At 30.7% G+C, this 288,358-nt stretch overlaps 11 protein-coding genes and 1 long non-coding RNA gene across 30 annotated transcripts; 5 read left to right on the top strand and 7 right to left on the bottom strand.

The window, feature by feature from the left end:
• Positions 1 to 5,975: 5,975 nt before the first annotated feature.
• Positions 5,976 to 7,125, bottom strand: LOC129916078 (cyclin-dependent kinases regulatory subunit). Its single transcript, XM_055995858.1, has 2 exons — positions 6,749 to 7,125; positions 5,976 to 6,684 (listed from the first exon to the last, which is right to left on the bottom strand). The coding sequence occupies exons 1-2, from the start codon at positions 6,805 to 6,807 to the stop codon at positions 6,513 to 6,515; spliced, it is 231 nt and encodes a 76-aa protein (XP_055851833.1). The 5' UTR covers positions 6,808 to 7,125; the 3' UTR covers positions 5,976 to 6,512.
• A 250-nt stretch (positions 7,126 to 7,375) lies between these two features.
• LOC129916072 (uncharacterized) lies at positions 7,376 to 49,513 on the top strand. Of its 4 annotated transcripts, none has more exons than XM_055995848.1 (10): positions 7,376 to 7,474; positions 38,337 to 38,878; positions 46,301 to 46,407; positions 46,479 to 46,590; positions 46,661 to 46,973; positions 47,032 to 47,246; positions 47,313 to 47,471; positions 47,539 to 47,966; positions 48,026 to 48,906; positions 48,968 to 49,513. In XM_055995848.1, the coding sequence occupies exons 2-10, from the start codon at positions 38,679 to 38,681 to the stop codon at positions 49,172 to 49,174; spliced, it is 2,622 nt and encodes an 873-aa protein (XP_055851823.1). In that variant the 5' UTR covers positions 7,376 to 7,474; positions 38,337 to 38,678; the 3' UTR covers positions 49,175 to 49,513. The 4 variants fall into 4 exon arrangements, with proteins under 4 accessions (XP_055851823.1, XP_055851822.1, XP_055851824.1 ...); XM_055995847.1 differs by lacking the exon at positions 7,376 to 7,474 and adding an exon at positions 7,682 to 7,916; XM_055995849.1 differs by lacking the exons at positions 7,376 to 7,474; positions 38,337 to 38,878 and adding an exon at positions 32,634 to 32,842.
• On the bottom strand, positions 7,643 to 8,257 carry LOC129916079 (uncharacterized). Its single transcript, XR_008772405.1, has 3 exons — positions 8,105 to 8,257; positions 7,908 to 8,034; positions 7,643 to 7,757 (listed from the first exon to the last, which is right to left on the bottom strand). It is a non-coding gene; the product is annotated as an uncharacterized LOC129916079 (long non-coding RNA).
• LOC129916076 (transcription factor HNF-4 homolog) lies at positions 9,098 to 30,206 on the bottom strand. Of its 3 annotated transcripts, none has more exons than XM_055995856.1 (6): positions 29,534 to 30,206; positions 25,630 to 25,754; positions 11,394 to 11,676; positions 10,621 to 11,324; positions 10,321 to 10,557; positions 9,098 to 10,263 (listed from the first exon to the last, which is right to left on the bottom strand). In XM_055995856.1, exons 2-6 carry the CDS (start codon positions 25,718 to 25,720, stop codon positions 9,572 to 9,574), a joined length of 2,007 nt encoding a protein of 668 aa, XP_055851831.1. In that variant the 5' UTR covers positions 25,721 to 25,754; positions 29,534 to 30,206; the 3' UTR covers positions 9,098 to 9,571. The 3 variants fall into 3 exon arrangements, with proteins under 3 accessions (XP_055851831.1, XP_055851832.1, XP_055851830.1); XM_055995857.1 differs by lacking the exons at positions 25,630 to 25,754; positions 29,534 to 30,206 and adding an exon at positions 20,189 to 20,402 and having other exon boundaries at positions 10,621 to 10,758; positions 10,828 to 11,324; XM_055995855.1 differs by lacking the exons at positions 25,630 to 25,754; positions 29,534 to 30,206 and adding an exon at positions 20,189 to 20,730.
• Positions 49,514 to 52,274: 2,761 nt separating the features above from the next.
• Positions 52,275 to 64,318, bottom strand: LOC129916075 (germinal center kinase 1). Of its 3 annotated transcripts, XM_055995854.1 has the most exons (11): positions 64,150 to 64,318; positions 64,033 to 64,078; positions 60,465 to 60,874; positions 56,563 to 56,658; positions 56,324 to 56,452; positions 55,106 to 55,615; positions 54,900 to 55,045; positions 53,087 to 53,576; positions 52,730 to 53,014; positions 52,472 to 52,662; positions 52,275 to 52,403 (listed from the first exon to the last, which is right to left on the bottom strand). In XM_055995854.1, the coding sequence occupies exons 1-11, from the start codon at positions 64,150 to 64,152 to the stop codon at positions 52,391 to 52,393; spliced, it is 2,319 nt and encodes a 772-aa protein (XP_055851829.1). In that variant the 5' UTR covers positions 64,153 to 64,318; the 3' UTR covers positions 52,275 to 52,390. The 3 variants fall into 3 exon arrangements, with proteins under 3 accessions (XP_055851829.1, XP_055851828.1, XP_055851827.1); XM_055995853.1 differs by lacking the exons at positions 60,465 to 60,874; positions 64,033 to 64,078; positions 64,150 to 64,318 and adding an exon at positions 56,909 to 58,033 and having other exon boundaries at positions 52,275 to 52,400; XM_055995852.1 differs by lacking the exons at positions 60,465 to 60,874; positions 64,033 to 64,078; positions 64,150 to 64,318 and adding an exon at positions 56,909 to 58,032.
• A 69-nt stretch (positions 64,319 to 64,387) lies between these two features.
• Positions 64,388 to 80,057, bottom strand: LOC129916074 (uncharacterized). Of its 2 annotated transcripts, none has more exons than XM_055995850.1 (16): positions 79,909 to 80,057; positions 77,818 to 77,982; positions 76,356 to 77,763; positions 73,101 to 73,239; positions 72,852 to 73,033; positions 72,607 to 72,765; positions 72,352 to 72,532; positions 71,554 to 71,657; positions 70,416 to 70,705; positions 69,888 to 70,344; positions 69,586 to 69,819; positions 69,327 to 69,512; positions 68,420 to 68,596; positions 67,797 to 67,907; positions 67,609 to 67,693; positions 64,388 to 65,177 (listed from the first exon to the last, which is right to left on the bottom strand). In XM_055995850.1, the coding sequence occupies exons 3-16, from the start codon at positions 76,453 to 76,455 to the stop codon at positions 65,132 to 65,134; spliced, it is 2,451 nt and encodes an 816-aa protein (XP_055851825.1). In that variant the 5' UTR covers positions 76,456 to 77,763; positions 77,818 to 77,982; positions 79,909 to 80,057; the 3' UTR covers positions 64,388 to 65,131. The 2 variants fall into 2 exon arrangements, with proteins under 2 accessions (XP_055851825.1, XP_055851826.1); XM_055995851.1 differs by having other exon boundaries at positions 77,435 to 77,763.
• A 500-nt stretch (positions 80,058 to 80,557) lies between these two features.
• LOC129916070 (RB1-inducible coiled-coil protein 1) lies at positions 80,558 to 104,510 on the bottom strand. Of its 7 annotated transcripts, none has more exons than XM_055995839.1 (16): positions 104,190 to 104,510; positions 91,854 to 92,378; positions 88,805 to 89,004; positions 87,984 to 88,741; positions 87,805 to 87,921; positions 87,574 to 87,746; positions 87,125 to 87,504; positions 86,428 to 86,518; positions 86,219 to 86,353; positions 85,973 to 86,150; positions 85,152 to 85,781; positions 83,809 to 84,830; positions 83,112 to 83,397; positions 82,943 to 83,051; positions 82,566 to 82,885; positions 80,558 to 82,335 (listed from the first exon to the last, which is right to left on the bottom strand). In XM_055995839.1, the coding sequence occupies exons 2-16, from the start codon at positions 91,919 to 91,921 to the stop codon at positions 82,105 to 82,107; spliced, it is 4,698 nt and encodes a 1,565-aa protein (XP_055851814.1). In that variant the 5' UTR covers positions 91,922 to 92,378; positions 104,190 to 104,510; the 3' UTR covers positions 80,558 to 82,104. The 7 variants fall into 7 exon arrangements, with proteins under 7 accessions (XP_055851814.1, XP_055851819.1, XP_055851815.1 ...); XM_055995844.1 differs by having other exon boundaries at positions 80,558 to 81,352; XM_055995840.1 differs by lacking the exon at positions 104,190 to 104,510 and adding an exon at positions 103,351 to 103,803.
• A 15,904-nt stretch (positions 104,511 to 120,414) lies between these two features.
• LOC129915238 (very long-chain-fatty-acid--CoA ligase bubblegum) lies at positions 120,415 to 126,113 on the top strand. Its single transcript, XM_055994717.1, has 10 exons — positions 120,415 to 120,441; positions 121,321 to 121,469; positions 121,636 to 121,899; positions 121,989 to 122,334; positions 123,783 to 123,884; positions 123,951 to 124,354; positions 124,415 to 124,715; positions 124,778 to 125,068; positions 125,135 to 125,384; positions 125,446 to 126,113. The coding sequence occupies exons 1-10, from the start codon at positions 120,415 to 120,417 to the stop codon at positions 125,514 to 125,516; spliced, it is 2,205 nt and encodes a 734-aa protein (XP_055850692.1). The 3' UTR covers positions 125,517 to 126,113.
• A 7,256-nt stretch (positions 126,114 to 133,369) lies between these two features.
• LOC129915599 (long-chain-fatty-acid--CoA ligase heimdall-like) lies at positions 133,370 to 136,954 on the top strand. The gene is made up of 5 exons (XM_055995216.1): positions 133,370 to 134,468; positions 134,525 to 135,229; positions 135,730 to 136,020; positions 136,141 to 136,390; positions 136,839 to 136,954. The coding sequence occupies exons 1-5, from the start codon at positions 133,803 to 133,805 to the stop codon at positions 136,922 to 136,924; spliced, it is 1,998 nt and encodes a 665-aa protein (XP_055851191.1). The 5' UTR covers positions 133,370 to 133,802; the 3' UTR covers positions 136,925 to 136,954.
• Positions 136,955 to 136,957: 3 nt separating this feature from the next.
• On the bottom strand, positions 136,958 to 141,145 carry LOC129915600 (insulin-like growth factor-binding protein complex acid labile subunit). The gene is made up of 3 exons (XM_055995217.1): positions 140,088 to 141,145; positions 137,723 to 138,328; positions 136,958 to 137,248 (listed from the first exon to the last, which is right to left on the bottom strand). Exons 1-3 carry the CDS (start codon positions 140,940 to 140,942, stop codon positions 136,964 to 136,966), a joined length of 1,746 nt encoding a protein of 581 aa, XP_055851192.1. The 5' UTR covers positions 140,943 to 141,145; the 3' UTR covers positions 136,958 to 136,963.
• A 12,598-nt stretch (positions 141,146 to 153,743) lies between these two features.
• On the top strand, positions 153,744 to 253,272 carry LOC129913086 (neuronal acetylcholine receptor subunit alpha-7-like). 4 transcript variants are annotated; one of them, XM_055991537.1, is made up of 14 exons: positions 153,744 to 154,020; positions 154,791 to 155,639; positions 198,389 to 200,119; positions 217,821 to 217,960; positions 231,770 to 231,814; positions 232,612 to 232,902; positions 232,996 to 233,071; positions 239,648 to 239,842; positions 245,703 to 245,789; positions 245,909 to 246,018; positions 252,059 to 252,210; positions 252,300 to 252,431; positions 252,520 to 252,658; positions 253,004 to 253,272. In XM_055991537.1, exons 3-14 carry the CDS (start codon positions 198,934 to 198,936, stop codon positions 253,154 to 253,156), a joined length of 2,706 nt encoding a protein of 901 aa, XP_055847512.1. In that variant the 5' UTR covers positions 153,744 to 154,020; positions 154,791 to 155,639; positions 198,389 to 198,933; the 3' UTR covers positions 253,157 to 253,272. The 4 variants fall into 4 exon arrangements, with proteins under 4 accessions (XP_055847512.1, XP_055847509.1, XP_055847511.1 ...); XM_055991534.1 differs by having other exon boundaries at positions 153,744 to 154,070; XM_055991536.1 differs by having other exon boundaries at positions 153,744 to 154,669.
• Positions 253,273 to 268,361: 15,089 nt separating this feature from the next.
• LOC129913845 (cGMP-dependent protein kinase, isozyme 1) lies at positions 268,362 to 286,979 on the top strand. Of its 2 annotated transcripts, none has more exons than XM_055992759.1 (10): positions 268,362 to 269,899; positions 281,350 to 282,701; positions 282,761 to 283,072; positions 284,102 to 284,523; positions 284,585 to 285,035; positions 285,094 to 285,460; positions 285,675 to 286,126; positions 286,182 to 286,345; positions 286,413 to 286,598; positions 286,668 to 286,979. In XM_055992759.1, exons 1-10 carry the CDS (start codon positions 269,884 to 269,886, stop codon positions 286,828 to 286,830), a joined length of 3,885 nt encoding a protein of 1,294 aa, XP_055848734.1. In that variant the 5' UTR covers positions 268,362 to 269,883; the 3' UTR covers positions 286,831 to 286,979. The 2 variants fall into 2 exon arrangements, with proteins under 2 accessions (XP_055848734.1, XP_055848735.1); XM_055992760.1 differs by lacking the exon at positions 268,362 to 269,899 and adding an exon at positions 275,938 to 276,797.
• The last annotated feature ends 1,379 nt before the right edge of the window (positions 286,980 to 288,358 follow it).

Below are 288,358 nucleotides of genomic sequence, written 5' to 3'. Positions count from 1 at the left end.
ACCTACAACATCATAACGACCCAATATTCAGCTTTATCCTTCAAAATTGAGACCACTTCTTTAAAAATAACACGCATTCATATTTTTAAGTTAACAACAATTCATCCAGTGGATCTAATACCTATAAGCAAATGCAAAAAAAAAAGTTCAAATTTGCTTTCCAATATTAACCTGAAGATTTGACTTTCTCAAGTAATTTAAAGACTTGATTTGAGATAAATACATCGAATGCCTTAAAAAACATGACACAAAAAAAGCTTCATGAACATAAAAATTTCAATATCTCGAAAACCGCACAACAAAAAATCTACTTTAACGTTTAAGCAACAAAATTTATAAAATAATAACTAACTTACTAACCTAACTAACCAATACAAATTTACACCTAATTTATCAGAACAAAATATTACTCATACGACACAGTGACCCAATACCTAAAATGAATAAAATTAAATTGTTTGACCATTTCTTACTCTTATTTCCTGAAAATTGTAAGATTCTAGTTAGGTATATGTCTTTGAATTTAATAAGAGTTTGCCAACTGCAGAGAAACGTCTCAGAAAATATCGTCGCGGTAAAGCAAAATTGTTCTAAGTCGCAAAAAGCTAATTTTACAGGGGACGATTTTTAAATTTCAAATTGGTTTAAAACGACAATTTTCTGCTCGTTTGCCATTCAAGTTATGTTTTTTATAAAGTTTGTAGGTGCATACTATTTTTAAATATTTATTAAAACTAAAAACCCAAAATTGGACATAGAACAATTCCTATACAAGTACGTTTTTTCCTTAAATAAAAAGTGGACTTAGAAGAAAATATGATGGGACTTAGAACAATCAAGAATACTTGGGCTCATTTTGAAAAGGCTACTTCCCTGTTTTTATTGTTCTATGTCCCATTAAATGAAATGAAATGAAAAACAGTAAAACTGCATCATTAACTCATTTTCTGTAAAAAGTGGATTTAGAACAAATTTTGCTTTACGCCGACGATTAAAACTTCGATTTTTTTACACGATCCGCAATAACTTCCCTATGGTGCAGTTAAAATTTAAAACATAGGTCTCAGAAAAAGAAAACGAAATTTCGCACTCACGGGCTAGCTAAAATATGATATTGGTTTTAAATAAGAGGGATTAAGATCTACTTTATAAATTCAGAAGTCTTCCTGGTCAAAGTTTGACAGCTTGTTGGTTAAAGAGTAAAGGAATATTGTATTTTTAATTTCTATTAAGGATTATCACTGATACCTAGGAAGTATGTTTTTAACATTGTCCTGGTAAAAAGTGTGATATACTTTATTACTTGTTACTACTAGTTTATTATTAATATTAACTTGGTTAACTTTATATACATAATTGATATGGCAAATGTTTATATTTTAAAATTTAAATAAATAAATCAGTTCATTTTATACTTCCAACTTAAAAACATCGTAAAAAGTACCTACTCTTTTCTTCATATAGATTTTAAAACCCTTAAAATTCTTGAAATTGAAAGAATATCCTTAGTGAGCTTGTGTAGGTATGTAATAAGTTTTTTGACACGATTTGCAGAAAAGTTGCAATTGCTTTTACAATCTAAACGAAACCTTAAAAATGGTTTGCCAGTCCGCAACCCTGTTCCGAAATGTGTTTGATAGGAATTTATATTAGTATACAATACTTATAAGAATTTTATTTTTATTTCATCTGTGAGAAACATCCCAAGCTCTTCAAATATTGTCGGCAATTACATTATATGGAACACTTAATACGTTTTCACTTTTCATCTGGCTGAACTAGGTCAAAATTAACTAAATTGTGACTGTCACTTGTGTCCCTTGTAGTTTTGTAAATTATTTTTGTTTATTCAAATTCAACACCCAGCCTAAAAATGTATTCATCTCCTGCTGAGAGGTCGGTGTTCAATTAATTTGACCCATATACTTTTACAATGTTGAAAATCCCAATGATAAGGGCTAATTTCAAATCGACTAACGCTGAATACTTTGAGGAAGGCACATAATAAATGTAATGCATCTATTTGTAAAGCCTAATTTTAACAATTTGTTTCATAGCTGCATAACAATATAGGTAGTATTTTTCTAGATGACCTTGACCAATGGTAGAGCTTAAGGTAATAGTTTGTGAATGGACAGCTGGGATAAAAATGTTCTAGGGAACAGTAAACTTAAAAAAAAACTGACGAACTATTAATTTCAATAGTTTGGAACAATTTTTTTACGCAAATCGTCTTCAACTTTGGAATGTAGGCAATGAAACTAGAAAACTGATGGTAACGAGGATCAGAAAAAATAAATATTTATCAACAATAGGTAGGTAGGTAATTAACTCATCACAGAAGTAGTTTTAAGTATTCACGTCATCGGTAATATTACGATTCTAAAAGCTAGGATCTAATCTCGTGAATATCGTCGGCACAATGCCAAAACCGCGAATCTGCATTTTTGGCCATTTTCACTTTAATGCGTCATCAAGGGGCACGGTAGTGCCCAGCCAAGTTCTCTAGCAACTTCGGCACTACACCCTTATTTACAGGAAACAACTCAGGCCATTTTCGACCCCCCTCTAACTTCCACACCAAAGATGCTAGAAATTTCAAACTCGCTACATTTGTTGAGCTGGTCAAAACCAAACACCTCGCCTCCTACGATGAGTAGTTTCTGAGATATAGGGCTTTAAAAATCGCAAAAACCGTAACTGACTCACTGACTCACTGACAGATCATCAAAATTATGGAGAACTTCCCGATATCGTAGAAACTTGAAATTTTACACGGTGATAGGACTTGTGGTGTATACAAAGGAAAAAATCGAAAACTTGAGATTTTCAATTCAGGGGGCGTGGCATCCGCCCATTTCCGCTGAATTATCATAAAATATTATAGAGCACTTCTAATTATCGTAGAACCTTGAAATTTGGTAGAATGGTAGAGCTGATAGTTTATACAAAGGAAAAAATTTAAAATTTGAGAATTTCAGCCAGGGGGCGTGGCAACCGCCCATTTCCGCTGAATTTTCATAAAATATTACAGAGCACTTCTAACTATCGTAGAATCTTGAAATTTGGTAGAATGGTAGAGCTGATAGTTTATACAAAGAAAAAAATTTAAAATTTGAGAATTTCAGCCAGGGGGCGTGGCAATCGCCCATTTCCGCTGAATTTTCATCAAATATTATAGAGTACTTCTGACTATCGTAGAATCTTGAAATTTGGTAGAATGTTAGAGCTGGTTGTTTATACAAATTAAAAAATTTAAAATTTGAGAATTTCAGCCAGGGGGCGTGGCAACCGCCCATTTCTGCTGAATTTTCATAAAATATTATAGAGCACTTCTGATTATCGTAGAATCTTGAAATTTGGTAGAATGGTAGAGCTGGTGGTTTATACAAAAGAAAAAATTTTAAATTTGAAAATTTTAGACAAGGGTCGTGGTAACCGCCCATTTTTTCTGAGCAATACCTTGCAAAAAGTAGTGAAATCACAACAAAAACATTACTGTTAAAAAAAGAGCCAAGTTCTAATATGTTGAAGGTATACTAGCACAAAAAGTACTGAAATGTAAAAGTGTACCAAGTTCTAAAGCTTGGCTTTAAATTTGTATACAAAATGTTGATTGTTTACTTGGCAATTTTTCAAATAGCTTTAAAAATCGGTAATTTAAAGAAAGTCAAGAGAACAATCAACATTTTGTATACAAATTTAAAGCCAAGCTTTAGAACTTGGTACACTTTTACATTTCAGTACTTTTTGTGCTAGCATACCTTCAACATATTAGAACTTGGCTCTTTTTTTAACAGTAATGTTTTTGTTGTGATTTAATTATTATCGGTCCCTCTATTCACTGTGTCAATCCAAATCCTCCATATGAAACCTAAACAATCATTTTCTGTTGCACGAGTTTCGATAAGATTGCATGATATATAGGGGAATTTTGTTTCCTTGCAAATGTTTTTAAATTAACATTAATTCTACTAGTCTAAGAGCCCACAGCACAAATTAAATAGAAAAGTCTCCAAAAGTCTTTAGTTCTATTGATTACATCGGCAAGATTGATGTCTTCAGCCTTAGGGCAAATGACAATGCACAGCTCCTGTATTTTTTATAATATGAAAATGTGTGAATTTAGTGTACCTACTCATATGAATGGGGAAAACTCACGTTCTTTAACCCCCCGAAAAATATATAAAGCCGCGATTTAAAGCTGCCAGAATTTTGTGTGCGACCATGAATCTCTCAGAATTAATTTCCAAGGAACAAAAAATCGTATCAAATGTCAGCTAGATTTCCTTGGAAAATGCATACCCAATACCAATAAATTCCGAACAAACTTCTGACCATCGTTTTTGTTTGCAACGAGAAAAACATTTATTCACGATAGCCCTTAAATCTTTCTTGGGCATCGAAGCTAAATAGACTGAATAATTAGTTGCATGAATGCAAAACCTTAGTCCAAAATTTCAAATTTTGTTTTTCCTTTTGAGAAAAAAGCCAATTGCGTTCTGAGCCTGTCTTTGTGATGATCAGAGAAAGGTTTTTTCTAACTTATGAAAGTATAGACTATACAAACCCGATTCATGTTCCCCTGATTCCAAACATATGTTTTTAATTTTGCCTTTTTACCCTTTAGTGCCTTTTTTACTCATCAGTTCCTCTTTTGTTTATTTTTGGCAATTTTGTTTGTTTTATGTGCCTTTTTTAAGAATATGTTTTTTTAAATCGAAAAAAATCTTGAATCTAAATTTCTATAAGTGATAATAGCATAATTTCATTCACCTCAGTTGACATTATTTCACTTAAAAATATGGCCGCAACATAATCTTAAGAAAAAAAAATTGTTTGTAGGTACTTAACATATTAGAAAAAGAAAGTAGAAAGATTGATTTGATACCTACTTTCCTATTTCCTTTCTAAATTAAATTTCTTATTTTTTTTTCTCCAACATTAAAAGAAATTTTTGGATTTTAATCGACCTTTAACCCCAAATTTTTGAAAGCTTTTAAAAATCAGGTAGTCTTGAGAGACTGTAAATGTACATAGGTACATATTACAATTTTTTATTTAAAGGACTACGATCGGACAAGTGTTCCACTCTCAAAAAAATATCAATGAAAATGAATCGCTACTGTTTTCAACTTAAAACAGTGACAAAAAAAAGTTGGACAAAAGTTCTGTAATCAATGGCGAGATCAACTCCAGACTTCCCGAAAACATTGAAGTGAATAACTTCGACAGTTTTAAATCGGATCTACTTGTTTCTGCTCAAGTAGAGGTCTTAAAGCTCATTAAATAAAACTTTTAAAAAAAACTGTTGGTAGTTCAATATTTTCATAATTAAATATAAAGCCCTTTTATCTTTTTATTTAATAAATGCCTTTTTTAAATTTTATTTGATTATTTGACTTTTTTGAATTTTTTAGGTCATACAAATCCTTTCCCTGGTAATGACCGTGTTTTTACGTGCAGTTGATCAATCAGTTTTAATTGTACGTCATAAAACAGTCTTGGAGTGAATAGGTACATTTTCAAGTTGTAAAATCGCGTCATGTGACGAATTGATCACTGTGCACTTTGGAAGACTGGATACAATTTTTTCTTCTGGACCTTCTTTCTCCACATTTAAAATGAATCCCCATCCCAGCCATAAAAGAGGTGCAAACATTAGACAACACTCGACTTCGCTCTAAGCATCCAACCAAATACCTACCTATAACTAATTTTCTTTTTATAGTAGGTATTCTCTATTTCACTCCACTCTTCTATAATGGGTCCAATAGTAGCTGCGTTCCTTTGGAAACATTTATCTACTGCTTAGTAGGAGCTCAAAGCTCATTTAAGTACTAAGCAGTAGATAAAAATGTTTCCAAAGGAACGAAGCTAATGAATCTCCATCTCCAGAAAAATTTGATTTCTCTGGCAATATTTTCCTCGGTCTGATAACAACTAAGCAAGTTAATAAATCATAAAATAAGTAGTTTTCATTTTTAAATTCTTTATTTTTTTTTGTTTGTTCTTAAAAATACAGTATCTTGTTTTGAAGGTAACAATATAAAATCACATACAAAAGTGAACCGAGCAAATCTCACACAAACGAAGAAAATCGATCGATTCGACACAAATTAGAGAGAAGGTCGACAAATAATGCTTATTTTAGGTATAAAGGTATTTAGTAGTATTTTTTGTTTGTAAGGCAACTTAACGAAATAATAATAAAAATGTATGGCACCCAAAAAGCAAGAAGTTTAAATTGCTATTCCTTGTGCACCTTACATTCTTTAAATAATATTAAAAAAAAAAATGTGACTGAACTTAAATCAAAAAATTAAAAGCGAGAGAAATGATACATGATTTGTCCTTCTGCGTATTACATTCTTTTTTTTTAACGAGATAGCCGATGGTTTGTATAAAAAATTATTTACAATTCGGAGAACACCGCTTTCTTGATTCTTTGCGACCTTGCTTACTTCCTTTTCTCCGAAGATTAATTCAATGGCATTGGATTGGAATTGGGTTTATTTTGTTTCGATTGGCCTGCGGAATAGCAGAATATGGGGCTCGGGTTTGTGTATCATATAATGCACCCATCCGCGGGATTGTTGCACTCCAATTGCTCGCCATTCATTCTCCGACATGAGATGTGTCTTTGGGACAAGTTTAACAAGTTCCTTGGGCAGGACAACGTGCCTATAAAAAAAAAAGAAGTCCTTTATTGTATATGAATGGAAAAATGGAATAATTTAAGATTTACCTGTATTCAAACTCATCATCGTAATATTTATCTGAATAATATATTTCCTTAGGATTCATCTTTGAACAGCGTCTTGCTAAATTCTTGTTCAAGGATAAGCCGACAGATGTTTTTTTTTTTTTTTTGTTTAATTGCAAATCGAGGAAAAACAAAATAACACGCAGTTTACTCAATTGATTGGATGAGTTATTGTGAGATTTTGTGTAAGTTGGTTTGTTATTGATTATTTATTAGTTTCAAAATGAATTTAATTAATTTATTGAAAGAGAAATAAAAAGTTTTGTTTAACAAAAGAAATTTATAAAACAACGCTTTGCAACTGTATATTTTCAAGTTTCTTGTTTTTTGACATATAAACGAAATGCAAAACCCAACCGCCGCGCCGATTTTATTTAAAACTTCTATCTCACTTGTATGTTTGTTTATTTAATGTGTTAGAGTGAAATGTAAGATTAGTATCAGCTTACGGCTAGCGGCTAGGAAAAACATATCAAACAAGTTTTAGGTGTGTTTGTTTTGTGTGTATATTTTGTGTTCGAAATTCGAATATGGCAATGGCAGTCTGAATTTGAACGTTGGTGGTGTTATTATTTGTCGTTCATCGTCGTTGATGCTTAATTAAATTTGCCTAAAAAGTGAGAAAGTGAAAAAAGTATAAAAAATAAAAATACAAAGCTGGCCGTTGATGGGGGAGCAGTGGGACAATCATATATTTTGTGTTTTTTGGTAAGTTAAATTTCAACAAAACACCGCAGACATTGGGTCTGTTTGTTTTTTTATTTCCCAGTATTGAATAGCTCCGTTTGTTTACCCTTTTCGTTTCCAGTTGTCAGTTGCGTTTCTTTTTTTTTACTCAGCGCGAATGTTGTGTTTTTAATTGGTGAGAATTTGTTGATAAATATACGCGTAAACATTTAAGTACATGATAAGGAATTAATAACGTTTGTAACCGTCTGGTGTTATCATTCATTTATGGTTGATTTACATACATACATATGTGTTTCCAAATCTGCATTGAAAGAAGACACAGTAGTTAAAAACAACAGATGTTTTATAGAGAGTAGATAAAAATGCAGAGATCTTCATAAATGCAGATTATAGGAAGATTATGGCAAAGACGAGCATGTTCGTCTTCATCATGGCTCTCTTTCATACGTACGGATATCAGGTATGTATTAGTCCCTTATTTCTTTTCTGCATGCACATCAATCTAAGAATAAGAGGTACTTCAAAAAGAGGTACTTCTTAATAATTACAAATAAAACGGCCGTTTTTTACTCTGGTCTCTGGTGGCGTTAAACGAATAAAAAAGGAATTTTCAATTAAATTAAAATATTGATTAGTTGAGGCACAAACCAATAATGTAGTTCATCTTTCTTCCGGTGCCGTAATCTGCTGTGTTACTCCTATTTGTAATTGAGAAGTTCAGAATGATGGGTCAAGTCCACTTCTCTCTAACAGGTTGGATGTTTTATATCAAAAAGTATGAAAGAAAGAACTATTGATCTGTGAAACATTTATTTCAAAAGTTCCTTTAGTTCATGAGAAAAAGCTTCTCAAATTTCAAAATAATGCACAAATTTCAAATGGACTTGACCCATAACATCATATTTCAGCACTTGAAACTTTTCATAGACCCTCAAAACTGACCCTGAAACTGGTATATTGATAATAGTTTTATTGACAGGATAAATAAATGTGTGGAATTATTTCCTTCCCTTGATTTTTTTTCACAGAAGTTAATGCAAAATCAAAAAAACCATTAATTAACTTAATAAAAATTAACTACAATTTAACGGTATCACATTATTTGCATATATCGTCGGCAGACAGCTGAATAGTTCTAAGACCTTAACATATCCTATATTGTTCCATTTCTGAGACCAACTGGTGTTTTTGCATTGGCTTGCACCAGAAGTTTTAAGACCTATATTTCTTTATACTTAGCATAGCTTATAGCTATAGTAATAAACGTTAGCTATAGTAGCAAAGGTTAACTTCCAAATCGAGAGAGATCCTTACTTGAACTTGCAAATTCGAGCCTTGAGTTTTCAATGCTAAATACAGAGAGCTTTTAGGTCGAATAAGTAAGGCCAAAAGGCTCCACATGTTAGCGTCTGATATCCCAATAACTAACAGAATTTTTTGGGGTTTTGCCTTGAGCCATTATACAACTCGGATAAGGATGGAATTCGTGATAAGGATTACTTAAAATTTGATAAATCGAAATTTCTATTTTCAAATAAATAGGTATATTCGTATACTATCAAACTTCTTCTTCTCCATTATCGACGACAGTCATGTTACTGCTTCACACTATGGCTTTTATACTAACAATAAAACAAAACATTTATAACAATAAAAACAATGTATATTTCCGCTTTCATGTTCATTTCAATAGTATTTACAACAAAATGAATTTAAAAAATCAAAAATCTTCCTTAACAACATTTCTATACTACCTACACATTCTACTAAAAAAAATAATAAAATAAAACTGGTAAAAAGTGGTACGATTTTAATCCGTATTTTATTAATATATTTACCTACCCTAGAAGTACCGCATATCTATCTAACTTATGATAAGAACTGTTATTTCTCCCTAAATAATATTATATTGCTGATAAAATAGTATTTTGATTGTGCCATTTCCCAGTTTTTGTTTTTTTTTTTTTTTGGAAAAGAAAAAATATATAAAAATCATTTATATAAAACTATGTGTCTGTTGTATATAAAATTTATATCAAAAAATCTCTTAGCTATTGCACGAAGTAGCAAGCCCAATACCAAAATATTATTTTATATTCCACTTTTCTCCACTACTTAGTAGCCAGTTTCGGGTTCCTGTTTAAGGGTCATTCTATAACTGTCATTATCCTGAACACCAAGTAAGAAGTTCGATGACGATGGACTTGTCATGCCGTCAGTACGACTCATTTTAATTGGTGGCTGTCGCATTATTTCGTCTTGCGATGTGCGATTGTACTCATTTAATGTCATCTCAGTTGGGCTACGAACGCTACGATCTAATTGATTGCCATTGGAGTTGTTATTCGGTGACATCATTTCTTGACGGTATGAAGAAATACGTTGTTGTTGATCGTGGTGTTGTTGTTGTTGCTGCTGTTGTTGATGTTGATGATGATGATGAGCATTTGTTTGTTGTGTCCTTTGTTGTTGTTGTTGTTGTTGGTGGTTGCTGTACACATCTATTGGATCCATTGGTGAGTTTGGTGAATTGTTACGCAGAGGCGACAACAGTTGTACTCTTGATGATGATTGTCTAGGATCAAAATTATTTGCCGGTGGCATTGAGTCAATCAATGGTGTTATCATTGGCACATCCAATCCGGTGTCCATACAGTTTGGCAATGGTTCTTGTGATATTTGATCAGAATTAGTTGGAGAAAGAGGATCTAAGCTTGAAGAAACTTGACCCTGGTCCATTGAATTAGTTGGATTGTAGGCATTAACAATAGGTGGTGATAGGGGAGATGAATTGTCAGCTAACTCACCTAGAATATATTTTTATTTTTTAATTTACGTAAGGGCTTTTTTTTAATTAAACTTACCTCCAAGGAGCATCTCTTGTAATAGAGAATCGATACGAGCAACTCCAAAGATCTTTGCAAATTGGATTTGTTCAATCATTTGCCACGTAATTGATTGCAAGACTGGTAAGATGAGCAGTATTTCTCCAAATCTACCCCGTGACTCATATTGTCTGTCTGATACATAGTCTTCAAGGTTATTCAGGACCTGATGCCTCAGATTTTTAATCCTTTGTGGCTCATTAAGTCCTCTAGCATCTAAATAAGTAGAAGAGCATAGTGAAAATAATGTCAATTGAAATTTAATTTAATAGAACTCACTTGGATCAAAGAAAACAAGCGCCTTTATACACGCCAATTCAGTATCATCAATATTGACATCTTTCATAGCAAAAACCAATTCATCGATTATCCTTGCACCAATGCGTGATATATCCAAATTAGGCGAAAGTCGTGCATCTGCATAAAAATGAAATATTTTATATATTTCCATTAAATATTTAAACAAAATTATTATAATAACCACACCTGGACAATGTTTTGTAATGACACAATTATTTCCTAACAATAAGATTTCTTTTAAATGCATTGACCGCCAAGATAAACCCAACAAAAGATGTTCACCGGCATGTGCTCGCAGCAGAGCAACTTGATCATCTAAATGCAGATCATTGAAAGCAGGTATTTGCTTGGCCCATTCAACTAATGTCAATAGTTGTTGCTTCATTGATTCGCATACATCATTTATGCTGGCAAATTGTTTACTGGATAAATCTTCATTTTGGGTTGTTTCCATTGCAGCGCCAGCTTTTGACTGGCGACTTTCCCTTTCAGCCTTAAGGAGTGATATCACAGAGAGTCCATTACCAGGATCTGGGTCTTCGTTGGATGTTCGGCGACAGCTAATTCGGTCGCGTTCATTTTGCACGGCTTCTTTTTTCATGCCCGCTTTGAAGCATTTCCGAAGTCGGCAATAACGACATTGATTTCTTTTGTCCTTATCAACTACACAATTTCGAGAAAATCTAAAAAAAAAAAAAACACAGAAGTTTAGTAAATGACTTATTTTTGTTCAAAAAATGTTCTATTCTTACCTGCATGTGTAAAGATGGTTTTTTCGAACACTTCGTCGAAAAAATCCTTTGCAACCATCACAACTAGATGCACCATAATGTTTGCCAGTAGCTCTGTCGCCACATATCGCACATACTGTTGCAGTTTGTGAATTGTTTTGCAAGAAAGTACTACTATTACTTCCTGCTAGAGTACTACTGCTTCCAGGGCTAAGTGTTGGGCTAAGATTTTGATCAACGGGACTTGGTGCCGATTGACTACTTCCACCTCCATTACTATTATTTAATATATGATTTTCAGCATCTGAAATTATAAATGTAAACAATTATTTGCATTAATTAATTAATTTTTGTTAGCTCAGTAACTCTTTTTACGATTCCTTTATAATTATTACATCGTGAAAGATAGACCCACTATTTATTTTATCTAAAAAAAATATCCATTTTTGGATTTAATGGAAACTTTTTTCCTACGCAAATAACTTTTACTTTAAAAATTTAAATATTTTTTTTTTTTAACCGGAACTGCCATGAAAGCAGAGTTATAGTTTGGGACGTTATTTTGTTTTGGTGCTATTCAACTTAAGTTTCCTCCACCACGTACGACTGTGAATTCATACAAACCAGCTTTTCCAGGATTCAGTTTACTTTTCTGATCACAAAAGTCAACTAGATAGAACTAGTCAGCTAGATACATGACCAAAACTAACAGTACTTCCGTATAACGGAAATAGAAAAATTAATTTTTTTTCAAAAACGGCTCTAACAATTTTGATTAAAATTTTTGTGTTTAGTATTACACATAAGAACCAACATTTGAAATAAAAAACAATTTTTGTACCGCTATTAAAGGTACCTGCCATAAAACGGTTTTTTTGGTTTCTGAATATCTCGTACAAGATTAATCCGATTTCAACGAAAATTTTTATACAAAGGCGTTTAAGCAAAGGTAGGTAATATTAAAATTTTAGAAAATTTTCAAATAATACATTTTTGGGTTTTTAAAAAATATTAAAGACAGAAAGGTACTCGTACAAAGTTTTATTTTCAACAATTAATGTTTTCGAGAATAGCAATTCTCATCTTCAGATTGTATAGCAAATTAAAAAAATTATTTAAATAAAATCTAAACATAAATTTTAAAAAAAATTTTTTTTTTCTCAATAATAATTTTTAAGGTTATAAACGAAATATATAATAAAGTTAAAGTGAATAAATGCATCTAGAATTTTGTCTCAAATATTTCTTTGGCCGAAAGTGGTTCTAAAAATTTGTGCAGCAAAGATCGTTCAAATGTTTTATTTTTGTTCATATTTTTTGTTTTATTTATGTAAATTTCTTCAAATGCATCTAATAATTTAGGTTTATTTACTTGTTTTAACAAACGAAACCCAGCTAAAACATGTTTGTTATTGATCATATGGTCGGCAGGAGTGGAATCGTTTATTTTTTTATGAAAAATTGATTTGTAGTGTTCTGACCATCTTGTCTTTACTGATCTTCTTGTCTGACCAAATTATACCTCATCACAATTTTGACAAATAACCGAATATATCCCTGATTTTTCAATGGTTTCTGTTTTATCTTTAACTGTTCGTAAAAGATTTTTTACTTTATTCCTTGTTGTATTTGGAGATAATTTAATAAAATAATTTTTGAATAAGAATAAGTTAATCCCTCAACGAATGAACTACTTATGTATATAAATGGATTAAGTATAGATGGAGTTAATTATGTTAAATTTTTTAAATCTTTTTTAATTTTATGCTTTTTTAATAGAGAATTTACTACATTTTTATTGTATCCATTAACTTCAGCTATTCGATAAATATTTCTAACTTCTTTATTATAATTTTGTTCACTAAGGGGAATTTGGATAGCACGGTAGCAAAACGAATTTAAAGCTGCAAATTTAGTTTGTTTAGGGTGATATGAATTTGATGTAATGCATCTATCTGTGCTTGTGGATTTGCGATAAATATCGAATTCAATATGATTTTCATTTCTTTTTACCATAATATCTAAAAATGGTAAACAAAAGTCAATTTCTTTTTCAAATGTAAATTTTATAATTCCCAGCATTACGTTATTTAAGAAATCAAGAAAAATTTGTAGTTTGTCTTTATGAATTATTATGTAAGTGTCATCTACATATCTTACCCATAATATTGGAAAGTCTGAAAAATTGTTTTTGACATTTGTTTCGAAATTGGCCATGAAACAATTAGCAGCAAAAGCAGCTAGAGGGTTTGCCATTGCTAAACCACTTATTTGTTCATAGACATTATTATTAAATTGTATATAATTCTTTGAGAAACATAGGTGTACTAGATGCATGTACTCACTTACCTTTACATCATTAAGAGTATTTAGACTTTTAAGCCAATTTTCAATAGATTTTTCAGCTTCCATAGCAGGTATACCGTTATACATTTTACCAAAAATCAATTTTTTATAAAAAAATAAACGAGTCCACTCTTGCCGACCATATGATCAATAACAACCATGTTTTAGCTGGGTTTCGTTTTTTAAAACAAGTAAATAAACCTAAATTATTAGATGCATTTGAAGAAATTTACATAAATAAAACAAAAAATATGAACAAAAATAAAACATTTGAACGATCTTTGCTGCACAAATTTTTAGAACCACTTTCGGCCAAAGAAATATTTGAGACAAAATTCTAGATGCATTTATTCACTTTAACTTTATTATAAGTTTCGTTTATAACCTTTAAAAATTATTATTGAGAAAAAATTTTTTTTTTTAAATTTATGTTTAGATTTTATTGACAAAATTATTTAAATAAATTTTTTAATTTGCTATACAATCTGAAGATGACAATTGCTATTCTCGAAAACGTTAATTGTTGAAAATAAAACTTTGTACGAGTATAAGAAGTGTACCTTTCTGTCTTTAATATTTAAACTCATACAGTTCCTGAACGTATTTTATACGTGTAATTAATTTTTAAAAAATATATCATTTTTTTTTTTTTTGAAAAATCAATTTTTTGAAAACGATTTGATGAAAAATTTTGAAATTTCGTTTTTATGTGTAAATTAATTATTTCTTTAAAGTGGCATACCAACTTTTTTTTTTGAAAAATGTAAGAAATTTTGTATGTATAATTTTTTTTTGTTTTAAACGCCTCCATCGATTTGCTTTCTACAAGATATCAAACGGCATACTTGGTTTTGTGTAAAGGAATGTTTAGTCAGTTATAAAAACAGATTTTATTTTTTTTTTCACTACTTATGAAATTCCTTAAAAATATCAAATTTTCCCTAATTTTTTTCAATAAAAACCTTTAAAATTAAAGTAACTTTTACCATTAGAGCAAGTACGTGCGACCCCAGTCGTGCATTTTATTTTCGTTGTCAAGGTTTATAAATTAATTTTTTATAAATAGGTCACGAAAATGGGGTCTTGAAACATTTTTAAAGGTTTGTTTTTCTAGAAAAAAAAAAAAAACAAAATATATTCGTCGTTTACAGGCTCAATCTATTCTTTTGAGCGGCGCTGTTTTCTTACAAGCAGTTGGCAACTTAACTCAAATTTTTTTATGATTGTAAAACTCTCTGATATGATTTCGGACCAGTTCAAGAACTTTTACAACAACAATACATTCCCAACTATTCAAAATTAAAAAAAAGTCTTATTTTTCTTTGTATTTCTTATCTGCTAGACGGGAAAATGACTTGACACTGTCTCAGTTCATGCGTTATTCTTGGCTAAAATTTCTGTTATCACTAAGGTCTTGATGATGACGATCTTTTACCTCATCCTCTGACCCAGACGAGTTCATCAGTATTGTCATTTTCAAAATTTTCGTATCATTTTACTTTGGGTTCCTTATCAATTTTTTGTCAAAAAAAATTCTATTGTATCTATCACTATTTGTTTGGTTTTGATTGGCTGTTTGCCACACCTCCTCTTGTATGTCAACAAAATTTTTGCTGTATGTTAGAAAGGCTTTTAAATAGATTTATTTACTAACTCTATTTTTAGTAGACCATACAGTGGGTAATGTTGTCAATTGATGATAAAAATATATCGGTTGTATTTCAGTTTTGATTCCAATTTAAAATTTTATCGAATCATTTTGAAATATAAACATTTGCTCCAAAACGATTTAAAAGTCATTAGTCACATCATTGTTAATCACTGAAAAGATTTTCATTGCTCTGTATTATTCCTATGCACTGTAGTTGAGTAATAATTTTTCATTTTTCCTGATTTAAAGCAAAAAAATCATAAATTTAAGTTTGGCCTCCATACGGCACACACTATTTGTATGTGTAAGAATATTTAATCACAATATAATTTGATAAAGAGAGCTATACGAACAACAAAATTCGCTGAGTCTAGACTAGTTTTTTGTTTTTGTTGAATATCAAATTGTATAAAACAATTATTTGCCCTTATCATAATAAATGCAGTAGGAAAAGAATATCACGCACAGAGTAGAGAAATCCTATACCTACGTTACAAAAATGACTCAATACGTTTTTTTTTTTTCTTCAAAGAAACAATAGAGAGGAGGGAATATGCGTGTCAAAGATCAAAATTACACGCTTATATGACATATTCCTCTATACATGTAGTTTCTTAGTGTAATTATAGTCTATAAGATTAAATTTTTTTTTATTGTTTGCATTTTTATGAGTCGTATTGAACTGATTTGATGTCAAGCAGAACAAATTTATATAAAATATAAAAAAAAAGATTTTCCTATGTTTGGAATAAATATCTTGAAATTATTAAAAGAGATAATTTAAAAAATAAAAAAAAAATGAGTTTAAAAAAAACGGTGTTTAACACTAGGCCAGTTCAAGGAAACAACAGCTCAAATTGACACAAAAACACTTATGATGATGTAAATGTGTGTGTGTTGTATAGATAGTTCTCAGGCGACTCTCTTTATTTATATCTATAGACATATCAACTGGCAAATAGGTATATTAAGTCAACAATTATATTTTAATTTCAAATACCTTCATGGCAAAAAAGTTCAACTGCACTTATTTCGTGTTTTGTTTTTACGTTTACTCTCAACGACTACTTTTTTTGTCATTTGCATGCCCCAGCAGAATATAGTGTGGCTGTTGTTATTTTTTTTTTTTTAGATTCGAATGGTTATTATAATCTAACTACCTCTCATTAAATTGTCTTTTTCATTTATATGTACATATACAGGTACGTACCTTACATGATTTACAATGGTCAGAGGCCTTATTTTAAAGCTTATTTACCTTTTTCTTTATACCTATAAGAATTTGTTTAAAAATCGAAAGCTTATCAATTAGAGATTATGAGTAACAACGTATTTTTTTTGATAAGAAATCAAAAGGGTGTTAATCACAATTAAAAATAGATTAAGTTCAAATACACAAGGCGATTAGGTAAAAAAAATATATTCGCAATCCTTCTTGTGATTTGTTAAAATAAATTCGAAAAAAAAAGAAAAAATGTAGGTGTTTTTCAAATAATAAACAAATTGTTTACAAAAAAACATACTCGATAAGAACAATATTTTAAAACAACAAGGCAATTAATTTTTGGAAAAAATAATGCTGTCGATAGTAAAATGCTATAATGCTAAGATTTAATAATTTTATTCTTGTCGAATAAATGCTTTATTTCTTGTTCTTCCTTTTTTGTTATGTATGTATGTATTAATTTTCGAACATAATTTTATGAAGTGTGATAAAAGGAACAATTATTTCTGAAATAAGTGAGATAATTATTTTACAAAATTAAGCAAGCAACACAAAATAGAGTTAAAAAGCGCGATTTTTTCTTCTTGCTAAATTTTGTAAAACACATTTATTCTTTATTTGGAAAAGAAGTATTTCAAAAAACTAAGTTTTTAAAAGCAGAATTTTTATAGCAGATTAAACAATTTCGCAGGATCTATAAAAATATTTTCACTGCTTTTATAATGCCCTGATAATATCGTGGGTACACATGAAAAACTCACTAAGTACATACGATTTCAATAGAAGTTAGCAGGTAATACCTTTGAACCGACGAATATCTGCTGATTCCGAAAATTTCAAGAAATAATATGTAATCACTAATTTGATTGATGATTAGGGATTAACAATAACTGTAAGTCTAATCATTAATGGATCACCGATTACAAAAGTAATCAGTAATCAAGATTGATTATTGAATTTTGTGTAGTCAATAAATCTTTGATTGTTAGTCGTAATCAATAAATCTTTGATCCGACTAACGGATTATTTTTTTTTTTTTGTCACCACTACGTAGATTCAAAGTAAAATTTAAATATTAGAGAGGACCCCAAAACAATATTTAAAAATGTAATCGTATGAGTTTGTTGCGAAGAAAGCCGAAATTGTAACACACTCACAGCTACGAAAGAAAATCTTAAAGTTTTTTAAAGGGAAAATAGTTTAAATATAATTATTTACAGAAATTAAAAACATTTTGAGCTCATCTAAGTTCATTACCAAGAAATCCAAAAAATTTAATTTCGACTTGTTGATTTAGTAAAGAACTGTATAAGTACAGCATGAGCAGTTTGTGAGAGAGGTCTTAAAATTGATAAAAATTGTACATGGCTGACAGATTGACAGGTTATTAAAATTAAAAGTACTTCCCGTTATCGTAGAAACTAGAAACCCAAAACATGGGTCCTGTGGTGCATACAAAAGAAAAATCGAACATTTGAAGATCGGCGTGGTAACCACAAATTTTCCACGAAAACAAATTTCGTAACCGCCATTGTATGTACATAACTCTCTTAATCTATAAATCAGTTTTATCTATAAATCAGTACTTAACCATTTTATGAATCAATTCGAAACATATGTAAAAACAAAGCAAATGCTTTGTATGACAATTTTTTACAAAACTCAACAAATAAAATGTACAGCTGGCTCTAACCTACACATAGTCCTAAAGTAATAGAGTTTATTATGTACTTTAATTGAGTAATTATATAAAAAAATATTTAAAAAATGGAAATACGTTTGTAAATTACCATAATATCGTTTCAAATGATTTAAGATCTAATTGGGAGCCTTTTTAAAATAAAATGCACGACTGGGGTCGCACGTACTTGCTCTTGCAGTTCAAAGCACTTTTATGTTAGTCTACTTGTAGATTTTAAAAGCTGCCTCTAAATTAAAAAAAAAAAGATATTGGGGAAGAGCCGACATTTAGGGCAAAATTTTGTAAAATGAAAAAATTTTTTTTTGTTATTTGACTTTTTTGAGAAAAAATAAAAATGCAGTTTTATTTCCACTGCTTTAAATATTACGTATACAAAGTTTAATCAAAATCGTTAGAGCCGTTTTCGAGAAATTTGCAATATCGTATTTTTTTGTATGGGAGGTATACGTTCTATACGATATAGAAAAAAACAAAAAAAAACCAACTTTCAGAATTCCATAAAAATCATCTGTAACAAATTTGAAGAAAATCCGTCCACCCGTTTAGGCTGTGGAAATGTGTACAGATGGACGCACAACCGCACAACCGCACAGACGCACAGACGCACGGACGGAATTGCGAGACCCACTTTTTCGGAATTCTCCATCATCGTAATGTTGGTTTTGATTAAAACCTCAATTTTTTTTTTCGACACGAAACCAATAGAGCAAGTAGTTATTTTTTTTACACAAAATTTTCGGAAGTGAGATCTATTGGAGATTCTTAATAGTGCCATATTCACGGCAGATACCGAAAATAACGGTTCAAAAATATTTTTTTTTATTTCAAAAGCAAGAGCTTATGTTACACCCACAGATTAAAAAATTTTCAATATAGTAAATTTCAGGAACATTGGTTGAAGGGGCTGCATATCGAAAAAGCGATATCTACAGCGAAACCACTTTTCCGTATTCTTTATCAATGTAATACCATCTCAAGCTCGATTCTGTCTACGAAAACATCATTCATATAATGTACAAATATACATATGAACGCGCATCGCAAGTTTAATGGTCTTGTTTCATATTGGAAAAAAAGAAATTGTACCTAAGTTAAACTAAGGACAGAAGAATCCAAAACTTGATAGAAATTTTCGATCGATACAATATTTAAGAAAAACAATGATCAGAGATTTCATTTTAATGAATAATGACATTTTGTATGAAAAATTTAATTACGGTGGATTTTGTGATAGGTATTTTCGCGATTCGTAACGAACCTACAATACCAATAAAATTCACGATAAGGCCAACTAAAAAGTAAAACGAAAATGTTATTGGTATATGCTATCGAAGTATTTATTATTTTGCTCAAATACAAAATATTTATCACAAGTTTCTACATGAAAAAAGCTAACTTATAAAAAAAGTTAATTTCACTTTTTTTTGAAGTTATGGTAGTTGACAAATTGAACTGTTTTTCTATGAAACTTTGTTTGAATATAAAAACTATGCTATGCACTTTTATTCCTTGAGAATATAAAAAACTCAACTTTTAAACTTATACCCCTTTTCAATTATCTACATCAATATTTCCCAAAATGTTACTGTGAATTCGCGCACTTTTCCTGAAATACCCCTACTTTCTTTTTTGGCAACGTCTTATCAGTAAAAACACCAAAATATTCCTTTCTATATACATATTCACATTGTAGATACAGACGTCAAATATCATTTCTATATTTAAGGTGTTGCTTAAAATAGATTGACATCTGGATTTATCAAAAATGTCATCATAATAAAATTTCTATCAATCATTTTTTTGTTTTCGATATTAAGGTGAAAAAAAAAATAAAAGATACACAATTAAAGAAAATAATATAAAAAAAAAATACAAAAAAACAACTTGCTTACCACTAATCATACTGAAAAAATTCTCATCTAAATGATTCGATAAAATATACGAATCATCAAAAGCACTTGGCGGCATAATTTCACTTTTCATTTTGAGCATTATAAATAGATATTTAAGTATATAGTATAAATATAATATATTTGACGATAAATACTATAGGTATTTTATTTTTTATTTATTTAAGAATTAACAAAAAAACAACTCCGCATAATACGAAAAAATATAATTAAAAAAAAAAAATAAGCACTCAGGTGGTCAATTGAAACCTCTTGAAAATGTTTTAAAAACTCGAATAATATTTACACACAATAATGTTAAAACAAATAATGGATATTTATAATATTTTCCGTATTTTATTGTCATCACTATAGCACTGCAATACTACTGATATGATAGTATATCAAAACTTTGTCATTTGCCTGTATTATATCCATAAAAGCAGCTAAAAAGATCGATAGTCTTACTTATTAAGACTTAGTGGTTGTAATATCGAACTGACTTAACAAATATCTCTCGACTAACTGTCTTAGAATTTTCATAAGTAAAACTGAGAGAGCTTCAAAGAGAACCAGACAAGTAAAAATGGAAATACAAAAAAAAAAAAAAAAACATACAAATAAATAAATAAATTGTATGCTTAAGCCAACAACAATGTCACATTGGGAAGAGTATAAGAGCCAATAAATCGTTAAGACCTCTGTTATCACAATCTGCTAGGTAATCATTGTTTAGTTGAAGCTAAAGGTACTCAAAGACGACGTTGACGACTGTAATGAAATGATCTACACTCAACATAGCTACGCTGCTGGCTGAGATAAAGGTGCCTTGCCTGCTTATAACTAGCACATCACAGCAAAATAAAATACGTTTGTATTGATCAAGTGCTGCCCCTATGCCGGAGCAGAAGATTGTACACATAACATTTTGTCGCACCTAATCTATCTATCTATCAACACACTACACCGAATGCGAATGTATTTGCTTTTAATTTTACTTTATATTTATTATTCGCTCTTTTTTGTCGTATAGTTCTCTCTAATCGGTCTCTGAGAATCGAACTTTCTTATCAAAGAGTCAGAGACTGTGAGGCAGAGCTAAGACTGACTGAGTGTGAAAAATCATTCGACCCAAAAAATGGATTATCGTTATTCGCTAAAGATTAATACCTAAGTTGGTAGATTTTTTTTTTTGTTTTTGTTTTAAATTAAACTTGTATTGCTTAGTCAATAATTGTAAGACTTAAGACATAATGTAAAGCAGCGACGCGCGCAGCTAAGATTATTATAATTTAAGTTTGTGTAGCACTTCAAGAGCGATATGACGATATTTTTTGGACTTTGACTCTAGAATATTTTGCTGTATAATAACTGGTGTTTATCCTTATGATTAATCAGAAACTTACTATAATTCACTAGAACATTATCAAAGGATCTTGTCATTAATCATACACATGACTCTAATATTAGAATTGAGCGGAAATGTTTAGGTGATTTTTTAAAATGCGTAGATGAGGCATGGAGAATATTTTATATGTATTTTAATTCAAACAATAAGTTAGGGCTATATTTTTCTCATATAAATGTGTTTTAAAACTTTGCGTTTTTGTTTTGTTATTTTTTTAACAGTTTTTTTTCTACTTTTGTAAATTTTTGATTTTGATGATATACATCCGCAACCCTTCACTCATTTCAAATTCTTTATATTTTTTGCAACCAAAACAACTGCATATAGCTGCCATATAATTGAAGAACTTGCATCAAAAGAGAAGCAGTTCCATTTTTCAAATTTAGGCAGATGTAAAATTAAAAAAATCGCAGTTGTTATTAACATTTTTATTTAAATGTTTTTATATTTAAGTACTAAGAAAAGTTTTACCAAATTTTATTTTTTTTTTAATCTTCTTCAGGTTATAAACAAAATTAATTTTCTAAAATAAACATTTATTTAAGAACTCTCCTATTTTATTTTAACTTTTTCTTTACTCAAAATTATTAGACACTACCTTAAATAAGTGCCTCTTTTGTCTATAAATTATACTCGAACGTTTTTTTATATTTAGAATATAAATTGTTCTAATTTATTTACTACATGAATATAAAAACAATTCATCTTTATCTATTGTTAAAAAAAAAATCCAGTTACATTCATAAAAAAACAATATCTAAATGGAACACGTTGCAATTAGACCTTATTGAAAAGTTGTAAACTGGATTACTAGTCTTGATTGAAGAAAACAACAAAAAAAAGTAGTTTTCTCTTATAATTTTTTTGTTTTTTTAAAAGTTATATCTCTATATGCATTAATTTATTATAGCATAGTCACAACAATTATAAGTGGCAATTATCGATAACCAATTAATTAATAAGTATTTGCAATTTAAACAAAACGTGTAGATTATAATTTATAGTATGGTGATTAATATTTTTCATTTAACTTTAAATAGCTGTAAAGAAAAGAAAAACTATGTCTTATAAAAGACGTGTTTTATTGGCAACTAAGTACATAGCTTATTAAAATTTTGCACGGTAAACAACAACAAATGATTGCTAAGGATACAAAATATCCGTTTGTTGTGGTTTACAGAGAAAACAACTCTTAGCAAGTTGATATAACACAAGTATAAATTTGTTCCAAAAAAGGAACAAAACAAAAATAATAATCAACAACAATAATTTTCTGAATCAAACTGGACTTTATGTTATGTGCCTCATCGAAATTCCGCCTCCACAATAACGAAGTCAATATTTTTATATTTTTTATATGGGTGGTTCACTATCTATCAAAACAGCAATAAGAAAAAAAAAACAACAAAACAAAAAAGAAATTAAAATGAAAAACAAAAAGAATAAATATGGAAAATTCTGCATAGGTTATCAGACGAACTCGACCTGCGTTGATTACTAAGCGAAGGGTTCATGAATTTGCTAAAGAAATATGCAATATGCATGTATGTTATATAAATAATTTAGAATTCACCTTTTTGTAAAAGGGAGGTTACAAATTTAGTTAACTTTTAAGAAGTTTGTTAAAGAAACAAATATGGTTAATTCTTAATAGGGTAGGGGATACCTATACATAACATAACAACGAAATTAGTCAGCATTGCAATAAATATTATTCTCTGATATGTAATTTATATTTTGCTTTTTTTCACAATGAGTGTGCACTGTGAAATATGAACCGCAATTCTTGATAGCGATGTGCTTTCAAAACAAAATAAAAATTAAAGATACAATTTTGTGTAAAAAAAAAATAAACAATGAAAAGGGTGAACAAAGATTTAGTACAACAAAAAAAAAATACCAATCATCTATGACGTCATAGTTTTCTGTATTCAGATTCTAATGCTCATCATAGAGCAACCCTGTCGAAATATGTGTTGGCAACCCTAGCACGTCTTGTTAAGTTTAAAAATACATATATTGCACCCTTAAAAATTTTACAGTTCGTTTAAGTGGCAAATAAGCTAACATAAAATTTCGATCGTTAGGGATAACCAAAAAAATCATACCATCATTTTTCAAAATGTTTTAAATGGTGTTAATACCTGGTCGTTCAAAATGTTAGAAGTAATTTGAAAAAATGATAGCCCCGATTTTGCATGATAGCCGATATTTTCTATATTTATACGTACTAGTTTGCTTTTTTGTTATTAATTTCATAACAGTGCAACCCTGTCGAGGTATGGGGTAACAACCCTAGCATGAGTTTAAGTTTAAAAATACCTACATATATTGCACCCTTAAAAATTGTACAGTTCGTCTAAGTGGCAAATCGAACAATTTGTTCACTAGGACGTATGCGTAACATTTTTTTTCTATAGGAAAACTCAAACGGCTAATATATAATTTCCATCGCTATGGATGACCAAATAATTATACAATCATTTTTCAAAATATTTGGAATGCTGTTCATAGCTGGTGGTTCAAAATTTTAAAAGAAATTTGAAAAAATAAAATCCCCAATTTTGCATACTAAGCCGAAAGTTCGATATTTATGCTAGTTTGTTTTTTTGTGATTAATTTTATCACAGTGCGACCGCGTCGAGGTTTTGTTAAGTTTAAAAATACGTATAGGTATTGCACCCTAAAAATTGTACAGGTCGTCTAAGGGGTAAATCGAACGATTTGTTCACTAGGGTGTATGAGTAACATTTTTTTCTATAGGAAAACTTAAACAGCTAATATAAAATAACCATACCCTCATTTTTCAAAATGTTTTAAATGGTGAATGTTATCTTCTTCGTTTTAAATTGTGTTCATAGGTGGTCGTTCAAAATTTTAGAAGTAATTTAAATAAATGTGACCTAATTTTGCATGATTTTACTTTAGAATATCTAAGCCGAAAGTTTGATATTTATACAAGTTTCCTTTTTTGTGATTAATTTCAAGACAGTGCAACCCTTTCAAGGTATGGGGAGGCACTTTAGCAGGTTTTCTTATGTGTAGACATAAGACATTTTTCAAAATGTTTTAAATTATGTTCATAGCTGGTCATTCAAAATTTTAAAACCCAAATTTGAATGATTTTAATTTAGAATATCCAAACCGAGAGTTCGATATTTATATTAGTTTACTTTTTTGTGATTAATTTCATCACAGTGCAACTCTGTCACGGTTTTGTCAAGTTTAGAAATATGTACATATATTGGACCCTTAAAAATTGTACAGGTCGTCTAAGGGGAAAATCGAACGATTTGTTCACTAGGGTGTATGCGTAACATTTTTTTTCTATAAGAAAACTTAAATACCTAATATAAAATTTCTATCGCTGAGGGCGACAAAATAATCACACCATCCATCATATTTCAAAATGTTTTAAATGGTGTTCATAGCTGGTCGTTCAAAATCTTAGAAGTAATTTAAAAAAAATAATAGACCCAAATTTTAATGATTTTATTTTCTAATATCTAAACCCAAACCTCGATATTTGTATTGATTTGCTTGTTTTTTCTCTATGAGAGTTAGGTAGTCCTTGAAACTAAAAAACAAAAACAAAAAAATACATCGTTATGTAAAGCATGTACGAAACTGCTGATCGGACAAGATTTATCAGTTTTGCTTGAACAAGAAATTGGCATTTCCGGAATAATTTGTAGTCAATTTCTTTCAAGTGCTGCGATAAGATAAGTAATCTTGTGGCCGTCTATTTTACTATATTATCTTTCAAACTTAATAAAGTTGTACAGAGTATCTTAATGGAAAACCCTTAACTACTTAATAAGACATTCAATATCTTAGTGAGAATGATTTTTTTTTAAGAAATAAATAATTAAATTTGATCTTATTATGATAGACAGCTAATTTCAGTTTGTTTCGTTTGAAAAATATCATATGATAGTGATCGAAATAAGGCGCTTATTATGAATAGCGAATTGAACTTGATGGTGGGTTCGATAATTTATTATTATTATTTATTATAAATAATAAATAAATTTACCTTTATATTTCAAATCAATTTCGGGAAGAACATCTGGTTTCTGGTCTTGATCACATAAATTCGTTGGGAGGTTGTCTTGTGATTCCTTCATTTTAATGCATTTCTAATAATGTGTTGAAACAATACTGTAATAAAAAGATAAATTAATTTATTAAGTTTGTTTTTTAATCTATAATAAATGTATTTTTAAATTGAGTTAAATTCTAGATAAAGTTTAAATTTAAATTTATTTTTAAATTAAGATAAATATGGATTATCTTCTACTTGGATAATATATTTTAGATATTTATTGAAGATGAAGAAACTATATGAAAAACAGCGTTCCCTATCAATATTTTTTTAATTTTGTTGGTATATCTTGTATGTTTAAAGTATATACACTTAAAGTAAGTTATTTGATCGGAATTTCAAAAAATAATTACTGTTAGTAGGCTATTCATTGCTGAAAGGGTAATACTACGACCATTGCGACTTGCCTTAATTTTTTTTTCTTAAAGTGCAATCGAAGTGCCACACTGTGGGCTAGAAAGCTATTTTAGCTGGAATTAATTAAAAATGTCAACTTCTTCCAAAATTGATAATTTGTGTCTCATTCGATAGATAAATGTACTAGCTATAATTTCTCATTCAAAGTTGAGGCCAAAACATTCATTGGCTACATAAAAAACACAATCGAAAGCAATTTTTCGAAAAAAAAAAAAACAAAAAAGGCCACTTTTTCCTCTATCCAGATATTCGTTTACCGAGTTTGTTTTAACGGATTGATTGTGAAAATTTTGCTAGTTTATCAATAAGTGATATGTCCAAATATATAGTATTTGCTAATAAATTGTTATTATATTTAACTTTTGTGTATGAATTTTAAAGTAAAGTATGTTACTAGCACCGATTTTATATAAAACGAATGTTCCTAAGCTTTAAAAAAAAGGCACGCGTAGGCACACTCTAGAAATAATTTTAAAAAGTAGCTAGCCTATATGGCTTTATGTTTTATATAAAACTAATGTCCTACAAGAGCAAACTTTTTTCGCTGTAACTCCGAAAGTTTAGGGAGCAAAATATTCAGAAAACCACTTACGATTAAAAGAAAACAAGTTAAATGGTTTTCACATAACGGTTTTTTTTATTTGCATTAACATTTTACGTTCCATATTAAGTAAAAACAACTTTTGTTCGCTTCAATGATACCATTTTCGAATTTGATGCGTTCAAACTTCAAAGACCCCATTTTTTTTGTTTTTTAGACTAATAATATGTGTTGTAAATTTGAAAACCTCATTTTACATAATAATTCGCTTATTTTAGTTGTTGTTCTTATCATTAGTGTCTGTTGTGCCATAAAATTATCATTATTATATCATTCGACATGATTTTAATGCCTTTAATTGCAATTTTAGACTATTTCAAGAATTTCTATAATTAATTCCAGCTAAAATAGCGTTCTAGCCCACAGTGTGCCATATCAAAATTTATAAAATTTTTCATTACCATTATTTCAAACAGTTTTCTTCCAATCTTTTAGAAATTTCACTCGCTGCCAAATTGAGACGTGACAGACACAAAATAATGATTCTGCCCTCCGAACTAAGGAGGTGGAAAATTTGATGTACAGGCATTTTTTTAAATCAAAATAATATTTATTTAAAGTTTTTTTCTCATTTACCAATTAAAATAGTAGACACGCATATACGAATATATTTGTTTCGGTTAGAAAAGTTTAAATTTCTTTTTTATTCCATTTTATATACCCAAAAACAGCGTTCCCGGACATGTCCATAACTCAAAAACTGATATTCAAATGACTTAAAAACACATTAAAGTCAATTATTTTTAAGTATTTCTTTTCTAAATACTACATATAAACAATACTTTTTATAAATTGGTACATCTCTTACAAAAAAATTAAGTTTTTTGTTTTTTTATACATTAATAAAAGTTGTCTGAAGAAAAATGACGCATAAAAGCAACATTTTTTAATGTATCAATATTTTAATCATCTAACTTACAAATTGTGCTGAAAGCAGTTTTTAAAGTTGATTTTATATAGATTTATCATTCCACGCTTATTTTTATGGATAAATATATAAAATATATATGTAAGAAGCTAGTTTTAGTTTCATTTTTAAGTAGCGTACATCAATTAACCGTCATTCCGGGAACGCTTGGTTTGGGGTATAGTTAGATTGAAATTTTAATTTTTTGGTGATATTATGATCGAAAATCGAGGCCACTGCAATATAATAATTTGTGACATAAAAAATAAAAATAAATTAAGGTCAAAACGTCATTTTCGGGAACGTCATTTCCGGGAACGCTTTTAGAATCTGAATAAATAATGTAGTCTAACACTCATAATTTTGCATTTTTTGGGTATTTTTACTTAGTAGTCTATCTAAGTATGGCTGTAATTACACTTTTATCAAAAAAGTTACAATGCATTTTTTTGTAGAAATCGGTCTCTGTCCCAAGAAATAAAGTTATATTTCATTAATTTATGACCTACTACCTTAATATAATAGTATATCATTCACATTGATACTATTTCTAGACCCCTAAAGTCGTTTTGAAGAGATAACCATCATTTCCGGGAACGTTTTTCTAGTACTAATTTTTGGGGTTTTGCGGTAAATTGAAAAATATACATTTTTATGCTCTGCCCGTTCATGAACCGACAAATTATGGCTAAAGCGAACATTTGAGCATGAAATTTTTATCTAAAACAAAGTTGATTTTTTAAGAATTCGGTCATAGAAATTTCCCACCTCCATGATATTGACCCTTATACTTAAAACGATCATTTTAAAATTTTCCTAATAAAGTTCAATGTATATACGGTCCTACATGTAGCCACATGTAGAGATTTTATCTGTTATCTGTACATGGTACAATACAAAATGCATTTAATTATGTACTAATTTAAATAAATGTTTGTATAAAATATATATTATTTACATATTTTATGTAAACGAATTTAAAAAAAAATCATAAAAAAAATATGAAAATCAGGTAGAACCACAATCATTCATATAATCAGTCTGATAAGAAAAAAAAACTGATATACTTGTTAATTCTTCCCTTGTATCTACATAATGTATACTCTTATCAGCTTATTGAAAGTAAAAGCCCACACTATCGTATAAATGTCATACATCCGATCAAAAACATACGACATTTTATTTATTTCTCCAGAAAAATATCCACCACACAAGCACACACAATGATAATTTATAATATTAATTTTTCAATACCTACCTACCTAAAAAAAACGAAGCAAGGTATGTTATTATTGAAAACATGGTACCTACCTATATCTAATCATAGTTTTTAATAGCTGATTAAAATAAACCTCGATTCTAAGAAACCATGAATACAACTACATAATTAATGCAAGAAGGGTTAACTTGATAAAACCTATACTTCTCTTCTTTTATACCTATTATGTATTGGTAATATGTATATCTGTATCTATTATGCGGTTTTCAAGACATTTCAATCGAACCTTATCATTATTATGCACATGAATTAAAATCTAAAAAAAAAATCCCTCATTCGCCATTGGATATAATTTAAATTGTTAACGAATGAGCAAATAAAACAACATTGTTGTAGGTACATACAAAATATGCAGGTTTACTCAAAAAATTTAAAAAATTCAATAAAAAAATACCTCAAGAACCTACTCAAATAAATTACCTATAAATAAAATTTCATTACAAAACAAAATTTTATTCATAATATTTAATAAAATAAACATGTCATTCCCCTCCCTCATTGCTCTCTCTCTCTCCTCAGTCACTCACTAGTTGTATCTTCCCGTTGTTTAACACTTTCAATTGAGTGGCGATTTTGTGTACTACAATAAAAATATAAAAATACAAAAAAAAACAAATTTTTATCAACATACACATTTGAATAGCGAGCCAGCATCGTCGTGGTCGTCTTTCATCTCATAAACATGCAATATCGTTTTGATGCACTACTACGAAGATCGACCAACTGTTGAATATGCGAACGACAATTGAGAAGGTAGGGCTTTTTATTTGATTAGTTTAAATCATCGAATGTATGACAAGAAATATTTAGCGAACAATTTTGATTTATTAATATTTATTTTGTTCGGTCATCGTTATTTTTTTTATTTGTCATAATATCCATTTAAGCCATTTTACACTACTACATGGAGAATAGGGTAAATAAATCAGTATCACTATACTCTATTCACTACACCTTGTTTTTTTTTTTCTTTTTTTTTTTATTAATATCTACGTAAGCACAAATACGTTCAAATAGTAGCAAGTGTATCTTATATATATTTTTCTTAATGTGATAATTTTTGTTACATATTCGCGTTGTTTTCTTTATTAATAATTCTTTTGGGTATTATTAACATAATTATTAAATAGTTTTTTTGTTTATTTTTATATTAAACTATTTTGTATATATTTTTTTATTATGTTTTACTTTGACAGAATTCGAACATTGAATTGACGAAAGATCGCTTTTGGCGATCGTTTCCGAGTTCGTTATCACCACACCACAAGTAGAGTTTCTTTTCTTCTCGCACTCGCACTCGCACCAATAAGAAATAATTTGACAGCAGAACACGGCGGAAAGAAACGCATTTTCTGTTTCAGTGAGTTGGATATATCAGAATTTTTGTAAGAGAGTGTTGAACAGGGATGTGATATAACGGTATTTGTTAATTTATTAAATTAAAACTTCAAAAATGTTGATTGGATCAATTTGCATTGATGTCTATCAAGATATATTATATGAAGAATACAAGGCAATGTACTTAAGTTTTCGTCATTCTATCTCTTTCTGTTTTTGTGACGTCATCTGAATTCATAAATAAATTCAATTTTTGTATATGAAGTTTCCATTCAAGGTACACAGCATGTTATATCTTAAGTATTTTGTGATCTGTCAAAACAGTTTTGTATTTCCATAGATATAATTAATATGGATGGCAGAGCCTGATATGATAGACTGTTTTTAATACAGCCTAAATTATTTCCAAAATCGTACAAGAACCTCACGAACATGATCTTGTGAGGAATTATTTCTTGCAAACTTCTTGCAGCAAGCGATGTCAAACTTTGAGCTTGTGACCAATTCCAGAGTGCTACTAGGTTTAAAGGGGAAATTAAGTAAAGACCCTACGAAAACATCCAATACTTCGTTGTGAACAGATCACAAATAAGCTCTGTATAGGAACGAGGAAACAAATAATGAAATGGATACAAGAAGGTTTATGAGAAAAAACGAGTCGGATAGAGAACAGTGAATGCGCTATCAAACATAATGAGCTATCTAGCAATGAAAACACTTTTTGAGGAACTCCCGAAATTTTCCCATTTGGGTTCTATTCGAAACATGCTTTTAAATTTTATTTTATTACCCTAGTTTATTTATGATTAATTTTTAACTGCAGACAAAAATTGCTCGATGATGCAGAAAGATTTTGGATTCAAACGCAACTTTTCCTTTTTTATAAAGGGCTTTTTACCTATTTATATTTTTCGTTTCTCTTTTTTTTCTTGCAGGAAAACAAAACCTTTTTCAAGTCGAATCTAATTTCTTCGAAATAGTATTTGACGTCTACGTAAAAATTCCAATTCTTAATTTCATCGGGGTCTGTGACCCAATATATGTCGCGTTCCTTTGGAGATGGTAAGCTACTCATGAGTAGAAATCTAGTACAATAAAATACACATTCCTCTCCCCGAGCAGAAGCTCATGTATTAATTTTGGTACTAGATCTACTCATGAGTTAACTACCACCAATAGCCCCGTTCATTTGAGGTGGTAGTTTACTCATGAGTAGATGATCTAGTGCATTTACTACTAGAACTACTCATGCCTTTCTTCCCGAGTAGATACGATTTGTATCGATTTCGTTGACAATGCGTTCCATTGAAAATCGCTAGTATTTTTCCACCTCCCAAAGGAACAGGGCTAATAATGAACTAGGGCTATTAGGGCGACTACATAATTTAGCTCTGTTCCATTGGAGATGGTAGTTTACTCGTGAGTAGAAATCTAGTACAACAACTACCAATATTCGTATCTACTAGAGTAGAAAATCATGTGTTTAATTGTAGTACTAGATCGACTCATGAGTAAACTACCACCTCCAACAGAGATACCCAAAAGAAGATGGGAAACTTCTAACGTCATACTGCTTTGCATAGCACCTCGGATTGATTGATTGATTTTAGCTAAGTATGCGTGAAAATATTGAGGCTTTTGGCTAAGTATGCGTGAAAAGTTACTTATGTATGCGTAAAAACACTGTGGTTAAACTATGTGTGTATTTCAAATTTATTCACGGATACAAAAGAAATTACAACAACACGAAATAAACAATTGGGTTTTAGGAGGTAAAACGTACAAAAGTTTCCGATCTCCTTCTGGGTATCTTTGACCTCCAATGGAACGAGACTATTATTTAAAAAGTATAGCTGCGTTCCTTTGGGAACATTTATCTATTTATCTACTGCTAAGTACTTAAAACTACTTTGAACTAATTTTGCTGTATTGAAAAAGTAGTTCAAAGGAGTTTCAAGTACTAAGCAGTAGATGTTAACTCTATTATTCAGCCCTTTTGTAAGTTTCAGGTGAACAAGATTCCACCCGGAAAAATTGAATTTCACTTTTTCCCTATTGTGAATTCCGGGTGAAAAGTTGTTCACGTTCAAACATCTCCCGTTACTTTCAACTTTTTTTTCAGGTAATTTGCGAGGTATTCGACAGCTCTTCTCTCACTTAAATTTTGGTGCCGAACAAGAAACTAGTTTAGGGGAAAATGTAAATTCCCTTCGGGCGAAACTCAACATTCCACGTGAAACTCACAATAGGGCTGATTACTTATTTGTACATCTCTGACTAAGTACTCCAAGCTGGCCAACCTTGTGATAATAAAAAAAAAACATAGAAAAACATCGCATTACTGAAAGCAGTTGTCATTTTCAAATGTCAGTTCCTCAGTACACAGATGTAGTAGATACATCGTTTTTGTTTTCAATCGTGTTTTTCTTCATAATTAAATAAAATAATACATAAATTATACTTGACAGTTAAATAAATAATTATTATTTAATTAGACAATATTGTGCCGCCTTGTTATTCTACGATAATTGCCTGTGTAATAGAATATCCATTTGAAACAATGTGAAATAAAAAAAATGAGAATGGTTAAACAATTTCTAAGGTAGGTAAAAAGTTCTTGTTTTTTTTTTGTCTTGTCTTGTCTTTATTTTGCTTAGTTAAGGGAACTCTAGGTAAAAGTAGCATAGGTTTATTTTGAGCGAATGACGTAATTTTATTGAGTGCTGCTATACACAACAGCAATTTTATAGAGAGACTATATACGACAACGGCAAGACCTGATCTTCCAAAGCAACAACTTACTTCATAATGTTTATTTTTGTTTCACTGAGCTAGCACACAGTTAGCCATCAAGAACTCCAAACCAAATCAGGAAAAAAAAATCATGAGTCTGTTACTATTGATTAGTCACCACAGAGCAGTAAAGGAACCGCGAGACTTTGATACTTTGCTTAGTAACGATAAAAATCTATTTTATTGAATTGAAAAATAACTTGTCATTTACAGACAAACAAAAAAAAAATTTGTTTTTTTAAATAAGCAACATTTAATTACTTCTAATATCTCGAGACAGTCTTTGGTTCCTGGTCATTGAACTTAAACTTTGTCGTCTGTGGCAGAGTGGTGCACTGATAAATAGTTTATACCTTTCGCTTACAATGATTGGCACATTGACCGCATCTTTCACCCAAATGGAAGACCAAAATGTGAAAGTTAGTGCCATAAATATACGTAGATTAGATCATTATTTGAGGAAACTTAGGTGTAGGAGATGTATCAAGTAGATTTCTCCATTCTTTTATTAAAACATCTGGTAGGAATGTTGTATATCCACCAGTCAGCAAAAAAAAAATCACAATCATCATGATTTTGTGAATCATTTCTTTCTAATTTCCTGAAATTAGTTCTTTAGCCATCTAATTGTATGTAATAATACAAAACAAATCATTTAAAGCGATGACATCAAATCATTATTGTTTGTATTAATGATCTGTCATAAACAAACGTTGTTTTATGAAGCCATCGCTACAGGTAAACAATTTGTTTAAACGGGTGCAACAGTCACGTCTATTTAATTAAATTTATTTAATTAAATATGAAAAAAATAAAGAATGTCATAATTTACATTATCCAAATATGATGTCACTAAAATTTTATCCTATTAGGCAAAAAGGTTAAAAAGTTAATACAAGTTTATATGGTTCGCTTGGATTTTATTTTTGCTACTATCAATTTTTTTTTTTTTTTAATAGAACACTATCATATCTAGAAGTATTTGGGTTCTGCTAATTACATAGTAGGTAGGTACATATTTTTGTGACACAATTTTGGAGTGTACAATTTAATCAAGAGTTCAAGATCTGCCATAAAAACATTTTGAAAAAAAAACTATTGATTATTAAAATTATAATAAAAGAGTTTGGCAAACTTAAAATCTTTTTTCTACGGGGTGTCCCAAAAGTAATGGATCAAACGAAGTATGCTGATAGGGGATCTTAAGGGCTCTCAGAATTTGGTAACTTCTTCATCCCAAATCCTTAAGGTTTTCGATTTAATGCGATTCTTGTGAAATTTCGAAAAATCCCTACTTTGCAACAGTATTTTGCTTCCTGCGCCCATAATTGATTTTTGTTTTTTAAAATTCTTTTACAAAAACATTGCCAAATAATTAGGAACGATTAATTAATCAAAATATTTTTTATTCCATACGCCATTTAGCTGCAAATTAACTAACAGTTTCAAGTTTTATAAAAAATCTATTTCTAACTTTTATTTGAGAGCAACACCGCAAAAAAAATTTGTACGGTGTGAGAATGGTTTATTATTTTTAAAAGTTGCCCTGTTATTCTAGATTTCAAAAATGTATAAAAGTTTCCAAAGTTGCAGTTAGATCGCAAAATATTACAATTTGAATTCAACAAAACACGGTTTTTCAGAACAAAAAACAACCAAAAATAAACACATTTTCTCGAACTGTTATTTGTTTATTTTTCTTTGAACAAAAGCTTCTATTTTTGTTTGTATTTTTGCTCTGAAAATCCCTGTTTTGTTGAATTCAAATTGTAATATTTTGTGATCTAACTGCAACTTTGGAAACTTTTATACATTTTTGAAAACTAGAATAACAGGGCAACTTTTTAAAATAATAAACCATTCTCACACCGTACAAATTTTTTTTGCGGTGTTGCTCTCAAATAAAAGTAAGAAATTGATTTTTTAAAAAACATGGAACTGTTAATTAATTTACAGCAAAATGGCATATGTAATAAAAAATATTTTGATTAATTAATTATTTCTTATTATTAGGCAATGTTTTAGTGAAAGAATTGTAAAAAACAAAAATCAATTATGAGCGGAGGAGGCAAAATACTGATGCAAAGTCAGGATTTTTCGAAATTTCACAAGAATCGCATTAAATCGAAAACCGTAAGGATTTGAGATGAACAAGTTACCAAATTTTGAGAGCCCTAAAGTTGGCCTATCAGCATATTTCGTTTGATTCATTACTTTTGGGACACCCTGTATAATTTTTGATTAAAATTATGTTCTACAACCTTGTAGCAGAGCTTATTTTACAACAACAAAAAATGCCATAAAATGTTTTTTTGTATTAGAAATTACGTTTCAAATTTTTCAATGTCATACCAAAATCTTATTTTTTTTTTGCAAATAAATTTGAATCGAATAACATTGCCAAAAAAATAATTTTTGTATAAAATTAAAAATTACGAAAAATTCGACTAATCAAGATATTACGTAGAAATGTATTACAGGTGCGAATAACAAGCTATGTCGGCTAAGTTACAGAAATGTGATTTAAAATAGTCGCAGTTGGTACATAGTGATATGACTTTCATATCGAGATAAATGAAGTATAAATAAATGAAGATTTAATAGTCCTTAAATCAATTGATATTTAACACGATATCCAACACGAAATAAAAAGAAAGGTAGGCCTAAAAACTCCTGGTACAAGCAAATGCAAAAACACCAGCATTCAGTTGGCCTCAGAAACGGAACAATACAAAACCGGGAGGCTTGCCGCCGATTTCTGAGGTCAACCCGGCGAACCCCACAGGCGGATCACTAGTGTGAAGCAGTAACGTGGGAAGGTTATGATCCCCTCGACATCGAGATCATAACAGCGCCGAGAAAAAGGAAGAAGAAGAAGAAGATATTTAATGAGTATTACTTTATGATCTTCTCAGTTAATGATTAATAACTTCAAAAATATTAAATTAAAGCAATACTGTTTCAATACAATATTTTGATGCAAATTTCATATGAACTACATAGTTTTAAAGAAATACAAATCTTTTAAATACAAATCCTCAAACCAAAAAAAAAAACAAAAACTAAACGACAACGGCAAAATAAAAAATATAAGGATTATTTTCGTGATTAGAAAACTAAAATTCAGTTTGATGTTCTATTTATAAGTGTGTTTAGTTTAATTGCATTGCTAACCGAATAGAAAATAAAGAGTTTTACTGTTCAATATTCTTTTGTTTTGGGAGTGGGTCAAAATTCTGACTTCAAAACTTTGCTATTTTGGCTTTCAAAGTTCTGCTTTTCAAAATTCTACCAACATAATATTTCAAGAAAAAAATTGAGCTAAATTCTCTTTATGTTACTATTAAAGCATGTGTGCGTTACTAAGCATAATTTTGTAAAAGAAATTTTAACCTCATTAGAATTTTTCAAAGTCCAAACTGTTCTATTTTTGCTGTTCAATGACGTCTGGCACATTTTAGAGTTTTTGAACCAGAACAGATTAGTACTTGAGAACTGTTCTTTGTGTTTAATGATGTTTCTGACTTGCCACACAAATGTCAATGTTCAATGTCCTGTTCCGATCAACACAACGCACTTTAAATCAAGTTAATCCAATCAACAGATTTTGAAAAAAAAAAAAAAAAATAATATAGATATTTTTTTCAAATAGTTTTTTTCGAAATGAAGAAATCATTCTTACATATTGGCCTGTATTTGCTTAGTAAATAAAACAATAAGCTAGATGAATTCTCTTGATAAAAATCTTGTAAAATAATATTTAAAATATTATTCTTTCAAACAGAAATTCCATATTTATAAGAAATGAGAAAGAAATTATTCGAATTGAAATTCCTGGTACACGTAAATACAAAAAGTATCACCATTCATAGGTAGGATTGCTTTAATTTGTTCCAATTCAAACAAAGATCATGACATCGTCAGCTAATGCAAGATCAATTCAATGCCTTGAGAACGAAGAAAAAGCAAAATGTATTGCATTTTTATGATTCATAAAAAAAATTATAAGTGATCCGTTTCAGAACAATAAAATTCTTAACGGAAATCATAACAAATTCACTTCATTGAACATTTATGCATGAAAGACACAATAGACTACACAAATATCTATCTACAATCAATGCGATATAAAGATTATCCATCCACTTACAACTTCAGAGTATACACATATCATATATGCATGTGCGTTTAGGTGAAGAAATTATTAATAACAAAGCACAATCCAATCGTTAAGCTTTTGAGTATCTCTAAACTGTCTAGAGTGGCACTGTTCTCCGAGACCTGCGAGCTAACAATGAGTTTGGTTGTGCTTTTTAAGAGAGTGTCGATTTTTGAATCCGACGCCTTCACCGCCGTCGTCGTCAGACGACAACCAGCGAGAACGTCAACTAGACACACATGTTTATAATTCTCCTCTTTTAGAAAATTAAGAACAAGTTAGTCTTTCGTGAATCTCCGCGCGTGGATGAACTCTATATTTCCATATTGCTGCTCAAAAAGCAAGAAAAGATTTCCAAAATTATTATTATATTACTGCGCACCTATATGTGTTTGGTACATCATCGTCGTCGTCGGTTCTATAAACAAACCATCCCAATAATCGGAAATATTTAAACGAAGGTTATTTTTTCTTATTATTTGTTTAATTATTTTTTATTAATAAACAAAAAAAAAAGACTGAAATTCTGATAATACCCCAAGTCAGCCCAGTGTATCAAAATGTTTAAAATTCAAAAGATATTTTGGATTATTACACGTGCTGACGTACTTGATTAGATTTGACTTGCAGTCTGGTGAGTGAAATGAAGGCAATGCGGTTTCAAAAAAGTTATTGTGCCAATTATAAATTTAAAAATTCTTCTTCTTAAATGCGGAAAATAAATGATATATATCTTCTGTTGATTTTACAAATATGGAGAACTAACCTATTTTATTAAGTTGTTGATTTCCTGAAAGGTTATTTATTTATATTTATTTTGTTGTTGTTGTGTGTTTAATGACTTAAGCTCAATAGTCATAATATTTGATTGGTAAAGAAGGGTAAAGAAAGAAGTAGCTTTAGCGCTTAAAGCACGTATATATGAAATCTCCCCATAAAATTTTATACTGACTGACGCGCCGCTAACTGAGAGACTGTGTTTTGTACCTTGGAACAACAGTGTTTCCGAAACGTGTGGATCATTTCTAAAAATATAAAATTAAATTATCTACCGGGCAAATAAGCAATTTATTTACTTTTGCGTATATGGATGGAACAGAAACATGTTTATTTTTTTTTATTCTTTTTTTGTTTCATACAACAGATTTTCATCGGCAAGAAGTATTGTTTTCGTGTTTAGTTTTGAAAAAAAAAATGAAGTGTGATTCTGTCATTTGATGTTTATTTTTAATCTTCGTCGTCCAAGAGAGTGAACAACAAACAATCATAGATATTTTAAACAACAACAAAAATGAAAAATAATCTAAATAAAAGCAATCTTGTTGTTGCTGCCGCTGCTGCTATTGCACATAAACTATTGCTTTAAAATTTTTAATCTCAAGTAAAAAAAAAAGAAACTTTTCAAAAAAAGTAAAATACCTACAAAAAGGACAAAAGTTGTGATAAATTTAATATTTAATTCAGTTTACAAACAAAAATCATTAATATGGGATCAACGAAGAAAACCAAGTCTTCCGATACTCTTGTTCGATCGACTACTGAATGCAGCATACTAACTACGACCACAACCACGGCGACATACCGCAGCAGTTCGACTTCTGCTATGATGGCATCCGTCCGGCCTCAAACTTTAAATGTTAACAACCCGCGAGAAGCACCAACAGTTGAAGCAAAATATTTTATTGGGTACGTTTTATTTTTTTTTCCTTTTTTTTTTCTTTTTTACATTATCTTTTTCTTAATTTGTGTATTTTGCATGTAACTTTTATTAAGTTCTTTTTGTTTTGATTAGTTATGTATCATTTTTTATTATTATTTTTGAAGTTCAAAATTATTTTTATTTACCTTAAATATTTATTTATTAGACTAAGGGCCAATTTTTCAATAGTCAGATAAACCTCAGTTAGAGCTTATTCCTAGGAATAAAAGTTTTTTTTTTATATTGACATTTATTCTTCTGATAGTCTAACTGACGATTGAAAAATCAGGGCTAAAAAAAATTAATTTTTTTTGTGAGGTTCTATTATTTTGTAATTTGTTTAAAGGTTGCGTTCCTAGAAAAATCAAGTTACTTGAAACAAATAAGCAAACCTATTTGATTAATAACTCTTTTAAAAATTGACTTTACTTCTACTTCCAAGGCAAAAAAAAAATCAAACGAGATTTTAAACGATTTATTTTATCCATTTGTGTATAAATTTCCAAAAACGAACATGATCGATCTGAGATTTTTGTACAAATAAACACATTTTGACATTATTGAATTTTTAAAATTTTGGAAATATTATAATTATGTAACCCTCTGTAGGCACTCCTTTTTTTTGCGAATTTGGTTTATACTTTTTCATGTCGCTAAAACTTTTTTCGGTCTCACTATTTTATAGAGAATCACATATGAAATTGATGTAGAATTTTCCGAGGAATACAAATATCCTATTCACAATTCCAAAAAAATGTATCTTCACCCTTATAAAGAAAATTTTTTGTGACCACTTTTTATTTTTGTCCTGCCAAATTCGCACCCGTGTGCCGACAGATGGTTTATAGCTTTTATGAGAGTTTTTGAACTTTTTTTTACTTTAGTAAAGTATAGCTTTATTCAAAGCCGATTTTCGTTGAAGACTAGTTCTATTCAAGAATACAACAAAATTGCCTTAAGATTTGTCCATAAAAAAGTTTCACATACGCCGTAGTGACCCTATAATTTCCGTCTTATTCAATCATTGAACTTATTGGAAAACAAATGTACTGTTGCAGGCCATTCACTCACTTTTAAAATTGTAAAAATTATTAATCGATTTTTACATCATAGAACAACAGTTAAGAAGGGTAGTTGAAAAAACTGGACTGAAAGTCTTTCCAGTTCTATTAAAAGGAACAAAATGCTTAAGGCAGCTTTTTTATGGGGTTTTCAGTTGGTAAAAAAAAAACAATTTTTTAAAAATCTAAATCTGTCAAAAAACTGAGTTTTGATCCTTTTAGCTTCTATTATCTGATCGAAACATCAGATTTTGATTGATTAAATAAAAAAAATAAATACGTTTTTTTACCAATAGAAACCCCTATTAGAAACTTACAAAAAATGAAATTGTTAATTTGACATTGCATTGGAATGACTATTTAAATTTTGCATTTCTTCCGTCAAAAACTGCATTGACACAAATTTATTACAAATTATAACATTCTTACAACTATAAAGAAACGTCATAACAATAATGAAAGAAAAATCGTCTCTCGACCTTGATTTCTTATATATGTATGAAGGAAAACAAGACTATCAATTTTATTGAGTAATTTTCAAAATCACACAACATGCTACATGCATCAATTTAAGTGAAAAACAAAACAAAAATAAATGACAAAACAAAAAATGCATTCGATGAACACAAATTAAATGCTGCTGTTGCTCTAGCTACTCTTTATGTGTAAAATCAAAAGCCTATGCGCCGCTGCCGCCGCCGAGCGCAGCAATAATATTATATTTTCCACATGACACCCCGCAGTCGACATTGCGTCTACAATGAACTTATTGCAATGTAAGACGGAAGTGCAACGGAATGCATTAAGTTTCTCATGACATTGTGGTGAATGTTGTTGTTCGTCTCATTTTAATTTTTTTTTCTGTCTCTGTTTTTGTTTTTGGTTCTGTTTACAAACAAAAGATGTTTTCCTTGTTCATTCGAAATTGTTACTTTTTTTATATACCATTTACGGGTGGTATGTATTTTCAATATCCTTTGTCTCTAGAGAATTGAAAATGTATACATTTAACTCACCTCCCTTCAAGAAAATAAAAATAGGTAGATGACAAATTACAAATCGTTTATTTTTATACCTTTGCTATGTCACACTGAGTTTCAGTACGCATTTAATTTTATTGAATTTAAATTCGCTTGATAACCTCTCATTTACTTGTTCTTTTTCTGTTAAAAAAAATGCCACATAAGAGAGACTAGCTAGGCATCGGGTCATTTTTAAATCAAGCTTCTGGAATTATGGCTGGTTCTAAATCAACCCGTGGGGAGACTTAAAAGAAATGCATATTAGATTGGCTTATAATAAGAAGTCTACTTTTGTCAATGACATCATTAAAAAATGATGTTTTTATATTGTTCAATTCTTTCATACGACGACGCCAACTATGGACACGGTAGGAGCTCTTGAAGTGGTGCGGCGTTGAAAGTGTAGTATGAATAAAATACTTTGGAAGTTAGAACTAACGAACGAGCCCCTCTCTTTCGTCCCACATTATTGTGCATGGTGTATTTTTAGTGGTGGTATTTATTCGCTTTTAATCGATATCACTCAAGAGTTAGATAGCAAACAATTACACACACATATTATCTAGTCATAGGCAGCTTATCGCCTAATCTAGAGCTGCAGTCGCCAATTCGGATATTGTATAGAAACATTGCACGACTTAAAAAAATGGAGTTGGCTGTAAATTCATATTGTCATGGGAAGAGAAGAGGTAGTGTATTTAACTTTTGGTTCCTTCCTTTTACTGCCTCTCATTCAACAAAATCGACGACACGACGCACGTTCTGGTTTGTGAGTATCTAGCAAGCAAGCTAGCTAGCTAATGAATGTGACTGCCTGGCTGTTGCTGTTTATTTGTTTCACCATCATCATCGCCATCGTCGATCGATCTCTTTTCGTTTGGATTCTATATTGTAAAATACCAAAAAAAGAGAGCTACCCGGACCGAACGAATGAACGACCGACCGAACAAAAGCAATGTACTCAATATTGAACCAGCTGTTTTTCTCTTAGCCCACTACCATCAAGTCAGTTTTATTATTAGTTATGACCTCATCTTCGATTCGATTTAGCGGTTGGTTGTTGGCTCTTGTTGTGGAATAAATAAGTCTTTGGGGGCTGCCGATGGTTTTCTTCTGGTTGGTGTGTCTAATGCATGTTGTTTTGGTGTTGTTGACGAGTACAAAATAAAAAAAAAATAAATCGTTTCTTTTTTAACTTTCTTTTTTGTTGATGGTCTCTAGCGTGAATAAAGATGTTGTCACCTTTATTTTAGCATTTATTTTTTATTTAAATCATTTATTTGCAACATTTAGTATATATAAAGAATGTTTTTAATTGTTGATTACAGAAATATAATCGTACAACAAGTAGTTGGCAAATTTGAGATGCTCATAGGATACCTCATTTTGTGTCGTAAAAAATACTTTTTTAGTATTAAACAAAAGTTTTTTTTGGAAAATAAAAAATAATATTACAATTAAAAATTTCAAAAAAAAACATTAACATATGATATTGGTTTCAATTAGATTTTTTAATAATAATAAAGTAAAATAAACGACTGAATCGTACGTCCTTGCTTTTAGATAAAAAGTTCCTAAGAATATTAAAAAAAAATTATAAAAGAATTAAAAAAAAAATATAAATATATAAAATCTAGTTTAAAGTTACAAAAACAGCTCTTTTAATAGTTTTGACGGTCAAACCAAGTTTGCAATTAAATTTGTTATATAACGAAGAATTATTAGAAAATCGGTTCAATGGCAAATAAACAGTTAATAAGGGTTCGAAAGTATTTTTTTTTTTCAAAAGTACGAACTTATTTGCCACATTTCATGCATTTTTTTGAATTAATATCGTGAAAACGATAACAGCCTGAAAACGAACCTTTTCCATTTTGGTCTATGGCAAGTTTGAAGTCGGTGGTTTAGGTTTCAGCTTGAGATAGAGACAGACGGGGACACAGAATTTCGAGACCCACTTTTTTACATTTTACATTCTTCATGATTGTAATGTCATAACTGATTGTTATCTCGAGTTCGATCATTTCTCCGAATCTTTTGAATGACGCACGGTGAAGCGTTCGGAGCTCTTGAACTTAATTTTTGAACACTCTGTGCAGGGTAAGCAGTTGATGAAGAAAATATTACGGTGATTATACCAACAGTACGTAGTTGCTAGAAGCAAATATAATAAAATGCTGTAAGTAAAAGCTCAATGTGACAATTATTTTTTTGAGGTAAAAACTCAAAAAGTTCTCTTTCAGAAAAACGCGTTTATAGTTTTGTATTATGCGCGATAGCTGTTGCGTCAGCTTTAAAAAAGACTAAAGCGACCAGTAAAATTTTGATCATTGAAAATATTGTTTCAAGTTGTTTAGCAACCAGTACATCGTTTAATTATACTGCACGACCATGCAAACTTAATTGGTTTGATTTTATTTAATCAGCAACAAAAATGTTATAATTATTAATATTAAAGTCTAAAAAAAAAGTAAAGTATACGCCACGATGACCCACAAATTGTTTTACATATACGCCACAGTATGTTACAAATCATTTTTATTTTGACGTGAATGTTGTGCCAAATTTATAAATACATATCAAAACTCAATTTATGTATTACGAATCCAAAGTTCAGCTAGCTCAAGCTATTAAGCGTATAAACTGATGACATGAAATCTTGGACAGTAAAATACAAAATGCTGGGTTCCACGTTCTTGCTTTTGTAGTTCAAAGAACCTGTATTACTTATTTCAATGTAAGCTTTTAGTTAAGTTATAACATGGGTACATAGTTTTTTCTTTTAAATTCCAATTTGTTTTTATATTTTCTGTATAATACGTAACATAGTATATTGTTTTTGTAAACAATTTCGTTACTCATGTTTCGTTACTGGTACAATACCATACAGAAAAAACACCGTTACTGAAGCAAATACCCCATATTAGTAACGAATACATACGGTATTGCACAGTTCTAGTTGAAAACTTTTGTGCGTGGTGCAAATTTTGAACGATAATAGCACACGAATTGAAAAATGTGATTTCGTTCTTTAAATGATAAAATCAACTTTTCAGTTTTTTTTCTGTTGGTCCGTTCTCTATACTTTTTACTATAACATTAAGTATCATCCTCTTACTCTATTTTTTTTAACAGAATTAAACCGTTTGTTATTTTCAATAGTTCATCTAAAATTGTCTAATACTCAACCTTGGCATTAAGCATACAAGTCTTTTGATCGACCCCTCATCACTGCCAAATTTAAGGTGACCTCTTAATATATTAACCTCTTAATTAACGTTAAGCTTATCTACATTTAAATTTGTTTTTATTCAAAAAGTTGTGTCACCAGTAAAATAAGCTTAAGCGTAATTTATCAAATCAACAAACAAATCTTCCAATCCAATCGGAAAAAAAAACAAAAAAAAAATAGAAACAACCTGTTATAGCCGCCCCATTAACACTACTCATCATCACTATTTTTGAATTATAAATGCGTTTCCGAATTTGGTTTGAACATGACATCACAACATTATAGACGCAGTCCTCTTTTGTATCGCATTTTGAACTGCTGCCATGTAGATATTTTTAGATTAAGTTTGTGTATAATATTTTATTTATGAAAAAAAAAAAACATTCTTCGGCATTCGGCAAAGAAATAGATTTTTTTAAATGAAAATGGGGTACTACAGCAGTAATTTGAGTGTTTGATGCCCACGATCAGGGAGCGATCTTTGGAAACTTGTCTAATGATTTATAATATCGCCTACTTGCTAGTTAAAAGAAAAAATTAATAAAAATGAAGTAGGCGCAAGTTGTTATATGCTGTAATAATCGGGTTACGTTACCATATTTTGCAAGATTAGTGATTTTATTTGTCATTTTTTTTGTTTTTTTTTTTACTAATTGACAAAATTTATAATAATCAAAGATTGTTTTTTCAGCGAAGAACAAACAAATTTAAGAATTAAAATCCGCATTGTAACATTGAGATTAGTACATAATATAAATTGTCTGCGAAGATAAAATCCTTTATAGTAATGCGGCGATGATTTCATCGTAAACTTTCATTCATTCATTTATTATAAGAAAATAACCAAGCGCGCGGAAATGTCTTTGACAAAAAAACATTGAACTCCACAGTCATGTAAGAGTGCATTTATTCATATTTAAATCCTTAAGAGAAATATTTTCAAAGTGTTCTCTTAATTTTGCTTGTTTTATCCCAATTTGTGTAAATTTGAAAGAAAAACTTTTTTATTTGATGATGTTACAACAACAACATCTCAAAACATTACTTTTTTATTTTTTTTTATTTATAAATTTATAAGATTGTAGTGATTTCAATACTATCTAATCAGTATGTATGGACAGTAATCCCAAACATTAAACAGTGCAGTTCACTTAATTAGACATATTTTCAACAATTAATTATTTCTGGTAATATTTTTCATGGCAAGTGTAATACATTTTTTGTTGTATACCTTTTCAAACTTTTTTCTCGAAACAGTTTTTTTTTTTTGTCGTTTAGGGCCAAAATCTCAGTTCCAAATTAAATATTAAATCGAAACATCAAAAAAACCGAAGTGCTGTTCACTTCAATAAGACTTTGCCACTCAATGTTTTCAAAATATCTTGGCCTATTTCAAACGCCAACCAAACCAATTTCTATACATTGGTTTCTATAAAGTTCTGTTGCCATAGGTCTACAAAGGCATTTGATGCTACTTTGCAGCCAATTTCTTCAAATTGAAACTGAAAAGTAAAGAGTTGCATATGAGTTGCATCTAATCCAACGACCCGTAGTGTACTTTGTTTAATTTTTTGTTAAGTATTATCTGTTCTATCAGAAATTGTTTTGTTTATTTTTCTAACATTCCTTAAATATTTCACCATAATAATTTTGTAAACAACAAAAGCCAAATTTTCCAGACCTTATTCACTATACTTTTGTTTTAATACTAAGAAAACATTCTGATTAGTTTTTACTCATCACAAATTTGGTGTAATTTTATTGCCATGCTGATACCTACTACAATTATTTAAAATTGAGTCATACCATCTCAAAAATTTAAACTAACTAGTTTATTGCTTATTAAGTTAGTATCTAGTCGCGGCAAATGAGGAACATTTTTATATTTGTGATGACAATAAATGTCATTATTAAGTGTTTCATTTAAGAGTCCATAATCATATTTTATTAGACAAAACACTTACAATTAATTAAATTGAGTAGTTTACTTAAATAAATTATAAGAACATCATTTTACACACATAAACAAAAAAAAATCTAACCTAATAGATGATGAAGATAAAATAATTTTTTTTATTTTTTTACTACCCGCAGTGAAGCATTAAATGCATGGAGAGCCAAGGCAAGATGCAATGTAGTTCCAGCCGAACGTGTGCAAGAGTTATTTCACGAGCTTCAATTTAACCCGAGTGAAAGACAAAGTAAATAAACTGTTTAAAAGAAAATTAAATGATTTTTTTAAAAATAATATTTATTTATGTTATGATTCTAGTTAGCGAAATGTTACAAACGGCAAAGATGTTTGCCCGAAAAGGCAGCCGCCAGTGGCATGGATTGACCTTTGGTGAATTTTGTGTTCTTGCTGCAGATTTAAAACGTTTTAGGTACAAATTTTCATATTAACATTGATTAACGCGTTTCAAAACTAATAACAAATACCTATTCCTTCCATAGAACATCCAGTTTTACACCGATAAATGAAAAATTACACATACTTAACGCTCGAGATGATGAAAATGATATGGATAGCAATCCTGTGAGTTCAGGAAATAGAACTCAAAGATCACGTCACAAAAGTACAAAAGTAAATGATCAAAATACAAAATCCGATCTAGAAAACAACTGCCCATCATCAAGTGCTCCTTCACCAAATGACACTGGAACACCAGTTGAGGTTTTCTTAGGAGGTTCTTGTAATCCAACAACATGGAGAAAAGACGTTGCAATACCAGCCCTTGAATCACTTGGAATTTCTTTCTATAATCCAGTAAGTTTTCAGCTTATATTGAAATATATTTATATAAATATGAACATTTGTAAAACAGCAAGTATCTGATTGGACACCAGATTTAATTGAACTGGAACATCGGGCCAAAGAGAAAGCAAGAGTACTATTCTTTGTGATGGATTCAGAAACAAGAGCATCTGCTGGCGCTATTGAAGCAGCTCATATTGCTGGTCAGAATTGTCAGCAATTGGTATTGGTGCTGCATCCGTATAAGCCAGATCAATTTATACTTAATGAACCTCTATCGCACCAGTAAGTATAAAATATTTTAAAAATTAAAAGTATAAAGAATCCAATGTAATTTTTCTTTCGCTCCAGGGAATACATTGACTTGACGAGGAACCAACAAATGCTGCGAGAACTAGTTACTCGAAGGGGCCTACCCGTATTGGATAATATCCCATCGGGCTTGCAAAGAACTAAGGAAATTTTAGCTGGAATACGTGATCCACCATCAAATATTGCTTCGATTTTGATGTAAATTATTTTTTTACTTTGAATCAAAGAATAAAGTAATATTTTTTTATAATTATATCTTCTACAGAGTAGTACGTGGAGCTTTTGATAGAGTAAACGCAATGAAAGAGCTTATTTCATTGGAACAATGTCAACGGGCTCTTTCGATCTTGGGCTATGCCCAAAGTCTTTTGACAATAGAAAATCTTAAAAGCGTTATTTTATCACAGCGTGAATCTTTAGATATGTCACCATCATCTTGTATGGGGATAGAATCATCATCTCAGCCAGCCCCATCGGCGTCGGCGGCAACAAGCAATACGCCGCGTTGTAAAAATTTTTTGAAAAAAGAAACGACTACAAAAAGAAACGAGTTTCAAATAGATTTCGATCAATTTTGTATTTTGGCAGCTTATCTGTCAGTATTACAACAAGAGATACATGAAAGTGGATGCATATCGCCAATTAAAGGAACAAATGTACCACCACCTCCAGTTTATTTGGCTAACTTGCAAGGTACGTTCTTTTATTCCTATGTGACAGTAATATTGTTCACTATTTAATTCTTTTAATAGGATTTCACTGCCGTCCTGGAGACGATAACATCACGATAAATTTCTTTACAAAACATGTCTTTAAGACAAGTAGTAGCACGAGTGTACCTGGTGGCGAAGAGCGTCATAGTGATATTGGTGGCAGTCGTAATAGAGACAGTGGAACCTCGTCTCCTCAACCTTCAGACTCAATGATGGGGGTAGTAGCTAAATCACGCTCAACACAAATTGCACAATGCTCAAAAATGCTCGTCAATTACGAGCTTATGATGTCGATTAACAGTAGTTGTAGTGAAAACAATACCACAGAAGAGGAGAGTGATTCAAATGATTCGGTATTCTCAAGCAGTGACAGCTCAATAAATTCAATCCACTGTAGTGGAGATTCTGCATTTTCGAGTTTTGAAATACGCGATGTGTATTTAGGCGGAAGTTGCTTTTTGCGAACCAAATGGCGACAAGATTATGCTATGCCTTATTTCAAATCCAAGAAAATAACGTTCCATTTACCTGCCTTACACGAGAGTATTCAGCCGTCCCAGCTTGATTTACCGGACAAATCATTTGAGGATTCGAATTCCCAGGGAGGGAGAGGGAAACCAGTGGGCGAAAAGCTTATTACTGGGCACTTGTTGCGGAAAATGGAACGAGAAAAAGCACACAATAGTTCACATGATTCCACAAACGACCATGTTGAATCAACGAACTGGCCGCTTAATATACGCCCGAATCTCTATAATCCGTCATTAATGGATTCAAGTCGAGTTCTTTTGTTCGTTATAACCAACGAGACAAGGTCACTTGCACCAATGACACTTGCAGCTCATAGCATCGGTCTCATGTATAATGTTGTGCTATGCGTACAAATGCTCCCTGAAAATTGCGTCTTAGGACAAGAAAAGGTTCATATTCTTTGTTATATTAATTCCAAAAAAAAAATATTAATTTTAATTTTGTTACTAGTTAACTCCGACTGCAATAAAAGACTACAATCGAGGCAGATCATATCTCATTGATTTGGCTAAACGACAAGGCGTTCCCGTTTTTAACGATCTCAAATCGGCGCTCGAGTGTACTGCAGAAAAGATTAAAGCTTTAAAATTCCAGAAAAATTGTCAAACAAACGACATTACCAGCGAGGAGAAGAAAGGCATGTCTTGTCCCCAATAAAAAAAATTAATGTTATTCTTTCGTGATATTAATAAATCTAAATGTGAGCAATAGATAAAATATTATATTTTACTATTAGATCACATATGAATGATGAAAACAGAAAATTAGGTTAGGAATCAATGAATATTATAATTTATTTTGTTAATATTAAATCTTTTGTTAATGTATGTATGTAATAACCAATTAGACAAATTTTACTTACATTGTAAATCTTTGACACAAAAAACAAGAAATCAAAAAACAAAATTTTGGAAGCGAATATTTTATTTAGTTAATTTAAAAATGATTTAAAATTATTGTAATGTGTAATGATGTGAGCGGAAGCAATTTTTATGTAAATACTTTTTGTACATAAATTAATTAGTATATCAATTATAATAATAAAAAAACAATAAATTGACTTAAATACAAAATCGTATAATCCATATTTTTAGATTCCAATAATGGCGATGTGCTTGGTTGGATAATTGTTCTATTTGTAGTGGTTACGTTTCAACCAAAAGTGTGTTAATCGAAACTAAGAGTAGGAGAAGCCCGAAAAAAGTTGTTTGTCGGTCTGCGCAGCATAGCGAGGATTAAGCTTCGGAGAGGGCTTGACCTACAGTCAGTTGACTTGAAATTTTTGGTTTTAATTTTTCTGTTTTGATTCGGAAGCAAATAATTTCGGATCAAGGTCTCGAAACAAGATTTGGTTTGCAGATATGAGTTCACAATGAGCAGGCCTACAAATTTAGGTAAAACAATTAGAAATCTATTTTTTTAAGATTATCGAGAAAAAATCAAGGTTAACCCCTTGCCTAAAAAAATTGTAATATTGTAATTTCAAAAAAGTTCTCCAAATCCATCGAGTGATTTATCAAAAGAAAGGTCTCTTTAAGCTCTATTCATAACCGGAAACCAAAAGATTCTTGGATGTCTTGTTGCTGAATTATTTGCAATGGAAATATTTTTTGTTTTCTTAAACTATTTAATTTTTGTATCTTACATTCGGAAGCAGATAATTTCAGATCAAGGTCTCGAAACAAGATTTGGTTTACCGATATGAGTTCACAATGAATAGGCCTATCCATTTATGTAAAAAATTACAGATCTAATTTTTTAAATAATAAAAATAATCGATTTTCAAAAAAAATTCTCCAAATCCTACGAGTGATACATCAAAAGAAAGGCCTCTTTAAGCTCTATTCATAACCGGAAACCAAAAGATTGTTGCAGGTCTGGTTGCTGAATTATTTGTAATCGAATTTTTTTTTCTATAGGTACCTATTTGGAAATATTTTTTTTCTTACATTCGGAAGCGGATATTTTCGGATTAAGGGCTCGAAACAAGTTTTGGTTTACAGATATGAGTTCAGAATGAGCAGGCCTATCCATTTATGTGAATCTATCTATTCAAATCTATTTTTTAAGATTTTTGAGAAAAAATCAAGGTTAACCCCTTGCCTAAAAATAATCGATTTTCAAAAAAGTTCTCCAAATCCGTCGAGTGATACATCAAAAGAAAGGCCTCTTTAAGCTCTATTCATAACCGAAAAACTTGGAAGTCTAGTTGCTGAATTATTTGCAAAGGAAATATTTTTTTTTTCTTAAAATATTTTATTTTTTTTCTTGCATTCGGAAGCAAATAATTTCAGATCAAGGTGTCGAAACAAGATTTGGTTTACAGATATGAGTTCAAAATAAAGAGGTTAACCCTTGTCCTAAAAATAATGCATTTAAAAAAAAAGTAGGTACTCTAAATCCATTGAGTAATACCTACATTAAAAGAAATGTCTTCATATCTGTAAATAAATGAAACCCAAATGATACTTTGAGGTTTTTCTGTCTTTCTTGCAAATGAATTAACATTGTTCAATGGATTTTTTTACGAGAGTTCCAAAAAATAAAAAGCACCTGTGAAAAAAAAGCAAATATACGCATGCAAAAGATAAAGCAAAAACAAACAGAATTTAAAAATAGTTCTTACATCAAGACCAACAGATAATTATAGAATCAATACAGATATAAGGGAATACAACTGATAAGCGGTAAGTGGTTATACGTTTAATACGTAAGACAATAATGTCTTCATCACCATCGTTTAAGCGCAAAAAGTAAACATACCGAGATTAAATTTAGCTATTAGTTAACTTGGGTTATTATTATATGTATTAACAAGTGAAAACATTTCAACTTGGTATGATCAAAAACAGATGATTTATTGATTGCGAGTGATTCAGTATGCCAACTCAGATAGCTTTGTTTTAAAATTGTCAGATATCATCGATCCAGAAATTCAAACAATTAAAAAAAACTTAGTTAAGTTATATGTTATTGAATTAGCTTTTAAGATGATTTCTTGACAGAGTTCTAAAGCTGTTTCTGGTGCTTACTTCAAATTTGTTTCAATAAATATTTTTCAAACAACTGACTTGAAATCAAGAAGCAAATTTTCCTGAGAATCATTTAAACTATCATATTTGTTCATATCGAGGTTCCTTAAGGCTTCCAGAAGGTTCTGAATGAGTCCACGTTCTCCTCTGCTCGAATATTTTCACAGTTGGTCTCAAGTTTGAAAAATTAGCTTCTACAACTCTGATTATATCATTCACCTCATACATAAAATGTTTTTTTTTTAATTTTAAATTAATCTATATATTTATGTTTATTTCTTTTTAAATATATTTATTTACATATATGTATTTTTTTTATTTCAAATCTTCTATATTATACATAATTCAATAATAATAATTGATAGACAAATAATATAAAATGTAATGGATAATACAACAAAAAAGCAAAAAAAAAAAACGAGAAAACATATTAATATTAATTCTTATAGATTAGTTTAAATTTGTCAAGGTGGTGGTGTTTTTTTTTTTTTTCTTTTTTTTAATATTTATTTTTTTTTTAACAAAATTTACAACTTCACATAGTTTGATCATTTTTGTTTGCAATAGATTTAATTTTTTTTATAATTGGTTTTAATTAATTCAATAATTTTTTTATTATTATTTTTTTATTGTTCATTAAATATTTTAAAGGTGTGTGTTTAGAAAATAAAAATGTTCACCGAACACAACAATAAATGGGATTAATTTCCAAACAAAACAAACAATTTAATTCATAATAATAATATATTTGAAATAATTCTAATAAATGTAGATATTTTAATATATATATACGTAAACGCTGCACAATTTTGTTAACTTAATTCATAACACTTTTACACACTCACTTCTTGCTTCTGAAAGAGATGGAAAAAAATAATTGAGATATTAATTTAGAATTTTTTTTTTTTTGAAGAATAATTACCGAACAACTTTTTCCATAAGGTTATTTATTCGGGTTTCAGAGTAACCAGGAACTAGTTTATGTATAACCTCTTTCAAAAACAAATCACTGATGCCCGGGCTAGTGCGTTCTGCCGTTTCGAATGCTGATCTTAATTCCACAATGTCAGATACATTTGAGTTTCTACTTGAATGTGAATGTTTACGTTGAAGCTGGAAATGCAAAATTAAAAATTTAAGTTAACAAAATCTCACTTTTTACAAAAAATTTTAAAATTACCTCTGATAAAAGTGGAAATAGAAAATTATTTAGGCACGGACTATTTGTTTGAACAACTCTGTTGACGTTTTTGGTGCTAGGATTTAATGTTGTGCTTGTTCCTGTCGCCGAAGACCTGTCCGAATTGATATTGACCTTAGAATTGCCATTGTAACTGCTGTTGTTGTTACCGGACGAAGAAATGGATGTTGTCTGACTATTGGAAGCCGAATGGTGTTCCTTGTGACTCCATCGTTGATTAGAAGGCGCTGCCATTGAATCTTCAGTGTGTTCTACTTGCATTGGCTGACAAAAAAAAAATTATTGATTTGTTAAGATATATTTGAATTTCAATGCTATAATATTTTTAAAACAAACCTCTTTCGATGTTCGTTTATCATGTTCCTTCTCCTCATTCATTCTCTGTTGAATTCGTTCAGTTTCCTTACTTACATCAATGCCCATTTTCATGTTTACATCCATACTGCTACTACCAGCACTTGTGGGTGAGGAATCATGATGTTTATTACCCAAAGAACTTTGCTGACTATGATGCATAGGTGCTGATATATTTGATGCAGTACTTTTATTTTGCGGGACTGAAGAAACTTTGTAGTGATTTAAGTTGGCATCACGAGTAGATTGTCCGCTACTCGCTATTGAATGTTGTTGTGATGGCTGAAGAATACTTGATCCATTATGATGTTTATTGGACATACCCATCATAAGTTTTTCACTTTCATCAAGCTGGGCATTTGCAGCTGCAGCACTGGCTGATGATGATTTACTTGATACATTATTAAAATGTAATCCTTTGACAGTCATTATCCAAGGTTCATCCATATCACTGTCTTGTTTTGAATCTTCCCTGTTGATATGACAAAAAAAAATTATTGTAAGTAATAATACAGAAATAAATATATAAATGGGCAGAAAGTTTAATGAGATCTAATTTAAAGACTTGTTCTACTTCAATGTAAGTCGAAAGGTACATTAGTGTGGTCCACATTATAAAACAAATAAACCATATATGTAAATCATTACATTCCTATCTTTGAAATATCAGATTTTGTTAACTAATCGCAATATGACTTGTCTTGAATTTGGGATTTTGTTAAGAATGATAGGCCTACAAGTTCCCGACTACTGAGGGAACAGATTTTATATTTCTTTTGCGTTTTCACCAGTAAAGGTTTTCTTAGTTTTGATAACTATCATTAATTTATAATTAATCAGTATCTCATCAATGTTATATTTTGGCTATTCATTTTTAGAAAACGCATTCTTTCTAAAATCGTGTATCATAAAGTCTAACACTTTCGGACGCTGCTGATAAAATCTTTACAGAATTGCATGAACAACTTTTGTTTCAATGACTTCTTTACAGAATTCTATGAATATCATTCGTTTTAATTTGTTTGGAGTAAATCAAAATAAATCAAATTATAATAATAATTTTTTTAAATATCTCCTAATATCTTTCTGAATACATTGACAGAAAGTTAATTGCATGACAAGAGCCCATAAATAGTTTAAACGTGATTCCAAATAGTAATAAAAAGATAAATAATAAGTTGTTGTATCGAACTCTTCCCGCCATTTTATAGCAAGCGGCATTGAGTTTACAGAAATCATATCAGTGAATTGTTTGCTTAAAATTACGACACCTTCAATATTGAAAAACAAAATTCAAGATATTTGTGACGATCACCTCTTTTTGCAATTTACGCTAAATGATCATCAGCTGATTAATACTGAAAATTAGTATTTTAAAGTCCATTTCTAAATTGATCAATTTTGTAATATTTATTAATAAAAAATATCCAATTTGAAGTTTTATCAACTATCAGTTTAGACAATCGCAATAAGTCCAATTCATGTAATGAAAATAGAATGACTTATAGTGCTGCAAACACAAATGACCACCGTGGGTAGAAAAATTCAATATCATACTCTTTCATTTTTTTCTTTTTGCATTGACTGAATTCTTCTTTACTTTGATTACATTATTTTGACAAATCCAAAAATTATTTTCTAATAGTTGAGATTTTCTTATTTGACCCCTTTTTTGAATTTGTATGTTACTAATAAATTCTCTGTTTGTTTATTTCCACCTCACAATCTTAAGCTATTTATTTCAACTTTTTAGTGGAATAAAAACATTTTATTAAATATACAAGTAGGTACTTACGAATCCGAATTTTCTGATTCAGTTTCACTTTCTTCGCCCTTCTGTGTCTTCCATTTTTTGTATCGATCTATGAGATCAATAAGATATGAGTTCTTCTTTGCTTTCTTGATAAATTGGTATTTGAGTAACTCCTTTGCTGTCGGTCGCTAAAACAAATAAATTAAAGTTAAACACTGCTTTATTTAATGTAATATTTTTTTGCTTACATTCTCCGGGTCTTTATTTAAACATGCCTCAACAAAATCTTTGAATGATTTGGTATAATTACCAGTTAGCTGAGGAGGATTATTTTTTGGAATCAAAAACAATACTCTCATTGGATGTAGCTCAGAATTTGGTGGCTCCCCTTTAGCCAATTCAATTGCTGTAATACCCAACGACCATATATCAGCTTTTGAATCATACATTGACTGTTTAATAACTTCGGGTGCCATCCAAAATGGTGTACCAACGAATGTATTACGCTTAGATGTTGTATTCGTGAGTTGACCAGCAACACCAAAATCTGCCAATTTAACATCGCCCATTTCACTCAACAACACATTCGCTGCTTTAATATCTCGATGAAGTTTTCGTTCTGAATGCAAATAATCTAGACCTTTTAAAACTTCTCGCAATATTATCGCAATATGCATTTCTTCAAATGATCCAGCTTTCATTAAATCCAGGGCGGATCCACCGCCCAAATATTCCATAATAATCCATAATTTCGTACCCTATGAAAACATAATTTGATAACTAATGTTTTGTATATCATTTAAATTTTGTATTAAAGTTTTAAGAAATTGACTGCAATTATTTAAAAAAATCTTTTGATCTACTTTACCACGCTGAGGATTTGCAATTACCATTAACTGTTTTTATATACTTATTATATCAAGGAAAGATTTTATTTATCGACGACGCATGTTTCGAAGAAGTTTCAGACTTCAGGGTCACAAGATTAGACTGCTTTGATTCATGTTGTTAATTGTTGTTTTATATCATTTTAGCACGCAAGTTGTACCCATGTCTTATTGTTGGTGTATTTTCGATTGCAGTGGGTGGTAAATTTGGTTTCTCTTTTTAAAAAATTATTTAATCTTGGGTACAAACAAAGCTAATGAAGTCAGCTGCTTGTATTTATTTTTTATTGGTTTAAGCTCGCTTATTAGTTTAGTTTTTATATTTTTATTTCCATTAATTTTCTAACTATCCTAGGAACATAAAATATTTCTACGAAGATTGGTTTAGCTTGATCGAACTGATTAAAATTATATTCGTTTTGAGAAATGCGTTCCTATGACCACGAAGTCTGAAACTTCTTTGAAAATTCACGTCGGTTGAGGAGTAGAAATACATTTATTAAAAATAATCGTAGTGAGTTTATCTTAAATTACAATGATGTTTATCCGCGAAAAGTAAAAATATTTAAAATCTCAAACCTTTAAATATGATCCATAATATTTTGTTACATACGGAGAGTCGCATTGCGACAAAACCATAATCTCCTGCTGAATATCTTCTATCTCATCTTCAGCTTCTTCCAAATCAATTATTTTTATTGCAACCACCTAACAAAAGAATAATAAAAAAAATCATTTTTCATTGCGATAAACGTGATCATCAAACAAACAAAAAAATGATGTGGCATTTATATTTAAGTCTAATTACGTGCACTTACCTGTTGGGTTCTATTATCGATACCCTTAAAGACTTCACCGAACGAACCTTTGCCGATTCGTTCTTGTTTGGTAAAAATGAGTTCCGGATCCACTTTCTGTTCAAAAAGAAATTCAAAAAAAATATTTATCATTCTTCGACAATAACCTCCAATCCAATCCGATGGAATTGATCGGATCGGAATTTAAAGAAATATAAATTTTAATAAAATTCCAATAGCGAATGACATAATTTTTTTATGGTTTCGTATAAATTATAATAAACAAGTGTAGGTTATAAGAAAACTAAATGCTATATGCAAATTCTGTATGAAGACAACATTTTTTTTTGTATGTGGGGGTACATACCAATTCACTAGGGCTTTGGCGTAAATTCCTTGAAGGAAGAGCTTTTGCGGGTAAATTTCTATCATTTTTATTTCTGTTGCCAGGTGGGAAAAAGTCAGGAAAAGGCCCACCACCATTCATTGGCGGAACATCATACATGGACATGGGTCTTTTCCTGTCTGCTGCATAAGAAGGTGCCACCATGTTCCCTATTTGGCGATTTTGGTGCTGGTGGTGGTTTGGGTGGTGGTGGTTTGGTAAAGCTGTTTGGCGATAGCTTATCACTAAATTGTCGTTGTTGTTTTCCGGAATATTGAGCATAGATGACGCATGCGATATATATCCACCTCCCCCTGCTGATCTAGCAGGGGGACTTTCTGTGTTTCTATAACGCATATTGCTTGCTGCAATCCCTGGATGTGGCAGGGAATATGCACTTCGTTGCCCACCAGACGACGATGAAGAATTCTGTTTATCACCACCATTCCAAATGCCACCTGATGTGGGTGCTCCTAAAGATGGGATAGTGCTTACGTTCCTTTCATTACGCCACATTTTCATCACAACATATCGCATTCAGCGTACCTACATACACTTTAATAATATGGCAATTTTGCTACGTAGTCAGAGCTGAAACGGCTATTTCCCCCCGATTGAAAACAAGTCAATTTCCCAAATCTTTGAACGATCGATGTGTGTTTTGTTGAAAAAAAAAACTGATATTTAAATTGGGATTATAAATCACTAGAATAATCTTTTTTTTTGAGGAAAGTTGTAAATTTTTCTGGGTGCGGCAGAAAAATTCAGGCGACATAAATTCTTTTTTTTTTTTATATATAAATTTTATCCAAAGCACAGTCGCTCGCTGTCGCACATACTACAAACAGAAGAACGAAACGATAAAAAAAAATTACACCTCACAAACACTCTCTCACACACACGCACACACTAAAAGGCTAGCGCGGAAACCTATCTTTTTTTCAGGTGTGTATCATAATTAGATTTCTTGAACATGTAGGTAGTAGGTAAGGTAAGGAAGGTAAAGCAAGGTAAGGTACTTTGAAACAATGCAATGATTCGTAAAAACAAAACTAAACTAAAAACTCTCCATCCGACGCGTTGTAAGCATAGATACAAACTAAGTCTTAGAGATTTCGACTCAAATCAAGAGCCAGTTGTAGAAAATGAGCAACAACAGCTATTATAAAAAAACGAAAAACAAAAACTACAACAACAATGATGACGACGAAGCATGAAGCTGAATTTTTTCGCGCTGACATAGGTTTTTTTTCCAGTATTCAGTTTAAGAGTATCGTATACCGTTGTTGTCGTCCTCGTCGTCGCCGTCCAACCTACCTATCTACCTACCGTAGTAGATAAGACAAAAATTTTTGTTTGACTCATAGCACAGGTGAGCGAATATGATCAGCAGTTAGCTACTTCGCTGGAAGAGCTCAACTCTATTGTATTGAGATACCACCATCCACCACACAATGATCGGCATGGCCGTAGCCAGGATTTTTCTGGAGAGGGTTTGGTTTAAAATGTGGTTACCAATTTTGTTAACAAGATAGGTCTAAATTTTAAGAATGGTGGTTCATTAGAACTAATAATCAATATTTAGATCAAAGTGGTTCCAAAAAAAAACAAAACGTTAAGATTTTCAGAAAATATGTAAAATACGGGGAAATCGGTTGTTTGACTGTGAGTCAGCTTGCACATATATATTTTAATTTTTAAATACCTAAAGAGAAATAAAAGGCACTACTTGGTCTTGCAGTTCAAAACACTTTTATGTTAGTTTGCTTGTAGATTTTAAGACCTGCCTCTAAGATTTTTTTGATGTTGCGGAAGAGCCGACATTTAGGGCAAAATTTTATTGAATACAAAATATTTTCTTGTTATTTGACTTTTTTGAGAAAAACTAAAAATGTAGTTTTATTGCAATTGCTTTGAATATGACGTCTGCAAAGTTTAATGAAAATCTATTAGTCATTTTCGAATAACTTGTAATAACTTGAAAAATTTGTATGGGAGGAACACTTTTTAAGCGAGATATAAAAAATATAAAAAAAATCAACTTTCAGAATTCTATAAAAATCATCTGTACCTACCAAATTTGAAGAAATTTCGACACTTGCCCTATAGAGCCAGTAAAAATCTATTTTGGGTTATAGTATATTAAAAAAAGTTAAAAAGAATAATTTTTACAAAAAAATTATTCCACTGTTTTTAATTAAGCTGTTTTGGTGTACTTAAAGTAAATGCAAATAAAACAATTTTTTCCCAAAGTTTCGTAAATAGGTATTCAAAACATAATACATAATTTGCTTCTCTTCTGCTCAAGTTGTAGATACATTTGTGAGTACATTTCCAACTCGATAAGGATAAAAATTAATTGATTCTTAGTACACGGTAGCACTGGCTCCATCTAGGATAGGCAACCCTATAACGTTTTGATGAGGGAAGGTCGACGTGTGGCGGGTTCTTATACTAAAAAGAATGCACTTCAGTCTTAAATTGTTTTTTTTTTTGGAATTTCAAGATTAAACTCAAAACGATTAAATAGTATTTAAATTAAATAATCACTTTATTTTTTACTCAGTAATTTTTGCTAGATTTGATTCTTAAATTTAAAAATCAAAAATAAAAAATTAAAAATAAAATAAAATCAATCACAATCATAATCATAATCATAATCATAATCATAAAACATTAATGTTGTAGCCGAAGAAATAATTTGTATATTATAACTAAAATAGTTTTTATAATAGGTAAATTATTTTTTATTGTATATGTTTATATAATTATATATTAAAAACGCTTATTAAATAAATATTTTTAGCCCTGAAGATGAGGTATGAACCTCGAAATATATTGGAAAATTTAAAATAAAAAATGGCGTTTTTATTTGAATCATAAGGGAAGAAATACAACCACAAAATAATAAAAAAAAAATATTTTTCTTACATTCTTAAAAAAATCTTATAACCTCACATTCAAATTTTAATCTAAAAATCATTTTAGAATGCTATTCATCCCTTCAAGCCCACTTCTGGCTACGTGCCTCGACGATCGGGTTTTGTTTGTGCAACCAACTCAGAGTCAGAGGAGGTTTCAAAATACTAGATAAAGTGGGGAAATTACCACAATAGAGAAACGAAGTAAGAGGGAACTACACGAAAAAAAAATATATATTAACGATCAATAAGATGTAATCTCACATTGCCACAGGTAAAGTTAATAACAACAAGTATTTTTGAGATACAAGAGCATAGAGAGTGTCTCACAGAAGAGAACATTTTTATAAAGGGTCTTCTTCTTCTTCAAGTGGTTTTGAAAAGTTTCAGGCAAGTGAAGTTGATGAAGTGATGTGTTTTTGTTTTTGTTTTTACACTTAAAGACTTGCCAGGCGCAATTGAATTTTATAAAATATTTTATCTACAAAACTAATAAGATAGTTGTACTTAATCAATTTGTTTTCATAATAAAATTAATGCATTTGTTAAAGTAATAAAGAAAAAAATTATGTCATTTTGATATCGATACGATAAAGAGTCAATTTTTAGAGTCTTACGTTTGTGTTAACTTCCGTCCAGGCCATATTGGCACCACCAGGGCAATTTTTCGAGGTGCTCCTCGAATGATTTGTTTTTATTTTGTTGGAAGTTTTTTTTCCTCTCCGTTGCGATCGAGGTTCTTGGTACTGTAACTGCAGTAATGGACTATTTGCCTCAAAATTGCTACTACTGCAGCTAGTAACAGTCAAGTTGTGACTCTTCCTCCGGACTCTTCTTCTATGATATTTCCTCTGCTGTGTGTTGTTGTTTTTCTGTTCTTGGTGTTCTTGGGGATGATGATGTTGATGAGTAGGAGTACCAGCCGCAGAAAAGTGGCCTGACAAACTGCGTAGACAAGTAACAACAACACTGAATAGTCCGCAATACTTCAAGCACAATGTTTTTAATTTGACAAAAGCAGTAGAACCTTTTTTTTGAAAATAAAAATAAATGAAAAATTAGTAACAGTTCAGAACCGTAACTTCAATTGAGATTAAGTTTAGTTACAAGAGAAAATTTTTGGCTAAACTACATCTCTGTTAGTTATTTTTTCTTATTGTATTTCTTTCTGCAAATTTTTCTCTTCTGACCGGTTTTGTAGAAGATGAGGAAAAATAAGAAAAAAAAAACGCAAATGGTTTTGCGGAAGCTTCCTCACGTTGTTGGTTGTATGGAAAAAACTTGAGTTCGAGTATAAAAAATACTTCACTTTTCTACTCTGCTTGCTGATAATGAAACTTGTATAACCAAAGTAAATAGCCTTCCCGAAATTGAATTTAAACAACAAAAATAAAAAAAAAAAACCAAAAACGTATCAAGTCGGGCAGGTATGAAAAAAAAAAGTTTATTTTGTTTTTTGACATAAGTGGCCCAGTTTGTGCAGTCGACTTTTAGAACAAGGTAGAATAGTAGAATGCCAACGTAGCTCTTTAGTTAGAATTATCTCAGAAGATGACAACGAAAGTATGACACAAGAAGCACCGATCAAAGCAAAGCAAGAATGAATATCAAAAATAAAAAAAAAAAATGCAATTGATTTATAAAACCAAGGTTTGCAATTGACTCGAAAAAATTATCCGTGCATTTTTTTTTCTTTCTTCATTTTTTTAAACCAACCCCTAGCTCTAGGTAATTCCCTTTTAGAGAGAGTTACAATTTTCTATCTAAAGTAATTATAGATAGAGAATAGATTCATTTCATTTCACATTTGTTAACACAAATACAATAATAAAAAAAAAAAAACTCGATTAACTTATTTATTCAATTCTTGTTCTTCTTTTTCTTTTCGAATAATTGCCTTTCTTGGCTGGGTTATTAAAATAATTATATTATTGAAAAATACTCTATTGGAAAAAATAAAAATAAAGTTAAAAGAGAGCTTCTTACACAAAATAATATGATGATAAAATAAAACTCGACAACGAGAACGACGACGTTTTGTTGCGTGAGTCAAAAAATAATGCCCGCAATTGTATTAAAGGTATACTAATTGAATTGTTGAAAAACCGCATTTAAATCAACACTCTAGACTAGATAATAGATATTATTTTGGATGCGTTTTTTGAATGACCCTTTTTCGACTTAACTTTAAAAATAGTTATGTAAATTTGTCAACCTCTTCTACAAAAAAAAAATTTTTGTGTGATTCTGAGAGTTTTCACCACCACCGTTTCTCCGTTCGTTTTCACTGTTTTTGTTTTCTATTTGACAGACAGAGCCATAGAGCGTATTAAAGTAGTTAAGTTGAAAGAAAAATGTCAAAAAAATAATTTTGACAAGCACAGTGACGTCATAGTGCAATGAAGTTGAAATGAGATGAAGAGAGTAGATAAATGTAGTTTATTCATTTACACTTATGGGCTAAAATTGGATTATTTACATTACAAATAAAAATGGTGGTCGAGTGGTGGACAGTTTGGAGAGCTCTGTGGTGATGGAGTATATTCAGAGACGTCTCTTGGAGGGGGTATTGTGGATTGGATTTACACCATGATTTTTTGATGTTGAGTGTTTTTTTGTTAGCTAGTCGTTCTTCATTGGGCAGAAGAGAACAAATGCACTCAGAAGTTGGGCGGAAACGGAAATGGCAAATAGAACGCTTCTCAGAAGAAATATTTTGTTCTCGATTCCATGTTGTTTTCGTTTGATTCCACTCAAGAATTCACTTTTTCGGAAATGCAATGGAAGATGGAACAGTTCAAATCGCTTCCAATCAATTCTGAAATTTTATAGGGTTGAGTTGGCTAATTTCGGCCGTTTCTAGTTTCCGGTCACCTTTCGGAAAATCGTTATAACAAGTGGTTTCGTAGGGTTTATTTCAAATGTTTGCTCTTATTCTATTCTCTTACAGGTTCGTTTGTACACTTATAAAAAACGAACAGGAAGTTCAAATGGAATTAATTCGAAGCATTCAAGGAAGTGCTTTTGAAAGTTTTAGTGAGATTTTTCCTATAAACTTTCGAGTTTATAATTTACTCTTTTTAAACTTATTGATCCAAAGAATTTTATCTATTAAAAATATAACAGCTCTAGTTTTTAAAGCATTTATACATAAAAATGCATATTTTTTAAAATTTTTATTTGACTTTCTAAACCGAAGTACATTACATTTGATATAGTAAATTTTTCCAGTAAAACTTAGAAACGCAAAAAACTTAAAAAAAGTAGCATGAAAATGCGAAAAACGAAAATATTTCCGTTTATGTTTCCAAAACTAGAGCTCCTAAGAAGAAACGAATGTGATATTAAGGCTTACTGAGCCCAAATACATTAGGTTTAATAAATAATAATAAATTTTGTTGAAAAATTTTAATATACCTACGCTTGAAATACTTGAAATAAAGAAAGCTTAAAAATTATTATGAGCTTGAACATGCCCCCAAATGTGAAAAATTAAATACATGTTTCAAAAACAAGAGCTGCAAGAAAGAAACCAGTATGATTTTTGGGCTTACTGGAGTTTTAAAAAGTTGAAAATTGTTGGCGAGTGCAATTGAGAAAGGTACATAAAGTCCAATATTGTAATTGTAGCGGTTGTATAAGAAAGAAATTCAAATTCATCTCATTGGATTTAAGTTAGTTCAAACTAAAAAACAATCAATTTTGCACTTTCATGTTGTTAGGGCTAGTTTTCCAGTGTAGAGTGTACCCTGAGTAATCTCTAAATTAGTTCACCCTGCGAAACAAATAATCTCTGAGTTAACCCAGTGGCAGTTTTTTAGTGCAGGATTTACTTATGTTTTTTTAAAAATCTGATCATATCCATGTGTAAAATTATATCAAACTCCATAAGCAGCCATTTTTTGAATGAAAACTCCTGGGAAAATGGCTTTCAATCGAAAAATGTCCAGTATTTCAAAAGTTTTAAGTTTTAATTTTGTTCTCTTTTCGCTTTGGGAGCCCTTCTTTCCTGGGAGTTTTCATTCAGAATGTTGTGTGGAATTGAGGTTCACCCTTACAGGAAGATAATCGCGCAAACTAGGCCTTAGCCTTTCAAATATTGATAAACAATTATAATTTTACGTACCTAGATATATATAATATACATAATAAATTGATTTAAAATTTCATTGAAATAAATCTTACCTTTATTATAGTTGATAAGATTCAAACTACTCTTATCAGATTTTTGCTGTCATAAATAATTTTTTTTATTTGAACAAAAATAATAAATTTAAAACACACATGAATTTAAGCCACTACCATTTTTTTTATTGTTATTTTGTTGTAATTCCAAAGTTTGTGCAGTTAACAATGTTTTATGTTCATTTTGTTTATTTTTTTTTATTCGAAGAGATTATATTAGAAAGAAGTAGTTTATAGCAATTTAACAAGGAACGAAGCTTTTAAAAATGTTCACAATGTCAAAAGCCTAGGCAGCTGAAAAGCAAATTAATTAAAAAAATATTTAATATTCATTGATTTTTTTTTGTTTTGTTTTTTTTTTTTTTTTTTTTGAACACATAAGGCACAATTTGACTTATATATTTTTTTTTTGTCTATATGTATTATGAAAATGCAAAACTCATAATAAAAATTGGTGGGGTTGGTGATGGTTGTTTTTTGTTTTGACACGGCTGAGTTGATATTTTTTTTAGGATGCTTTCGAACTTTTTTTTTAAATGCATGTTATTTATAATTGAATGGTGATGTAGGTAAAATGTTTAAAAACAAAATTATATAAATTAATTAAAACCCAAATTATATTTGATAAAAAACTAAAAACTCATAAATGCTTTATTACTCCATATTTTTCGTTTTTTTGTTAACATTTTTGATTTGGTGGTGGTTTTAGTCAAAATTGTTTTTAATTTTAATTTTGAAGAATAAAGCACTATATGCGCAGTAAGTTGTTATTATTTTTTTAAAAAGTATAAAAATTCTTTGGTCTAACAATAGCAATAATTTTTGACTACATAATATCGTTCAATTGAAGGCTTTAAATTTATTCTTATCTCCTAAAAAAATGTACGTTAGTGTCTTTCCTTGAGTTTTATATTTTTTTAAGTTTTGTTTTCTTTGTAAGTTTCTTAATGATGTTCGCTCTATTGATTCTCATAGTTTACACATGAATTTATATAAAAATGAGTATGTTTTCTTGGATGGTTAGCAGGTACGGCCTCCGGTAGTTCATTTTTTGTTTTCTGTTTGTTTCTCTTTCAGTTTTTCATTTTGATATGAAATTTCACAGCTCAGCAAGCTCCACTCCTCCGTCTTCTACGGTCTTACTTCTGTTTAAAATATAGGATATATACAATAATAAGTGGTTTGTCATAACCTCGATTTGACTTTAAAAATTGTATCACAACAGCGAACAAAAAAAAAAACAGCATTTAAGAACTGCTGGATCGCGAACTTTCAAAAAAATGATTTGTTTTTAGAGTTCTGGGACGACTAAATAGTTCTATTCGAATTCTTCGTCTCAAAGAATCAACATCTGTTACCATTCTTTTAATTGGCCTTAATTGGCCGCACCCAGAGGTTAATTTTAAAATCCGTTGTTCATAACCTTTTCTATTTAAATTAAAAACTTGACAATTGCTATACGTTTGATATAAACTATGTACATCTACAGGGTGTCCCAAAAGTAATGGATCAAACGAAATATGCTGATAGGCCATCCTTAGGGCTCTCAGAATTTGTTCATCCCAAATCCTTACGGTTTTCGATTTAATGCAGTTTTTGTGAAATTTCGAAAAATCCCGACTTTGCAACAGTATTTTGCTTCCTTCGCTCATAATTGATTTTTGTTTTTTACAATTCTTTCACTAAAACATTGCCTAATAATAAGAAATAATTTATTAATCAAAATATTTTTTATTTTAAACGCCATTTTGCTGCAAATTTATTAACAGTTCCATGTTTTATAAAAACTCAATTTCTTACTTTTATTTCAGATCAACACCCTGAAAAAAATTTATATGGTGTGACACAGGTTTTTTATTTTGAGAACTTGCCGTGTTATATCAGTTTTCAAAAACGTATAAAAGTTTTCAAAGTTGAAGTTAGAACGAAAGATATTACAATTTACATGAAAAAAAAGTAGGGGTTTTCAGAGCAAAATAACAAACAAAAATCGAGGCTTTTGTTCAAAAACAAATAAACAAACAACAGTCGAGAAAATGTGTTTATTTTTCTTTGTTATTTTTCTCTGAAAAGCCCTGCTTTTTTGCATGTAAATTGTAATATCTTTCGTTCTAACTTCAACTTTGGAAACTTTTATACGTTTTTGAAAACTGCAATAACACGGCAAGTTTTCAAAATAAAAAACCTGTGTCACACCATACAAATTTTTTTCAGGGTGTTGATCTGAAATAAAAGTAAGAAATTGAGTTTTTATAAAACATGGAACTGTTAATAAATTTGCAGCAAAATGGCGTTTAAAATAAAAAATATTTTGATTAATAAATTATTTCTTATTATTAGGCAATGTTTTAGTGAAAGAATTGTAAAAAACAAAAATCAATTATGAGCGAAGGAAGCAAAATACTGTTGCAAAGTCGGGATTTTTCGAAATTTCATAAAAACTGCATTAAATCGAAAACCGTAAGGATTTGGGATGAACAAGTTACCAAATTCTGAGAGCCCTAAGGATGGCCTATCAGCATATTTCGTTTGATCCATTACTTTTGGGACACCCTGTATATTGTGTAATATGATTTTTTTTTCGATTTTGTATACGAATTAACAGTCATTGGGAATTTCAAAAGGTTCATAACTTTCTCATTGGTTCTCTTATAAAGTATTTTTTTTAGCGAAAATTCATTTATTTTTCGTTCAGAATTAACTTAAATTTACCATTAAAACGAATAACTGAAGTTTCTTGGGTTTATTTTTTTTTTTTAACATGGACCCATTAAAATTGCTTAGTTTTAGCGAAAACACCGTAAGACAAGGTAATATAAGAAAATTTAATATAATTAAAAAGTTCCAATTCCCTAAAATGGATAAATCCTCATAAGACACCAAGAACAGATAAATGCATGTGAATGCAATTGGATTTTTTGAAATCTTGTATCACATGGAAAATTGAATGATATTTCTTGAAATTTGTTTGAATGGAAGAACATTTAATTTTCATTTTCCCCTTATTATTGAAACTATCACTTTTACGTTCTGCGGAAAAATGAACCATTTTCAGTCCTACTTTATAGATAAAAAGTAAGTGTTAAGACATGGAAGAAAGTATTCTACTATACTATTGAACTTGAACTTAAAAATTCAAAAATGCGCAATTACATTTATTTGTAAATGAAAATGGAAGAAAATTGTTTAAACTTGAAACAAATCATCCCAAAACTCTAAAAATAAAAATCAACAAATCAATTTAAAGTTCTTGTCCAATTTAAGAGAAGTCTATACCTATAGCTAATGCATTTAATTTAAACTTTAAATTGATTTTTTTTTATTAAAATCGATTTGAAAATTTTATAATGCATCATGAGTAAGATATTGTTTTTATGGTTGACCAAAAACCTGACTTGCAACCTTAAATTATGAGCGAATCGAGAAACGAAATGTGCACATTCTTTAGGTATTTTATTTCCTCAGTTATATCAAATCTATGTGCATTCTTCTTTTTTTCCTTTTTCGTTTTAAACACTCATCGTTAGAAAAGGTTATTCTTATTTTTTTTTTTTTTTTTTTCAAATTCAAACAAACCTGTTTCGATATTTCATGATAACAGCAAAAATCGCTCCATTGATTATGAATAGGCCGGCAATTAAAACACATGGAATGATAATATCTTGATAGAAATAAAAAAAAAAATAAAAAATGATAAGTAGGATTTAAATAATGAAAAAAAAAAAAAAAATGTATGAATAAACCAATAAACTATTATTTCGTACCAGTAATCATATCAGCATCGTTTTTGGATGGCATTTTTGTGACAACAGACAGATCTGGTTTCTTGCTAATTAAAGTTAATTTTTCTTCACTCCCTGTGAGGTTTTCTTGTTCTGTAAAGTTCAAATATATGATAATATATGTATAAAGAAGCTATTGTTATGAGTACATTAATTGATCTTAAGATACAAACGTACATTTATTTTAAAAAAATTACTTAGGTTATAAAATAATAACACACTGTCAGTACACACAATAGTATAGAAGCTGATAAAGTTTAACTAATCAATAAAATTCTTTTAATTTCGTATATGTACAAACTCGCATGGGTATAATACAATCTATCTATTATGTACATATAAATATAGAGCGAGCTGAGTTATTCAAATTAATATACTTCCGTCATTTGCATATACTATGTAAGAGTATGTATACTCTCTTATATTATGGAAAATTTGTTTTAATTAAATCAAACAAAAATTGAAAAAAAAAACAAAACAAACATTTGAATAAGAAATTAATACAAAAGTATATAAACTTAAATGAATTAATATGAGTATGACTGATTAACTAATTAAACTAACTACGATTAAACTAAATGATTAAAAAGATATATTTATCTTACCAGTGCAGTCGGGTAATAATTTATCCCAAACGTGTATATTATTGCAGGTTAATTTACGAGTACTCAATCCAGAATCAGGGAATAGAAACGACGGATGACATTCGTAGAATGCGGTTGTTGGTGTTCTCTCAACAAGTTTGACATGAGTTGGGAGTGGTGGATTCACACAGCTATCAGCTAAATAAAATGGAAAACAGGGTTGATATTGAGAATTGATGTGGTGAATACAAATATTATTGAATGTAGAGAATGTTTTTAAAATTGTAGGAACATTTAAGTTTTATTGATTTTATTTGTGTGCATCAATTTCCTTTTTGAAAAATCAATTTTTTGAAAACATGTGACATTTTTTTTTTAAATTTGAAGAATGATATATAATATAATAATGTAACATTACTTTAGCTATAAATTTTAAACTCTTTAAAGTGACTAACAAAATAGATAGAGGCAAACAGAAGTCGGAAGTCACTTTTTTCATGTTCCGATTTTGTTGACTTATCACGGCTGTTCTAATATTCGTTCGAATTTGAAAACGCAAAAGAAAATTGAATCCGTACGGATTGAAAACGGTTGTTCTGATTTTCATTCGACTTTTTTGTTGGAGAATATTGTTTTCCGGTAGCTAATTGATACCAAAATTGAAAACCGCAAACATTTGTGGGATTGTAGGTCCGTTCGTTTTTCGAAACACCTATGAATTCGCAAAATGTGTTCGAATTCGGCACAGCTAAAATTTGAAAATGGGATAAAACGGAAATCAAAACAGCCGAGTAATATCTTTTTTTTGATAATAGATAGAAATCAAACTTAAAATTTAAAAATGGTTAGCACTATAGTTGTTTTTGTTAATATTGGTTACATTTGTAAGATAAAATAAAATATCACTGAATTCGAAAAAAACACTCACCAGTATAATGTAACAAGACTCCTCTTTTGGGGAATGCGAATTTGGAAGTTGTTTTAACAATAATTTTGACCCAATTTGATGTGCTCATTACTCCAACAGGTTGTACAGCTTCAACACAGCTATTAAATAATGTTGTATTCGTTCCGAAATCATCAATTTGAAGAAAGTCCTTGCAAATATCATCGACTGTATATATAAATATATATTTTTAAAACAAATTAAATAATTAAATAATCCTAGTAACAACTCATATACGTACATCGCAAAGAATTATCTATGATTGTAACCCATATTCTGATTCCCTCTGGAGCAAGTATGTCCCAATGACAATCAAATTCTCCAATATAAAATTTGGGGTATCCTGGTGTCATTGCAAAACCATGTAGCAATGGTGATCTATATGATGTTCTTTGAATGCTATTGTATGTTACACGAGAGTTTTCTTCTTCATCGGAAATATCTTCATGCTTTTCATCAATTTCGTGATTTTCGTCTATGAAAGTAAGTGTTTTTTTTCCATTTTTATTTTCAAATGTGAAAGAGATTAGTAAATATGTATACCTTTTACAATTTCAATTTCTTTTTTAGGCTCGATAGTAGAGGAAACTTCTTGATGAGTAAGTTTTAATTCATCATTTGTATGCCTTATATCGTTGCCCGAAAGGTGTACAGACACATTCTGAACAGTGGAATTATCATTTGGATAAACCGTAATATAGTGAGCTCCTTTCCGTATAACCATAGTTACATTTTCTAAATTTTCACTTTCAATAATTGTTTTATTATCTAAATTATTTATTTTAATAGTTTCATCTAAAATATCAGTTTCACTTTTTGGTGTAGCTGCAGTCGTTTCTAAGTCATTATAATTCGAAGTGGTAGTTGAACTTGGTTCATTTACACTCATTACATGTTCTGTCGATATATCTTCTTTTTTAAAGAAAATTTCATCTCCTATTGTTTCGATATCATTAAAGTCATCAAGATTACTGGGAAGAATTTTTAAAACTCGAAAATCCTTGAAATGATATTTTATATAAGTAAAAAATGGTTATTGATGAAAATGTTAATGATTTTTTTATTACTTACCTGAGAATAAATTCTACTTTTTTGTCCTTCTGTTGGTGTTTCTTCTTGTTTAACGTACGGTACGGGGTTTTTTAATTTTCTTAATCCACTTATAGTAGAATTTCTCATGTTATCAGCATTACTTATTTTATCAGCCTTAATTATTTTAAGTGAGTGGAGGGCAGTTTCACGTGGTTGAAGTCTTGCTTCAGCTTTTGGATCACCTTTAGCATTATCAAGAATTTGAATATTTGGATCTATTTCATAGCCTATGGTTAAATGCTCGCCGCAATAACGATTTATTCGAAAGTCTATTCAAAATAAAGTTATATTTTGTTATAATTTTTAATTAATAACTGAAAATTAGGTTGTTATAAACAATTTGGAGAAAGTAAAGCAAATTATCTCGCAAGCAGGTCGGCGGATACCTAGCTAGGGCCGATTGTCAACCTTTTTGAGATAAAAAAGTACGCATACGCCCTAGTGACCGTTTACTTTTAAACTCTAAATATATATGTTATTACATCGCGTTGTTTTAAAAGAGCATGTTCTTGAAATCCAGTCATACAGAAATTGCTGGACGTTCTATGTAACAAGGCCTCTGTTCAATAAGAGCTTATCGCGCTAGAAATTTATTTATTTTCAATTAGAAAACTTTTTCATACTCATCCTAAATAGACTTATTTCCTGCCTTAAAAAGGCCGTTATTCATCTTCAAGAGTATAAAAAAATTTGAAAAACAAAATCTAATTTATATCATTGATTTCTAGTATGACGTAGAACTTGAAGTAATAAAATATTGAACTTGAACTCTTTGTATTGATCAATGATTTTAAACTATGTATTATTTCTTGGCAAAACTATTCGTCTGTAATATGAATCACGAAATTGTATCAAAAAAACTTTTACTCTTCTATATACGAAAAAAAAGAACAACGACACAAAAGAACTTATAGTCTGAAGTCATAACATTAAAAGGGGATATGTTGTAATTGAATATGTGAAATCTCTATTTTGGTAGACCATGACATAAACTTTTCAATGGGGTTGTCTTTTTTAGCTGTTCTTGTTGTTCTTATATAGTTGAATTTAGTTTGTTGACATAATTTTATGTGTGTACGAGTATGTAAACACAAAAATTCAATTGAAATGAACTCACCTTCCATACAAATGTATTTAACTCGCACTACACCACCCTCCCAGACTTTGGCAAAAGGGTGGTCGATGGAAAATATAAAACTGCAGTGATTTTTGCCAGAACATCTGAAATAAAAAAAAAATTACATTAACTTTAAAGTTTAAGGCATTTAAAAAGTTAAAAACTAGGCCAGCATAAGTATATAAAAAAATAATTGGTTAAAGGTTAAACATTGCGTGATATGAAAACATTTTGCACAACTTTTTTTCTTTTAATAATAAGTATAAGTAGGTAAATTCATAGGGTAGCTATACAAATAATTTGAAAAAAAAACAAATACAATATATTTAACTGCACGATACAGTCATGTTTTTAAATAATGTCCTTTCCGCCTTTGTCTTTCATTGCCTAAGTTGTTAGATTCTCCTTAAAAGCCTTTTGCAAATAACACACTTCTAGTCAGTGTTGTATGCGATCTAATGATTCCAACCCTTCAGCAGTCTTCTTTGATTACATTGTTTTGCCATGTTGAAAGCCGGATTCCCCCCATTTTTTTTTTGTGTGTATTTTTTATATTTTAAAGGCACAAAATACCAAAACACTTCAAGTGTGGTTGAAGCACTTCTTTTTTCTACACGTGATCCAAAACATTGAGGGTGCAAATTGCAAGTAGGTAGGTACAATATGATGTACGTGCGTGATGGAATTTAAGAGGACACAAATTGCATAAAAATCAATAACCGTATATAAAGATGGCATATAGCTTTTTTGTGGTGGGGCTTGGATAATATCTTCAAAGTACGAAGATTAATATCTTACCTTTTATTCAGTACTCTACGGATATTGTATTCGTTTGCTGACTGATTCCTATAGGATTTTTCTAGATCCAAACGGTTGAGAGACGAAATCTGTCTTCCTTGTTCTTCACAATGACTTCTGGCTGATTGTGTTCGGATAGAATCCTCATCTTGCACAGCTTCAATAGTTTCGTTGAGAATTACTAAAAATGGGGGTTGTTAATATTTCATAAAATTTGTTTCCAGACAGTGTATTATAATATTTTATGTACTATACCTGAAGGGATGTTGGGGGTAGTTTCTTCTGGCGTAGAATTATGAAGAGAACGTGAAAAGCGTCCCCCTTCTAATTCTTCTTCGGGTGATATTCTACGCAAGTAACGTATTATAAGTCGTTCCAAGACCAAACGAAGCGATGTTCTATTTTTATTTTGGCCTAGTAAATAATAATAAGGGTAGTTTTTGTATATTTTGGTTGACTTTATTGAAAAATTGTGTAATGTGTGTAGGTATAACCATTACCATTAGTTTTAATGCGATTAGTTTTTCCATCCGTAAAATTACCATCTTCTAATATATCAACATCTGTGTCCTCCTCATTTGAATGAGGACTTTGTCGTAGTGTTTCGAGGAACTTTTCACCTGCTTCCTTTTCTGCATTCTTAGACTCTTCTATTTCTTCTGAAGCAAATGTTCTAACAAGTCTTTAAAGAAAAGAAAAATTAAAAATTAAATTTGTGTACATAGAATAATTACAGATAGTGCTTTTACCTTTTCATGTCTAAGCGCAGGCATTCGTCATGTGTGCAATTTGGTGTAAATGTTGCTTCTAATATTGCCAGTTTGGAGTCTAAATTGCCACATGTAAGTCTTAGTTCAGTGTCATGGCATCCAAATTCCTCTACTACTTCTAAAGTATTTGTAAATATGTACATGTTTATTTTATTAAAATTATTGTAAAGAAAAGGAGGTTATGTACATTGGTTTTCTGTCTGCTACAAAAAGGTAATAAAGTTAAAAGTTGGGTTAAGAGAAATACTATTTATACAAAGATTTGTAAACGAAAAGGAAATGGTATGACGATTTAGTTTAAACCAAGCTAGTAATGCTCCCTTAAGACATAGCCAAATTAATAATAAAAACTATTGCCCAGCATGGTCCCTTTTCTGTGTCTTCATCTTGACACCCCTACCATTCATCTATATGAATAGGACTCTAATGGTCAGGCCACATTCTCTCGTTAATTACAATTGGGTTATATGTTGGAAACGTTGTTTTTGTTAGGACTTCTATACATTAGGATGCATTATAAACACACCTTAGGAAATAAGTATAAGTAGAAAGAGGACTCTTAAGTCACAGAAGGATTACCGTTAAGGTTTTATTTAATAAAAAAAAAAAAACAAGTGTGAATTATTAATGTCGAATTCCTTTCAATTTTTTGAATCGCCTCAAAAAAATCGAATTTTTGGTGTTAAAAAGGAACATGAAAACAGACCGAATTCTTTTTGCGATTGTATGTGTGTCATTTGACAACAATTTTTACACAAACGTCAAGCTGAAACCAAAACAATTTCTGCAAAATAAAACCAGAGATTTCTTTGATCAATAATTTTGTTTATTTTCTTCGGTAATATAGATTTATTTTAATCAGAATCAAAGGGAAATTGCAGTTATTATTAAGATCTGAGTGAAGATGAAGTAGAAGGTTGTTATTTTGGCCGTATGCTGTGGTTTTACAGAGAAAAATTTTTCTGACGATAATTACGAGAAGAAAAGTCACAGTAATTGACTTTTTCACAAGAACTATGCCAGGAAAAAATATATTTTGATCGCACATTGTTTTTTTTTGTATTTATTTCATATTTTTCCGCAATAAAAATACGATATTCAATTAAAATTTTCTCTTTATTTGAAGTTGGTGTTCTCAAATAAACAAACAACACGAAGAAAACTTTCAGCTTGACGTTTGAGAAATGTCAAATGTTCCAAGTGTGTGTGCAAATCCGTGTAAATCTCTCAAAAAAGAAGGATTAAAAAAAATTCGAATTCTGCTTCGTTTGAGGCGATTTTTTTTTTCTATGGAACATGATTTTCAGAAAAAATTCGCTTCGAGATCGCCGAAAATTCGATTTTTCAATTGAAAGGAATTCGACATAACATTACTTTCTTGACCTCTCCCCAATGATTTTTGGAAATAATGTTACTACTTTTCAAAACGTCAAAGATAACCGACAATTTATGTCATAACCAATTTTATGTATTTTTTTTATAAAAATCTGCGTTTTTTTCAAAATTGACAGAAAATCTGCCTCAAAAATTTTTCAACACTTTTTTGGGTGAAGGCCATAGCAATTAAACAAAATTTTAACCGGAAAAATGCATTTTTAACTACAAAAACATCCTTTTAAATGTTTTTGGTCTTCTATGCTATTAAATTTCTTGTACTAAAAAAAACAAGTAAGTAAGAGGTTTAAGAAAGAGCTTTGTATGAATACTATCCGATAACAATTAAAAATTTAAAAAGTCGCCTTAATTTGATTTTACAATATTAATTAACGAAATTATTGATACATAAAAACAAAATTTCAATAAAAACCATCAAATTGTTTTCAAAGAAGATTGTTTTTTAAATCCAAAAATATACATTTTACAACACTCAAATTTTCGTTGAAATTGGCTCAGTCGTTGAGAAATTACGAAAATGGTTCTATGAGAGGTATCGTTATTAACCCTTAACTATAGTGGTGAAAATTTGTGGTGTTTTGAAATGATAAAATAAAATACAAAATTGAATTTTTTTATAAATTTTGTTTTTAAGCATCAAAAGATAACAATTTAAAAAAAAATAAAAAAATAAAAAAAAAAAAGAGAAAATTCATTTTCAACGGTTTTTATTAACTTTTTAAAAGTTGATGTGGGTCCCCTGGACCCACCACTATAGTTAAGGGTTAAAAAATTCTTCAACAAAAACCGTAGACAGATAATTATTATCGAGTGGATCACCAAACGAAAATATTTCGCAGATGCAGTTTAAAAAAAGTTAGGTATTCAAAAATTGAAAACGCATTTATTGCTGAAATAAATTTACAATAAAAAAACGAATTGACGCTGTGCAACCGAAACTAGAACTTATTTAATATTAATATGGAGACCATCTGGAAACTATCCACCTCATTTTTTTTTTTTTTTTGAAAAACCTTGTTCCAGCCTTCATTCGCCACCAACCCGTCTATATAGCACTTACAGAGCAATTAAACTAACCTAGCTATACATTTTTTTGTTTGTTCAATTTTAATCGATGGAATAATATTATGTATACATTTAAATGAGCTCAGAAATGACCATGACCGTGGCAAGATTAACAACGACAGTATACAAATTATAGTCACCAAGTGGAACGATCCCAACGGAATATCATCGTTGAAATACGAGCAGCCCTTAATTAGCATAGTCTGCTTTTTAACAGCATATGTATGTAGGATAATTTGAAAACTGTTGAAGTCTGATAAAACATAACGCTTCAAAAATGGTTGTTTTTATTTTAACACTCCAATGATTATCCATTAATTGCATCCCCCTTATTTCAAAAACTCTTCGACTTTCGAATGACATCTAATTGAATATTCAAAAAAAAAGTCAGCTGCCAAACAGTTTAAAAAAATAAACACACAAATAGGTGTTTTTGTTTATTTGCCTGAACTAATTTGTCAGAATCGTCATCATGCATGAGTCTACCTATGAGATACAGGTGCATCATGCATTAGGGAACAAAACGAGGCTCTCACATTTTTTCATCCCAATTCCCTCTCTTTTCTTGTTGTTGTTGCCTGCTCTACAAGTAGGGTTTCATTTCATTTCCATAGGTATATAAATCAACACGTTAAAGTTGAATAGGGAAGGGAGGGAATGGGATATGGAATGAACTGGACATGGGGATGATGGGGTTGTGTGTTGCGTAATTGTGCAACTGGAAAGTCAATATTCTTCTCAATGAAATTTATTACAAATAAATAGCTCACTTACCAATCGGACTAATCAATCCCAAATGTATACATTCTATACAACAGAATGTTATTCCAAAACTAATCAGACACACACGAATTAAAATCCCAGCAGCAGTCATGGTTGTTGGTTTTTTTTTTTTTTTTAATTTTAATTCTTATGTTTTATTCCAATAAACAATTGGAAGAAAATAACAATTATTTTAATATTATTTATAACTTAACTACTTTAAAAAGGTACTCATATAATGTACTCAGCATATTGCACTAAATTAGTTTATTTTTTGCTGTATCCGTATCTCGAATATAATCAGAATCACTTTGCGGATAAATGATTTGGATATGTTTTGAAATTTTCATATTGATATATATTTTTTTTTTGGTTTTGTTTTATCTTCAAACAAATTTTTAGATATTTCTAGTTAAGATAACATTAATTGCATTTTTATTTAATCTTTTTCCATTTTTCTTATTTTTAAAACTTTATTTATTAAATAAATATGTACGAGTGAAAATTTTCACTATGCCAATAACCGATACAGAATAATTTTATATTTTCTATCATCACCATCGAGCGCATTTATTTTCTTTTTTTTGTTTTTTCAAATAGAAAAAAACACTTTTATCTGCAAAAAAATAAATATTGCAAAACTTAAAATGAAACACACAAAAACGCGGAACTGAATATGACGGGGAGTAGTCGAGTTAGCTGCTGACAATGACGGTGGGAAGATATCTAAACTTTTTCTTCACATAACGTCCTTTTGAAACGGTCGATAATTGCTTGCTGTTCTTGTGGTTGATTAGACTTTATACTCGCGATTTTTTTTTTATTTATTTAATTTTGTTAATTTTATTAACCGCACAAAAATGTTTAAAATTGCTTAAAAATAATGAGTGCTCTGTCTGTTGTGTGTTTTCTTTTCTTTTTACTAAATATTCTTCTTAGTAATTATTTTGTAGGTGGAGAGATGAGAGCAGAATATCTTTTTTTTATATATTTTCTTTTTTTGCTATTTTTAGTATCCATCTGAATTGATGTTCCCTAGCAAACTGAACACAGAAGCACCACGACCATTCAGATTCACTGCTGCTGCTCACCTAGTGAATTTGACTGCGCGATGACTACGGACGATGTGTCCGTTGTAGACGTTTTTGTGTTCATCCTTCCAGCTGTGCACAAGAATATTGTTTGGGATATACCTTCTACCCGGAAGGGGGAACAATACAACAAGAACACAACACACCGCGTGCAAACAACCTTCACATATGATTTTTGGGGTTGTTGCCGTTGTTGTCGGTCGGTTTTGTTGTTGGCACGAGACGACACTTGCTCTTTCGCATGAGTACCTACTCGCAAGAGCAAGAGTCTTCTCTGCGCAAATGTTTATTCCAAATTCCAAATTCCAATGTCCTTGTTTCCCCAAAAACTGAAATAAATAAACAAAAAGGCAAACAACAACAACAAATAAAAAGTTTCTTACGCTTTCACTCTTTGGCAGTCGGTTATATGTGCACTTGTGGTACACGCAAAACGAAGACATCATGACTGACATTGCTGCATTGGGAAAGCCTTTAGTATAATAGTAGATAGGGGAGGAAATACAGTATCGTGTTTTCCTGAGCAACCCTTGGGATCTTCCTTTATTCTTTTGTTATAAAGAGAGAGAGAAAGAGAGATTTTAACAATAGCTCGATGAACATTATTGCACTTGGCTCTAATAATTTGCAACAAACAATAATCAACCCTGACATTTTTGAGAAACAAAAAAGAAATAAATAAAAAAGCATGACAAAAGGAGGGTTAATTTCGGTTCTCCCATTTATTTCCTGTGCTGGTCAGGATAAATTTTAAAAACTGACCAGTCTTCGGAAGGCCATCATCATTGGAAAATTGTTACTTACTTGGTTAGAAACTATATATTTTGAAACTCGCACGATTCGGTTGCAAAAACTTGCTTAAAACAAGATTTTAGTTTAAAATGAATATTTGAATTCCAATTTTTAAGAAAATGGGTTGACTCGTTTACAAGATATTACGAGCATAATACATGTCATTTTTCGAATAATTTTTATTTAAAAAAGATTATTTCCCCTGCCCTTGGTCAGCGGCCTAAGGGCACTACCCCCGTTTGCCACAATGGTACGGACGCGCCTGATAATAATTATGCATGAAAAAATTCATCAAAGAATATCTTTACACAGTATTATACTAACTGATTATTATCTTAATTTTAAACAATAGAAAGTATGCATACACAACTGATTATTCAAAAACATCAGTTTTATTGATTGCAGCCTGCGCCGTTTAAAATTAATCAAATTAAAACAAAGGAATCTATTGACCTTAATAGATTTACTAAACATAAAAAATATATGTATTGTCTATTCCTTTGATGAAGTACTTCCTCATTTAGCTTTATTTTAACACGAAAATCTTATTAAAAATTACATGCACTTTAATCAGACTCAACCGGTTTCAATTTCGTAGATGTTTCTTTTAATATAGGAATATTGACTTTGCTTTGAAACAGTTCAAAAACAATTTTGGAAACAAAATTTTTGAATAAAAAAAAAATAAGTTTTTTTGAAAAATCGTTAATTTTTTTATCGTTTTCGATTGGTTTCACTCGAGGATTAACTCATTCTAAAATCTAATGAAACAGTTTATATCGTGTTTGTTATTAATCAAATATTTGCTTTTGCACCAGGAAATATTGTTTGATGTTTGAGTTATGTATAAGTGATTTTAAGTGGAATCTGGCTTGAAGTCGAGAAGAGAATTTCTCATCTGAGAATCATTCTATCTGTCATTTTCGTGCCATAGAAAAAAACCATAGGAAAACTTCTGGATGCTTCCGGAAACATCTGGACGTCCATAAGAAAATATTAAGTTTTTAGATGTTTGTTAACAATTACTTCAAAATGGTATAAGTTTTTTTTCAAAATCTTGTTTCTAAAGTGTTTTTTTTCTAAAAATCTGACTTCAAAGAAAAATTCAAATGATATATGTAGATATATTTTGTTTAATTAATTTACTCTTTCAATCATGCCGGTTGACTTTTTTAACGAATTTTTTATTTGTTTTTATAATAATTCATACTTATTTTTTGAAGCAAAAAATCAAGTCAAGTTTTGAAATTTAAAAGTAAAAAAATGAATCTAGGATTATCTGATTTTTAAGTTCAATTGAAACTGTAAGTACCATGTCTACTTACCGTTTTGCAATATTACCCGTTCTTAATTATTAATTAATTAATTAATTTATAATGGGTAACTGCTACTGTTTCATTGAAATTGTAACGGTATTAAGGCCAAGCATTTCTGCAGGATTAAAGTTAGCCCCGAGTTAAATTTACTTTTTTCTTACGTTAACTTAGGATCATGTTAATAAAAAATCCAATTATTAAACATTTTCACATCTTTTGTCTATTGTTTGAATTTAAGCTAATTTGCAGGATTAACTAATTCTGAGTTAACTCAGCACTCAAAAACTGGTCCTATGATTCATGATTTTTGCAACCCAAAAAGTCAGTACTGACCTACAATTTGAAATATTTATATAAATCGATTACCTTAAACGCAGGAAATATGCTTGTACATTTTGTAATTAAAGATATTTTTCTGACTTGTGCTTCATAATCCATTATTTAAAACTTGTTGCATAAAAACAATTCTCTTCTTTTCTTCATTCTTAAACAAATCGGTGTTAAACTTGACTTCGTATGTTTTTAAAATTAATAATATTCTATTGAAATTCTGAACTGCAATTCATATTCCTGTGAATTAAAAGAAAAAAACAACAAAATTAAAATTTATTTTTTTTATTTAGTTTATTAAAAAAATCGTTCATCACTTAATCGTTTTTCATTTTTTTTGTTTTGTTTTAAATATTATTTTATTACATTTCTATTAAAGTATTGTTTTTGTTTATGAATATAATAATTATATATAATTTACAACAAGTTTTGTTTAAGTAATTCAGACAAAACTGCATAATGTATGATTCTTCTCATTGAGTCAATTTTTTTTGAAAAGAGTTTTAAAAAAAACCTCTCTACATTGACATTATTATTTTGTGCACCTGCATAACAAACACGCAGGTTAACACATTCACAAAATTATGATTAAGATTAAAATAAACAAAATGCAAAAAAAAAATTGCATTTTGTTTTCATTCAACTGATTTTTTGTTTTGTTTTGAAATTTCAAATTCAGTTCCGACCCTTTGCCAGTCACAAAAATAAATACATAAAATATTTCCATTTCATCCGTTCTTTTTGTTTTTTTTTTTTAATTCAATTTTTGTCTTTACAAATATTCTGAATTTATGTAAAATAATTTGCATCATTGTCATACAAACAAACACAAACAAAAAATATTTCATTCATTCCATAAATCAATTAATATATCACAATTTATTATGCTTTATATAAATGTATGTGTTTTGTTTTGTTTTTTTTTTTTTCAACAACATATTATATTTGTATGCATTTAATTTTTTTTTTTTCATTTATTAAACTATTTTTTTTTTAATTCTTAAAATTGCATTGCCTATTTTCAAGTGAACTTAGAAGAAAAAATCTATGTAACGTTATTCTCAAAATATATTATATATATTTTTTTTTATAAAATACTCTAGAAAGCGTTTACTTAGAAAAAGGTCTATGCATTATAGCTTGTGTGTGAAGATTTGATTTTTTTTTCATTTCTCATTTTGTTGGTAAAGCTATTAAGAAAAAAAAAAAGATTTATTTCCGTAAATTTTTTTGTTTTATTTTATTTACTTTTTTTGATTAAACAACATTTTTTTGCTACATTTATTTTGTTTGGTTATCACGAGTTAAAAGCGAAATGAGGAATTTTGTTTTGTTTAAAAAAATAAGAAAAAGAAAAAATTACTGTGTGCAATTAATTTAAATCAATAGCGACGTCCATAGACATTTGAATAGGGGCTATAAGTGGCTCGATAAGAGTAAATAATCCGATACGATGACCGGTTGGGTTTTCAGCATTATTCTGAAAGAGAATTTTTTGTTCGAATGAAATTTTGAAATCAAAAACAATTATAGCATTAGCAAAAGCAAACAAATAAAGAAAATGTCTAGGCAATGTGTAATTATAAAAAAATGAAGTCATGTCAAGTAAAAATACAAATACAGGGAATACAATAGAGATGTTTTTTTTTTTGACAAAGCTATCCGCAGTAGAGTTAGAACTACTAGAACAAATACAACCTGTAGCTGCCGATAAAAGTAGAAGTTTAATCCACCTTCGGATACAAAACTCACATTCGTTTTAGGAGAAATCTATTTGCACTGCGGATAGCTATGTAATAAGAAACACGCCTAATAATTATGTCACGCACTCTTGTTTTTAATCTTAAAACAAAACATCATACACAGTGTTTCATCAAGTATTTACTTGATTGTGTTCCAATTAATTTGAAATTCATCAACCATCATCTTTCACCTCTCATACAAAAATGTTTGTTTTTTTTTTTTATAAATCGATTGTTTTTTTTTATAATGTATAAAGTCGAATTAAGATAAAAAAAATAATTTGTAATGTATTCTAATACATTGTTTTTTTTTTGCTTAAAATCTAGATCGTGGTTTGTTGGTTTTTCTTTTTTTTTTTGAGAAGATCAGAAATCATATGAAAAAAAAACAAAAATTATTACGAAATTACCTAATTGCTAAGAAGTTAAAAACTACGTTAAGCTAGATAATTAAATTAAATATTGTAGTTGTGTAGTTTAAGAATTATTATTAATCTTGAGACATGGGAGGAAATTCATTTTCGTCTTTAGCTTCAAGAGAGCGATATTCATCGGAATCATCGGTATCTTTTTCCAAAGAGCAACTGCCAATGTTGGCTAATATTTGAATTGGTATTGGACTGCGGCTGGCAGTTGTTGATTTTGGGGTAGATGCGGTGGCAACTGCAGTGACAGTAGTTGTGGTAGCAGAAGTCGTTGGGAAGGAAGCAGATGCATTGTCCTAAATAATTAATACAAATGATAATACAATGACAAAGTTTTTATGGGTCGCGCTAATTTATAGATGATTTAGTTTTTTTGGGTTTGTTTTTTTTGGATGAGTGTTTTGTGTGTGTTTTTTTTTTCGTTTTAGTCAAGGGAAAAATACATGACTGACGAATCATTTGCTTCATAATAATTTAATGAAGGAAATGGCGATGAAGTAGCTTTTGGAGTATTGGTAAAGCTTACCATCGGGGGAAAGTATGATGAGGTTGGTTGCTCTGTTATCACAGATCGATTAGTTTCTTCTTCTTCGCTGACACTAATATAGCGACAACGATCGCTGAGAAGTGAAATTGGTTCGTCATCTTCTTCGGTAACGCTTGTTATACTAATGGTACGCTCTTTAAGTCCTGCGCTGGTGCTGGCGGTGGTGATGATGCTGCTGCCCAAATCAACAGTATCATGTGACGGCGCTTCACGCAGAATACTCAGATGTGTTAGAGATGATGGCTCACCTGAATCGTTTTGGGAAAGGGAACGATTAATTGATACGTTTGAAGATGACGCTATAAAAAGAAACCAAATTAATATTTTCATATTTTAATTTGTTGTTTGTTCTTTACATTCAAGACGTTCACGTCTGCCAGTCCATTTGGATTCATTACGAGATAGTGCTTCAAGTTTGATGCGATAAAACTTAGAGCCCTTATTAACTCTATAACGGTTTTCGTCCTAAAAGTTAAAGAAATTGTTGAGCAAAAATTTCATAAAATATATAAAATACAAAAATACCTTTCTTGCTTGACAATATTCTTTATGGACAACTCGTCCTAAGGCGTAAAATGGTGATGGCATCTCCAGTTCGCCAGGGCCTGGTAGACGCAAATTTAGTGCACTTAAGCTATCTGCATTTACAAAGTACAAACTAGCTGAATCTTGTACGACCATAAATTGATAATGTCGCATACTCCAAACGACAAATACAATGTCACCCTTGGAACAGGATTCAAGAACAACATAACGATGATTTGATCCACTAGACTTGGATCGTGGTAAAGTACTTGCTTCCATAGCCGATCTACAAAAAAAAAGAAAATACAAATATTAAATAAATATGATTGTGCAAAAAGTTCCCGAAAGGGCAATAATCGAATAAATTTCCCCGCAGTTGTGATCAACTGCAGTCAATATTTTTCAAAAGATCCATTTAACGTGTAGCTTATGCTGACAAATGACAAAATATAGAGAAAAAAAACCTAGGTAAAAGTGGTGGATCTGTTGGTAAAACAGTGGCGGAAAAAGACATTTGAATCAATGAGATCCTCTATCAGACCTAAATCAATTGGGTCTTATGCATTGACAACGGACACAAGCAATAAGAAGATCGAATTAAAACCCGCTCGATTGTATTTTTTTAGAAAAAAGACTCTTAACGGAAAACCGCAACAAAATAAAACTTAAATAAGTAAGAATAACAAAGAGTACTCACCCTCTAAGCTCAGCAAATGATTGTTCCATCTCCGTACGGCGAGATTTTTCCATATTCAATTCTTTCTCGATGCGTGCTTTTTCACGATTCAAAAAATCTACTTTTTCCTTAAGCCAACTGTTGACCTCTTCATTTGTCAAAATACTCAGTTGTGTTTTCAGGTCCAAATTGTCTTGCGTCAGCATTGCAGTTTTATCTCGCAACATATCTATATATCTTTCCTTATCATCGAGCATTAATTTCAACACACTCACATTATTGTCGTTATTTTCATTTAAACTTCTAGGCAATGGCAATGCCTTTGCTTCCCAAATGGAACGTTCACAATCAACAGCTTGTTTTATAGCTTCCTCCTTCTCCACACGTAAATCTTCACGAATTTGTGATACAATTGTCTCATGACACGCAAGTTCAATCATGTCTGCTGGTTTTTCAATCTTCTCCAAACTAGTATCAGATGGTGAACGTTCCATGCTGGTCATTAATTTATATCGACATCTCAATGATTCAATTTCAGATTTATGCTCGTGAATGAGTTTCTCTCTTGCTTCGGCCACAGCTCTTACTTTCTCAGCATTGGCTGCTTGTAAACTTTCATTTAACGATTCCATTTGTTGCTCCAGCAAATGGTATTTTTCTTCCAATGCTGTACATTTTGCCTCGAGTTGAGAAACTTGCTCAGAGTGTCGCAAATCCTTTTGTTGTTGGTCATTTCTCATATCGAGAATTTCTTTGTCTTTCATATTGATTGCCGTTTCCAGGTTTGTCACCTCTACGCTATGTTTTGCTTGCATTTCGATAATATCTTGTTCACGAGATTCATACTGCATCTGAACTAGCTGCCATTTTTCGGAAATATTTTGAAATTCACTACGCAAATCAATTTGATAGTTCTCCTGGTCGGATTTGAATTGTTGGAAATTCACACGAGCTAGTTTTATACATTCCTGTGAGACTTCAGACATGGCTTTTAGAATGGATTTAAGGCGTTCCACTTCAAGTCGTGTCGAACCAAGATTTTCCTGAAAAGAGCAGAACAGAAAAAAACTTATTTTTAATTTACTGCTTTTTTGCCAAAAAGACCGAAAAAAAGTTAAGGATTTAAAATGCGATAACGATAATACTGAAAATGAATGAAGGATTTAATATTGTGTGTATTTGTATTTTTTTAAGAGGGGAAAGGGTATTTGACTGTGGGCCACCAATGCTGGAAATGTGTAAATACTACCAATGGGGATTTCATATCAACTAAAAAAAAATAAATATATTTTTTGCTTTTTGTTTGAAATAAAAAAAATCGATTATATATTTTGTATTTTTTTTTTTTGTTCTTGTTCCAATACCTGCAGTAGACCGAACACTGTCTCCATTGACTCCTTAGTTTCAAAATGTGGCAATTTGTTGGTATTTTTTTTATCATCATGAATTGGATATGTAAATGACATTATTTTGTTGAAACGGAAATCCAAGTCCAACAAGTTGCTGCCATCGTCAGTGGTTTGTTGTTGCGTTAATAGTAGTTCTTCAGCATTCAGATTATTATCATCATCAGTATCGCCATAGCTTGAGGGCAAAGATTCGTCTATGTAAAAATCTGAATTAACAAATTCACTTTCGCCGCCATCTTCTTCAGTAGTGTTTATGCTATGTTCCTTTATTATAACCGTGGTAGTTATCAATTGTTCGGTAATTCGTTGATCAGTAGTAGTAGTAGTACTATGGTGACCCAAATATAGAGGAAAGGGAGCTATGGGATTATAGGTATCCGAATCGCATGGTGTGGGAGTGTCTTTTTCAGAAATAACAGAAAGTGTGCTTAAATGCTCGTGATCATGATGTGGTGGACGTGCATTGTTAATTTTTGGTGGTGGAAGAGCAGGTGTTATTGTCTTGATTGGGGCAGGGGAATGGAGTGCAATTTGGTGGTTATTTTTAATGTGCCTTGGAGGTTTTTTTGGCGGACGAGGTTCATTCTTTTTTTAATTAATTTTTTTTTTGTTTAAATTAATTTTTAGATAATTTTATTTATTATTTATAGTTATTACGCATTTTTTTTTTTTATTTTCGCGTACAAAAGAGAAAAAGCATATAAGAAAAAAACACAAATAATGTTGTAGGATCACAGCCGTAATTTTGTTAGAAAGTTTTGTTTTCAAATATTTACCTCGGTAAGAGTTTCCACGGTGTGCGTTTGTAGGGGTTCTGTGGATGTTGCCATATGGGCTACTTGGTAAACAACATTATCACTGGCTGTAGACTGGTGTGGATTGGTGTTATCTGTTGGACTCATTTCAGGCTGTATGACCTTTTCAAATTCTTCTGTATCTGTTTCAGATTCACCACTGAAATATGAGAATTTTATTTAAATCTCTTTTCTCATTTGTGTTTGTTTTCCTTGATTAAAACTTACTCTTTTGATTGAGATTGTAGTTCTTGAACTCGCTGATGATGTGCATTTAGAGGGCCAGATATATTGGTTTGGAGTATTTTATTAGTTGTTGAAGAAATGGAGGAACTTTTAATGTTTGAGTTGTGATTACCAGATCTTTAAAAATAAAATAGAAATGCATTTTATAAGATGTTTTAGGAAATTTAAAAAAGTAGAAAGTAGGAATGTACCTTGAAATAAAAAAATTAATAACAGGGCCCATGTCTGGCAGTTGAATGTGATGAGTTAGATCCGGTAGATAAGAAGTTAAAATATCAATATCTAAAAATTAAAAAAAATACATTTGAATTCAAAATCAAATTATATGTCCTACACAGAAAAAATAAATCAAAGAAGCAAAACAAAAAATCATATACACGTTTCAAAAATGGTTTTTAACACGTCACAGAACAAATGATTGTTTTTCTACTTTCGATTATTTGTAAAACTCGAAACACTGACAAATGCTTTTCTACATCAGCGACGAAGAACAATTCTTCAGGCTACAAGGAGCATCAAAGAACTCATTTGATTCCTCATGATTTCTATTTGGACTGAGGGACGCATATTTTTAGATCGGGCTAGTATAAAAAAAATTATAAATTTATTTTTAATTTTGCAAAGTACAAACAAAAAAGTTTTATAAAAGGCTTGTTGAAATAGATTCATAATCTTCCAAAAGAACAATTTTTTGAGGCTTTTAGACTCATTTTAAAATATGCTTGCAGTAATACTGTGAGGAAGAAATAATTTTTGTTCATCTCCGGACCGAAATATAAATTAGTAAAAATGTATTTTGGGCTAAAATTCCCCATTAACCGACAAACACAAACAAACGAAACACTCTTAAAAAAATATTAAATTAAAATTGTTTCGTAAAAAACATACCACTTTTTGTTAAATTTGGGAGCCTAGCATCAAAAATCAATGGATTTTCATTGGCGAACGCTGGTGGCATATCATTCATTCCAGGGAAGAGAATATTCAAAAAATGTCCTTCGAAACTGGCATTGAAATTCCGTCTCCGATTTATTTCCTCACTATGAATCGAATCAAAATCTTCAGCCAGTCTGGACGCCCACTGACGAAATTCTCCTGAGAAAATTTTCCTGCGTATAACTTCAGTTACAGCAGCCACATATATACAAGGTGCCTGATGTATTTGTTCAATTATACTGATATGACGTTCGGCTCGTCTCAAACAACGATGATAGAATAGTTGTTTATTATCGAATTCACTCATTTTATTCTCCAAAACAATAATACGCCTGAAAGATTAATTTAAAAAAATAATAAATTGTTTATAGAAGCTTAAGAAAATATAAAAGAAAAATTACTTTAGACGTGTGTGTAAATTTGAACCTAGCTCCTCTTTAGCTCTTGATATACAACGACGTAGTTCACGAATTTTTTGATGGTTTTGTAACATAACTAACAACTGACTTCTATGAGAGGCACATAGATCCGGAAGTATTGAAGCATCTCTAAGATTAATTGCACGGTTTTGATTCTAAAAAAACACCATATTAGTTAAAATCAAAGCAAAAATTAAGACAAAATGAACATACTTGTTGGAAAGCTGTCGATAGTTCCTTCTGATCTTGCACCATATTCTTTATTTTGTACTTGATTTCTTCCAATTTACATAGACGTTCACTTAGACCTTTTACCTCCTTCATATCACTCTGAAATCGAACAAGATTCCTGTTTTAATAAAACATTAAATAAAAAATCTTAAAACGCATACCTGGTCTGCACTTTTAATTATATGATTGACTTCCTCTTTCAGTTTTTCATAAACAGCTTCATCAAAGGTATTTAAACCTTGTATACACTCCTCAGACATTTCTGTTAATTTATTGTGATTTTCTTTGGCAGATATCCACTGCAAAAGAGTGAGAGTCCGTCGTGTCCCACTTCCTCCACTGGTAACGCTCATTGTATCTCCTTTGTCGTCATCGCATCCCATTTTGGGTTTTTTATTTGGCGATGTACTATCACGTTTTTCATCATCCTGCGACTCAATTGAATCAAGCGCTTGTCCAGCTGAACTTTGCGGATCATGAGCCATCAAAACAGAAACATTTTGTTGAGATCTTGAGAAAACTTCATCATTGTCCAATAGCTCATCAAACCCATGGAAATCTTCCTGAGCCATTTGCATTAGTCCAGGCAAAATTGGAATTCGAGATAATTTGGACAAATCTTCGGAGAAGTAATTTAAAAGTTCTATGTATGCTGCACGTTTTTCCAGATGTCGATCGAAAGATAGACAAAAGTCTCTAAACCGTTGACGGAATTCTTCTGTTAGATCTTCCATATTGGCAACAACTGCGGACCAGCCTTGCTGTTGAAGATGCTGTTCATGTACCAATCGTTCACAGATGTTCTCTTCTTCGCGTGCTAATTCGTACATTTGTTGTGCTAATTGTGCTCGAGTAACGACAGTATCATAAACAGCTGGTAATGTAAGACAACGTTCTACCTGATCGTTTAGATCGACATCTAAAAAAAAAAACAATAAAAAATTATATTTTATTGATTTATGAAAAAATTTATGAATTTTACCATTTTCTATTGCGGGAATGGCAGGTGGTAGTTTTGCATCTCCTATCAGGAACATGTATATAGGATTTGTATCTGTGCCCGCTGAATAAAACGAGACCTGTGTGGATTTTGTAAGCATTTCTCCGCCACTAACCAGTAATACTATATTTTGTGCCGATATTCCATGAAGTCGTTCTATTGTGTCTTTTAAATTGGATACACTGCAAATATAAATAACACAAAAGAAAAAATTTAAATTTGGATTACAACAGTCATGATTTCTTATAATAATAACTGAGTTAAGTATGTAGTAAAGGAATGGTAAAAACTTTTTAAGGCAAAATTTCAAATAGAAACAAATAGAGAAATGACTGCTAAACAAGTACTCCTAAAAAGAGTAAAAATAGTTTACTACATGAATTTAAGAACAAATATCCTTCCTGACACGAAGAATACCAATATTTTGTTGTACCAGTGGCCGCTTTGTCATGTAACAAAAAAATCTTTTAAAAATCCTCTCTATTTTGTTGTTAAAAAATTTGATAAATTTCAAGTAAAAACATAAAGAAGGCCGAAATATTTTTCCGTTTTTAATGTAAATTTCTAAAAAATTATCGCCTTATAGGACTTTCTGTGGCCCTTTGAAAACTTTGAAAACATGCATAAAATGACAAAAATTCAAGCTGATTACCTATATGTAGTTTCAAACGCAATTTTCAGGCTTTAAATATATTTTAGGTAAAAAAAAAACTACTGAATAAACGATATAGAACCAAAAAAAAAATTCGAAGCAGTGGATAGAAGTCGGTGATCAAGTGCCTAAAAAAGCAAAGTCGACTGCCTAACCGGAAAGGTTTTCGAAGGAAAATACCACCCAACCTTCTTGATAAGCTGGACGCCAAAATTTGCGAAAAGAAGCCTGGGTTAAAAAAAAAAATAATTTTCTTCCAAGAAAACGAGCCGGGCATTAGAAAAGCTTCGGGATTTGGAGTAGAATATTCTTACCCAACCCCCTTATTCTCCTGATTTGGCAACCTCAAACTTTCTTCTCTTTTCGGAACTAAAAAAAATTGTGTTTGGGAAGCATGAATATTTTGAATGCCGGAAAGGAATTTGCTGTTAAAGAAACACATGACCAAGTCTTTTGAGGTTTAAGGAGATTATCTCGAAAAATAAAACCAGTTTTTAACTTCAAATGACTCAAATTCATTATCAGGCCAAGGAATTTTCACCTTGCCTCCTTAAATATGTATTTCTTACTGAAATTGTCAGAAAATAATCTGGCAATATCGTTAATCATACAAATGATAGAAATAAAAATATTATCATATTTGATTATCTTCTCAACTAAGCTTGAGAATATTATCCTTTGTCAACACACACATGATAACAATCCACCTACTTAGACAACATGATTATTCTGTCAATCAAATTTGTTGTCTTCATAATCTCGTTTTCAAAAATAGAAAACAAATTTAGGCAACCTACTTAAAAATAGATTGATTGTTTTGTAAACAAACTGTTCGACTCTACCAATACATTATTATGTATATAGACATCATACTTTTCTACCAATCATATATTCTTTACCTAATTTATTTGAATTAATTTATTGTTTTGAACAGAAATAACAACACAAAAAATTTAATTTGAATACATACATTTATGCATAAATACATACATACGAGTATCTATTTCATATTTATGAAACCGGTAACTAATCGTAGATACCTCTTTTTATTCGTATGTGAGTAACTGTTGGTTTTATTCGTGTCTAGGTTTAAATTTAGCATATCAATTCCATAAATAAACAATGTTTGCATAATGTATAAATATTAAAATTAAATTTCGTCTATTCTCGTCGTACCTACTCAAAAGTTTAAACAATCTACACATTGCTTTATTTATGTTGTTAACTAGTACATACTTGGAAAATTACAATATACAAATGTCTGTGTATTGCTTTGCAAAAAACAAACTAAACTTTTAAAGCACTCTATCATCTAGGTACTCATAAGTGCTGCTGTGTCTATCAGACACAATTATTAATGTGACTGAGAACTCTCAGTATCACCCAGTCATACATAAAGTAGTTCCATAATATTTTCCCTACACTATCGTTCATATGGTATACCACCAACTAAACTGCTATTTTAAATATCAGATAAAAATACTACGCATTGACTAGTAATAACAGCAGGAACAACAGCAAGTGAACTTTGTTCACAACAACTAATGGAATGGAATTTCATAGAATTCCACGTAAATTAATAATTCTAGAAATTGGATTGCAAAAGACTATAAATTATGACAAATCCATATACCAGCACACGAAACAAAGAATAATATTTACAATTTGAAAACAATTTTAAAATAAACTGAAAATGAATCTATTTATTTACTTTCCACCTTTCGTTCTCGTATGAATATACATAAAGTAGGTATAGGATTGGAACTGCGTCAAATATGTAGGCATGTTTTGTGTTCCCAATGTCGTCGTCAATTTTTCTCATTGCTATCTTCCTCTTCAAAAATTGAAAAAAAAAAAAAAATAACACAAACAAACACAAAAAAATGTGAATGACCAGTATCTTTAAATTAAAAATAAAAACAAGTTTACTATGTATTATTTGGCTGATTCACAAACACGTGCTATTTCATCATTTCCCTAAAAAAATAATAAATAAATATTGTTTATTAAACAAATGCTTTACTTTTTATTTGTTTACACTTTGCTACCTTCCCACAAGCTTAGAAAAAATAAGTTGCCTTCAAATTGAAGATTTAAATGAATGTAGTATCTAACCTAAATTGATTAATTTAACTGATAATTTTATATAATATGTAGTGGGAACAAAAAAAAAAATTTTCCTAGACAAACCCCCGACGAAAACGATAGATTGCCTTGATGTCTCAGACGTAAAAGAAAGTTAAACAAAGATTACAGTTTGTAGTGGTATTTTTATTGTTATTATTTGGGCACGACATATTCGAGTGAAGGATTTTCTATTTGTTTTTAAACAATTTATAATAAATACGCGTCAAACTAGAATGTGTATTGTTTTCTTACCTTGACAATGCGACGTTCATATCGAACTTCAACATCCTGCCCATATCGACGTGAAATACGTATAACATGATTGCGTTCTTTTTGTTGTTTTTTTTTTTTTGTTTTATTCGTAAAATCGGGGAAATTTGTTTAGGTACTAAAAAAAAGTTATATTACGAAATAAAACTAATCATTTGCACTTATTTTGTTGGCGTGTTGTTGTTATTATTTTATTGATAGCGCAATACCCCGACGCGGCGCTCGTGTGCTTTTAAATTTAACTTAAAAAAAAGTTTATAATAGCGTGGTTTTTATTTACATATGTATATAGTACGTAGATATTATTAGGTTGAATGCAAAGAGGCAAGGATTGTTGTTTTTGTTTTAAATAAATATTATTCTTCTTCTAATTCTTTTGTTGCTTAAAATAATGAATGAAATTGTATTTTTATATATCACTTTACTGCGTCTATCTCTCAAAGTGCATTTATTATTAGTGTTAAGAAAAAATATTCGTTGACATGAGAGTGTTCACTGAAGAACGATCTGAAAAGAAAAAAAAAAGAAAATTAGTTTTTTATATTTTTAGTTTTTTAATGTTAAATTAGAATTTTAAAAATCTTTATAACTAAAAAATAAGAACAATTAAATTTTCGATAAAGAAATTCGTTAAAGCCGTTTTTTCAAAAACTAATTTTTTATAAATGATTTTTTGGATAAAAAGTTTTAAAATAAAATTATTATTGAAATAAAGGAAGTTATTTTAGATCTCTTCGGAGAATTAAAAAGAATAGTATTTCATTTGAAATCAGAATTAGGAATGAACATTTATTTTTATAAAATCTAAAAACTTAAAACGAAATGAAAGCTATATTAATTTTAACAAAGTAATTTATAACAAGTAAATTTCAACACTCCCACTAAAATTAATGCTTGCCAAGACCTACAGCTTCTAAAAATTTGTTTATACTGTCTTTAGTGACGGCTTTTGTGAGAGCATCTGCTTTCATTTCTTGTGATGAAACATGAAGTAATTTAATTGATTGGTCTTCAATATGTTGACGAATGAAATGATGTCGAACATCTATGTGCTTGGTTCTAGCATGAAAAGTGTTTGCAGATGCTAGACTGAGAGCACTTTTGTTATCGCAATATAAAATTATAGGGGATAGCACTTTTTCGTCAAGTTCCTCCTTCAGTTGTTTGAACCACAGAGCTTCTTGAGTTCCATTACTAAGCGACATATATTCGGCTTCGGTCGTAGAAAGAGCAACGGTAGGTTGTCTTCTTGTGGCCCAAGTTATAGCACCACTTTGGTCTAAAAACAGATTTCCACTTACTGAACGTCTGTCATTCACATCTGAAGCCCAATCTGCATCGCAAAACCCTTGAATAGTAGATTTTAAATCTTGCTTGTAAATCAGTTTGAAATCCATTGTGCCTTTCAGATATCGAAATATCCGTTTAACTGCTTCCCAATGTGATTTCGTCGGGTTATTGCAAAATCGACTAACATTGTTGATTGCAAATGATATATCGGGTCTTGAGACTTGTGATATATATAACAAACTGCCTACAGCTTCTCGATAAGGAACGTTTGTCAACTGCTCATCGTTTGTATCACATTTAACAAGCTTCTGACCAGGATCCATAGGAGTAGAGACGGCATTGCAATCCACCATGTTGAATTTTGTAAGCATATCATGGATGTGCTGTTCTTGGTCAAGTGTGACTTTTCCTTTTTCTTGTGTTATACGCATACCTAAGACAAACTTTGCCTTACCAATATCTTTCATGTGAAATTTTTCTAAAAGAGCTGTTCTTAAAGCAGTTTCCAATTTCTTATCATTACTAAAAATGATCAAGTCATCCACATAGATTGCAACGTATATTCTTCTTGATTCATCAATCTTGTAGTATACACATTGATCCACTTCAGATCTCTTTAGCCCAATTTCTTTAAGTCCCTTGTCAAGCTTTTGATTCCATATACGGCTAGCTTGTTTTAGTCCGTATAAAGATTTTTTCAATTTACAAACTTTATTTCCCTTTGCAAAACCTTCTGGTTGGATCATATAAATTTCATCTTTTAAATCGCCTTGCAAAAAAGCTGTAACTGCATCCATCTGTGTTATTTCCAGGTCATATTTTGCTGCCAAACTGAGAAGATATCGTATCGTGCCATACCGCACTACTGGAGAAAAAGTTTCTTCATAATCTATTCCCAGTTTCTGAGAACAGCCTTTTATGACAAGTCGAGCCTTGTAACGTTCAATATCACCTTTGACATTTCTCTTCGACTTAAACACCCACTTGCAATTCAATGCCTTTTTATTATCTGGGAGATCGCATAAGATCCAAGTTTTGTTGTTGATTAGGGCATTATACTCTTCTTTCATTGCTTGTTTCCAAACCTCAGCATCAGATCTTTCTTCAAGTTCACGAACACTATTCGGATCATCGAAAGATTGTGCATCTGCTGACATGTAGGTAACGGGGTTCGGATAAAAAACAGTTTCTTTTCTAACACGTGTAGATCTTCGAACTTCATCTGACGGACCTTCAAAAGAATCGGAGCAATCTTCGAAAGAATCGGAGGTATTTAAGTTAATTTCTTGATCTTCGTTAGTAGAATCGGAGGTATTCAAGTTCATATCTTCATTAGTACTTTCCAGGGGAAATTCGGGAAAACCAAAAAACATTTCACTCCCTGAAGATAACTCTTCAATGTTTTTTTCTGATTCATTACCTTCTTCTGTTGTTAAAACTTCCGGATCTGGGAGCAAAACAATATGTTGGTTAGTTAGATATTTACCTTGACGTTCTTTTCTATTTTCAATAAAGATGACATCTCGAGACTTAACGATCGTTTTGGTGCCCATTCGAAGTAACCTGTAACCCTTCGTATCTTCACAATATCCCACAAAAACTAGTTCTTCACTCTTCGAATCAAACTTCTTTCTTTTTTCTTTTGGAATATGTGTCATTGCTTGAGAACCAAATACTCTAATATGGTTCATATCTGGTTTAGCACCTGACCACAATTCAAAAGGAGTCTTGTTTGGAAGGCTTCGATTGGGAGATCTATTTATCAGATAAACAGATGTTGAAACGGCTTCGGCCCACAATGCTTTTGGCAATGACGCATCGAACAATAAGCACCTAGCACGCTCTACAATTGTTCGATTCATCCGTTCAGCGACGCCATTCTGTTCCGGTGTGTAAGGGGTTGTCGTTTGATGTCTTATCCCTTTGCTTTCCAAACATTTTCTCATTTCTTTGTTGCAAAATTCACGGCCATTGTCTGTTCGCAGAATTTTTATTGTCTTTCCTGTTTGATTCTCCACAAAAGCCATGAAGTTCTTAAATTTTTCGAAAACTTCATCTTTTGACTTGAGGAAATAAACAAAGACATACTTGGACAGGTCATCGACGAACGTGAGGAAATATCTTGCACCTCCGAGAGAGTTTGTTGACATAGGCCCACATAAATCTGAATGGATGATATTCAGGACAGTTGTTGAACGGTTTATAGAAGTTTTAAATGGAAGTCTTGATTGTTTGCCCTTGATACACACAATGCATTTTTGTTCCACCTTATCAGAAAATTCTATTCCGCTCGCCAGGTCTCGTAATCTTTTCAGACTGTCTTCGTTTATGTGTCCCATACGACGATGCCACAAGTCAAAACTATTTTCGGTTGATGACATAAAGCTGGCTTCTTCAGGTTGAAGGTTAAGCCGGTACATATTACCTTCTCGGTTTGCTCTTCCTATGACATCACCTCTGTTGTTAAAGATATCACAACCATCGGAACTAAACTTTACTGTGTTGCCGTTTGATATCATCTGACTTACAGACAACAAGTTAGTACAAAGTTCTGGAACAAACAACACGTCTTTGACAACAACTGTTCGAATTTGCTTTCCAATGACCAGGTTCATTGATAAATCGCCCATTGCTTTGACTTCAAGATGAGTGTTATTGGCAATTATAACTTGATTTCTTGACGGAGCCCTAACGTTTTCAAGATCTTCGTCATTTGAAGTCATATGTGACGACGCACCAGAATCGATGTACCACTCATTTCGATTAAAGCTTTTGGCAGCAAATGAAGTGCACAAAACCGAATTTGAATGGCATTTTCCTTTAGGACAATCTCTTGAGTAGTGACCAAATTTGTTGCAAGAAAAACAACGAACGGATTTGGTACTACGCTTCAATTTTGAGTTCTTGTTTTTCGTCCCACCAAACAAAGCTGAATTGGCGTCATTCGAAATTTTGTCATATTCAACGTCTTGAAGTAATTTCGTCTTCACAGAATCTCCAGTTATTTCCAAACCAGAACTTTCTAATCCCATTATCATTGGAGTAAACTTTTCTGGTAAGCCTGCCAGTAAAAGAGTTCCAACCCAAAGTTCGGAAATATCCATTCCAATTCCCCGAAGTTTGTGAGCTGTAGAGACTATTTTGTCGACATACTCCTCCACAGATGCAGATTTCTCTAACGTTGTTGTAATTAACGTTCTTAACAGTCCAACCTTTCGACTTAGACCAGAGTCCAAAAATGCTTTTTCCAAAGCATCCCAGACTTCTTTTGCAGTTTTTGCACTCCTGATGTGCACATAATTTATTGGATCCACCAATAAAATAATTTTTGCTTTCGCCTTGTTAAGTTTCTTGGCGTCGGTTTCAGTACCAAGAATGCAATCCCAAAGCTCTTCATGCTCCAGATAAGTTTTAACTGCAAAGCTCCAGTTATCATAATTCTCTCTTCCTCTCAATTTTTCTACCAATGGAATCGGTACTCCGGCGGCCATTTCTTAATAACCGTTGAAAAATTTTTCAAATTCAGAATTTTCAAATAAAACAAAAATCTTTTTTAATTCTTATCCAAAATGCAATTAGGTGGCCTGGGCCCATAACCTATTGAAATAATGGAAGTTATTTTAGATCTCTTCGGAGAATTAAAAAGAATAGTATTTCATTTGAAATCAGAATTAGGAATGAACATTTATTTTTATAAAATCTAAAAACTTAAAACGAAATGAAAGCTATATTAATTTTAACAAAGTAATTTATAACAAGTAAATTTCAACAATTATTGGTATGCCATTTTTAAGAAATCACTAATCAACATCTAAAATCAAAATTTAAAAAAAAATTCAATGTTTTCGAAAATTTGATTTTTCAAAAAAAAATTTTCAAAACTTTAAAAAAAATTATATTCAAATTATATAAATGATTTCTTACAAAAAGTTTCGTTAAAATCGAATAAGTAGTTTCGGAGTAAATCGGATTAAAAAAATAAACGGTTCTATGGCAGGTACCGTTAATAATGATTTCGAAAAAAAATTCATTAAAAGATAGACCTTATCTTAAAACTTACATTTGAATTTTTTTAACAAAATCGTTGAAGCAATTTTCGAGCAAATTCAACTTTACTAAAATCGATATATGACAGGTACCATTATTTTTGGTAAAAAAAAATTTATTCCAAAAACTCCTCTGGAGAGTCGCCAAAAAATGCTACATAAAAAGTTTTATATTAATCGGTTCATCTGTTTAGGCTGTACCTTCGTATACAGACGGACTTTGGGGGCCCCTAATAAACTCACCAAATTTGATGCTATGAATCTGGATTAGCTGAAATAATTTTACCGAAAGTATGAAAATTTCTAACGTTGTAAAAGACACTACGAGAAAACACAGTTTTTTTTTATCAGCGATAAAACTCACTTTTAATTCGACGAAGACTTAAACATCCAAAATGTTCGTATATTAGAAAATAAAATTAATAAACAAAAAAATTCACTGTTGGGTGAAAGTGTCATTAGTTCAACTTTCTTTTCAAAAATGAGGTAGAGGTAATAGGCACAATCAATTATAAGCCCAAAAGTCAAATGTTAACCATTTTCATGGAATCGAAGATTCGATTTCGATAAAACAGTATAAAATTTCACAACACGATGAAAAAGAATTCGGCCGCATCAGTTACCTTGCATTTGGTGACGTGAATTGCCTACCAAGATGTGTGGACATTCGCACGGATATTAGTCAAAATATGGCCGAATTAGAGTTATTGAAATAATGTATCGAAAAGTAATTGAGATTTACCTTCTCCGAGAACTGCAAGAACTCACGTTGGACGTTGAGTACATGTGAATAATTTTATAATTAATTAATAATGGCAAAATCCCAACTTTAAATGTTTTTCATTTGAATTTATTTTTGAAACCAAAACATAAATTACCCTATTTTTAAAGATTTGAATAATAAGAACATCTAGGTATACAACTTTCAAACCGTCGCTGAACTCGATTTGAAGAGAACAAAAAAAAAAAAAAAAAACAAAATTAAAAACGATTCACCTTAGCCCCGAACAAAATTTGGCTAACTTAAAAGCGTTCTAATATTTAGATTCTACGTTCACGCACAGTTGTAATGATTTCCCAAAATAATATTACACATCGTTATACCTATCCAACTTAAATATTTCACTCTTCTACCGCATGTTAAACCAAACAAAGAATTATACCAATGGGGATGATGATAAAATCTTTTAGCGAGAAAGAAAATGAGAAACGTTTTGGTGGGATTATTATTTTGTTTTTTTTTTTTTTTAATATTTTTTACTCTCTCGTTCTCCTCTATCTCTCTGCCAAAAACAGAGAAAAAAATGAATCAATTTGGTTTTGCTGTTAGCAAATATACACAAATACCTACCTACCCGAAAAAAAAATGTACACAGTAGATTTGAAATTGCTGCAGGTTGATGAACTATAAATTTGAAAATTTTGGGTTGAGCGAACGTTAAATTCAATAAACAAGCTATTCAAACTTCATTGCATTGAACTCAACCTTGTCATCGTTAAATTTGAATCAAATCAAATGGAAGTAAATAATTTAGCAAAAAGATTAATTACACAAACCACAATTGAATGAAAAAAACACCGCTGCTTACAAAGTTGTTGACAAACAAAACAAAAAAAATGCATAAAGTAGTCTCATTAGAGAAAAAAAAAGTTATTTCCTCATCTTCACCTTGAAATAATAAATAGTTTTCTATAAAAATTAACGTTTGGAAGACACACGTGCCCCGGTTTGATAAGACTCTCAATATGTTGCCCAGTTCAACTTTATCACATAATGTTAATCTCAAAATATCAAACACTTTTTAAATTGAAAACTATGAAAGAAACATTTTCCATGTTTTTAATTACTTAATTACAAGATTAAATTAAAAGAATTGCATAGAAACCCGTTATGTATTTTCTTATAACATTATTCCATTCCAAAAGCATATTACTATATATATTTACTTATTTTATGCGTTGGGCTTTTTTAATTGAAGCAAGAACAAAAAAAAAATGGCAAGATTGCCTGCCTGCTTTATAAAGTATAATGTGTCTCATGCCCAAGTTCCAAGGCTAAACTGAAAGCTTATACTATATTGGGCATGTGTTGAGTGTGGTGGAGTGATAATGTTTACGTTTTGTGTTTGCTGCCCAGTTAAAGTTATTCTTCGATTCAGCTGAGCGCGTGTGAGATTGTTTTGAAGAACCTGTTTTATGTTATTGTTTTAGTTTTTTTTTAAGTTTTTTTTATTGGTAAATATTTATTAGAGAAAGATATTATGTACTCAAAATTATTCCAGTTTTGGTCTTGGATTTTTAGATATTTATATACTTCTATTCAGAATACTAAAATATTTTGTGTTGAGTTATGAAAATGCTTCTCTTTAAACCTCATATCAATCAATCAGATCGGTTTCTGAATAATAGTATTCTCTGAAATCTTATTAGATGTACTAGCTACCTATTAAGGGAAGTCTTTTATTGTCAATTTATAAAAGCAAAATAGAATCTGTTGATTTTCTCATATTTATATTGCGGTGAATTTTTTTGCTAGTTTAATATATCAAAGAAATGTTGCGCATAGGGAGTCGGAATCTTTGCGGTATTATAGACCGCAAACACTTCCGCTATGGTGCTTTTTATTGGAATTGATCATTGTTCGATTGCGGTTAAAATTAAGCATGGAGGAGACTTGTTTTGTATTTACTACTACTGTAAATAAGATATGTACCTACATAGTATTTATTACATAAAAAAAGAATTTTATCCAGAAAATATTTTATATTATTGGATTTTTTCTCCAGAATATATTGTGTGGTCGTGAACTCCCCTGGGAACACATTTCTAGAAAGAAAAAAAAAATACAATGAAATGTAAGCTTAAATCTCCTGTACAAAGTTATTGCCGATATCAATCGATTCCGAAGCAAAATTTTTAGAATCTTTTAAGTTCTCATGTTTGAAACAAAGAAAACTTTTTCTGGCAAATGCTTTCAAGATATAGTTGTTACTCCTATACAAATTTCAGTGAGACACAAATTGATAAAAAACAACACTTACAGAAATATTATTGAATAGCTTTGATGCAAATCTGGTTTTGAAATTAGTATTATGGCTACTACCCAGCAGAAAACAAATTTGATACCAGAAACTTCCTTTTTTAATTTTGATATTTTCGCTATTATAAAGTAATCGAAGAAAACAACAAAATATGAAAAGTAAGTGCATAAGTTCGAGACCTCAAAAGTTTATAGAAAAAACATAAAATCCATGTTTAATAACGCAGAAATGCATGTTTTTTTTTCTTTTTGATATAGTTGTGACACGTACATTATACATTCAGAATCATTTCTGTATCTAGTGTTTTAAAACCCAACTTAATTTATAGAGCCAGACTAAAAAAATTCAAGAAAAAAAATAAAACTTATAGATAGATATATATAGATCCGAAAAAATTGTATTATGCCAGTATAAAGATCGTTTTGTTTTTTTTTTTTTTAAACTCGTTATCTGTTTGTCAGAAAAGTGAAAATATTCAGCCCTATCGTGAGTTTCACGTAAACAAAATTCCACTCGGAAAAATTGAATTTCATTTTTCTCCTATTTTGAGTTCCGGGCAAAAAGTTGTTCACGTTCATGCACTTTGACATTTTGTTCAGGCAATATGTTAGGCAGTCGACAGCTCTTTTCTCAAGTTCATTTTTGTGGCGAACAGGAAACTAGTTTGGAGGAAAATGTTAATTCCCTTCTGGTGAAACTCACGATAGCTTTTCAAATTCCGGGCGGAAAAAATTCCACGTGAAACTTAGGATAGGGTTGATTACTACCTATTTTGATCATACTTTTTTTAAAATTTGTTTCGTAATAGAACTTAGGTAAGTGTAGATTTGCAATAATTGTTTGGACATCATAGCTACAAGTTTTATAGATTTGCTATAACATTCTTCGACCTCCATACAATTTTATGTTTTACTTTGGCCGTCTGTACGTGACAAATTACTTATTTTTAATCTCATATGGAATAAGTAAGGAGTTCCATTTTTTCGTCAGAGATGAAATTACGTTGTACTGTTTCTAGTCTTACATTATGGAGTCCAACTCCTGGGAGGTAATGGAATTATATTCCCCGCGTTCAACGCAGGACACCTGAACTTAAGATCTGAATTTTCAGAGGCTCTGATTGGTCAGATGTCATAAAAAGTTAGGTGGCATTTAGTAACGTTTTTTGACATTTAGTTACGATTTTAGGTGGAAATTTTTATCTGAAAATTCAGATGGGTGTGTTTGTGTTGGTAAACGTACCAAATGTGCTACACACCAAAATTGAACTTTGTGATTTTAAAACAAGTTACAAATGGATTTGTTTATATTTCTTTTGTGTTTGGACATTTGTTGCAGTGTTATTTGTTGATATGATATTACAATGCATATGTAATTAATATATTTTTGTGTTCTTCCTCCGCATGTTTATGTGCCGAAATGGAATAATGAAAATAAATGAGGAAACAAAAACTTAATAAAGTTGGGGACCAAAACAAAATTGAACATACATACATTAGTGGATAGCAGAAAGGGATTTTACGAATCCAACAAACTGAATCTACAAGATCTGAATTTTAATAATATTTCAACAAACATATTTTTTTATTAAATTTAGTGCGAAGTTTTTTATTTGAAAACATTTTTTTAAATACCTAAGTATGCATAAAATACGTAGGTCTAGGTATGAATTTGGAAATACACAAGAAACTGAAAATCTCTTTATCACTATACCTCACCCACCACATTTGCCTTTTTTTTTGTTTTTTAGATAAGAAATTCCGTACATTGCCACTTAATTATTATTGTTTACCTACTTTGTTATCAAACCAAAAATAAATAATGAAATCATTTTTCATTTCACTAGTAGAGGAGACCGATCTCTTTGTTTAGTAATAATATAAGCGACCAACAAAATTAAAAACAATACCTATCTGACTGTATAATGTAATAATAAAATACCAAGGTAGGTAAATGCAAAAAACAACACATTTAAGAAGAAAAAAAAAACTTAACCTCAGTCGTCAAAACAACACTGCAAGTGCAGCAAATACATTACCTACTCAGATTCAGGGTTTTCTGAGTTCTTAGAACAATATTGCTATGTTATGTACCTACATATAAATAGGTAGGAACTGCATTTAAAAATACACAAAAAAAAAAAAAGATACCATATAAAAATATATTTTTTCACTGCCCTTTCACTAGAAGCGATGATGCTTTTTTATTAGATGCACCAACGGTTTTTTTCTTCTATTTTTTTTTGTTATTTTTGTTAAGGATAGATTCAAGGCATAGAAATGTATATATGTATTTTTAAAATGCACTTTTAACAGATGTTTCCAGTTTTGTTTCTCACATTTCCCTTGATGTGATGGCAAAAAAGGTCTCCCGTATAAGCAAACAAAAAAAATCAATAATATCCAAACGCACAGTGAATATTTTTTCTTAGTTTTTTGTTGTTTTTTTTTTTTTTTGGTTTATTCAAATCAATTTTTACCTGTTTTTTTTATAACAGGGGAGTAGTTTTAGATACGATTTTAGATAAAATATGTAAATACACTTCCAGTACCAACAACAAGGCACAACAACCCTCTCGAATTTAGCTTAGTTTATGATTGAAAAATTACATATTTCGAATTAAGTAATAGAAAAAAAGGTGTTGAAAAACACACCAAGGAGGGTTCAAGCACCAGCAAAAACACAGTACACACAAAAACAGGACAAAGGATAACGAAAATAATATCGCCCTCTGTGTGTACATAAACATGAGCTCATACTTCACGAGAACAAAGCAAAAATTAAATTTTTTGCATTCGCAATTGCTTTTTTTCGTCTATTCGATTTATATAATAATATTTGTTGTATAGTTTTCATCATCACAAGGAGAGAAAGTGAAGGCGGAGAGAGACCTTTAATGATCAATTTACTAGGAGAAAAAAAAACAGCTCCAATGGACTGAGCAGGTTTATTTGAGTATTTTTTTTTATTTTGCTTTTGGGTACATTACATGTATGTTGTATGTGTATGTGTGTGTAGAGCTACTGGCTAAGGTGAATTATTGAATAATTAAATAAAAAGTTACACATTAACCCGTTGGAAAAATAAACAAAAAAAACTCACACACTTTTGGAAGAATCCTTTCTTCATTATTTTTGTTCTTTTTTAATGAGTTTTATAAGCAAAAATAAAATCTTTGTTGACGTTGTTTTTTTTTTCACTTTTAGTTTTTTTTTTTTATATGAATTGTTACAAAATTTTGACCTGACTGGCTCTCTGCTTTTGCTACGAATGCTTTGTTTCTCTTTTTAACTTTTTCATCATCCAGTAGAATATAAATATATAAAGAAGAATAGAAATGCAAACACGAACAAGTTCACAAAGTGAAATGTCAAACTATTTAATTCGAGAGAATATAGTGTTGTCTCTTTTGCACCTTGGGTTAGAGTTTGTAAGATAAACAGAGATAGGACAGTATATTTAGTAAATATTGAGATTGAAAGAGAAACGAAAATGAACTCAGAAAAATGAGAAGAAAAAACTCAGCTGATTATTGCTTTCTTCTTTGGTTTTTCTGGTTTTATTTTTTTTTTTATTATTTATGGCATTCGTATGTAATTATTATTACTTTTTTTTGTAATTTTCCAATTTCTTTGATTTATCAGAAAGAAATTTATACATAATTTGAATCAAACAACATAAAATTGAGAATTTCATAAAAAAAAACTCAACTTTTGGTTTGTTTACTTTTTTTTTTGTAAGTAAACATAACTGTTTTTGGGACTCATTTTTTTTTTCATAAGAAAAAAACGAAAATAAAAAAACAAATAATGAACACAATGAATAAAGTCGTAGAAAAAAGATATATATGTAAAATGTAACCAACACAAAAAATATAACAAAATTATGTACATAAAATAACATTTGGCAAAATTATATTTGTATAGGTTTTATATTCTCACCTTATTTTTCCTTGTTTCTAGTTAAATTACAAAAAAAAAAATAATTATTTATTATGTACACTATTAATTTTTAGAATCCCAGCATACAATATGCGAGCTTTTTGTTTTTTCTCTTCTTTAGCTTTTCACTTTGTTGGTTATTTCATTCAATTCGAGTCATTTTATTCTTGTTTCAACTTCTTTTTTTCTTTGTTATATTTTGATTAATATTTAAATTTATTCAAAAAATGATTTGGTTTTTTTCTTCAAACACGAAGCACAAAAAAAAAAGAATTTTTATTCTTTTGTTTGCTTTGCAAGTTGCAACAATCCTCACGATTACGAATCTTTAAACGGAATGAATTTTTTTTTTTGAATTGAATTTCTTTATTGAGTCTTTTAGGTTACAGTTGCTGTCTTAGTCTAAAAATAACAATTCTTTACTACTTTACTTAAGTTAAACTGGCGGCTATAATGTATTGCCTGCTCTTTCAGTTGCTTTGTAATGAAAATGAATACAATGTTTGCCTCATGGCGGTCAGTAAAATGTTTTTCTTTTTTTTTCTACTCTTGCTCATGACAGAGAGTTTTGTTTACGTTAACTGTGTGACGTTTTGTCACCCTCTTATAAACTAGGATACATATATACAATAAAAAAACTACAGATACCTTACAAACTAACCCTACGATAGAATGCCTTGAACATTTGTTAGGTTTGTGAGATACGAATATAGGAATACAAATATACATTTTCTTTTTTTTTTTTTGTTAGAGCGAGAGCTCAGTCAGATTCTTGTGAATACATTGTATGTTAGGTTAACATTTTCGTTTATAAGAGCGAGTACTTAAACGGAATGAAGAAAAAGAAACCAAAAAATTGGTTTACTTGAGCGGATGATGATTTTTCAGAAGTTTGTTTTTGTGTATGGTGTTCATCGAAACTTGGTAAAATGACAGCAGAGAGGGTGTGTTCATAGATGAAATAATGAGCTTAGGCACTGATTACATTTATCTTTTTGAATAAAATACAGTCAAATCAATTTCAAATTTATTTTATTGTTAGAAAGGTTACGGAATAAGGAAGTATTAAAAATAAAATAAAATTAATAATCATAAAATATAATCACTACCCAAAAAACAATTTCGCTTCTATAATGATCATGAGAAGGTTCTAGCTATGATTAATTTTACACCTGTAAAACTCGTATAAAACTCGTATAAGACTCATAAGAATCAAGAAGGCGACATTTTTTCACTCCTATTAAACCGCAAACAAGTATACAACATAAGACTCCTGTAAATATTATCAATCCTGTAAGTGTGCAATGATGTGCACTGTAAAAGCCTGACCACACCGGAAGGGAAATTCAAAACTGAAACAGCATTATCCAGGTGTGGAATTTTTGTTTCATACAAAAGTATCCGTATGGCTACCCGGACAGCTGTGCAACCGCATACCGTTAAGTGTGGCCAAGCCTTAAGACTCCTGTCAATATTCTAATCAACAACCGAAATTGCTGTTCGCTACTATAAAGTTACATAAGAAAACTTATAGTGTTATACCCGACAAACAATTTTGGTTCTATAAAGCTTTACAGATGCAATTGTTACTTCTGTAAAGCATTATAGAAGCAAAATTGTTAGTAGGGTAGTGCTATTCAATACGATAAACGACGGAGGAGAAATAAAAAGAAATGAAATTGTATTGAATTTAAAGTGAATTTTATTTTAATGTTAACTTATTTATAAACCTAGTTTATCAGAGGAGAGTTTAAAAGAGAAATAATTTAAACTTTTAACACCAATTTCAACTGTTAAAAATTTTCAACAAATAAAAATTTACAATAATGCACTTGAAAATTTTTGAGTGTGAGTAAAAATCAAACATTTCCTAACTAACATCATTACAGTGTGACACTATACATACTCCAAAAAAGCTCAAAATTCAAAAGCAAAATTTTTATTTGGGATCTGACCAATTTGTCCTTCACAAAATGCATGATCCATTAAAACTTTATTTCTGTTACAATATTTTTAAGAATCTTAATGGAATACAGCGAAACGTCAAATAAAAGCTGTTCCTAGGTTAATAGCTTTTTTCGTTTGAACGTCTAATCTAAACTGCCAATATTCTCTGTTCACAATAAAGCATTGAGTGGCTCTTGTAGATATTTACTTTCTTTAACCTAGCTTGCAGCTGCGAATTTAAAAAATCAAATTTATATAAATATTTTCCTACCTCATTTGTTCTTGTAGAAAAACAAGTTATTTCATAGGTTATAATATTAATATTAAAATACTATATTCAAAAATATAATTTTTTTAAATAGTCTCTTCCTCCTTAATGAATGACGTAGAAAGTTCTGAGTTTGAAGTACATATTATTTTATTGAAAAACTATATGAATCTTAAAAAGTGGCTTTAAGAAAACATATATGATATTTCAAATGTAGTCCGTAGTATTTTTTTTCTGTTTAGATATACAAATATGTAAACGCCTTTAAGGGTGAATTTGTTTTATTTTTACTAACCTTTAAAAAAAAAGAAAAACAAAAAACAAATGCTTAAGCGAAGTACCTATAATTATTATTTTAATTTCAATTTTAAATAAATCGATAAAATGTTTGCCTTTATTTTTACGTTGTCACACACTAGTGATGGAAAAAGGTACTACAAAAAAAGCTTATTATGAAACTTAACAACTAGTTAAGCTCTAAACCTTAAAGTTCAATTGGTGTATTTATATTTAGCTTTTAATTTTAAAAATCTATTTGAAATTGGACAAAGCTGTTTTTTTAATCAAACATAAGTTTAGTTCACTACTGTCTGTAATTTAATTTTGTTTAATAGTTTTAAGTCTGTTTTTAAATACGTAAGATAATTATTTATTACACAAAAAAAATTTATTTGTCACCTGTACTAAAGTTGTTATCAAATTGAATCGTATAATACTTTGAATTCAAAATAAAAAAAAAAAAACAATATTATTGTATTCCCCTAACAAACTAATAAGTTTTTTAAATGATACTTCTCATTTTCTAGTCACATCTTCAAATCTTTTTAAATTATAATCAAATTCTAATTTGTCTTTTTATTTTTAGTACAATGTACTTTGGACTTTTAGTTTTGATTTGTAATGCACTTTGAATTTGAATGAACGAAATTAATAGATAAGAAATTGTATTAAATTGTATCAAAACTTAAAAAATGTTTAAAAAAAATATAAACTAAACGATGACCTTTACTCTGGGAAATAGTGATAAAACTCAGATTATTGGTAACTAGACGAGTTTGATTGAAGTTTGATTTCAAGTTAAATATTCCGTAAAACACTTGAGTTGATTATTATTTTAACGTCTGATAGTTTTTTTTTTTTTTTCATTTTACTCTTCGATTGAATAACCATAGAAGTTAAACTATAGAAATCATAACATTTGTAAAGATACGGTCTATTCTTATCAGCAAAAAGTCAAATATATCCCATAAAGACGGCTATCATAAAATTGTTGTTTATTGATGTGTTGAAAAAAAAATCTATCGCAATAAGGTTTTTTTTTATCATTATTAAGAATATTGGACTTTAGATTGTGTGGTGATGTATGTTGTTTGGGTATTTAAAAACAGATAATCTGATTTCTGAATTTACAAAAAAAGATTTTTTTACTGCGTTTTGTTCATGTTTGAAGAAAATTCAAGATTTTAACATTTTTAATATTTTTACATGTTTGAATGTCAAAATCAGAGGTTTTATTATACCAACCTTTGGCTGTTGTGAAGCTATGTTGCCCATTTTTTTTCCATCCCAAACACAAACACAGTAATTAATTTTCAAAAACCATTCGATTAAATTTGGTGCTTGAATTCTAATTAAACTGTATTTTTTGTTTTTAACAAATTCAATTAGCTGAAATATGGATGTTGCCATTCTTTTCAAAAATGTATATATTGTCATCTTTTATCTCGTAAAAAACTTAGATAAAAGCGAAGTTTACTATTTAATGAAGCTCAAAGATTTGTTCACTTTATTTATTGTGAAACTAATGGCCATCAAAACTTGTCGATCAGAATACATACGTACAACAGAGATCAATGTTATGAAAAAACTAGCTTTTCCAAACTCATCTGTAAGTATCGTTTATGTGTTGCTTTGAATTTTGACATCAAAAGGAAAATCTTTTTGCACATTAGGGTGGTAATTGCAATTGCTTATAATTATTGAATATGAATATATGAATAAAATACATAGTTTTCTCAAAATAAGTACAAAATTCAACACCGACTTCATTATTCTTGAACAGTTTATTTGACAGTTTATTTTCTGCTGTCACGGGTGGGATGAAAAAGAAATTTGGTTTTCTGGTAGGATAAGTTCTTATAAAAGTCTCTGAGAATTAACTTTGGTTTTTTATTTAAATTCTTTAGCTTTTATAATAAAAAGCGAACTCACTCCGAAAGGATTTCCATTTTGTCAGATGTAAATGGTGGGGTATTGTGGTATAATACTATAAATATTTTTTTTTGGGAGCGTAAAAAAAATTAAAAAACAAATTCAATTAAATCGAGTTCATCTGGAATTTGTGCTATATTGTGCAGTGGGAAAATTTTGCAGTGTTAAAAAAAAAAGTTTTCTTCTTAAGTTTGCTTTGGTCTCGAACATGCAACTTTTTAAAAGTGAAGGGTATTGTGATACACATACTTTTTTTTTAAAGTGGTATATTACACCTAACTATAATAAATATATCTCATGAATCATGAGTGTCTTTATTAAAAAAAAAAAAACAAATAAATAAAAAAACGAGAACCACCCTTACCTTAGTTATGAGAATGTAATATATGTAATATATGTAATATAGCCTTTTAATTGAAATCAAATTGTATGTTGTAATTATAAAAAAAAAAAAAATTGCCTCTATATAAAACAAAGAAAACATATTTACTTCCGTATTGATTCTACAACTTGAACTTTAGTTTTAGGAAACATTTTGTTTTCCATCTAATGATATAGATACACCACCCAATTTATCAGAATAAAACTATAAAAACTATAATAAACACGCTTTAATAAAATTATTCTCACATTTACTTCATGATCGCTATTGTGTGTTGTTAACATTGATTGAATACTTATAATTTTCTTAATTATAACTTTAATAGAAATGTGGTTGAACCAGTTTTATCTTAATATATGATTGCATTTTATCTATTATATTGTTTAGAAAATGCATCCACCGTAAATTGTTATGCTTAGTTATTGTTATACAAGCCCCGATTTGTAAGTACCTAGTTTTAAGAGTGAAAAAGTAATAAAATTATTATTAAAATTTTGGAAAGGTGGTTCATCTTTGTTCAGACCAATAGAAATATTGGCAAAAACAAATCTTGTTTGAAACATCAAAAAATCAAGTATAAACAAATTGTATTTTCCTTTGTACCTGATTATAATTGTAAGTATGTGCGGAAGAAAGTATTAAGATAAATCATGCATTATATTCTACAGTGTTAATCGCCTATGAGAAAAACGAAAAAAAGCTGCAAAAAGTTATCATTATGTCAGTATATGAATATGCTATGCATGCATGTAAAGAATATCATTTAATTGTTAAGAGTTTACTAACCAATTAGGTAGTGGGTTGTAAAAAAATGCACATTTTGTGATATAAGCATACAATCTTAATATTGTTTATCCGTATTTCTTGAATGGATAATTATAAATGATTGAATAAATGATAGAAATTGAATTTATAGCCAAATTAAAATTAAGATACAAAATGGCCCCATTCTCCCCTACCATTGTTGCAAGAAAAACTGGCAGTTGTTTCACTGGTTCCTAATTAATAATTTTAATGAGCTTTTTATTAAAAACCTGGCATTTTACACTGCAAAGTAGAAATTCGTTTGGTCACTCTGGTGTATACGTACTTTATTTTTTTAAATTTATGTTTGGACTTTATTTTCAATTTAAGGGAAGTTAAAAACGGATAGCAAGACAACATTTAAGAAAGATACTATCAGTTCTCATGTTTTCCGATTGAAATTTTGTTGTATACATATACATTATATATCTCCTCATTAAGAACCCCAAAAAAATGTTTGGCACAAAAAAAATTACATCAGAATTTTCCACTTTATATGCAAATTGACTGGACTATTTCTAAAATTTTAAAGTAGTAAAACGTTATAAGAAAAATTTGTGTTTAAATATAAAATCTGGCGAAAATCACCTAGTTCTAGTTTCGAATAAAAAAGTAATCTAATACTTGCAGCTGAAGTCTCTTTATCCGTGTTATCGTTTTTAAAACGTGCGGAATTTAAGTTCAAACCAATACAAAAATCTGATCACGCGTTGTTTTATTTTTAACAAAAAAAAAAAAAAAAATATTCTTTATTTCTCGGCAACAGCAATATTTTGCAGCAATTTCACGCAAATTATTATCTAATCAAAAGTGCCAATTAAATGAAAAATGTCAAACATGCAACTGTTTTCTTTTATAGCTTTTTGTATGTGCATTTGTGTATATAATCTTAATATGTGAACTTATATAATTTTCATAAGTTGCAATTGAAGATAAGATTAGCACTGAGTTAATTTTTATTTTTTGCTTCTATACTTTTAACCACCAGGAGTGGATCTGGGGTCTAAATTTTTTTTTTTACCAAAAAAAGTAAGAGTGGCAATTATTTCTCAAAAAGTATACAGTCATTTTTTGTATTTTAAAAGTGTCATAATATAGGACAAAGTATTCTAACCATATTTTCAAATAATTAGGAGAAAATATTTGCCTCAATGTTGAAAAAAATTTATTTTTCTCTTTTATTTGGTCTACCCTACTCCAAAAACCAAAACAGTGCACTCTCTATTTTGTAGATAAATCAATTTGAAGAAAGTATACAGTTTTGAAATTACCCCATAAAATCTTACTTCCATTTTTTTTCATATAACTTCTATAATCATTCTTAAAGTCCACCCCCGCCGCTTAGACGTTCCTATTTTAATGGAGTTTAAAAGATCAAGTCGAAAGGTTGTAGACATTATAATTGCTAGGCAATACACAGCTAATAGATTTGCTTTATTTCCAGAACCAGTTTTGTTACGACTTAAAAAACAAATCGAAAATTTATTTTTATATTCTGTTTAAAAATGATAAATTAGTTTCTATAAAAGTCATCAATACATCAAATACACAATCCATTAAATTTGATATCCATGTTTTTAATATTTGTGTTTTGTTCATTTTTGTTCGGTCTTCGGTTATCTATTGTTTACAATCTAAATCGAATGAGTGATTAAACTAAATAATTATTATATAAAATATCAACGTTTAGGCAAATAACAAACGTGATCGTTTTTTAAAATTAAAAGATTAGAAATTAATGAGGAAATACTTGATGTTAATAGTTGTAATCTCTTAATTAAAATTTGGAAATCGAAAAAAAGCGACAAAACTGATCATACGATCCAAATGTGAACTTTATTCTTTAGCTCATTCGATTCCAATTAAAATAAAATTAATAACAACAAATTCTGATAGCCTATGTATATTAAAAACTGTAAATGAAAACTTTGAATTTGAATAATACATCACATAAAGTGTAAAAGTGTAAAATTTCTATAATTTATAAGAACAACGACACAACTTGAAACGTGACCTATGGACTATATTCTAATATCAATCAAATCAATGAGAAAAAGTATTATTATTTTTTCTTGTTTAGTAAACAATGTATAGTTTGACATGTGCGTTAATTTTCACATCCAAATATCAATCACTTTTTTATCTCCCATGAAATACTATTGTTAGTATCTAGTTGAGATTTTTATTTTAAATTGCTGCGCGAAAAGTAGTAGTGAAGATTTTTTTTAATTTTTTTTGTAACAAACTCAACTGAATCGATTGAATAATTGAAATGTTTACCATGCGTTTGTATAAATTTTAACAAGCACCAGAAAAATAAAACACAAAAATGCATTTCTATTAATAATGCGGTCAGTTGTTGATGTATTTTTTCTTTACTCTTTTTAGGCTTTATAGGAATACACAAGTGTGCTTTTTAATTTTTTTTTGTGACACTCGTTATAGTGATATGGTATTTCGGGTTAAACGTATACTTAGTATTTTTTATTTGATTATATTTTAAATGATATGATATATAATATGAGTCACAATGGTGTTGACACCAAAGAAAGAAAATCATCCCGTAAAAAGTAAAATACCGCCAACCTTCTGAACTGTCCAATTTTTTTTTTTTAGGATAAAAAAATATTGGTAACTTCGTATCTGTCGTATATAAATTTATAAATAATCTTATTTTTCTCGAGAACGACTCTTTTTTGATGAAAAAAATGTATGTATACTTTTTAAACAAAATGCATGACTGGAAAGCTTATTATGAAAAAAATTATGAGTATGAACTTTGATTTAATAAGTTATTTAAACAAAAATATCTACATGTTTTTTTTAATTTTCCAAAAAATTAATGATGCCATTTTAAAGAAAATATAAATTAGCACTAAAAACGAAATTTTGAAATGGTGTTCATGAACCCGTTTTCAAAAAAAAAAAAAAAAAACTGAAATATTTCTTAAAAACCTAGAGATTTGCTAAAAAAGTAGGAAAATTTTGAAATTACATTATGACGCGTATTGTAATTGAAGTAGAACCACATTTCATTATAACGCTACTCTCAACTTAGCTTATGACCTTCAGTTTATGCTAAAAACTAATTCCTCTCCATATGATTGACAATCTTTTCCATTTCATAGCAAAACAACAGAAGTATGAAGTTGTAAAAACTTCCTCAACATCAAAGTCTGATGCAAATTTCACACTTGCATTTTTTTGACGCCATTTGGATAAATATCTAAGTGCGGTGACGTTAGAAATATAAATAATGAATACACTTCTACAAAAAATTCTATTTTGATTAAAATTGTTGATTTTGATCAAAATCAACAGATGCGATTTTTTTTTTGTTTTTTTAATTTAATAAAAAACTTTATATCAAAATTCTAAACAAATTACCTAAGATGTTTTTTGTTGTTTTGAAAAATCAAAACAAAAATATCATAAGAAAAAAACATCTCACTCGAGGATCTAAAGTCCAAAAAGAATAGACATTGAATGTTTTTCTTTTTAAAAAATAACACGAAATTTTTATTTTTAAAACTAAAACCTTCAACAATTTTTCTAACTCATAGCAAACAAATTACACTAGATCACTTAATGTTTTATTGTATTTCTTATCTTGAATTGAAAAAATAAGAAACGACAAACAAAATTGATACATTTTCTATCGTTTATTCGTTTAGTGACTTTAGCTTGACAACCAAGGATATTTTGTCTTAATTCTAAGATCAAGTGCAAGATCTTATCTAAAAAAAAAAACACAAAATGAAGTAAAAAAAATCGATGAAAATAAAATTCTCTCAGCCTAATAGCCGCTATCAGTAAATTTATTATACACCAAACCAAAGTAATATAAAAATTGAACAACTCACTCAAAAAACAAAAATCTCACTCTAATCGACGACTAACGATCAGATCATGTCATTCTGAGTTATCGACGACGACAACAACAAAAAGCTAAACCAACTGATAAAACAACAACCTCATATTTAAAGAGAGGCAAATTTATAGAGAAAAATCACCATTAAAGAGATATGAAAACAAACTTAAAGAGATTTCAATATAATTACACTCAAATAACTTGAGTGTCTGGTGTGCTAACCCCGGTCGATTAGAATGGAACCTGAGAAATTGAGATTCAAGCAGTCATAAATAGACTTTGGTGCAATCCGGTTCGGTCAGAAATCTGTATCGGTTTATGTTTTTTCATTAAAACAAAATAAAATTAAAAAATCTTTTGAGTAATTTAGAAAACAAAAATAAAATTTCAACCGCTATTTTGAGTGAGAAGATCCCCTTGTCCTTTTGAAAAAAGGTAAATGCAAAAAAATTAAAAATTTATTACACCTATATAATCTACACGCCGCGGATTCCATGTGCTAAGAGTTACCGATATCAACTTTCCCCACCTCTTACCCCTTTCTTACTCTACACACCCCTTTTTCGGCCTTGCGAACGAAATCTCTGACGTGTTTCTTGTGTGAGAGCATTCTTCAAAGATCATACGATCGCTTGCTCGTGGTTGGTTGGCTGGCTGGGTTGTTGTTTGTTTAATTTGTTTTTTTTTTTTTTTTTTGGAAAATGTGAAAAAGAAAAATGAAAAATGCGGCGCTAGGAAAACGTTGTATGCGCTATTTGAGTGTAAAAAAAAGTGGTCACAACAGTTTCCCTTGCGCCTCCCCACCACTGACCGACTGTACTGACGACAGCTTCTTCAATGGTTCTTTCTTTTTGGTATTCAACTATTTCTACGAGTGTATGATGGACTATTTTTGAATTCGCAATTTTTGAGGGGGTGTGTAATGGTTGAGATAGTTTTTCAATGCATTTTCGCTCTAAATTTACTCATTCTAGTGATCTAGTTTTTATTAAAAAAATAAAATTAAAAAACTAATTGAGTTTTTTTCTTGAAATGAATTTTTAAACTAGGGAAAACATTTCTATGGAAATAATAAAAAAAATATGATAACAGGAAAGATTGCGTAAAAATGATTTTGATACGCAAAAGTGAGGAAGTAGGTATACCTCAAAGATTGATAGTTTTTTTTTCTTTTTTTGGCAAAACAACAATTTGATTTAAGGTAGATTGTGCTAAATTTGTCGCTTAATGTTGTGAAATTTTGTCAACGTCGAACTGGAGTGGATGAATGTTGCCAACTGACAAATAATTTCACACATGTTAAGATTTAAACTTAGAACAAACAACAAGCTCGGCAGCTAATAGCTATCTTTTGCTAGCTTACCTACTAAACTAAAAACGACTAAATTGGACTGTGTTTCAAATTCTGTTGCAATGATTTGCGGCCGAATTGTTGATAATATTGAGCAAAAATTGGGTCAATATACTGACCTTAATACAGCATTGTCAGACAAATCTTCATTGTCAATGTCATTTCTAACAAAAATTGACAATATCAATATTTTAGGAACTTTGCATCAAAACACTCCAAATTTGGTCTGTTTTTGATATATTTTTTTTGTCGAATTTAAGTATTTAAAAAAAAAAAACTAATCACTTCAATAATGAACTCTTAAAACTTGAGAATCTTTTCATTACGATTAGTAAACATTTTTAAAAGATGGTAATCAGTACAATCGTGATACTAGTTTAGAAGGTTTTCATATCTATTCTTTAACTTTCGTCTTTTTTATTTTTCATGACAAAAGAGTTCATCGATCTTGAGTTTGTGTAAAAAAGAGTTCTTAAAAAAATACACTCATTTGTGTGGAAAAGATATTTTGAGTCATTATTGTTGTTGTTTACAAACTTTCTGTCATTTTTGCAAAAAAAAATTGTTGTGTTTTTTTTTTGCAAGCAGATGCTTAGTTAAATCCCACTCAAGGTAAATATCTCATTATTTATTCAAATATATCTAAAATATGTACATTATGTTTGTCTGTAGTAAACCTACCTCAATTCACATTTTTTATTTATGCATAGGAAATGTGAAAGCGGTTAAATTTGCCAAGTTGTTGTTTTTTCTTTTCTTTTCTTCTACTTCTCTTTTATTTTATTTGGGTTTCTTTTTTTTAATTTCTTGTCTTTAAACCCGCACCGTAACAAATTGTGTGCACAATGACTATTTTTATGGTGTACTTTACCTGCTTTATAGTGCAAGATCAGCAACATAAAATTCTTCTTTATTGCAGATGATCTGTAGAGTTGAAATAGTCGGGGAAGAAGTGTTGGAAATAAATTGGTGGATCTGTGTGATCTCACATACAAAATGTTAAACTCTTATCAACGAACGAAAAAAAATGATGTGATGAATTTTTTGACTTTTGATTCGAATTCAGTACACGAAAAACATTATTTAGAAAAATGTATATATATATTATATTGGTATATTGGTTTCTGTAATGAAAAAAATTAAATTTTGCTGACCTTTGTTTAGCGCGGAGTACCTATAAACCAAATGAATTAAGGCTCGAGACATGATTTTGCTTTCAATTTCAGTTCTGATTTTACTCGGAGCTAACACAAAAAATTTTAGAATTTTTGAATACTCCACCAAGTAAGCAAATACAGTTGAAACTCGATTATCCGGGATTCGATTAACCGGGACGCTCTATTATCCGTGATGAAAATATTTGAAATTTGTTCTCGGAAATAAAGACCACGTATTAATTTAAACTCTGTTATCCGTAATGACCTCTACTATCCGTAATATATGAACAGCACCTAACAAATTCCTTCACTTCAAATCAGTCCAACGCAAAAAGAAGTTACTGGATATGTGTAGTATTTTGTTTTTTTACGAGTATCTTATTTTTGATTTCGTTTTTTTTTTTTAAATAAGTTAAATACAATAAATAATAAATACTTAAATATATATAATTTTTTGTTTGAGAAAAGAAAGTTCTATTATTCGGGATTTTCGATTATCCGTAATGGGCTCGATCCCGACCATCCCGGTTAATGAGTTGCAACTGTATTTCTAAAACCTGTTCGTAAGAAATGTTAAAAATAAATTTATATAAAATGGGGGCCTCTGTTGATTGGAAATGATAACAATAAGCGTACAATACTAAAAAAATAAAACAAATAAATATGTCAGTTGTTTTTTATTGAACAAATACAAAAACATCTGTTACCGAAAATATATTTGCAAGACTGAACGAGAATGCAATATGAGTACCTAATTTTAGGTCCCTAAATAATTTGTTTATAGATGTTTTTTTTATGATAAGAGGTTTATTTTTAGTATATTTGTAGATAACTTTTCAAGAATTTTTTTTTACAGAATAGTTATAAATAATAAAACATTATACAATTATAAAACTCGTACAGAAATTCCAAATATAATTCTTTACAAATTACTAAATAATTTTGAATAGTTTTAGTTCAACAGTTTTATGATATAGGTATACAGAAATTCGAAATAAAAAAAAAATATTGGTTATTTTCTATTTTTAGTTTTATCTACATTTATTTTTCCAAACATCAAATTACGAAGTTAGACTCGGTACATTATGACCAAAAAGTTTGTCTCTAAACCAACTCAAAGCACATTTGAGTTGAGTGAATGACGAAAAAGATGGCAAACCAAATATACTTTTTTTTTAATAGGCTATTTACCTTCGCATTAAAAAAAGTTCTATTCTCTTCAAGCTAAGAGTGTAGCTTCTTATTTTGTATATAAAATTCTCTTATAAATAATGTTGAGGTGATTGATCGATCGATCGGTCTCGATCCTCCTAAGCAAACAAACCATTGAGTTACAGTATACGATTGCTATCAGAAAGACCTATTGCAGACCTGAATGAATAAATAAAGAAAGTTCCATAAAGCAAATAAAACACAGTTAACATGTTGTTTTTTTTATTCATTTAAACATTATTATCTTGCTCATTACACATTGCACAGTGGTTCAAAAGAGGTCTCCATTAAGTTAATGAGAAAACGTGTTTTTCCATTTTATTTAAATTAAAAAAAAAAATTAAACACACACTTCCATTATTTCATTTGCCACCGGCATCAACTTCGACTGGGAGTACGCGTAACCGATTGCATTTACACGTGCATCTTAAATACTTTTGTCAGCTATGTGTTTCGGTCAGAAGTTAAACGAACTACCACGTGTTCTTTTCTTTGGCTTGCTTTTTTTTTTGTTATATTAATAATTTTATGGTATTGCTGCAAGAGAAAGAGAAACGAGATAATTTTTCATAATTTTTGGCGGCTATTTTTATCAGTTCACCCTTGAGCCCAGGGCAATTTATATGAAAAGAGTCGAGTTATGTTTGTTTTTAGACTTTTTTTTTTTGTTCTCTGATATAAATTTTTGTAGATATCTCAGTAAATTGTCTAAAATAATCATTTCCTGCTTGTCTATGAGTGGAGTAGATTCACGGTTCTTAAAAACGTATAAAAATGTAATTTAGTCATTATCACTGCGTGAGTGACCTCAAGAGAATTTGAAAAAAAAAACTTAATTTTTGATCTTCATGGAAGACAAAGAGAGTGTAGGTAGTCACACTTTGTACTCAATACTTTGTACCTAATTGAGTGCTTCTAATGTTCTAATCTAAAAATTTGTAAGATGAAATCATGTAATGCAAACCCTTATCAAAAAACACTAAAAACTATTTTTTATTCTTTGTTTTAAATTCATAATAATTTTTAGAAACATATGTTTTGATACTTTAGTTATCTCGTTTTGTCTGATATTACTTTTTTTTAAATATTTTCCATAGACTTTAATCTTGAGATATAGTCACTCAACTATTTGATCACGTGATTTGCTGTTAGACTTTGAATACCTATAGTTTTTTTTTTTTTTTTACTGTTAAAGATAACACTGGTCTACAAAATTTAACTTTTATTTTGGTACCGCTACTAAACTATAATTTTCCAAAGGATTTCGGTTTGATGAAATTGAATCCGAAGTCAGAAATATTGAATCACGTACCATTTTTGAAATATTACCATTAGAAAATTAAAAAAAAACTTGGTTTTTAATACTTTTGAGGTTATGCTTTAAAGTGGGGAAATTTGTTTAAACACAAATCGTAACGGTTTCTATAAGAACTGTTTTATTTCCTCCAAATCTGTTTAAATCTTTTTAAAATCTTCCATTTATTTCAATAAGAGACAGATGCGAATAAGTCTTTTGTAAATTAAAGAATAAATAATTTACTAAGCATAAATTCTTGATTAAAGGTACTCAAATGAATGAGAATCAACAAGAACGAACATTTCGAATTTCTAAAGAATATTTTTGAAGCATATGATTTTTGTATTTTGTTCTTTAACTGGCAACATTAAATTGTTTTGTTGATACAACCCTCACTTCTTAAAAATTAATTTTTCATACATGCACATTGTATTGTTTATTTTCTCTACTTCATCAGCCTGATATTCCATAATAATTGATAGAAAAAATGTTTGCTGTAGTTTACTAAAAAGTATTTTAATAAATCATATCATAAATCGTCCACCCGATTTTTTTCTATTCATTTTCATTGCATTGAGTATTTTTTGCACTCTTTTTATCCGGCTATGGCCAAAAACAAAAAGTATCTGATGATTTCAAGGTGGTGGCTTTGGCTTGGTATCGTATGTTTACATTTACCTCCTGTGTTCTTCCTCTGAACTAAATTCATAATCGTACCATTCTTACTCTTACAAATGGAGAAGTTTGTATCAGTTTTGTTTTTGTTAGACACAACGTCTCGCGGTGTTTTTCTCTCTATGGAATACTCGTATCGTAACTCGTTTGTACTATTTCAAAGTGACTCATTCCTTACTTTTTTTGTAATGCGCAACTGAGGGCAGTCTTATTCACCATCGGATGATGTTTATTTTTTTTTTATTTTTTTTTATTTTAACCATCTGTGGTGAATTTAAAAAAGGTAAAAGACCTGAATTAAGCCTACACCATGGAGTTGAAGTTAATCAGTTAAAAGTGTTGGATTAATTCATTGATATTTACTTGTTAAATGAAATGATACGAATTACGTACCTAAAAGTTTTTTAAGATTATGAACGGTTTTATTGGAAAACTTTCTATCTTGACTCTGGTTGGATTCGAACTTTTCAATTTTTCTTTCTGAACAAATAAATCAAACAAAAAAATGGAAATGTTCCTTCTTGTTGATTCTCACTATTTTTAATACCCTTCTCTATATTTAACACGAGTTAAATTATTAATAATTTATAAGCAAAAACCTGTCATTATCTGTATCTACATGTTTGTTTTAAAATTATATACATATACAGTCAAACCACCTTAAATTTAGGTACATGAAGAAAACAGCTTAAAAATTTGACTATAAGTGACTTTGGTTGTATCCGATATTTTAAGAAAAATTGTTCTAGAAGAAATTAACAAATAAACGCTTCTTCTTGTTTTGGTGAAGGACAGCCGATTTTTTTCCTCAATTCTGGAAAATTGTTATTAATCTTAAAGTTTCTCAATTATATGAGTGTATTTAATCAGTCAGAAAACAGAAGGTATGGAGTTTTTTTTAGCAAAATTTCTGAAAAGGTCAGAAAAATTTGTTTTCTTCTTGTGATTGGTTTATCACTCAGAAATCTTTCTTTTTTTACAAAAAACACTTTGTGTAAATAAAAGACTCGAATCATTAATTTTTGTTTTAAACAATGATAAATACCTAAAATGCCAGCTAATTTAACACTACTATTGGTGAAATTTCAATCATCAGTTTTGCCAAGTTCAAGGTTATTGTTATATTTATCTCAATTCTAGATTTCTTTTGAAATAAACACACGAGTGAACAAAGTGCGTTTAGTTCCAAAATTTTGTTAATTATTCTAAAATAATTATTTAATAATTGTTGTCATTAATGTTAAAATGAAACAATATACCTAAATACATTTTCTTTTTTTTTTGTAATCACTAGACCTGAACATTAAATATCACAATTTCGGTAAAGAAGTGATTAATCATAGACTGATATTTTTAACTTTAATATGACACCAAAAAACCCAATAATTTTATATCATATTTTATTAAGAATTTTAAACTTTCATTTCAAGTCATAAAATTATAAATGCGTAAAATGTAAATCTCAACAACTTTTCCAGTCGTATAATAAAACAATATTTCGATAAGATTTTAATCCTTATCAGAAATTCAAAACTTGTTATCTGGATTTATTTTTTAGGAATTCAGTTATTGGAAAATTTCAAAATTATCCTCGTGTTAACCTTGCCTTGATTTCGAAGCAACAAAAAAAAAACCCAATTATACGATATGAACTTATCAGAATTCATTTAAAAATTAATAAGATAACAATCACTTTTACTTATACGAACGCAATTTTTCAATGCAACTGGTGTTTTCATTGCATCAAAAACAGTTCTGCTTTCATTTTAAAAGTCAATTCATTGTGAAATTATGATTATTTCTTCTGTTAAAGTCAATTTTTATGACCCCAAGTTGCGTCACAATTTTTGTGCTACCTGCTTGAATTGAATTAAACCAATACAATACCGTTGCTCGACGACCTTATCAAGATTAAGACATTATTATAACACCTAGCACTTAACTATTAGCTGATAGTTTAAAGTCCCCAGCCTATCTTGGACATTGAAACATTTCAACATTGTGATTACGAAAAACACTTGTTCAATAACCAGGTCCGCAGAAGGTTGTCGAAATAATTGCTCTGTCTTTCTGTTCTCTACTCTATACACGCAATCTGTCTTTTTGTAAGTTTGACAAGTAAAATTGGACTTTACACATGTTTTGAAGAAAACAACAAAATTACAACCTCCATCTGGAGAAACTTTTTTTTTTTTTATATTCACCTCTGATGAAAGTTTCAAACAACTGACTGAAAGTATTAACGAAATTTTCGTGTCTCTTCTTTTGCAGCTGTTGTTGCTTTCATCTCACAAAATTTAAGTTAAACACAATGTCATCGGAACGAGTTGGCCCGAATTGGGTGAAGCCCTCAGATGTTTACAAGACCACAGATCCCGCTCAACCAGTCAAATTGCGTATTGCCAAAGATGGTTTGGGTGCCGAAGAGCCTGTTTCCATTCCAAGCCTTTTAAAGCGTGCTGCTACCAATTATTCCGATCATCCAGCCATCCGTTACAAGACCCAGAAGAAGGAATATGCCACTATTACATATAAGTAAGTTTTTTTCATTCCATTTGTCTTTGATTTCAAATATAAGAGTTCTCTAATTTCTATGTCATCCTTTAACCCTTTTTCTCCTTTAGACAATATGAAGAAAAAGTTCATAAAGTGGCTAAAGCTTTCGTTAAACTAGGCCTAGAACGACATCATTCGGTTGGAGTTTTAGCCTTTAATTGCGCCGAATGGTTCTATTCGGCATTGGGTGCAGTTCATGCCGGAGGCATAATTGCTGGAATTTATACGACAAATTCAGCCGAAGCCGTTATGCATGTATTGGAGGATTCGAGAGCAAACATTGTTGTTGTGGATGATTCAAAGCAAATGGAAAAGATTCATCAGATTAAGGATAAGCTGCCAAATTTAAAGGCAGCCATACAAATCCAGGAGCCTTATTTGCCGTTCATGAAAAAGGAAGATGGATATTATAGGGTGAGTACTATAGAGTAGTACTGTGTTGTATCTATTTTTAGGGGTAGTTGGTGGTATTTACCGCACCCATCACAGATATATCACACAAAGAAGAGAAGAATTTAAAACAAACATTTTGCAACAATTTATATGGTACTCGTAAAGTTTGTTAGAGTTGGTGTAGTAGCAGCGCAATGGGTTGAATTGCTAACGCCACTGCATGCAATAGGTTTATTGTAGATTTTTTTTTTTTTTTTATTTCCGGTTCGAGGGCGAAATATTCGCTTTGCTTTTGCTGGTGGTGATTAAAAAATTTTCAGTTTGAATTCAGTTTAGATTATGCGCTTGAAGGAGTTCGCTTTAATAGCACACAGAGAAGTTGATGCTTGCTAATAGTGAGGAAAACTCTATTTCGATTTAGGTCAAATTGTTGGCAATTTATTTGGTTTATTTGCGTTTAAATATAAGATTTTTTAAAGGAATTTGTGTTCAAATTAGTTGTAGAAGGACTAGATGAGAGTTATAAGTTGTGGCATATTTTTAGGCAGAGGCTTCACAGTCTTTGGAATGTGAGTGGGTTTTTTTTTATTGAAATTGAAAAAAAAAAAAAAATATTCAGTCAAAGGAAGAAATATTAAGATATGACAGTTTTTTTTTCTTAATTATTTTTCAAAATGTTTTAGAGATAGGTAACTCTTTAAGTTAGAAGTGGGGACAGATAAATCTTTGAAAGTATTGAAAGAGGCAGAGAAGAGTTATAAAAAAAGCATCTTTTCGGAACTCATATTTTTCAAATGCAATTTAATACTTTTAACAAATATTTGACTTAAATCTGTTTTTTTTGCATTTTAAAGTTTATTTAAGCCATGAATCCAATACAGTAAAACCCGATTGAGAAAAACGGCAAAATGTTACAGTCCCTCTTTCACTTAAGCAGGTTTTGCATTTAAAAGAACCCCGTTTAAGTGAAAAAAATATTTGGAGATCAGAAAAGTGTTTAAAATAAGCTGATTTTTCTCTTAATCGGGTTTTACTGTACTTATTATTACTTGAACCTTTGAAGCCTTTTATATCTCTTAAAATCTTGCATTTTTTTTTCATATCACTTCATAAAGTTTTATTACTTTATAATACTTTTTAGTTTCTGAAGTGCTTTTACCTCACGAAGTTTAATGAAAGAACTAAAATTGATTCGTTAAGTGAAAAAAGATTATGTTAAGTAGAATGACTTTTTAGACTTTACAAAGTAAATTTTCTTAAATATAAAAGACTTAAAAAATAAATGAATGTCAAGAAAATCTGATCATCTGATCATGAAAAACAGTTGACTTTTATCTATGTATATAGGCTGGATTTGATATCAAGGCAACTTTAAATAATGCATTCTGAAATCTATTTCTTTGATTGTTTTCTGTAGTAAGATATTTTTTACAAATATTTGATGAACTATTATTTTTTATTCTTTAAAGTGGTCAGAAATTGAAGATATGAATACTGATGATGTCGAAGATGAATTCAAACGTCGCCTAGAAAACATTGGAATCAACGAATGCTGCTCCCTGGTCTACACCGTAAGTTCAATAACAAATTTCTTTTATTAAAAAGCCTTATAAAATCTTGCTTATCCATTATTTTAGTCCGGAACAGTTGGTATGCCCAAAGGTGTTATGTTAAATCATGACAACTTAGCTTTTGATTGTCGAACCATCATCAAATCCCTTTCGAACATTGTTATGGGCAATGAAGTCATTGTCTCCTATCTGCCACTTAGTCATGTGGCAGCTCAAACAATTGACATTTATATCATGTTGACAGTTGCTGGCACCATTTACTTTGCTGATAAAGATGCTCTAAAGGGTACTCTGGTCAAGACTCTGCAAGATGCTCGACCAACCAGATTCATGGGAGTTCCTCGTGTTTTTGAAAAATTCCAAGAACGAATGGTTGCAGTTTCAGCATCGAATGGTAGTTTCAAAACTATGCTTGCTAGCTGGGCTAAAGGTGTAACCTTGAAGCATTATATGGAAGACAAAGAAGGAGGGTAAGGAGTTTCTTAGTTAAAAAATTTAAAACAATATTAACATGGAATTTTAAATTTCAGAAAGGGACCTGGTGGTCTTCGTTACAAGATTGCCAAGTCATTGATCATGTCCAAAGTTAAACTTGCCCTGGGCTTTGATCGATGCTCAACTTTGGTTAGTGCAGCTGCTCCAATGTCACCGGAAACCAAAAAGTATTTCCTTAGTTTGGACTTGAAAATTCTGGATGCCTTTGGAATGTCTGAATGTGCTGGTTGCCATAGTATCTGCCTTCCTGATAGTACCCAATTGGATTCCATTGGTAAGACTCTGAGCGGCTGTGAGACTAAAATTATCAACAAGGACGAAAAAGGTCACGGAGAGGTAAGCCCATTAAAAACTGTCAATTTTAACTATGGGCTAATTAAATGGACTTCTATGAACAGATTTGCGTTCGAGGACGTCATGTTTTCATGGGATATATCAACAACGCCGAAAAAACCGAAGAGGCTTTAGACGACGAAGGTTGGTTACATTCAGGTGATGTTGGCTATGTGGACGAAAAGGGCTATGTGTTCATTACTGGTCGATCAAAGGAAATCATCATCACTGCTGGAGGTGAAAATATTCCACCGGTTCACATTGAAAACATTGTCAAGAAAGAACTGCCTGCTATAAGCAATGCCTTCCTTGTTGGTGAACAAAGAAAATATCTCACCATTTTGGTGAGCTTAAAGGTAAGTTATCAATTGCAACGAAAATATCAAAGAAATTTGTACGAGAGTATGATTTTTTTGTTTTAGACTGAAATGGATAAGAATACAGGAGGACCCTTGGACGAACTGAGTCACGAATCCCTACAATGGATGAGTACCATAGGAGTTGAACACAAAAACCTGTCAGATGTTCTCAATGCTGGACCATGTCCGAAAGTGTTTAAGGCTATCGAAGATGGTATTAAGAGAGCCAACAAATTGGCTATTTCCAATGCACAAAAAGTACAGAAATTCGCCATCTTGCCTCATGATTTCTCCATTCCAACTGGAGAATTAGGTAAGTTTGTCAACAATAACATACATCGAGCTCGAAAATTATATTTATTTTTGTTTTTTAGGCCCAACACTTAAGGTCAAACGTAATGTTGTTAACAAAATGTATGAGGATCTAATTGAATCGCTGTATTGAGAGAGAGAGTTAACAAAATGGAGTGTCTGAAGGCTGATACTTTTGCCCTTTATTGTTGAAGTTAATTTTCCTATTTTATTGTTTGTTATATTTAAATAGTTTTTTTTTTGTTAATATAAACTAAGAGATAAAATAAACACACAAAATAATTATATAAAAAATTAATCAAATTTATACAGGAGAAATTATATAAAAATCAAACAAGAAAACCTTACTTAAGTCTAAGTAAAATAAGTTAGACCTTAAAATTTGTACTTAGACTATTTTGTTTTTTGTTTACTATTAATTTGTATACTTATCTTTTTTATAATACCAAAAAAATATGATATCTTAGCAAATTATTGAAGACATTTCCTTTATTTGTATTTAGGTACAAAAATATATGCATACAAACTTAAAAACAGAAATGTAGTACTAGGCAACATTTTTTGTAAGAAACGGTCTTAAGCTAAATTTATTTTGTTAAATTTGTTATTTTTTTGTTTTGTTAGAAATTAAGGATTTATTAAATGAAAGAAAAGAAGATAAAGTTTGTTTATCTTCTAGAATTTTTTTTGTAAATAAAACATACAATTATTTACTTAATTTAAAATTAAACAGTTAACAGTGTTTTTTGTATCATTAAATCTCATACTGGATATCGGAAGATAAACAATAATTGTTAAATCTACATACGCATATAACCAAGAAACTGACCTTCGTTTCAGAAAGCAAAATCAACTGGTTCTAAAAAAGGTTTTTGTCAAAAATATCCGGCGAGTAGGTACCTAAAGAGATAAGAGTGAGAACACAGGTAAAAAAATGGAACTGGAGCGTAGCAGTTTTTTTAAGTGTCTATATGAATACAGAACTCACACCCAAAAGTTAAACCTGTCCAGGGTTGAGTACGCAGATATATACAAGCTTTAAATAAATAAAATGAATATGAGTTTAGGAAGTACACGTACAAAAAAAAAAGTTCACCTTAGCGTATACGTACTTTTTTTTAAGTATTAGTTTTAACTTTTTTTTTATTGCGATAGTGAGCCATACCGAGGCTATATTTTCTATACTTGTTTGAAACTAAAATGGATACAATGCGAACTTTTGGCTAGGCAACTCTATATTGGTCCACAGGGAATCGAACACCCATTCACTTCAAACAAAACCCAATTAATAACAGATGAGAGTGTATTTTCCCTACACACCCATCTTTTTAGAACTGGCAGCCCTTTAATAGAACCAGGATGAAAGTAGGTAACCTATATGTTTTTTTTTTATTCTGTGTCTTAAGCCTTAAATACATTGACCCAAAAGTGAAAAAGTACAAAAGAGACAATTGTCAAATTCAATAGTATAGTATAGTTTTTCGGACTGGAAAATCATGGAAAATAAAACAAATGATGCAGAAAGCTAATTTTTTGGTCTGAAAAACAATTTGTATACCTACTCTTTTTTACAAACAGATTAAGATAGAGAGAAAAAAATATTTTCACTTTTTACTTTTGTAAAAATTGGCCAAAGCGTACTTAAGGCTTTATGCTCTTAGAAATGCTCTTTTTTGAAGATAGGATAGTTCATCTAAAAAATGCACTTAAAAATGGCTAGGATTTAGCAAGGAATCCCAATTTTTGAATTTATTTTTGGCAATATTTTTTTTTAATAATATTGTTCATATTCAAATTACAGAACAGGATGTTCTATTATCAGAACTTTTCTATTGCAGTCGCACTAATATATTGATTATCTGTTACTGTTAGAGTCAGGAAATTTCAAATTATATGTAGGTACATATAAAAAATAAAACTTCTTACTATTGTCTTTTGAATTCGCCCCCTACGTTTATTCATTTAAAAAATATTTAATTTAGAATTTTTATCGCATTTCAAAAACGTGTTTTTGTTTTAATTTATTTTAAATCTTAATAATTATTTAATTTTAATGGTTTCCTTGACGCGCAATGTTTGTCTTTTAGATAAGAAAAAACCAAAACATTTTACACCCTTAGTTGTAAAAAATTAGTTCGAATATTTAACGATTTACTTATAGTTATTTATCTGTTGTGAATTTTGTGAATATCATTTGTTTAGGCAAGTAAGTTGACAGTTCTAATTTGAGACTATGCAATTTCTAGTATGAAATTTAAAATTTATTCAAAACAAGTTTTAAAACTTCAAACTTTAGTAAATGCACGTGAATATCACCTAATGTGAATAAATTGAAAGATGAAACTCACCTATTTAATATTTTTTGTAAACAAGATAATAAATTCCTACTATTGTTCTCTATTCTGAACTTTTCTTAAGACTAGTCAAATTGTTTATTAGTAAAACGTTAATGCTTTCATCTAATCTTTTGGCTTCAGAAAATTTTGACAGTTGCTGTTAAACTTTCTAGAACTAAAAAATCGCAATTTAAAAAAAAAAACAGAACTTTTTTTTTTAACTGTGCTAAATCGCGTGAAAAAGAAACGGAAATTAAATGAAATTTTGACCATTATGTCTAATTGTTATTTTGTTTTTAAAAGATTGGAATGTTTAAAAGTGGCAAAACAAGCAAGGTAACAAAAAATCGGCAAGCTAACACAAAATATCACTTCATATTATTATTTTCAGAGTTTGTGCAGTGATTTTGTCCACCAGTGAGTCTGTGGTACTTTAATTTTTGTGGAAATCGGCTCGTTTTTTGAAGATTCTTTTAGAAATTCAGGGTGAAACTCATAGCCCCCACTCGAGTAAAAATTTTTCTGAAGTTCACAATTTCCAATGCAACAAATTTTTATTGGTGTCCCGTTCTTTACTCAATGGTCCAATAAACTGATAAACAATATTTTTGGAATGTAAACTCTCAACAAATTTCCGTATTTTTTTATATGAATTTTTAAAATTTTTGTCGTCAGTAATGAAATCAACCAAAGCTTTAAAAGTAAATCAAAATGATATAAAAAAACATTAACTGCATTGTATTTTGACAGGGGTCACAGTTTCATTCAAAGAATAAATGAATTGTCTCAGTATTGCCAAAGCAATTTCTAATAACTGTTGTAGTTATAATCTACTCGTTAGTCCGCCTAAACATCAGTTGAGAATGTTTTGAAAAGTTATGTCTTCAATTTATCTCCTTAATTAACATCTAAATAAGCCACTGACCTACATTTGTCAAAATAGTTAGGTATTTGATTTTAAAAACAGCTTCTGCAAATGTTTCAAACTTGTCAAAAGTAGCCATGTGCTAAATTGTTCGTAATTGGATTTCAGCAAATTGATTCAGTGTTATAAAAGAAGGTAGGTATTCATATCGTTAAACAAACATCTGCCAAAAGTTCCCAAAGTTAGATATTCCTAAAATCAAATACCTACATCGGTAATTGAACTTATTAAAGTAAAACAACCATAATTTCGATGCATGTATTTGCATCAAACGTTATTACTAGAAATTCATATTTATTGCGATTATACGAACGACAAACCATGATAAAGGCGCGAATGTCTGATTTCCTCAAAACAAACTCCACTCTATCTGTGTGACATTATCAACCAGACCACTCTCAATGCTATCCCATTCCCAACCCAACCCAACTTCTCATCTCTCAGTGAAGCAGTTAAAGAGATTTCATCTATGCCATACCGAACCGATACCCTCATCAAATTTCAAAGCAAAAAGCAACATTTGTGATTGTGGCGAGCTACCAGTGGCAAGACCCCCTTATCCGTTCCTCTGCGCACACAATCATTATTATTTTTGTTTTTGTTGTTTTCTAATAAGAGAAACCAAAGCATAAAGTGTACTTATCTGCTATTCACTGTACAGTAACATCACCAACATGCAAATTTCTATCGGAAGCGCGCACTTTGTCGACCGGCACTCTTTGGTACCGGCATTCTTGACAAACACAAACCTAACAAACTCAATATAAAAAAATAATGTACTCGTGAATTCCAAATTCCAATACTGTGAGCTGTTTTCTCTGCTAGCCTGGTATTCGGGATTCATAGTTTTGTACAGTGTGTAAGGTTCTCTCTAACAACAAAACACACAAATCCATCCCATCCATCAGTTGACGACGACGTAGTAGAAAGTACCAACCCAACCAGTATATTCGTGATAAAGGGGGACTCTTGTAGTAGTGCTAGTGGTATTTACTTACCAAAATGTTTTACAGGTGACCATTTATGATTCATTAAATTTTTTTTTAGAAACATTAAATGGTTTTAATGTAATAATGAAGGAATGAAGGTTGTTAATAAAATTTTCTCTAGGAGAAATTTGTGAGATTGAATAATAGAAATTTCTGTCGGAAAAATTCGATAACAAGGTTGAAATGTTTCCAACGCCCGATTTCTTCCAAATGTTTTACCTCTTAAAACACGGTTGAAGGTTAAATTAGTATTTAATAGTATCTTTCAACTGAGTTTTAACTGCCGTTAGGGACAGTCTTTTGGACATTGATCCTATAAAAACCTATCAAATGTTTGAACGTGTCATCAGCTAAAACCGGTCACATCACAAATCATAAACTTGTTCAGATCCTTACAAGGTACAACTAAAATGTGGTGCAGAAATTTGTCCACCTACACACAGCTGAAAACTCGTCAAATCACAAAGGCGCAGAAATCAGACGTAGGATAACTTTCGTTGGAAACTATATTTTTATTTTTTACTTTGCCACAAGCAATATAACTTTCAAATGGTCAATGGTGAAAGTTATCGAAAGGTATAACATTCTTAACTTGTAGGTTTTGTGAGGAGTTTAACTAAAGAAGCAAAAAATCTTTAAATTTTTGAGGTTTTCCTTATTAAGTTTTTCTTTGAAAGGTGTTTAAAATTCCATTCTTTGCATATATTATTTATAAGTTGTACAATTCAAATCAATTTACCTAGAACTACATAGGTTGACTGAGATAGCAGTGTACTGTGACTGTAAGCATTTTTTAAATAAGCAAAAACCTCAAAAAACATCAAGTTACTTTTGTTTATTTAATAAGCAATTTAAAGCCCGCTGAGCCCGAGATCTATTGTTTTCAAAATGTTTAAATTGTATCAATCGAATAATTATTTCAATATTATATTATTTCGTGACTATTTCGTGGCCTTTATTCAAGTTTTAAAACTCTTTGAAGGGGTTCAAGAGAATCGCATGTCACTATCAGTCGGTTTTTCCTAAAGTTTATCTACAAAAGCCTACTACAAATAAATCTACAAGTTGACTGGAATAATCTGTGTATGAACTTCTATTTTTTTTTTTTAAATGCAATCAGCTTATTGCTGACATTTCGTTAGCAGCTGGTCACTCTAATAGTTCAATCTCAACACATCATTTCTCAAATGAAATAAAATAATTATTCTCCTTTCTCTTTAGAAGTCAAACAAATAAGAAGAATTTACAAAACTTAAGTTGGGGAATTTCGTCGACTTTCTTCTCTTTTCAACATTTTGACGCAAAGTCGAATAGTTAAAACTGGGCCATAATTCAAACTCAAAACATTTAAATTATACTAGGCGACCAGAAAATCTGGTTAGTTTAATGGCTTCATATTAAATTCACCACCCGCGCGATCCAGTGAACAAGTATGAAGAAAACTCAACAAATAATTTAAAATATTAAAAAAATTCCCACATGCGAACGTCACTCGTTCTACTAGGCGATTAGATTTGGTAGAAAGCGTTATCAACCAGAAGAGATTCATTTTTAGAAAAGCATGTATAAGAGTGTAGGAGGAGCTTTAGCTTTACTCTTTTCCTTATCATTATCATGGTCGTCATCGTCAGTATCGGTCGAGTTGAGTGCAATAGTGTGTGCACTCAAACGAATGAATAAGAAGATAACGTATAATGAAGAAGCTCAGATATTTAGAAAGAGTGCGAATCGTCGTCGTCATTGTTGTTTCTGTGTAAATTGAGGAGGCAAACAACAAAAACAAAGATTAAGCGGGTTGATTTGGTTTTTTGTTTTGTTTTATGGATCAGCTGGGGTGTGGATTTCCTGTTCGCCGAGTATTGAAAGCGGAACTTAGGGCACTTTTAACAAATTTTGTAGTAAAAACTTCCAAAGTAGTTTTTTTTCAGTTTTGTGGAAGTGTTCCATTGTTGTTTTTACAGGTTGATGAACAAGCTTGGCTTCTCTTCTACTGGAGAAGTTAGAAAGAATTATTGTTATTTTTAAAGCAGTTTAAAGAACAGGGTCTCAGAAATATAGCTTCCATTTTATTGGATTGGGTAGTAATGTTAATTTTATAGTATGTTTGTTCTGTTTGTCAAAAAGCAAGAATACCATACAAAATCGATGAAATCAAAATTTTAAATAAAAATAGATAACATCAAATAACAAAACGTTACGATCCAATAAATGGAGTGTAGGACCATCTCTATGAGCTCAGAAATAATTTCCAAAATATTCTCAATTTCGTTTCTTACAAACGAAATTTGTAACGAAGGAAGGTTCGTTTGTATAGATGTCGTTAAATTTCTTTGACGAGGGTTTTTTTTTTTAAACGAATTAAGATTTTCATTATTATCTGGCGATTGGACCTTTGGCTTAAAATTTAGGAAGTTTTTAAGAAAAACTATGGCCTTTTTGTCAAAAAAATTACTAAAATTCAAAGTTTTCACTACTTGAGGTCGAAATGTAAAACAAGAGTCTTGATTTTTGACTAAGGTGCGTTCAACTTTTAAGTTCAATCAGAAATGTGCTTCATCTGGTTTGAAACCATACCAATAGCTTTTTATTGTTAACTAAGATATATTATAGTTACACACTATCAAAATGAACAAATATAAATAAACAATAAGTACAAAGTAATTATTGCAACTGCGGTTGTTAAAAAAAAGTAATAAAAAGTCTTTTTATGAGTGTACTTTCGTTTAAAATACAAACACGACGCACGTGAAGACGCCAATGGGTTAAGTTGTAACCTTACAGACATCTAGATTTTAAACTTTTAGGTCAAAATAAAAACTTAAAATTTTAATAAATCATTAGTAGACAAATATTAGAGACATAGGTAAGCCATAGACTTAGAAAATAACAACAGAAAAACTATAATAAAACACTTTCAGTGTTCAAAAATTGTTATCCATAAGAACTTACGTCTAGACCAAAAAACTTGTTCAGATATTTGAAGTTAATTAAAATCTTTATTAATTGCAGAAAGTTTTTAGCTCTGTCACAAGTAACATCGAGCAGTAACGTTTTTTTTTTTTTTTTTTGAGGATTTAATTGATTTAAAGCTGAATATAAAGTTTTAAGTTTTTATAAAACAGGTATACACGAAAGTGAACAAAGTGTACCCCTTTTTTTCTATTTTGTAACTCATTTCTTTATGATTGAACACAATGAACTTTTAATTTACTTCTTCTAATATTTATTTTAATAATACTCTTAGAAAAACTGAATTCCCAATTATTTCAATTATACTTTTTAAACGGTCTTGTAAATTTTGTTTTATATATTTAAGATGCTAATTTTATTTCTTAAAAAATAAACTGGATAACGGGCATGCGAACTGAAAGTGAATGTGAATTAAACGTGACAACAGATGGTTTAAAAGAACATTTTAAATCCTTTGATACGATATCTTTTCTGCGTAAAATAGTATTTTTTTGAAGCACGCCAATACCCTTTTTATCCCTTTTACACTCCATGAACTTTGCTAATTTATGTATCTTTAATTTCATAATTTAATTGATAAACAAATCCGTGAAAAACACTTCAATCTTTCAATTTTGTTCAATCAAATTAAACTCCAGTCCCAACTTCTTTTATAATAAATTTTTAAATTTTGAAAAAAATGCATTGCCACTTTTCAGCAAACTCTTGATTTTTTCAGTTGATTTAATATTAAACTTTTTTTACTCTCTCCAAGCTGCAACTAACCACTATTTCCCTTATGAACACATCCTGATGTGTATGCGCGAATATGTATAAATTAATTTATTTACCATAAAACAAAAAAACCTTTTAATTTGCAATTTCTCTCATTCCGTTCCATAAAATATCAACAGCAAACAGCAAAACACAACAAAAAATAACCATACCCCAAAAAAAATCCCTACACATTTATCAATAAAATATTATTTTTCCAACCACTTTAAGAGTAATTCAACCAAAACAGCTAGCATTGCAAAAATCAGGACATCATACTCTGGAATTTATGAAAAAAATAAAACAAATTTTTAGTGAATATCATACAATATAATTGATTATCAATTTCCTGCCCTACTAACTAATTTAATTGAAAGTTAATGTTATTTTTTTTTTGTACCTACTCTCTCTTTAGTCAATACACCTAACAGGGAAATTTATCAAAAATGATGTCCACTGATATTCCGAAAAATTGCAAACAAGCTTCGTCCTTCCGAAGTACTTCACTATTTGACCCAGTTAAACTTCGAATTGGTAATGGAGAGAATCAACCAATAACTATACCTCAAATATTTGAGGAAACCTTAAACAAATATGGCGACCGACCAGCACTGAAGTCTCAGGACAGGGATAAGAATTGGGTCAGTCAAACCTATAAGGAGTATTGGAATAATACTCGGTTAATAGCAAAAGGACTTATCAAATTAGGTCTAAAGCAACGGACTTCGTGTGGAATCCTATCTTTTTCTAGCCCAGAATGGTTTATCACTCAGATGGCAGCAATTTTTGCCGGTGGAGTATCAGCCGGAATATATTTGACGAATTCTGCTGAGACAGTTTATCACATCTTGCATACATCCAATGCAACTTGCTGTGTGGTAGACAATTCAGCTCAAATGGCTAAGGTGAAATCGGTTAGACACAGACTTCCGCAATTAAAGTCTGTCATTCAAACTGAAGCACCTTTTGAGGATTTCATAGATTCTGAGGAAGGTTACTACAGTTGGTCTGCCTTGAAGAAAATCGGAGGAAGTGATCCGAATTTGGAAGAAGAATTACAAAAGAGACTAGATTCAATAGTTGCTAATGAGTGTGCGACCCTCATTTTTACGGTAAGCTTGATTTTTCAATTTCTTACAACTTTGTTTTACATTTTAATTTGTTCTAGTCAGGAACTGTTGGAATGCCAAAAGGAGTCATGTTAAGCCACGATAACCTCATCACTTCTGCTAAAATAATCATCGATGGTTTGAACGATATAACTTCTGACCATCAAGATGTCCTGGTTAGTTATCTGCCAATGAATCATGTAAGTGGACAAATTTTTGACTTCTTCATGGGCTTGATATTGGGATCGTGTGTTTATTTCGCCGATCGAAATGCTCTCAAAGGCTCTCTTCTCGACACAGTGTTGGAAGCTCAACCCACACGATTTTTTGGAGTTCCTAGAATTTTCGAAAAAATGCAAGAAAAGCTAGTGACGGAAGAACAAAAAATATCATGGATGTCGAAATTAGCCCTGAGAACAGCTCGTAGAAGGATTTCAAATTATATTCTGGCATCAATGGGAAATGAAAATAAGAAGCCTAACAGTTTAGGATATTGGGTAGGTGCAAAAGTAACAGGAAAATACATAATGGCATTGGGTTTGGGAAAATGTAAGAACATTTTTATGGGTGCTGCACCATCAGCCTTGGAGTTGAAGAAGTTTTTCATGAGTTTTGACATGAAGTTGTCGGAAATGTATGGTCTTTCGGAAACTAGTGGTCCAATAAGCGTATGCTGGAATTTGGATGGTCTTGAAAGTTGTGGAAAAGCAATGTCTGGAGTGGAAGTTAGACTTGCAAATGAAGATGAGAGGGGTCATGGGGAGGTAAGTCTTAAAACTTCGATTTATAATAAAAAAAAAATAAAAACTATAATCGGGGAATATCAAGATTCTTCTGTTTCTGTAAGTAAAAAACTTTTTGAAAGACTGATGTCTTTCTCATTCAAAGCTTAAAAAATAAAAAAAATAAAATTTTTAAAATTGATCAATGTTTGGTAAGTAGCATCTCAAAACCGAAGCCGTGCAGACAAATTTCTTTTGCACTGATCAATACACTCTTAAGATACCTTTCCAATGATATGTCATTTGATTGGTATAAAGATTTTTAATATTAAATTTCGACCTCTTATAAATTTCAACAATCCAAATAAAACTACAATTTGGGTTTGATTGTTTGTCAATCTTTAAAAAAATCGTTATATAAACTATTTTAAACAATTGGAAACTCTTTTAAACGTTTATCCATATTTATCATTTAAAAAAATTACGTCTTTAAAACCCGTTACAGCTAAGTAAACGAAATTTTTCAAACACTCACTCTCTAGGTTTGTACCCGCAGTCGATTGGTATTCATGGGCTACCTGCATGAACCCGAAAAAACCAAAGAAACCTTTTCCGAAGATGGATGGTTCCATACAGGAGACATTGGATACTTCGATGCAAATCAACATCTCTACATCAGCGCTCGTCTCAAGGAGCTGATTGTCACCTCTGGAGGTGAAAATATTCCCCCAATTCAAATTGAACAACTTGTCAAGCACGAATTGCCAGGACTAAGTAATACCTTTCTTGTTGGAGACAGACGTAAATTTCTCACAATGTTAGTCACTATCAAGGTAAGTTACAACCTCTAGAGCAAGAACAAAAAAAAAAAAATAGATAATAAAAAAACCTGGCGCATGTCCGTAAACTGGCAAAATGAATCACACAAATACTCCTAAACCTGCTCCTTGCAGACTGATATTGACCCGAAAAGTGGAAAACCAGGTGATAATTTACAACCCGAATCAATTGAATGGATGAAGTCTCTGGCCCTTCCATATGTTAAACTTTCCCAAATACTCAAAGCTGGACCATGTCCAAAAGTGCTGCAGTCAATTCAAGAGGGCATCGATCGGGCAAATGCAAAAGCCATATCCAACGCACAGAGAGTGCAGAAATTTTCTATTTTACCGCATGATTTCTCGATACCAACTGGGGAATTGGGTGAGTTTGTTTTTGCTTTTTGCTTTTGCTTTTATTGTTGTTGGGTTTTATGGACTTGGGTGATGGTATAGCTTTATATAGAGTCTTTGGGTGGATTTGACAGGAGTGCGAATGTGAGTTTAATATTGTTATGGATGCGGTGGACCTAGTGCCAATTTCTGTTAAGTGTTTGCTCTTTAGGGGAATTTATAGAGATTTGTTCAAAAATCCTTGTACGTATATGAAAATCGGGTCATTGTCATTTAAAACGAATCTACTCTTTGGTATCGTATAGTATTGGGTCATTGATTTGACCCTAATGAACGCATAAATCAGTTAAGTGTCTGCACTTCGATTGCTTGAGGAGAATATATTTTTTTTATTTTGTATATTAAATGGGAACTCTTTTGTTTTCCTTTGAAATGGAAATCTTAATATTTTTTAAATTTGATTTTATTTTGTTTTGCAGGACCAACGTTAAAACTCCGACGAAATATTGTTCTTGAGAAATATGCCGATGTTATTGAGGATTTTTACAAAAATACTTACAAATAAAAACTTAGATATATTAGAAATAAAAAAAAAATATTTCGTTTAAAGGTTATTTTTTTCATTTTCGATTTTTGAGTCCACAGATAGTGTTTCATCTACACACGACATCATTTCGATTTTTTCCATTTCCATTTCCTTTTCGTTATTGTTTGATTGTTTGAGTTTCTTTTTGGACTTGCAGGACCATCGTGCTAGAATGATTCGCACTGTTTGCACTGCAACAAATCCAAGCAGAATAAAGAGAAGGATCGCAATTGTAATATCCTTGTTATCGAGTTGGTGATTTGAGTTAATATTTGACCAAAAGACCAGAGAACTTATTGGATTCTAAAATTAAGGAAAAAAAAAACAACAGTACCTAAGTCGTATGAAAAAAAATATATAAATATAAATATATATATAAATAAAAACCGATACAGGGTGTCTTTTTTTGAATGTTCAGTTATTTTAAATTTAAATTAAATTAAATTAAATTTAAAGATGCGTATGAACTTATTAATTAAAGGGACGATGTCATATATGACGGTGTAGGAAATATATATACAAAAGATTTCCGGAAATACTATTCAGTCAAGCCGCAAAAAGTTCTAAATCAATTTTTGTCAGTCAGAATTCTGAAGAGTTTGTCAAAGAGCTTAGAATTGCTTTGCTAATTTTAGTTTCCAACAGTTGGAATTAACGTTTAATATACGGACAATCCTGTTTTATTGAAATGATTCCAAAAAAAAATTCAAACATAAAACTTAAAACACCCTGTACCTTTTTTTCTACGTTCGCATTTATACAAATTTTAATACTGACCTCAACTCTTGAGCCCATCACATTCCAGCCATCAATCAGAATAATACTTCGTTTGCTCCTTTCATCATAACAATCTACACCGGGCACAGACAAAACATCACCCTCTGCCGATTTCATCGTGTAGTTTCTACCAAAGCGTATTGTATCCGGACCATGAATCATTTCCTGGATTAGCCATTTGCAGTCCCATAAATTACCTGACAAATCTACTCTTTCGAATTCATACAGAACGGACAAGTTGAGAACACTGTATGCGTTATAGCTCAGGTCCAACAATTTCAATACGGCTGGCTGTTGATGGGGTTTCCGCTCTCGCTGGCGACGATGGGCGAGAAGTCCTTCGATGAAATTATCACAATGTAGATGGTTGATGGAGAGATCCAATAGCTGAAGCTGGGCAGACATTTCATGGAAATGATTGGATTCCAGGTGCTCGAGTGCGTTGTTGGACATGTTGATGTAGCTTAGGCGGCGAGTTGTGTTGAATATATACACCGGTAAATGGGTTAAATTATTCGCAGATATATCAAGATGAGTTAGACTGGTTAGCTCGAGGAAACTTTTCGCGGCAATTGTGTGGATATGGTTATGGCTGGCGTTGAACATCTGTGTGGTATAATAAAGGAATTAGAGGAGAATATAGACGTGGATAATACAAATTTGAAAAAAAAAAATAACATGATTTAAGCCTTTGAAAGCTTGAAAGTAGGTGCTAACTCTGTTATCAGAGGTTGATGTACATAATTAAAACAAATTTGAGTCAGAAGACATTTTGACACTCTCCCACTTGTAATTAGATAAACCTATTTTACACTAAAAGTCATCTCGAGGTCACTATTAACTAGCAGCTTATTAAACAGGACTATTCCTGCTGTATGAAAAATTATAAGAAGAAAAAAGTTTATCTAACTCTTATTCAAGGCTAACGTCTCAATAACCGATGGATATATGGTATTAATTTGCGACGTCTTATCCCAGATCACTTTTTATTAGCACCTCAGAAATATGACATTGCCATTCACTCAAAGCCAACTATTTAAACACAAACAAAACATCACTCAAAGATTTTATCAGCATCATAACAAAAAATGCAAATTATCACTCACAGTGGGGCATTTGAATTTTGTTTTCAAGAAAATTTTTGATATTTTGATTGGAGTTACACGTTTAAATTTTTCCAAAAATAAAAATAAACGTTTTAGGGTTGCCTCTGTATGTATTATCAGGAGTTAAAGTTGCCATATTTCAAAATTTATATTTTTTTATCCATACACCGAAAAAAAAAATTAATAATAACAGCTATCAAATTAACATTTTTGAGTGCAAAAGTCGTCTAACAATTAAAATATCAATTTTGATATGATTATCATATCAATTTGATATTTTTTAATTTTAGTTGGATAGTGAAAATTTCAGTTTGACAATTAAAATATCAATAGCTGCGTTCCTTTGGAAATATTTATCTACTGCTTAGTACTTAAAGCTGCTTTGAACTACTTTTTCAGTATAGCAAAAGGAGTTCAAAGTAGTCTTAAGTACTAAGCAGTAGATAAATATTTGCAAAGGAACGCAGCTAATGTTGACTAGATTTTACGTTCAATTTATTGTATACATTTAACATCGAAAAAACACAAAGCGCCTTTAAATTAGTAAATTAGTAAAAGTTTTTTATTTAATATTTTTCAATAATTTGGAATAAGAAATTGATATGATGAATTGATAATAAAATATAAAAAAAAAATTAAAAAATTTGATATTTAAATATCATCCTGATAATAAAAATATTAGGTATGTTTTGATATTTTAATTATCATAAAACACATTTTACAGAGCATTTTTTGCTGATATTTAAAAAATGTTAATTTGGTATTTAAAAAATTTTAAATTGATATTAGTTTTTTTTCGGTGTATCGAGTAGGAATATAAATAAAAAGCAGAAAGGCTGGTATCCTTACCTTGTTGCATCTAAAACAAAAATTTAAGTGTGAAAATCAATGAGACAACTTTGTCGTTGACCGGATCCCAATTTTTTTTTTTAATTTCAGAACTCTTTGAACAAAAAATAAGACAAATTTTAAAGAACAAGTTTTTTGTGAAGGCACGGCAAAATATTATTTAAAAAATGGGAATTTCCTTTCCGAAAAATAACATACTCGGACGAACTTTTAAATTAAAAATTATAAATTATCCAATTTTTTTTAATAAACCTATCCCACTGTACATCTATAAACAATTCTATTTACACACATGTTCTCTTGACGTGTTATCTTACATATATCTTTGCTCGCTTATCATTTTGTTACTATGAATCTTTGTTGACACTATTACCACCACACAACACTAAAGATCAACATTAAATATTTACCTCGAGTGATTCTAATCCCGACAGTGTGTCTGCATAAATCTCCTCAATCAGATTATAACTCACATCCAGACTCTTTAATTCGGTGTCTTTTGTAAAAGCCATTCGCTTAAGGCTATCAATTGCATTATTACTCAAATTCAAATGCACCAAACGGGCCAAATTCATTTGAGCCATAAATTTCAAATCCACTATCGAATTCGCCTCCAATCTCAATGATCTCAAATGATTGTTTGTATCAAAGGCTTGTGGATTAACCTCTTCGATGCGATTATAATGCATTGCAATGTGCGACAGTTTGTGCAGGCCACGAAAGGTGTGCATGTCGATTTGTTTCAGTTGATTCTTGCCAATGTTTATGTATTTCAATGCTGGCATGCTACGTAGCACTCCATAGGTGATGACTTGGATTAGATTGACAGCCAAATTGAGTTTTTGAAGATTGGGAAATCGACGAAAACTATCGGCATCGAGATTTTTAATGGAATTGCGACGAAGATCTAATGCTGTGACATTGATTAAATCCTCATCTGACCATGATTTGACTTGGGAGATGTTGTTTCTAGCAAGATCCAAGGATTTTAAGCTTAGGAGGCCATTGAGGGAAAAGTCTTCTAACTTTGATATTTTACTTTCTGAAATTTGCAAAGTTTCCAGTTTAGTGTGTCGCAGGAAGACTGCATTCTGAAGAATTGGTATGTTGCAATGGAAGACAAATAATACTGTGACATCTCGGATAGTCTGGTTACTCAAATCATCCACTTCACAGCCAATTAAGGTGACATTTTGCGAGTTTGCAGCTGATAATTGGAGATGATAAGAAAAAATAAGAAACACAAGAGTCGAGGCACTTTTCATAATAATTCTCTCTAGGAACTCGAATCAATGTTTATACTGGATTTAACTTTATCACAAAATTATTGTTTTTTTTATTTTTATCAGTTTTCTTTTTTATATGTTTTTGTTTTTTTATTAAAAGAACAATGCAAAAAGATAGAAAGATTTTTTTACTGAAAGAGGGAGAGAGATTTAAGAGTGATCTTAATAGAGCGACTCTAGAAGCAGAACTGTGTGAAAAGTTTCGTTGTCTTAATAAAATTGTTCAACGTTAACAATACCTACATCATATAGAAATTCAAATGTCAGTGAGATACTTAAGGGTGTAAATTGGAAGACAAACAGTTGATACAAAATATGGAGAGAAAGGGCGAGAGAATGAGTTAATAGTGTCTTAGCTTAGGTCTGCTAACTGTTGTGGGGTGTAGGTTAGTTGTAAGTAAGAGCAATTCTGAAGTAAGTTAGTGGGGCAGATTTATAGAAATTGAATCAGGTATAAGCAAAGCAATCGTCACAATCGTCAGGGGTAAATTAAAATTCGAGCTTCTGTCACATTGAGACGTCAACTCCATAGTTAATAGTGTTTTAAAGATTGAGATGATTGCGGAAGAAAAAGAATGAGCAATGATTATTTGTTATTCTTGTGCTTTAATAAAATTGAATATAACAAGAATTACCTATAACTGCCAAAAACAGTTGGTCACCCAAAAAAGTCATAATATTTTTTCCATTTCTCGATTTAAAAAAGAATCTATATTTGTATTCTCAACAATTGCAATTCCACTTGAAATTTGCAAAAATTTCAATTTAAAATTAAAAATAAACTATTAGAGATTCTACATCTTATTTGAAAGATAATAACTTAAATTTTAATACATCTGAAGGATTTTTAAAAATTCCGTCATTTAATAGGGTCAATAGGGCCAAAGCAAAATTGAAAAATTTTTAAACGCGATGCTGTAGAAAGTTGAATTTTTTTTAATCGATAGATAAATTTATTATAAGGCTGACAGTAGTATTGAAAAAATTATAAAAAATTTAAAAACAAAGTTATAAATATTAGAAGAGGTTTGTGTATTTTCATACTTGCAGGCAGCTGCTTGTGTAATCAATTTATATTGAGGAAAAAGTTATAAATAGTTTTTTAAATCTAATACATGAGGTAGACCTTTGACTAAGTAGTGATTATAGGTAGGGAACATTTTTTTGACAATTTGAAAAACGTCATTCAAAAGACATTATAAAAAACAAAGTTAGGGGTCCAATACGGATTTTTTTTAAGTCTCTGCGTTTCGAAATATAAAGTTTTGAAAAACACCAACTTTTTTCGGGGTATTTTCGGGCGGGTTTTTATTTTTGTTTAAGCCAATGAAATAGAGATAGAGTAAAAACAGTCTCTGTATTACACAGTTAGATTAATAAGCCCGAATTCTTTGAATTTTGGGTCAAAATTATTAATCGCTTTAGATCAAAATTGTTCAATACTTAATGGATACAAAATATTTCCTAGAATCAAAAAATTTAAAATTTCGACGATTAAACTGCAAAACCTCGTAAGTCGTTTTTGACTCTTGGTTTAGAAATCGAAAAAAACCTCTTAAAACAATTAAAAAAATGAAGGAAATAAAAAAATTGTTTATTTCATAACTCAAATCAACTATTTTTTTAGTTCTTTAATTTTTTTAAAATTGTTTAAGAGGTTTTTATCGATTTCTAAACAAAGAGCCAAAAACGACTTACGAGGTCTTGCAGTTTAACAGTCGATTTGTAAATTTTGTTTAGATTAAGTATTAAATAATTTATTTTTTGCATATCTACAAAAAAAAAATTACCGGATGTCAAACTTAAAATTATGGTGCTTTATTTAAATATTTTCTTTTGAAGAAAATCTTAAGATCTCTCCTGATACAATTCTATGATTAAATTTTAATCTTTCAAATAGGTAAGTAATCTCTTTAAAAGAATCTGGGTTAGTAAAGTATTATAACGACTGTTTGTTTACATTCCCACCAACCTGCATTTGCACCTATACACTTAGCAGCATATCAACTTAAGAACGTTGGTCGTATAATTCCATTCAAGGAATCACTATATATTACATCAACAATTCTACTGCAGCCGCCACCACCAGGATACATAAAAAAAAACCAAAAGGTGAAAGAATTCCAATTCACGTTCATCTTTCTTCTTTTATAGTTTTTATCATTCACATTCTTCGCCAATGATAGTACTATATCCAGTCTAGTACCAACATACATTTGAGTCCTATATTCATGACTGTAAGCTGAAAGATGAAAGAATTTTTCGTTTAGATTATTGTCTCGGAGACTTTTGAATAAAAAAAACTCCTTTTGAATCGTCTATCAGGATGCAGGACTTAAAAAAGAAAAGTTTTGGGATATTTTTTTTTTTTGCTCAAGTACCAGAAATAAGTTATGAAAAGCATAAAGCCTTGCATTTATGAGGCCGGAAATACTGTTTTTCTGAGGATGAAAAAAAAAAATTGAAGATGGAGAAAATGGTAATACGAATAACGTTAACTGCATCATCTTTTAAACTGACTTGCAACGGAAGTAACAAATACTTTGATAAATTGTTGGTAACTTATTCTTATAGAAATTTTTGGTTTTCATTTTCATTTTAACCCTTTTTTTTGCTTGTATTTAACATTACTTTCACACATGTGCTATCAAATTAAACATCAAATGAATGGTCTATTAGGGTGAGGACTGAGGATGATTGTACAAACAAAGACAATTTTTTTTACAATTTCGACCCAACTACCGTAAAAAAAATTTGTATCCACCAAACCAAATCCAACAACGACAACAATCAGTCCTAAGCACAACAACAAAAAAAACCTGACCACAAAACTCCCCAAAAACATCATCCATTTACTTACGAGCTGATGCCCAGATATGCATTCCCTTGCTTGTGTTTATTACTCCCCTAGGTCAGTCCACTGACTGTCCAGAATGCACATATCCTTGCTTTCCAAGAAATCCCATCACCAACAAGTCAAATGATGGCACTAGAACCACTCCTCTCCCTAAACGAATATATATGAGGGACTCGGTGGCGTATGTGTAACATTTATTTTTCGGTCAGTCAGTAGGGAGTTGCATAAAAGTTAGAGTACGTGAATTGGTGCGGATGACCATTGCTGTGTGTGCAAAAATGCAGTAACATCCTGCTGCTGCTGCTGGATGCTGCAAGAAAACACTGAAAGGCCATGAGCAAATTGGAAAAAGGATTTTAGAAATTCCAAAATGAAACCAAGTGCCAGTTCGCCGATTTGGCTTTTATTTCGTCGAAGGCCATAACCTCGCATCGCCTTGCCATTCAATGTGGTGGCGGAGCGAAGGAACAACAGACACACTCACATATCCCTTCAATTTGAAATTTAATTTATCGAACTTTTGCAGTTTGCGAAAGGTTTAGTTTGGAAAGTTCTGCCATACAAAACCATCTGACACACCCTCTCCTTCAATTTCAATCAAATGAATATCGCATTAGACGGAATTGGAAATTGCACAAAAGAAAAATATAAACCATTTTCTGGCAGAATCGAATTGTAATATTCGAGAAAGCTAAGGCAAATATGTGTGCCAGCTAAATTTTTGGTATAGAATTTCAAATTGTTCGTTCTTAAAGAAGTTCTCACTAAAATAGCAACTCCAAAAACTATTTAACGAACAATTGAGCATTCATGTAAGGCCAATTTGTAATCATCCTGGATTATAATTATCAATATTGAGGTACAATTTTGCACATTCAACCTCATATATTTTATATCGAACTACAAGGGAATTGGTTAAATTGCATTATTTTATGGATGCACCAGGACTCTGTGACATAGTTGTGTATTGGAGAGAATCGGTAGTAGAATAACCACGACAAGTTGTTGTCAAATGTTTGCCCCTTAATATATATTGTAGTTGGGTTAGGGGAGGAAATTAAATTGATTCGCTATTTAAATAGTTAAACGAGTGAATAGTTTGAGCGTGGCAGAGCGAGAATGGTGCGGGTCATTTTCAATACTAATTGCATAAACAAACATAAATTAGTTTATGTTGTGTTTAAAACGTTAATTTGTGATTCAATTTCTGTGAATAAATTAGACGAGTAAAGTGCGGTGGGGTTTGATTTATTTATTTTTTTTTTTTGGTATTTTAGTTTTTTTTTTTTTAGTGATAAGGAAAATGTGATTAATTGGCTTTATTTTTTAATTTTGACGGAGTTGAATTGATAAAGGTATGTTGGTTTGGAATTTTATTTAGGTACCTATTATTTTTTTTGTCTGTTAATTTATTTTATTTTCAAAAATGTCTTTACTTTGTATTACTTTTGATCGTGATTCTAGATTAAACGTCGATAATTGTGTATAACTTCGAACAGTCTTACAGTTTTTATTTTTTTTATTTTTTATTCATTGTGATCTAAGATTGTTTGCTGCTCTGATCAATCCAATTCTTGTGTGACATTACACTTTTTTTTTTTTAAAGTTTCTGCAAAATAATTAATATAAAATCTGTCATCGAGAAGAGTAAAAATTAAAAATCTAAATTTATTGCAGGCAGCAATTAACCTTAGCTGTACTTTAATGTATGTTTTTTTTTTTTTATTTTAAAAGACTCTTTAGCTGTTCATATCCCAAATCAAAAGCTTTGCATGGTCAAGCATTTGAATGATCAGAGAGATGGTTATAGTAAAAAAAAGATTACGCATACGCCCTAGTGACTCTCTTAAAAATAATAAAACAAATGGTCCGTGGACTAAATAATGAAATCAGTTGACAGTTGTTGATATTTTATAACACGGAGAAAAGGGCCATTATGCATTATCATTATCCTTTGTTGATTTTTTACAATTTAAATTAAAACACTGGTTATTTGTTATGCTGGTATTACCAGAACTTTATTTAGTTCTTCAAAATTATTGTACGTGCATTCTTTGAGTTTTTGCCTTTTAATTCAGGGCTAAACTCCAGTCAATAACAAAACTCTTAAAAACCTCCTGAGATTGATTGCTTTCCTTTTTCAGTACAAAACTTCCTAGGTTTTCATATCATAATTGCCTTCAAAATGTTAAGCTTTCATACGACTACATAAAGTCCATTCTATATTTCCATTTAATTAATTTATGCTCAAAGTAAATGAATGAATAGTTATACAACAATAACAGCCAGTCTGTTATTCAATGAATAAATTAGTTCTGAAACCTCTCATCTTTTAAAATTCAAAAAGCTTGAAGACACCTTAACTATATAGACTACACGTACACATATGCATCCATTCATGGCAAGATTACCTCCTTTTTAAACAGATTTCACCACACAATATACTCGATTCATAGCACCATTCAGTTATGTATAAATTCTTACATGCAAGAACCAAAGAAGAAGAAAACCACTTATCCAACATTTATTATGATACCTATTCAAGCAAGGAAACTCAAAGCCTCTTTACAAATCCAATCAAGCCATAAATACAACCCGGATAATCTTCTATTCGGTAATCATACATTTACTCAATTCACTGATGATGCCATCAATCAATAGGCCTTTTCCTTTTAAACTCTTGTGTGTTCTCTAGAAGAGACTCAAACCGATATAAACATACCAACAGACTGAGTCTTCTCTATTCGATGCTTTGCTCTGTATTATTTTTGGGAGTAAAAAGGATCCAATTTGGTAAACAATTAAACTCCTTGCAAAATGTACATATTACTTGCAAATAATAATAAGACAAGTACCTACACTTCTAGTGTCTTGTCTGTAAATGTGTTTTCTTATCAAAACAAAATTGAATATCCTTTTTTAAAGACGATGAAGACTACGACGACGACAAAGCTATAGAACCGAAATTATAATAATATGGTGATGTGCGGGATGTTGCAACAGTGATGCTCTGGAACATGCTCTGAGATGAAGAAGAAACAAATTTTAAACAAGCATAAGAATGCGGGTTGCATCTCTATAAGAGAAACAAATTGTCATCAAATATACACACAAACACAGAAGAAGCTGTAAGTGGATACAGCAAATTAGGATCCTGCGGTTAGGGACCAATAAAAGAAAACAACGTTCTTGTTTTGTTTGTTTATTTTTTTTTTGTATTGTATCTTTTTCTTTAAACAAGGATATGCATTCTTTGCGGGTTGACATCACTTGGATGGCTGCCAAGGAGAAACAAACTTTTCGTTGAGTGCTTCATTTTTGGTAGTGCGGTTAACTTGAATTTGGAAAAAGAAGGAGCACCCGTTCCTCCATATATTCTGTTCCACTAGAGCACTTGCACTTTATCTATCTTTTCCATTGAGGATGGTTTATTTTCTAGGACAAACAAAAGAAATAAAAGTCATTGGAGGAATCAGTTTGGTTATTTCGAAAAAAAAAATGGGAAACAATTTGTAATGCGGCTTATTAAGAGAAGCATTGAAAACGGATTCGAATTTTATGTTTCCATAATAAGGGACTCCTTGAGATTGTTTTTTTTTCCTTTTTTTCACTTTAAAAGGGGCTGTTTTTTCCTAGGTTTTTTTATTTAATTTTTGGACAGTTGCCAAGATTTATGATTTTGTTAAGGATCATATTGCTTACAGGCGTTTGAAGTTCAATATATAATTGGATTCAAGTGCATCGTTGCAAGAACCAAGAACTATTTCGTCCAAATTCTAAAATAGCATAATCCTGTTTGATTCTAAATGTGATGTTAAAGAAGACTGTGAAAGAAGATAATTGTTATGGAACCATAAGTCACATTTCTCTCTGAGCTGAATTCATGCTTCCTTATAGCTAATGTTTGACAAAACAAAGAGTGGAAAGAACATGGAAGAAAATGCTTTGAAAGAAGAAATGTAAAACAATATAAATGCAAGTCATTTTGGTGACGAAAAAGTTGTTTAGAGTTGAAAAAAAAAAGTCTAGAAGCATTAAAGACGGAAAGTACTTCTTCTTGCTAATACCAAAACAAGTGAAGGATTTATCTTGTTGTGGCAGTGATAAAAAGTTAGTGGCAGATTACCAGGCAGTACACACAAAAAATACTGAAAGGACATTGTTTTGTCTGGTTGCATAGTATTCTGATTTTTTTGTGTGGAGAAACTGAGAAACTACAAGGAAAAATAAGAAATAAACAAAAAAAAAAATGGAATAAAGGGTTAAACTGAAAATGTTTAAGCTTAAAGTTCCGCATTTTTAAGAATTGGTTTTAAGAGAATCACCATAAGGGCTTTATATTGAGAAGATTGGTCTTTCATCTCTAAAATCTGGTGAGTTCTTTAAAAGTTTTTTATCTTTTATCTAGATTTAATTAAAGTTCATTTCCTCTGCTGTTATAAAACCTGAAACATTGACCGTAACTTACATCAATTAGAATTTTATTTAAAGATCCTTTTTCTTTAAATAGAATGTTGGTAAAGCTTTCTAAAACTCTGTTTACACATCTTTCTTAAGATTTATTACGTTATTAGAACCAATAGCTCTCCTTCCACAAGTTGCTACATTTTTTCTAGTATTCTTCGAATGTTTATAGGAAAAACACAAAGTCGTGTCTGATTTCTAAAAGCTTTAAAAACGGTTTACAATGCAAAAACATTTGAAAATTCGGGATTGCAAAAATAAAAAAGTAGAAGAACTTCGGTGAGACCCCAAGTCTGAACAATTAACCTAGCAATATCAAAGAATTCTCTTACCTTTAGACGTATATCAATTTTTCAAAACACACATTTAACCCCCCTTGGAATATTTTACTTTGAAGACTGAAAACTAACAATTCATATTGAAAGGAACTAAAACCCTTTCAGAAACACCATCAGAAAAAATATTGTCCAGCTCAAAGAAAATCTCTGTTAACATTTTCAAGCAACAATTTTAACTCTCTCTGTCCCGGTTGTTGCTAAACACCTCGATAACAAATGACTTCCATAAATTCATCATTCCAAACAGAATGATAACACTTACTTTTGACAAAAGCATCCTTGTGTGAACCTTACTTTCTCTCGAACCCCTTAAGGGTGAAAATAGTTATTGTACCAAAGAATGAATTTTCAGAGCCGGTAAAAGATTGCAGAATAATGTAGGTAGCAAGGAGATAAACGAACGAACAAAAAAAAAAAAAAAACTACCAAAATACTTCCTTCCTCGCACTATTCCAATAAGTAGTATTAGCAGTAGCAGTGGCAGAGGTAGTAGGTACAAGTACTTGTACTTTGTGGCAAACACACACACACACACACCCTATCCCACATTATTTTGTGCTTCCTTCATCATTTGTTTGGATTAACCCGACCGCATCCTGTATGCTTGCATTACAGATTGCATCTTCCTGTCTCTTTAAACTTTCGGAACTCATTATCTATGTTATAGAGTTGGTGTTGTTGTATCCTTGAAGAAGAACTTGAATCTAGGGGTTCGGTTCAGGAATATTGTTCTCCTGTGTGTGTGTGTGTTCTGTGGAACCAACAACATGAAGGATCAAATAATGTTTACTTCCATTTAGTATGAGGGTTTTGCCTCAAACTAGGTTTTCAAAGGACATACCAAAGCTAACATTTATATACACATAGGAGACACAAGGACTTTAAATGGAATTTCAAATATCTGGGAGTTTCAATCTTAAAGAATATTTAAGGACAGAGTTTTTTTTTGTATCGAAATTTCAAATTGAATCAAAAGATTTTTTAGAAATAAATGTCCTTTTTTGTTTTACTGTGAAGAACTTCAGCCTAGTTTCGTTCGTCCTTTTTGTATGTACGTGTACTTCTTTTTTTAATTCAAAACTTCCTTTTTCAATTTCAACCACAAATTTGTCAGTGTAAAATTTGATTTTGCCATTTAACATCTCAACATAGCTATCGTCGTCGTTTTCATTCGTCCTTTGGAAGCACATTTGAGTTTTGGGCATGACTTATGCACCAGAAGTCGAATGTCGATTTTCCTCTAAATTTTTTATACAATGGTCGTTTTTTTGTCGGTTCTTGTCCTCAACTCAAGTCCAACAACGAACGACAACGACGTCAAATGACGAAAACTGAAATTGGTATATGAATTTCACTTCTTGCAATTGACATCAAGGTGGAAGGACTCTCAAATATTGCAGTAGAAGTTTTTATCCATTTTTTTTTTTGCTAGAATTTTAGAATTCGCAGAAAGTAGGTCTCATCAGTTATTGGCTGGCGAAAGAAGAAGGACATTTTTTCGCTGATTCCTTAAGAATCATATGATGTGTACTAGTTCTGTTTAGATTTTTTTGTTTTAAGGATTTTTTTTTTGTACTTCAACGCTTTGATTTTTCGATATTCCTTTTTTTTGGGGAGATGATCAAGTGCCAGAAGTAAAAGAAAGCAGTACGAGGTCATTAAATTTGGTTTACATTTTTCTTGTTTTTTTTTTATTACAGTTTGTAAAAAATAAAAAATATTGCCATGGAAAGGACCAAAAAAAGGATGAATCTCTTGTAGATTTGTGCTTTTTTTATTTCCGGTGATGGAATATAAATATTTCAAAGAAATAAAAAACAATAAAAACTATATTTCATTTTAAAAGAGAAAGTTGTTGCTAGAAAAATATCCTTGAACGAATTGTCATTGTTCTTAAAATGGAGAAAGTGATTCAGTTATAAAAAAAAATATAGAACGTATTTGGCCTAAATCAAATACGAGGGACACTGACGTTTTTTGTGTTTTTTTAGAATGTGTTGCTACTATAACCATTTATGAAAACGGATATTATCATCATAAATTTAACTTTATGCAGAGTAACTGGTCAAAATTGTTCGTCTATTTTTAAGTTTTTATAAAATTCTATATGGATACGAAAGCAGCAAATGGAATACATCATTTAAAATGGATAGAATAAAGTAAAACTATTCTGAATTTTGAAAACGATGATGGGATGTTGATCCTCATTTTGAGACTATGGATAGATTTTTTTTAAAGAAATTTTTTTTAACAAAGTCTAAGCTCTTTAAAGTTCGAATTCATAAACGTAACAATCTGTACTACTTCCTCAGTTACTGAGCAGTGATCAACATGATCAACATGATCATCATTTTTGAGCTCTCACAGATCCACTATCTGGGACCTCTTAGGTTTGTTCGAGAAAAAATTTTAACAAGTACGTAAAAGCTTGTGGAAACTGTCAATGGCCTAAAGTAGTAGCATAACTCGACAAGAATCTTGGAACTGGGACCCCTTAAAAATGTTCATGAGAAAAGTTTTTTAATCTAGGTCATTGAAAGCCAAAAACCAGTCACAAACTCCAAGATATAAGTGAGTTTGCATGTAAAAAATCTTTTTCCTTTTCATCTAAGAATAAGAGACTTAGGACCACTGAACCAGATTCGTATGTATGTTCTTTAACTCTTTGATTAAATTTAAATTCACCCAATTTGCCCATGGCAAATTGAAATATAATTAAAATGCAATTACTCAATGCATCAACCATAAGGATTGCTGTAATTTATCTTCATAGTGAGTTGATATTGATTTTATTCTTTTTGGATGGACTTCATTTTTAATTTCTATACAATTTTCTTTGCCTACACACAATTCGCCTTCAGGCTTTAAAAGTTAATTTTCCACCAAACTAGTCATCCCGACTCCATTACCCCTGTTAACCTATTTATTGTTTCCATCCGCTGCCACTCAATCCTGAATCACTTTTTTTTGTCGTTGTTGTTGTGGTATCTTCTGTTTACTGTGCATCGTCCTTGCACAAGTGATTACGAGGTAAAGGTATACCTCTACCTGCTTACAACACAGGCCAATTATCAGATAATGAATTGAGTCTTAAATCATCCCTTGATGAAACCAATTTGTCCTTAAGGATGGATAGAGACTTGGTATAGCGAGATGTGTGTATAAGTGGATGTCAAGGCAGACTTTTTTTTAACTCTTTTTTTTTTATTTGAATAAAAAATGTAACTTTCAAAAGTTATTTGACCCCAAAGCAACAACGATAGAAAAAAAAAAAAACACAGAAAATAGCAATGTTAAATTGATAATAATCAAATATGGAAATTCCCATCATTTTCCATTGATGAAGATATGGGGAAGGGGATCTCCATCAACAGCACTTCTCAAAACCTCTTCTTTACTATCATTTCGAGATAAATGGTAATAATATCCCTTTTCTGCTTACTAAAGAAGCTTTTGAACCAAACAAAAAAGACAAAAAAAAAAAAAACTGTTGCTGAGCTTTGTTCAGCTTTGTGATGCTCTCTCCTCTCAGCAGATTTGAATTTATTTTGTTTTGTCAGAGAAGATAACTGTATAATTCTCATTGCGCCATCATGACTATTGAATGGAATAAAACTTTCCGTCCGTTTCCTGTGTAAGTACTTACCTATACCAGTCCGTAAGGAGGGAAATTTAATTTTTGGTTTTTGTGTGATTTTACTATTCGAAAAACTTTTCCGTCCCATGGGATTTTTTTTTTTTTTTTCAAAATAGAAAAAAGAAAATAACAGTTTAGTGAGCAAAGTGCGCATGAAAAGTTGTTTGTATATGAAAATTATACTAAAGTGTCTACAATTCCGTTGGGTAAGGATACGGATAGCGATAGGAGCACCTAAATAATTTATAAGTTTAAGAAAGTCTAAGTCAGGGATGTTAATATTTCTAAAAATTAGTAAATAAGTTTTCAGAATATTTAATATTTTCAAAAATAAACTTAAAACTTTTTTGCAAAATAGTTAAATTCTAGTTAAAGTTAAAAACTTATTAAAATTATTATTAAATTTCAGAAATATAGATTTAAAAATGTAGTAAATTTGCAATAACGTTAAAACACGTAACAGCAAAAATTGTTAAAAATTTGTAATTTGTATTTCTTAAAAAGTTCAACGAACTTATTATTTTTATAAAGATAAAATACTATGAGTTCTTCTTTGAAAGATTTAAACTTGAGGTTTGAGGTTTTTATAAAAAAATGTGTCGTTCTAACAAATAGACCATTTGCTTAATAAACATGTCAATTTTACCTGTTGTAATAAAATACAATTTATTTTATTTAAAAATGGGTGAATTTGGTTTGTAAATATAAAAACTTAACAGTTTCAACGTCAAATTTATTAGTTAAAAATTTTAAAAATATTTTTTGTAATTTTCCTTAATATAATAACATAAATACCAAGTCAAATTAAAGGCACTGACATATAGTTTTATTGAAAAAAAAGTTACAATTTTCGAAATCATTAAAAATCGCTTATTTCCACCTCACAAATGTCTTGCTTATAATTAGTAGCTTATAGCCGCAAAATAATTTAATTCTCATTTTCATGAAACTAATTTTGATACTGATAGCTCTTCAAAAAAGCATAAAACAAAAATTTAACTCCTTATCTTTTTTAATCTTATTATGAAATTTGTATTTTTGTTAAAAATTTGTATTCTTTTTTTATCCCTTGTTCAGCTAAACGATTTTAATATTTTGCATAAAACCTTGTTCAGCTAAACGATTTTAATATTTTGCATTTTAAGAAAAATGTCCATACTAAAATCGAACAGAACATTTTCTATGCAAAATATGCAAACAAAAATCCCCACATTTTCACAAAATTCCCAATATCCTTGTCTCTATAATTTACATGAGAGTTATTTTCCCGAGAAAAAAAGCTCAAATTTCCAAAAATTCCACTAAGCTTTGCTCTCTCTATCATTGTGTTTTCCTCTCTCTCCCAAAGCTCTAACTTAGCTTTTTTTTTTGCTAACAGTTTTCCCACACACAGAATCATCCTTCCAAACTAAAGTTCTCTCCAGCAGCTCTTGTACCGTTATTTGAGACCTAAGCCAACCCCAGGAAAATTGAAAATCTCAGGCAATTGGGAATTTTTCAAATTTGCCTGCCTCTAGTTGGTGTTCCGGTTTCGGGTTGTGCTGTTTGTTGCCTTTTCCTCCTATTTTCACCATCATCATAAAATACATATACTTCACATTAAAAAAATCTAAATAATATACACACACATTTCAGTGAAAGTTAAAAGAAAAAAAAAAAAAAAGAAGAAATTAACCAGGATAATAAAGGCAAAAAAAAGTTAAAAAAAAGAAAGTCTATAAGTCAAAAAAATAACGTATTTCAAAGAATAACGACTAAAAGGTGCTGGTGCTTCAAAAGGCCATTCTACACCCTTTTTTCTGTTCAGCAAAGTAAAATAATTTTTTTTTCTCCTCTTGAATTCGGTGTTTTAAATCTCACACATATGTTGATTAGGACCAGCAACAGTGGATGAGAGTCCTTTGCAGCAAATGATTTATATTTTTTTGTTTAATTTGTGGACGAAAAATATACCAAAAAAATTAAAAATAAAATTAAGGATAATATTTTTTGAGCGATTCTCCGAAAAGCAATGTACATAAAACTCTATTCGGGAAAGAAGTAGTAGTTGCGAATACAAAAAAAAAAAAAAAAAATCGTCGAATTTTGAAATTTTCCCAGGACGAGAAAGTTTCTCCTTTGCCTTTCTTTTCTGCGGTATCTACTCTCAAAGAAAGCAGGGAATTACGGGAACCACCAGCAATTGAAGTTTTCCTGTCTCTCTGTCCTTTTGCTATGTATGAGTGTAGATGTGTATTATAGTTGTGTGTATGTATGGCGTGCGTGCGTTTGTAATAACTGAAAGGACCACCACCATCAGCAGAAGCAGCAGCAGAAAAATATAGAATGTTCAAAAAAAATCCAAGTCCAAGTTTTTCAGTTCTGGGGCAAAATTAACTAAAAAAAAATCCTTAAAAAATTCTTTTGAAAAGTAAATTAGTTTAAGTGAACATTTTTCTTTCCTTTACCGTTTGTTTTAATTTATTTTTCTTTTTAATTTACAACCATATTTAACGGTTTTCAACTCTAATTTATATTATTGTTCCCTCAAGGACAACAAACAGTATAACAGGTGATTTGATAAAAATGGGGGTATGGTGAACAGAAAGCTGGCAAATTTTCTTTGCAAAATTTTAATGATAAATAAATAAAAATAATATAATATTAACATTTTAACATTTCGAAAAATTAATAAAAAAAAAAAAATAAAAATTATAAACATGTGAAAATAAATACGGTGTTTTAATAAAAAAAAAGAAAGAAGAAAATTAAGGATACCAAAGAAAAGCAGAAGAAACTTGCAAAATGAGTGTGTATTCATTGTATCCGTTATACGAGAAGATTTTCATAAAAGGCACAAGCTAACAAGTGTTAGAGTCTCGAGAAACGTTTTTTTTTTGCTTTATTTAAGTTTTTTCTTTCGTCGATGTTTTTCTTAATTCAAAAATCATTCGTTGTATTTTTATCAATAATTGGAATAATCATAAAATTTTCCTGAAATAAATTAAACTGACGTGCGTTTTCGTTGGAAAATTTTGAAAACAAAAAATTTGTAAAAAAAAATAAAATAGAAATGTATATAATTTAAGAAAAAATTAATGTTGTAAATTAAGTAAAAAAATAAACAAAAATAAATATTTTCTATCATATAGAAAAAAAAGAAATTAAATAAAAATCCTTGGAAATATGGTTTCGGGGTAACGAATATAATAAAAAAAATTTATAAAAATAATTAAAATTTATTTCGTAGTTAGTGCAAATCGTTTTTCATACATCAAATTAATAAAAGAAAAAATCGTTGTGAATAAAATAATAAAAAACAAAATTAAATTAAAATTAAGAAACTAATTTGGCGGCTAATCATTATAACACCGCGGATATGGACAGAATATTAATTTAATGTAAGTATTATTTCTTTAATTAGTTAAATTTTAAGTTAAAAAAAAATTATAGGAAAATAAGGAGAAATTTATTGTTCGACTTAATAAGCTTAAGATAAATTCGACAACTGCGCAGGTTTGTTTATTTTTACTTCTCATACAGTTTGTTAAAAGTTCAATGATCTTTATTGGAAATAATATTTAAAAAGAGAAATTATTTAAAACTTAAAACGTGTTAGAAGTCGGTTTTAAAATTTGTAACAAAAATTGCTACTTGAGAATTTTTTTTTTTTCAAACCGTTTTTATTTGTCACTTCCAGGAGAGTATGTTTTTTCTAACGACTTGACTGATTTCGGTAAGATTTTGTGCACCAAGATCATAATAATTACGAACAATGTAAGAACCGTTTTCTTAAACTTTGTTTGTAACTCGCCATATATGTAAAAACTATTGGGCATCAAGTTATCCTTAAAACAAACGAACTCAAGAAAAGACGGTATTCTGAAAGTGCAGAAAGTGTGCCTTAGAATTTTGTATATGTTCAATTATGTTATTCTGTCTTTGCCTCGTGCTTAAATCTATGCTGCTAAAATTATATTTTTTTGTTGGAAAAAGCCCTTACTATTTTAAGAAAATAGAATTTTTTTTCTTATTTCCGAGTGTTTTTAAAGACTTCTCTGGATTTTTCAAATTACTAGTATCTTGTAGAAAAGAATTCTAAAAACCCGAATTTTTAGAGATTTTTCTTTATAGCTTTATGTTTAAAGAAAATAATTATGAAGCCTTAAATATTTAATTTAAAGATCCAAAGACAAAATAGTTTTCTAACTGATGTAGATCGCAACATGATACCGTTGAGAAGATATTAAGAAAAAAATTTATAATTGTTAGAGCGGTTATTTTTTTAAGAGAGTATTAGTCAACTTTTAAAAAACAAATTTCAAAAAATATCATCAATCCTTTTTTTTAATTCAAAAATGTTTTTTTTTTTTTAATTAAAAAAGTTTTGTATTTTGGTTACTTTAACGATTTTCCATAAAAGTTTAGGCGTAGCTCCTTAAACAGACAGTCAGACAGAAGTTATCTCAATTCTAAGAGCAAGTTCGTGCGACCCAGTCGTGCATTTTATTTGGAACCAAAACTTGCCCTATAGAACAAGTACGGGTACCAAATGGTTTGCAGCAGTATACAATTTATTCCATGAATTCTTTGAATTTAAAACGGTTATCGTGAAACTTTTGTTCCTTGGTATAATTCAATAAAAATAAGAGTTTTTTCTTACAAATAAAATGGAGTAGGTACCCATTACATAGCATATACAATAGATATCCCCAGTCATTTTAAATCCTTGGTTGGCATAGCATTCGGCCCTGATGCAAATAGTTCATTTCAAATTATTTTCCATGAAAATAAATAGGAATGTTAATACCAAGGTAGAATCTTAAACCATCATTCAATAGTTCTATAGAAAACTAAGTGGATACGAAAAAATAAAAAAAAAATAATATAAACATGTAAAAGCCTCCAAGACAAATAAAAGGATGAATGCTTATAGCCCTTCGAGTGCCTATATCCTTTGTCAAAAAAAAAAAAAAACTTTCAAAAGACTAAAAGAGTTCAAGGAATGCAAAAGAAAACACTGTGCAGTTACATAAAACAAGCAATAAAAAATAGACTCTTTTGAAAGAGAAACCCTTTTTATAGCGGGAATTGATTGTTTTTTTTTTTAAAGAGACTTCGAAACATACTTTGAATAATTTGTAAGTTTGTTTTTCTTACAATCCTTCAAAGTCCTTATTGTGAAACAATTTTTTTTAATCTCATTCCGTCTGCAAAATCTAAATGATTGCAATTGTTTATTCCTACTTGCATAGATGGAGTGCGTATGCATTCAATAAAATATATTAACTTAAAGCAAAACAAATCATTTTTTGTTAGAAGTTAAAAGTACACATAATCATACTTTTTTGTGGTGTAGTCTCCATGCTGTATGAATTGTATTTATTATATTTTTCCCTTTTCCCTAGAAAGTTGAAATTTACTTTTAAGTCCTTTATTTTGTTAATTATTTATGGTGTGTTTGTAACGGTAAGATTAAAATAAGAAAAACTTTTGAAAAATATAGTTTTGGATATATAAAAATTCAAAAATTCTGTTTGAAAAAATTATTATTTTTTTTAAATGGATCTCTGAAAATTTTTGAAACTTTGTTTTTTTTTTAAACAATTTAAATTCGTTTTTCTAAAAATTCTTTGTTAGGCAAGAAATTAAAGGGCATACTTTGATAAGATATTAAAATCATTAAAAATTTTGTTTTAACTTTAAAAATAAACTTAAATTACTTTTTGCGATTTTTTCCATAAATAGCTTGAATATTCTGAGCAATTTTTACGTTAAGAGCAAGTACGTGGAACCTAGTTTCGCATTTAATTTAAATATTTTATAAAATATTATTCACTCCTGCAGTAATTAGCTACAGGAGTGTTAATACATCCAGCTATTTAAATATAATTTCAAAAAATTCTTATTGTATTATTTTTTTTTTTTGATTAAAAAGATGGATAATAAGCGCGGAGCCCTGCAGAACAGCAGTAAATTAATGTATGTTTGATACAACTTATTTTGAGTATTCATTTTTGTAAAACATAATGTGGTCCAAATTTAAAAGACTATTTTATAATTTTTTAATATTAAATCGTTCTTTCTTTATCAAGGGGCATGGTAGTGCTCAGACAAGTTATCTAGCAACTTTGGCACTACACCCTTATTTACAGGAAACAACTTAGGCCATTTTCGACCCCCCTCTAACTTCCACACCAAAGATGCTAGAAATTTCAAACTATATTTGTTGAGCTGGCCAAAACCAAACACCTCACAAAATTTCAGCCTCCTAAGATGAGTAGTTTCTGAGATATAGGGCTTCAAAAATGGCAAAAACCGTAACTGACTCACTGACAGATCATCAAAATTATGGAGAACTTTCCGATATCGTAGAAACTTGAAATTTTACACGGTGATAGGACTTGTGGTGTATACAAAGGAAAAAATCGAAAATTTGAGATTTTCAATTCAACTGTAGGTACCCAGTTCTAAAGTTTGGGTTCAAATTCGTATCAATAAAATTTTGATTGTTTACTTGGCAATTTTTGAAATAACTTTAAAAATAGGTAATTAAAAGAAAAATTGTCAAGAGAACAATCAAAATTTTATTGATACGAATTTGAACCCAAACTTTAGAACTTGGTACAGTTTTACATCTCAATACTTTTTGTGCCAGCATAATTTCAACATAGGAGAACTTGGCTCTTTTTTTAACAGTAATGTTTTTGTTGTGATTTCAAGTTTCTACATGAATCCCTATTCTATATATATATATTACTCTTTTTATCAGGCTCCTGCATGAGCACTTTTGTTGTTTCCCAGTTACATGGGGAGAACGACTGTCTCGTTTACACTAGACGTAACGGCTGCCACACATAACATTTTTATTATTTTAAAATTATGACACTTTTCAAAGCAAAAAATTAGTGTCCAATCCAGAAATTGAAAACGAAGAAACAAAAAATTAAAAAAAATATTTTTTGTCAAAAAATCCCAAAATTTTATTTTTTTTTCTCTGAAAATTATGCTTATTTTTAATATTTAGTTAATAAAATGCTTTCATATAAATACAATTTTTTTTTTCAAATCAGGCGTTTACGACGAGAAAGTTAGAAATCCTACCTATACACAGAATGTTTTTTTTATTAAAATCGTTCGATCCGTTCCTGAGAAAGCAAACCTTTCTATATAAGTTAAAAGTCAAGAACCATTAATGTTGGTTCCAAACATAATTTCTACTGCATCTTTATGAATTTAGGTGGTAGATATACATAGGGTGAATTTGAACCCAATGAATTTGACTTTATAGTTCACTACAAACATTAAATGTGTTTATATTTTTTCTGTGCACCTATAATATTAATTAGTTTTTTTCATAAATAAAATTAACTGTAAGTTTTTTTATATTTTTATTATTCAAAGCCAAGTAGAAATTTTAGTTTTAAATCTAAGTTACAAAAATAGGAACAAATTGTGCTATGACATAGAATATTTTGCCTTCAGTCGGGTATTCAATATGGCTACAAAAAAATGCTTATAAAAATTGTGAATTTTTGTGTGACCTGCATTATTAATTTTTTTTATCATTAACCATTTGGTGAGAAAGATGATAATTAATTTTGTGTCATCGAAACCAAAAAACTCATTATAATTATTTTCAATTTTTTTCATTTTTTTGTGTGTGTCCGTATAAGATCCTTCATATAATCAAGTTTACTAAAACAGACTTTTGTATCTGTTTTGTCTTAATATTAGTTTTTTCAAAGTATGAAACTCTGAGTAAAAACATTAAATTCACCAAGATAGGAATAACTTCAGCATAAAACTTTTTTCCAATCGACTCCTAGAGAAATCTAAAAAATGTAAAGCAAACTTTTTGATATTTAAACTCGTCCTCGATCTAAAGTGTGAAAAATAGATAATCTTTTGCAAGTGTTTTCAACCAAAGTGAACTCAGTAGAAAAAAACGCATTAGCATAAAGCACACTTAAACACGCAACCACCACCCAAACTACCCCAAACCCATAACCAAACCAATAAAAAAAAGTAAAACATTTCAAAGCACAAAAGTAACAACAAAGGGAATCTGCCATTTTTCATGAAGACGTTCATATTAATAATTTCCCTGTCACTTTCAGAATAATTCTCAGAAATCGGGAACAATAAATTTTACAAATCAAACACAAGACTATACTATTTCTGGTGTTGTTTCTCTGTTTCTGTTTCAGTAGCATAAATTTGTGTCCGTTTCAAGTATCAGGACATTCCAAAAATGCCACAGCAGCTGTCACTTAACATAGACCCAAACCAACAACAACAAAAACAAAAAATATCAAACTGGTATAAATTTTAATATTTAACATTTATTATTTTTTTTTTACACATATAACTTGTATACAACACATCATACAGATACACCACAGCTTGTCATCGTTTCCATGATTTGTGTCCAAGTGGGTTCACTTAGTATTCATATTGAGTTCATCGCGTAGCTACTTTTGCTGTTGGCCCGGCCCGCATATAGTACCTACGATCGCAAAAGTTTGAGGATTCAAATTGGAATGCAAATAATGCAGAACTTTTTTTGTTGCTTTTTTATTTGTCTTTTTTTGAGAACAGCAACAGAACAGAGTAGTGAAGTGTTCAGTAATGGAATTGTCACTCCAAATGGGGTTTTAATCAGAAGTGGGATTTATTGCATACGTTGATTTGTCTCGATAAAAATGTTGAAAAATAAAAATTGTCAAAAAAATTGTCATCTCGTTGTAGAAGGGATGAGTGTTGAATTTAATTCTTTTCTCGATTTATGAAAAAAAAGAAAACAAAAAAAGAAAATTAAAAACAAATTGAAAAAGTTTTTATTCGAGATTTTGATTAGAGCAGAGAACAGTGAGAACAGACATCGAAGTCAAATGTTTATCATTACCCTGAGTTTATAAACATTCTAACTGAAATTGGGTGACCGGTGGTTGTAAAATATTTCTGACTCATTTCAAAGTATAAATTCAAGACTGGGTCGTACTTGTGCCAAAACAAAAAACACACTTAAAATTATGAATTTATAGAATCCACATTTTTTTCATAAAAATCATAAATACTGCACAGTGTCCAAAAAATAGTAAAATTGTTTGGTAATTTGTAAAAAACATACGAACCACCTCATCGTCCTCGGTTATGTTAGTTCTTTAGAGAAAGCTTAATTTGCTATGAATGCCAAGTACCTAAAAGTGACAGGAAATTTCTAATGCTTGACAACGTCTTATTCTATTGGTCATTGTCCATCCTGTTCCTATTTAAGGCGAATCTTCCTCACCATCTAACTATCGACCGATTGCACTGACATCCATTCTTTCCAAGCTCATGAAAACCACCGCAGCGGTGTACGAAATTTTTCTCCTTTTATGATGGGTCACAATATGCTAAATTGGAGTATATTGCTCATATGTGGCCTAGTAATCTTTCAACTCAGCTAAGTCTTTTGGTATTGAGAGAACAAACTTATCTTGGCGAAATAATCAATTCAACCTCCTTCTTCGAATTATTCTTGCATGCATCGTCAAAAATGTTTAAAAAAAACCGCGAAGATAACCAAGGTATTTAAAGTAAAGGACATCACAACTTTTAAAACTTTTTCATGACAATGATACTCACGCAGGCTTCGTCAATACTTTGCAAGTTGAATAGAGGCTTAGATGGTGGAAGTTGGTAATCGAACCCAGACCTCTGGCATAATAGTCAATCGCACCACGGGGTTCTACACGAAGGGTTTGTAGTAACTTAAAAATTGGATCTTTCATAATTTTCCACGAATTGTTAAGTGGCCCAAATAACCTATTGAAAAAAAAATGCAGGTTCCATTTTAAAACTTTCAAAGCTTTAGTAATATTTGATATATAATGCACAAAAAGTAAGGCCAATAAAGCAAAAAATCAGATGTTCAAATCACACATTTCTAAACGCCTTCACCTTCTTTGGGTTTAATTGTTCCCATTTATTGCTTTAATTTTTAATTTTTTTTTTATTTCGGATTTTAAAACTGAAAAAAAAAATAAATTTTTCAGAATTATAGTTTTAAAAATATGAATTAATAAATCAATGTTTGCAATTTATTTCTTAAAGCTTATTTGATATAAATTTTAGCAACTCTCTAAGTTTTCCATATGAGAAATCCAATTTTTTTTTGTTTACTTTTTTCTCGATTTCTAAGCCAAAAAGCTTAACAAATAAAAACACACTGAAAATTCCTCTAATAGCTTAAAAAATATGTCACTGTCTGGAAACATACAAATCTTAATGGATATTTAAGAATGATAGAAGTGTCTGTATAGAATAATAAAATCTTGTTGTTTCTTTCCTATTGTCATTGAATAGCTCTTTTAAATGATATGATTCGTAGTAAAAAAAAAAAAAAAAAAAATATGTTCCACATACGCCACAGTGACCCACAACAAATCCAAAGCTATATGCACAAAATTAAACAGAAAATAAAGCCATATTACTTCTTCGGACTGAAATATCAAAAATCACATACCCCACTGTGTGTATTTGAATTTATTTTCAAAAAAAGTCTTATCAATATCATCCTTCGCTAACAGATTTGACTTGAAACTCAAAAAAATTATAAAAACTCGAAACCTCTTCATTCTTAAAGACAATTCACAAAAACAAATTGTATGTTGGTACATAGGTACCTACAATGTGTCTTAAAAATAAAAAAAAATCATCGTCACCGTCACACAAATAATACAACAACGACAACAAAAAATTGAATAAAGAAAGAAAAGAAAGACAAAAAAAATCTCCAAGAAGTAGAACAATAGTACTAAAATCCCGCACTCTCATCCCAGAGATACAAAATAAATGGGTCATGCGTAAATGCGTACATCTTCTACACAGGCATTTTATATCTCTTCTTCTTCTTTATCACTAGCACTAGGTTATAATATACAGATACTCACAATAACACAGATACATTCAAATTCACTCCAAGTGGACTGGATCGAGAGAAGAGCATATCACCAACAGCATCCTGAATTCCAGAGTTTTTAGCTTTCGTCAATTATATTGGAAAATAAAAGCAAAAAAAAAAAATTAAAAAAAAACTTTCCTTAACACAATTTCACTGATTTTAGACAAAACACACAACAACAAAAAAAAAAAAAAAGAAGAAAGACAAAAAAAACTAACAGATACACAATACTTCTAGCGGGAGATATTTAGATAAAAAAAATACAAATTCTAATCAGAAACTTCCTCCCACTCTTGTGCAGGGTTTTTGGTGTTAGGCTGACTTGTGTATGTATGAATTTCGATTGCACGTGAATTTTGCAAGAACCGGGACCCCCTTTTTGGGGATAGACAAACCAAAAAAAAAAAAAAGATCCAACAACCTCCCCAATACACACACACATAACCAACCACACGTATACACACTTGAGTATAGATTGCTTTCCATCCGGGATAACAAAAATTGACTGGAAACAAATGTTTTTTTTTATCCTTTTTTGTTAAACATTGGAAATGTGTGGAAGAGTGTACAAAAAGAGGACGACAACGACACGACACATTCACAGTTAATATTAACCTATATTTTAGACAATGAAGAAATTGATGAGCCCAAAGGAACTATGAACAAAAAAAAAAAAAAATCTGAGAAAAATCAAACACAAAAAGAATTTGAGAAAAAAAATGAACAGAAAACAAAACGAAAACAAAGTCCTTACGAGTCCTTGACAGAGACAAAGAGAGATATATAGTAGGGAAACGGAATTAGAAGATATATTTTCCCTTTGTTTGCCATGGCTCTCATTTGTGCTTTTATTCTAATTATCCGGAGGACCTTAAACTTACAATATTTATCCCTTATCCTGGAGCGAAAAGGAAAATAATAAAGAAAAATTATAAATACAGAAAAACAGGAATGAAAAAGAAAGCAAGAAAATTAAAAAAAAAAATATAAAGAAGAAAATGGAAAAGGAAAGAAAAAAAACCATCCATGTCCTTGGGCAACATCCCACGCTTTTTGGCTTGTTTGACGTTATTTGGTCATGTGTAGGTGTTATAGAAGAGGAAATTCTTTGTGTGGTGTTTGTACCTACCATTTGCTGTAGTGATGCTCTCCTAAAAAAAAATATATCCTTTTTGGGAACCATTTTGCAAACGAAACGGTTATCAATTGTTGAGCTACCACACAAAACATATACACACGCACATAACACACGACAACACATTGTGTTACTCTGTTATCTTCTGCTCTTTATCTATCTCTCTTTAATTTGTTTTATTTTTATTTTTTTTTCTTGTTTAATTTTTGTCGTGTCCTTTTTTCTAGTGTGTTGATTTTCGCAACCAAAATTGCTTGCAGCTCCAAAAAGACATCTCATCAGTCCAAAAATGATGATGAAAAGCATCATGCAAGGATATTTTTGGTTAAACCCTAAAACAGAATAAAGTCATGATGTGTGGTGGATATGAAAAAGCCATAGAACATATCTAACACTGAAAATTGGAAATGCTCTCTTTTTTCCATTGTCGGTCGGTCGCTCGATTGGTGATTGAGATTGATGTTGAGAAAGGACATTCGTGAAGATATAAGTGTTTTTCTTTTGTATAAATATATCATCAAATGACAATAACCTCATGTCTTTGGGAATATATCGACCGTTAGCATCAACAGTTTTGAATTGAATGAATTCTACTACGAAATGACGTTGGCCTTCCAAATAAATATGATAAATTGACTTGTCTTTAAAGGCTTAACTATTAGGCAGGAGCGAAATTTAATTTTCTGGAAATTCAAAACTATGCCCTTGCAATATATGTATGTATGTAGTCCTAAAACTAATTAAACGATTTTTCTAAAAAAAATTTTCCACAGCTAGGAGTCGCGGATTGCAATGCAAAAATTTATGTTTTCTTGTAGTTATTTGTAATATTTATTTTTTTTTTCAGTAGTACAGAGTTGATATTAAGAAGGATTATACAAAATAAATAAAGGAACTAAATTAAAGAAATAAATATAAATAAAGTTTTAAGCTAAAAAATATGTATATGTTCTTTGTTTTTTTTTTTCAATTTTCAATGCGAATGCGCGACCCCTTTCGGTCATTTTAAAAATTAACAAAAAATCTTTTAATACTTTATTGGACCCAATGCAACTTTTGCGGGGGAATGTTTCTTATTTTTCAATTGTATTTTTTCCCCATACAATGTTGCTCCGACCTATTAACTATATGTATTTTGTCTCCAATTTCTAATGACTCAACTTTGTATCTGTTATTTTTTCCAGCTTAAATGCGTTAATGTTTTTGAGTTTTTTCATGGTTTTAATGGTTTGGAAAAAGAAGATTTAAGGCTGTATTTTTATAAAATGTTATGTTTAATAATTGCACATACTTAAATTTTGAACAAAAAATCATAATTGCATTTTTTTTTAGGTTACCTACTTCAACGTAAAAAATCATTTTAATAATTTTTGCAAATTGGTTTTCAAAAACCTAGGATCGAAGCAACTTTAGAAAAATACTTTAAGAATTTATTTCTTTTTAGAGAGACATTTTTTTCTAATAATTTTTTTTTTCTATATAAGTTCCTCACTCCTAAACGGAGCAAATTAGACTCCATTCCATAAGACTTCCTTTTTTTTGTTTCGACCCAACCTACACACGCCCTAGTTTTTGTCGCATCTTATGCGAAACACCCAGAATATTTGGTGCATTATAAATTATTATCTTTTACGCACCATCAAATCAACCAGCCAAGCATAAAGATTGACTTAAATTACAAAGTTTAATAAAGTTTAATATCATATCGTGTTCATATATCCTATATATTCTTCCTTGTTACTGGGAATTCTTATGACTGACTGCACACTAACTTTGTTTGGTATTTTATTCAAAAACCCATAAAAAATAAAAATAGAAAACAAAAAGATATATAAAAAGAGTTAGTCTTTTTCATACTCTTTCTTCTTTTTATTTCTTCTTCTTTCTTGTTTAGGTATATAATTGGGTTTATGGCAAAAAGGATATTTTTTTGCGCAGGAAAATTGCATTGAAAATATTTTTTTTTATTTATTTAACTTTGCAGAAAGAAATTCCATAAGTTGACCTAAATACAAGAAATCCTGCAGGTGAGATTTTTCTAAGTTTGTTCACAAAAAAAAAAGAAAAAAAAAGGATATATGTAGGTACGAACCTGAGGGGTGAATAGCTATGATGGTAAAGGCTAGGCATTAAGAATATACCTAAATATAAATATAATATTCCCGACTCTATTTTTCGTACGACTCCACCGGTCGTGAATAGAGTCATATACTATAGAGAAACTCCAGTGCCAGAGTGCAAGTGGTTTGAAAACCTCATTAAGCTTAGCATTGTTTATTGGCGCCCCCAAGCAGGCGACATACCACCACACATACACATATAAACAGTACTCGTTCCCCCTTCTATAAAGGATTTCTTTATACTCGTTCACTGATGCTCTGGTGGTACCTTAATAAATATGTGCTACTTTTATGAATCCTTTGATGACAATGAACAACGGTTTTGTTTTTGTTGTTGTTGTTGTTGTTGTTGCTTTGCTTATCCAATCTCTAAACCACCAGTTGCTCTATATATTATGTGTGAGGGGGATTGCGCGGGGAGAGGAAGTTGTTTGCACTTCATTCCGCTGTGTGGCAGTTGTATCGTTCTGATGCAAACATGTTAATGAAAAGTAAAGATGCACAAATGTAAGAGTGTGAGTGAGGTCCTGTGTATCCTGTGTGGAGTACCTACCTGCTTTTGACCTAATTCAAAATCAAGGGAAAAACGGACACACCCTCGTTTTCCTTACGAGTTTGTACACAAAAAATAAAAACACACTTCTTGAGGAACTGCATCCTTTAAATATCCTTTTTACTTTACACCCTGAACAAAAATAAGCTGCGAGTTTTTTCCATCTAAATCATCCAAGAAAAGATTCAGTTTCAGAAGAAGCATAGAACAAAATTATCCCATTTTGCGGAGATTGAAGGATACACGGATATGGAAGAAAGTCAACACGCTAACTGCTCCAATCCCCTTTGTAATCCTTTGAAATTACTCTCCAAAAGTAGATAATGCCAAAATAAACTTAAACCCACACAGGAATAAAAAAAAAACGAAGCACAGAAAGAAAATGATAAACCCCAGTGAAGATTATGTAGGACAGCCAGAGTGAACACAAAACAAATTTCATTATCCCCAAAGTTGCATCCTTCATGACTTCCCTATGTCTATGTGATGTCTGTATATATGTCTATGTGTATGTTGAGTCTAGAGAGGTATATCGTCCATTTCAGGACATTTGTGGTGTAATTGACCAACATTTTCAATTAACTTTTGTCCCAGTGATTTTTTTTAATTTTTTCTATTTTTTGCATCTCTATTTTCTTCTTCTTTTTCATGTATTTTTAGTCATGTGTTAGTGTAGAGTTACATACAAACAGAGAAATACTAGTATAGAGTAGATAAATTCAAATAAAAATACATCAAAGTCCTGTCAACAACATGAGAATTTATGACCAAGCAAGTAGCAAGTGTAATTTTCTGTATGTGAATGAATGGAGAGAATAAATGAGAGAGAGTCGGCTATCCTCTAGAGGACACCAACAAAACACACATAAACTCACATTTTGATTTTTTTTTTTTCACTTTTAAATCTTTCATTTTATTTCATTGCATGTGAAGGAGAAATTTAAAAAAAATATACTCTTCGTGTGTATACAATTTTTATAGTTAAATAGACATGATAATAGTGTGATGGATAGCTGACTGGAGATTATTTTGTTGAATTTTCTCAATTTCTCTCTTTCTATGTTTTTTTTTTTTTTTTTTTTCTAAAAAGCTATTTAATCCTTGAACACTATTAAAACTACAGTAAAAGCAGTATACGATAAATCAAAATAACACAGTGACAGTTTGATTAGGAGCAAAAGTTCTTTAACGTTTCAAACGGGATTAGAGTTAATTTAGTGTGTCAAAGTTTTGAAGTTTTACATCTATGTAAAAACTAACAATTAATTTCGTGATAAAACCGTTCATTCGTTCATGTCCATATTCCATTGTCGTTTGGTGTTATGTTTTTAAGTTATAAAATTGCATTTTTAATTTTTTTTCGTTTTATATGATCGTTTTAGTTTTTTTATTAGAAAAAAAGTTACACATACACCACAGTGACCAATTATGATAACAGTTTATAGCTAGGCAATTTTTGATCGATATTATTGATAAGTTAAGTATAAAATGAAGAAAAATACATGAACCCGTTAAAAATAAAATCCACGACTGGGTCTCACGAACTTGCTTTTAGAACTAAAAACTTTTTATATAAAAATGTAAATGTATGAAAAAACTTAATATTAGTTCTTCAAATGTAAAAAATAACTCTTTAAATAAAATTGAGGTCCAAAAAAAGTATGCAGTTTAATTTCTTTTATAAAGATGCATTTTTAAACAAATAATTTCAAAAATCGTTAAAGCCGTTTTTATAAAAAGTAATTTTTTATAAATAGTTTTTTGAAAAAAAAAAAAAATGTTTAAATAAATTTGGTATGCCATTTTGTATAAACTTTTGATCAACACATAAAACCAAAATTTCAAAAAAAATAAAAATTAATGACAAGTTTTCGAAAATTTCATTTTTCAAAAACAAAAAAAATTTCAAAATTATTTTTTTTCAAAATTTTGTTTTAAGATTTATATTAAGGCAATGTATATGTTTTTGCATAAAAAAATCGTTAAAATTGAACTGGTAATTTTGAAGATAATTTGAAATTTTTAAAAACGGTTCTACCATTAATAAGGATTTTAAAAAAAAAACTTTTTTCATTGAAAGATAGACCTTATTTAAAAACTTATACTTGAATTTTTTAATAAGAATCGTAGGAGCCGTTTTTGAGCAAATTAAAATTTTTCAACATTGGTATATAACAGGTATCGTTATTTTTGGTCCAAAAAAATTAATTCCAAAAACCCCTCTGTATAGGATCCAAAAACTGCTACATACCAAGTTTGAAGTAGATCGGACCATCCGTTTAGGCTGTAGCTCCTTATATTGACCGACAGACATCCTGACAGACAAACTTTCGAGACCGGCATTCTCTATCATCGTAATATCATGGAAAATTGTTATCTCAACTTTTTTTTTACAAATGCTACAAAACTTAATATAAATATTCAGGAAAAAAAAAGTTACGCATACACCACAGTGACCAATTTTGATAACAGCTTATTTAACTAGCTTGGCAATTCTTCTTCGATATTTTTTATGATTTGGGTATAACATGAAGAAAAACACATGAACCCGTTAAAAAAAGTGTAAAAAATGTTACTCATACACCACAGTGGGCAATTATGATAAGAGATTATACAATTGTGTTTTTGGCAATTTTTGTTCGATTTTAAAGATTGAGGTGTAAAATGAAAAAATTGAGGAGTAAAAAATGTGTGCACATACAAGTGCGGCTGTTCTATAGTCCTTAATTTGTCAAAAAACGCATGATAATTACATAAGGTCAAAAACTAGGAATTTATTATTCTTACTACTTAAAAAAAAGTGTGTGCTATTTCTAATAGCTTAAGATTGATGTCAATTCTATTTCAATCCAGTTTAATGCGATCCTTTTTTTTCAAATGAGGTCCAAAAGATGTACATCCTTGCTAAGAGTTCAACATAAATATGCACCTCAGCCGCCCTATTTGATATTTTTTTCGCTTGCAACATTCCCGCGACCTCAATCTCTAAAGACATCAATCCCTTTTTCAATATACATAATGTACTCTACCTATATACGCGATTCAACAAATTGACATATATTTTCTTGGCTTTTCTTCCGTTGCACCCTCCAAGATCGCACCTTAACATATTAGAGAACATATGTGCCCTACCTCATTTTCTTCCTAATACATACAACATTGCATCGTGTGTGATTGATTTCATGTGTCACTGTGTCAGAAGTGTCAGCAAACGTTTAGTTGCATGCAACAGCTTGGTAAAAATATTGAAACATATATAACAACCAGGACGATATAGTAGAAACCATTATGAATGCAAAATATACGAACCAGAAAAAAAAAGCCGGGATGCTAAAAATGATTGATGTCGTCGACGACGATGACGATGGCGGCGATGAAAATGACGACGATGACGATAGACGCGGTATTGTGGTAGTGGGACACGATAACCATGTCAAGACTTTCTATGACAATCTTTGTGGTGTGGTGGAGGTGCCCGTTTTGTGCATTGTTGCATTGTGGTTGGTTATTGTTGTTGATAGTGTCACTTTCGGTTCACCTATATTTTCTTCAGTTTGGTGCATAATCATGAATGACACCAAATATATCAGTCATCTGCCTTTAATTAGTGAAATGAGATGGAGTGGGAGTGGGGACAGGGTAGAGGGTTGACTGGAAGGTTCTTATTCTTAAAATGCAGTTTGCTCGATGATGATATAAATACAAATACCCAAACAAGTTGTGGGGATATAGTTTGAAATGCGATATCATCCCCATTGCTTGAGGACGAAATGCCAGCCGCAGCCAGCCATGCAAACCACTCTTTTATGTTTCGCCCTATGCCCGCACTTCTCTTGTATAGCTGTGTAGTACTTGCAACCATTATTTCCTTTTCATTTTCATTTTACTGATGTTTAAGCTTTTGTAGATTCTCGAAAGCCTTTGAGTTGTCCTCGTGTCGACAAGTATAGTGAGAGGGTGTTCACTTTTTCCGTTTTTTTTTTTTCATTTTTTTTTTGTTATAAGCAGACGTGTTGTTGTCGTCTGTCGACGTCGTCGTCGTAGTCATCGTAGTCCTGCAACTCATCCTTTTTTATCCAGTGAAAGGGGGGTGAGGTTGTAAGGACGAGAGATGTGAGGGTGTTAATTGTTAAACATTTCTCGTACTTTTTTTTTTGTTTTAATTTTTTTTTCTGCACATTTTCAACATGTGGTTGTCGCTGTCGCAAAATATAACAAAGGAACATTTCATATTCAACAAATGGCATAAATGGGGAGAGAAGTTTATTGAGGGTGTTGTGTGCAGATACATGGGGTTGGAGGTTGTGATTGTGGGATATTGTTTTCGTTGTATAGAAGGGGTTGATTAAGTTTTATTGTGGAGGGTAGTGTGAGTCGTGCGGTTTTCATATTGCATAAATATAGTGGTGCATTGTTTTGTTAAGTCGAACAAGTGTGTGTAGTTGTGTGGAATCGGTGTGAACTGTGTTATCGGGATCAATAAACTTATGAAATCTGTACCAAGTGGATTTGGCTTTGGATTTTCTGTTTTTTTTTTTTTTTTCTATTTTTTTGTTTGGCTGCATAATTTCTTGCATAATCGATTCTTTGTGAAGATATAAAAGACTTGAAAGTATAGGTATTTATGAATTCAAAAGTTCTTTTATTGTTTTTTTTTTAGATTTGGATTTCACTGTGTATGACTAATTTTTTAATTAGCAGGATAGTTTTATTTTATCTTCTATAAATTCAAAAAGTATCAAATTTATTAAATAAGTTGTAAAATTGAATAAAACTTTATACGAGTAAATCTTCTCTTCATTTAAAGAACAGGTATAAAGGATATGACCCATTTTTCTATGGAGCCTGGGCCCATTGTGTTCACTAATGAAATTGGTATCAAATGTAAAGTGAGGATAAGCACATTATGTGGCTAAAATATATTCAAAATCGTTGGTGGGGCTTGGGAGATATTTGAGTTTTAAGTTTCGGATCTCAAAATCAAGATTTCAGCTATTTTATTAAACAATTAATAGTAAATGAAAGGTATTTTTCTTGTCTATAAGTCTGTATCAAAAATCTTTTTTAATGTGTCCTCACCTAACATTTGATACATTTTATTAGTGAACACACTGGGTTAAAAAATGGGCTATCGCTTTTATTTCAAATTAAAACTTGGCATCTTGCTCTGTTTGATACTATCCATATACCTACTTTCCTATTAAAATGTTGGAAAAACTTTATTTTTCTCAATCTTTTTTAAGTCTGTAAATACATATACTAAAACATTCTCAAAGAAGGTTTTTATTTTAACTATTTTTATCGGGTTAAATATATTTATTGTAAGCAAGTTGCGTTTTTTGCTGAAACTTTAACTTTTGATAAAACTTTTGTAAAAAGTGTTTTGCCCTGAGTCAATAACTTTGTGGCTTTATGATTCCATTTCCGTAAATATCTCCTTAAAGTATGCAACATTCTCTGATATTTACTTCGCACGCTGAATCCATCATCAAATTAATGGCCAAACCCCCCTTACACAGTTTCCCAATCAGCTTCGTAGGCTTTAAACATTAATTAAAGGCATATTCCAACATGATACTATCTTTGACCCATTTATATCCTCGCTCCAGACACTCATTGTGACGCGTTCAAAAGCACAGAAATAAATTAAAAGAAAAAAAAGCAACAAACCCTGAGTAACGAGTGTGTATGCAGATAAGTCCAATAAATTAACTAGTCAGAGAAGAGGGAACCGAGAACCATGAGAATTCGAGAATATGATACACACTCAACAATTAAACCATAATAAGGACTGCAAAGGATGGAACGTTATCCCAGCATAAAACCAACATTGAGGCACGATGTTGTGTGTCTTTCATTCTTAAAATTGAGGTCAATTAAATTCCGCTCACGTTTAGCAAAACGCTTTAGAAGGCTTCTCCATGACGCTTGTTCTGAAATTGCATTTTCCACGATACTACATTAAATGAAATGAAAATGAAAATAATAAAAAAAAATACAATTCGCCTACCAAAATGACTTATTTCATAGTGCCAGCGAGTCAGAGTGCATGATAAACCCGAAGATCCAATCCAATTAGCATGGATATTATATTCTCTCATAAACGAATGAGAAAGTCAAACGACAAGGACTCGGTGGTGACACAAGGAACGCGGCTTGGCGGGCCGTATAAAAAAATTATACAAAAAAGACTTGAGAATCAACAACGAAAAACAATAACAGTTACTGATTGTATCGGAAGTAATAAAATTAACGTTCGCATTCAATTTTCCATCACAGTTCAAACGTAAATTTTCAATTGTCCTTATTGAACCGAACCCAACCCAACCCTAGAACACCCGATATTGATACTCGATGTCATGTGTAAGTGTACCTACTTGTGTTTTGTTGTGTTCTTCGTCGAAATTATTTCCGTCTAAATGGAAAATTGAAGCGAACTTCCGGTTGCGACTACGACGACAACGGCAACGAACGTTATCGTACGTAACTTTACTGTACACATAGAGAGTACACTCTCGTCCTGTGTTGTGTATGTGTCATTTTGTCATTGTGCAACAATGAAGTATTGGCGCTTGCAAGAGGAACAAAAAAAAATGGATAATAATGTGATAGTTTTGTGATTGTTCGTTGCACATAACAGCCAAACACAGACATTTTTTTTTTTATTATTTTATCCTTTTTTTGTTATCCTTTCAGCAGGTGGTACTGGCAGAAATTCATTTTCTTGATTTTATATTTCCGTTTGAAAAGAGTCCTGTGGCAGAGAGAGAGGAGAGAGGGAGACGAGGTATCGTAGCCAAAAATGGGTAACAAATTAAAGTTTTTTTTTTAACTTTATTTTCAATTTTCTGCACTGTATATCCTGTGGGAATGCATCCGAAAAGGATATGTCTGTGTATATAGCTGCCAGTTGGTATATATATATAAGAGAGAGAGAGAAAATTAAATTCATTCAATTCTTTTTATATTTTTTTTTATATTTCAAGTCGAAAGCCCGTTGAATATGGGTCAAGCTTGTAGGAGGATCTGAGGCAAGAGGCAAACTTTTCTACGAAAAAGGATGAGGGCAATTTGTTTTCGTTGAATTTTAAATATTAGTTCTTGGTGGAAGAGTGATTGCAATTTTCGTTTTAGTTTTTTGTGTGTTTTTTTTTTGTTTGTTATTTTTTCTAGCAAGGACGAAAACCATAAGTAAACATAAGGGCTAGAGTGATGCTTTTTCTTGTTTTCTCTTTTTTTTTCATGTTTGTTGACCAAGAGAGGGAGAGAAAAAGGGGAGGAAGTACGACAGCGACGATAGATGGAAATGATTTGGGTGGGAGATTATGATTTTGTGAGGGTGTTTTATTTTTGTTTTTTAGAAGGATTGAGTGCATGAATTGTGGTTGTTGTTTGGGATGATAAATTTTTTTTTGATGGGTTATGTGAACCGTAAACTGCATTATCCTCTTGATGCATTTTTGTATGGAATTTTTTATAGTTTTGTACAACAATTTGGAAATGTCGGATAAATATTTTGAATTCAAACAATGTGGATAGCGATTTTAGTAAAGAATATAAATATATTCGTATTGCATGGTTATGGTTATCCTGAAGGATTTTGTTTGTAGATTAAGGAATATGAGTTTCAAAAAAACCATCAAATTGGCAGATATGATAAGGAATATCAATATTTTAATAATAAAATTGATAAGACATGAGAACAAAATAGTTTCAGCGATATGAAAGTGATCTACCTGGAGTTTTTATAGTAGGAAGACGCGAACTTGAACTATAAAAGTTAGTTTTACCAATTACCAATTTGGATCCCATTTTTTATCGAATATTCTATTGCAGGATAGAGCAAATATTAATTTCTAAGCTATTTCTTTAATATTGATAATCAAGTTCAATTAAGTCAGAAATTTTTAACTGACTTCCAAAAAGGAGAACAATACGACTGTGTTTTATTTATTTTTTTTTATGTTTGTTACCTCTGAACTTTGGACTGGGTGAACCAATTTTGATGATTCTTTTTGTGTTTGAAAACTTGCAGTGTGTTTTGATTGCGGCAACCATGAAAAAACCGTTATTTAAGTTTCGATCTATAGGAGTCGGTTTTTGTTTAAGGGATGATAAAGACTAGAATGTTCTACAATTTTAGCCCAGATATTGAAAGCTTATAAGACGTTATCTACTTGTTCATAAATAATAGAAAGAAGTTTTTTTTTCTGTAGTAGGTCTAAGTTATCTATAAATGTATCTCATAAGAACACTGTGATAAACGATGTTGGAAAATGTTTAAAAATTGAATTTGACAACCTTATTCTGGAAGAAATCTCAAAAGAAAAGTGAAGAACAAAAACTAGCACTAAAAAGTATGCAATTGATTTAAAAGTTCTTATAAAAATACTCAAATTTTATGCATTCACTTGAGCGTATAAGTCCTAGGCAAAGAAGTTTATATCTCTCGTGCTTGGTTCTTCTTCTTCTTAATCAAATACAAGACTTTTAATTGTGTGAAATCAAATTACCAATGAGTTCTTAACTTTTCATGCTGAAGACACAACTAAAACTTAAACTTAAAATTGAAACAAGTTCCTCCCCCCACACTGCAGTATAAAGAAGTCCTTAACTAAATCAAAACCCACAACGCTCCTTTTTTGTGTATAATATTTACATATATGGTTGCTCCTCCGCTAATGATTATATTCACTTTTATACAACTATCTGTCTCTCTCGTACGTTAAAACCCTGAAATTCTGACAGCAATGCATTAACTTAATGGAGATCCGTTTAAAACTTTGTCTTACACATCTCACTGTTTCCTCCAACACTTTATTCTCCTTTTATATGTATGAATGGTAGATAGAGGTATGGGTATATATTATATATACCACACACATATACACATAAAACAACTAATTAGTCCTGTCAATTCGAATTTTTGACAGAATAATCTGCAAAAGCACTTAATATAATTTAATGGGATGCACATTATTCCCTCATTGTTTATAAAGAGGTATATATAACTCATAGCCTAGGCTAGAGAGGCTGTCGTAAATATATTTTAATCGAAAAGGACATACACAACAACATACTTATATTTTTGTTGTTTTTGTTTTCTGTTATCCTTCCGCAAGCATCACAGCCAAGTCATACTTCAACGTGTGTGAACTTTGTGTTAATAATGTGCAAGTAGGAGATTTTCTTCTTCTTCTTTCCAGATGGATGGTAGCAGAAGAAAAAGATTGCAATTCATAAGCAGGCAAAAAAAAAGACAACAAAACAGGATGTCAAGGATCAAGTTTTTTCTTTCCCCCAAATAACACTCAACTCAGACAACTCACTCACATCACACATTCAAACAAAAACACTCTCGGTAACAACGCAATGAGGAGCATAATGATGATAAGTAGACATCGGTGAGAGAGGGCTAGGGCGGCAGCAAAAAAACATTAAACAGTTGTAGCTAGAAGAGGATAGGGGCCTAATCCTCTTTGAAGTGCGCCTACATGCTAAAGTCTCTCTCAAGAAACACTGCAGGAGGAAAATAAGATGGCAAAGTTATTAATAATCTTACAAAGGATAAGTGAAGTTTTTCTGACATTTTTTGTTATCCTTTTTTTTAAACTTTTAAGAGAAATTGGTTTTCCTATAAAAAGTTGATGAAAAAAAAAGTATAATATAATGAATAATGGCACGTCAAAATAAGTGCATGACACTTTTCGAAGCTTCAATATTATACTGTAGGGTGTGGTGGTATTAATTGAAAAAAAAAGTTTTGACACTAATTCAATTCAAGACGGATTGATTGATACTGATTGCAAGTTAAACTATTCCTTGTTAATTAAATCAGAAATTAAAACACATAAAATAAGTATATTCCGAAAATAAAACAAAGCACAATTCAAGCATTATTTAATTATTTTTGCTGATGATGGGCCCTATTTGGACCCATTTGGAAATGTATATGTTTATTATTTAATACCATTGAGACTTTAAATTTTTTTTGTATTGAAGAAAAAATTAAGACCAAAGATTTGGATGACATAAAAGTCATAAAATTGTTAACATATTTGAAATTTATTAAGGCCTCATAATTATTATTATAATTATTATTAGATATTATTATTTGGAAACTCATATATTTTTATGCAATCGATGAAACACCAATGCCAATAACTTCTTTGTTCCCTTCAGAGTGGGTTGCTGGGTCTGTTTTATTGAAGCATTGAAGCAAAAGATCACTTTTAAATTTTATGTAAACAAGAAAAAACTGTTACTTTTAACAAAGTATACAGTATTTGTGTTCCAAGCAAGCCATTATTACAAAAAATGTGTTTTTCAATATTTTGTTAAATATTATCCGATTGATAATATAAAATATGCCTTAAAGAGGTTAAAATCGGTAGACTTTATGCATTGAAGAAAAATATTATTTTTTAAAGTAATTACGAGCCATTTGCTGAATCGAAAACTAAGCATTTATGTTCTACATAAATTCTTATGAGACAGTTTACGCAGAGGAAAAGAATAAGAGCTTATGTTCAACTTAAATTTTTTAAGTTTTGTTTCAGCAAATAGCCCTAAGGGATTTGAAATATTCCGTCAAAAATTTAGCAGACCTTTTAACTTTACATAATTAAGACTTCTTTTCTTAATATAAATGTGAAAGCTGAACTGCTAAGCTATTTATTTTTTATAAATACTTTTTTATAAAATTGAAATTTTATGAACATTTGCTGCGTGTCCATTTAACTATTTTTTCTTATACAATAAAAATTTAAAAAAAATATTACGAATACGCCACAGTGACCGTATAAGTATTAACTTTGAAAATCTATACAAAAGTGAAACAGATTAAGCTTGGTTGGGTAAACTGTGACTTTTCTAATAATAATATACAATTACAGTGCTGCCAAACCAATAAATTTAATTTCAAATTTGTGTTTCATAAACACCGAACAACAAAGAGTGGAGTGTAGAACTAATATCTAGTTATACGAAAAAAACGAAAAATAAACTACATACATTACATATTAAATAGTTTTACATATTATGTCTTTTTTAAATTCTTTCGGGACGTGACGAAATAGTCTGTTTTTGACAGAAAAATAACAAAATGTATACATTGAAAACGAATTTTTTAAACATAGGTACATTTTGTAGAGTGCTGATTGCGGTTTTTATTATATTAACCTCAGAAGCAATAATTTTTTACTTTTTTTTTAGAATTTTTTTTGTCTTTATAAAAAATAAAATTATGCATTTCAATTCCTAACATAATATCTTCCAACTTCGTGAACTGGGGGATCTTAATAATGGAATTTTTTTTATAAAATTTGTTTAACAGCATTGATTGTGTTTTGAATATTTATTGAATGTGACTGTCGTGTTTTTTTTTTTTTTCTTCTGAAACCACCACTTCTTCACTACTGAAAAATTTCTTCGAAACCCATCGTTGCCGAGATTTTGCAATTCAAATATTTAATTTTTTTTTCATCATTAATGATTGATCTCGCATTTTTTAATTTAAAATTCTTTTGAGGTTGCCTCGAAACAAGTTTTGGTTTGAAGTCTAGTATTTATATGGTGATGAAATTATTAGCCCAAAAAGATTCTTTTCAAAGCCACATCTCAAAAACGTACACTCCTCTATGCAGAGTTTAGTAGAACTTTCTGATCTCCTATTAAATGTTGTCTTTTTTTCCCTTCCTACTTAAAATTTATTTTACACTTATTCTCTTTCATTTCAACTAGCTCACTTTTTCCTCATTAAAAACCAAGACTTTTTTTTATGTATCCTTCACATCACTCGAAGAACAAAAGTTAAGCTTAGTTGCTATTCAAAGTTTAATCCAACTTTTTAGGATTGTTAATTAATTGACTCTTGCCACCATTTAAACCAGATTCCCTAATCAACTCCTTACCTCTCTCTTCTGTTTTGGTTTTTTTTTTACATTACTGTTGAATATACACTTCGCGTCACTTGAATAGAAACAACAATTTTTCTTTAGAAAATACCGATTGGCGCTTCGGTGAGGTAACTTAGTAGATTTTTGGTTTTGCATTTTCAAAGAGGAACTTTTAATAAACAATGTTGTAAAAACAAAAAACCCAAAACAGAAACCGTATGGCTACTAGTTGCGTTTTTTCGCATTACTTCACAAAAAACAGTGTTTTTTTTTGCGTCACTTGAATAGAAACAAGCTCTTAAATTAGATAAAAATGATGAAAAATCATGGACAACACTAATTTTAGTAAATCAGTCTTAAACTTTGACATTATTTGCACATTATAACCAATTATGGGCTACGAGCTACCATTAGGCATCACAGAAAATGCATAAATAGAATTAAACATTGAAAATGCACTTGTACTGTACACAATCGTGGACCTAATTGGAAAAAGTGACTATAGTCTTTGGTAACTTCTTACAAATTAACAAAATGACATTTTCTACAATTTAAGGTTTGAATAAGTGAAATAAACTTTCGTTTTCATCCGGAATGCATCTGTTTTGTTTCTATTGCGTTGTTTTTTTCTGGAACTCTCCTTGTGCAATCTGTAAGAGGGTTGTTTTTCCACGTTCCTTAACTTCCCAAGAGCTTCTTCCGATTTTAGCGGCAAGGTGAAGGAAATTGCTGCTAGTTTTTAAATTATTTTTTTCTCTGCTCTTGATTTGGGTCTCACCTGTCTTATTTTTTTATTCAATCACTAGTTTACGATTTTTCAAAAATATTCTCATACAAATTTGGCAATTTTTTCAATATCTTTCGCGATTTTGCATAGTGCAAGTGCATTTCCAATGCTAGCTGCTATTTATGCATTTTCTGTGATGCCTAATGGTAGCTCGTAGCCCATAATTGGTTATAATGTGCAAATAATGTCAAAGTTTAAGACTGCTTTACTAAAATTAGTGTTGTCCATGATTTTTCATCATTTTTATCTAATTTAAGAGCTTGTTTCTATTCAAGTGACGAAAAAAAAAACACTGTTTTTTGTGAAGTAATGCGAAAAAACGCAACTAGTAGCCATACGGTTTCTGTTTTGGGTTTTTTGTTTTTACAACATTGTTTATTAAAAGTTCCTCTTTGAAAATGCAAAACCAAAAATCTACTAAGTTACCTCACCGAAGCGCCAATCGGTATTTTCTAAAGAAAAATTGTTGTTTCTATTCAAGTGACGCGAAGTGTACATTATTAACTTGAATTAATTAATCACTCTCTGAATACATTCATTAGTACACTGACTTACAAATTGTTATACTTACTTTCATTACTTTACATTACATTACATTATGTAGTTCTAACCTCAAGTCTTTTGTATTAAACGCTTTAACTTTCTCTTTTTATCCTGGAAGTCAAACTGATCGGTTGTTTTATTTTTATCAGGTTATGGGCCCAGTCCCTTGTAATAATTAAATTAAATTTTTTTTTACATCTACCATAATCTAAGTCTTTTCTTTTAACTGCGGAGAATTCGTTATTTTGCGAGAAATAAAAGTAATATTTCAGATTCGTAAAAGAAGGCCGGATTGCAGAGATTAAAGAAGATCAGTTTTGAGAAATCAGCATTTAATTTCCTAGAAGTTTTTTTTTTGTGTCTGACATGGACAACGAAACAATTAAAATAGACAAACTTCAGTGTGCAGAACAGTGGTGCACATGGAAATTTCAAGTACGTATTCTTCTAAACGCAAGTGATCTCTTCGAGGTTGTGACTGGAGAAGAGAAGATGCCAGTTGTCGATGAAACAAAACCTGCTACCAAGTTGGAGTTGAAAACATGGCATCAAAGGGATAGAAAAGCGCAAAAAATAATTGCTACGTCAATTGGACAAAGTGTGTTAGTGCATATTATGCATTGTTTGTCTTCAAATCAAATGTGGTCTAAGCTTTGTTCAATTTATGATCAAAAGTCAAATACTAGCATAAGCATGCTACAGCAACAATTTCATGGTTTTAAAAAAGACAAAAATGATGACATTGCGACTCACATAAGCAAGTTAGAGAGTTTAACTCAGCAGCTTAGAGAATCTGGTGAATCGGTTTCTGAGTCTATGTTAGTTACCAAGGTATTGATGACGTTACCAGAAAAATTTGCACATTTCTTTAGTGCGTGGGAATCGACTGAAACAAAAAACCAGACCATTGGTAATTTAAGATCTAGACTAATTATGGAAGAAACTCGTTTGGGCACATGTGATGCTCAAAGGTCAACAGAAGCAGCTTTGTACATAAAAGACGAGAAAAAATACGGTCAATCTAATAAGAAGAAGAATCAAAACTCTCAGAGACGCAAAGGTAAATGCTTTATATGCAAACAGTCTGGTCATTGGAAAAATAATTGTCCAAAGAGAAACAACTCAAAGCAACTTAATTTTGCAAATCGTGAGAGTGCTTCTATTGATGGAAGCAGCTGTGATGCATTTGTTTGCGAGACGATTACCATCGGAGATGCTGTGACAGTAGATGATTGGGTTTTAGATTCGGGAGCCAGTGAGCACATGTGCTTTAGGCGAGAATGGTTCAGTTCTTACGAGAAGTTGGAGACACCAGTCATGATTACAGTGGGCAATGGAACCCAGATCAGAGCGCATGGTAGAGGCGATATCCATATCGAAGCATACAATCATCAACAGTGGGTTAAAAAGCGACTCACAAATGTGTATTTTGTTCCTGACATCAGAGTTAATTTGTTTTCTTCTGGAAGTGCGTTGGATAAAAAAAATTATTCCCTAGTGTCTGACAGTGAAAAATGTGAGATTTTGAAAGATGGCCAACCAGTTGCTATTGGCATCAGATGTAGTCGCCTATATAAAATGCTTTTTAGAGTAAAAAATGAAAGTGTTCATGCTAATCTAGTGTCTAAAATTGAATCTCTGGAAGTGTGGCATAACAGGTTAGGTCACATGTGCATTGGACAAGTTAAAAAAATACTTAATCAACGTGAAATTAAATTTGTTGATAACCCCAATTTTTTTTGTGATGCATGTGCTATGGGAAAAATGCATCGTTCTCCATTTGGTGAAAGTCAGTCTAGAGCAACAGAAAGAGGTGTTCTCGTGCACACAGACCTATGCGGCCCTATGCAGACGAAGTCGTTAGGAGGTTCAAGGTATTTTTTATTGTTCAAAGACGATTATTCAAGCTTTAGAAAAGTATATTTCATTAAAGAAAAAAGTGAGGTTCCGTCTTTAATTGAAAAATTTCTTAATGAAGTTCAGTCTCTTTTAAGCAATAACATTAAAACTCTCAGGTCCGACAATGGTTTGGAGTTTGTCAATAAACATGTTCAAGATCTTTTGTCAGCACGTGGGATTATTCATCAATTGTCTGTTCCTTATAGTCCTCAACAAAACGGACGTGCGGAAAGGGACATGCGTTTTATTGTGGAAATTGCTAGAACTATGCTGCATGGCAACGACTTGCCTCTTAGACTGTGGAGTGAAGCTGTCAATACGGCGGTTTATTTATTAAATCGTTTTGGACCGTCTCCTGTTAAGAACAAAAGCCCTTATGAGTTGTGGTTGCAGCAAACTCCCAGTATTAGCAATTTGAAGTCTTTTGGCAGTGAAGTTTTCATACATATTCCTAAGGAAAAAAGGCAAAAGTGGGATAAAAAGGCTTCGTCGGGAATCTTTGTTGGGTATCCAGATAATACAAAGGGGTTTCGTGTTTGGGTACCAGAATCAAACAAAATACAGCTTTCTCGTGATATTTTGTTTAAAGAGAAGGCAACCTTCAAGCTGGGAACTTCAAATGAAACTCCAAAGGAAGATATTAAGGAACCTGTTGTTGCTGTTGTTGATGAGCCGTTGAAACCTATTGCTGTTGTTGATGAGCCGTTGAGAGGTGATGCTGTTGTTGATGAGCCGTTGAGAGATGTTGCAGTTGAGACAGATAGACTGGAGAACTTGACAGGAAGCGAAGATGATCAATTTAGTTCGGCAGAAGAGGGTGGACCGCACCGAGCAGAGGCCGAAGAAAACACTTTGATAAAAGCCAATGAGAAAACGAAAAGTAAAGAGCTAGAAGCCGCACAACAACGTCGTCGAGGTCAAAAGAAATTCGATGGAGCTTCAGATTCTGTTTTTAAGTCCAAGCTCCGCAGCAATGAAAATTGGGACGCGGGGCCTCATCCAAGTTTGGTAGCTGCAATAACAGAAGGCCATGCATTTTTGGCTGGGACGATGGAGCCATTGACCTATAGTGAAGCTATCAATTCAGAGGATTCTAAAATGTGGATGGCAGCTATGGAAGAAGAAATGGAAGCTCATCGACTGAACAAGACATGGGAGCTCGTGGATTGCCCAAAAGATAGAAAGGTAATTCCTTGTAAGTGGGTATATAAAGTTAAGCTTTCTGCTCAAAACAATATTGAGCGATATAAAGCTAGGTTGGTTATCAAAGGTTGTAGCCAACAAGAAGGAATCGACTTCAACGAAACCTTTAGCCCAGTTGCTAAATTCAATTCAATACGAACAATTATTGCCATAGCTACATGTAAACGACTTTTGTTATACCAATTTGATGTCAAAACCGCTTTTTTGAACGGGACATTAGAAGAGGACATTTATATGGCGCAGCCAATTGGATATGTGGACCAGTCGGGAAAGGTTTGTAAGCTAAATAAAACCTTATACGGCCTCAAACAAGCTTCGAGAAACTGGAACCTGACCATATCTAAACTACTCAATAATTATAATTTTATAACGTGCGCTGCTGATCCATGTTTGTTCGTGCTTCGGAAAGAGGAGAGAATTGTTATAATCGCGCTGTATATAGATGATGGACTGATGGCAGCAACCGACGTGAACGATATTTATGAGCTGATTACATACTTAAATCAACATTTGCAACTTACGATGAATAAGGCGAATTACTACCTTGGTTTGGAACTGAAGCGAAATTCTGCTGGAGATATTCATGTTTTGCAGTCTGCTTACATTCAACGTCTTTTGAGCCGTTTTAATATGGCAGAATCAAAAGGTTTTGCTACACCGTGCGAAGCAATATCAAAATCGTCACTTCTCAGTCCAACTTCTACGGATGAAACTGGTTTTCCGTACCGAGAAGCGATTGGATGCCTGATGTATCTGGCCATAGCTACAAGACCAGATATTTCATATGTTGTTGGAGTTTTAAGTCGATACCTGGACAGGCCAGCTCCACAGCATATCAAAACATTGAAACGAGTCTTTCGTTATTTGAAGGCTACTCAAAATATAGGTATATTTTTCAAAAATAAATAACTTAAATCTTTTATGTTATAGTGACTCCGATTACGCTGGCGATGTCGACACACGACGATCAACTAGTGGTTATATATTCCTACTAGGAGATTCACCAATTGCCTGGGGTTCACGAAGACAACGATGCACAGCACTATCATCAACGGAAGCTGAATACGTGGCAGCATCAGAAGCCGTAAAAGAACTCATGTGGATAAGAGTTTTAATAAGAGATATCCTACAAGAGTGCGATGTGCGAGCAATGCTTTATATAGACAACCAAGGAGCTTTGAAACTTATCAAAAATCCGGAATACCATTCGAGGACAAAGCATATCGACGTTCGAGTGCATTTTATAAGAGAAAAGTATTATGAAAATTTATTTGATATTTCTTATATACCAACTAATGAACAATTAGCTGACATATTCACTAAACCTTTATGTAAAGAAAAATTTGAATACTTTAAAGTTAAAATTAATATTATTTAATAATTGTTTGTTTTTGCTTTTCAATTAGAAATTGTAAATGTCAATAATGAGGGGGAGTGTTGAATATACATTATTAACTTGAATTAATTAATCACTCTCTGAATACATTCATTAGTACACTGACTTACAAATTGTTATACTTACTTTCATTACTTTACATTACATTACATTATGTAGTTCTAACCTCAAGTCTTTTGTATTAAACGCTTTAACTTTCTCTTTTTTTCCTGGAAGTCAAACTGATCGGTTGTTTTATTTTTATCAATTACTCTCAATAAAAGATGACGATAAAGTTCCGAAAAACCAAAGCATTCATTAGTAGCACGTGAACAAATACTTTCAGTGCCAACATCAACTATGTAAACCCAACCCACTGGCACAACCAACTATGTAGAGAAGATACACTTTCATTCCGTTTCATGTCAACTGTAAAAAAGTTGTAAAAAAAAAAAAACACAAAATGAAACTAACTTTTAAACGAACTCGTGTTTTTTTTTTTCTTAGTATCTATTGCCATAAAGCTTCTCTCTTATTTAACCTCCCCCCCACCCCACTGCCATATCGTCTAACTCCAACTCGCCCCTATATATTTTGCAAAGATTCTTAAATGCTGCCAATGGATAACAACCTTGTCCCCGCATTTTATGCGCACAGAAGTCCAATGAATTATTTAACCCGCATATATGCAATGAAAGTGGACTAAGTTTACACAGTAATTTATAGGACACCTTTTTTACTTACATACACCATGCACTGCATCGAAATGTCATCTTCATGCCTCTGGGTTCGAACTTCGAGTGCACCAGGATTGGTAGGGTGGCTTCATCTTCTTCTATACTGAACACTGAACACTGAACAGCCTTGATGCATACCAGAGTCACTCACTTAATTATTCAAACGTTGCAAGAGATATAGAAGAACCTGAACCAAGTGAGGCCACTAATTACACTCTTAATTAGACCCTGGAGACTGTCAACTTTGGTTCAGAGTTTCACCTCACGAAATGTGTTTGCGCGCGATCCACACGATGACCTTCTACATTATAGTATAACCGACCGACCACCACACATAAAATGCGATTGCCATCACAGGTGTTAAAAAGGCTGAGGTGGCCAAAAACTGTCCTAAAATGTCCTTTTTATGTGCACTTTTACCTTTCTACCGCAGCCGAACTTATTTGCTGCTGCTTGTTCCTTTTTAAAACCCCCAACTGGCAAGGAGCCAAGGATTTAAGTTGTTTTCTGTTGTTTTTTTTTTTTTTTTCGTTTTTTTCTTTTGTGTAAATTTTTTCTAGTCTATTGTGTGTCCTAGCTGGTAGTTGATAGAGTAGAGGGAACTACCTTAAAAAACGGATATAAATGTTTTGGTTCAAATGGTTCTGGCATTTCTCTTTGGTCCTGAGACAGAGACTTTCGCTCTTTTTGATATAAAACTTTGAATTAAGTGGTTGTGAGGTTTTAAGTAGTATGTTTATGTTTTGTTTAGTTTTTTTTTTTTTTTTATTTCTATTTTTTTTTTCTCTCTGACAGATCCTTGGTGTTTATTTATTCTGACACGAGTCTGGTGTCCATGAGAAACTTGTTTGCTTTGAGCAAGAAAAAGAAATATATATATAAAAAAAAAAACAGTTTTAAAAAAAAGTTGCAATGCATACGGTAAAGATATAGATAGAAAGAGAGTAGATGAGCATAGAGCCGGGAGCGGGGGGGGGGTGTTTTTGTTGAGGGTCGTTGAGTGGGTTGATATAAAAACCACCACCAGGATCCGTCTATACTGTAACGGAAAGTGGTTAAAAGGTTGGATGTTGCAGTTTTATTTATTTTTTATTAATGCAGCCCGTAGAATAAATCATAGCCAAATGTGGCTTGCACATTGCTAGGTTTCTATATGTGGAGTAGGTTGATAAAAGAGTCATGGAGTGCATTAAATTAATGATTTGTACACGCTGCAGGTAAATTGCATCGATGAATCTATATGGGATATAATTTGATGCTATCTTTATTTTTTTTTCGTTGCACATCAGGACTTTAAGGATTAGCTTGATTTTTTTTGTGGCTTGTTTTGACACAACGTTCCATTTAAATTCCCAAAATTTTAAATTCCAAAATAAAAAAATAAGTAAATATTTTACTTCTCCTTGATTCGAATAAAATTATTCTAGGTGAAAATTTGTGATTTTGTTTGTGGACTATTTGTTTAAACGTGGACTATTTTGAAAACTAAAATTATTTTTTTGTTAAATTAAAGCCAATTTTTACTTGCTCTATAGGGCAAGTATTGGTTTCGTGTCAAAAAAAAATTCGAGGTTTTAATTAAAACTAACATTACGATTATGGAGAAGTCCAAAAAAGTGGGTTTCGTCATGACGTCCGTCGGTCTGTGCGTCCGTGCGTCCATCTGTACAAGTCGCTACAGCCTAAACGGATTGATGGATTTTTTTGAAATTTATTATAGATGTTTTTTTCGTAATTTCCAAGGTTGTTTTTTTTTTGTTTTTTAATATCTCACTTAGAACATATACCTCCCATACAAAATTTTTGAGTTATTACAATTTTCTCGAAAACGACTGTAACGATTTTGATTAAATTTAACACACGTAATATTGTACATAGATCTAACATAACTGTGTTTTTAGTTTTTCTCAAAAAATACGGATAATGGAAATATGGTCTTTACATTTTTTTTAAATCGCAGATGTCGGCTCTTCCCGTACATTATTATGGAGTTATTGCAATTTTCTCAAAAATGGCTCTAATGATTTTGATAAAATTGCATACGTAATATTCAAAGTAATTGCAGTAAAACTGCATTTTTAGTTTTTCTCGAAAAAGTCAAGTCAAATAAAAAAATTTTATTTAACTAACATTTGGCCTCCATACCGTCTCTTCCCCTACATCAACCAAATTTCTTAAAAATTAATATAGAGGCAGCTCTTATAATCTACAAGAAGTAAGCTAACATAAAAGTGCTTTGAACTGCAAGAGCAAGTACGTGCGGCCCCAGTCGTGCATTTTATTTGTATATAATGTACATATCTGAAAAATTTGGATATTAATTTTATTTCCATTAAAAATCTGCAAAATTAATAACATTGGATAATGAGTACAAAGAATACATATTGTTTGCGTTTGAGATAGAAGTACCTTAAGATACTGACATCATTTCATTAAACTAATAAAGCTTCAAATCATATTCGTGGATATTTTTTTATCAATTTTTGGGGGTATAACTTAGAAGGTCACTGTGGCGTATGTGGAATTCCAAAAAATTATTGATCACTCTTTGACTTTTTCAATTAGTTTAATTGATCATGTGAAGTCTTCAATATTGGATGTATTCCTACAAAGGTTTTTTTTTAATTATGTAACAAAATAAAAAGTTTTTCAAATCAATAAAATTAACACTTAAATTATTTTTACTTGCTCTATAGGGCAAGTATTGGTTTCGTGTAGAAAAAAAAAATCGAGGTTTTAATCAAAACCAACATTACGATAATGGAGAAGATCAAAAAAGTGGTTTTCGTCATGCCGTCCGTCGGTCTGTGCGTGTGTGCGTCTGTGCGTCTGTGCGTCTGTGCGTCCATCTGTACATCGAGCTAGGGCCTAAACGGGTGGATGGATTTGCTTGAAACTTGGTACAGATGATTTTTACGTAATTTCCTAGGTCCGTTTTTTTTATTTTTTTAATATCTCCAATTTAACGCATATCTCCCATATAACGTTTTCGAGGTATTTCAAATTTCTCGAAAACGGCTCTAACGATTTCGTTTAAATTTGGTGTGGGCAGTACTCTTATTGATTCCAACAAAACTGCGTTTTTAGTTTTTCTCAAAAAATGCCAAGAGCGGAAATATGGCGTTGCCGTTTTTCAAAAATTGACATGTTTTTTAAGTTCATATATTTCATCAAAGCATAAGTCAATTTTTTCAAAATTTACAGACATCATAGGTATTGAAGTGTAAAATGTAAAAAAAAATTTAAAAAAAAAATTAAAAAAAAAGTTTTTCAAAAAAATTTTTAAAAAATTGAATTTTTTTAACTTTCGATTTTTTTTTTTGTTTTTATTTTTTTTTCTTCACAAAATCTTAAATTTTCAATAGATATTTAAGATAAAGATGCTTTGAACTACAAGAGCAAGTACGTGCGACCCAGTCGTGCATTTTATTTCATATTTTAACTGTACAAAATGCATTTAAACCGAGAGGGCTTGCTAAAGCATATACAGTTGAATGAAGCTGAAAGGAACTACGTTTAAGGCCCATTATAAAATTGAGATTTTATAGAAATTTTTTTGTTTGTGTTTAAGAATTTTTTATCCAACAAAAATTTAAAATTAAAAATATTACGCATACGCCACAGTGACCGTATTAGTATAAACTTTGAAAATCTAATCAAAAGTGAAATAGATTAAGCTTGGTTGGGTGAACTGTGCCTTTTCTAATAACAAGATACAATTACAGTGCTGCCAAACCAATAACTTTAATTTCAAAATTGTGTTTCATTAACACCGAACAACAAAGAGTGGAGTGTGGAACTAAAATCTGGTTAGATGTAAAAAACCATATTAAACTACATATTAAATAGTTAGACAAAATATGTCTTTTTTTTAAATTCTGCCCGGGACGTGACGAAAAAGTCCGTTTTAGTTAGAAAAATAGTAAAAAAATATTTATACTTCTTGTTCAAACTGCAAACACAACGACTATTGATGATCAACGATATGCTTTGAACTAAATCCGACTGCTAGTGACTTTCTCATTTTTATCTTTTTCAGAAAAAAAAAAAAAAAAATCGGTATGTTTGTTCATGTCTTCCATCATAACTTCTTAACTTCTTATTGTAATTTGACAAATGAAGAAACCTTTGAAAAGTCTTGATGGTCCATTATACATATGATGTGTGACATCACAGAAAATTGATTATGGCGCCCTCTAGATGCAAAAGTATCTTCAATTGTCTTTTCTATATTAACCCACATCGATTTTTATCCGAAGTTCTCACAAAAAAAAACTAAAATCAGTGATGGAAAAATAAACTTAACACCAAAAGAAAATATACTTATAAAAACGCAACAGAAATCATTGAAACAAATTAGATCTTAGGGAGCAAGAAGCCATAAAAAGTAAAAGAGAAAAAAAAAAAACAAATCACAAAAATAAAAAATAGAAAGATAAAGCAAAAATATAAATAAATAAAAAAAAAAAAACTAAAGAAAAAACATGAAAATATATATGTACAAGAGTATCCAGTTATGTAGGAGTATGTCTATTTGTGTATATGAAAGGAAAGAAATCATTATCCCTGAATTAATTTCACCCACTAACCTCATTTCATCCTGTGGGACTTTGCTGCAGCAATAAAACAAAAATAATACAAATACATTTATACCTACACAAAAAAATATATATATATATATGTATATACAAACATAAACATATTCCTATATCTAGCGCCGCTATAAAGGTATTGTATATGTGTGTGTATAGAAACGAAATGAAAAAAAAAAAAACATAAATATCAAAACGAAATCTTATAGACTCTCCCAACAGACACACAAATACACAACATACACATAACAAGGATATTATACAATACACCATGGCAGCAGCAGCAGCGAGCGCCTAGATTAACATTATGTAGGTATAGAGAGATGTGTGCTGTAGGCATCTCCATGAGATGAATGAAATAAGTAATGAGAGGAACGCAAAAAGGCTCGCAGAAAAGGATATACATAGACATACATATACCTAAACTTCTCTCCACAGAGTGTGTTACTTCAATAAAAAAAAAGAAGCAGAAAAAGGATAAAAAAAAAATTGTATACGACTGACTGTGGAGCTGCGCTACTGCTCCACATTACTTGCGCGCTGAACATGAGCGAGCATATTCCATTCATTCAACCCCAGGACTTTAATTGTTAGCCTACTGAATGTGAATGTGTACGTGTGTGTGTGTGTGTGCTCTGGTTGTGTGTATACCGCTAAACATCGCTAGGACAGGACTATTTAAAAAGCAACAGCAACACAAAAAAAATGATATATCCAGGGTGGTGGCTCGTGGCTGCTTCTGGATGCTGGAATCTGCTCCGTGTTCACCCACTTTCAATCGTGAATTTAACTTTGTGCTTTAGTCGCACACCTCTACACTGATGTACGCATGAGTGTGTTTGTGTGTGAATTCTCAAATGTTTTTCCTATTAGATGATAGCGAACGATATCCCTTTTCGCACGAAAATATTCTTTAAGGATGAAATATTTCTACGCAATTCTGTGTTGAGCTGGTGGATTCTGTCAGGCAAGCATAGAAAGGATGTATAGAGAAAGGCTACACAAGAGGGGATACAAATACTTTGAACTAAATGGAATGGAATGCATGTGTAAGAGTTTTTTTTTTTTTAATTTTCATTCAGAAAGGTTTAAGATCCTGAGGGGGGTTGGGGATATGTGAGGGGTCATAATGGTCAACGCGCATCCTTTCCGTCATCTATTAAGTCCATTTAGCTAAGCAAAATATATTTTTAACTTTCCGATAAAATTAATTCAAAACACAATAGAAAGTAAGAGGGTGAGAGGGCTGTTGTAGGTACCTACAACACATACCTCGTAATTTTTCAATGCATTCTCATTTGTTTAGATTTTATATCTTTTGTCCTCCATCGTATGTCCTGTGTGGGCTCTGTGTCTGGACTTGTGGACTTGATGTAAAAAAAACAACAATTTTGCCGCAGAAAAGTTTTCAGTTGGATTGTAGAGAAACACCAACAAAAATAAAAGGATGATCAAGGATGAAGGATATTATTGATTGCAAGAAGTGCGGATGACGCCGGGCGAAGGGCGGTTATCATCGTTGTTTTAACGGTTTTAGGACCAACAAATAACTACTATACTCTGACTGCGATGAAGTGAGAGATGGAGTAAGGGGAGAGATTTTAGATATTGTGGTCATCACATTTTACATACCAACAATGTTGTAATAATTGGAGAAGGCCATCAGCATCATCATCACCGCTAGCATCAACCACATTGTTGACATTCCGACAAGGGTGGTTTTCTATGTTGGCTTGGTTGATGATGGAGGTTTTTGTATCTTGTGTTTTGTTGTTTGAAGCACAGAAAAGCTTGTTTGTATTAAATATTGTTTTTTTGTTTTCCTTTTGGCAGTTTTCATCCTCTTCCTCTCAGATAGAAGGGATTTATCTATCAATTGGTAATTTGAGGTTTTTGAAACAAGAGAATCTATTAGGCAAGAGTGTTAATAATAATTTACTTAAGGAAATTAATCAAATTGCTGTTAAAGCTCTTGTAAGTTATTTTTGTTTAAATTACAAACTATAAATCTTATTGAATTTGAGCTTTATTGGATGTTGCTTTTGTTTGTAAATGGCTTTATCTTGAATACGGATTATTCTATGTGGCTTAAAGGATTTAAGCGCATCTGATCACAAATTTGAAATTAAGGTGTTTGAAAAAGAAAGACTAAATGTAATAACTTTTTAATAAATTGTTAATTAGTTGCGTGAGTGTGTGAAAATTCAGCAGCCAGACCTGCAAACAATTTTTGGTTTTCAGTCAGGAATAGAGCTTAAAAAGTCCTTTCTTTTGATGTATCACTCGATGGATTTAGAGAACTTTTTTGAAAATGCATTATTTTTAGGCTTTATTTGATTTTTTCGCGAAAATCGTTAATAAAATAGATTTTTAATTGTTTGACCTATATGTGTAGGCCTGCTCATTGTGAACTCATATCTGTAAACCAAAACTTGTTTCGACACCTTGATCCGCAAATATTTGATTCCGAATGTTAAAAAAAAATATTTCGAACTAAAGAAAAAAAAAATATTTCGATTGCAAATAATTTTGCAACCAGACCCGCGAAGAACTTTTGGTTTTCAGTTATGAATAGAGCCTAAAGAGGCCCTGTATCACTCGATGGATTCGGAGGACTTTTTTGAAAATTAATATTTTTTTGTCAATAGGTTAACCTTGATTTTGTCTCGAAAATTTGTAATTTTCTTTCCATTTGAATGTTTTAGATGGAACTAAAGTTTATTGATTTTGTTTTATCGTTATACAATTTTTTTCCGAATTTTCCAATGTTGTATCATATTTTCAGACTAATTTTGTGATTTGAAGTTTAAGGCTAGGAGCGATTTCGGTCGCGCGACTATTTAATTACAAAAATTAAATTATTTCAATGTGTGTGGGATCGATTTGCAAATTTATAGGTGATGCTATTTTTTAGAAGCACTTGTAGTCACAGACATTGTAGTCCTTGTGTTCCATTTTTGCGACCGAATAGTCGTGCGGCCCAAAATGGCCTAGGTTAAAAATTAAATAAATCCCATTATTAACTCATTCTTAAACATTATTGACAGTCACAGAAGCGTAAAAGTGTGTTTATATTTTGCCTTACTAAAAAAAAGCATAATATGGATTTCTAAAATTCCTAAAAATGCTTTTTCTATGGCCTTAAAAAATTCTATGACTATTCGATTAAAATAGACTGACGGTGTCCAAGGGGATTAATCCTAAACTTGTCACCAGTTTAAAAACAGAAATATGTCAAACTAAGGCTCTCCCCATTTCAAATGGAAGCAAACATAGACAATAATTCTTTTTGTTTCAGGCACAAAAAAAAAAAACTATCACAAAAGGATCCAGAAATATGTTAGTCCTTGTTCTATATGTGTGGCTTCGGCTTCTATTATATTTTCCTAACCCGGTTAAAGGCTTAAATAGAGTTCAGCAAAATAAAATTATTCATCTGAACTACAAAGGACGACGACAACGACGACAGATCACAATACTATATGGGTGTCACCACCAGGCAATATATACACAGTTTTTTTCTGTTTTTTTTTTTTGTTTTGTTTTTCGTTTTTATATCAAAGGTGTGTATCCAAGCCAATTAGGTATCCCTTCCGGGACTTTAACCCAATTTTATTTTTCGTTTATTTTTTTAAACTACTGGTTGACGGAGAGGGCGAATAAATACCAACAAAAAAAATCGTATAAATATTCAAATTGACACTTTTAATAAAGCACACAAAATATACCTCTGCTCAACCTACCTACTTACACTCCTACCTTTAACATTAAGCTGCTCTCTTATAACCCTTGAATTTCCTCAACTCAACGCTATTTAATTAAAAACTACTACCAACCACCCAACCTTACTTTACCATCATCCCCATTCTGTCATAGGCAAATAAGACGAACAAAAAAAAGTGAAAAAAAGAAGGAAAAAAAAACCTGGCACCGTTAAAGTAACACCGATAATTAGATCCGCCAGTGCACAGAGTTCCCGCACTGCTTTGCTTTGTACTGTGCTTCTGTGCTCCTTGCGCCACCCTCAAGAGGTCCCTCTCAAAAATGTACCACTTTTCCGCTCCAAAACGTTAACTTTTTCTTTCCAAGCAAAATGGAAATAAAAATTCTAGGGGATAAACGTCGACGTTGACGACCGACGACGACGACTTCAGCGAGCAAAAGCTTACACTCGAACTTCCCTTTAGGAAACTCTATTGAAGGCATCAGGCATGGCCCAACATCAACCTCATCATCATCATCATCATCATCATCATCATCATCATCATCATCAAAGAGGGTTGCAAGAGGCGGTAGAAGAAAGAAAGTTTAAAAATTTAAATTTTTGCTCCAAATAGCTTACAAGGACATTTTCAAGTTACCTATGTTCCTACTACGCATAGCATAACCCGGCCTGACCGCCATAAAGTATTCCACAGCATTTTTTTTTTTTAACTTTTTTATTTTTTTTTATATAAATATAGTGTGTGCTGTTATCCATGTGTGTTTATGCACATTAAACTATATACGGTGTTCGAATGTCAGCGTATTTTACGGTCATTACGCCTTGGATATTATTTTCCCCAGCGCTACATCACAGGCAAGATGGATTGCACACATAATGTCCTTTTTCACTATGTGACATTTAGAGTAATGCATTTTAGCAATATATCGTCCGAGAGGGAAATATGTCAAAAAGGATGATTTCCCGAGTGTGGGAGTGGTTGAAAATAGTTTGAATTTATTGAGATTGCTTATATGTGGTCATAGGAAATGTTTATTTCTTGGTGACATCAATTTTTTTCTTTGAGAGCAATGAACTTTTAGACATATTTTCTCTTAAAAAAAATAAAAAAAAAAAACAAAAATTGCAAATTCCTTGTGTTTTTTTCGGTTCTATGTGTCGTAAGGGATCTCCCACGAACGTTTTAGGTCTGAAAATCTAAGTAAAAAAATGAAATTTTTCCACCACCCACCAAGTCATCAAGTTTGATGACGTGCCCTTATTATTTTACGAATAAGGGTTAGGTGTTTTGATAGACATTATTAAGGGAGCGTAGTTTAGACATGGACTGTCAAAAAAAAAAAAACATAATTGGATGCAATACCTATTGGTAATTAAGAAATAGTGAGAATTCCCAACAGCACTGGGTAAGAATGAAAAGACTTGAAAAGAAGTCAAAAAGGTTTCAATTTGAAATTTGTATTCATTTGGAGGCAACGAATTTCTTAAGAATTGGATTTCAAAGCAATCTAGCAGAAACTGTATAAAGAAAATAAGTCCATAGCATTTCGATGGAAACTTTCTTTTAATCTTTTTTAAACTAAGAACTGGGATGGCGCTCGAGTCCACTTCTCAATAACGTATTTTAACTTTTTTATTTTTTGTGATTGTAAAAGACGTAATTCATCTACGACAAATATTAAAAGTTCACTTAGGGCAATTTGCTGAATCGAAACTTAAATAATTTATGTTGAACATAAAACTAATTGTTTTGGCCTTTTTCACCCAAATAACTGGAATTCAATAAGCTTCACTTATATTTTGTATAAAGAATTGCTTTCATCTTTACAAAAAAAGATTCAACTAAAAAATCTTTAAACTTTGTTGGCACATAAGAACATTTTTTTAAAATGTTGTCATTCTAAAAACTGATACCACTATCTAGATTCCATACACAAAAATAAATAATTGAAAACAAGAAGTTTTTGAAATCTTGCCAATATCCCTATCTTTCTTCCAACTATATTATTGCTTTACCATAAGCATTCTTTCAATCATCTAAATATTAGAAATATTTTAAAATAAAATTTCATGGATTTCCCTACAATCTTGCCAAAAGCATTCGTTTTTAATGATAATTATCTCACACATTGATTGTGAGTCCATTCTATAATAACAGTATCATGAGATTATTTCGGTTATTCACGATTATTTCGCTTCCCTAAAAAAAAACAAGAACAACTTATTTATTTATAACTTAATTTTTTTGAAGATGTTATTTTTATCACCTAAAATTAACCCAATTTTCCAAATAAAAATAACACATTTTCCTATTCTGGAAAATCTTTCCAAGTCCGACTAGTCTTAGTCCCAGTTCTTCTATAAAAAAAATCATTTTTCTATCACTTCGTTCCTTCGGTCTGTCTATGTCTTCAAATGTAATTCAATTTAATATTCCAAGCGATAAAAATATTTCAAGAAAAAAAACTTTTTTTATCCAAACCAACTAAACCAACAACAGACAATAGAAGAGTGGAAAAGAAGAAGAATATTAAAAAAAGAAGGACGAAGAAAAAAAAAAATAAATCGCGAAAATATATTTTTATTCGGTTTCTTTTCAACACAAGTTTTTCCTTTCTAGGATACGTTTCCTTTTTTGTGCCCCGAAAAAAAAATAGAATAAAATCACGGTAAGAGGACATTTTGTTGAATTCCGCCCCCTGGCGGCTAGTTCTTTTATAAGTATTCTCTTACTATTTCTCGCTGTGAGTGTGTGTGTTTGTTGCCCTTAAGTAACATTAAGTGAGCTATAAAAAGAACCAAAGAAAAGGAAATTATTGTCAAACAAGAAGAACTGTCTCAGAGTTAGAGAGAACTAAAATATGGTAGTCCAAAGGACCAAGTCGAACAAATACAAAAAAAATAAAGATCCTAGATATCAGAATCTGTGTACATATTTGCATTTTTTGTTTTGTATCCTCATTTTTCTGTGTGGTGGTTTGTTCATTTCATAGAAAACCACCAAGGAAGTGGATTTAAAGTTCAAAACAAGAAGAAAGTAAAATATAAATTTCTACAACTGACAAAAGGTTTGACATCAGAAAACACACACACACACAGAAGTATACAAAAACAAAAGGACCAACACATTCTAATTTTATCTTTATCCTTAAATTGAAACAAAATCTATTTAAAATTTTATTTCATTCCATTTGAATGTAATCTAATAAAATTTATTTTCAATTTCATTGCATATTTCTTGGAGTAATATTGCTGCAATTTAATTGCATATTTCAAAGAGAAACTTACATCAAAGAAAGTCGAATCAAATTTACACACAAAAAGAAAAATTCATTTTCATTTCTTAAGCTTAAAATAATTGAGCGGAAAATTTACATGTTCTTATTCTAATTTGGTATGCAATCGCCCAGCAAGCAGTCGGGGCACGTTTTTTTTGCGTCGTAATGCACAAAGTAATTAGAGAGCTTTTACCCAGCTGTAGTAGAACAAATGGATATGGACTTAGTGTGCTGCTAGTGCAGGCAGGACTCTTCTACATCATGTAAAAAGGATATTTTAAGACAGTTGAATTGCTGAACTCTCGCTATTATATGTATGTTGGTTATTCTCTTTGTGTTTTTAATTGAAAGTGAAGAACAATGTTGAAAGGACTATTATATAGTGTGTATGGGTATGAGGACAGAGAAAGAGAAAAAAAATCATTTCAAATGAAACGAAAATAAATCGGGAGGATTATAGTTGAGTTTGCTGGCGATGGTGAACATAAAACGCTAAGTGATGGGATTTTGATGTAATATATTGATGATGGAGTATTATTTTTTTTTTACTGGTTTAAGGAGGAGGATTAGAACATAATAATGTGCTGTATATTTTAGAAACGCAATGAAGGATTGACGAGTACTTATGGGGAGTAAGATTTATTGGATTATAATGAACAATTTAATTAAATGAAAAGTTTTTAAATTTTTACAATAAAACAAAAATTAAACCTCTATTGATTGAAATTTGCCATTGTTGCCGTATTGATTTTTTAATCTTATCTACAACAAAAAAATTTGAATACCTTATACATTTTTCAAGAAGTTTTTTGTTTGCAAAGTTCTCAGTTGGAAGACCAGTTTCATGAAATGAACTTGATTTGTTTCAAGTTCATTTAATGAAAAACTGGTGCGCAAAAAAAAATTCTTGAAAAATGTATTTTTCAAAATTTTTCGTAGTAAGATTAAGATGTGAATTTCCCCTTAAAAATTTACCGAGACATAAAAAAATGTATCTGTTTTTATATAATTTCTCAATCTTATATATTGAAGAAGCATTGCCAATGTTACAGTCACTGGTCACTGTGGTGTATACGTGATATTTTTTTTATTTTATTTAAATTGCTAATTCTGGCTAATTAATGAAACCCACTAATCTTGTTTGACAATTGGCTGCACTTTAAGATGATATACAAATACATATTGCTTTAAGCGGTATTGCACATAATGGAAGGATAAATCCAACCTGATTAAAAATATTATGAGTGTTGCAAGCATTTTTTACTATCTTTCTTTCTCAATTGTATACAATCTATTAATCTTTAACATATTTTTTTGAGAATTTTTTTTCAATTTAGTTTTTCTTTATATTTTCAGAACAAGGAAAACTCTTTCAACAAGCCGAATGTATGCAGTTTTCTGACAAAAGCTCCTTAAGATTATTAAAAAGATAAAACAAACAAAAAACATGGCGTCATTAATTCAAAGAAGTTTTACGGATCCCTAGAAGGAGCACAATATTATTTCCCCGAGTCAATTATGCGAACATCATAATTAAAAAAAGAAAAACAAAAGAATAGAAACAATTTTTCTTTACTTGATGAGATCTCGATTAAATATTAATGTAGACAAGAAAAAATTTCCAACGTCACAAAAAAGCTAAAAACGCAACAAAATACAAAAAACGCACGTGAAATAAAACGTGCACACACATCCAAGATGCCTTGGTGATACACACTCAAATATCGCTTCTGCGAAAAACGGATTTAAAAAAATCCTCGAAAAAAAAACAAAACAAAAAAACTTAGCACAAATCCAAAAAAAAAACTTTATATTTTAAAGTTTTTTTTTTGATAAAAAAATATTAAAAAAAAAATATTGTAGTTCACGTCATAACTACTTCAACACATACAAATGAAAATATGGTGTTGCCCGACGATGATGACGACGTACTATTAAAACTTTCTTCAAATACCAATAACAAAAGCAAGCCGAATAGTTACGATATTCTGCCAAAAAGAATAACAACAGCAACACCATCACCCTCACTTCCTCCCATCACTTCTTCCAATAATTTAGTGAATAACTATAATTCAACAACAAATAGTAGTAAATTTAATAAAACTGATAAAAATCTCAATGACAACAGCAACAACAAGAACAACAATATTAACAATAACTACAGTGACTACACGAAGCGAAGAAAAACCAACCTATCGGCAACACTTCTCTTGGAAGCCATTAGCGGAAGTGATTGCAATAAGAAAAATTGTAGAGATACTAGCAGAAGTAGTGAAAATAGTATTAAAAGTAGTAGAAGTAGCAGCAGCAAAACTAGCCATAGTTGTTTTAGCGAAAGTAACAACAACACCAACAACAACAATAAGCATTTGCACAAAAATACCACATCAGTACTAAAAAATAGCAATAAATTTAATAGAAACCGTAATAATTGTAGTAGAATTACTAGTGAATTAGAAAACAATCAACAACAGCAACAACAACAAATTCAAAATAGTGGAAGCAGTGAGATTAGTGGGAACGACGATAGGGAAGAAGTTATTTCAAGATACAACGATAGCGACGATAGCAGAAGATACTATTTTCAAAAGAAGAAAAATAATTCGGAACTAGATTGTAGTGATTATGATGATGCAAAAGATAGCGATGATTGGGTGAGTAGTTGTTGTTCAAACGAAAGACTGCACGAAAGTAAACGTCGAACGGGGCCGCGACGTCGAAGGAAATTCAAATCTAATTCAACATCATCATCAACATCCACACAACATCTTCAAAAAAATTCACCACCATCATCAATACTAGCAGCAGTGCCATCTGCAACATCTTCATCATCTAGAACATCATCAACAACAATAGTAGCAACATCTGTGGCATGTGGTGTCGGTGTGACGTCATCTGCATCGCCTCGAAGGACATCATCATGGAGCCAATGTGTAATAGCGGCTCCGGTTGTGTTAGCGATAAGAGTGTTTATCCTAGCAGCTACACGAACACTGCCGCCACTAGTACGGATACAGCGAGGGATTTATGGACTTAATAAATACTCATGGATATTTTTATTAATCTACTTGAATTTATCTGCTAAATGTGAGTACCTTTAAATTGTTTTATATGTAGAATAAAGTTTAGTTATTCGGGAAACGTCAATAGGTTCCACAATTTCATACATTTAAAATGTTTTATTTGAAAATTAGCGATTCATAGGGAAAGACTATACAAATCAGTGGGATACATTTATTATAAGAGAAGTTAGTACTTAGATCTGGTATTCAGTTTTAATGAAAATGGGATGAATGCATAGACTTACGTTCCACAAACAATAACGTTTCCATTTCCTACAAAAGATTGTGGATCGTATATTCATTTTTATTCCACGTGATGCCGGTTCTTTTACACTTTAAGTTAAACTAAGTGAATTTTATGTGGGAATCCATTCTTTTGCCAGTAAACGAATTTATATTTTCGATGAGTTTTTTTAAGTTCGATAAAGACTTGTAGAAATGGATCGTAAATAAATAAATAAGCTCGTAATATTTCTGAGCTTTATTCATTTCTCCCTGACTTGATGTTAAAGTAAACTATTCCTCATCTATTTTAGAACCCTATTTAATAAGTTTCACTTCATACTTAGTTTGCTAAATTCCATTTAAACAATCTTAAATTGTATTTAAACACTGAAAAAAAAACTAAACACAAAAAAAAAAAACTCTTTTCATCGCTAATGACAGTTTTCACGTTATAAGCATCCTTCAACCTGACACGACAGACTTACTCAAGATAGAGAAAAGAATAAATTTAACAAAATATAGCAGTTGCAGACTTCATCATCATCATCATCCACTTTTCCCCCAAAGTCTCATTATAATTCTTAACCCAACTCATTGTCCTGGCACTCATCATCATTGTCACTCTCATCTATCCACAAAAAAAAAGTAGAAAAAAAAAACTAAGCCATTGTCCTTTGCAGTGTAAGCTTGGCTGGTGTAAAATAGTAAAACAAAAAAAAAAAAAACTAAAAAATAAAAATAGAATATCATAAACATACACAATGCATTTTCTACTCTACACTTGACTGCACAAACAGTCAGCATAAATGACAGTGTATATAGTTAGTCCTTAAGGCATAACTTAAGCCAACAATGAGTCAAGAGCTATATCGTATAACGCCCTCAAGCTAAGCCATTGACTTCGTCACTCTTCTGTGTCTCTTCTGTCGTCTCTCTGGGCTGAATACAACCTGTAGAGCGACACATTAATTTGCATTTTTTTATTTTTTGTTGCCTTGCAGATGAACAAAAAAAAAACTCTTTCTGGCAACATGTTGACAAAAGAACTCATTCACGAATAAGAATTTATTTTTGGATACACACATGTGTTATAATTTTACAGAAAAAAAAAAATACTAAACAAAAAGGACATAAAATGTTTAAAATTAGAAAATGTGGGCGATGACATTATTTATACATATAAATTTGAAAAAAGACAAAATGGACAATGTGTAGGTTAGTCATATTTTAAAAAATTGGGACATTTCTTTTGTTTTATTTTCACAGAACTAAATTCTTTGTAAATTATAAAAATCGATTGAATCAATTTTACGTTTTCTTCACAAAATATGTGCAAACTATAATAAAATTTTGTCCTCATCGGATGCTTTAAAAACTCATCGTTTTTTCTCTTTTTTGAATATTTTTTTTTAAGTTTTGTGCAATATTTCAGATTTAAATTTTTTTAAAGAATACTTATTAATAGGAAATTTTGTAAATAATAAATAAAATTAATTAATAATTTTTTTTTGAATTCGACTTGCTTTTCAAGTTATAGACAAAAACTCAAAAAGTAACAGAATAAGTCGAAAATATTGGTTGTTACAAAAATGTTCATACATAACTTTATACATTATCCATAGATTTTGAAGAAAACTATCTTTTTATCTTTTGCCAGAAAGTGTACTACACACGAAAAATTTAAAACTGTGAGGCTTCGAAAGATTTTGATTTTTTTTTCTTTCAGTACTAAAGTTTTCTTTTGCAAAAAATTCCTTTAAAAAATCGATTTTTTAAAATGTTTTAATATTATGTATTGTAAGTGTGTTGTTTTGTTCAGATAAATCTTTTATTACTCAAGATATAGCCCGAATACTGGGAAAAATAACCACAAAAAACTTTGAAAAATCATAACTCGAAAACCTATCCATAAATATTTTTTTAGATACAATTTTCGAATGGGCTCAAATCTATAAGTATAAAAGTATAACGGCACTTGGTGTCCAAAAATGTTTTATTTTTTTCTAAATTAGTGTTATTGAATGTAGGTATGTATGTGGGATAAAATATTATCGTTAGCAGCTATTAACTTTTCGGGAACTGGTTGGATCGGGAATCAGCAGGTACCTATAGATTGAAGATTTTGGTTGAAAACGCGGTTTAAAACCGTCAATTGTGCATAATTTCTTGTAATAAAAAAATCAAGAAAAAATGTTTCAATAATTCTCCTTAATCAGTGACTATTCAAATAAAATCAAAATATATGTATCTAATGTATGTATTGAAAAGTCAAGGAAGAAGAAATTGTATAATACTTAACAATAGACATATTGATCAAATATACTGGTTGGATGCTATTACGAAAAACCACAACCAACAAACCACTCCTCCTTCTCTCTAAAATATATCATTTTCACTGTGCTAACCCAATTTCATATCATAAGGACATATCCCTTAAAATACACCGAATTGAATTTCCATTTCCATTTCAATCTCTTTTCTTGATTTCATTGTTCTTTGTCTTACAGTTGAGCACTTTCTTTCAATTATACCGATAACACTTCTTCTAATAAAATTATCATCTCTATTTCATTGTTCATTCTACTTCTTCTTCTTATTTGGTCTTCACACCTTGGGTTTTTGCTGATTGTTTCAATTTTAACTCTACACCATCATCATCACCATCATCATCGTCGTAGTCGTCTCTCTCTTGAGATCTAAATGTAAATTTTTTAATTGACCACTTTCCTTATCGATTATTAAATTAAAGCCTCCCCCAGAAAGTGAGTCGACAGAAAGGGAAAGAAAATAGATAAAATCGGTATGTTTCTGCTTCTTTAGGGTGATTGGCTATCCTACTTAGGTATATCAAGCCAACATACAACTGCAATACCGAAATTTCTAACACTGATTCGTTCGTCCTTATTTTCTCAACAAACAACACCTGATACAATAAAATTCTCATATTATGTTCCAACCATCACGTACCCGCAGCAGAGCATTACAGTCGAAATAGCACAGGAGCAGCAGTCCCGAATAATTACAAGGTAGCAACACAAAACCACATAAAACACTGGGTGGCAGGGCAGGGCAGGCCAGGCTTCTACAACCTATAGAGGCCCAACATAAAAATCATATCATGTAGGCGACGTCAAAGAGGAGAAATCCCAAGTAGCCCACCATCATCATGATGCTACATCAGATTTCAAAAATGTATCCTTTTTGATGGTCTTTTTCTGTGTATGAGTATAGAATATGCTTTGTGCTGATGCTGAAGGCAGCACAGAGTACGTATATGGAGGACCTCAATTGGACGTGATATGTTTGTAAAAGAAAAATTCTACGAAAAAAATTGCATACTTTTGGGGATTCTATATGTCCGGTGTGGTGTGGAAGGATTTTGTTTCTTTTGGCTCCTTCTGTGTTCAGTTTTTTTTTCTGTGACTACTTACTGAACTCGTCTACTGCATAAATAGACACAAAAAGGCTAAGGAAGACCAAGAGAAACATTCAAGTGATGTTAGCGCAAAGGAAGGTATGTTGTTTATGGCTTAAAATTGTCTTCAATCATCATCCTATGCAAAGTGGCATAAAACAGGATTTCAAGGAGATGGAGGACATTTTAATGTTTATCTTGGATCTTGTTTTTTTTTTGTGTTTCCATCTTCAATCTCAAAGAAAACGATGAAAAATATTGAAGGACAACAAGAGCAGTAGTTGTCTGTGGGAAATAGTTTATTGGCACTTTTGGTCTCATAATTCGTCCTTTTTTGACTTTGTAAAACTATCTTCATATATATCTATAAATGGCTCCACGATTGCTATCACTGATATCACCAAACAATAACACACACAGATTGATGGCAAAACAAACAAATAAAAAAAAATATAACCATTTTCATTGACTGTCGGACGAAGGAAAGGACGAACAGACGGACATGTTCTTCTCTTCAATTGAAGATTAGAAAATCACCGAGGCAAACAATAATTTTGTCTTTTTTTTTCATTTTCGTTTTCGATCTTATATTCATTCGCTATTGTCGTTGTGTTGGAAAAGTTCGATATGGGTGATGTCCTTGGATGAGTGATGTTATAGAAAATATCTTCAAAACTTTTTCTTCTTCGTCCTTTGCATTAAATCTATTTTCTTTTTTTTTTTTTGAAAGAAAATCTATATGACTGACAAGGATAGTAGCCGGGTATAAATGTCGTCGGTTTAAGAATTAGTTAAAAAGGAGATGTCGAAATCTCACCATCATATCTTTCGGTTGATAAAGCATATTCATTTCACATCCTGTTTCCTTCATCTTTTTTTTTTTTGGCATCCTTCGGGCTTTGACTATAAGAGAACGAAATGACGAAGACGACGCCCAAAATCAATCGACCGGAAAACTTTATCCAGTGACTTTTCAAATTATCACGAACTGTGGATTGTTGTTTGTGGGTACAAAGATTGGGACCAGAGACTATAGCAAGGATCTACTATCGTATAACATACTAATACATATACATATCTGTGTATTTATGGAATTTTCATTGTAGGATAACATTACTCTCGTTCAAAGTTAGGGTGTTATTTAGAGCCGCCTTAAAATCACACACAGAGTTCCTGGCTCTCACTATTGTTCTATGACAAAATTGAATTTCTAGAAAAAAAAGGACTCTACGTTTTTCATTGCTTTCGAATGGGTTTGTTTTGCTTGTGGATTTTTTTTTTTAAGAAGAAGAAGGATTTGAAGAGTGAGGGCTGAAGAAATATAAATTCTATATACATAGAAGAAGAAAAATTAAAACTCTTCTTTCATCTTTATCTCTTATTTATTGTAATCTCGATAAACGAATTTTTTATTCGTGTGATACCTACCCGTATGCTTGTTAGTAAAATTATAATCAATGAATTTTTTTAAAGATCATTTTAAAGATTTTTTGATGGATTCATAAAGAAAATTTTTCATAAGATTAAATGCAGTACCATAAAACTAAACAGAACGAAAAATGTTAAAGTCTTGTGTTCAAAAATTGTTAAATCCTTCTAAAACTGTCTCTATAGTTTAGCCAATGGTCTATCTCTTCGTCTTTATACATTCTAGTCATTTTTAAAATACCCAAAAAGTTTTTGTAACGAAATTCCTCAACTGACAACAATAAATTGTTCCTCTTCATAGCTTTTGGTATACCTATACAAAATGCTACACAGACCCAAAAATAAATAGAAGTTTCTATAAACATCCATCCACTAACACGCTTGAACTGCAAAAGATGACCATGATACAACCATCGACCGTTCGTCGTCCTCCGATTCGAGGCAAGTAGTTTAACTTCTTTCTCTAACTCCACTTAACCGCATACCGAAATGCAATATTTGTTCCGCAAACTGTTTCACCCCTTGGGTCAACCACAAAACGGAGGCGACTTATGCCCCTTTTTTTTTTTTCTGGTTCAAATTATTTCTGGTTATCCTGGATCGAAGTTTTCTTGTTTTTTGAAAAAGAAGGTAATATTTTTTAATCAGACATCCTTTTTGGTTATATCTTCACACTTCTTCATTTTATTTTTTGTTGTATTCTATGATCTGTGTTCTAGCAAATGGAAACAACCGCAATCTTTGGTTTAAATAGAAAAAAAATGTAAGATAACAGAAAAAAAATTACTTAAATAAATTGCTCCCTGCAATGGTCGTAAATTTTCCAGGTCGAGATCCTTTCTCGGACACAAAACGAGAACATTCCACCATTACTTTTATTTCATTTGCATTTCCACACAAAGCAAAAGTGAACCTTTAAATAAAATCTGTCATTTAGACCGCACTCTTTTTCTTCTTTTGCTCGAATTGCATTTTGTGTTCATTCATCATTCCCTTGTTCGGTGTTGTACGAGTTGCAAGAAGCTAAAGGTGTTCAACAGCACAGTCCGAATGGTTGGTTGGTCGTAGCCCTTTCGCAATCAGTGCTGGATTGACTTAGGAGCAAAGCCTATATAAACCTATTTTTGGGCCTTTTAGATTTTGGAGAAAGAAGGTCTAAAAAGATATGTAAGGTTTTGAAAAACACTTCAAAATCCCTAATTAAAAAAACTTCTGTTTTTCGGAAAACAATAGAATTCTATCGTCTATTTTTGCTAATTTTGAAAATCTCCATTTCGCGCTTTGACCTTGTAAATCACGACTTGCGGACATGAGATTTTTCTAGACTTTTGAGGTATGTTATAGAATGCCAAAACGAAGGTATTGAGCAAAAAAAAATTCGATTAGCATTCATTCCGAGGCGAAACCCTTATTTGACTGGATTACTCGGAAATGAAATCTTTTGTAAGATACTTTTGACATACTTAAGATTTCAAAAATGAAAAATATTGACTACAAAACATAAACTAGGCCCTCCTTTACTGTTTCTTCCACTCCTGTTTGCTATGCTTTTCCATCATGATATTTGAAAAGGTTTTCAGGTCAGTTGGTTGGTAGAAGACGTGTTAAAATTAAAGAACAAAAAAAAAACCTGCAGTAATACTTCCTTTTTGAATAAATCGTTTTTATGATGAAAATGTACAGGGTAGAAGACATTTCGTAGTTGTAGTAATTTGAAAAAAAAAAAAACTTTAAAAGCTATTTATTTTTGAAAGAACCTATTGGTCTTCTGGAACAAGGCTAATTTTTTACTTGCGATATAGGTACTATAGGCAAGTTTAGGATTCGTAAAAAAAATCGAACTCGAAATAACAATTTTACATGATAGATATTACGATGATGGAGAATGCCAAAAAAGTGGGTCTAGCAATTTTTGTCTGTCTGTATAAACCTCGACCTACAGCCTAACCGAGTGAAGTGATTTTCTTCAAACTTGGTAGTTAGCAGTTTTGGGTGAAATTGAAATTGGGAAAATTGAAAAAAATTTTTATGACCAAAACGGTACCTACCTGTCATAGAACGGTTTTTTTGGTTTCTGAATATCTCGTACAACATCAACCCGATTTCAACGAAAATTTTTATGAAAAACCATATATATGTAAATTTTAAATTTTAGAAAATTTTCCAAAAACACGTTTTTTTGAAAAATGTTAGAAAATTTGTAGGTATATAGCTATAAAAAATTATTTTTTTAAAAAACGGCTCTAACGATTTTCAAATTTTTTTTTCTTAGAATTCTTTTTTATACAAGAAATAAAATGGCATACTTGGTTTTGTGTAAAAGACCATTTAAAACGGGCCTTAGTCAGTTATAAAAACAGATTTTTTTTCACTACTTATCAAATTCCAGAAAAATATAAAATTTTAAAATTTCCCTAATTTTGTTAAATAAAAAGCTTTATTTTAGCATGATAGTATTTCTTAGAAAAATGTACTAGAATATGTTCGAAGGAAGGTATCCGAAATTATCAATTTAAAAGAATCAGGTTTAAAATCTTTTAAGGAAGCTCTAATGACGTTTGATAGCGGCTATCAATTTTGTTCGAAAATGGTATCGATTTTATAGGTAGTTTCATAAATTTACTTCTCAACTGATGTTGTTTTTGACAGTTTCTAAATTTATAAATAAAAGTCGTGTCTATTAATGCATCACCCTGTAGCTAAAGTTCCATAAGGTAAGGTTCGAATATAACAAGGATATACATAGGTATCCTTCTATATTCAAAGCACTGTTGTGTTGTGTCTGGATATCTCGATACAAAGAACGAATCGACATAAATCAAATTGTGAAAGGCGAGAGGAATGACATTCAAGAAAAAGGCGATGAAGGCAAATAAACACAAACATACACACGAACAAAAAACAACGAATGACAAACACTCAAATAGAGACGTCAAAACGAACAGAATGCGATTTCTTTACTTTTTTTTTCCGAAGCTCTAAATCTAAAACCTTTGCTTGGGTATATCGTCGTTGTCGTTATCGTTTGGTTTCGCTCGATTGGATTGCAATGTTTTTGGTTTGTTTGTGAAGAATTTGTATGTACAATAGTCAAAGGCCAATTTCGTGTCAAAGGAAAATTTGTTTGAGTTTTGTTTTCGGACAAAAAATCATTATTTTAAGAGTAAAAGGCTTCAATTACGAATAAAACCTTCGAAATTCCAGGAAAAAAACATTTTTTTGTCCGAGTTTCTTGTCGAAAATTTCAAAAATCTTAATTTGACTGCCTGTCATCCTCAGACTGTAACATATGCCAGAAGCAACACACCTATGATCTATCATCAAATCTCAAATCTAAGGATGTGCATGTTTTTTTTTCGAAACTTTTGATGGTTGCTGGAACAAAAATAGCAATATATGCACATGTCTTTAGCATTAGCTTTGTTCAAATATTGAATACTAAATTGCAATCAATTTGAGAGTGGCCAAATTGATGTTTGGTAAACAAAAATTTCAATGACGAACAAATTGTGAAAGCCTATAGGAAGGAATAATTTTGTAATTTGTATTTTTAAGGGTTGACAGGTTTTAATTTCAGTTGGCAATTTTTTCGAATCATTTTTTACCCAAAAAGCCAAAATAAAATTATTGAAACATTAACACTTTTATTCGAGATGGTTGCATTAAAATAATTTCAGCTGAAAATTAATATCACTGATTTTTTAGTTTATAATTTTAAAACGCTGTTATTTATTAGAATATAAAAATATTTGGTAAAGTTGTTTTTTATCTTGAGTCAATTAAGCGACAAAAATCATTTGAATGAACTCGTCGTTCACATAAAAATAAACGAGAAATGATCATCTTTTATAACGCCGGTGATATCCAGTCGCCAAACGATTAGATGCTAGATGTTATAGTAGGTATGTCGCTAATTCATCCCAAAGTCGCCTCTTTCGACAAGTGGGAATTACATCCGAGCACGGGGAACCTTTTAAAATTTCTAATCCCCGAACAAAATTACAACACAAAGTGTAAGTCCTGTGTGTCATGGGCTCATGGCCAATGTTAGACAAATAAACACTTAAAAACGGATATTCGTCCTAAAAAATTTTTTTTTTTTTTAAATAGCAACACTCCTTCAGCAAAAAGTAGATATTATTCATTTTTTTTGTGTTCACATTGGTGGCTTAGTCTTTTCACAAAATTTATTTCCTACTCTGCCAAGAGAAACTATTACAAACAAAAAATCCAAGTATTCTATATTATTTTTACAAAGGATATAGTACTTTTGCACTCGAATAATGTTAATCCCTTAACTGGAAATTCACACATGAACACAGAATTCAAGCGAAATAGTCCTTCTATTCCTAGTAGGTAGTTTAAAAAAAAATAAAATAAAAAAAGATCCTTTTCATTCCTGCAGTGAAAAATGCTGGTTGGACGCGAGCCAATCCTTATACTTTTGTATAGAGGTGAATTAAATTAACACCCTCTACATAATTGTAAGGAAAAAAATGAAATAATACAAAAAAAAATAAAGAAAAAAAAAGGATCTCGTTCAATTGTAAATTCTGGTGCAGCGAGTGAGTGTACTTTCGTAATGATATTCCAGTGAAAAAGGACTCTACAACAATTAGTACCTACTTTTACTTTGCAACCTCGTCGTCGTAGTTTATATTTTTTTTGTAGTTTTGTTTTTATTTCTTCTTGAAGGGAAAGGAATTTCTAGCCTTTTGGGAGTCGGTCGGCTACGGTAATACAATAGAGGAGAGTATAGTAGAGTCAGAATGCTTACAACGTGATGTGTCCTAGAGGGTTCTATAGGAGCATTTCTACCCGCACGCCCATCTCCTTTTTTGCACAAAGGCGATGAAGACGATGAATGGTGGCGGCGCACGAGATGAAGAGAAACTAAAGGCAGAAGCCCACTTGTGACTTGTGAGTTCATTCACCATCACCATCCAGAACACACTACTGCAGGAGGAAAAAGTTTTTTTTTTTAATTTTTTGTTTTATTTTTATTGTTGTTAAATTTGTTAGCTCGTCCTTTTAGTTTGTTTGTTGGTATGTGCACGTAACTTGGTTATAGTAAAACACAACACAAAATGACATAGATGCTTTATGTTTTATTAAATACATAGGGAACACAACAACAACAACGATGAAAACAGGAAAAAAATGTTAAAAGTTTAATTTTGTTTCATGAATTCCTGAAGAATTCTCTTTATTTGCTCGGTTGTTTTGCTCTGACTTCTCTCTATTTTTACTTATATTTTTTATAATTTTGGGTGAACTAACGTTTTGTCAGTATTTACCTAACAGACGTATATGTACTTATACCTAGGAACTGTTTGTACTGAATTGAGGTAAATGAAGAAAAGTCTCTCGCTCGCAGAATTGACACAGGAAGTGTTGCAGAAATTTTTTTAGCTTCCTTGCACTAAAAATGCATAACTAACTTTGACCACAGAATTTGGAAACAGAAAAAAATGATGCTTAGTTTTACTGTGCTGGGCTTAGTTTTTTATGCATTAAGGTTGTTGTAGAGTTCAACGTCTGTTGTGCCTGTAGGGAATTGCAGTTTTTTTTATAATTCATTAATTTAAGCTTGGGTGTTTGTCCGTTTTTTTGTGTCACGAAGTTTCCATTTCAATGCTTGAATGTTCTTACTTTATTTTTATTGGTGAAAAATTCAGTGGGATACAAATGCTCAAGTGCAATCCATTTTAGAGTCGCCCATGTTCAGGCGATTAAGCAAAAAAGGGCTAAAACGAATTCGTTTCGTCGTCCAACTTAGAATTAACGAAAATGGTCCTATTGCATAGTTTGAATGCCTGAAAGTACCAAAGATTTATTTGACTTTCGATTCTATACTGCCCATAATCTCGTAAAGGGCCTAACTACATTTTTCTTACTTCTGAGTTATAGAGGGAAACACTAAATCTAATATCGCAATTTGCATATAAAAATGAAAAAAATCAAAAGTACATTTTGAATTTTCTGACTTTTTCGAAGACCTAGGCTAAAATATGCAAAAAAAATCAAAATCAAAAATTTTGTAGTTAGGGCCTTTACGAGATTATTGGCAGTATAGTTGTCCTCCTCACGAGTTCTCTCTATTTTGGTATTTATTATAAGCGATGTTTAGGTACATGACTTTGGCTCTCAATCAAAATCGGTGTACTGCAGGATAGCGTTCTTAGGCCTATTCTATTTATTAAAATTCTTAACTTTTCTGCTCGACAGTGAGATAAGTGAAATAAAAGCAAAACTCTGCTATCTTGGAATTGATATCATTTTTTTTTTTTTCAACATGAAATCTATTTAAGTGGGCGCTACTGTAGTTGCTAAGTATATGAATACTTTGTCTTACCCATTTCTCAAATTTTAAAATTTAAATTCCAGAAAATAGTTCTTCTCCAAAACCATCCTGAAGCAAAAATATTTCTATTTTTCTTTATTGCAGGATAAAAATAAAAAAACAAAAAAACTTTAAAACAAAAGCGAGACTCTCTAAACTGAGGCCAACACACACACACACATGCATACTAGCATACTCCCTGTATTTCAAAATAAAGCAAAGAATTTCCCTGAACTCTAGATAAATGGCAATGTTCTTCTCATTTTTTTTTGTGTGTTTTTGTGTTTCATGTTCAAGGAACTGTGTGTGTTATTGTCCTTTATCCCATACTTTGTTATGAATTTATAAGAGATACTTTCGTTAAACCACAAAAACGTTAACATCCCTCTCCCCTCCCACTTTGCCACAACATCGTGTTGTATATTTTTCATAGTGCTACTTGATCCGATACTAAATATATAAGGACATAAGAACATGCTCGCCATTTCGAGCTTAAACATGTTGATAATCTAAACCAGAAGCCACTATTCTATCCAGAGTTCTATCCTCCTTCTGGTTTATCCTTTTTGATGTAATGTTGGTTTTTTTTTATATATATAATGTGGGGGATAAATGAGGGAAAAAAGGTAGAGGGTATTGGTAGTGCATTTTGTGTATTCTCTGAAATATATAAAATCCTAATCGATTTTTCACTTACTCCCCCACAGAAAAAATTTATCCCCCAGTATGTCTTACACCATCACCCTTTCTGTATCACCCATTTAGCAGGATAAAGAATTTTTTCTTCCACAATGGAGCGCACAATAATTTTCACCGTGGAAAAGGATAACTCTCTGAATTGTTGTGTATTCATGGCGATGGCGTTACAAGAAAATATAACTTTGTGTGTGTTTGTATTGGTGTTATAGTAGGTTGTCGCAGTAGTGTATCTAAAAGTCTTTACTTTCCAAGTTTTTCATTGTCTAAAACGAAGAAGAAGATAAAACAAAAAAAATCACATTGTGCTTCTTTGGATTCTTCTTCTTTCTTGTGCTTGCTCTTCCTTGGGGAAATTTATTTTCCACCTTAGCACCGTTTACTTTAACTTACTTCGTGCAATTATTTTACCCTTATAATCGTTTGGAGAGATATACACTAATAGTATTCGATAGGGTATGGAAGGGGGGTGGATGTTAACTTCTTCGTCTTTGAAGATATGTTGTTGTTTGCTTTTATTTAGTTTACTTAGTGATTGCGGGAGCATTCTAATAGAAGATTAAAGAGGAGAGGGGTTGGGTTGGGGGTTTAAAAGGTCCTGGCAACGCCAATAAGGTGATGCAATAAATTTTAATGAACAAACTCAGTGAGCTATTATAGAGTTTATGGTTTTCAATTGGATTTTTTTTTGTTTTTGTTTTTAAGCTCTATGAGAAACTATAGATACTTTTGGAGTTTCTTTGGAGTTTTTCGTTTGATTCAGCACAGCATACGAATATGCAATGATTTTAATTTAAACTTTTCCTCTTAAGAGGATTAGATTCGTGGGAAAAAAATAGTCAAGTTGGTTTGAAATGGAGATGCATATTATTATATGGTTATGGTTTTGTGGGTAGGTATGGTGTTTTGTTTTGTTATTGGAAAATTTAATCAAAAAAGGATAATAGTTTGGGAAGATAAACCCTAGAAATATGCAATTTTTTTTTATTAAATGAAATATGTGCATACATTTTTATTTGACTGGCGTTGGAGCTTGGAACTCGAGAAACCTAGGGTTATTTGGGCTCAATACATAAGAAAATAAATACGGATACAAATGCTACTCCGAGGTAGAAAAGCTTTGCCAATTTAGCCTCAACTTTAATGAATTACAATAAATATCTGCGAAGCTCAGAGGCCGAAACGAAAACAAGTACAATAAAATAAAAACAAACAGAAGAAGTAAATAATTTCTGGTAACGTCGATTATTTTAAACAACTATTAAAGTAGACTCTTAGGCTGTCGATGATAGCTTTCGACAATTTCAAAAACTGCCATGATATTGAACTTCTTTACCATTTAAACAGAGACAGAAAAAAAGAGATCATAAACAAAATTCAATGCCTTTACTTAAAATAATCTTAATCATGAAAATTTGTTCCAATACTTCAAAAGTCCGAAACAGCAAATTTTACAGCATAATTTGAAAATAATTCAGGATTTGCACTTTTGATTCATATAAACGAAATACTAGAAGTATTTTAACAAGTAAAATTTGGTGACGAAAATACTGGATTTAATCTCAAAAGCAGATGATACGTTTTTATTTTCCTCCCGAGCTTACAAATTAAACAAATTCCAAGAAAATAGTTGCAAAAGGATTTTTAATTTTTATAAATTGACTGTAAATACTTGCAAATTCATTTCAGATAAGTTTTGAATAGGTACTATAAACTTTAATTTTCGGGAGTAAATGCTTTCAAAAATGACAAATTGATGAACTGATACAACGAAATTCACAATAATGAATCTGATCCCTACAGAAAAGAACAGAAAAGATCCGAAAAGTAGGTACAAGTTTTTGTGTTTCATGAAAAAAAAAACTAGCCTCAACTTGTTCTACAATCTGTCATTTTATGTTTCATGAATTTATTTAGCACAGAAAAGTTCAAGGTTTTTCTGCTCCTACTTTTGGGGTTGAGCAAGTGAGTGAAAAGTGTAATTTGTCAGCTGCTTTTTTTTTTAAAGTGAATTTCTCAAGAATATTAAAAGTGCTAGTATATCATTTCTTTTAGTAAAAAATCATTTCATTGAAAAACAAAGTTTACAATACTTTAAAATTTTGAAACAGTAAATTTTAATGCAAAATTTGCAAAAAAAAATCAGAATTTTCATTTTCAAGATGACACCATTTGAATTCTGGTGACAGAAATATTAAAAACTCAGAATGCTTAGCAGCTGAATCTTAAAAACCTTAAAGGTTTTACATTTTAAATGTTAATACCTTGTTTTAAAACTCATTCGAAAATCTTAATATATTTGCCAATGTTTTTCAATTGATTAACAATAAAGTTTAATTCATGCTTCTATTCATTTCCAAATCATAAAGTAAAGCTTGTAATTTTCGATTGAATGTTACTACACTTGCAACACTTTGTGATAACAAACAACTTCAACTATACGCGAACAACAAAAAGAAATCATTGCATTTCGAAAGTCAAATAAATAAATTTCAAAAAGCAAACTCATTGCTTCACAATTTTAAAGTTAATCCCTAACCAAGCAGAACATCAAACCACAGTACATACAGAAGAGGCAAGAATAAAAATAAAATTGCAAATTGCAATTCGATTCGAAAATAACTCACTTTGCTATTTTTTTCTTTAATTTTTGCGTGAAACACCACTTTAAATGAATGCATCCTAGCACAGAGTACAGAGAAAAACCAATAAACGTTCCAATTACTTTGCAAAGAACCTCCATCAATTTCCTTTCAAACCCATTTCAGGGTATTTCTTTCCTCTTAACCCCTCCCCAAAAAAGAAAGACCTACAACTTTTTTTCTCCTTTTTTCTTGGATTTTTTGAAGAGCTATTGAATCTAAATTTGGAATCACCATGTGTTCGGTTTGGAAAGAAATAAAAAAAAGGATGAGAAAATTTGGGGATTCCATCTACACACTAATACATTTTTATATAAATTCACCGCACAACTCTCTTTTCGTCCTACATCACAACCAAAGGACCTAAAAGCTAACGAGAAACAGACAGAATTTTATTGATTTTTAGCCAAGACCATCAGTATTTGAATAATTTTTTTTTCCAGGAACTGCATTCTAAATACATAAATTTAAAATAACGAATTTGATTTTTTCATTAGTATAGTAGTTCCCTCGATAACAGGGGACAGGGTAAAGGGTTAAAAGCGCATCGATGTGTAATTTCAATTTTTTTTTCAGAGACTTTACTTAATTTAACATCGCATCGTTTACAATCAAATAGGGTTAGCAACCCCTTTTTTACAAACATATAGTATATGGGGATATTTCATATGCTAACTCAATTACTCTGCTCTGGAATGTTTTTGTTGGACACTCGCTGAACAGAACAACACCAATATATGGCCAGTGGCTAAGTCAGTGTGTGTGTTTATGTATACGAGTAGGTCAATGGTGTTCATTTCGTGTTTATTTTAGGGCCAAAACATGGGTGTTACAAGCATAAACTGATGCTCATTCGACCAAGCTTTCATTTTGCATTCTATCGACATATTTCTTTTTCAGTTTTAATTTTTTTTTAATAAAGCCCCTAACTCCCTCTTTTTGGTTAGCCTTTCTATATAGCCAATTTTGCTGAGTATTAATTGTGAAAATTGTGGAAAGCCAGTATATAGAATAAAACACCTCTAGTATACAAAAAAAAAAAAATGTGGTAAATTATTCCCCGTGCACTTCATTGGTAGCAGACCGCAGCTATATTTTTTGAGGCACTATACTCTTGGTTATTGTTGAAGTTGTATGATTGCCGACTGTAATGAAATAAAAAAAACAAAAAAATCAATAAATTGAGATAAAATTGAAGTGGTAACCATTTTTTCAACTTTTTTTTGTTTTATACTAAAACTAAATCGTTACCAAAAGAAAAAAATAAATAAAATTGTATGTCTGATGCTTTTGGTTTAATTTTGAACAGTAGAGTTTGCCAGTAATTAAAAAGCTGGCAACATTTGTTCCTTTCTTAACCATTTTCATTCAAAGTTGTCTAAAAGCAACTAAATATTGAAGTCTTAGCAAAATATAGATTTTATTAAATTTTAAAGACCTCAACTACTATACAACAAACCCTGGCAACATTGCTTATAACCAGCTACTGCTATCACTATGTCATGCGGGTCAACTACTACTGTACTCTACCATTGCCGGGAGTTTATTATTTACGGGTTAGTTTTTACCAGCCACCATCATGATGGATAGCTGAATATTTTAAGTGTTATATGCATGCTGGTCGGGGAGGGGGACGAAGGGGGTCTACTCTTAGTTATACGCGATGCTGTGCTATTATTGAGCTTAAAGTGGTTCTAAAAATAACTTCGCAAGAGACCATGGTTTCAAATTTTAATTTAAATTATTAACAAAATTTCAGCTAGTGATGGATTATAAGCAGCGAAAGAGAGGAGAGTAATAGAAACTAAAATTACACTGAATCTCAATATTCGAAATGGGAAAGTAATGTTTAAGTGATGTTACACGAGTATTTATAGTCTGAGCGGCAAAGTTTGGTTATACGAATTAATTTGGCAGTTGGATAGAACACCAAGTTGGCATTTTACACATGTTTACGTAATGTTGTGTTATGTAATGTTGTTTTACGTAATGTTGTGGTGCCGTTACGAAGTTGCATTTAACTATCTAATGTTCATTGAATGAAACTTTTAGCGAACATAACAGAAGACAGTGCTAGTCAACGTAACGTAACGCAAAGTTTATAAAGTTTTGTTATTTAAAGTAACATTACGTTAAGTTGAATTAAATTTAGTAATGCTCATTTGAGTGCAACTGTCAGCTAACGTCTTCTATAATACATTACCTTACGTTAAAGAACTTTATGTAATTCAACGTAATGTTAAGATTTAATTGAACAGCGGACCCCGTGCTCTAGAGAAAACTTCCTCCTAGTTTACTTATCGCTACTTATGTAGTATCAGAGTTTAAAAATTGATCTAAACCAACTACGAAAGTAAACTCAAAATTCCTGAATTATAGTAGGTTTTTGATCCCGCTTTTATCCACACCGATTTAAAACCGAGAGACACCATTTTCCGTCCGGGTGAGTGGAGTGTGTGTCCTATTATAAATTCTATAGAAAAACATTATCATAGTTGTTGAGGGAAAGAGTGTTATCACATAGCTAATCACAAACCAAATGAGTGGTCGTTAATGGTGGGCTTAGTTAGTTAGAAGTAGTCTTGATTGTTTGCAGGACTCCGCTGGGTATAGACTATACGTTATTTGTCTCTTCTCTATTCAACGCATTCATTCATGCATCACTAATTGCATGAAATTTTACGATTTATCATATATCTACAACACCCACAGTGCTAGAAAAGCAAAATTGAAATTTTGGATTTGGAAAGGAAATTCGAATATAGAGATTAGAAGAGTGTGAATTTTGCTGACAGTTGCATTTGAAGTTAGTTAGAAAATAAAGAAGTGTTAGGATTGTAATGTTTATTGGGAATAGACTCGATCACCAAATTTGACCAATATACTCTAAAAGGGAGGAAGGACTTAAATTAAATTATTCTCATGTTCCTCAATTATAATCCTTGTTAATCATTCATTTTATTTTATTTTCTTACAGTTTGTATAGCAGGATATCATGAAAAGAAACTCTTACATGATCTACTAGATCCATATAATACCCTCGAACGACCGGTACTTAATGAATCGGATCCATTACAATTAAGCTTTGGATTAACACTGATGCAGATAATCGATGTTGTAAGTATTATTGAAAACCAATATAAAATACAAATTTTCTTTAAATTAATATTCCCATTCATAACTATAAACTATTGAGGCACAAATTTATTGAAACAAATTATTTTATCCGATCGAAAATTTCAATTTTTTTTTTTTTTATTTTCTACCGAGACCTAACGGCTTAACAAAGATGCACTTTTTGATGTACATAATACTCTTGTAGGCTTTGTAAATTTGCAAGAGGCAGAAAAAGTTTTTTACTATGTGGTGGAGGCTGGGATTTGAACCTAGACCCTTGGCATCGCAATCCATCACACTAACTACTACGTCCCGTAGTAGGAAGTTAAAATTAAGAAATAACATAACACCATTTTGTATATATGTACATTTGATCAAATCCTTCATTTAAGAACACACATTTTTGGAATGATTGGGCCGCCATGCGAAAATTCCAGATCAAACTCTTTAAATATTTTTTATATTTTTTAAGTATACCTAGTCCTTATTTTTTAGTACCGCACTGTTAAATCAAAACTTTTCAGACATTGAATTAAAAGTCTTTTGAAGTAATTTATTTATTTCTAATATACCTGCCTAAATCGCATAGTACATTACCCTATTTCGAGCCTGAGTACAAACCGTGTATGTAAAGTTATTACATTCAAAGGTAAGATGCATCTTTTCATATCCACAACTGTGACAGAAACATTTTAAACTACAAAATCCCTCAACATACCATACTTGTACGTAAAATGTTTGCGAATTTATTAGAAAACAAGGCATAGGCTTTTTTTAAACGGATTTAACTTTTTCATTTTATTTTCAAAAACTAGGATGAATGTGGAAACGAAAACCACAATATGAGGAACGAAAACATTTTGAGTTTTGTCTTTGTGATGCAGAATTTTAGTAATTTATGTTTTATTATATGTACATATAATGCGCCCAATAAAGTCTTGTTAAATGAAAATTCTCGAAAAGTTAAAAGTTCACTATCACTTTTTGATTGAACTAGAGCCTTGTTAGATAAGAGCGTTAAGCCCGTCACTGGAATTTAAGTTTTAAGCATCAGAACATTCAAAAAGAAAGCCACTATCGGAATGTATCCTTCTAATCTAATTTGTTTAAATTTTTTTTTTCTTCAAATTTAATTCATTCTAAAGAAGAACCATGATGTAAAACAAGAACGAATTCCGAGGTAAATGAAAGATGCAAGTTAAAAATGCACATCGAAAACGGGGATTGAAGAATTCAACAAAAGTCGAAAAAGGAGATGAAGAAAAATCTCAAATTCCAATTACTGTACAAAAATTTCTATCTCTTTTCGTATAGTTCATCTTTTTTTGTTGTTATCTTTAACAACAAAAAACTTGGAAATGTATCTCTACATCTACTTGAGAGGACCTCCTTGATGTAATTTTCTTCAAGCATTTTTTTTTTGTTTTTTGTTGACTTGGATGAGATAGTTTTGAAAATGGTTTTACTATTTTGTGGTTTAAATAGAAAACTAGAAAATAGCATCTTCTTGATGTCGACCTTTCTCTCCTAAAAGAACTGTAATTTTATTAAATTTAAAAGTTCTGTCAAGCTTGTTGGTCTTAAATTTATTTTTCTAAAATCAATGTTTGTCTTCTTTCAACTTTGTTTCAAACAAGAAACAAAACTAACATAACATTCCCTTCCTAGTTAATTATAAAAAGGATAATCAAAGAAGTTTTTGAACTCCCCAGAGTGCATTCAATCCAATTGTGTTTAAAAACTCAGCATAGGAAAAAAGAAAATATTTAAAACAAAAAAAAAAACAAAAATAAAATAAAGGAAGAATCCTTTAAGCCACACACAAACAAATATTGAGCATCAAAGTTATCATCAGTCAAATGAACTTGTATCTTCCTGTTTATTCCCTCTTGTTTCTAAAGATTAATCTCTTCAATCGAATGAGACACTATACGACGATGATGTTTATGATGATGACGATGCGGCTTTTAAATAAACTTTATCCCTAACCATTGCCATTATCAAGAAGAATGATAAACTTGCAGATAAGGCAGATCATAGCATCAGCCTTGATGTGATATAAAATAGAAAAACAAGGAAGAAGTCCTCTCGCTCTCTTTAATGGGTTTCCCTCAATCTAATATTCTTTGTCGGATTTGCTTCCTTATCTAACTCCATCACTTTTTAAACTTCAACTTCAAGTACATATACAAACATATAAATACCGATATATCTAGGTTTTGTATATATATAGTTTTTTTTTGAGTGTTTGTTTCTATTTTTCTTTATTCTGTGCTCCAAGATGTTTAAAAATCATTTTAATCGACTTTTGTACTTTCTCGTCGTTGTCGTTGATACACATAAAAAACTTTAATAGAGAAGTTTCCGGGTTTTAAGAAAAAAAAGGAATATAAAAAACTCTTACTCTGTTTATCTGTCTGTCTGTTTTTCGAGTTCATGATGCAGCATTTATCACTGAAGCCATTAGCTTTAAATTGATGGTTAAGGGTTTAAGGTGATTTCCTAAAAAAAGGAATTAAAAAGTTAATTTTCCTATAAAAACAATTATTATTTATCTACCCCATAACCACTAAGAAGGAAGTTATTAATTTATCTCGAAAACCTTTCACATTATACAGTAATATTTATGTATAAGAGATAATATTCTCAAAGAAATAAAACAGAAACAATATTGAATATTTTTATTTTTATGTATTTTGACACTAAACCGATTTCATTAAATGAGAATCCTAAATCGTGATTTAATACAACATTTTGATTTTTTTGTGATAATTAGAGTTATTTAATTCTGAGAAAATATTCATTTAGCTTTATAATCATACTGTTAAATAAAACTCAAAACAAATATCAAATCAAAATACTTGTACCTCACTTAAAATAATGAGAATCAACAAGAACGAACAAACAAATTAAAATTCGAGCTAAAAAGGGGGAACCCGACCAATTCTGTTAAATTTGTCAAATAAAAATAATGAAAATGTGGTTTTCAATTCTGAGGGATGCAAAATATGTAATTCATGAAACTACTATCAAAATAAACTGTTTTTAGGATCGTTCTGTGAATTGAGCAAAGAAGGAACAGATGTTTGTTATTATTAAACAGTCGACTAAACTGCAATCGTAGTTTTTTCACATCAAGGCTGCACCTTGAGAACAAGTGGCGGCTACAAACTCAAAGATTTACCCACTTTATTTTATTGCGGCATCACTTAAATAATCCCCTTTCACTTTTAACAGTGCGCAAAGTCACAGGTGCACTATGTGGGTGCCTTTTTTTTATTAAATAAAAGTAAAATCTTGCACTAAGGACCTCTTCAACTCAGTAACGTGTCGTCCTTATTTCTAATTTTCAACAACGATATGCACGATAAAATCCTTGATTTCGCCACTTTTACAGCTTAACCTATCCTTTTGCTTTTTGCCACATAAGAACTCAGCCATAACCCTATAGCTGCTTCCGTCTCATGTTATAACACCCGTTCGTGTAGTCTTCTATTTCTCGAGTATTATTGTTGCACTCTGAGAGAGAAAGATAAAAGCCAATTTGCATCATCTTGTTGCATATTTCTTGTTCATTTTTTTAACCCCCACTTTTTTGCACTGGATATATACAATTCAAGGATGGAGCTGTCAGCTTTGAGTCAAGAGAATACAAGAGAAGGGTGGGTGGACACCAAAAAACTATATACATGGCACAAAACCCCCAACGTGACTGTGACTTATTAAAACAAATTTCCTTAACGATTATGATGGTAAACATGATGGTTGGGGTGGAGTGGAGTCAGTGATGGTTGGATGGAGGAAGGGTATAAAGGGTGTTAAAGGATAAACAAGAGTACCAAACAAAGAGCTACTTTTGTGCGAAGCAAAAGCTACATCCGCTTCCACACCCATCAAGGAATACACACATATATACACTATTGTTTTGTACTAAACGGAAAGATTAGTCACTCTTGATCCTGTGTGAAACGGTACATGTTCTGTTCTGTTCTGTTCAGTTCTGGTGCCATGCCAACAAAGACGACGAGGACGACGACGACGAGGAGAAAAGTCTCTCTCTGTTCCTAGATGATGAAAAGTTTTCTTAAAGTGTGGCGATTAACTTTGTGCAACAAAACTGACGGGAGCATAGAGTGCGAGTATGGGAAATCACAGAAAAAGGATGTAACATCCTTTACCATGAAGAAAGGAAAAAAATTGAAAATTAAATTTTGATGCACTTTTCACGATGAGTTCGAGTTCGTCTTTGCTCGTCTTATACAAGAGTTAAGAGGGTAAAATGAGTATGGGGGATCGGGGAACGATAACGGCGAACGAATTGCATATAAAAACATTACTCAAAGGATAAAGGGATTCACTAAAATAGGTTTGCTAGGGTTAAGGAATCTATTTTAACAAACAGAATGTGTGTATAATGCCCGTATAACTGTATGTTGTTTGTATGTAGGTACTCTCGTATATATTATGACAAAACCCAAAGGACTTGCTCTCTGTGCGCGCTAAGTAAATTTACATCCCACCCTTCATTTCTGTTCAGATACGAGTCGAATAGGTAAAGGATATAATCCAGAGAGAGATCCTACTGACACCAAAATCGTTATGTAGGTTATGTTGGGTTATATCCTTTTTGTGTCGCAGCAGTGCTAATATTTTCTACACAGAATATGACCCAGTTTTTTTGTTGGGTCACATACAAACTCACAGCAGCACATCGTCAGAGAGTATAGCAAAAACGTATCATTGAATCCTCATCCCTCCCGTTTCGGAGAGTTTGGGGGTTTGGTATGGCCAGGCCATATATATAATGGGAATGTCCCCTGGGATAGGAAAACCTCTGTGTTATGCGGTAGATGGTGGTATGGTATGGTTCGCATTCATTGTGCGAGAGTGAGTTATTTACATTTTTGTGAACCCTTTTTACTATGGGAAAGTTATACAGTTTTTGGAATCCTGTGTATAGGTTTTTGTAATGAAAGATACGGACGAAACTGGGTAAATGGGATATCCATTGAAATCCTGGTGAGAAGCAAGGCATCCTGTGCCCGTTGTGTCCCACATCATCGCAGTATACTGGAGTAGCAACTGCTGGGTAATAGATCACAGTGAGAAATAAAAGTGTCCTCACCCCACACCCCACTTTTTACACACCTAGGTAAAGAGTGATCCGAAAAATTGAAATGCATTTTTATGAGTAGTTGAGCATAGAAAATGGATACCCAGAGTGATTGTGTTTACACTTTTGAACCCCGTCGCCATCACCGTCGTCGTCGTTGTCACCGTGTTGATCTAAAGGTGTCTTTCAGTCGGGCCCCCCTCTCGCTCATATAATGTAAACCTGAGCTTGTATGATAGGAGTTTTCACTTTGAATGCAAATTTAAGTCACCCAATGTTTGCTCCAGGAGCACAGACTGTCAATAGCTGACAGGAGGCGAATACTGCTGCAAATATGGATGCAGATGTCCTGGATTTTATAACTTACAACTTTGAGGGGTGTTAACGTCGTCGTTGCATGTGCTGTGTGCTTTACCTACATTGATGGGTTGAATTATTGGGTTTATTTTTTTTTTCTACGGGGGTTTCATTGAGTTTTTGTTTATTTTTTTGTGGTTAAGTTTTTTTTTAATGTGACCTGACTTTGGTGGTAAGATAAGGTTGAAATTTTTTTTTTTAAATGTGGGTGCCTTCATGGAACGTCTTCAGGTTTGTTTTTTTTTTTTTCCTTGGGACGAAAGTGAAAGTTGAAAAGAAAGTGTTTGCTCAGGTTGAGAGGAGGTATGCTTTCTCTACTTTAAATGAAAGCGCTTACATGAGGTTATTTTCTTGGATATGTAAGTGAGTAGGTACCTGCATTTGTTGTCACCTTGGAGTAGGTCAAAATTCTCGCTTTAGAATGGAAAATTCTAGTATTCATGGAGGTTTCCAAGAAAAAATAATTAAATTTTTTGCTAAGTACCTTCCTAAATAAGATCCTTTGAGACTGAAGTTGTAAGCTTGCTAACTCAGGGATTTGTTTCTAATATTTATCTCTGGAGACCATTACGCTTACAAAATACAATTCAGGATATACATCTGAGTAAATATTTCGCATTCTTCTACTTCGGAGCAAAACTGCCTAGTTTTCCTGCTTCATACATTTGACTGACTTATATTCGTATGAGAATCTTCCAGGTCTACAAACATTTCGGATCGTAGCTAGGTGTGAATTATAATTTCTTAGAAAAACTGGTGTGTCCTGTATCATTTTAACTGTTTTTTTTTTTTTTTTTGTCTGAACGTGATCAAAGAACTTTTAAATGAACTAAGATAACTTTGGTCGTGCTCCCAATTAGATCTATAGCTTTACCAGCATTTTAAATAAGTTTCTTTTAGAAATAGCCCAAATTACCCCAAAAAGCTACCTACATTAGCGTAAAATTGGTTTTATTAAAAATGTTGATACCTTACAAAAATAGCTGAGCTCTTAACCGACTGGACATTTTGTATAAAACTTGCACATTCGTTCTCTCGGAGCCGAAATACAAACAAGTAATAACAACTACTGTCAAAAGAGGTCTAAATTTGTTTTCTGGAATATACCTAACGGGCTCCCTAAACTTTTCTTTAAGAAGTTTTTCCCAATCATTAGACCAACTCAAAAGAGCTGTAATTAAGTAAGTTTTCTTATCAAAATCCTTGATTTTGTTTGCATAATTTCTAGACATCTCTGATCCCTTGGAAGCATTTACAAAAAAAATTCTTCTAAGAGTTTTAAATTTGAGGCGACACAACTAACTCAAATCCATCACTTCACATAATGTCTGCCATTGAACATATTTTCAATTTAAATCTGTCTTCCGACATTGCTGTCAACCAACAACATTGTTGATATTTCATATATACTGACACCCCTTTTTCAACTTGCAATAAACCCTTCACCCTAGTACTGCTTTTAATATATATGACGTTGATCCTTGAGATAAATTTAATATTTCACTCTCTCTCCCTCTCTTTCTGATTCTGAAACATTTTCTACACTCCACATCGTCAACAAGCAAGGACATCAGTGTAATCAGATTATGTCAAATCTATATCAATTTTGCCACACACTATCTGCATCATCCATCCATACCCATATACGAGTACATAACAACATCCATAAAGACTTTTCCAAAATAAGTTTAAAAAGCCCAAAATTATCGAAACGGCTGTTGTGTGTCGTCGGTCGGTTCAATAAACGACAAATTGTATTTTGGATGCTGCTGCAGCAGCAGCAGCACAACCATTAAAAGTGTGATGGTGCTTAATGGAGAATACAACATTACACTCGTGTAGAAAAATAAATAAATACAAAAAAGAACGAAATTGTTGGCAACATCTTGTATGTCACAAAGAAGAAAAATGAAAGGTTAGGTCGCACGTACTTGCACTTTATTTAACACTCTCAGCCTTTGAGTCCGTCAAACTCTTTCTAACACACCAGATGGTAAAAATGTGAAATTTTGTTGTGTTTGTTTTGTTTTTATAATTCACACTGTGTTTGGTAAAAATATGAAATTCTAATAAATTTCAAGATTTTTGCACTGGATTTAGGTACTTGTCTCTCCTCGTTTCCAACTTTCCCCGATTCATAATTTATCTTCAGCGTTTTTTTACGACTCCTAAACTTGCCCTATGCTACGTATATGTAGGATCTATATAAATCGCAAGTAAAAATGAGGCCTTAAGCTGGCAATCTGTCTCGTCTATGGCATTTCAAAGTAAACCGACAAAAAAATATATACAATATTCGAATATTAATCGTGATCATCTCTCTCTCTCAAAATGGCATAGACGCGCAGTTTGGCGACAAATTGCAATATTTATAGACTTCATATGCAAATTCATGTGTCCTCGGGCCAGGATATATAGCACTGCAACGCGCACTTGTACAATAATATAACTGAAATGAAAGGCGGAATAAACGGATTATGACTCCCATCATCATAGACAGTTGTGTATAGTTGTCTGGAATATGGTGATTCTGGCAGATTCACACCCAGAGAGTGTATAAGGTTCATGACTATACCGACATCCAAGTTCATGAAACTCGATATATCCTTAGAACGTGTAAAGACCGACCGACGACGATGACGATGTTCTCTGTTTCTCTCTTCATCGATAATAATTTCCAAGTCTAATTTTATTTAAAAACTCACAGTCAGAGTCACAGTGTGTGGTTAGATGGTGTTTGAAAACTCCATAAATCATCCCAAATATAAACACACTTACACATAGAGACACATACTCTCAGAGCAAAGGATATCCTTTTTACACACAAGGGAATGCAGTTTTGAATATTTCGAAAGAGGCAGGAAGTCAGCCCTTTCTCTTATTATTATTTTTTTTGGCTCATAAATCTATCTGCATCAGACCATGTCTATATTTATACCCACAGGTTGTTTTTTTTTTTTTTAATATGAGTGTTAGTTGTGCACCGGAAATTCCACGTTCCAATGGCACATTTTGAAGAACCCCCTTAAGATTAATTTATCAAAAGAAAGTTTAAGTAGATTCAAATCCTTTCTGGCGTGCATATAATGTTGGTGGAAAATGTTAGATGAATTTTTGTTCAAGCTTCGAGAGAGGGAGTCGGAGTTGTGTCAAAGGAGTTGGAGTGGAGGTTGATGGCTTTGATCCTTGTTGTTGTTGTTATTTTGAGTGTCGTCTGTGATATTTTTGAGATGAATGCTGCTATACTGCTGTCATTAATTAATTCAGGTGTCCAGTGATTAGAGTGAGGGATTTATTTTTATTTAAAATTAATTACTTGTTCTTTGTTGGGTTTGAAATGGTTTTATTATATTTTAAGAAAAAATATTTAAGAAAATTCAGGAAATCCTTAAAAGTTTTTAACAAAAAAGATTTAATCTTAAAAAATAGAAAATAAAATCACATTGTTTAAATATAATTAGGTAATTGTGCTTCCTGAAAAACCTGTGTTTACTATATGAATGAAGATCAGCAATCAACACCCTCTCAACTCCAATGATAATTTTTTTTTTTTTCAAAATAAGAAAACTTCAAAAATTATTTTCTTTTAATCTTTTTTAAGTTCTTTTGATTTGAAAACTTGTAAATTGCATCATTTTAACATTCTCACTTAGTTTTTTTTTTTGTAACTTTCATAAAAGTTCACCCAAATAATACAAAGAAATGAGAACGCGAGAAAGCCAGTTGAGACTTAAACAGCATTTTCACACGAGTATCAATTTCACACTCTAACGCGATGAAAAAGTGAAAAAAAAAATTGGTATAAAGAGAGGCAGTGAGAAAGAGATAGACAATCTTTCTAAAAAAAAAAATAAGCAACAACAACAACTTAAGTCTTGATTTCCCTGTGGGGATAAAGAAAAGTTCATTGGCATACATTCGCAAATTAAAGAGTTTTTTTTTTGCTTTTGATGTCGTTGTTGAGGGAACAAGAGAGAATGTGTGATTAGTGTGACCATTTTTTTTTTCGTTAAAATCTATTTTTTTAATTTTTGGTTGGTCTAAAAGACCTCGAATACCCGGAAACTCATGCCCTCTAGATAAAACCAATCTAGCTTATCCACAAGTGAGTTTTAATTCTTTAGAAAAGAAATTCAAATTGGTTGCAAATTGGTTTCAAATCAGTTGGAAAAAAACAAGAAAGACTTTTGCCATTACGTTTAAAATCGGTTAAAAAATAATTTCAAAATGGTGGAAGTCTAGTTCCGCACTTTTTTTCAAACTGACTCGCCTCTAGCTCATCGACAAGTTAATTTCAAATTTAACTTCAAAATTGTTGGTAATTAGTTTAAAATCAGTTTCATGATTGAAGTAACATGAAGCAGTTTTGAAATTTTTGCTGTTAAGCTTCAAACCAAACAAAAATTTGTATATCCAGTTCTCATCCTTATTTTGAGGTTCACGCTTTTTAACTTAACGAGGGATAAACTTAAATTTGATTTAAAACTGGTTTCAAAATGATTGCAACTCAGTTTAAAATTAGTTGCTAAATAGTTCTCTTATCAATTTTATTGAGTTCCTAGCTTTTTTTAAAATAATTTTAGTCTACAACTCAGAGATTTAAGATCGGTAGTTAAATTCCATCCATAAATTAAACAGCAGGCACAGAATAAAGTATCAAACATAAAACTACTTTTAAGTCTCACTTATTCTTTTCCTCTAAAAAAAGATAACAACTGGTCACCCTATAATTTGACTAATGTGCAGCATCCAACTGTTGCAATGAACACTTAAAAGAAACACCGAACCAGACAAAAGTGAGTTCACACTGTGGATTTGTAGAGTGGAGGCTGCACCGGGCGACGCGACGCGAAGGGAGAAAGACACTTTTAATTATTATTTCTACACCACCACCAAAAAAAAGAAGAAAATCCTTCATCATGTTTAGGTAGATATCTCCTGTTGAGCTTGCTAGAGCTTGAGAGTATTATAAAAAAGCCACGGTGATGGCGGCAACAGCAGCAGCCTTGTCGGTGACGAGACGCACACAGCCCTATGGAAAAAAAAAGAATAGCTGACGATGCGAGAAAAAGGCACTTGCAAACTGGCATCAGAAATCTGACACCTTTTGTGGCTATAATCCAACCTATAAAAGTTGAATTTTTGAACATTGAGGAAGTGATTTTTGTAACTAAAAACTGAATCCACAAATAATTGCCATTGGGCAAGTTTCTTAATTCAATTTAAGCCTTTCTTTTTTTCAAATTGTCTGAAAAGTTAATAAGATATTGTGAAACAAAACATATTTTTGGTGAAAAATTCGATTTTTTTTTCTTTAAACTCCTTGAAGTTTAGTGAAAGGTTTTCCATCTTCTTTTCGCAGACATCAAAAGCGTTAAAAAAAAATAATAGTTTCGGAATACAATTTGGATCCTATTCATTTTTGTTATGAAATGTTACTTGGCTACAACCGGTCATTAATTTTTCCGTTTGAAGTAAAATCTGCCAAATGTAAGGCTTGTTAATTATATTTAGATTTTGGAAATTTCATGAAGAAATATAAACAAAATCTGAAATAATTTTTCTACTCGTAGAATTCCAACTCATTTAGGTCGGACTATAACTGTTGAATGCATCTCTAGATAGAGAAAAAGATTGATATTGGATTCGTGGGATACACCCAGCCCACCCTATCCTTTGTGCCAGAACTTGTACAATTTGCAATTTGCAATTTGTGCTCTGACAAACAGATGATGTCAATCTTTTTGCATATTCGCTTTAGATGTTTTTTTTTTTTTAAGTTCTTGTCATATAAATGTGACAAGGATAACCGAGTTATAAAGTTGAAACAAGGAAGTGCAGAGAAATTTATTTCAGAAATAAAAGAAATTGAAAGTTCGATGTGTGGTTAAGAGTAAAAAAAAGTGACACTTTTATTAAGGATTTTAAAACTTAACTTTTTGGTATATACTCACTTTTCGTAAAATGAATGCATTCCACACCATGTAAGCAGCATTAGCTGATGAAGGAAACCTCAAACAATCTACGAAACCAAATGAAAGATAAACTTTTCAAAGTAAAATCATTTTACATTATACTACTCTAAGGGCCAATTTATTCACACTCCATTAAATTTAAAGTCTCCATTAAAAAAGGGATATTTTAAAACTTGTATGTAATTTGACAGATTTTTTTATCTAAAATGGGGACTTTAAATTTAATGGAGAGTGAATAAATTGGGCCTAAGTATTTTTCTTCTTAGAAAATGGTTCCTAATTTTATTATGAGACAAAAATAATATACGTTCCACAAAACTTTTTTAAGCGCTAAGGAATATATCAAATGCACTACTGTGGTTTATTGAACAAGTGAAATGAAAATGAGATACGCTCCACCAATTTTTCACAAAAGGGTTTCAAGTTTCCACTTGAAACTACAATTCTAAGAGCAGTCTTTTTCTTTAAACTGCTAACAAGTCATTCCACAATTTTCATGAAACAACTCTCACAATAACTTTTAAAGCCAAAAAAAAAAAAACCCCAGTACCCACATAATTATGTGGATTGCATATTAATACCCATAACAACTTTGCAAAAAAAGAAAAACTTTCCGTCAAATTAGAAATAACATCATAAACTTTTTCTTCTTCACTAAAAAAGAACGAAGATGAAAAAAATAATAACCCAACCATTAAACTAGTTTATGTGGTTAAAAGTAATCCCACAAAACCGATTGTAAAAATCCCCATTTTCAAATTGCTTTGGTAATAAAAAACACTCAACACGAGTTGTTTCTATTAAATTGATTTATTTATTCATGAATGGAAATAAGGACGAACGAAGAATCAAGAATTTCTCAAGATTAAACATCAAAATAAAGAAAAAATTCTTATAAACTTCTTCTTCTTTCTTGGTCGTTTTTTTTTTTGCATATTCGTGTATAGAAAACACTATAATACAGGGCGGTTAGACTCTTGACGATATAAATGGTTGGTTGAGTAATAATATGAGCTTCCGATGATAAATGGCACACAAGGATGACTTCTTGTATAAATTTTTTTAATACCTACTATACACAAAGCTCAATATATAGAAAGAAACCCCTCATGTCCTCATAATAATAAAGACGAAGACGAAAACTACATAAAATTAAACTTTATTCATAACCCACATTTTCTTCCTTTTTATAAGAAATGGATTCCATGAATCATTCAAATGCAAACTTGTAAAATACAAAAATTGAAGAAAGAAGGAATTTTAAAGTTTGAATAAAAAAAAAAATTAAAAAAAATAATAATAACAAACCAACGAATATAAGGAAAACTCTCGCCGACCAACTGCGGAATTGACCTAATTTCCTTCTCAAAACGGAAAAGTCATCTAATGCATGCAAGGAAAAGGGTGCACAAAAAAGGAAATGTTCGTTTTCAAGTTTTATTTTCCTTTTCTACTCAGCTTATTGAGATCATCAATGGGAAGCAAAAAGGATTACGTATATTCAAACAAAATTTCAAAACATAGAAAAAAACACCACACACATGTAAAAGAGATATTATTCAAAAAAAACAGGAAAAAAAAAGGTTATCTGCATTACACAAAAGTCAATTGCAGATTTTTTACGAGAACCATTATGGATGGATTTTTATGGACATTTATGTAACTTTGCAGAATTTTACTCGTATATATGCAACGAATGCAGATAATGTCTTTGATATATGTGAGCATCCATTTTTGGCAGTCATTATGCAGTGTTTTTCTTTTATGTCGAAAATCTATTGAAATTTCAATATTTTACAGGGTTATCTTAATTTCAAGAAAAAAAAAGAGAAAATCCATAGAGATCATACGCAGAAAAGAAAGCAGTTTGGAGGAAATTGAAAACCTTAGGCTCTTAATTTCTATTTTAATTGGTAGCACATTGGCAAAGCTGCGAAAAGAATCTTTATTTTTATAGAACCCCTTTTTGATAGGTTGATCTTCAAGAAGGATGTTTCAATCCTATTCATAGTTGAGTTAAAACTGAATTTGATTGACTTCCAAAAAAGCATTTATCCCAATTCTAAAAAATTGCGGTCTCTATGGCGTATACGTAATTTTTTTGTACAGTGTTTTAAAATGTTTAATTTTAACATAATCCACTTAAAAAACACATATTTTGCTTATATAAATCAATTAAATATATATCCTGAGGGATTTTAAATACTTGACAGCCTAAATAAATTGATAAATTGCATATTAAATTGTAGATCACTAACCCCAACCAAACTATTCTTCCTTTCCATAAAAAAAACATTCTAAAACCCAAAAACTATTTATTAAAGCATTTAATATTTCAATTTCTATTTTTAATCTTTTTTTCAGGACGAAAAAAACCAATTGCTTGTCACGAATGTCTGGCTTAAACTGGTAAGTGTCAATGTTTCTCTTTATTTTAATGTTATATGAAATTCTCCCGCCACAATTCTGCCATATTAAATACACAAACCATCACCATAATGCTATATATCCCTCGGGAATAATATAAATCACAAAAAAAAAAAACAGAAGGAATATCCTGTGTACAGTTAAGGATCTGATGCAAAACAAAATCCAAAGTATGGTGATGGTGAAAATATGAAGCAAGAATACAACAAAAAAAAGCACAACAACAGAAAATTAATAAATCATGGACATAAAATAATAAACATACTCGGTTATCCCTTCTGAATGATATTTTTTTTTTTCAATTTTGTTTTTGTTCTTTCAAAAAAAAAAAAACATCCTTTTGTCCTGGAAAATGCCTTTTTTGTTTGATATTTCTTCCCATACGCACACATATTATTTGTTGTTCACTTTTTTTTTAATATATGCATCTCTCCCGTGTGTATTTCCATGTCATCATTTATCACAACGACACAACAACAAAAACAACAACGAATGTGAAATATAAAATTACAACACAACAACCTCAAACATCATCGAATATGGAAATCAACGAACGATAAAACACGAAAAAACCCATCGTTCAAACTTTTGCCCAACGCACAACCACCCCGTGTATCTGCTCTGGAACATATGCAAACATTCAAAACTGTGTGTTGTGTGTGTTTGTTGTTGTTGTTGTTGGGGCTGTGTGGGGCACTGACGTTTGGACCAAACCTGAAACCATGCTGCCCTGAATTGAACGAAAAAAAAAAAAATACACACACACATATCGAACACAGGAATGGAACGATATGAATCTTAGATGGAACACATCAGACTATGGCGGTGTAAAGGATTTACGTATACCACCGCATCGGATATGGAAACCGGATGTCCTGATGTATAATAGTGCGGACGAGGGTTTCGATGGGACATATCAAACGAATGTTGTTGTACGCAGCAACGGATCGTGCCTGTATGTGCCGCCTGGCATATTCAAATCGACATGCAAAATCGACATAACATGGTTTCCGTTCGATGACCAACGATGCGAAATGAAATTCGGCAGCTGGACCTATGATGGTTTCCAGGTATGTATATCTTTCTCTCTCTTTCTCAATTTGTATCACCGTCTCTCTCTCATGTTTAACTGTATTTTTGTTTTCTTTATTTTTATTTTGTAGTTGGATTTACAATTGCAAGATGAAACCGGAGGAGATATCAGTAGTTACGTTCTCAATGGTGAATGGGAGCTGTTGGGTATGTATCCTTTTTGTCTTTGTTTTTTTTTGCGCCCATTTTGTTCTATTACTTCCCTATTTGATTGTATATCTGTGTATCCTGTGTGACACAGAGTGAGGGTGTGCATGAAAGATTAATTCGTTGGAAGAAATTGCAACAAGTACCCGTACAAGTTGAATAAGAGAGGAAAGGGGGTATGGAGCGCGAGAGATGAATTTTCCTTCCACTTTCCTGTTTGGGAATTGAGAATTATTAATGATTGTTCGAGGAATTCCGACTTTGAGAGCGATGCATCACGGAAGGATCAGTATTATGATGCAATTTTCATTCTCAAATGACCCATTTGCCAATTTAACAAGTGTGCACTCGGGAGTAGAAATATGGCGGATAGAGTAGAAATAACAAAAAAAAAAAGTATTTTTCGATGACGTGACTTGATTCTAGATGATTTTTTGTTTTTCAGTTGATATATTATATAAGAACTCAACTTGGGAGAAGATACATACAATCCGGTATTCAATGGATGCATGCTTAAAAATATAAAGTGTGTGACTTCAATAAGAGATGAAGTTGGAAACGTGTTTTTGATAAATAAAATAAAAAAAAAAACAATTTGACAAAACTTGTTGGAAACTTAAATGAAGAAAAAAGAAGAAAACTCGATATGTGCTCAGTAATGAAGTTAGTGAAAAATTGTGAACTTCAATTTGACAATGTTTCTGATAATAATGTCGTTAGTCTTATGATATTTAAACTAAATATGTATTATCATAAAACTTATGTAGTATTGTCCAAGAGAGAAAACTTTTGACAAAAATGCACAATGACGTTATTACACTATTCATAAGTTTTTTCATCAGTTTATTTTTTTTAAATTTTAACTGGTGAAAAACTATAAATGATTTACATAAAAATGGGTTTGTTGGCCATTTTTGAATTTTGAAAATTAATGTTGTCTTATCAAAGTTTTTATTAGAACATCTTCCAGTTTTGACTAATATTTAGTCATATGACCTAGATCTTAAATAAAAACAAAAACCATCAAAAAGTGTTCTTTCCCAAAAGAAGATCATTCAAACAAAAATTACTCAAAAAAAAAAAAAAAAAAAAATGATATTTTTTTTCAATCGAACTTTGTGATGACTTTTCTCATGATAGGCTGCCCATGATGAGTTGTCCTATGATAATTATATGCTGTGATATGTCACCCAGAGAAAATAAGTATAGTAAAACTGCGTTCTACATCGAATAGATGGTGAAAAACATATAGGATTATAGGTACATTAATTTTCTTAAAATCGTCGTATGCTTAAGTTGCAGTTTGTCACAATAATTTTTATAAGTGAGATGGCACAATGGTACAGCACAAGACTATTAGCAGGTTCAATCTCCAGCCGACTGACAGTTTTTTTTTTTTTTGATTTTTTTTTAAATCTGTGCACTACTTAGATTTAGAGTGCGCCACTTTGATTCAATCATTGTTTACTTAAGGCTTAAAATGTAGTGATTTTTCATTGATTCAAAGTGGTTTCCATTGATTTTACTTCAAAAAAAAAAAAAATAATTACAAAATTTTTTTTGAAAATACAAATATTTTTCAAATTTTATAAATTCTTTTAAATTTTATTAGTACCTATGGAGTCTAACAAATGATCTTATATTGTTTTGGATTTATTCAAGAGTTAGGAAATATTTGATTTTTAAATATTTTCGCCAGGACTGTTAGAGCGGAGCTAGTATGTTTACATTTTAAGGCAAAAATATTAGGTTTCTTACGACATTTTAAATCGAAAAAAGTTCCAATAAATACAATCACAACAAAAACATTACTGTTAAAAAAGGAGCCAAGTTCTCCTATGTTGAAATTATGCTGGCACAAAAAGTACTGAGATGTAAAAGTGTACCAAGTTCTAAAGTTTGGATTCAAATTCGTATCAATAAAATTTTGATTGTTCTCTTGACAATTTTTCTTTTAATTACGGATTTTTAAAGTTATTTCAAAAATTGCCAAGTAAACAATCAAAATTTTATTGATACGAATTTGAATCCAAACTTTAGAACTTGGTACACTTTTACATCTCAGTACTTTTTGTGCCAGCATAATTTCAACATAGGAGAACTTGGCTCCTTTTTTAACAGTAATGTTTTTGTTGTGATTTCACTACTTTTTGCAAGGTATGGCTGTAGAATTGAAAATCTCTATATATGATGAAAATTCAGTGAAAATGGGCTGTTGCCACGCCCCCTGGCTGAAATTCTCAAACTTTAAATTTTTTCCTTTGTATATACTACCATCTCTACCATTCTACCAAATTTCAAGATTCTACGATAATCAGAAGTGCTCTATTATATTTAATGAAAATTCAGCGGAAATGGGCGGATGCCACGCCCCCTGGCTGAAATTCTCAAATTTTAAATTTTTTCCTTTGTATAAACTACCAGCTCTACCATTCTACCAAATTTCAAGATTCTACGATAATCAGAAGTGCTTTATAATATTTGATGATAATTCAGCGGAAATGGGCGGATGCCACGCCCCCTGAATTGAAAATCTCAAATTTTCGATTTTTCCCTTTGTATACACCACAAGCCCTATTACTGTGTAAAATTTCAAGTTTCTACGTTAACGGGAAGTTCTCCATAATTTTGATGATCTGTCAGTGAGTGAGTGAGTGAGTGAGTGAGTGAATGAGTGAGTGAGTCAGTCAGTCAGTTACGGTTTTTGCGATTTTTGAAGCCCTATATCTCAGAAACTACTCATCGTAAAAGGCTGAAATTTTGTGAGGAGTTTGGTTTTGACAAGCTCGATAAATGTAGCGAGTTTGAAATTTCTAGCGTTTTTGGTGTGGAAGTTAGAGGGGGGTCGAAAATGGCCTGAGTTGTTTCCTGTAAATAAGGGTGTAGTGCCAAAGTTGCTAGAGAACTTGGCTGGGCACTACCGTGCCCCTTGATAAATAAGCAATAAAGAAAATGTTAGAATAGTTTCTAAATTCGCTAACATTTTAAGAACTACCTGGTTTTCGAGCTTAAAAATATCTAAATTTGAAATTGAAAACTGACAAAAGTCTTAAATATTCCCCTGAGTGCCCCTTAAAGGCTTGGGCACACCGGAGGGTATGCGGTATAGCGGTAACGATATTTGCACTAAAAAAATTCCACACCTGAACGTTGATGTGTCAGTTTGGAATTTTTTTCAAACAAGTACCCTCACCGCTACCCGTACCGCTACCGCATACCCTCCAGTGTGGCCAAGCCTTAATACGTATTTGATGAACAGTCTGATGCTTAAGACTACTGAACTTCATTCATTTTTATTTGTGTTGCTTTGATTTCGTCAGCCAAATTGCTATCATTCATTGCCCTCACTTAGACAAAATATGCTTCCACTATAATTCAGTTACATTTCCTTTCACTGAAATCACAAAATTTATGTCATCAAATGGAAAATAAAAAAAAAACATGATATTTCGTCCAATTTAACTGATTCAATCTGTCTTCTTCGATGTAATGCAACGCCCATTCAAATGTAAGACAAACTTTTCTTATCTCTCCGCAAAAACATTTCTATATATATATGTATTCTATGCCAATGCCAAGAAATGTGAAGGAAAATCTGTCAAAATTCCTTCCGAATATTCTTCGATAGTTTTCAATAAATGCAATAGTTCACTTAATTTTTTTTATTTTTCTTCGTTTTTTCTTCAAATTCAACTCGACTATCTATCTCCTTCTTTATTTATCAGGTTCGATAGATGAAAATTTACAAACAATCGTTGAGTCAAATTAGTGCCACTCCAAAAGTTTTTCAAGTACCTACCTAAACTTGGGAATGGGTGTGTCTGTGTCTTTTGCAGGAAAGTCTAAGAATTTTAGTTCCTCTTCTTGTGTAGGAGGGTAGTGGGTAGGTGTAGACTGACAACAGCATAGGAGGAATACAAATATGTACACAAAATCCAAGAGAAACTATCATTCACATGAAGGCATTGCATCATCTTCATTCCGTATGGTCCTTGCAGCATTGTTCTTATGGATGCACTATCCATTTCCTCTCTCTTTCACTCTACTAATGCACATAACTGAAACGTTCCAAACAAAATTCTTCACTTGATCCATCATATTTCTGCTAATAATTTCGATGACGAAGAAACTTTTCTGTCAATAGGATTTGCATATTTGAATCAACCAGGAGTCAGGTGTGGACGTGGAGAGAGTATACAGAAGGAATAAGGAGGGAAGCCTCGAAATATTATCCGAAGGAAGGAGATAGTTCTATTCATTAAAACGATGTCGAAAATTTTGACAGCTTCTTTCTCTTCCTTCTCCTGCTATGTGTGTGTAAACCGAAAACTCTGAATTATGCAATATTTCGTAATTTAATTAAATTTTCTTCTTCACAACAGGCTTGTCCACTTAAATTCGCTCTGTTGGTTGTCCTTATAGCTAAATTCTAAATTTCAAAAAAAAAAAAAAAAAAAAAAATACAACAGAACAGAGACCAAAAACTTGAGTGCAGAGAAGCAGAAAAATTAAATACATGTCCGCCAGTCCCCGACAGCAGCATCTGTTTATGACCATCTTAAGGGTTTTTCCTTTGCATATTTAAGCAGACTTTCGAGTGCAGCAGCAACCCTCTTTTCAACCCATCAAGAACTTTAAATTCAAATACAACATTTTGAACTCGCAGTGGGATTGAGGGGGGGGGGATTGTGGATTTTAGGTAATTCACAATCATATACATAAGAAGAAAAGAAAGCAAAGCTTGGTCGGTCGTCTAAAGATATGCATATACTTAAGGCTAAAGCTATTGTTAGTGTGAATGCCATTGTCGAGAAACTTTTTTAGAGAACGCAAACTGTTAGAAGGACAAGATTGTCTAGAACTTATGTGCTTATATAATATACATGCATGTATGGCTTTATTGTTGTTGCGCTCTTGTTTTGTCATTTAATTTGTTAATTGCAATGCACTTGGCCCACTAAAAAAAAACGGCGAATTTAAAGGCAATTATAATCCAGAATCTTTTCCCCTAAAGTGCACTTGAAGTTCCTATTAATAGCAGCACTCAAGTTTCTTTAAAAACAGGTCAACACACCCTCTCCCTTATGTGATGGGTGGGGGGTGTTCTTTTATGTGTATGTAGACATGAGCATCGGTGGTGGCGTCTTAAGACACAAGGAATGTGCATTATTTTTACTATAAACACTCACTGCTGCCGCCGCCGCCGCCGAGCGTTGTAGTTGCCGTTGCCGCCCCACTGCCACACTAAAGTGGTTTCCAACTTATAAGCTAAGGTTAAATTAAATTGAGTGTGGTGTTTTGCCTGTAAAAAGGCGGTTAGTAGGTTTTACTTTGTTATGGTGCAGACTATAGGTACCAACAACCGCATCTATATACGACAAGTAACTATGAAGACGACGACGGAGAAGACGACGACGACATTGTGTGGAAATAAGTAATGTTTGTTGTTTGTTGCAGCAGCGAGTTCGCAGGAAGTTCCTTATGAAAATTAAGACGTTAACATTTTAGCTTTATTGTGTGAATTTAATGTGGCAGTGCGGTGTAGTGGGGCTTGCTACTGCATTTATATACGTAACATCCATAAAGAGAGGGACATAGTGGTTTGAAGTGAAAAAAAAGAAAACAAAATTTAAGAAAACTTTTCATGTTTCTTATGTTCAGCGGCGGCGGCGATAGCGGGTAAAGAGATTTTAATAAATTTTACATTTTTATGCACTGCACAGCTCTGCACTTTGTTATGAAGTTTCTTGTGAAAGAGAAAATTCAGAGTTATGGTAAATTTATATAGCAATTATGAGTTTCTGAGGAACAACAATAATTCAATTTGGACCTCTGATTCTGAGGGACTGTGAAAAATTGTCTTTTATTTCGTTAATTTCACTAAAAGGATATCATTTTAAAATTTGCTATTTTTAAGGAAATATAGTTTTGAATACAAATTGTGGCAAATGGTGTTGGCACCGCTAGTATTTATTCGAAAATTGTTAACCTACCTCCACAGCTCTGTTCACTATGCTCTTTTATCTTCAAACTAAACCATGTCTCGAGACTTAAGTCTGAAGATTTTTGCTTCCGAAGGAACATAGTAACTACCTAAGAATTAAAATCCTTAGTTTACAAATAACTCAGCTACCAGATCTCAGTTTCCAGTTATGAATAGAGCTTAGGCCTATCTTTCAATGTATCACTCGATGGATTTGGTGAACTTTTTTGAAAATGCATTATTTTTAAGGCATATGCATAAATAGATTTGTAATTTTTTTACTTAAATGTGTAGACCTGCTCATTGTGAACTCATATTTGTAAACCAAACCTTGTTTCGACACCTTGATCCGAAAATATCTGATTCCGAATTAAAAAAAAAATTATATATTTCGATTCATATTTTTCTTAAATAAAAACTTCTCCTAAAAAAAAAATAGGTTTTTGTTTATATTGGTTCTGCTATTAACGTCCAATTTTAATTTACTTGGCATCTTTTGTATTTTCTCAGGAATTATATCCACTTGCTTTAAATTGTTTGTTTAAAATACGTTATTAAAATTAATATTTTTTTTCTTCATTTTCTTCTTACAGGTGTTCCAGGCAAACGTAACGAAATCTACTACAATTGCTGCCCGGAACCTTATATCGATATTACATTCGCCATCATTATTCGTCGACGAACGTTATATTATTTTTTTAATTTAATTATTCCGTGTGTTCTGATTGCATCAATGGCCCTCTTGGGATTCACACTGCCACCAGATTCGGGAGAAAAATTATCATTAGGTTTGTATAAGAAAACCAAAAAAAAAATAAATTCTCACAAACAAAAAACTATTTAAAAAGAAAATAATTATTAAAGCAATGATTTTATGCAAACAAAAAGTTTGTAGATTTTTATAAACTGCAAATTGAACTCGTTGCAAAAATTTCCAAAAAGGAACAAATAAACTTTAAGGATTTCTTTCATCTCTCTCTCTCTCATCCAGAATATCAGAAACTTTCCCACTTTTACCAAATTAGTTGGTTTAAGTTGGTTCTTTTTTGTTTTTTCATTTTTTTTTTTTTTTTTTTAGTTCGAAAACTTGCAACTTGCATTTGCAAAAGAGTTTTATTTTAGTTTTTCCTCTGCGCATTATTCCTTTTTTTCCTTCATCAACATGAAATCAAAACTTATAGTTCAGAATTGAGAATCGAAGAAAGCATAAGTGCTTTTTATTTGTGTATTATACCCCCACAGATAGATTTCAGAAATCCAAACGATAAAAAAAGGTTAAAAAAAACGACGAGTCTTTCCTTCGATTATATACTCACTTTGTTAAGTATATGCGGTACTTAAGCAGTTTAAATTGCCAATTGCATTCCTGCAACCAATTTATGGAGAGAATTTTTAAGCGAAAATAAAGGACGACGATGATGATAATGATGCTTGTGTGTTGGAGCTCATTGAAATTCCAATTCATAACAAACGAGGATGCCAGAGGACGACGCATCACACCAGATTTTTGAGTTAAAATATCTTCCTTGCCGATAGGGTATTATATATTTTGTTTTACTGTCGCATGTCCTTTAGCAATCCTCTCCATAAATTCAATCACCATGATGGATTTTTCCATCTCCCCCTTTATCAACAAAAGAAAGCGAAATAATATTCACTTTAACAATAAGGATTACTTTGCATTTAATTAGATGGAAGGATTAAGGATACTCACTCTGTCGTTCGATGAATCAACACCATCAGCATCACACTACACTGACAATGACACTCTGGCATAAACAATTTAAAAATTCATTTAAACCCTAAATAAACACCAATACTCTTCTTCTTCGTGTGTGTTTTTGATGTGTATATGTGTAATATGTTTGTGCATCCTTGTGGCACTCAATTTCACTTCAGTCCTTGTCCTCAGAGAGACCGACTTTTTAATAATTCACAGCCAGTTTTGAGCTTCAGCATCAGGCGAAGGACGTTGACTACGACTATTCGACTACTAATGCTTCTTCTACAACAACTACTACTAACATACTACTACGATGGACGGCCTCTTTAAAAATCGAGAAAATTTTTCGCAAGGCAAAATGAGAAGAAAAAAAAATAAACTTGTCAATATTTGTACTTTGCTATACAATCAGCAAAACAATATTAAGCATTCCTCCAAGAGCTTCACAATCCACTATCCTTGCTTGATCTTTTCTCTTTCCTTTTTTTTTTTTATTATTTTTGTACCTATGCACAGTGGTACCGGTTTCTAAGAAGGGCGGCCATAGGGGATTATGGTTAGGATAGCAACAAAATATACTTGAATATGTGTGAGAATACATTTTTTTAGCAATAAAAAATGAATTAATTTAAAAACAATTGTTTTATTAAGAAATGTTGTATATATTTAATAACAAAATATAAAAAGAAGCCTTGAATCTACATACAAACAAATGATAAGTTATTTTTTAAAATTATTTATTTGGTTTTTTTTCTCAATTTCAGTCATAATTTTTATGTTACATTTCAGATTTAAAGCTTGCTTGATATCATATATTTTTATAAAAATATGTGCAAAAACTTAAGGAAAACATAAAAACTTAAAAAAAAAAAAAAAAAAATTGAAAAAGTTTTAAATATGAGAAATATGGGTAAAATTGAAACAATGAGTGTGAAAGAGTCAGTCGTAGCCCGTCGCACTTATTCGCAGACAAATTCAATTGTTTAAGAAACTACACGTGCTAGAGAAAATTTATGTATATGAATCATGTATTTATATTGATGACAACATAGTTAAAAGTTTCGGTAAAGTGAGAAGAAAAACAAAAGTATGGAATTTGAACCTGTCCTTTTCTAGTCTGTTTTTTATTGAAAATTTTAAATAAAATAGAATTTTAAACTCTTTAAATAAAGTACATGCCTTCAACTTTAAGTTCCATAACAAAAAAAAAACTTTAAAAATAATTTTAACCGAAAAATACACTTAAAAGTTTAAGTTGATTCGGGACCAAAAATAAAGCATTGAAATCAGACTTTTTTCGACAACTTTTCATGGTCGATATGAAAAGTTCCGTTATTTTTTCAAAATGTCTATTATGCTATCTTAAAGAATAGGCTTTTTATAACAAATATAACGAAAAATGACGTCATTATATTGACATCGATATTTCGGCCTATGGCCTACTACGGAACCACTGTGCTATGCCTTCTTGGTGTCCTTAAAAATGCTGGCTGGTTTGAAAAATTGAAAAAGGCTAAGGTAAGGTAACAAAATTTTCGAATAAACATATGGTAAAATGAAAAAATATAAAAGAAAACGGTGGTGTTGCATCAAAAATGCGAAAATAGTTTTTCATATAGCCCGATGTGCCTGGGCATGCACAGAGTCGATGGAGCAAGGATAATAGAATACGTGTTGTATACAAGCAGCATCTCTATGGTAGACGGTTATTTTTTTTTCTGCTCTGCATTTTTAAAATTGAAATCAAATTTGTTTCGGTGGTTGATGTTGATGTCGTCGTTCGTTTATGAGAAAACGATGTTAAAAATTTACAGTGGTTGGAAAAAAATTACCATTTTTGTTTCCATCATACATTTTTTTTTGTTTATTTTTTATAGGAAGGTATTCTGAAAATGGGACAACAAAATATCCAGGTCAATATGAAAAATTGAATTATTTGTGTTAATGTTCTTTTTTGTTATTTTTTTTTTGTATGAAGTGTTCTATAACTTCATCATGACTAACACATATGAATTGCATTAGCTTGAAAAAAAATACTTTATAAATGTTATACTGCTTAAAATTGTACACAAAGATGAATAAAAATTTTGACCCACTTTGAGGATTTAGAAATAATATTCTGGGTTAACTTTGAAACCATATAACCTGACTTCTTTTTCTTGTGAGTAATGAGTTAAGCCTTGACAAAATATTTGCTATCAATATATGAAGTTTACTCTAGGTAATCCAAATGCTATGAGTCAATATTTCAAAAGATTTATATATGCAGTATGGATACGAGCCAAAAACGCTCGTAAGATATTTGTAGATAATTACTTATACAAACCATAATTTACTTCTTTGAAGAAAATGTGTCACTTGCCAGCTAAATCTATCAATATTAACTGCACATCGAAAACACTATAAAATAGCCAATTTGAAATTAAGCCTCTAAGAAAAAGAACTGTGACATAAATGGACACAAGGTTCTCTGTTTTATATTCAAATATTAATTAATACAAATTTTTATTATTAAAAAACGGATCTAAAGATTTTCAAAACAAAAAAATCTTAAAATTCTTTAGTATAAAATAAATCAAATGGTATGATGCGTTTGTAGGTCTAAACAGTTCAAAATGATATTTTCGAATTTATTATTTTTTCTTTTTCAAGAAAGACCATCCTCAATACGATAACTACCTACAAGAAAAAATTTCCCAGCCACTCTCTAGCTTATCGAGCACTTTTTTCAATGTTCACAAAAAAAAAAATCTAAAATCGCTATTAACGTATTGGTAGGTTGTTGATGGAGGGTGGAAAATACTTAACGACCTGTTCTCATAGATACCAAATATATCGAACAAAACTCCATTTAAACCGGTCGCATTGTTTCGGAGGAGTACGATCTCAAAAAGGTTCTACTCCCAAATGCTATTTTTTTTTTTTAAACTGCCTGGTTGGTTTGCCCAATCTAGCCCAGGATAGCCCAATATTTATTTTCGTTATCCTACACTTAGTTTACAAATTATAGAAGAATTAGTTTTTATTCACCACACAAAAAGTACGTATACACCACAGTGTCCTTTTTTAAATTTATAGTTTAAATATGTATTATGACAAAACAAATTTTTTTTTTCAAATTATCAAATCCTTAAAAATCACAATTCATGTAATTTGTTAGAATAACCATGGTTAATTAGCAAAAGTGGAAAAAGGACAATTTTTACACTGAAAAAAAAAAAATTTGATTTTAAAGAGGTTGATAATTTGAAAAAAAGTTTTTTTTTGTCATAATTTTTGAACTAAGAGTGGGCTAACGAAAAAATTTGATGTAATTTGTTGGAAATACCAAGGTTAGCTCAAAAAAGTTCTGAAAAAGAAATCACTTCAAACCATTTTATATTTGTTGTTAACTTTGAAAAAATGTTTGGATAGATTTAGCTAAGCTTGTAGCTTTTCTAGGTGCTTATATGGCAAACCAAAAAAATCAATGATTTTTACACTTGAAAAAATATTTGTATGTTTTGGATTTTAAGGTGAAATTAAACAAATCAATTTAAGCTTCTTAAGAGGAATGTTATATGGACTAAATTCAATCAAGTAAAAATTGTAAGTCAAATAAATAATATTTGAGGTGCAATGCAAACACCAGTGGATTTAATATTTCTAAATTATTATAAATTAAAAAGGTCACTGTGGTGTATGCGTACTTTTTTTTACTTGGTGAATAAAAACTAATTCTTCTACAATTTTTAACCTTGGGCAATCGAACCAGGCAAGCTTGAAAAAAAATTAGCATTTGGGGGTGCCTACTTCACATATAGCCTCTCAAAAACGTGACACGAGATTTGTTTATATTAGATAAGACTACTAGATTTTTCTGAATCAAGACGGATTTTTTTAATGAATATCTTACTTCTATATCAATTAAACGAGAGCGCATTCCTAGGAAGGTTTAAAAAAACAACCAAGCAAAACAATGCACTCAAACATTTTAAATTGTACATAAAATTAAAATAAAAAAAATGACATCAAAGAATTCGTTCCTTTAGTAATAAATTAATTACGATTTTGAGGGTAGCTTTCCGTCTCTATTTTATACTTTTACAATTTAATTTTAAAGCCTTTTCATTATTGTGAAATCCCTCAACCTAACCCTACATTACCCCAACAAAATTAACGAATATGTAGATTCCCCTTTCGTGTAGATTCTAATTCGCAATTTCATTTCCATTCAAACAAAACAGGTCAATCAAATAAATATCTACTCTCTGGTAAAGCATGTTAGGTCGGTATGTTATGCTGGTATACTCTATTCCACTTGTAATATGCCAACCATGTCAACTCTAACTTGCCTCGAAACAATTTTGACCCAGGTAAATCGTATAGGTAATTCCATTTCCATCCCCTAGTTTATCCTTAGGTCTCTAAAATCAACAAAAATAAAAATTACCTTAATAACATCTCTCTGGCTAAATAATATATAATGCTTTGTATGCTGCAATGCATATATTCGTATACATGGGCAAAGCCTGATATTGCCTGTGACTTGCAATTCATACATTTGCCATTACCCTGTGGCTGTAATTATTTGAGTAATTCCTCCAATTGCAATTTCCAATGTTGCATTAGTTGCATATATGTACACATAATTTATATAAACCTTGACTTATGTATATGCAGCATGCCCCAGCAATATTGCCAGTGTGCTAACTTGCTAATTGCCTGTGACCCAATTCTGTCGCAAAAATTCTCAACCCAGAAAGTATATTTTCAATTTTTAACACACACACACAAACATTCACAGGATATCATCATCATCAACATCAAGTGCAAATAAACACAGTAAATGTGACAGAATAAATAAATAAAAATATATCCTTGGTCTCTCTCTCGTTTCAATCGATTTTTAATTTATTATCCTGACTTTTTGTATCATCCTACAGGTGTAACAATTCTTCTCTCACTTACTGTCTTCCTTAATATGGTAGCAGAAACGATGCCCGCGACATCCGATGCTGTCCCACTTTTAGGTACGTGTATATATGTATGAATGACACTTTTATCCTCAATTTTTATATTTAAACAAAGATTTATTGATAAATTTATTAACTATGACTTAAATATATATTCCTTAAAACCATCACACCAGGTACATATTTCAATTGCATAATGTTTATGGTAGCGTCATCCGTTGTGTCAACGATATTAATATTAAATTATCATCATCGAAACGCTAATACTCATGAAATGTCCGAATGGGTGAGTATATAGTTGAACATTGTTTCAGATATTTGTTTTGATTTTTTTTTTTTGTTTGTTTTTGTTTACGTCCTGGCGCATATCCTTTTTAATTTTTCATTATTATTAACTTTTTGTAAGCTGTAAAGGGGGTGAGGGGGTGGGTTCAATGTGGACTATCGAATATTAATTGTACTCTTTTGAATTGTGTGTTGACAGAAAAGTGAACAAAAAATAAAAAGAATTAAACAATAACGAATCGTTTATACAAAATAAGGATCTAGGGCAGGTTTGGTCATGCATGTGTCCTGTGTTATATGGTGAAGAGAAAATTATTCGAATGTAAATTATGTAGCCGGAAAGTTATTAAAAATTTAACTTCTTCCGGAAGTGGTATATTCTGTTGTTTTTTTTTTTTTTGTATTGTTTTTGTATAAAAAAAATGCACAAGTTGTAATACAACATTTTCACATCAACACAGCCAGCAACACTCTTTAATAAAAGAATCGATGATAATTGGTAGGGATTTGGAAAAAAAAATATGAGCAAGAGGGATTTTATTTGTAAGTGTTAATTGCAACTGGCTGCAAGGGATGTTGCCTTCCATAATGAGAAAGCTTAACAATTATAAATTGATCCCAATAGAGGGAATATTGGTTAAAATGGAATGATTAACAGAAAAAATGAGAAATATTAAATATTTATCAATTATTTATTCTGATGGTCGTAAACGAATTTAATTTACACAAAGCAAAGGGAAAAAAAAGAAGTTTTTCGATATTTTCGAACAGGGTTTTAATTTTTGACATTTATAATTCATTAATCGTTCAAAGAAATTGACGGCTTATCAAGAAAGAAACGATTCCGTATCGGATTTAATTGGTAAGAGTAAGTAAAAGATTAAGAAAATTAAGACTGTATTGTAATTATATTTTGGAACACAATTATACTCTTAACCGTTAACCTAAAAGCTGAATTTAAATACATACTTACAACGATATAACTACAATAATGTTGCATTTTTGGAGAATGCATGGGTTATTTTCTATTAATTTGTTACCTTGAAATATTTATCATAATAAAGAAATAAATTTTGAAGCTCTAAACAGTAGATACATTCAATCAATTTTACGCGGAGACTTAAATTAATCTAAGCGAAAAGTTAAGTTAATATATTAAGTCTAATATGGAATCGATATGGTCATATTTAAAAGCTTGCAAATTTTTTGACTAACTTTCAAGTAAATAGTTTTTAAATGTTAGAAATTGAATGAAGTATTTAAATATTTTTGTTTCACAATGTTTCATTACTAACAAATACATATATGAAAAACGCTCAAATGAATTTGTCGATCAATTCCGAATGTTAAAATAAAAATATTTCGATTGCAAATAATTCAGCAACCAAAGCTGTAAGAAACTTTTGGTTTTCAGTAATGAATAGACCTTAAAGAGACCTTTCGTTTAAGGTATCACTCGATAAATTCGGAGGACTTTTTTAAAAATGCATTATTTTTCCTCGAAAATCCTAAAAAAAAATTTCACGTAAATGGATAGGCCTATTCATTTTGAACTTACATCTGTGAACCAAAACTTGTTTCGACACCTTGATCCGAATGTTAGAAAATATTTTAAAATTCTATAGAAGAAAAAAATATATTTCTATTGCAAAATAATTTTGCAACCAGACCCGAAAGAACTTTTGGTTTTTAGTTAAGAATAGAGCTTAAAGATGCCTTTCTTTTGATGTATCACTCGATTGATTTGGAGAACATTTTTGAAAATGTATTATTTTTAGGCAAGGGGTTAACCTTGATTTTTTCTCAAAAATCTCAAAAAAATAGATTTGTAATTGTTTTACATAAATGGTAAGGCCTATTCATTGTGAACTCATATCTGTAAACCAAAATTTGTTTCGACACCTTCATCCGAAAATATTTGCTTTCGAATGTAAAAATTCCCTTCTCTATTATTAAAAATAAAATACTCACAATGTTAAGATGACCATTTCCACAAAAACGAGTTACCATAGGAACACTTAACTCCGCCACACAATATTCACGCTACAAAGCGCTTTCGTGTTTGAAATTGTATCTCTCTATTGCAGTACATTTACCTTTTAATCCCCACAGCTTGCTTATCTATTACCTCATGTTGCTCACAATACAAAAGAATATCACCTTACTTCATCGCTATTAACCCGTAAATGTGTATTTATTGCAATTGTTATATTATCCTAGTAACCGATTGGCAAATCCTCCTAACTCTTTCTCTCTACCATGCCAATTGTAAACCAGGCCAATAACCTTCCTTACACTACCTACCTTTTCAATTCGATGATGATGATGAATACACCCACATCTCTGCAAATATAGCCATCATCAGAACAAGTACACTCTACCTCTACACTCTTCCTTTTAGAAAGTTTCCGCTTAAATTTTACAATTGACTCCAGGACATATAACCGTGCAAGGTACCGCCATTCACTATCATCACGCAACAGAACCGCCCCATATCAAGAAAAAGCAAATAGACAAAAAATCCTATCCCCCCGCCCCCCCTCCTCACACTGTATCCCCCAGCAACCATCTAACCAATATACAACAAAGGTATAAAGAAAAGAACCTCCAAGCTTTATTATGCATTGCACTATAAACTTCCTCCAGGACATCAGCAATAACAACAAAAAAAAAAAACAACAACAAAAAAACTGCACAGCAAGAAACTTGAGGGCATATATTTCACAAAATCCAACAAGGAAATATACGTGCGTGCATATAATATTGCAAAAGGAGGGGGGGGGGGATATAAGAGCCTTTTGTTGTAGCTATATATGCAACTATCTCTGTGGGGGTTAATGTATAGATATATCTGCAATTTAAGTCCCTACATGAAACGATCAATTGCCAAACAAACTTAGATACATCCTTTGCATGCAATATGCAATGCATCCCTCTTCATTCAAATCCATCGGCATTGTGTTCTTTTAGTGAAAATCCAATCGAACTCAAAAGCCCCCGAGAGAAGGATAAATATTATGTGCCATCGTATCCTTATAACCGCGTATACACCACACTCGCACTCACTTTATTTTGTGTGAATTCTTCTTCCTCTCTGTATTTTTTTTTTTTTTTTGTTATATTTATTTAATATAAAAATATTCTTATGGAGAAAAATATTCTGGATGCAAAATATATGCACAGTAATTGGATAATATCGTCCTTTTTTTTGCTCTTTCAGCGACAAAAGAAAATATAAATAGAGCAATTAAAAGGGAATCCTTTTATTCGATACAAAATCCAAAAAAAAAGGATCAAATCAGTTGGCATGCACTCATAAAGCCATTCGTGTCGTTTGTCCTTATAAGCGAGTAGATATATACGATACAATGAAAACGAAACTGCATGTCAATTTGATCCTTTTTTCGGCTTTATAAATATCTAATGGATTAACTTTATGTTATGTCAGTTCCCTGGCCCATTTCTATATATCCTCTCTCTTCTCCCCCACATCCTTTTATCTTCAATTTGAATATCAATATCTCTCTACTCATAATTTGCAACGGATGATGTATAGATTGATGTCAATATTATTGTGTTGTATATCCCTTTTAGCAAGATTAAAATAATTGGGGCAGATAAATAATGATTGCCAAAAAATTTCAATACAAAGAGGACATCGAAATCAGATGAAAAGAATTTGGACTTTAATTTTGAAAGTGAATGAATACACCTGACCATGAGACATTATTCTATTCTATCATCATCATGATACATACAAATCGGGATCAATGGGGGCAACTCACATGCATACTTGCACAGTTCTTTTGAAATCCTTTTCATATCGAAAACGATTAAATGGACTTTTTTTAACTACTTCTTTTTCGTTTTCGAGCTTTAAAATTCTAGTTTTGTTGATTAAACGGAGTGCGAAAATGCAATGTGCTATTGAGCCTAAAGAATAAAGAAAATAGAATCAAAAATTGCAAGTAGAAACTAAAAGAAGAGTGAAATTTAGGGGCGGAAGAACTACAGGCAGAGCCTGTTTATGAAACATTAAAAAATTCGTTGCTGTTAAAAACTTTTTTTTTATTTTGAAAAATATTTATAATTCTGAAAAAACGTTTGAAATGTAAAGCTGTTAACGAGCACTGTTTAAATTCTTAGGGTAATCTTTTGTATCAGTCAAAAACCAATATTAAACATATTCAGATTTCCTCCTGATTTTTTAAACTTCTTGAGAAAGATAGGAATTCTCAAAATTCTGAAAGAATTTCTAGACCTTTAACAGAATTAAATATTGAATTGAAAAACTTCTCTTCCCTTGAAACTGAGAAAGTCTAAGAAAATATTCAACATTTAGTCTAAACTCGTTCCCCTTTTAAAAGTGGTAGGTAATTTGTCGTTGAAAGAAATTATAATAAGAGACCTTTAACTTCTGTTAACTTCTCTTTAAAAAACTTACCCATCCAAACAAAAAATAGGTTTCCAACATTACTACGTAAAATAATTTTACAATAGTCAGTTTAACAGGATTGTAAGCTACCAGAAAAAGAGTCTTGCCACCAATATTTTCTTCCTTAATTTTAATTGCAGTTAAATCGAATTACATTTCTTGCTCATTAAGATATTGGAACTGTTACTATTAAACGCAAGAGGTCGCTAAAAAAAACTTCAGTATGCAAGAAATTAGGCAAATCCTAGCAAGATCTACCACATGTTTAATGGTACTTCTTGTGCCTGAATGTTCTTTACTATTCGCAAACAGTGCAATTTCATCCCTGTTAAACAATGAAAAACCATTGATTTATGTCAATAGTGCTTGATGGTAGTAGAAAATGGTATTTTATTTTTGGTTTCATTTAGAGCCATGACAACTGCATCTGTTGCAGATTTGTTCAATTGGTATTATATTTTCAGTGCGAATTAATTGTTTCAACATAACCTATTTGTGTATGGAGTATGTTTTTTGGTTTTGACAGGTTGAAGAATTATTTTCCACACACAAGTACCTACCTAACTAAACTATGTACTCTTGAGTATTAGCTGAATATGTGGGGTAGTTAAAACACATCAATTGAATGATGTTGACATGTAGGCATCAACAAATGGAAAGAAGTGCGATTAAGGCTTTTATAAAACAATTTTTCAAAAAGTGCTATTATATTGTGGTTGTGTTAGAAGGTTTTGTATACTCTGTGGTCGATTTGGGGCTTTTTAAATAAAACAATGACCATTTTGGAAATGTGGAATGAAAAAGGATCAATAAAGAGCTTTTTTAAAGTGAGGATAATTTAATGCAAATCTATTCAAAATATCTCACTTTTATCAGTTATGATTTTTACAAACCGTGGAATAAGAATTCAGTAGCGTTATTTTCAAGGTTTGTGCAACTTTTTACTAACAAAAAAAGTGCTAACAAAAAAAAAGTGATGTAATTTGTTGGTATTACCAAGTTCAGAAAGGTTTAAAAAGTTCTATTCGTGTACTGAAAAAGAAATCACTTGTTGTTAATTTTAAAAAATGTTTCGATAGATTTTACTTAGCATGTAGTTTTTCTAGGCACTTTTATGGCAAACCAAAAAAAATCAATGATTTTTACACTTGGACAAATATTTGTGCGTTGTGGTTTTTAAGGTGAAATAAAACTAATGAACCTAAGCTGCTTAACTGGAATGTTATATGGACTACATTCAATCAAGTAAAAATTCTAAGTCAAATAAATACCATTTGAGGCACATTGCAAACACCAGTGGATTTAATTTTTCTAAATTATAAATTGAAAAGGTCACTGTGGTGTATGCGTACTTTTTTTGTGTGGTGAATAACAACTAATTCTTCTATAATTTTTAAACTAAGCGTAAAATAGTGGTAATTAAAGTTGGGCTATCCTAGGCTAACTTTGAGCAATCTAACCAAGCAGATTTGAAAAAAAAAAAAAATTGCATTTTGGGGTGCCAACTTCACATAGCCATTCAAAACTCCCCTTTTTAAAACTTGACAAATGACTTTTTCCTTTCTCAAATTAATACCTACAATACTTTCATTATTTTTTTTTTTAGATACGAATCATATTTTTATGTTGGCTACCATGGATTCTACGAATGAGTCGGCCCGGTAGACCATTAATATTGGAATTTCCACCAACACCGTGTTCTGATACTTCATCTGAAAGAAAACATCAAATTCTTTCCGATGTGGAACTCAAAGAGAGGTTTTGTGTTAAAAAAATTAATTCAAATTTATTTAATTTATTTAATTTGTTTTATTTAAAATTTAATAAACTTTATTTTTTTAATATAGATCCTCAAAATCGTTACTCGCAAATGTGCTGGATATCGATGATGATTTTCGGCACAATTGCAGACCAATGACTCCAGGGGGAACACTGCCACATAATACTGCATTTTATAGAACTGTATACGGGTATGAAAAGTGAATATTTTTTTCTTACTTTGGTAATTTGAAATAAGAAAAACTGAATATATGTATGGTTTTTTTTTTTTGTTTTAAAAAAATATAGTCAAGGTGATGACGGTAGCATCGGACCGATCGGCAGTACACGAATGCCGGATGCCGTCACACATCACACATGTATAAAATCCTCAACAGAATATGAACTAGGGCTGATTCTGAAGGAGATACGTTTCATAACAGATCAGGTATGTTTTATTTATTATAAACTAAAATTTAAACTCAAAATATAATACATTTTTTGTATGACAAGTAACACATTTTTTTAGTTAAATGAATGAATTTTTCCCCCTCTTCACAAAGTATGATTTTAAAACAAAATTTAGATCTTAAATGCATGTCTCAAAATCCCTCTTAGAAACTCTTACTTATGTAGATAATAATAATTACAAAAAAAAAATAATATTTACAAACAAATATCGAATTTTTTTCTTTCTTCTCTTCTTTTTTTTTCATTTTTTAATTAATATTTATTTTTTATTTAAAAAAAAAATCATTTAAAAAAACCACAAAATCAAAAAAACAAAAAACAGCTCCGTAAAGAAGACGAGGACAATGACATTGCCAATGATTGGAAATTCGCAGCTATGGTCGTTGACAGACTGTGCCTTATCATATTCACAATGTTCACAATATTAGCCACAATAGCTGTATTACTTTCAGCACCACATATTATTGTCTCGTAGCCATATGAGAGGAGTTATTGTTATTGGTTTTATTATAAAATCAATTTGTTAATTATTAAATTAATATCGAAACTTTTTAAATAATGCAAAACAAAAAAAAAAAAAAAGAAACAAAAAAACAGTGAAAAAATCCAAAAAAAAAAATAAATTTTTGATCAGCAAAGATTTAACCAAAAAAAAAAAACTTAAATTAAATTAAATTTTATTTAAACAAAAAAAGAAATGGAAAAAAATCTTAAAACCCTCTTCCACTTAAAAAAAATAAAATAAATTAAAGTAAAATTCATACAGAATCAAACACATAGAACACAAATTAACATAAAAAAAAAAAAAAACAAATACACTTACACTATTTTCATTTTGTACCGAAGAAGATATTTTTTATTAATTCGCATAAAAAAAAATATTCAAAAAAATAACAAAAAAATCGAAAAAAAAGTATTCTGAAAAAAAAAATGAAACAAAAAAGTATAAAACAAAACACAACTCTCATATTCATGAACAAGAAATAAAAAAGCAAAACGTTACTAAGACACTTAGTGAAAAAATAAATAAATAAAATAGATCGATTAATTAAAGAAAGAACAGTTGTAAATAGGTAATAGCAAAATGGAGAAAAATTTTAAAACGGAATAAAAAGTTTAGGCATCATTATTAGAAATAAAGTAATAAACTAATAGATAAATGTATGTATGTGTATATTTGCATATACAGAAATACATAACTAAATAAAGAAATAATACTCGCACAGCACTGGTGCTTTTTTAGGCGTCTTTACTTCCTTAATTTTTCTGAATATTGGCTCAATATATTACCTTTTTTCAAAAGCTCTTCTTTCAGCACTTCATAATATATCTCTTTTTAAAAAATCTTTTCAGACTATATAGTTCAGACTATATAGCTCAGACTCCGTAGCTTGAATAGTGATTTTTGAGTATTTTAACTCATCCATATGAAGCAATTAAGTTTAGTTTTAATTGAACGACAAATTTACTTAAGCATTTTTTCTCGCTTATTTTAATAACAATGTGCAAAAAGAATATTACTCAAATTTACTTATTTAAATAGCAACAGTTAGTAATTACATTTATTTCCAAATTCTCTGGTAAGTTTTTTAAGTATCAAGTATTTTTATTCAGTTAGGTCCAACAGCAGTTTGTGATTTTTCAAAAATTAATTTAAAAAGAAATGCATTTTTTTTTTTTTTATTAATAAATGCAATTTATATATCAAAATATCTTAATATCCAAGTTTCAAACTAAAGATTCAGAGTAAATTTTAAGATTTGCAACCGATATATGTTCTTTTTTGTAATTGGACTACAAATTCGTTTCACAATTTCATCTTGTTTATTCCCAAAAAATTGCTAAGCAAAGGACTTAATTCCTTCAAACAAAGCTGTTTATAATGACAATTGAAAACTGCCAATCTATTCTTAGGCCACCGAAAAAGATGCATTTTAATGTGTGCTTTCATAATTTTCATTATTATCATTATTAACATTGAGAGTTAATAAAGCTTTTAAATAAAAACCATGTTATTGATTATTCAATAAATAGGTGGCGAATTGCTAGATCGCTCAATCCATATTAAGCAGGCTTATAAGTATACTTCACCAAAAAGCTTAATTTTTTATAAAACCTTAGCGTACTTCATTCCATGAGCCAATATTAAAAAATCTCCTTTCAATTTTTGTATTCATCAAAAGAAGAAAACCAAACAAATGAAAAAAAAAACTATTATTTCGGATGAAAGGTTTCCGCAAATTCAACTGCCATGCCGTTTTGATTTTTAACGAAATTAAAAACAATCAATAAAAAAACATAAACCGCAAATATTAAAAAAAAAAAATTAGGAGCTACTTAAATAAAACTAAAACAAAAAAACTTTGAGTGAGGAAAATAGGAAAATTAAAATTAAACAAAAATCACATTTCACAAAAACTACACGTTAAAAAAACCACACAACACAATAAAAACAAATTATCAATAAAACTAAACTTACTCCCTTATGCCCTATAAACAAAAAAAATTAGTGCTAAACTACAAAACCAATAGAAATAACCCATAAAATATTGAATAAGGAGTAAGACATAATCTGAATTTTTATCTGGCAAACATTTTTTTTTTATAGCAGGAAATAACTAGAAGAAAACATAAAATAAAATGAAAATAGTGAACAAAATTTAAATGAAAAACAAAAACCAAAAAAAACTTGAACAAAACTTTACGAACATTTTTAGAAGAAAATACAACGTTGGCCGCGAGCAATAATATCTGCGTGTTGATACAATATCGATAAAGTGGTTATTCGATATATTGTTGGATTTATTTGTCAGTGGTGGGTTATTAACAAATTAATTTTTTTATTTAGTATTATTTTTATTGTACAAAAAAAAGTTAAAAACACCTTCCACAACATTAACCAACAAGAGATCCTTTAATCATCTGAAAACAGCATATTTTTAGTATTTTATATAAGAAAAGACACATTTTCAACAAATCACCTCCTAACAAACAAAATACTAAAAACTAAAGCTTAATATAAAAAATAAATAAAAATGAAACCTTACACAAAACATGATAAATTAAAAAAAAAGACTTAAAAATCGAATGAAAAATAAAATTTAACACACAAAACCAAAGAATTTATATTTTTCAGTTACAGTCTATTTGGGTATTCATTGTAAACTTGTGCGATAGGTAAATCAGAATTTTCTTTGAATATACAAAATTAAAAAAAAAATATGTAAAAATGAAAAAAAAAATCATTGTAAAAATGAAATATCTTAATATACCATTTTATTTCTCATATTTTAATTTAATTTTTTAATTTGAAACTAAAAATCTAAAAAAGAAATCTCCGTTTTCCCGCCAAAAACGATTAAAGTTTGTGTAAACGTGAGTATTAGCTTAAAACAAAAACAAACTCTTCCTCGCCTAAAACTAAATACATATTTCAAACATAATTACACCGGTCCACCCACACACATAAACTAAAAACAATTTTTTTAGTATCTTCACAAATTCCACATAAAATCTCATATATAAAAATAATTAAATTAAAAAAAAACACACAAAATACATAAAAACATAATTTTTATTTTTATTAAAAATAAAAGAAATCTTAATTTTTTATTTCTATTATTCAAAAAAAAAAAGAAAAATTAAATTTTCTTATATATAAAAAATGCAAAAGCCACAATTCTAAATAAATAAGAAATAAGTCGCAAGGATTTCCATACACAGAGAGAAAAATTTCTTATTTTCATTTCAATAAATTCTCATCGATTCATCGAAATAAAAACAACAACTTTTTCTTCTCAAAAATCCTTAGCGAAAGTTTTATTAGCAAAATCTTAACGTATTTGCAATGAAAAACAAAAAAAAATTATCATTAATCATTAAACTTACTAAAATATTAAAAAAAAAAAAACTATTTAAATTCATAGCATATTATAATGGTAAAAAGAAGGCAATACATTTAAAAAAAAAAATTAACAAAAAAAATCGTACACTTTTCCTCATCTAGTTGCATTAAATAAATTACAAACAAAAAATTAATAATAATTATTAATATTTCTTAACATTATATATGTATATATATAAAATCAAAAAAAAACATTAAAAATCTTCTCTCCTTTTCTTAAATAGGTATTTAAAAAAATTGTTATACTATTTAAAATTTTAAATTTAAAAAATTCATTATTAAGTATATTATTTATTATTATTTGTTTAAAATTAAATTCAACTCATACTCGAAGTTAAAAAAATAAACAAAAACACATTTGACGAAAGTTTTTAAATTTATTTTTTAAAAACATGGAAGTTAAAAAAAACCTAATACTATTATCAGCAGCATGACTGTGATATATATTTTAAAGAATTAAAATAAAACCATTTAAAAGAAAAAAATCATTAATATAAAAAAATATCGTTTAAAACAAAAGAATATAAATTTAATATTTAAATTAAAAATAAATTATATAAGTATAGGAAAATTGGGGTCAAAATTAATTTTTATTAAAAAATTAAATTAACTAAGTAAATATAAATTTCAATTTAATTTCACGTGAGTTTAAATAATTTTTTCCATCTTTGTGTTTTATACAAAGGTTATATTACAAGAGAAAAAAATTTTTTATGATAAATACTAAATTCAACCAATAATATTGCATTTATTTTACTCAGTAAGAAAATTTAAATATTGGTTGAATATTTATCAATTTTTTTTTTCAAAATTTTGTTAAAATATAAATTAAATTTCCTATTTTACAAATCATAACTAAATATTTCAATAATTTTTTTAAATTGCATTCTATCAATATTAACAAAAGAAAATAACATAAACAACTAGGACTATAAAAGAGGAATCTTAATTTTTTTGTCATAGATTATTTTTTTATGGAGTGAAATGGAGAGATCTAGATGAGCTATCCGTCTTAAGAATGATAAAAGGCTTAATGGAACATAAAAATTATCTCATTTTTTTATTTGATACATTGTTTGACTACAAACACAAAATTATTTTTTTTTTTGTCAGGTTTTTGTTTTTATTATGCTTTATTTTCAAGTATTTAAAAAGGATATATCAAGACTTGTCACAAGTTGAGGTCTTAAAAATAAAATCTTTTACTGCAAACCAACACTGAAAAAAAAAATTTTATTGCATAATTTTAATTGTTTTCTTTTTTTTGAAAATTTCTTCCCAAAATTCAAATTTAGTTGTCTTGAGTTTCGTTTTGTATAAAGTGTTAAAAAGCCTTGACTATGAAGCTTTTTTAAATCTTACCTAGGATCATTTTTGTGGTCTGACAGTTGGCACTTTTAATTTATTAAGCTTCAAATTAACAATTCAATATTAAGACGTCATGGTACCTACTCATGGTACGGCTCATTTTTTGTTAATCCATGATTTAAAAGCATTACAAGATCACTTTTGTGACACCATTAACAAATTATAAAAGTCTTTTTTTCCAAAAGTTTTTCATGTTTAAACCCTAACTCTTAAAAATCCAGACAAATTTTTCTGTTTCTTTGCTGTATGCTGAAACAAGAAAATTATAAGAGGTTCTAAAAGAGGTTTTAATTTTCTTTTAGAAGTTTTAAATAATTTTTTCTTTTTTTAAATAAATATTTATTAAATTTGGCAATCATTTGAGCCTTTTATCATTGAAAACACCAATATTACCAAGACATGTATTTTAACTGAGTTAATAACAAAAATCTTATTTCTAACGAAAAGACACAAAAAAATCGTCACATTCATGTCTCACATAATTACAACACAGATCCTACTTAATTCTTACACCTCAGTAGGTATTTCACCATTATTTAATTTTAAAAAAATCAATCAAAACATTAATTACATTTCTTACTCACAAATTAAGTTTAATATTTTTCATAATAAAATATTTCTTATTTTTCGCATATATTTTCACCTCATAAAACTGACTTTGAACATCAGTGGCACAACATTAAATGTTATTTTTATAATTCATTTTTATTTCTAACTTTTTTTTCTCAAATAAAACAAAAAATAAAATGGCCATAGTTAACGTTTGTTACCTAAGAAGTAAAAATTTTAACTCCCATTTAGTGCAATGGGGAAAAAACATATATTTAAGTTGAACTATAAAAATACATATATTCAAAGCCGTAAGATTAAAGAAAAAAAATATTAAGTTAAAATTACGATAAAATTCTGATGTTGCGCAGTTTGTCAACGTCCATGACAAGATATTTTATTTTATAGTAAACGACGAACTGAAACAAAAAAGAATCGATCCATTCCATCAGCAACTGCAATGAACAAAAAAGTAAATGGATTCCTTAAAGTATGTATTACAAGAAAAATAGTTAAAACAAATTTATGTAAACAAAACAAATATATATATTTATGGTATAAATATTTATTAATTATTTTGTTTAAATATATATTTAGTACAATATTTCACTTGCACAAATTCTTTTTCTATATAGTATATAGAATATATTGCATTAAACTTTTTTTTATAAAAAAAATATTTTAAAATATATATATTTTATACAATTCAAATTACGGCTAAGTAAATTATAAAATATAACAAATAGTAAAAACTTTTTTTTCTCTAAAAAAAATATATTTTGCACAAAATATTTCCTTACAAAATTAACCTTACGCATGAATTCAAACGAATGTTTCAATCAATATTTTTTCAAAACTTCTATATCTACTCTTTACTTTCAAATTGGTCATTTTATAAACTAAAAAAAATTATTATTTTTATTTTTTTTTCATAAATTTTCTTCTGCATGTTATCACATCTTCAATCATGAAACTTTTTTTCTTATTCTATTAGGTAATTATAACAAAAATTTTTTTTCAGCATGCATCATTAAATTTTCCATAGAGTGAATCATAATTTATATTCTTTTATAAATAAAGATAATTACTAATGACATTCATTACAGTTGACTTGATGAAGTACCGCAAGGATGAGAACTAATTCCTCAATCTTTAATGATTAAGATAAATGTTTTATTAATTTATGATTTCTCTAATAGTATTATTTGTACCAAATAATCCGTACAAAAAGTTGGTTGAGGCGGCTAATAACATGGACTGCATTATACACCAAAGGTAGTGTTTGATCAAACGTCAGATGTCCATGTACCCAGTCAACTCAGCTTAATTTAACTATGGACAGCTCATCCCAGTATACTCTGATCAACTCCCGCTCCACTTTAAATAATATCCAAATTTTGATAAAGTCAGGTCAGGTCAAAACATCCCATAACTCAGGATATCCAGATAATGGTCCAACAACTAGTTAAAAAGAGTTGCTTTGCCGCCGCCATCTGACAGTAAGATGTTGCCAAATAATGATTACGTCATTCAAAAATAGTGCTAGGGCCTTAATTCGATTACCTGAATTTGTCAGAAAGAATTAGAAAGATTTAGTATAATTTTCTCAATTAACCCTAATGGTTTCTCCAAATCTGTCACCCATGATATTTGTACATTAGTCAAACTTATAGAAACCAAAAAGAGTTCAGCTGTAAAATATAAATTATTAGACCTTCATTCAATTTCTTGGTTTAATTTTTCCTATGTCTGGAAATGACAAAAATTTGCTTTTTTTTTAAGTAAGAAAGGAGTTCATTGTTTGTGCTCGTCGAAGATTAATGTTTTTAATTTTAATATCACATTAAATAGAATTATGATTCTCTCTATTAAATTTGGTAAGTAAAAAACTCATCTCATCCATTTTCAAAATAATTATAAAACTTTTTTGATCATCAAAACTTTATTTAAAGTTTTTAATAACCTAAAAAAAAGTAAGAAAAAACAATGATCTGTCTGAATAATAAGATATTAAAACAAGTCTTCCTCCTTTTATTCTTTTGAGAAACACTTGAAGAGGTATTCCATCGCTTTTCAGCTTTTCAACCGCAACATTTTAAAACCTAAAAAAATATCTATTAAGTCGGCTGTTTGTGAAACTTTTTCTAATATTTCTGATAGTTTACTCAATTCTGAATGAAGAGTTTCTAGTGCAAAGTGAAAAAAAAATTAACAAAACTAAAAAAGAAATTTCAAAACCCAATTAATGTATTACTTTTAAACAAAAATATTATTCACACAGATCATTGTTTTGTAATTTTTCTTGTTTTATATCTGGATGCAAAACCTCCATAAAAACTCCATTTAATATTTTCATAAAGAAAATATATTTATTTAATTTTTATCTCAAAAACTTATACTAACTTAAACATTCAGTAAAATTGTTATTTAAAAAAAAATAAGCTTTCACAATATAGTAGTTTTGAAAAATATAACAAAACAAAAAAACAAGAAACACATTATAATATAAAATAGCCAAGCGATTTGATAATTTCATAAAAAAAATACAAAAGAAATATTTGGATATTCAACAAAAAATAGAATTCTCATTAAAAAAAATATCACTAAAAGTTTTTTACAAAAAAAAAATATAATAAATTAAATAAATAAATACAAAAATTTAAAAAAAAAAATCAATAAGCTATAAGAATTAGTTTTTAATTAAGTTAATTTTTTTACGCTAAAATTCAGCACAACAATATGTCAATAAAGAAAATGAAATTAATAAAACAACAATATATAGAAGAACTAGAGAGAACAAAACATAGCTAATAATAAATTAAATTTTAAAAATAAAATACAAAGAAAAAACCGACTGCAAGAAAAAAACCACAACCTATAAAATAAAAAAAATAACAGAAAAATACAATAGAATTTTTTTTAAACAAAAATATAAACGTTAAAACAGTAAATGTAAGACATAAGTAAAGCAAATCTCCAAAGGTTGAATAATATTTGTAGAATTTTAAATAAATTAATAAAGAATAATATAAAAAAAACTGCATTACAATAACCAAAGCATAAATCAGTTTTTTTTTTTGTCAACAAAATAAATAAGAAAAAAGGATTTTTTACAGAGCATTACATTTTAAATTAAGTGTAAAAAAATTTGATATAAAAAATAATTTTTAACTCTTTTTCTTCTCCAAAAAAATAAAATCAAACAAATCATTTTCTCATTAATTCACTTAAAGAAACTAACAAAAAAAAATTATAAGTAAAACATCAAATAACGACTTTCTGAAGCATTAATGATAAAAATAAAAAAAATTATTAAATCATTTTTAAAAAGACATATAAATATATAAACATATTATAAATACGTTTTTTCCATTCGACTAGTTTTTAAGCTTAGAAAATAACTTAATTAAAACTAAGAAATAAAAAAAGAAAGAAAAAAAAAAACACTTAAATAGAATAAAATTCGAATTCACACAAAAACACATTAAAAAATAAATAAAACTTTTAAATGATTACATTAGCGAAAAAGGACTAAATATTAAATGAAAATCTAGATAAATAAATTCAAAGTATAAAAAGATACAAATTTGTGAATAGGTATAAATCGTCTAGTATTACAAATAAAAAAAAAATGAGAAAAAACTACTTATATATATTAAGTTTTAAAAATAAAATTAAAAACATAAAAACTTAGACAAATTAAAAATTAATAATTCCAATTATATAAATGCATGTAAATGTATTATATATAAACAAACCATAAAAAAAAATGAGACAACTGCACAAAGACTTTTTTTAAAAGAATTTTAAAAAAATTAAATATGAACGTAAAATGTAAATATGAGAAAGAAAAAAAAAAGAAATCATTAATTACGTGATTTTAGAAGAAAAAAAAATTATTTGTAATTTACTTAAAAAAAAGTAGTAATTTAAAAAAAAAATAAGAAAACTAGTTCATAAAAATAAAGAATGAAATTATAATTACAATAATTATAAATATTATAGATATATAAAAAAAATTGAATGAAAATGAATATTTCAAAAAAAATTCAATAAAACTTTTCTTGATAAAAATAAAAAATGAAAGAAATTCAAACTAATAGTTAAAAGCATTTAGTTTTATTCAGGATTGTTTTTTTATGTGTAAATATTAATCATTGTTTAGTAACTATTTAGGGTTAGTTATAGTTCAGAAATTGATTGTTCGTTTTTTTTTTTATTTATTTCTCATGCTTTCATTGGAATGTTCCTGCAACTAAATCTTCTTTAATTTCAAACAAATACGGGAGCCATATCCAGAAAAAGATGCGGATAAATATGTTCATGCTGATTATTAGAATTAAGAAACTTGAAATTTTATACGAAAATTTAGTTTAAATGTTGTGTAATATAACTTTTTTATGTAATTTGATGTATAATTGTATTCAATTGTTTTGACTTCGAATTAAAATAAAAAATATTTTCAAATAGAATTTTTCTATAACATCGCTTATTTTTTTACGAAACAAATTCGAGGCTGTACTCGAAGTATTGCAAATTATATATTTGAATTGTCATATAGCGCCAAGCAGACCTCAAGAGAACTTTAGGTTTTCATTATAGTAATAGAGTTTAAACAGGCCTTCCTTATGATGTCACTTGATGGCCTTTTTATATAAAACCTTCTCCAAAAATTCTAACAAATAGCATGTTTGGTTTCCATAAAACAGAGAATTCATGATGAATAAAATTTTCGAACGAAATCTTTAATTTGAAAATAAAAAACCACCGAATAACGTAATTTTTTTTAATAATCAAGTCCATTCACGTATTTTGTTTAATTTCAATGAAATCACACTCAGAGTCTTGAAAAAGCTGTCCATACAAATAATGTTTTTAAATGTAAGACCGCCATCAGCGCCAGTATTATAATTATTTTAGAGACCCCACTGACAATTTTTGACCTATAATTTTTATTATGTAGTATTCAAAAATTAAAGAGCAGCAAAAATATAATATTTTCTATAAATAAATCAATCATCTTTTATTTATTATTATTTTTAGCGAGAAATAATTATAAATGAAGACAGAAGTAATGAGAATAGTCAATAGAATGGAAGAATTATAATCACACACAGAAAACAAATAAAATACTTTTTGATTGTTCGATGCCTTTTTTTACAAGTAATGATTCTAACGTGACCTCCATTAACCAGAGTTTATGAGCGGTTTTTTAAGTTATTCACATCATGACTTCTGTTTGAGGTGTCCGTGACTTTCGGAGTGTACCTATCTCTAATTTTATTTTTTTATTTATTATGAGAGGAAATTTACTGTGAAATTAAAATAGTTTTTTAACTCATTTTGATTTCTTTTTCATCAAGTAGCGGCCAAATAATTGCCTACAAAAAGCTTAATAAATCTGCTGGCTGGATTATCCCAAGTATGTCCTTAAGATATGTATGTTTATGTAATTCAATAAACTTGTGAGATCAAAAAGTTCCCCATTATTAAGTTTTAAATTGTAATTGAAAAATTAAAAAAAAATAATGCGAGAGTCGTAAATTTGTTCCGTAATACACTTGTGCTTAGTATTTGAAAAAATTGCTCAAACAATCCGATTTCACCACATTGCAAGGAATCAATATTTTTTTAAATCTTTTTGTTTTTCTATTTCCATTCATATGTCAACTTTCAAAACAAATTACTTCCTTTCCTATTTATTGCCTCATTACACATTCTTAAACTGTCCTCATTTCCTTTTTAAAATATAGAACCAAAACAACCTTCCGCCAACATATACATTTTTTTTTTATTTTCCAGTCGAAAACCAAAGAAAAATTATGAAAACAAAAAAAACTTAATTCCATACAACGAGTATGTGAGGTAATAGCTCCTTTGTTCCAAACCTATATCGATGAAGGTCACTTGCATAAGTCACCTCAAGGCCATTTCCGGTGTGCAAAAGACGTCTTTTGCTTTGTCCAAACAACTTTGTCTGTTGTGTGTGTGTGTGGTGCTAGATTGTTGGAAATTCCAGAAAACCATTTAATTTCAGTGCCAATTTACCGGAATGAGAATATTCTATAACTTTTCTAAGAAAGTCGTAGAAGACTCTCTAGGACAGGAAAATTTAACCTAAACAAAAATTACTAAAGAACTTTTCATTATAAACTAGCGCCAGTGGCGACTGGCGAGTCCTTGCGTGACTAAAAACTATCTCAAAGTTCGTCGTCGTCTTTGTCGATGTAGTCGTCATGGTCGCCATTTCTATGTTTAGATATGGAAGCGCGCAATTTGAATTGGGGGGTACTCATCCTCTATATCTTAAAAGATTGAAGGGCGAATATGTTTGGACACAGGCTAGAGGCTATAGAGATACTTTTTTTTTGTTTTTGATTTTGTGAAAGAGTTTCTCGAAACTTCATTTAGATTGGCAAACCTTGCCCACAGAAATAGTTCTTGTTTGCCTTTAGATTATTGTTAGGCTTACCTCCACACTCCTATACTTAAGGGCAAAGCTATTAGGTTGGTATACTCGTACTCGTGTGTCCTAATCCAAATTTAAACACAGGTACCTACGTGTTTGGGTCAGCCTTTTAGAATTAAGTATAGGTTGCAACTTCCTGTATTCTATTATTAGACCAAGCTCGTTTGTGATGCAGTATTGTTTTGTAGACCAAAATCCGCTGACACCTTTTTAGCCATTGACTTTGGATGTCTGACGATGCAATTGAATGTGGCATGCAATTATTTAAAAATGCCTTCCATCTGAGGCAAGGGTTATTCTTGTGTTTGCTATTTGGCTTGGGTCGTATGCCGCGTTGTCAGGTCGAATGAGTTTGTTGTGTCGTGTTGCAGTTTTTTTTTTTTGTGAAATGTATTTTTGTCCATCCGTTCTGTGATTTCTAGGTTCGTTGGAATAAAAAAAATTTATCGAGTTTTTTTGTTTTGTTTAATTTAACATGCAAATAGTTTTTTTCTGTTCTTCATTGTTTTTTCAAGTAGCAAAGCGCATTGGGTTTTTCCCAATGAAATGGACAAAGTTGTTTTTAGTTTTCTGAAGAACACGTTGTTGCAATAATGGTATTTCTGACCTAATATAGTTTTATATTCGGTTGAGAAAATTACGATTATCCGGTTCTCTGTGTGCTTGGTCAATGCAGTCTTTTGTAGTAATTTGTTGTCATTCTTTTGAAATAACCTTTGCTTTTTTTGAATAATTGAATTAATTTCTAATTAACATTTTTTTTTTGTTCCATTAACGTGAGTAAGGATAATGAGAAAAGTGGATATAAATTTGAATAGTAAGTGATTTATTAAATGACAGTTATGTGATGTTATGAATTTTATGAGTGGGTGTTTATTTATAATTACAAGTACCTAAATCATACAGGGTGTCCTGGAATGAGATAAGGAAAAAATTGTTCTACAGAACAAATTTGATAGCTTTTAGCAATGATTTAAGAAAACGCTTATTTTGGTATGTCTTTCCTCATGTTAATGTTAATTTATCCGTTAATACTTATGATAGAAACTTCAGTAATGTCTTGATTTTTAAAAGAAATGCTATTCCTTGTAACTGCATTTAAAAAATGTTATTATCTTTTTTAATTCCTCAGATATTCATATTTAAAACGAATTATTTTTTCTTACCCCTGATAATTTTTAATTTTGGGGCCGATTTTCTTCCATAAATGTATAATAAACATAGAGTTATAAATTTATTCTTATGAAAAAAACAATAATGTACAAAAAAGTCGTGTAAAGTAAGTTTGCCAGGAAACTCGTAGATTGTATGATATTTAGGAAAACTTGCACCAGGTAAAATTTTAAAAAATGTTTTTTTTACTTTAGTCAAAAATTTGTAAGAATTAAAAATTTATTTTTTCAGCAATCAGAAAGGCTTTATGCTTAATTGTTCCCTAAGATTTCTTTTAGTCTTGCATCATCCTCATAGTTGGCCAATTTTTTTTTCCATGTGATATTAGAATAAAATATAAACAAATATCAGCCCATTAACCAATACATTTACTCGGATACCCAACCCACCGATTGAATGACAACAATACTGAGTGTGACACCTTGTTTATCAACCCCAAAATAAATCACTCTAATCAGAATAATATAAATAGATTTCTATAATAAGAACCAAACAATTTTTTTGCTTTCTTAATCAAAATTCATTAAATAGTTGCAAGGATAACAATTTTTCACTCAAACGACCTTGATGTAAAAGTTACTATTTTTAGTCTGTCTAGTTCGTACCAACTTAATTCTACAAAAATAGAAGAAAAAAACATAACATAACATAAACAACAATTTCATCCAAATATGTTTTTTTTTTTTTCTTACAAATCAAAATAATGAAGACAAGGATTTATAAATGACGGCGGCGGGTGAATATCTTTATATACCAAATACCACAAATAAATTCATCACTCACATAACTCAAACCCTTTTGTTTCGGATGTAAAAATAATTCAGTTATTATATCGTTCCCTCGAGTTTAACTTTTTGGTATCTATTAGTTCTTCAACAACGTTTATTTTGGTTCATAAATTCATTTCCAATTTATTGACGATGTCGGTATTCCCAAAGAACAAAATTTACTTTTCAACAACAACAACAAAAAAAAAAGAAACAGTGCGAGGGAGTAGGAAGAGGTGGAAATTTGTAAACAATAGACCTTGGGTTCTCCGACACAAAAAAAGTCACATGTTAGTTTTGTAAGCCAACAACCACCGTCGTCGCGTCGGTCGCAGTTGTTCATCTCGTCGTCATCAGAGCTTTCATTCAAAGTGGAATGTACGAAAATCGACCACCATCACCATCAACCATCATCATAGGGTTGCCTTAGTGGGTTTTTGCAAAAAAAAAAAAAAAAAAAAAAAAAAAAAAAAACAGGGGGCAAAGTTTTTCAGGAATAACTTCAGAACAAACTTGACGAAAAGCCGATTTGAAGCTAATTCGAGATATATTATATACTTTAATGGTCCTTGAAGAAAATATTTTTAAAAGATCTCTAGATCCATATTTGGCACACATAAAAGACTGATTTTTTGGGACTCTCAAGGACAACTTATAATGTATTTCCAAGGGAATACTATCATTAATATTAATCTAACTACGAATTCTAAGCAAGACGTTAAGGATTCCTTAAACAGAACCTGATATAGGTACTTTACAAAAGTCACACTCAATCCAGAGGTTTCTTAGAAAAAGAACTTAGAGAAAAATACGTTTCTACGAAAAGTGGATGTGAATTTTAGGGTTCGAATTTCGAATAACGAAACCGGAGAAGATTTTTAAAATTTGTATTTAGATTCCTAAAAATGCATTTTAAACATTATTGATGGTGTACAAAAGTGCTATTTGGGAAAGTAGAATACAACACAGATAGAAAAATATTTTGCAACCATTTCGTAGAAAATAAAATTGCTTGTATCATATTTTCTGGACAGAACTTAAACCTTAGTTGCATTAATATTTAAAAACATCGATCACAAAAAAATGATGTGAAAAGTTTTCTACAATCTTCTGTAAATATGTTCAGAAATTGTCTGGAATCGACGAACTCACGATAAGCTTTTATCTATCTAAATTCAGCCAGCGGCAACCATATTCTCATTTCACTGTTGGGGCATCCCCAGAGCATATATACACTTAAGCCAAACACAGAAATACCTCTTTATCTACCCTCTATAAAAAGCTTCTTCACCACACAGAGGGTGGCTAAAACTGGGCAATAACAATGGCAAAACACAATGCTGCCAGACTATCCCACACCCATCACGAGCCCTCGTACGACTCGCTTGGGTGGGTGGGTGAACTGCACATACAGAGAATTAAGAGTCTTCATTTTTAAATCACACACATGTCGGTGGTGTGTGGTGGAGTCTCTGTTGTCTCTGGTTGTTTTGTTCTGTTGTGTTGTGATTATGACCAGGAAACTTGAGCTTTTCCCATCATCATCATCAACGAATGCTTAGCATTGTTTTGTTGAATACACCTCGCCGGCATATAGTAGATCAGTTAAACTAGAGGCGGCTAGTAAGATAGACGCGCGTATTTTCGATGTATCGTTATTTCGCCATCAATTCCAACGGTATTTAGTCTTAAAGTTCCGAAGACTCCATCAGATGGCTTTAAGTTGTAAGGGTGGGTCGTTCTTCTATACCTAGTGTATCATCTAGTGGTGAGAATTATAGAGCTAACGCGTCGTCATTATATCGTGCGACCTCGTCGAAGTTGTATCACTTCTTTTCGCTTAATTGCTAGAGCTCCCAAATCATTGTCTGGTCACAAGACCAAGTGTTTACACCTTGAAGACCTCTCGTGAAAATAAAATTTAAGTTTGTGCGTGCAAAGCTGATAAACGAGTATTGAGGAGCGACGACTTTTTGTCTAACAGTAGTGTCTTGCCAGGGTGTAACGCCTCCGCCAATATCGAGAAGATTAATTTGTCGAGTCCACCCACCTCTCGCAATCTCTCTTATGATGCTCAACAAAAAATTTATATAAGAGTGTTGACAGTGATTTTATTTATATCCTGACCTGGCAAACCTTTTTTGATTGATTTAAATCGAATTGAGAGGAATTCTTCTTTGATTGATTTTATTTTCATCTTCGTTTGTTTTGCCAGAACAAAATAAACGAAATTAAACAAAAAAAAAAAAAAAATATTTGATTTGAAGTTATTGTTGTTTGGTTTATAAAAAGATACAAACGGATTTTCGGTGATTTATCATTTTAAGTGAGGGCATACATTTTGAGTCCGCGGCTTGTTTTTCGCGGTCATGCATGACTTGAATGTGGTAATTATTGAGGAACGTGTCGATCGTGTTAATAAACAATTGATCTTGTACTCAAGAAGGCGTACAATTCGCATACAAGGGGATCCCGCAAAGCCTGTCGATTATTCGCATATTAAAGTGACAACAATAAATTGCAAGGACGACGACGAGAAAGATAGTGGTGGTGATAGGAGTTATTTGATAAGAATCAAAGCCTATCGTGGAGGTGGAAGAAGTGATGAAAATAAGAAGAAAGATTTAATTAAGTCAAAAAGTATTTAACAGTGATTGATAAGAAAAAATAAACAAAATAAATAAAGAAGCAATAAAGATAAAAAAAAATAATAATTTTTGCAATTTAAAACTTTTTAATAGTTTTTATTTTTTTAATTATAAATAAGTGCTTAATATAAAACACAACACATTGCGCGCACTGCTTCAATAAATTCTATTGTGTGATTAAATTTATATTTTAGAAAAAAAAAAAAAACACACAGACACATTTTTGTAGTAGAAAGTTATAATTTAATTCATTTTTCTATTAAAATTCATTCTGGTGTTGTTGCTGTTTAAAAAACCAAAACGTTTGGTAATCTAAAGTACGTCATGGAAGTTGCTGCAGGTGAGTTGATTTTATATACCTATTACATGAAGGGGTGTGTACTTTTTTTTTTTGCATGAAAATAAAAAGTTGATTGGAATTTTATTTTGTAATGTAAATTACCTTAGACGACAGCAAATTCAAGTATCCTGTTTTAAAAATTAAATCTAGCAACAGAAAAAAGTAGAAAAATAAATAATTGTGGCATGCAATTTTCAAAAATTAATAATTTTTGTGTTGTTGCTGCTAGAATTAAAAAGAAAAATGGAGAAACTTAGGTTTTGTTAAAAAATTATTCTTGACTGGAACTAATAGAATTAGTTAACTATTTAAACTTGGCTTAGTTTAATTTTTTAAAGGATCTAGTATGGGAATCCTCTATTCAATGTTTTATTTAGATATATCCTGAAAAATCACAGCCAACGATCTGAAGTTCACTGTGGTGTATACGTAACCTTTTTATGTCTTTAGAAAAACTTGAAGAAAAAGTTGAAGAAAGCAACATCTTCCAGTATAAAAATATATTGAGCATACAAATTTAAAAAAAAAGTAGTAAATACAATTATTGTGCAATTTTTTTTCAAAAAAGACCAATTCAGTGTCACGGAGTGTATTATGTACAATAGTTTTTTTATGAAAACTCTTAATGACGTTTTAGAACAATTCTTTTTCAAAATGTTAATTTGTTTGTTAACATACAAATACAGATATACATAAATATTATAATTTGATAAACAAATTTAATTATCAAACAAAAAAAAATCATGGGTTCACGCTGCGCGCCGTCACCATGCCGCGCCGGTAGTAGGTGTCCGGTTTTTATTTGTGATTTAAATTAATTAACATATTAACAAGTGTGATCCGTGATTTAAAACCAGTCAATATTTATAAATATTTATTTATACTAAAATGTTAGATCATCTAGATCAGCAATAAACTTTTTTTATAAAAAAAAATTTAATTATAAAAAAAAAACGACGAAAGAATGATAAAAATGCATAAAATGTAAATATTTTCGAGTGCTCTCTCTACAAAGTGTTAATTAGTTCCCATCGCACATAAAAAATGTATGTTTACAAGTCAAACAAATCCAGTATGAGTGGCAAAAAACATGACATATTCATCATTAATTATATTATTATTGTTCGATTAAATGACAACCAGTTTTATGAAGATTCCTTAAATTCTCGACTATTTATTATGATTATGTATCTAGAATCAAAATGATGTTTATTTTATGATGGAATCTAAAATTGTGGAAGTTTTTTTTTTATTTAAACTAATCAACCAGTTTAAAAGGCGAGACGGATCTTTACATTTTAGAATAAGTGGGCTTGAATGAATATTTTATCTCATCCACGCTTAGTTTACACGTGGTTAGGTTTTTTTTACTATTGTCAATTTTTTTAATCAGATCGAAACAAAATATAGAACAATTTATGCAATTACAATTTGTAGTGTATCACGTTTTGCTATTTTTAGCGTATACCTACCAACTCCCATGTTAGCTTGATATAATCTTTATGATTCAAAAAAATAAAATCCAATTATGACAAAGTGCACATAAACTCAAAGATATCATAAAACAAAAAAAAGTAAACGTGAATTTATGCGAAAATGAAATGAAAAAAACTTCCGCCATGTAGTCAATTTCAGAGAGGTGAATGATATTTTATCTTTCGATTGTAAAAATATTTTTTTTAACATTCTTAGTATCAACGTGTCATATTGTTTTATCGTGTGAAATATAGCTGGAAAATGCATATTTAGTAAGATAATGATGTGCAAATGGCATTTTTTTATTTGTTGTATTTATAATTTTAATTGACTGATTGCTCAGTTTGAATGTAAATGATGTCTATTAAATATTTTAATAACTCATAATGACAACAAAAAATTGATCGTGATTTCTTTTTAGTATTTCAATGAATAAGAGAAATAAAAATTAGTCGTTTATAGATACTTGCAACTAAAAACCCTGTTTGTACTTTATTTTAATTGATAATATTAATTATTTTATAGCATAGCAATACAAAAAAAAAGTGAAAAAATGCTGAAACCAATTCCACGCTCAATGAAAAATAATTTTAAAATTACTCCTGACTGTAGCATACAAACTAACAATTTTATTTCAAAATGACAACCTATTTTTTAATTTGATCAACAATATAGAGCCTATTAACTCTACTTACAACAACATCCTACAATATTGACTTTAGATAATGATAAAAACCTTGTTTCATATTTTTGTCTGATAGAGTTAAAAAAAGAAACTTTTATAACTGTTAAACAAAACCAAATATGTCTTGATTTTTATGTTAATTCATACATTTTTATTTCCAAATAATTTTGGCAAACAAAACATTATAAGCAACCAAAAGTTAACACCCACACAAACTGACTACAAGATTTATTTTTATTCTACTATTTCTTATCCATTATTTTTTTTTTTAACTTTTATTGACATTACCTCTTATTACCTTATAAAGCAATCGTGACTAAAATTTATTTTGTATTGGCAGAGCAATAACATATTCAAATTTGGAGCATTTATTACATCGTCTGCTTGCCAAATTATGTTGCAAAATAAAAAATCCTTGAAAATAAATATAATTAAAAAAAATATATCAACAAACATACAAAAATTATGTTTAAAAATAATAAATTAAAGCGGGAAGTGAAATTTATTGAAATGTCTCAAGGTTGAAGATAATATAATCACTATAAATGTTAAGTGACTTAATAAAAATGACTCAGACTGTAGATACCATGTATTAAGAATAATTTATATTCTAAGAAGCTTTCTTTTACGTTTACCAATTAGTATTTTGTTTATAAATTGTCAATTCAAATAAAAATATCTATAGTTCCACACACACACACACAATTTATGACATGATACAAAATTTCTTATAAGAACTTCTTACCTACCCCAAAAATAATAATAAAAACAATTACTGGCTACGTCAAGAACGAAACCGAAATAAGCAAAAGACAATAATTAAATCCAACAAGCACCTTAATGAGACAAACATTTCAAGTTAACAAAAAAGTAATTAACATTAAAAATAGTTTTAATGCTTATGAGTGTGTTCTATAAAAAAAAAAAAGATTTTTTTTCTTAAGAAAAATATTTAACACAAAAAATAAACTCTTTACATTCAGCATATTTATTTTTTGAGTTAATTAACTTTTATTGTTACATAAAGTTCAGACTAATTAATTATTATGACTTGAATATGGTCTTTATATGCTCTTGGGTGTCATTATTGTTAAAACAAACTAATTGAAATTATTATTTAAATACAATTAGGTTGTTAAATTCGGTAATGAGAGTAAGAGTGTGAGTAATGGAACGTCATACAATCGATTCTTTTCAAAAAAATTCTTACAAAATATCTATAGAAATTTTATAATAAAGCTACTTTCTTAATCATTTACAAAAAATTTTGTTTATTTCCGACCCACTTAAGTTGGGCATTGAACTCAATCGATATGTCAGAGTCATGAATAATGTATTCATTTTTCTATTAAGTATATTTTTCAAAATATTCATCTTCTTCTCCAATATCGACGAAAATCTTGATCTCGAATGGGACCGCCACATTTCCAATTGACTACATCACATTGTGGATTCTTTTGCAGGGTTCCACAGCTATTGTAAAATATGGTTGGAAAGCTATTATATGTAAATAACTTGAGCTTGTAAAAAATTCTTACAACTTTCTCAGTAGTAAGAATTTATCAATAAAGATATCCACATATTTTTTGTTTTCATATCGAACAAAAAAATATTAATTAAGCAAAACAACCTCAAGAACAAAAACGTCTAAGTCCTTCTAATAATGCAATTTTCAAGGTCGTCAACAATTTTCAAAGTGAAACAATTTTTTAGCACTTTTTTTAAATTGATATTTTCTCTGATCTTGAAAAATCTTTTAACGCGTTTTAAAATTAACAATTTTTTTTCTAAAGATTGATAACATTTTTTTTGGCAAAGTATAATTTTAAGTTAATAGTTGTCCGCCTTTTTGAGTCCATCCATCTTGTGCGTATCAAAATATTTGACATCCAAATAGATTTTCGCGTTTCCTGCTTTGATTGAATTTTATGTAAAAATGAACAAAACAAAATGATATTTATATTTTCTTACCATATTATTTTTTTTTTTCTTAACCGATGAGATGAATCATTTTATTTTAAAGATAAAAATTTAGATAAAAAAAACAGATTTTCGGGCATAAATGGCGAATAAGATGAGTGGGTGATTATAAATTAATATAGCTACAACAAATTTTATTTTTTGTTTTGCCTTTTTTAATTCAACAAGTTGCTTCGTTATTTGTTTAGTTTTATTTTGTCACATTCATATTATGTTTTCCTTTTTTTTTATTTTTCTTTTTATTTTATTTTTATTATCTACTCGTGCGTCTTGAATTTGGGAAAATTTATGATATTTCTTAGTTCATTTTAAATGAGTTATTTTTAATATTCTCACGCTTATGAATGGTGTTGAGTTCAACAAAAAAATATTCATATAGGTATTTTTTATTTGAAATAAATTAATTGATTCCATAATGTGAGAAAATAAATTAAAATTCTTTCGATGATTTAATGTCTAATTGATTTTTAAGTTAAGGCATTGATCTACTTTCTTTTTTTTTCAAGGAAAAATCCATTAAATTTTCCAAGGAAACAAACAAACAAACAAAAAATTAATATGAAAATGTGTAGATAGTTCCAGTGAAAAAGACACACTTCCGTAAAAAACATGTTGAGGTACTTTTTAAATCGCCATATGCGCGACTAATCTTCTTTAGCTTACCTTATCAATTTGCTTAGGAATTAATGTGTTAAATAAAATATACACAAAATTTCAAAGGAATTAATTTGTTGATAACAAAAAACTATGCCCAAGCAAATTTATAACAAAAAATCCATGCAAATAAGTTATTCGTTATATTTTTCAGACTCAATGGAAATATAAAATAAAAATAAAAACATAAAACGAATTAAGTTTCGAAAACATTATATGAAGAATAGTCGCGTTGTTGTCTAGTGCAAGTGTCAAAAAGATACAAGTGTCTAATTAGTTTTGAAAAGGAAGCAACACAAATTAAAACAATATCCAATTTGGAGAACTTCCATGTCGTCAGACTTCCATATAGGTAACAAAAATAATAATTATGTTCACTCAAATTACCTCCAATTAGCCAACCATTTCGTAGCAAAACCGCACTCATCATTCATATTTTTGTTTGTAATGAGATGGAATATGTGTTTGTCATGTCATCACTAAATAAATTGTTTTTGTTTATTTCTTCTTTTATTTTTTCTTATTTAAATTGATTACTTATCTTGAAGGTGAGAAGTGAGAGAGAGATGTAGGCATGTGTATAAAACTTATTCGTATTTGAGGGTGAAATTTTGTCATATCATTGCAAATAATATCTTATAATAAATTTATTCTTATGCTAACAACAAAAATGGGGGAGGTGATCTGATTTGTTTGGTTGGTTTAGTAAATATATGTAGGTACCTAGCAAAATAAAGTGCGGAAAATTTTTAAATTTTAACCTGCGAAAATATTTATAGATACGAGACTTTATTTAAAAATTAACTTAGAACCTGTAAATTGTGAATGTGAAAAACCCGTTTGGGTTTTACCATTCGTGGATCTTTCTTTAGTAAATTAATTGACAACTTAACGACTTTTTAACTTAAATCAACTGGGTTCCACCTGTCCCATTATTTGGGACTAGATATGCATATTTTTGTTTTTGAGTTCAGTTGTCCTGAGTCCAGTTGTCTTGTGTTGAACTATCCCCAGTCGAGGCGAAAATGGGCACTCGTTGAAATCTCAATTGAACTCCTTCCAATTAAAAAATTATTTCATTTTTAATATAAATTTTCTGGTGAAATCCCATTTTATAAAAACTACATCTTCAAAAAATTAAATTCCAATTAATTTTACACTTAACCAAATCAAACTAGAAAGAACAAAATAAAAGAAAAAAATTATTTTCTTTTATCTGTTTACTTTGCATTTTCATTTTATCTTTATCATTTTATCTGCTATGGCTCTATAATAGATATGAGAGAATCCCCACTATAGTTTTGGAAGGGGTTTTATCTGGAACAAAAAAATAACCACTTGAAAACAGCTGACATGGAGTGTAACAACATTAACAACACCCTTCAGTTGAGACTTCTTTTGTGTGCCACCGACCGACGACGACCAACGCTCGATCGATTATAATAAATTGTTTCTTTTCAATTGAAGGCTTTCAAATTAAATTCGCATTATTTCTGTGTCATCATAACAAAACAAAAAAAAAAAAACAACAACAAAAATATAAGACTGGACATGGTCTGGGTGGTTGATAAAGAGATGCAAAGATTTAAGTCGATAACCTTTGAAGCTTTTGTTCATCAGAATTCAGAACGCAAACGATTCTAGTTATCTTGGTGAAAATGAAAAATAAAATGCAAGACTGGGTAGAAAGTTTGCTCGTAAAGCAAATAATACATTGCAGTTTGAAGAGATTTGACATAAAATGGGCAGTCCAGTATAGTGTTGTCTTCGAATTAATTAGAACCCCACTTTTGTATTTAATTTTTATGTTTCAAATGTCTCGGGAGAAAGTCCTCCATCATTTTTGTATTCCATTACATAGACATGGATAGTTCGGAAAATTAAGGATCATTTAATTTCGTATCCAATGAGCCCCATGAACGTTATATTTGATTAAGCCGTTACTTCGTAATCTGTTACCAAAAATAGAAATTTTAAACCATTTATTTACGTTAATGTACTTAGCTCACAAGCATGAAATGAAATACATATGTTGCACATTCCATTACCAATGCAATGCTGTGCTCAAAATGTAGTCACCACAAAGCTTACATCGCCTACAACGTAAGTAATACAAAAAATGTACATTCACAAATGTATATAACCTATAAAAGTCGGTTTTTTTGTGTTACTTATCTCTTATCTCATGAACAATGCAAATACACTGAGGGTTATTGTTGGTTACTATTTTTAACCCAAAGGATGTTTATTCATCGAATTCCAATGTTTTCACAATGACTCTACTCCCAAACTTATTTTCGGATAGGATTAGTATTAAGAGAAAACAAAAAAAAGTAAGCGCACGAGCTTTGAAAAAAAAAAGAAAACAAGAATAAAAAAACCTTGTTGTTGACAATAATATTTGTTCAAAGCTAGCTGAATGCATTCAAATGCTAAACCTTACACAAAGTTTGTATATTTATTTTTCTTTGAGAAATTCAAATTTGATTTTCATAAAGGTACAACTGACGTAGTTTAAAGACGACTTTATTTTATTTCGATTGTAGGTATGATGTTGCAACACGTTCTTCATTATTTTTTACTAGATATACCTATTTCATGTGTTAAAAGTGACGACAGGAAAAAGAATTTGAAATCATTACCCCATGACAGTAATGTTAATTGCACTTGACTTGAACTTTGTTGACGGTGAAAAATTAAGATAAATGTTAGAGATTGTCAAGCATTGTTAGTCTTAAGAGTTATGAGGCTAATAATCGTTTGTAATTAAAAAAATTAAAAGCTTACTTAAGTTGCATTTCATTTTTTATTACGTGATGAAGATTAGAACTAGAACGTTATGTAGGTAGTTTATAGAAGGTGAGAATTTTTGAACTATACATTGAAGGAGTGTGCTTTTTCTTAATCGAAAATAATTTATATTGGTTATTGTGAATTGATTAAATTTTTAACATCACTTTATTGTGAATCTATTTAAGAGTGTTGGGTAATTTTTTTATTTCTTTAGGTGACAGTATTAATATGTTGTAATCTGGTTTTGCAATATTTATAAAATTTATACATATGCATAAGCTCAGTGTTAATGGAATTGATTTATTTTTAATTGATTATAGATTTTGAATAGGGCTTAGAAGGTTTTAAATGCCTTATTGACTCCAAAAAGAATAAGTTTTGTTATTATACCTCATTTTCATGGAAACACTGGTTAGAAGAACGACTACTGAATCCACGGACCATTACTCCCAAATCAGACCCAAAAATATATTCCTTCCATCCATACACAAAGACATAAAAAATCTCTTCAAATACTTTCTCGCTGAAGCTTTACATGAAAAATTGTAATGTTAATCTAAAATAGAAAAAAAAGAAAAAATATTCGTTCTTGTTGATTCTCATGAAATAGTATGACCAAAATAAATTAGGGAATTATATGTTTTATAAAACACGAATGATCTATTATCGCATAAACAGTTAATTTTACGTCTCAAAATGTTCTACAAAAAATTGAAAATTTCTTTTTTGGAGCTTTAGAGAAAAAAAAATTACTTATATAAACCCTTGAATTTTGTTTAGTTTTAAAATATTGTCTACAGTTAATAATACCTCATATGAATCACTTTCTGTTTTTGAATTACTACCTTCCTTTAAAATAAATTCACGTAATTACACTCGTTATTTTCAATGATATTATTTATTTGTTTTTAAGTTGAAGGTAGGTAATAACACAAGCCGAGTCTCATTAAACATAGTGAAATTAATTTATTGTCTCGTCTTTTGTTTACTCGTCTGTATAAATGGGTGAGCCATCAGGTAGAATGTATAATTAGCTCCTTTACACTTATTTTTTAATTAATGACGTTTCAAAGATTAACGAATGAAATCAACTGTTCACAGAAGGACCACATTATACAAATGAATTATTTTAAATTTTTTTTTAGTTCTTTCGAAAAATTGTTTATTTTTAAAAGAATTCCTTTAAGGGAGCCACAATTTTGTGTATTTTATATTTCAATTCAAAAGCCGATTGATTCATTTACAAAATAAGCATACTCAAATTTATTGGCCTACATTAGTCACTGCGATAGTGCAACAAAAATAAACCATCATGATAAGCTAATTTTACGATCACAAAACTTCTCTCTCATCAAGTTCAAAATAATTGAGTCCTGACTAAAACGCCATGCATTAATTTAGTCTCATAAAAATGATTCATTCAACTTTATTTGTACGTAAAATTCCATAGCTTGGAGTAAAATCCGCATTTATCTAACTCAAGGCACGTGGCAATCACCTGCCAGTAGCACTTCACACCATCGCATTGTCTCATGCAATAATTAAAATTAATTTTAAATATTTTCCAAAAAAAAAAATTAGAACCACAAAACGAGGAACGTCACCGTCAAATTTGTCATATGCACTTAAAGTACCACAACAATAAAAAAAAAAAAAAAACATACAAAGTATATGGCTGGTGACTTGAGGTCTATTGTTGGGGGCAAATTTTATGAGTTGTGCCGCACAATTGCAATAATAAATGTTTCCTAATTGAATCTGATAAGCTACAAGATACCTAACATGATATACCTAACCTACCCGAGCCGTCTGATAGCTTAGATAAACTTTGCTGCCTTTCTGACTTAGACCAAGACCGGCGCGTGAAGTGCTATATAATTAGATGAATAGTTCATAATTAGTAAAAGTCTGTTATGGGTCGACTGAACTGGATCATATAGAAGTTTACTTTTATCTGGGTTACAAAGACCCATTTCATCAACTTTTTGTCAAATTTTTTGTAGGACTTTTTTTTACAAATGTTTAACCTACCCTTAAGCCTTGAAGTTGCCATATATCGCTGGCTAAAAAAAAATGAGCAATTACCCAGTTAGGTAGAGAAACTTGAACGCATATGATAGGTTTGTGGAATGGATTGCGTTTGACAGTAGAATTTTATGAATGATTTTATTCGTTTATTTGTTGTTTTTTTTTACGAGCTATTTCACCAAAAAATTACTTGTTGGTACAAAAAATGATTGCATGTCACGAAATAGTTTAGTTCACTCTATTAAATGGTTCATAGATGATCGTTAACAAAACTATTATTTCCATTTTCACTTTGAAAGTATTTAAGTAAGGTGTCGTTAAAGATAAGACCGACAGCATGCACAAAGTCAGGGAAGATCTTAGATAATCATGTTGATTTAGAATATAATAATCCAAAGTTTTCCTTGGCTTTGATGTTTATGAGGGGAAACTACCGTTGTATTATTATTTTCTGATAGTATTTCAATTATTTCTATGAAATTTTCTAATTCTGACTGGGTTTTACCACACTCACCATTGCATTTTAAGTTATCTATTTTGTACAACTAGAACAATTATGTTGCTTTCAAAAAGAATCCAAATCAGGTGGGATTTTATTATGTTTTTGTTTGTTATACATGTATCTTGTTACATTATTATTTTTGTTGTACCTATTTCTTAAACATTTCACAGCCTTCAGATTAACAAATTAAGAAATACTAAACCATTCTGTCACTCGAAATACATTGTTTGTTAATTTTTTTGGTCACTCGATTTCATGAGAATCAACAAGAACGAATATTAATATGAAAATTATTATTGTTTGTGAATTAATAATTCGATAAAAGTAGAACCAATACAAGCTTTAAATATGAACGAATTGTCCAACAACGATGAGCTGCAATGTCAAGTTGACTTCATCTGCTAATAAGAGAGCAAATACAGATAATGTGCTTAAAAGAGTTTACATTTTTATTAAAGATTTAAAAAGGAAAGTTTGATGATAAAAACTGTTACTATTTTGTCTATGTTTTTGAAATCGAATTCGCAATAGATAGTTAAGAGAGGCAATTCCTTTTCGAGGAAAGTAAAATCGAAAAACAAAGTGAAAAAGTCTTCGAAAACCTCACAAAAGAGTTGTACGTACAATCAATCAAAAGCTAACGACCAGCCTTGTCAATGCATGACCGAATAAAAACCCCTACACTATTAAACTCACGCAAATAATTGTTTATTGCATATCAAAAACCACGTTTAAAATAAATTTAATTCCAAAAACCTGCCCTAACGCAAGTTGCAAGTCAGTTTCTTCTCTTTCCCTTGACCAATACTCCTAAAAACCCATTAATCACTTCTCTGTGTTAAATAGTTTAGTCACGAAAACTATCCTTTAAAGACAAAAATCCTAAACACGCCAATTATATTATATGGCCTTGAAAATTATTACCAAAGGGAAACTGTACTTATATATAAATTAAGTTTGTCAAATCAATTGACTTCAAAGAAGATTGATTTCAGGTAGGTATATTATAGAAGCGCAAGAATCGCGTGACCAATATTCATTTAGCACTTTGATCACAAGATTAAAGATATACAACTTTTTCTCCATTTTTCGATTTATTTTTCGTAAGCAAATACTCGAAATACAAAAAAAAAACTAAATCACTTGAGAAATAAATTATTTCTAAAATCCACACGAGTACCTCTACTCCCTCTAATTTATTTAAATCAAAACAAGTATCATAAGCATCTCATACATCTCTCTAGCTTTTTATTTATATGATAATTGCCTAAGTAAACGTATCTTCTTCATTTTTTTTCTTTTCTCCTCCACAACTATATCTTCGCTGAATAGCTCAACACATTCAAGCCCCACAAGCTGATGGGATTTTAATCAAACCACCAAATAAAACGCAAAAATTACAAAAAGCATACAGCCAAATGGAGAAGACGAACTCTGGTGTGGCCGGAATTCATAGATCTCCAAAACGTGACGGAATGATGAGGGCCAAGAGTGACGATTCCTACGGAAGCACGCAATCCTTGGAAACAGCCGATAAGGTAAAAGAGCACCACCACCATCACAGAGAGAAGGCGAGACACTATGACGATACCAGTGAGAAGGACGAACAAAATTTCGGTAGTGTCGGAATGACTATTAGTGCCCTTGGTGCAAAACGGGCTTCGGATTTCCGTGCCAAATTCCGTAAGAGTCATACGTGTGGTAGTTTGTTTGCTAAGTGTAGTTGTAGTCCACCAGTGTCTCCGGGTGGTGTTGGTCTAAATTTACAACTTACCCCAATGATGGACAGTGGCGGCTGCGTTGGTATTGGTAATGATGGAAAAGACGAAACAGACACAAAGCTTTTTCACAACTATAGCCATTCAACGTCATCAACAGTATCTACCCCAAACACAAACACATCGACAACTGGTATGTCGCATGACAGCAGTATTGATGGGGGACCATCATCACAGCTCTCAATAGAGAATGCCACAACAAGTCCCGTCCGCGAAATCAGTTGCAGTCCGAGTCAGCTACAATTTGAACGTGTACCGAGAGTCGCGTCGCCGACTGTCCCCAACAAAACTCCACGTAAAATTAAACGTCTTTACCAGTCATTCTCACATCCCGATACAGCATATATTTTTACTGACGAAAACAAGAATCCAGTCAGAGATCGCCTTAGTTTTCGGTACAACGCTCATCCTCCGATAACCGCACGAGGTGGTCGAGTCGAGATTAAGCATCCAAAGAGGTCGTCATCACCGAATATTGGACAGTTCCAGGTTCTGGATGTCGCAGTGCATCCGGATATTTTAGTGAAAGTCTCGCCAAAGCATTCTCCCAATGAAGTGAGAAAATCACGAGACGATAAACCTTTGACACCAATTTCAGCTCGAAGTCTTCAGCAACGTCGGAGACTTCTCAAACGCAGTGAAGAACACGAATCTGGCTCTACATCAGATTCAGAGACTTATGCTGAGCTTCGTCGATCTCCAGTCAAGCATATTGATGTGAAGAGTCCACTTTCTCCACCCAGCCCGGCACCATTGGTGTCAAAGAAGGACGACGAAAATTTCACAGCAGCTCAGAAATATTTTCTAGAATCGGGTATTCTAGGTCCTGTCACACAGACTCCCGCTTCATCGAATCTCATTCGGAAGACTTCAAAAATTCTTCAAGACTCAAATACTATTGAACTTGTAAGTCGCAATTCTTTTAAATTTTTTGAACAACTTTTTGATAACCTTGATATTTTTAGATTCGTAAAAATTCTATGAATTATCGTTCTCGAAGCTCAACAATATCTTCACCAACACCTCTAAAAGCAAATAGTGGGGGAAGTGGTGGTGGTACTGAGGATTGCGAATCTCCTTCTCCATCTCAAGCACTTTCACCCGTCACACCTCCACCAAAGCCTAGATTCTATTTGGAATATGATCTAAGGTCAGCAATGGAGGATCAAGATGAAGAAATTAAATATTTAAAGGGGGAGATAGCATCTCTGAATGCCGTCCTCAAATGTCGAGATTCAGAGATAATGAAACTGAGGAGAGAAGTTCACAAGTTGAAGGTGAGTCTTTGAGTAATATAAAAAAAAAATGTTTATTGTATTTTAAGCGTATTTGTTTGAACGAAAAGGTTTTGAAAAATATTTACATGTGACAATGGAAGGTTAGGTTGTTTGCAAGATCATTTAGTTATGCACGAATAATTGTATTCTTCGATTGAAGATATTGGTACATATTTAAATTCACAGTTCGAATGTTAATTTGTTGATGGATTTTTGTTCAATACTTATGCAAAATTTTTTCTTATTGTGTTTTCGGAATTGGAAGTGTGGAATAAATATTGATTTATTCACAGACAAAAGATTAAAATACTTTTTGTTTGGGGATGATGTTTTCGCTTGGTCACATGTTTGACGTTTTTAAGGTTATTTATGTTGCTACAATTTTTATTTTTGGCAGTGATTGTCTTTGTTGTGTTTAAGTGTCATTGAATAATATATCATTGCAGAGGTTTCTCCATTTAAAATTTATGACAACAAACCAAAACTATTTTCAAAGCTAGGTGCCAGAGATATCACAACAAAAGTTTGTTTTTGAACAAAATTTTAGAATTTGAAATTAGTAGAAATCATTATTTGTATTATCGAGCCGCTAGAACTCGCAAAAACTTATATCTTTAACGTTTCATCTATGAATAGACCTTAATAGAACTTAAATAGGCCTTTCTTTCGATTTTAAAATTAGATAATTAGATAAAATTAAACAAAAAATATGTGGATTGAAAAATATTTACAACCCAAAACTTTAAGGTTTGTTTATGGTCTGTTGATAGAACTTGCATAGACTTTTCTTTTGAGGTGAAAGCCAATGATGACAGGTGAGAAACTTTTCGTTGAAAACAAAAGGTAAGCGATTGACTTATTTTAAAAGAAAAAAAAAATGCATTTGCATTTTAAAAGCAGCCGCAAGACCAGTGAAGAGGCGTTTTTTTAGCAGACTCTAAAATAGAACTCAAATAGATCTCAATAGAACTCAAATAGACCTTATTGTTTTGAACTCTTTTTTCATAAAACCAACTTTTTCAATTCCAGAGCGTTCTTCAGCAAACCACAACGCCGATCCCATTGAAAAACGATGAACTTTTGCAAAGTCTTCAGACAAATCGTGGCATGGCTGGCCAACAACAACAACAACAGCAGCAATGCCCTGAAGTTACCAGCACCATTGATCGGTGTTCACCTGAAACTATTCCAGACACAGCTCCAACAGCTGTATCCAATTACAATGGCAACAGTAGCAGCGCACGAAACTCTGTCAGCCAGGCCACCTATGCAACCTGTGCACTGTCTGCTGAAGGTGAGGACAAGGCTAAGCCAATGGTTTTTAACAAAAACCATCATACAACCTCGGCACCAGTGCTCAAGAAGCAGGGTGTGTCTGGCGAGAGTTGTGATTCGTCAAGTGTTCAACAGTCAATAAATGTTCCTATTCCAAAGTTTGATAAAGATTACAGGTAAAAGATCAAATCAAATTCAAAACTAAAGAAATCCATAATCCATTTTTCTCATTCGCAGTTCGAAACAACTTATCAAAGATGCCATAATGGACAATGATTTCCTCAAGAACATCGATTCATCACAAGTTCGTGAATTGGTTGAATCTATGTACAATCTTGAAGTAGCTGAGGGTGAATATGTGATAAGAGAAGGTGAAGCTGGCGCTCACTTATACGTCTCCGCTGAAGGAGAATTTGAGGTTGTGAAGGGCGAAAATGTTTTGGGAGTTATGGGGCCGGGTAAAGCATTCGGAGAATTGGCGATACTCTATAATTGTACTAGAACTGCATCAATTCGAGTACTCTCGAATGCCAGAGTCTGGGTTTTGGATCGACGGGTATTCCAACAGATTATGATGCGAACAGGAATGCAGAGAATCGAAAATAGTGTAAACTTTTTGAAATCAGTTCCTTTACTTAAGAATCTCAGTAATGATGTATTGGCGAAGATTGCCGATGTTCTTGAAGTGGTAAGTTAGTATTTGGTGGTAAAATGAGAACACCCATGCTAAAGAAGTGTATTTGAAGGAATTCTATCCAGCGGGAACATATATTATCCGTCAAGGAGCCAGTGGTGATACATTTTTCCTCATTAGTCAAGGTAGTGTTCAGGTAACACAGAAATTTGGGCCTTCGAACAGTGAGAAAAATATTCGAACTTTGCAACGAGGGGATTACTTTGGAGAGCAGGCTTTAATCAATGAAGATAAGAGAACTGCTAATATCATAGCAAAATCGCCTGGAGTTGAGTGCCTGACTTTGGATAGGGAGTCTTTTACGCACCTCATTGGAGATCTTTGTGAGCTAAAGGAGAAGAATTATGGTGATGAGAACCGCGTTCTTTCTATGAAATATGAACAGAGCAAGGAAATCTTTGGCGCTAATGTCAAACAAGGTAAGGAAGCATAAAACAAGGATTTCTGGTTAACACATTTGTGTTTGGAAAGGTTTCGAAGTAATTCAACAACAAGTTTCAGAATAATTAATTATTCGTGACTTTTTCTGGAACTTGCCTTTTCAGATATCTTTTGGCTTGGGAAGCGTTTTTTAAAGATTATATACTTTTAAGACCTTGACTATAAAATTCTGTCTTTTTATTTTGTTTGCAGAATTTCCTGACATGAAGCTTTCTGATTTAGAGGTTGTTGCAACTTTAGGAATCGGTGGTTTTGGACGTGTTGAACTTGTCAAAGCCTATCGTGATAACTGCGTTGAAACGTTTGCCTTGAAATGCCTTAAAAAGAAGCACATACTCGATACCCGCCAAGAGGAGCACGTCTTCTCGGAGCGGACTATTATGCTTACCTGCAATACACCTTTCATTTGCCGCTTATACCGGACATTCCGGGATGAGAAATACCTTTATATGTTACTCGAATCTTGCATGGGTGGTGAGGTGTGGACTATGTTGCGTGATCGTGGGTCTTTCGATGAGAATGCAACACAATTCATCATTGGATGTGTGTTGCAGGCTTTTGAGTATTTACACTCGAGGGGTATAATATATCGAGATCTGAAGCCAGAGAATTTGATGCTCGATGAGAAGGGTTATGTTAAATTGGTAGGTTTTATAAAACTACCTCATCGAACTTTTTCATTAAAATGAATATTTTTAGGTCGATTTCGGATTTGCCAAACACATTGGTAATAGCAGTAAGACTTGGACATTCTGTGGCACTCCAGAATATGTTGCGCCAGAAATAATACTAAACAGGGGTCATGATAGGGCAGTGGATTACTGGGCGTTAGGAATACTCATTCATGAGCTTCTTAATGGAACGTAAGTTATTACATTGGCCAACCTATCAAAGTTATAGTTGTTCTTATTGAAAATTTTCTTTTCACAGTCCTCCATTTACCGCTAATGACCCCATGAAGACATATAATATAATTTTAAAAGGAATCGATATGATTGACTTCCCAAAACACATGTCCCGTTCGGCGATACAACTAATAAAGAAACTTTGTCGTGATGTACCTGCTGAACGATTAGGCTATCAAAAAGGTGGAATTCAAGATATCAAGAAGCACAAGTAAGAAGCGAAGTTTGTTTTTAATTTTTCCTAGAGAGTTTTTTCAATATTATTGTTTTTTTTTTTAAGATGGTTCCTTGGATTTGATTGGGATGGTTTAGCTAGTCAATTGCTTATTCCGCCTTTTGTTAGACCAGTAAGTCATCCAACAGATACAATTTATTTTGATAAGTTCCCAATGGATCCAGAAGAGCCGCCTGATGAGAACTCCGGATGGGATGCAGATTTTTAGCACCGTAGAAATTTAGTTAAAGAACCAAGTTGCCTTAGCTCTTACACAATAATAATAATAATAACTAAGTTCCTTCCAAAAGAACTTTGTACGAAAAAAAAAAACAAATACAAAAAAGCTCAATATATTTTTATTTATATACAAAAAAAAAAAACTTATGTTAAAAATGATTTTTTTTTTCCAAAATTTTTTTTTTATAAGAATCAACAGCACGAGCCTGCATACTATTTTAGTATTGTAACTTTTTATTTCAACGAAAGTAAAGTAAGTATAAAATGATAGGGCTTTATTGGAAAAAGAAAAATTTTTTAAAGATGAATACGGACTGATGTTTTCTAATATTTATAAAAATATTCATAGAATAATCTCGTTTGAACGACAAATTCGTTTCTACGAGTATATATTCCAGGAATGATTTATGACCATAATGTCCGAATTACGTGTAGTGATTTTTAATTTGCAACCACTTCGAATTTTAGGTCGATTTAATAATAATTAAAAATATTAATAATAACGTTAAAATTCTATATAAAAAAAAACTGAAGAATATAGGTGCGAAGCTCCAAAACTTTATCTTATTCATTACTTTGAACTGATTTTTAAAATCAACTTTTGACCATTTTTCTTGAGGCTGCAGTTAACTAAGTTATGTCCATAGTTTAGTCGAAGAAAGTAAAACAAAATTATTTGACGGACAACTTTTATGAATGAATCAGGGATCGTTAAATTTGTTCGCGTCAAACTAAATCTTTTATAGAGCAATTAAAAAACTAAATAAGTGGACACTCTATTTGTCTTTGGTCTCCTGTTAGTTTTTTTTATTTTCGCGGTAAGCAGCCAAATAAAATGCTTGTATTTCACTGTCACTTGTGTGACAAAAAGTACCCGGTGTGACGCTAAAATTTTTCGTGTAAAATTAAAACAATTTTTTTAGATAATAATTCAAAATACATTTTTAAATAATTCTTACTCCTTAAGTACCATTTAATTTATTTTCAAAACCATATAAATAAAACTTAACATTGCATATTTAAATGAAAGCAAGCTGAACTTTTCAAAGCAATCATTAAAAATTACTTTGATTTTCTCCTTGCATATTTTTCGGCTTCAAATATTTAAGTCTTACGTAGTGTTTATGTACCAAATCAATTTCCAATCACTACGTGTAGGTGCATAAAATTAATTTTCAATCGATGACCATGATTTTAAAAGCTTAGTGATGTAGAAGATCGGTAATTTATTGTTAAACCAAGTCGTAAAAACCGCGTTCCTCTTCACACCGTTGATCTAACTACAATAGACTTTTAATGTAGGTACCTACTATAAATCGCAAATTAATGAATCATTCAGATCATACATATGAATAGCTATGTGAGATTATTTGCTATTTTCAAATTTTTTAACACTTCGGGTTATCTCGTCAAACGTGACCCTTAGTTTTTTTTTTTTTTTGAGCTTTTAATCTCAAATGCGGTAATGAGTATTTTTATTCCTAATTTTTTTTTTCTTACATAAAAAACAGAGTGTG

The sequence above is a fragment of the Episyrphus balteatus genome, chromosome 3, assembly GCF_945859705.1.
Source record: "Episyrphus balteatus chromosome 3, idEpiBalt1.1, whole genome shotgun sequence".
NCBI classification, from domain to species: Eukaryota; Metazoa; Arthropoda; class Insecta; order Diptera; family Syrphidae; genus Episyrphus; species Episyrphus balteatus.
The sequence above is the reverse complement of the archived record's forward strand: the minus strand, read 5'-3'. Positions and strand labels throughout refer to the sequence as shown.

Coding starts and splice junctions, on each gene's coding strand:
- LOC129916078 (XM_055995858.1), bottom strand. CDS start 6,807: ATGAATCCTAAGGAAATATATTATTCAGATAAATATTACGATGATGAG. Junction 6,685..6,748: donor GATGATGAGTTTGAATACAG/GTAAATCTTAAA, acceptor TTTTTTTTATAG/GCACGTTGTCCTGCCCAAGG.
- LOC129916076 (XM_055995855.1), bottom strand. CDS start 20,288: ATGCTCAAAATGAAAAGTGAAATTATGCCGCCAAGTGCTTTTGATGAT. Junction 11,325..11,393: donor AACCATCTTTACACATGCAG/GTAAGAATAGAA, acceptor TTTTTTTTTTAG/ATTTTCTCGAAATTGTGTAG. Junction 10,558..10,620: donor GCTTGTTTTCTTTGATCCAA/GTGAGTTCTATT, acceptor CTACTTATTTAG/ATGCTAGAGGACTTAATGAG.
- LOC129916072 (XM_055995848.1), top strand. CDS start 38,679: ATGGGATCAACGAAGAAAACCAAGTCTTCCGATACTCTTGTTCGATCG. Junction 46,591..46,660: donor GCAGATTTAAAACGTTTTAG/GTACAAATTTTC, acceptor TTCCTTCCATAG/AACATCCAGTTTTACACCGA. Junction 47,967..48,025: donor TTATTTGGCTAACTTGCAAG/GTACGTTCTTTT, acceptor TTCTTTTAATAG/GATTTCACTGCCGTCCTGGA.
- LOC129916075 (XM_055995852.1), bottom strand. CDS start 57,463: ATGCGATATGTTGTGATGAAAATGTGGCGTAATGAAAGGAACGTAAGC. Junction 56,659..56,908: donor GCCAAAGCCCTAGTGAATTG/GTATGTACCCCC, acceptor CTTTTTGAACAG/AAAGTGGATCCGGAACTCAT. Junction 56,453..56,562: donor TCGATAATAGAACCCAACAG/GTAAGTGCACGT, acceptor TTCTTTTGTTAG/GTGGTTGCAATAAAAATAAT.
- LOC129916074 (XM_055995850.1), bottom strand. CDS start 76,455: ATGACTGCTGCTGGGATTTTAATTCGTGTGTGTCTGATTAGTTTTGGA. Junction 72,533..72,606: donor TACCCCCAACATCCCTTCAG/GTATAGTACATA, acceptor CCCCATTTTTAG/TAATTCTCAACGAAACTATT. Junction 70,706..71,553: donor TAAATACATTTGTATGGAAG/GTGAGTTCATTT, acceptor TATTTTGAATAG/ACTTTCGAATAAATCGTTAT.
- LOC129916070 (XM_055995839.1), bottom strand. CDS start 91,921: ATGTTATACGTATTTCACGTCGATATGGGCAGGATGTTGAAGTTCGAT. Junction 84,831..85,151: donor CAGTGTTCGGTCTACTGCAG/GTATTGGAACAA, acceptor TGCTCTTTTCAG/GAAAATCTTGGTTCGACACG. Junction 83,052..83,111: donor AATATTGTCAAGCAAGAAAG/GTATTTTTGTAT, acceptor TTTAACTTTTAG/GACGAAAACCGTTATAGAGT.
- LOC129915238 (XM_055994717.1), top strand. CDS start 120,415: ATGCCAGCTAATTTAACACTACTATTG. Junction 122,335..123,782: donor AGGAAGATGGATATTATAGG/GTGAGTACTATA, acceptor TATTCTTTAAAG/TGGTCAGAAATTGAAGATAT. Junction 124,716..124,777: donor ACGAAAAAGGTCACGGAGAG/GTAAGCCCATTA, acceptor TTCTATGAACAG/ATTTGCGTTCGAGGACGTCA.
- LOC129915599 (XM_055995216.1), top strand. CDS start 133,803: ATGATGTCCACTGATATTCCGAAAAATTGCAAACAAGCTTCGTCCTTC. Junction 135,230..135,729: donor ATGAGAGGGGTCATGGGGAG/GTAAGTCTTAAA, acceptor CTCACTCTCTAG/GTTTGTACCCGCAGTCGATT. Junction 136,391..136,838: donor GATACCAACTGGGGAATTGG/GTGAGTTTGTTT, acceptor TTTGTTTTGCAG/GACCAACGTTAAAACTCCGA.
- LOC129915600 (XM_055995217.1), bottom strand. CDS start 140,942: ATGAAAAGTGCCTCGACTCTTGTGTTTCTTATTTTTTCTTATCATCTC. Junction 138,329..140,087: donor CGGGATTAGAATCACTCGAG/GTAAATATTTAA, acceptor TATACCACACAG/ATGTTCAACGCCAGCCATAA. Junction 137,249..137,722: donor TGATGGGCTCAAGAGTTGAG/GTCAGTATTAAA, acceptor CCTTAATTTTAG/AATCCAATAAGTTCTCTGGT.
- LOC129913086 (XM_055991537.1), top strand. CDS start 198,934: ATGGTGTTGCCCGACGATGATGACGACGTACTATTAAAACTTTCTTCA. Junction 233,072..239,647: donor TGGTGAATGGGAGCTGTTGG/GTATGTATCCTT, acceptor TTCTTCTTACAG/GTGTTCCAGGCAAACGTAAC. Junction 252,659..253,003: donor TACGTTTCATAACAGATCAG/GTATGTTTTATT, acceptor AACAAAAAACAG/CTCCGTAAAGAAGACGAGGA.
- LOC129913845 (XM_055992759.1), top strand. Junction 285,036..285,093: donor TTGCCGATGTTCTTGAAGTG/GTAAGTTAGTAT, acceptor GTGTATTTGAAG/GAATTCTATCCAGCGGGAAC. Junction 285,461..285,674: donor TGGCGCTAATGTCAAACAAG/GTAAGGAAGCAT, acceptor TTTTGTTTGCAG/AATTTCCTGACATGAAGCTT.